Raw genomic sequence first — 243,793 nt, 5'->3', positions numbered from 1 at the left:
AGACTGTCTCTCAAGATCCTCATGTGCACCTAGGGAAATCCCGATGCAAAGTAAAAGTCCCAGTAACAATTAAGACCAGTTGTGAACACAGGAAGTAGTCTTGAGTGCCCAAAATACCTTAACAGGTTCTCTTACAATGTCAAAGCAATCACTCCTAAAAGCAAGTGAGTCGGGCACACATTTGTAATAATAAGCATAGAATCTTAGTAGGAAACTTTTAGTTCCTTTATAAAGTTTTTCAAACATCACAGGTTCCATCATCATGGCATCCTCAAAGAAAAGTTACACAATTTTAACATAAAAATTAGGCTATGCCTAAAGTAATTTTTGAACTTTTCAAAAATCTTACTTTTCAAAAAGTAAAATTAAATTCCCTACATTGTACTACTAAAAGAGGGAACACATATTTATTAAACAAAACAAAAACAGGTTACCATTTTCAGGGTCAAAATTGAATATTTTCTTTAACAATAAAACTTATATTATGCATAAGAACATTTCGGTGAAATATAAAACAAATATTTTTCTCCCCTTATTTTCAGCAGTCTTTCCTAATATTGGTAGGGAGGAGGAGATGAAAAACAAAGAAAGACCTGTTAGGCTGTAACTGAAGATCCAGAAAGGAAAATCTACCTATTAGCTACCATTTCACTCAAGGGATTATGAAATACAGAAACAAACACATCAATTTATTCATTAGGAGTCAAGCGAGGAGGTAAACACCTCTCTCAAACTAAGACATCTAAGTTTGGATGTTGAATAATGAAGGAAGCACTCTAAAATGTCAGATCTAGAAAGATAACACCTAGAAATGAGTGACAGTAATTCACAGTGATACTAAAAATAAGAATCAGGTTGCAACATCTATACTCAGTGATGCCAGAGTATCAAAGCACCTTCCTAATCTTATCATTTTATCAAGTGGATCATAAATTGTGGAATCTTTCGTGAGGAAAAAAAAAAAAAGTCTAGGTCACCAGGACATTTGTCCTTGTAGTGCTCTGGCTAGGGAGATCCAAGTATATATGAAGACAAGTGAAAGCGGGTGGCTAGCACTTTTGCTATCCGTCTGCAGAAGCTTTTAGCACATTTATCAGAAGCCATACAGTGCAAGCTCTTTTGATATTAGGTCTCTGGGTGTAGCTTTCAAGATCATTCTTTGTTCCATTCTTCCTGTATTGTCAAACTGCACCCAATAGGTGGTCTAGAGTGTGAATTTCAAACATGTGCTATTAATATGCCCAAAACTCTTGCTGCAAAGGGGAAAGAAAACCACATTAATTGAGTCTTGGCCTGTTCTTACTCATAATGTCACAAATAGAGTTCCTATGTCTTAAAGCAATATGAAATGATTTATAAAACCATATGAAATCTTCAGGTGAAAAAACCCATTAAAATGTATTATTTATTGTTATTAAAAGTAATTATTGTCTTACAACAATTCGCCAACAAAAACTACACACAGAAGTGTAGGTGAACGATAAACAATCTCTTTTTCATTTACCCTGGTTTTCCTGTTGGTATACTGATGATCGTTAGCAACAGTATTATAGATGTAGATAATTCATATTTCAAAATTTCTTTGTAACTGTTTTTAAAATATTTTTCTCATAAATATTTTTTGGGAAGGTCACTATTATTCCCATTTTATAGATGTCATATGGAAAATAATAGTAGCACCTACCTCAAAGGATTATTCCAGGGATTCATTAGATCATCCATATTAAGCACACAGAGTATTTGGCACATTACTTATTGAGTTAAACATGTTAGCTATTATTAATATGCAAAAGTATTAGCAACTATGGTAAGGTTATCAGAAGTCCATTTAAAACAGGCCAGGCTGGTTTGGGTCTTCTTCTAGAACGGGACAGTTCTTCCAAAAAAAAAAAAAAAAAGATACCACTGTTTATATATACTGATCCATCTGCCTAGATTGCTATTGCCCTGTTCACTTCCAACTCCTGACCGCTCTACTGGGCTAATTCTTATTCTTCGGATCTCAGCTTAGGTAGTATTTCTTCCAGTATTTCTTCTAGATTATACTACAAATACTAGGGTGCTCCTCCTACGTGCCCCAGTGTGGATCACAATTTCTAGCTTCTATGTCTACTTCCCTATGACACTAAGGCAGGGATCCCGTCTATTTATACACTTCCTTCTTGGTGCTTAGCACACTGCTAGAACAGAGGGGATGCTCCATAAATATCTGTGAAAAGAGGACATCTGGGATCTGAAATCAGCCTAGTTGGTGTTGAAAGATCAGATTTTCACAGAGTATGGTTGCTGTTGCCAGCCGAAGAGATAAAGAAGCAGGCAGTTAGGGGCCAGGTGAGGGTGAGGCTGGTGAGGTGGGATGTGGCATCCTAGAAGGAGAAGGGCTAAAGGGAGGGGCTCTAGAGGAAATCAGGTTCCATCTGGCCACTTAAGGTCATACCAGCAGTGCCACATCCAGATTCACTGATCCTGGATATCTAGATACCAGTCCTGCAGCATGGGGAATTCAAGCCTGGGTTAAACGCACCTGGTCCCAGTTTAAGAGACTTCTGACCAGAGTATGAGCAACACAATGCCAGCCAGAGGCCCCTGATGGCTGGAATGAAAGAATCTGTCTGACCTAAGACCCCAGCAGACTTACCAGACAGTTGGGATGCGTTGCGCACGTCTGGCCCAGCACAGAATTGCAGTGCTGAGGAAGAAACTTTGAGACTCTGGGCACAGCTGATGGAAAATGAACTGAAATGTTCTGATTTGTTACAGCAGCTGCATCATAGGAAGGGATGACTTTAGAATAGTATCTGACAGCATGGAAGGAATTAAGGGAGAGAGCTTTGCTGGGAATTCGAGTTTTATACATATCACCAATTGCATTCTCTGAAGTGGAGCTGGACTGACCTTTCATAAAAAAGAAAACAAATATCCATCAGTATTCACAACTCTGTAACTTGGAATTACTGTATTTGAAATAAATTGTCTTCTATTTCATCTCCTCGTGTTACAAGCTTATACTACTCTTATACTCCAATGCTGATGGAAAAACACAGTCAACTTTTTAGTAGTGGCAGTTAGCACAATACACATACTATAAATCAGTGTTAGTGTGTTATCAGAAGACAGATTTTCAAGGAGCACCAGATCTCTGTGCCTGTGTGTGTGTGTGTTTGTGTGTGCGTGCCTGTGTTTGGCTTTCATCATAATCAAAATCGTGACCATCCCTATGATCCCTACAAAGCAAGGAGGAAGAAGGAGAAGGAGAAGTAAGAAAAAGAAAGTAGAACTCTATTCAGTCACAAATAAAGTTTGGTCGATTTTCTATCAATGAAGTGGGTTGTATAATTATATATCTATATTCTGTACAGTAACTAGAAGGCAGAAAAAGATATAAAAATATATTATGAATGTTATCAATGTAATCTGAAATAACACTGTGAATAACTACTTATTTTCTATTGGACATTAATAATAATGAAAGTAAAGAAATTTTATGTCCACTTTACATACAAATGTATCTAGAATATTTGTGAAAAATCATTTCAGCAAATATGTACAGAGATTTATGGAAAGGACAGGTAAAGGTAACCTAATAAAATCTAAACACTGAACTAGATCAGCGCTTCTGTGTTACAAACCAGACATGAGCAGACACTGGTGACCTTGGGTGGTCATTTCACTTATCCAGCCTTCAATTTACTGACCTAGGTGGTGACAGTGACATTGGAAGACTTAACTGATATCAACAGTTCCAGTGTTCTTTCTAAAACAAGTTGGCAACCTGCATTATGAGCTATATATGTGCTCACATTCTCAAACTCATTCATCACACACTTCAGGTGTCTAGCCCAAGGAAAAGTCCAAAATATAGAAAAATCTATGTATGGTGAAATATTTCCTTTCATAGTATATATAGAATTGCTTTCCCCACAAAACTACAAACACTAAATGTAGCAATTGGAGGATGGTTAAGAAGATTTTTCTAGAAATTATTTGATAAACCACTAAAACCATTAAAATGGTGGTAAGGGCTGCATACGAAAAAATTAAAGTATATATAACACAATGTTAAGTAAAAGAAGAAGACAACAAAATTGGATGTCCAATATGAGTACTACTGTAGAAAAATATACATAGAAAAAGACTTGAAGGAAATACATTAAAAATGAACAGTGATTATCGTAGCTGGGCTAGTGAAGGATTAATATTGCTTTCCAAACGGAAAACTATATATAAATAAAATTAAAATGGGGGAGGGGTCTGACTCAATGACCTTCAAGGTCTTCCCCAGGCTGAACACGGTCTACGATCCTGGTATATCTGTGTCTTCCCAGGAGCAGCTGCCTGAGGTGATGAAAACCAAGACATGCTGGGGCACAGAGAGGCCAGAACTTACCACCAGGAAAACAGTGTTTCAGAGTTTCTGCAGAATATAAACAGTGAGAATGCAAAAGTAAGCATTATGTGTTCAAGAAGTAACGTTGACAGGCATATATATGCCTGTGGCCCGACCTCTTTCTGATTTAATCTGTGCTGATTTAATCGTTCTGGGTGATATTCAGCCACAACTACTTGAAGTAGATTAACCATGGCTCATGGCTACCCTTTTTTGCTTTTCCTCTCCTTTGCCCCAAATCTGGAGAAAAGTCTAAGTTGACTAATAAAACACCCTGAAGCTTATTTGACTTTAGAACAAGGAGAGCTATATTCTATTTTTGACTTTAGTCACCATTCCTAGTAACATCATTTGTTCCTGCAGCGTTTACTATGTCCGCATATTACGCACAGTGCCTCTACTACAGTATTTAAAGTACTATAGGAATTGTATTTTGCTTTTGTGACCCTCTCTGCTACTGATTTGCCAGCTCCGTAAGAACAAGAATGCATCTTGTTTGTCCTCGTGGCCCCATCTTTCAAGCAGGGACGTTACAGCTGAGAACTAAGTGATGAATGGGGAGTTCCACAGGTAGAGGATGTAAAGGACATTCCCAGCACAGGGAAGGTGCTGAGGTAAGCGAGTGGAATCCCTTCGAGGAACTAAGCACAAGAGTGACCTCAGACTCAGGCAATGAAGAGAGAGGTCAGGGTGTCCTGTCACCTAGCATTCAACATGAAGATTAGGAGCTCAGTTCTTTACTGGTTTCTCAGTGAAGAGTAACCTTTAGGAATAGAAAAGTCACAAACTACTGGTAGTTGTGTTCTTTTACTCTGGCTCTGCTTTTTTCCATGTTCTTATTTCTACAAGTACATGGGCATGCCTAGACTTTATAACACAAATAGCAAAAATGCCTCAAATTTGAAATATTTGTTGCATAAGGAATATTCATATAGTGAAGGTTTCTTGAGTACCAACTGCATGCTGATCAGTGCTCTAGGTACTAGAAATACAGCAATGAACAAAAGAGGCAAAAAAAAAAATTCCCTGTCTGGGGCACCTGGGTGGCTCAGTTGTTAAGCGTCTGCCTTCAGTTCAGGTCATGATCCCAGGGTCCTGGGATGGAGCCCTGCATCGGGCTCCCTGCTCCGCGGGAAGCCTGCTTCTCCCTCTCCCACTCCCCCTGCTTGTGTTCCCTCTCTCGCTGTGTCTCTCTCTGTCAAATAAATAAAATCTTAAAAAAAAAAATTCCCTGTCTTCATGGAGTTGATATTTTAGTGGGAGAAGACAGGCCATAAGAACATATCCAAATAAAGAATATTAGAAGGAAATAAGTGCTATGAAAAAAATACAGTAGAGAAAGTGGATAAGAAGTCCCATGCATTATGTGATGCTAGAAAGGAGTATGCAGTTTTAATTGAGGGGTTGAGACTCCTGAGAAGGTGACATTTAAGCAATTTAAGCAAAGATGTGAAGGAGGTAAAAGGTTAATATGTTAAATGCTCAGTACATAGTTAGTGCTCAATTAATTTGAGTACTTCCCTTTCCTTTAGATTCTATTCATGTAATAAAGCCACCAATGTGCTTCTCATCTATCAGTAAGATGAGATTTCTACTGGACAGTCACATACAAAAGAATGAAGCTGGATGCCTATCTTATACCATACACAAAAATTAATTCAAAATAGATTAAAGACTTAAACATAAAACCTGAAACCATAGAACTCCTAGAAGGAGGGTGTCCTGGGTGTCCTGGAGATGATTTTTTGGATTTGACACAAAAGCAAAGGCAACAAAAGCAAAAATAAACATCTGGGACTATAATATCAAACCAAAAGGCTTCTCCACAGCAAAGGAAACCATCAACCAAATGAAAAGGAAACCTATGGGGTGGGAGAAAATATTTTCAAGTCACATATCTGATAAGGGGTTAATATCCAAAATATATAAGAACTCCTATAAGTCAATAGCAAAGAAACAAACTGATTTAAACATGGACAGAGGATCTAAATAGGAATTTTTCCAAAGAAGACATACAAATGGCCAATGGGTGGTACATGAAAAGATGCCCAACATCATTAATCATCAGGGAAATGTAAATCAAAAACCACAAGATATTACCTCACACCCATCAGAATGGCTATTACCAAAAAGACAAGAAATAATAAGTGTTGGTGAGGATATGTACTTGTGCCCTGTTGGTGGGAATGTAAATTGATGTACCCACTATGGAAAACAGTATGGAGGTTCCTCAAAAAAATTAAAATAGTGCTACTATATGATCCAGCAATCCTATCTCTGGGTATTTATCCAAAAAAAAAAAATGAAAATACTAACTCAAAAAGATATAGACACCTCTATGTTCATTGCAGGATTATTGACAAGAGCCAAGAACAACCTGAGTATCCACTGATGGATAAATGGATAAAGAAAATGTGATTGGTATAGATATATAAATACATACACACACACATACGCACACAGAAATATTATTCAGCCATAAAAAAAGAATGAAATCTTTCCATTTATGACAATATAGATGGACTTTGAGGGCATTATGCTTTGTGAAATAAGTCAGACAAAGAAAGACAAATACTGTATGATCTCATTTATATACAGAATCTCAAAACACAAACATATAAAAATTGAGCTCATAGGTACAGAGAACAGATTAGTGGTTTCCAGGGGTGGGGATTGGTGGGGGGATGAAATGGGTGAAACCAGTCAAAAGGTATAAAACTTCCAGTTACAAAACAGAAAAGTCACGGTGATATACAGCATGGTGATTATAATTAATAATACTATACTGCATATTTGAAAGTTGTTAAGAGACTAGATCTTAAAAGTTCTCATCAAAAGAAAAAAATATTTTAATCTTGTTGACAGATACTAAGCAGACTTATTGTGGTGATCATTTCACAATGTGTACACATAACAAATCATGTTGTACACCTGAAGCTAATATAACGTTATATGTCAGTTATTCCTCAATAAAAAGAAAATGAGCTTTCTGGAAACGATGGTCAATTTTAAGCCCAATTTCTGAGATAACACCATATGAACATCTGTGGCCATCTTTTGTACTTCGAGCAGGTAATACCAAAAGTACTCTAGCTACACTCTTTTCCCTGGCTACAGCAATGAATGCATGGGAGTGCAAGGGTGTCCTGGACACCACGCAAGCCAAGCCTACCACAACCACACAGGGTATCAGGTGCAGCTCACCTGTCACGGCTTCATCCAAGGAGCCCCCTGAGGCAGGAACAGAGTACACATTCAAGCACTTATTAGCCAGGAATCTGATCCCTCTCACAGGTGAGTAAGTGCTTGTCAACACACCATTTTCCCTTAAAAGGGCAGAAAAAAAAACAAAAAACACCTTACACAATTCTCAAGGAAGACTACATGAACACTGCTGAGTTCAACTGTTCTATCATTCAAGTTCTAAATAACACAGATGGAGCCTACACTATGGGTAATTTAGGCCTAAGAACAAATGGTTGAACAGGATTCATGATGATAGTTTAGAATGTAGAGGAATGATTTGCTTTATAGTTTTTCTTTGTTTATATATTCTAATAAATTTAAATAAGAAAGCATTCATTTGGCATGTCACATTTTGTACTAGCAAATTCTTTAAAAACTCCCAACTGAAATAGGGCTGGACTGCTCCAGGGCCCATGACCTCCTGTGACAGAGGAATGCTAGAATGCATCCTGCCTCTGTCCGTCTGCCAGTCACGACCATCACTACCGATAAAGCCTTATTTTAAGATCTTCAGAATTAACAAGAGAAGAAATAAGAGTGAGTCAAATGATGAAAGGACATGGGCCTGAGAATATTACATATTTTATCACTGTGACTAAATGACACACATTGGCAATGGGAAAAGTTCACTGATTTTTTGCGGGGGGAGACAGAGTGCAGGCACGTGGGGGGCGGTGGGGGGCAGAGGAAGAGCAGAGGGAGAGAGAGAATCTTAAGCAGGGTCCATGCCCTGCATGGAGCCCCACAATGGGCTTGATCTCACAACCCTAAGATCATAACCTGAGCCGAAATCAAGAGTTGGATGCTTAACCGACTGTGCCACCCAGGTGGCCCTAAGTTCACTGATTCTTAATAAATACTTGAGTTTTCACAATGGGTGGGTTCAGTGCCTGTCTACAATACTTCTAGTGTTAGCATCAGAGGAAACTAACAAGCCAGCTTCCAATTCACAAGAGCCCTCATCATACCTTTGTGCCATGATCGTGGCTGGAAGGGATAGCTGGATGGACATCTGCTGTTTCTTACAAAACCTCCTATTGCTCTGAAGTACTTCTGTAATCTGAGAGAGAGAGAGAGGGAGAGAGAGAGATCTATTTAGAAATAGATATTTTTTCATATACACAAACACACATACATTTCCAATTATAAAAAATAAAACTGTGGCTTTAAAGCACTATGTATGAGGATAAAATTCAAGGGCTTGAAGTCAAATACCTGGCCCATAATGGCTGGAGGGATTTTCTCCCGGATGTACTTCACATAATCAACTGTTGCCTCGAGAATCGAAGCCGAGTCATTCTTTCTTCCCTTTATATATGGCAACAGAGTACGCAGTTGCTCACAGCAATACTTGATTCGTTCTCTGAGCAGAGAATTGTAATAAATCAGGAATAATTAGTCTCACTTTCTTCCTTGTACACAAGGACAAACAATCCTTCCTCCTGGGTTTGTTTGCAGAGGAACTGCCTCCCTCTCCATCTAGTCTCTGTTTCACAGGAAGGCCGTGTCCCCCTTAGCCAGCACCCTCCGCAGCCCCTGGAACCACAGCTTCCTGGGGCGTCTGCTCACACTGCTGTCAAGTACAATGTCTGTGCTGAGGGTAGCCCCAGGTCACTAGCCCCAGGCCCCCTGCAGTGTGCAGAATGACCCTGCCTAGGGAACCTCCCTCAGAGAAGGGAATGGCATGCTACACACACGTGCTTCTGCGATTCACACTAGAAGCCTAGCGGATGAAGACAGTCAGGAGATACTCATGTCACTATGACCTGGACCACATTTCCAAAATCAGATCAATTAGCATCATGTGCTTTACATGTCATTCTGTGTTCTGAGCCAAAGAAAAATCAGAAAGCTGCTTTCTTCTCATGAGGTAGGTATGAATGGAACAAATAACCAATATGCAAATGAGAACATCATTCAGGCTAGTATCAGCCTGATAACCTAAGTCTTTCGTAATTCTGAAGGGAACTGCATTGGAAATATAAATCTAAGCCTTTGATCTAAGCCTTTGGTACCTTCATTTATGCATGTGTTCATTTAACCAACATTATTAAACACCTGTTTTGGGCTGAATAGCACCTTGACATATATAAGGTCAAATGGTGGCTCTGTCAATTACCAGCAGGAATCCTTGGCAAGTCACCAAACCTTTCTGAACCTCAAAATGGCAAAAAAAAAAAAAAAAAAAAAATCCATTAAAAAATCCAATTTGGGGTACCTGGGTAGCTCAGTCAGTTAAGCATCCAACTCTTTGATTTCAACTGGGGTCATGGTCTCAGGGTTGTGGGACTGACTCTGCAACAGGCTCCATGCTCCGCAGGGAGTCTGCTAGGCGTCCCTCTCTCTCTCTCCCTCCTACTTCTCCCATTTGTATGCACATGCGCGCGCTCTCTCTCTCTCCAAAAAAAATAAATCTTAAAATTCAATTTGATATATAGCCTGTGAATAACTCAAATATTCTAGGTCAGTGGTGTTTTAATTGGACTTTGAGCAGCTCTAAGGGTTCTATAGAGGTGTCTCAGGGACTATTCTAGAAAAAATGTCAACAATTTGACGATGTGTATGAAGGGCTTTGAAACTTTTCATACCCTTTGACATGGTACTTGCACTTAAAAGGACCTAAAACACAGAACAAACTTTTTGCAAAATGATATCCATTACAGCAGTATATCAGCAAGATATAAAAAACAACCTAAACACACAAAACAGATGGATACTTAAGTAAGCTATAGTATACTAACTCAGTAGAAAATCCTCTGGCAGTGGAAAAGAAAAGCTATAAATCTTATTAGGGGAAAAAAAGGATATTTTATAGGATACAAGTATAAAATACAAGGCAGTATATAGAATATGATCATAGACATCAAAGTAAAAATAAAGCATAGAAAAAGAAAGTGAAACCATCAAGTAATAGTTATTTCTGGATGGTTGGGTTATGGAAAATACTATTTCTTCCTTTTATTTTTTTATATTTCCCAAATATTTGTGCTGGGTACAAGTCACTTTTATACTAAAAAATCATATTATTTTTTTTCCAACATTCATTAGGAAAATGTTCAAACACACAAAAAGAATGAAAGAATTTAGGATCTTAATTCTTAAAAGTTGAAAGAAGTAAGATTTGTGCAGAGAAAATGTATATACCGCACCTACCTAGAATCTACAATGAACATTCACTGTCCTTGCTTTGTCATATATGAATCATCCCACTGGCCATACATCAATCCATTGTATTATACTGAAGCATTTCAAAGTAAGTTGTAAACTTAAGGCACTAAACTCTTAAACATATCATTAGCTAGAATTATTTTCAAATAAAAGTTACATAAAATACACAAATCTTAAGGGTACCATTCTATGAGTTTTGACAAAGGCACAAAACTATGTAACAAAAACCCTAATTAACATTATTACAACTCCAGAAAGTTCTTTATGTTCTTCCCAATCTTTGAAAAGGGTCAAAAACATTTCTGATATTTTCCATCCCACATTTGTTTTGCTTGTCTTTGACCTTCATATAAATAAAAACTTACAGCATATGCCATTTTATGTAAGATTTCTTTCACTAAGCATGATATTTTTGAAATTTGCCCATGTGGCTGTTTATTATCAGTAGTTTGTTTCTTTTTATTGAGTAACAGTATTCTATAGTATAAATATGCCACAGCTTATTTATCCATTCTCTTACTGATGAATACTTCGGCTGTTTCCAGTTTTTGGTCATTATGGATAAAACTGCTAAATCATTCCGTACATCTTTTTGTGAATGCATGTTTTTATTTCTTTGGGAACATATCTAGGAATAGAATTAATGGGTTAATTTTATAAATTTATAATAAACTGGTAGAACTTTTCCCCAAATAGTACCATTATACATTCCCACCATCAGTGTATGAGGGTTCCTGTTGTTCCAAATCCTTGACAACATTTAATATTGTCAGTAGTTCTAATTTTAGCATTTTGGCCTTTCTGAGGAATACATGGTAGTACCTTGTGCTTTAATTTGCATTTCCATGACAAAAAATTATGTTGAGCACTTTTTTTGGTGCTTATTGGGCACTTGCATATCTTCCTTTGTGAAGTGTCTGTTCAAGTATTTTATCTCCATTTTAACTGGATTGTAGGTCTTTTTGGTATTGAGCTTTAGGAGTTCTGTATTATCTGTAATACCAGAATTTTGTCAGCATACTTATTTAGTAAATATTTTCTCCCAGTATATGGTTTGCCTATTTATTTTCTTAGTGGTGTGTTTTGATAGCAAAAGTTTTAAATTTTGATGAGTCTAATTCATTTACTCTTCTTTTACGGTTATTGATTTCTGTGTCTAAGGAACGGCTGCCTACCCTCAGCTTGTGAAGACATTTTCCTACACTTTTTTCTAGAACTGTTCTGTCCAATACAGTCCATTAGACTGGTCTATATAGACATATATAGCCATTAGTCTATATAAATATAAACTAGTTAAAATTAAATAAAATTTAAAATTAACTTCCCGTTACAATAGACATATTTCAAATACTCAACAACTACATATGACTAGCAGCTACCTTATTGGACAATGGATGCAGATATAGGGCATTTCTAACATTGCAGAAAGTTCTATTAAACAGTGCTATTTTAGAAGCTTTATAGTTTTAGCTTTATAGTATAGATCGGTCTATGCTCCATCTTGAACTAACTTTTATATGGTATGAGTAAGGGGTCAAGGTTCATTGTTTTTCCATTTGGATATCCAGATATTCCAACACCATTTATAGAAAAGACTTTTATTTCCCAATAAGTTTGCTCTGGTGATTTACTGAAAATCAAATGAACACAAATGTGTGGATCCTTTGATCTACTGGTCATTATGATAGTAACATACTGATTACTGTAGCTGTATTTTAAGTCTTGAAGTCAAATAGTTTCTTCCATTTTTGTTGTACTTTTTCAAGATTACTTTATTCTAAGTCCTTTTATATTCTAGGTCTTTTTCATTTTTTAATCAGATTATCAATTTTTACCAAAAAACTCCCTACTGGAATTATGGTTTATATTCAAATAAAGTTATGTTTCAATTTGATGAGAACTAACATCTTAACAATAACGATTCTTGGGGTGCCTGGGTGGCTCAGTTGTTAGGCATCTGCCTTCTGCTGGGGTCTTGATTCTGGGATCCTGGGATCGAGCCCCGCATTTGGCTCCCTGCTGGGCGGGGAGCCTGCTTCTCCCTCTCCCACTCCCCCTGCTTGTGTTCCCTCTCTCACGGTCTCTCTCTCTCTCTGTCAGATAAATAAATAAATAAAATAATGATTCTTTTGATTTGTAGTTATGGTATAATGCATGATTTAGGTTTTCCTTAGTTTCTCGCAGCAATATTTTGAGTGATCAATGTATAGATCCTATGTGTCTTTTTTTAAAATATATTCATTTGAGAGAGACAGAGAGAGCGAGCATGAGCAGGGGTAGGGGCAGAGGGAGAGGGAGAAGCAGACTCCACACTGAGCAGGGAGCCCGATATGGGACACGATCCCAGGACACTGGGATCATGACCTGAGCAGAAGACAGACACTTAACTGACTGAGCCACCCAGGTGCCTGATCCTATGTGTCATTTGCATGTTTTTTCCTAAGTATTATAAGGCTTTTTTACTCTGTTGTAAATGTAATTATTTTTAATTTTAATTTTTTTTTAAATATTTTATTTATTTATTTGAGAGAGAAAGAGAGAGAATGCAAGCGGGGAGAAGAACAGAAGGGGAAGGAGGGGGAAAGAATCTCAAGCAGACTTCCTGCTGAATGGGGAGCCCAATGCAGGGCTTGATCTCATGACCCGGAGATCACAACCTGAGTCAAAGCCAAGAGTCAGACACTTAACCAACTGAGCCACCCAGGTACCCCTAATTTTCATTTTCTAATTGCTGCTTATATATAAAAATACAATTAATTTTTGTACATTGATCTTATATCCTGCAACCTTGCTATATTAATCTTTTGGTTCTAGAGGTTGTTTTGTAGGTGTCTTAGGACTTTATACACAAACAATCATGCCATCTATAAATAAGAAAGTTTTGTTTCTTCCCTTCTAATCTGTAGGTTATTTCTTTTTCTTACCTAATTGCAATGGCTAGGACAGTTTAGTCAATAACGAATAGAAGTGGTAGGAATGGACACTCTTACTTTTTCCAGATCTTTCTAAAGAACATGGTCAAATTTTCATCATTAAGTACAATACTAGCTACAGGTTTTCATAGATGCCCTTTAACAGATTGAGGAGCTTCTCTTCCATGTCTGATTTGCTGGAAGTTTTTTTTAATTTTGAAAGAGTATTGAATGTAGTCAAATAATTTTTCAGAATCTGTTAATCATATGGTTTTTCTCCTTTATTCTATTTAATGTGAATTACATTGATGTTTTGAATGTTACACCAGCTTTGCTTTTCTAGGATATAACCTGTATGGTCATGATGTATTTACATCTTCATATATTACTTGATTTGATTTGCTAAAATAATGTTAGACATTTTTATGTCCCTGTTCATGAAGGATATATTGGTCTGTAATTTTCTATTTTTTAATAATGTCTTTATTAGGTTTAGGGTTATGCTGGCTTCATGAAATGGGTTAGGAAGTATTCCTTCCTCTTCCATTTTCTGTAAGAATTTAAGGTTAGTATTCTTTAAATATTTGACAGAATCCATCAGTAAAACCATCTGATCTTAATGTTTTCTCTTTGGTAAGCTTTTTAATAATAAGTTCAATTTCTTTACTATATAGGACTATTCAGATTTTCTGCTTCATCTGATATCAGTGTTGGTAAATTGTATTTTTCAAAAAAATGTGTCCATTTTGTCTAAATTGCTGAGCTTACTGGCATAAAATTCTTCAAAATATATCCTTTTTATATTTAAATATTTATAGGATATATAGTGATAATTCCTCTTTTATTCAAGATATTGGTAAAATGCTTTCAGTCTCTCTCCTCGCCTGCCTGCTTTCCCCACTTTCTATTTATTTTGGATTTAATTTACTTTACTTTTTCTAGCTCCTTAAAATGGACTCTTAGGTCATTGATTTTTAGACCTTTTGCCTTTTCTAATATAAGCATTTAAAGCCATAGTGTTTTCCACAAGCTTTGTTTTAGCTGCATCTCCCACATTTTGTAATATGCTTTTCTCACCATCATTCAGCTTGCAATATTTTCTAATTTTTCTTGTGATACTTTTCTTTTACCCATGGATTATTTAGAAGTATGTTTTTGAGCTTTCAAATATTTGAGGTTTTCCTTTATATCTAATTCTTACTGATTTTTAATTTAACTTCATTGTCAGGGAACATACTCCTGAATTCAACTCTTTTAAATGTAACAAAACATATTATATCCCCCAGCATACAATTTATCTAATTTATCTACCATGTGCCTTTGAAAAGAATGTGTATTCTTCTGTGGTTGCTGTATATAACGTTCTATAAATATGTACTAGATCAAGGTGGTTAAAAGTGTTCACATCTTCTATATCTTACTAATTTTTGGTGTCTAGCTGTTGTATAAATTGCTGAGAGAGGGATGTAAAATCTCCAACAATGCTTACTGATATTTGTATCTTTAATTCTGTGAACTATTGTTTCAATTACCTAGTCACATACTATTTGTGACTGTTATAGCATTCTGATAAGTCGATTCTTTCATCATTATGAAAACCTGCCCTTTACTTCAAGTGATACTGCTTGTCTTGAAGTCTACTTTATTTGGTATTAATGTAAACAGTCTGGTCTTCTTATACATATGTTTCACCGTATATATTTTTCTATTTATTTAGCTTACTGTGTCTTTATATTTATGGTGGACAACAGATAGATGGATCTTGGTTTTTTTGTTTGTTTTTATCCATTCTGACAATCTGCGCTATAAGTTGAATATAGGTGGATAACGGACTACTGTTCTATGACTTTTTTTCCTGTAGTTTCTTTGGCTTTTTTGTTCTTCTGTTCTTCCTTTCTTGTCTTCCTTTTGAATAATTTTTAAAATTCAATTTTAATTTGTTTATTGGTTTCAAAGCTATGCCTTCTGCATATCTCTTTGTTGGTCTAGGGTTGTTCTGGGGATTACAATGTATAACTTTGCACAGTCTATTTAGTGTTAAAATTTTACGACATCACATGAAATACATAAATGCTGCAATCATGTAAGTACCTTTGCCCCACTCATCCTTCATGCTATAGCTGTCATATGTACTACATCTATATATACAGCTGATCTCTGAACAGCATGGGTTTGAGCTACATGGGTCCATTTATACACAGATTTTTTTCAATAAATACAGTATAGTACCTTAAATGTATTTTACCTTTCTTATGATTTTATTAATTTTATTAATAACGTTTTCTTTTATTTAGCTTACTTTATTGTGAGAATATAGTATATCGTATATATATATATACACTATATACACATATAATATAAACTATGTGTTAGTCAACTGTTTATGTTATTGGTAAGGCTTCTGGTCACCAGCAGGCTATTAGTAACTAACTTTTGGGGGGAGTCAAAAGTTATACACAAATTTTTTACTGCATGGGTATCAGTGCCCCTAACCCTTGTGTTGTTTAAGAGTCAACTGTATTACCAGCTCCACAATATAATGCTATAATTTTCACTTATAACAGTCTGAAGCATTTTATATAAATATAGAGGGAAAATGTCTGTTTTCTAATATTTATTCACATATTTATCATTTCTGATTCTATTCAGCCCTTCCTAAAGATCCAAGTTTCCATTTGTTGTCATTTCCATTTAGCCTAAAGAATATCCTTTAGCTCTCTTACCCTGCAGGTCTGCTGGTGTCAAAATCTCTGAGTTATCTTTTACGTGGAAGTAACTTATTTCATTATTTACTGTTAGGAAATAATACCTGATGGAAATATGATTTACACAAAGAAGTGGTGGGTATCAGACATAATAACTATGGTAGCATACATAAAAGGCTAATTTATTTCTATTTTATTAATATCCTAAAAACCAAAAGTAGGTCTCTGACAGATCTGGAGCACTTATGTCTGCTGCTGAGGTTTCTACTACAGATGCAAGAACAAAGTGTTCTCATACCTTCTACCTGTCTGATTGTGGCAGCCAAGACTGAATGGGAGAATACAGGGGGAAAAAAAAACACGGGAATACGGAAAAAACACAAAGAATTTTTGCAACTCAGAAATAACCTTGTAAACAGTGAAGATACTGTTTTACTTAAAAAAAAATCTAAAATTTGAGCTAAAAGAAAAAACAATAGTTACAGATTAAAATGACTGAAAATTATTTACCACTTCTTCAATAAAAGTGTAGGGTCTATTTCCCCTCCCCTTGAATCTCTGCTGGCCTGTGCCTGCATTAATCAAAAGATATCCAGAGAAATAACTACAACAGTTCTAGGACTAGCATTTAAGAAGACATAGCTTCAACACTGGTCCCATTAAATCCTGAGCCATCAGGGAAGACTTTGGCTAGCTTGCTGGAGAGACCATGTGGAGAGGTGGGGGACTACAGGAAAAGAGAGCAACTGATCTGAGCACAATGCTTCAACCACCCCCCACCTGGGGACTATCCGTGTGGATGAAGCTGGCTGGGCACTCTAGACAGGCCATTTACCATGGCGGTAACCACAGTAAACACCATGTGGAGAAGAATCACAGAATCAAGGTCTACTAAAATTGATAATCCATAAAATTGTAAGATATGATGAATAGGCTGTTATTTTAAGCTACCAAGTTTTAGGGCAATTTGTTACATAGCAAAAGATAACTGGAAGAATAGCTTGCAATTTAAAGCTAAAATAATAAAATGTGGGGCTGATAACATATGTAAAAATAAAATGTGTGACAACAATAACAAAAATAGAAGGTAAGTGGAAATATACTACTGTATATTAAGTGTCATAATGTCAAATCAAGGTAGACTATGTTAAGTTAAGGATGCATATTATAACCCTAGAGCAACCACTAAAAATAATAATTTTAGCTCAAAAGCCAACAGAGGAGATAAAAAGGAAGGCAAAACACATTTGATTAATCCAAAAGAAGTCAGGCAATGAGGGGAAAAAAGGAAAAGAAAACAGATAGAACTAGTGAAAACAAATAGAAAAATCATGGGCCTAAAATCAAACTTAACAGTAATTATATTATATGTAAATCAAATAAACATTCCAATTGAACAGCAGAAATTGTCAGAATGGACAAATTAAAAAGGAAAATAAGACTCAGCTACATGCTGTTTACAAGAGATACTCTTTAAATATAAAGACATATTTAGGTTACAAAAAAACATGCTTTCATAAGAAAGCTATACAAATATCAAAGTGGATTTTTAAGATGAAGTATTAGCATAGATAATTAGAGCTTATCATTTCCTAATGATAAATAGTCAATTCATTAAGAAGACAGGCAACTGGGGCACCTGGGTGGCTCAGTAGGTTAAGCTTCTGACTTTAGCTCAGGTCAAGATCTCAGGGTCTTGGGATTTGAGCCCTGCATCTGGCTCCATGCTCAGTGGGGAGTCTTCTCCCGCTTCCTCTCTGTTTTGCCCCTCCCCCCAACTTATGCTCCCTCTCTTTCTCTCTTTCAAATAAATAAAATCTTAAAAAAAAAAAAAGAAGACAGGCAACTAACAACAATTTCAAAACACATGAAGCAAAAACTGACAGGAATGAAGTAAAAATAAAGCAATCTACAGTCATCACTGAAGATTTTAACTCTCAAAAAAATCAATGAGGATACAGAATATATATGAAAAACACTACTAATTCTACCTTATTAATATTTAGAACACTATAACCCCAAACAGCAGAATACACATTTGCTTCAAGTGCACATGGAATACTCATTAAGGGTGACCATACTTTGGGCCATAAAACAACGCTCAGAAAATATCAAAGGATAGAAACCTGACAGAACATATTCTCAGATGATAATGTAATTAAATTATAAATCAATACCTGGAAACTCTCCAAGCATTTGGAAATTAAGTTACACACTTCTAAATAATCAGTGGTCAAAGAAAAAATTACAAGGGATATGAGAAAAATATTTTGAACTAAAGGATAGTGAAAATCTAATATGTCAAAATTTATGAGATGCTGCTAAAGCACTGATAAGAAAAAAACTTTTATAAATGGAAATTTATAGTTTTAAACATTTTTATTAGAAAAGAAAAGATGGGCACGTAGGTGGCTTAATCGGTTAAATAAATTTAATTCTAGATGTTATAAAAATTTTGGATATATGAATAAAAAAATTGCTTACAAAAAATTTACCATACACATTCTTTTATATATGTTCTGTGAACTTCCTTTTTTTTTTTTCAGTCGGTTAAGCGACTGACTCTTGATTTTGGCTCAAGTCATGATCTCAGGGTTTTGGGATTGAGCACTGTTTTAGGCTCTGTGCTCAGCAGGGTGTCTGCCTGAGGATTCTCTCTCTCCCTTTTCCCTCTGCCTTTCCCCCCTCTTTCTCTAAAATAAATAAATATTTAAAAAGAAAGAAGAAAAGGTTAAAATCAATGGTTTAAGTTTCTACCTAAGAAAATAGAAAAAAGAGCGAAGTATAGAAAAAAAAGGAAATGACAGAGTGGAATCAAATATAAAAGGGGCAAATATTACAGAAAATCAATGAATAAAAATTTGGTTCACTGAAAAAATTAGTAAAACTGATAAACACCTTGTCAGACTGATCAAGAAAAAAAAGGAAGAAAACACAAATTTTCAATGCCAGAAATGAAAGGAATATCATCAGAGATCCGCAGACATTAAAAGGATTATAAGAGAGTATTATGAACAAAAAGTCATTCAATAAATTTAATACCTGAGGTTAAACGGACTAATTCCTTGAAAGACGTAAATTAAACCAACTTAGAGGAAAAACAGAAAATCTAGTCCTATAATCATTAAAGAAATTGAATTTTTAATTAGAACTTCCCACAGAGAAAATTCCAAGCCTAGATAACTTTACTGTTGAATTCTATAAAACACATTTATCTTACACAACTCTTTCAGAAAACAGAAGAGGAAAGAAAGAAGACTTTCTATTTCATCTTATCAGCATTTCCCTGATACCAAAATCCAATAAAGGTGTAAGAAAATTAGAGACCAATAACCTTCATGAACACAGATACAAAAATTGTTAATGAAATATCAGCAAACCAAATTAGCAATAAGTAAGAGAATACGTCAAGAAGAGTATAGCATTTTAAAATAATCAATGTAACCAGTACGTTAACAGGAAAAAAGAGAACATCTATAATCATCTTAATAAGTACCGAAAACACACTGACAAAATTTTACATCCATTCATGATGAAAACTTGAAGTAGGAATAGAAGAAAACTTTCTTAAGCTGATAAGAGGTACGTATAAAAACAGCCTACATCATAAGCAATGGTAAACGACTTAACACTTTCCCTGTGAGATTGTAAACAAGGCAAGGATGCTACTTTCATCACTTCTAATAAAAAAACAACAACAACTGGTGAACCTAGCCAGGGTATTAAGGCAAGAAATAGAAATAAAAGCCACAAAGACTGGAAAAAAGATGTCTTTATTCAAAGATGACATAATTGTGTATGTGAGAAATCCACAAAAAAAAAAAATGACTAGAAGTGATGAATAGATAAAGCTAGGTCATGGGATAGTAGGTCAACATACAAAATAAATTTAATTCTAGATGCTAGTTATGAAAATTTTGGATATGTGAATAAAAAAATTGCTTACAACAAAAAATTTTAAAACCTGACAAAACATTCAGAAATAAATATAATAAACTACAAAACACTGTTGAAATAAAGGCCTTTAAAAAATGGAGAGATGGACTGCCAGAATCATTACTGTTCAACATCAATTTTCCCCCGAAATGATCTACTGATTCAACACAATCCTAATCAGTATCTTTTTTTTTTTTTTTAAAGATTTTATTTATTTATTTGACAGAGAGAGAGATAGCGAGAGCAGGAACACAAGCAGGGGGAGTGGGAGAGGGAGAAGCAGGCTTCCTGCCGAGCAGGGAGCCCGATGTGGGACTCGATCCCAGGACCCTGGGATCATGACACCTGAGCCGAAGGCAGACGCTTAACGACTGAGCCACCCAGGCGCCCCCAATCCTAACCAGTATCTTAGCAGGATTTTTTAAAGGAAGAAATTGACAAGCTTATTTTAAAATTTACATGAAAATTCAAAGGACCTTTAATATCCAAAGCAACTTGAAAATGAAGAACAAAATTGGAGGACTTTATCTGATTTTGAGAATAGTAAAGCTACATTAATCACTACATGTAATACTGGAGGAGAAGAAGATAGATAAGCAGATCAGTGGAACAGGGAATCTAGAAATACACAGATAATTATATGGTAATTGATTTTTATGAAAGTACCAAAGCAATTCACTAAAGAATGGAAAGTTTGGGTGCCTGGGTGGCTCAGTTGGTTGGGCGACTGCCTTCGGCTCAGGTCATGATCCTGGAGTCCCAGGATCAAGTCCTGCATTGGGCTCCCTGCTCAGCAGGGAGTCTGCTTCTCCCTCTGACTCTCCCCCCTCTCATGTGCTCTCTCTCTCATTCTCTCTCTCAAATAAATAAATAAAATCTTTAAAAAAAAAAAAAGAATGGAAAGGTTTTTCAACAAAATTTTTTAAATCTCCATCTGAAAAAAAAAATCTCAACACTTCATCCCATGAATAAAAATTAATTTAAGATAAATAATCATAAAAGCTAAAACTATAAAACATCTTGTAGACAACATAGGGACATGTAATTGCAACTTGGTGGTAAGCAATGATGGCTAATACAGGATAAAGTATGATACATATTTTTAAATATTGATAAATTGGACTTCATCAAAGTTTTTTAAAAGCTGCTTGCTGTTCATCAGAAGATACAACAGTTCACAAAAATGAATAGTTATCCCCAGGCTAGAAGAAAATATTTCAAGACATAAATTTGACAAAGGATTTGAATCCAGAATATTAAAGAGCTCCTACAGGGGCACCTGGGTGGCTCAGATGGTTAAGCATCTGCCTTCGGCTGAGGTCATGATCCCAGGGTCCTGGGATGGAGCCCCACATCCCGCTCATGGCTCAGTAGAGAGCCTGCTTCTCCCTCTGCCTCTCCCCCTGTTCATGCACTCTCTCTCTCTGTATCTCTGTGTCTCAAATGAATAAATTAAAAAATAAAATAAATCTTTAAAAAAATAAATTAAAAAAAATAAAGAGCTCCTACAACTCAATAACAAAAACACAAGTAAGCAAAAGGTTTTTTTAAGGGGCAAAAGATTTGAACAGACTTTATAAAAAAAGATACACAAATGGCCAAAAGCACATGAAAAGCTGCTCAATCTCATTAATCATCAGGAAAATACAAATTTAGAATCACAGTTAGATCACACTGCACAACCAAAAGAATGACTAAAATGGAAAAGACTAACAATACCAAATGTTGATGAGGATAGGGAGCAACTAGTACTCTCATATATTGCTGGTGGGAGTGCAAAATGGTGCTACTATTTTAGATTTCCGCTTGGAAGTCTCCTAAAAAAGAGAAACACACACCAGTCCGTGGTACACAACTCTATTTCTGAGAGAAATGGAAATCTAAGTTCACAAAACATATATAAAAGAATGTTCACAGTAGCTTTCTTCTTTTTTTTTTTTTTTTTAAATAAGCTCAGGACCCTGAGATCAAGAGTCGCATGCTCTACTGACTGAGCCAGCCAGGCTCCCCCATAGTAGCTTTATTCTTAATAGATAAAACCCAGAAAATGAATAACCAAAGTGTGGTATATTTACACAATGGAATATTCCTCAACCGTAAAAAGGAACAAACCACTAAAATACACAACGTTAATGAATCTTAAAATGTTTGCTGGGTGAAAGAAGCCAGACCTAAGTGTACATATTGATGATTCCATTTATATAAAAAGTTCTAGAATAAGCAAAACAAATCTATAGTGATAGAAATCAGAATAGTAGCTGCCTCCAGGGGATGGGAGAGGACAAACCAGGAAAGAGCATGAGGTAATTAAAAATGCAGGTTTTAGGGGCACCCAGGTGGCTCAGTCCTTAAGCGTCTGCCTTCGGCTTGGGTCATGATCCCAGGTTCCTGAGATCAAGCCCCACCTCGGGCTCCCTGCTCCGCGGGAGGCCTGCTTCTCCCTCTCCCACTCCCCCTACTTGTGTCCCCTCTCTCACTGTGTCTCTCTCTGTCAACTAATAAAAAAACCTTAAAAAAAAAAATGCAGCTGTTGAATCTCAGATCTGTACCTCTGAAACAAATAATGCAATATATGTTAAGAAAGAAAAAAAGAAGAAGAAGAATGTAGCAGGAGGGGAAGAATGAAGGGGGGGAAATCGGAGGGGGAGAAGAACCATGAGAGACAATGGACTCTGAAAAACAAACTGAGGGTTCTAGAGGGGAGGGGGGTGGGAGGATGGGTTAGCCTGGTGATGGGTATTGAGGAGGGCACGTTCTGCATGGAGCACTGGGTGTTATGCACAAACAATGAATCATGGAACACTATATATAAAACTAATGATGTAATGTATGGGGATTAACATAACAATAAAAAAAATTTTTTTTAAAATGCAGGTTTTATTATTATTCCGGTATGGGGAGGCCAACGGATCAGGAGATAGCTGCCATTAAAATGACAGCTTGTTACTCACAGTTCCTAAGAGGAGGGGGCCACTTCACACCACACAGGGCCACATGGGAAAGCACCAGGGGCAGTTAGGAGGCAGGAGTCAGAAGAAAACAAGGGCAAGAGCCTTTATTGTGGTTTCTGAGAGAAGAAACAGGCAGGGTAGGTAGCAGGCTTAGGACTGGCTAGGTTGAATAATTTCAGCAGGCTCTGGGATGTAGGGGCTGTCCCAAGTTGTGTGGCAGCACCTCACCCTGAGGTGATAAGGGCAGGGCAATATTGGCCTGGAGCATAAGAGCCGGATAGAGGGGGTGGGTGTGGGATGGTCTCTGGATGGGTCAGTTTGCACATACGCAAGGCATGCTCACTGGCAAGTCATTTACGATCTCCAAAAACTAGTTACCTGTGGGATGGGCAGTCTCCCCATGGCCAGTAAGTTCCCCAATGTCAAAACATCAGAATAAAAAGACATGCTTACTACACAAGGGAACATTCTAATATAACGGAAAGGTTGTGGTTTAGATGGGTGTATCCATTTGTCTGCCCCGTGACCAACCCCGGTGTTTCCCTATGTAGCCCTGAATGGTGTGGTAATACTTCCTCCTCTCGGGAACAGTGGGTAACAAACCATCTTTTTAAAATTCATCAAACCATACACTTAAACACATGCAACTTACCTCTCAAAGACACTAATTTAATCTTCTGATATTAAGCGTAACTCTTTATCCTAAGTTCTCGAATATTCCTGAGACTATAGAGTGTATTAGCAAGCATTATGGATCTAACTTTGTTCATTGCTTCTCAAATCTTTCTGATTCTCACATCAAGATTAGGAACTTGAGGTTAGGACAGGGCAGGAAAATACGAGACCTATATTCTTAAGTGATAGTGGAGCAAACAGATTAAGTAAAGTTTTATCCTCTGAGTGAGACACAACTCAAAGTGACCTTTTGTGAGCAGAATTTCTTTAAAGTCTTATGTATTAACTAAAAATATGTATATATCAACACATGGTCTGAGAGAAGATATTTGCAATATAGATATTTGGCAAAAGGCTAGTAAATCCAGAATATATAATGAATTTCTAAAAATCAATAAAAAAAACACAGAAAAACCCAGTAGAAAGATAGACAAAAAAATGTACACTTCACCAAAGAGATTAAAAAACATACACTGAAGATTTCATTGTATGTTAACTTCATTGTATCTCCTTGTGTGTTAATTATACCACGATTTTTTTTTTTAACTAAAAGAAAACAGAAGAATAAAGAGGAAACGTTTAGTGAAACTTTGAAGGATGTTATTGTTGGCTCAAAGAAGTAGGATAACAAGGCTCCAGAGACTCCATGTAGTCTTGTCCTTTTCTTTTTCCTTTGTGTATGGAACAGCAATAGACAACGACAAGTCAAAGGGCATGTTTTGTCTTTGTTACCGATCACAGCAGCCAGTAGCCAGCTTGGTTATGATCCAATCCAAATAAGTCAGGAAAAGAACCAATCTGGTTTCATTCTCCCCCAGTTAAGAGTGATTCTGAGAGGCTGTAAGGGATCTGAGGCCAAAGATCTCAGTCCACACTAAGTCCTTGGGTCTCTCCTCTGCACAAATGTGTCTCAAGCAAACAAGAACTCACAGAGGGAAGACTTTTGGCCAGATCAGACTTGAGATCCTCTGAGAACTAACTCCCTGTTATACTTTCCTTGAATTTCCAAGACTTGCTCAGTCCTGGAAAAGCCTTCATTTGTTTTTTTTGTTGTTGTTGTTTTTTAAAGATTTTGTTTATTTATTTGACAGAGAGAGATACACAGCGAGAGAGAGAACACAAGCAGGGGGAGTGGGAGAGGGAGAAGCAGGCTTCCCACAGAGCAGGGAGCCCGATGTGGGGCTCGATCCCAGGACCCTGGGATCCTGACCTGAGCCGAAGGCAGACGCTGAACAACTGAGCCACCCAGGCGCCACCGAAAAGCCTTCATTTGTGAGAGACTATGGCAAAGCTCGCTTTCACGTCTTTCCAAGTGAGTAGACATCCCCAAAATGATTAAACCACCATCATTTCAGATTCATGGATGCACAAACAAAACGATGGCATGGCGTCACTCTGAAAAGTATACCTTAACAAGATGAAAACATATTTAATGTATTTAAAACACATATGACAAAAGGGATTTCATCAAGAATATCAGAATGAGGTAGCCAATTTTTATTAATCTGTTCTGATAAAGAAAACAGAATTGTTAGACTTGTACAAACTGAGGGTTGCTGGAGTGGTGGGGGGTGGGAGGGATGGGGTGGCTGGGTGATAGACATTGGGGAGGGTATGTGCTATGGCAAGCGCTGTGAATTGTGTAAGACTGTTGAATCACAGACCTGTACCTCTGAAACAAATAATACATTATATGTTAAAAAAAAAGAAGAAGAAGAAGAAGAAGATAGCAGGAGGGGAAGAATGAAGGGGGGGAAATCGGAGGGGGAGATGAACCATGAGAGACTATGGACTCTGAGAAACAAACTGAGGGTTCTAGAGGGGAGGGGTGGGGGGATGGGTTAGCCTGGTGATGGGTATTAAAGAGGGCACGTTTCCTGCATGGAGCACTGGGTGTTATACGCAAACAATGAATCATGGAACACTACATCAAAAACTAATGATGTAATGTATGGTGATTAACATAACATAAAAAAAAAAAAAAAACTTCCCAAATGCAAATACTCAAATCCATCAGCCGGGACCATTATCTCCTCAACATTAGTCAACATCATGTTACCCTATGCTGCGAAAAAAACCAAAGGGAGCAAGACAAGACAAAAGCGTGTGTAAAGCAGCTGATTGGGAGGAGAAGGAGGAAGGGAAACAGACTAAGATTCACAAGCATCATCATAAGGGTTAAGAGGAGGAAAAGGCAAAAAAATAATTAGGGATGGATTCTTTACTTTCTGGTATCTCTCAAGCAAATCTCTAAAGGGGAAGATGGGGCACCCTGGTTACAGCTTTTCTTTTTGGGAAACAAAGATTTCTAGTTCTTTAAATAGTGCCACAGGGGTACACACCCTCCAAAGCATCTTTTTAGTCTGGTAGATGAGTGGTTCTCACATTTTAGTTTTCATCAACCATTAAAATGAAGAAAATACAAACAACACGGAAGTTTGGAGGACCAATAAAGGACTTCCAACATTAGATCTCAACATGAAGAATAAGAGAGGTAGCATCTCCCAATATCCTTTCATTGCAACCATTTAGAAATATAATTTTAACACCAAATAAAATATGGAAAATAAAATCTTAGAATATAAATTGCATAATATATAGCTTTAAAAATACTCATTGCACTGTATTTTTCTCAGTCAGTGCAGATCAGTGAAATCTATGGGCTAGCACTAGCCAGCAGACACTACCTAAGCCTTCATTCAGCCAAAGCAGCCAAACATGTGAGTGAAGGTCTTTTGGACCAAACTAGCCCATCCACCAGCCCATCTTACCAAGCCCAAAACCCACCTCTCCATTGATCTTCAGCAGATAATGGAGGCCATTTGGCAGAAATTACTCAACTTCTTCCTCCTTTCTGGCTCCCATGAAAAGATTCATCTTTATCCACATTTAGCTATAGCTCCTTCTCTCCATTTTCAGTAGAAGAGGTGTTCTCCCACCTGGTTCTAGATTCCATAAGCTTCTATCTTCTTAGGAATACCAAGTCCATCACCAACCCCCCTCTCCAGTTGTAGGGGATTAATATTATTTGACATTCCTCCCACTGAGAGGTGGGGTTCTATGTACCCTTCCTTTAGATCGGGATAGCTCTGTGACTGCTGTGACCACAAGCATATGGCAGAAATAGCACCGAGCCAGTTTCTGGTCCCAGGCCTTAAGACAGCAACAGCTTCCTCTCCCTGTCTCTTGGAACAGTGGAGCCTGACCACCCTGAGACTACCATGCTGGAGAAGCTTCAATTGACAGCCCCAGCTGAGCTTAGCCTTCCAGCCATCCCTACAAAGGCTCCAGACATAATGTCTTGGACTGTCCTGACTAGACCATCCACTAGATGAATACTACGAAGTGACCCCAGTTGATGTCATGTAGGCAAAAGAATTGCCCACTGAGTCCTGCTCAAATTGTTAATCCATAAAACCATGTATCAAGCCAACAAATTTTGGTTTCATTTTTTATGCCACAGATACACCATTTTTTACAATACAGATAATCAGAACATGAGTATCTTCAAAATCTCTATCTCTCTTCCAGCTATTTTCTTTTGGAATATAAATATAAATATAAACATATTCAAGTCTGGCCCAATCTTATCAAAATTTCTCATTTTGCTCTAGATCCCCTTTTACAGATCACACACCCTAATTTTCTCTTTCCTTTCATTTATGCTCCCACCTTTCATTTTCCATCTTTCCACAATGATGCTTCTTCCCTAACCATGCCCATGAAATTATTTTTGCCAAGACCAATGATGTTTAGGTTTTGCCAAATACAAATAGTTAATTATTAGTTCTCCCCTTACTTGCTCTCTGCCATGTGATACTCTTGAACACTCATTCCTTTAGGAAACTCTTCTCCCTGGTCTCTTCAATTCCAATCCCTCTTGGCTTCCTGATCTTTCTTTTCCCCGATTTCTTCACTGCTGCCCATACCTTACATAGATTTTTCCCAAGGTTCTCTTTTTTCCATTTATCTCTTCTCTACATGCTTTGCAAAGTCATCGTATCTATCCCTACATCCACTGCTTTAAGTAGACGCTGTATCCTGAGAGTTCTAAGTCCGTATTTCTAGCCTAGATCTTTCTCTAGAACCTCAGGGCCAACTCCTGACTGGACAGCTTCATGTAAATCTGGAGGTGTTCATACCCAACAAACTGCCAGCCTGCCATTCTACTGGACTTCCCAGTTGGTGGAAGCAACATCTACTTCCAAGTTACACTCGACGACTCCTGCATCCATACTTACACTGAATCTACCCACTTAGTATATCTGGAATCGGTTTATTCTTCCTTATCCCATTTCTAAAACCACAGCTAGGCTTCATCACTTCTTTTGACAGATTCCACAGGCTTCCAGATTCAACTCACTCTCTAACATCCTGCTAGAGTGTTCACTCTAAGTGCAAATCTTATCATGTCACTCCTTTGCAAAAATCCTTCGGAGCCTCCCCAACAGTTTCAAATTCAAATTCCTTAACAGGATGTGCACAGCCCTTACCTACTACTTCTCATCTCCTGCCCCTTCCCACTTGTGCCATTATAGCCAAATACATGGACACAGCTGCAGGTTCATAAATTCACTGAACTTTCTTATACTGCCAGTCTCTGTACCTGCTATTCCTGCCACATGAAACATCCTCCCCTGACTTTTAAACCAAATTAATAGTCACTTTGCATTCAAATCTCAATTTAGCATCATTTCCTCAAGAAAGCCTTCCTGCTCCCTCATTCTATCTTAGGTAACTTTCCCAGTGTGCTTACTATGTGCTCCTCTCTATAACGACAGTTATGAAAACATGATTCTCTATGTAATAGCCTATTTAGAAGTCTGTTTGAGCACTAGACTAAGATCTTGAAGGCAAGGATTTTTTTTTTTTCTTTTTTTAAAGAGAGAGAGAGAACACATGAGAGGGGATAGGGTCAGAGGGCGAAGCAGACTCCCTGCCGAGCAGGGAGCCCGATGCGGGACTCGATCCAGGGACTCCAGGATCATGACCTGAGCTGAAGGCAGTCGCTTAACCAACTGAGCCACCCAGGGGCCCCAGGAATGAATGAGCGAGCGGCATGTATTTAGTTGCCAGATTTACTAGTTTCACAGAGACTTTTAACAGTACTAAACAATTATGAAATTCATGAAAGTAATTTTTTCCATGAAAGGAATAATACTAAAAATGGACTATACCGTAATTCACCTTCTCAGCTTTTCCTTGCTTGAATGAAGAAGAGAAATCTTTTTGCTTTTCTCAAAATCTGGCAACGGAGCCTTTAATTCAAACCCAGTATCATTTCTTAGAGATTCAGAGCTAGAAACAAGAGAAAATCATGTTATAGATTTAAGAGGAAAATTGTCAGGCAATATTAAACAATAAGCACCAATATTCTAATCAAAGGTGCTTCTCTAAGTCCCTTGCTTCATGCAAAGGTGCAGAAAATACCAAAGCACTTCACCTTACATATTTGGTGCAGAATATTTTATTTCAGAGACTCTAAAGAATTTATGATCAATATCATCATAAATCCAATGACTAATCAAAATTCTAAAATATACAGATAAAGAGTAACAGAGGATTAAAGAGTAAGCAGGATTAAAATATTCTGACCTCATTGATTATGCCTACCCCAAATTATATGACTGTCTTGAAAGGTGTATTACAGGAAGACAACACAAAGGATTAAAGGGCCACAGTACACTATTTCAACTTGATCAGCAGAGATCAGACTACTTCCATTTAGATATCTTCTGATTCTACCATTTTTCTAAAACTTCTCCAAGCATTTTGATTAATTTTTTTAAATATTTCCCTAAGAAACTTATAAACTAATACTATCTCCTTTATCCCAAGGGACATAACTTGATTTGAAAATGTACTTTTATTTGTAATGGTAGAATTCTGAGGAAAAACAAAGATTTAAGAAGGGTTCAAAAAGAAGTTACAAGACCTGTACCTCTGAAACAAATAATATATGTTAAAAAAAAAAAAAAAAAAGAAGATAGTAGGAAGGGAAAAATGAAGGGGGGGAAATCGGAGGGGGAGACGAACCATGAGAGACTATGGACTCTGAGAAACAAAGGGGAGGGGGTGGGGGGGAGGGGGTGGGGGGATGGGTTAGCCTGGTAATGGGTATTAAAGAGGGCACGTACTGAATGGAGCCCTGGGTGTTATACGCAAACAATGAATCATGGAACACTACATCAAAAGCTAATTATGTAATATATGGTGATTAACATAACATAATAAAATAAAATAAAAAAAAGAAGTTACAAGTAATACAAGAAAATCACAAAGCCTTCCAAAACCCTTCCCAACCTCATTTCCCGGATAAGATATAATACAATAAATTTCTTTCAGGTTAAAATGTTAAATAAGATCAAGAAACCTGTTGATATCTCTGTACTATTTAAGTGAGCACATCTTTGGTTTACCCACACTTATTGGCTGCTAAGTCTTTTCCTCGTTCAAAATAGTAGATGGTCACGTTTCTACAAATAGTTGATGCTCACATTCTACAAATTCCGGAAGTGACTGACTCAAAATTCTCACCATCATCACCCATGTCCTCAGCAGCTCTGTTCATTCCTTATAGCCCTATGCTCTATTTAAAATCTCCTTGGAAATCACTTAAAGTGAATGAAAGAAATTCACAAAAACTGAATTTTTATAAGCAGATAATGCTAGCACGAGAAAGGTCTGACCCCAGTTCAACTTCCTATTATCCAACGCAAGTTTAAATATTAGTTCTATCAGTCGAAGAGGTGGGGACAGAGACAGAGAGACCTTTCTTAAAGGTTGTTTTCAGTAATGGGGGGGGCAGATTCATGAGTTCAAAAAAGACGTCAGAGAGCTTAGTGGTAAGTGGGTAACATCTGAGGCTGCTCTTGCCTGTTTAAATACTGGGGTTATATGTAAAATTTTTGTTCGAAGAAGATTCTACTACTCTACTATTCCCCAGTGTTGGGGAACTTACTACCGTGCAATTCACCCTTGTCCCCTGTGGCCAACCCGGATTGCTATGAAGTACTTCCTTTTATTGAAGTGAATACCTCTGCAATATGTATCCATAGTCCCAGTTTGGGACTCTGAAATACAGAAAAAGTCCCATCCCCCTTCTATAACACAACCTCTTCTTCCTTTTGCATCACCCCTAGCACTTGAACTAGTGTTCCACAATCAGTAAGTTCTCCAGAAGTTATACAGTAAGAACTGTTATTATGAAAAAGTGAAAAAAAAACTAACCACGCAAATAGATCAGTAGAAAAATATCCCAGTTGTTCACTGCAGGACTTCTGCTGGGGCAATCCCGGTTCTTCAGGCTTCACAGAATATTCATTCTTAACTGAAAGTTTTAAAGGCAGGACTATTTTAATTCCAAAATCACTGGTGGGGATGATGTTGATCATACATACACATCCTCATCAAAAAGCAGTTGCCACTTTTTATCAATAGATTTTACAAAGCAGTATTTTTTGAATAGAAAGCAATCTATAGATTTTAGTTTGTAAAGCATGAAACCACCCACGTTAGAACAAAAAATGAAAATATACATTCTATTCACTCCAGGACATTCTCTTTTAACCAGATTCTAGTAACTTAGTGATAGGTGTGCTTAAAACACATTCAACTCAGTTTATTTATTAAGTTCTTATATAGAGGTAAATGTCAGAGAAAGAAAGTATGTAGGAGTCTATGGTAGGCGGCTGTATTGTCAAAATATGACATCTGATTTTTCTTTCTTTTTTTTCTTTTTTTTGCAGCTGCTCATCCTCAGAGCAAAGATGAGACAACCAGAAGCAGACATGGTTATGACCAAGAGGGAGGGTGCTAGACAGGTGGTGATGAGCAGCTGTTCTATGTCCACTGAGAGCCAAATACGAGGTTGCAAAGAGGATCTGGGTCACCAGTTAGCCATTTCCAGGAAGAACTCTGAGGCTGCAGGGGCTGGGAGCCACTGGAATGTTACAGAACAGACTCACTAATCTTCCCTGAATGTTAAAAAACAAAACAAAACAAAACATGAAAAAAGGAGGGGTGTACTGAGTCCTATATCATCTGGAGTAGGAATTTATACAGGATAATCCTGAAAGTGTTTTTCAGGCCCATTTTAAGAAAACATCATCATAATTTTAAAAAAATTCCTAGCTGGTATCCCAGGCCTAGGAAAACCATAAATAGTCATTGACCAACAATGATTCCAGTAGAATTTAATTTCAGAAATTGAAGTCTGTCCTTTTATAAGCCAAATTAAAGTTAATTTAATTAGCTTAAGTATTTAGATGCTGGTGATACACATAATACAATGTAGGTGAAGAATTTAGAAATGGGAGGTCTAATTGAAGCATTGACATTAATTATCTGTATCTAAAAATCTAAAACAGAAAGGATAACCACCCTATTAACTTAAAGAAGCAAACTAATTTATGAGCAAGTGTTTTGCAAAGCAGAAAGTGTGATACAATTCAAGGTTAGTGGCCCTGGCTTTTAGACACTCATACAATGACATGATTAATTCCATTTTAAAGAATAAGGAATGATGGTAGCAACTAGGGCACTAAAAAGAAAAAGAAAAATCCTGTGCCTGCCGCAGCATTGTATTTGTCCTTGGGCAACACATTTTCAACTTTGGAAAATGTAAATTTTTTCTTCACAGGTAGAGAACGTATGTTTCCTTTTATTTTATTTACACATCTTCCCTTTAGACCATGATTAATAGGGACTACCTGTTCTTTACAGTACAGTCCTTAGCAAATAAAAGGCATAAGTGGAAAACCAACTTAAAAATGTAGAAGTATAGCTTTTGTAGAATTTAATTAGAATTTTTCAAACCTTTGGATATTTGGTTTTCACTCACCAGTATTTGAGAAATAGATTTTCCAGTATTTTACCACAATACTCATTTTCTCGATGGTCAGTGGCTCACTTAAAGTAATGTCGGCTCCATGCCCTGAAACACAACCTAAGAGTTTTTGTTTTAAATATTGACCTTATGATTTCTATTAGAGAAAAAACAAATATGTCCAGCAGGCACATACCTTTAAAATTTTCAGGGGTGATAAAAACAAACAGCAAATGCGTATTTTTCTTCTTGCCAAATCTGAGAGGAAAGAAGTGTTAAAATGAAGCAAAATCATCATTTAAAAAACTGGGATTCAATATTTTACCTTATTAAGAACTAAACTAAAGTGATTTCCTTTATGTCTGTAGAACTTAAAATGGTGGCATTAATATGGAAATTTAGTAAAAGTAGCATCTCAAATTAGTGATGTTTGAAAAGCTGGACCATTTTTATTCTTGCTTTTAAAAAAAGAGCCTAAATCATATCCAGATTCTTGACCTAACCACCAGTTTACAAGAAATTTAAGGAAAAGGAAATATTTTAAAGAATGCTGTGGGGATGAAATCAGCAAAATCCAGAATGTGAAAAATTCTGTAAGACAAATGACCCCTTTTAAAAATATATATAAATAAAGAGTAAGACACAAAGAAATTAAAACAGAGGAAAGGGAAAACTGAATCTTGACTTGTATGAACTAACAGTTTAAAAAAATCATAAGATGGGGCGGCTGGCTGGCTCAGAGGAGAATGTCACTCTTGATTTGGGGTTGTGAGTTCAAACCCCACATTGGGTAGAGAGATAAATAAAGCTTTAAAAAAAATAAAAATTAAAAAAATCATAAGCAGAAAAATTTGAACACTGACTATTTGATAATTTAAAGAACTATTATTAATTTTCTGGTGTGATATTGTTATGACAGTTATTTTTTTTATTAGAGTCCTTATCTTTTAGAGGTATTTATTAAAGTACTTATGGATGAAAGAAAATGGTATCTTAGATTTTCTTTAAAATAATTCACCAGCGAGCAGGGGTGGGAAGGTAGGAAGGGGCAGAGATGAAACCAGATTGGTCATGTGTTTGTAATTGTCAAAGCTGCATTATGGGTACAGGCAAGTTCATTATACTATTCTCTCTACTTTTATATGCTTGAAGTCGAAAAAAAATGAAACAAAGAAATGTGGTATTACAATAAACTACACTGAGGAGTGCAGTAAGTTGGAATTTCTGATAATTTAATGTGTACTGTACATTGGCATTAACTAGGAGGAAATTATTTTCCAAGGAGAATATTACTGTGAACCAGACTTTAAAGAGAATAGCTCCACTGCCTAAGAAAAAAAATAACTATTCTCTAATGCTTAAAGCATCATTTATTACATTAGCATGTGGTTATACATGGTTATTATTTATTCCTTAAGACAGGACCCTCACTAAACAATATTGTTAGGTTATCTGATATATGCATTGAAAGGAAAGACACACTATTCTATGCTCCAAATTATATTACAGTTGATCCTTGAACAACAGGGGTTTGAATTATATGGGTCCACTTACATGTGGATTTTTTTTGATAAATATAATACAATACAATAGTAAGTGTATTTTCTTTTCCTTATGATTTTAATAATATTTTCTTTTCTCTAGCTTACTTTATTCTAAGAATATAGTATATAATACATATAACATCCAAAATATGTGTTAATTGATTGTTCCAAATTATTGGTAAGGCTTCAGGTCAACAGCAAGCTATTAGTAGTTCAGTTTTTGGAGGTAGTCAAAAGTTATACATGGATGAGAACCACATTTGAATTGAGATAGACTGAATAAAACAAATTGGCATTTCTAAAGAGGGTGGGTTTCTTCCAATTAATTGTAGACCTAAATAGAACAAAAAGTCTGAGTAAGAAGGAACTCCTCCAGCCTGACTCCTGAGCTGAGACACTGGCCTTTTCCAGCCTTTAGACTCAGACTGAAATATCAGCTCTTCTTGGGTCTTGAGGCTGCCAGCTTTTCAAATGAAATTTATACCATTAGCTTTCCTGGTTCTCAGACCTTTGCATTCAGACTGACTACATATTGGCTCTCCTGGGTCTCTGGCTTGCCAACTACAGATCTTGGGACTTCTTGGCTTCCATATGGTATGAGCCACTTCCTTAAAATAAATCAACTTCTCTCTTTCTCTATCTCTAGGTAGATGGATGGATAGATGATAGATCGATAGATAGATCGCCATCCTATTGGTTCTGTTTCTCAAGAATCCTGATTAATATAGCCACACTTTGTTTATCCATTCATCTGTCTATGGACATTTGGGTTGCTTCTACCTTTTGGCTATTGTGAATAGTGCTGTTGTGAACATGATGTGAAAATATTTCAGAAACATCCTTACATGATACACCCAGAGGAATGTTTGGCCAAACGTCTGAGTACCTATGGCCCAATTAAGTTGAAACATAAAAATTAACCATCACAGTGTTATATGCATACAATATATTGACTGAATATATTATTCAGTCTTTAAAAAGAAGGAAAAGATGTTAAATGCTACAATATGGATGAACCTTTAAGACATTATGTTAAGTGAAATAAGCCAGTCACAAAAAAGTAAATACTATATGATTCCACTTATACGAAGCACCTAAAGTAGTCAAATTCACAGAAACAGAAAGTAAAATGGTGGTTATCAGGAAATGCAGAGAGGGGTAAAGGGAGAGTTGTTTAATAGGAATAGAATTTCTGATTTGCAAGATGAAAAAGTTCTGGAGATATATTTCACAACAATGTGAATACACTTAACACTACTGAAATGAACACTAAAATATGGACAGGATGGTAACATTTGTGTTATGTAATTATATCACAATAAAAAAAATACTCTCTGCAAAAAAGTTATACATGGATTTTTGACCATGCTGGGGATTGGTACCCCATCCCTCATATTGTTTTAGGGTCAACTGTATACATAATTTATATATCTGAGTCATGTACAGTGAGAACCCACTATGTGCCAGACTCTGTGCTAGGCTCTAGGGGATATCATGAACAGACAGGAAACAAGGTCTCTGCTCTCATGGAATCAACAGTTTCTGGACAGGGTCAGATGTTGAACAAATCACTGTAGATAATTAAGTAGCCAAATATGTACCCGGTGTTGTGAAAGAAAGTCGTAGGGGCCAGCAGAAGTTCATACCTGAGAACTACCCTACTCTGCAGCCTCAGGCTTTCAGGCAGAAATGCCTCTGTGGCTGACTGGAAGTTAGCCACACAAAAAGTAGAACTGGGTGGTACGGGGGTCAGAAGCAGATAAGCAGTAAAGTATGTTCTGGACAAACAGAACAGACCCTGGGAAAAGGCCCTGGAATATACAGAACAGGTAAGTCTGAGAAGTCAAAGAAGTCCAAGATGGCACAGGGTCTCTGAGGGAGAGACACATAAGACCAGAGAAGGTACGTAGAGCTTTAGGCTGAATTAAAGATTTGGTATTTTATTAAAATGGACGATGGGAAGGTATTAAGCTATTAACATGATTATATTTGCATTTTAGAAAGACCACTCCGTCTATGATAGGATGGATGGAGGGTGATGGCACAGGGTGAATTTGGGAGACCATATTCCAAGTACACAGGTAAGAACTGATGGTAGAGAAAAGTAGACATACCGGAGAACTTTCTTTAAAAAAAAATAATTCAGAATATTTACTAATTACTTCAAACAAGCAAGACAGTGCTAACATGTGACATGCACGCAACTGAGGTTTCTTCAGGCTTGACTCTGCTCTATGAATTCTGAGGAGTTTGGGCTAAATGAGAAAAAAAGGAGAGAATGTACAATTCTATGAGGAAATGAGAAGCTCAGGCAGAAATACTACCACAAAACAGGCATATGTGGGAGGAAGCCAAGACTGACTGGCGGACTGAACGTGGAGGTAAGAAAGGCACACGAGCCTATTGGGATTGGGAGGGCATGGTGGCATGGAGGGTGACAAGAATGTCGCCTGCCACAACATAAGCATTTCCTTTATAATTTTAAGTGGGGTATAATGGAGGTATGATAACTGGATGAGGAAACAGAAGTGGAAGGGAAAAATGGACTGAACAAACAGGACCACAGAAAGAAACATACAAGATGGTCTAGCTCAACTTTTGGAATAAAAAATATTTTGCTGATTCACAAAGAGTAAATTATAAGCTAAAATACTCTAGAATTAGAGAATTTTAAATAAAAGAATCTTGGCTTTCAGAAATATTCTGTGTCTATTTCTTTATTTTACAAATTGATGTTACTGGCACAAAAGTAGGTTAGATTTGGATATGTGAATTTATTTGCCCTCATGATGACTTTCAAATTTCAAGCTTTACATCAGACAGAGTTGGAATTCCTGGATGTTTTTCATTAGCACAGAATCAATTACCATCCCAAACACTTCCCCTGCCAGCGAAACCCTCATTGTGATGCTGTTCAGGAGCTCCACTAATCAATAGAACTCCCAGAATCCAACACACTGGTCTGGAGCTCAGCTGCTCATTCACATTCTCTACAGATCGATAAGCTAAGAGTTCCCAGGATCACCAAAAAAAAAAAAAAAAAAGTCCTCTTCTTAATGAATGAATGTTCCTTAAAACTAAGCAACACAAAAATAAAGCAAAAATCTCTTTCATCCACCCCATTAATAGCACTTCTTCCATATACCAAAATCAAATTGCAGGGTTCTGAGAACTTATGAGTACCTTCTCAGCTGAAATCTCTTGGGTTTTAAAAATTTGCAATTCATTGGGGGACAATTCATTTCTCCTCATGTTTCACACAATACACCATTTAAATGTCGAGACGGTTCCTGAGCCCATACTCTACATACAAGATTGGATATTGATATTCTAGTGTCCCTTCCTATGCCTGTCTCTGGTATTCTCTGGAACTGGAGTAAGAAGCTCAAACTGCAGCAGTACAGATGCCCAGTCTTGCCCCTATCCCCAGGTCTGTCCCTGGTAGCTGAAAAAAATAAAAAAGATCATATAAAGTGTCTTGAGCTGAGTTGTACACTCAACTGACTAAAGAACCTCAGGAAAGCCCTGGCCTCTGAAATCTATCATCTAATAAGAGGACCAGGAGTGTCTTATAAGTCCCTGTGAAACCAGAGGAAATTTCTAAACTCATTTCCTTTAGAGTCACAAGGACTTCAAGGGACAAAAGCCAGTGTCACTTTTGGGTAGTAACCCTCTTGAATACAGTTATCCATTATGCCATCTGTGGGCCAAATGCAGCCAAACTAACCTGGCTGGCCTATTTGGGACTTGTAACAAATAATGTTCTTTGCTAATGACTTAATTAAAACAACCATTTTCAATGAGAAAATTGAGAGCTTTACTATCTATACATGTGAAAACACTAAGTTCACTTGCTCCTAACAGGGCACCTCTGATAAAATATAGTTGAGTTCCGAGAGTTTATTCTGGTCAATAGTGATGGTTGGTGTGCTCTGTTTCCATCATGCTATTCTTCAGAAGAGCTCTTGCTGTGAACCTCCTAAGTCAGGGTCACACATTTACACTCAACCATCAATTTATAGAATAATGTTTTTAGCAAAACTACTTCGATATTTTATTGTTATTTTATTTATCATCAAGCATTCAGAGGGCTAGGTCATGCCAACTGGCTAATAAGAATTACTGAGTTGCTCTGTCAAGTCAAAGGGGTTTTGGAATTAGGGACACAAAAGGACAGCTTGTTAGATAAATCCCTGTGGCTCACAAGATTAGGTTTTCTTAGTGAATTAGTAAGTTAACTGATTGGACAATTGAAACTACATGGGAAAAATAAAATCAGATCTGAACTTGATTTTTCACCAGAGCAGATGGAACAACATTCTGCATTCCTTTGCTACTGCTGAACTACACAGAGCTCACAAGAATCACAGAATTCTAAGAACTGCAGAGACATTTCATGGAATGGAAAATCACAATTTCAGACAGGATCCATACATTGCTGATGAGTTTAAAACATATTTTAATTTTCCATACCTGGCTTTGGAAGGTAAAGTATCAGGATGTGTCTGAATTATCAAGTGTCTGCTCTTTGAGTGTGGTTCAATTTTGGAAGTCTGAGCCAAACAAATGAACCCTAGGACTGTCTTAAAATATTTTATCAGTGGGTAGTATTTGAGTTCATTTGGCTCAATAAAAATGTATTCATAAAATGAAATCAAATTGGGGAGTACTATTAAGAATGTTAACCTATAATTGAGATGTGCCATATTTCTTTTTTTACGATTTTATTTATTTATTTGAGAGAGAGAGAGAGCGCGCGCACAAGCAGGGGGAGCAGCAGAGGGAGAGGGGGTAGCAGGCTCCCCGCTGAGCAGGGAGCCCGACACAGGGCTCCATCCCAGGACGCTGGGATCATGACCTGAAGGCAGATGCTTAACTGACTGAGTCACCCAGGCGCCCCTAAGATGTGCCATAACTCTTGAGAATATCAGTCTTAAAGTACCAATGTTTTTATGGACGATTAAAATTGATCACTAAGGGGTGCCTGGGTGGCTCAGTCGGTTAAGCATCTGCCTTCAGCTCGGGTCATGATCCCAGGGTCCTGGGATCTGGCCCCACATCGGGCTCCCTGCTCAGCGGGAAGCCTGCTTCTCCTTCTCTCTCTGCCTGCCGCTCTGCCTACTTGTGTTCTCTCTCTCTGGCAAATAAATAAATAAAATCTTTAAAAAAAAACTGATCACTGATTAGCTCCAAGCTGAAAACATAGTTCTTCTATAAGCATAAATTTAGGAATCTTTTTAAATAAGCTGCTTACATTTTATTCTAAAATAAGCCTAACAGGGTGCCTGGGTGGCTCAGTTGTTGAGCGACTGCCTTCAGCTCAGGTCATGATCCTGGAGTCGCAGGATCGAGTCCCATATCAGGCTCCCTGCTCAGCGGGAAGCCTGCTTCTCCCTCTGCCTGTCACTCCCAATGCTCATACTCTCTGTCAAATAAATAAAATCTTTAAAATAAAATAAAATAAAATAAGTTTAACATTACAACTAACAGGCTATATACTTCATTCTTATCGTCAGTAGAAATCCATCTATATTTATATAGATTTGTGATTATGGGCTCTAATACTGCAAATAAGTGGGGACATTTCTATTCTATATGAAGCTCCTCATTAGCTGGTGAAATGTATAAAGTCCCGAGAGAGAGAAAAGTAAGATAAATAGTTGTATATTTTGCAGGACTCATCCAGATTTTGAGATATTACAAAGCAACAAGGATCTAAGAGGGAAAAATCTAAAATACAGCAAAAGAAAAGCTAAACAAGACATTTCATTTTGGTTTAGACATTAAATGTCAGCTCAAACTCAAAAGATACAGTGCTTTAGGAGTGATGAAGGTTTAAATGCCTTACAAATGGGGCAGTAAGTTTATTGGACTCAATACTCTAAGAAAAACCAAGGTTCAAAAATATAAACAAAAATATAAATGTGTATAAACCCACAAGGGTTTAAGTAATTCATAAGTCATAAACTTATCACAGTTCTGAGGGTAAGAAAGGGAATTCCACAGACATCCTAAGCCTCTGAGGCCGGCGTCACAAAAGGCAAGGATCCCACAAGAAAACCATCCCTTTTTTAGGACGGAAGACAAAAGCTAGAACGCACTGTCTGCCCTCAACGGCATTTCTTTCACACATCCACGCAGTCGCTCACTCACACCCGAGCTAGGGACTGAATACTTGCTATTCGTCAAGTCCTATCCTCGATATTGGGAATGGCAGAACAAGAGATAAGAAAAACCCACCCAGGTGTTTTCAAATGATCCTCTTTTCCTTTTCAAACAAATATTTTTATAGCAAAATAGAACTACCATATGTGTTTCTGTATATTTAGTGCCTTCATCTACCTTCTCTTCCCTGAAGAGGAGTCTTCAGCTGTGTTATTCAGAGCAAAGAAACCACCAGTGGGGAGAACCCACAGAGATGAGCATCACACAGGGAGTTCTCTCCTCTAACCTTCTAGCTTTTAATAATTGCAACTAGATATAAAACTTGTTCTTAAATAGAACTTTAATCTTATCCTGTTCAAAATGTAGCTTTAATGCTGAGCAAATACAAAGCCTTTGCTACATTCGGAGGGACCTGGCTAGGCTCCTACTCTTGGAATGAAGAGAGAGATCGGCCACACTAATTTATACAGTACTCTTCCAAAATGATATGTATGTTTAGTTTATATGAAGTGTGGCATATGTTGAATCTCAGAGGTGTGAAAGAAGGGTCTTCAACACAGAAGCCAAGTAATTACAGACTTTTACAAAGAACATGAAGAGAAAAGAGTTCTAGTCTGAGTTTTGCAAAAATGAGTCACGTGGCCTTAGGCAAATCACTTCACCCTTCGTTGTTTGTCATGTAGGGATGACAAAACCCTGCTCTACCTCCCTCATAACACTGTTGTAAAAATGTTGAAATACTATAATAAATGTGATATTATGATGAGGTCCCAGCCAGGGGAACTCTATTTATAGGAGTCGTCTTTTAAAGGTATGTAATAAAATAGGCATATCTTCAGAAGGAGGACAGTTCACAACATATCTTGGAAATGAAATCCACTTTGAGGTAGTTTGCCTGGTTTGTCTAGAGTTCATATTCCCGGTGGAAAGCCAAAAGAAATGCAGAAGATCACCAGTTCTAAGAAACCTCAGGAGCTGCATCAGTCTCTCTTTTTAACAAGGAACTTATCAATTTGGCTTCTTCCCATTTCAACTTTTCTTGTCGCCTAACATGTGTTTGCTCTTTTTTATTCAGGGATAACAATATTGTCTCTGAACATTCTCCTGTAGACATGAAAGGCCTATCCTGTAATTATTACAAGTCCTTATATATTCCAATATTATCTGCGATTATACTTTCTCTATCAAATCTTCTCGTAGAAGGGGAAGAAATTTGTTTTGACCTAACCTTGTTTAAAAACATCCGAAATGGGGGGCACCTGGGTGGCTCAGTTGGTTGACCATCTGACTCTTGATTTCGGCTCAGGTCATGATCTCAGGGTTATGAGATCAAGCTTCATGCTAAGCGTGGAGCCTGCTTGAGATTCTCTCTCTCTCCCTCTGCCCCTCCCCTCCTCTCTCAATCTCTCTCTCTCAAAAAAAAAAAAAAAAAACCAAAATGGCTCAAAATCCTATGTAGCGAGGCAAGAAAGCACCTCACTCTCCCACCACCAGACTCCAGATCTCTAGAGTGGAGTGGGTCAAACAGAAGCAGAATGTCTATGGAGCTACAAGATGAAACAAAAATATTGGATGTGATATCGATCTGGACTCAACAGACCCAGAGAGCCTCGGGAATCTTTCACATTAGAACATCTTTGAAAAAGATAATTTTAGATAATTTTAGAGTTAAGAATGCTCACCTGCTTTAGTATCTGCCATCACAATTAATGAACTCTGAAAAGATGTGCCATTTTAAATGACATAGTTATTAAAAAGGAGTACCTGTGGGATTAAAGTAAGTACTATATACCAAATAAATTTCTATGACCAATTAATTCTCACATTCTCATCCACATCAATTACTTTTTAAATTAAAAGGATAATTCTTATATTAGCATGTCAAACTGGCAATAAAAATGGTAATATGTATACCTATTCTACCCATGAAAATATCTCTCATCTTCAAAATTAAAGCATAAATAGTACCATCTTTTAAGGTGTTTTTTTTTTTTATAGAAATGGCTTTCAATAAAAACTATTATAAAGGTACAGAGTGAAGGTTTTTGAACTTCACCTAATTAATTTGATAGCTCCCAGCTCCTCGGCCGTTGGTAAAGGAGTCATCTTCAGGAAAACCATGTCAAAGGGGTGGTCCTTCAGAAATGCGGCTGCCTGCCCCACATCCCTGATGGTTATGGTGACTTTTGCCATATTTGAAAAGGATTTCTGTGCAATATCTGCCAAGTACTGAACAGTGACATCTCCAACTAACAAGAGGTCTATTTTTGCCTGAAAGAGAAGGAAAAAAGCAGAAGTACCACATAATTAACATCTGAGCATAGAGAAGACGTCATGTACTAGAGGATACAATAAATAAAGGTGACAACACAATAACCGACTACAAGTAGACTGAATGGTCAACTAGAAGCACCTCAGGGATGGGAACTATTAATTTCTTGTCTTCATTACCTAGGGTGGTGAATGGATCTGAAGGTCATGCTATTTTTAAAATATTTTTGCATACAAATGCTATTCTACTGTGGTTTTCCTGTGGGTTTCTCTCTCATCTTAGGGACAACAGATAGGATTCTTAAGGCCCAGTTTCCCAATCACTCATCCTGCTGAAAAATCTGTTTACTAGTGAGAAAAACAAACTGGTGGCTCTCCCAAACCATTTATTTTGATGAAACATACATTCCAGAGAGCAGAGTAAGAACCAAATTCCTAAATTCCAAGAGACACTCATGGTCTTTTCTTTAAATAGATTATACATGCTATTCAAAACTCAATATTTTGGAGCCAAAAAAGCATCTTTCTTTCCTTTTGGGGTTATTTTCAAGCACATTCAATAAAAAAAAAATATAATTTCCATCTTCACCTTTTACTTTCCTATGTTTTATTCTCTATAGTTATTGAGCACAATCCACTCTAACTGTTAAAGAATGGGGATGCTTGAATTAATGCAAACAGTCAGCAGAGAGTTGGAAATGGCAGATCACAGACAGGTCCACGTGAGAAAACAGATTTGGGAGCTGATCAGACTTGAAGCCTAAAGAAGTGGGTGAAAGAGTTGGAAATACCTATGAAGAGAAAGCCAGCTCGCCAAAGACACAACTCTGCAGGGCAGGATGCTGGTGAGGCTGTCCCACCATGGGGATTCCTCTCCCCTTCAGCCTCGTTTGCCAGGGCTTGCTAGAAGGAACATGTGAGGTGCAAGAAACTAGTCAAGTTCAAAGTAAGCAAAACTTCGGCACTTCTCATTTCTATCTGCCTTCTAATATTCTTCCTTCTTTTGTTAAAAAAAAAAAGAGGTGATTCTTCATTTACCCATTTAATCCCTCCATAGAGGCAACCACTGTCAACAGTTTGGTCTATATCCCTCCAGATGATTTCTACCACACACACACACACACACACACACACACACACACACACACACCACACAGAGCTTTTTTTTCATAAAGGGGGTATTATATATATTTTTTAAGATTTTATTTATTTTTTGACAGAGAGAGAGACACAGCGAGAGAGGGAACACAAGCACGAGAGTGGGAGAGGGAGAAGCAGACTTCCAGCGGAGCAGGGAGCCCGATGTGGGAATTGATCCCAGGACCCTGAGATCATGACCTGAGCTGAAGGCAGACGCTTAACGACTGAGCCACACAGGCACCCCAGGTATTATATTTTTAAAAGTGAGTTGCTTTTCTTACTGTAGTACAACAATTCCTTGGGTCTTTTTAAATGTTAACCTTCATATGGATTCTGCACATGTCCTCATGTTTGTTCCTAGATATTTCAAAGTTCTGGAGTCATTGTAAAGGGAAAAGCTTTTCTCACTATATTTTCTAATTGATTACAACTAACACAGAGAGTGCTACTAATTTCTGTATGAAGAATTTGCTTCAAGAACTTTATGGTATTCTCTCTTTAGTTCCAATATGTTTTAGTTGATTCTTCTGAATTTTCGACACATATAATCATATTGTCTTCAAAAATGATATTTTGCGGGGGCGGGGGGCGCCTGGGTGGCTCAGGTGGTTAAGGGTCAGACTCTTGATTTCGGCTCAGGTCATGATCTCAGTGAGGGTCATGAGATTGAACCCCGTGACAGGCTCCAAGCTGGGCTAGGAGCCTGCTTGAGATGCCCTCTCTCCCTCGGTCTCTGCCCCTCCCGCCACCCTCTGCTTGTGAGTATGCATGCACACTCTCTAAAAAAAAATAAATAAAATAAATGACACTTTACCTATATCCAGAATTTATGCTTTTTATTCATTGATCTTAAAGCACTGGCTAGAACATCCAAAACAATGATGAATAGCAGGAGTGACACAGGGCATTCTTGTCTTGTTCCTCAGTTTAGTGGGAATAATTCAAATGTTTTTGCCACTAAATATGATACAGAAAGTTTCTGGTCCATACCTGCTACCAAGTTAAAGAAGTTTCTTTCTATTTGGAAGCTAAGAATTTTAAATCAGAAATCGGTGCTGATATTTACCAAATGCTTTTTTAGTATCAACATGATCATACCTTTTTCTCCTTTATTCTATATTCTATAGGTAGTGAATTACATTAATAGATTTCCTAATGTCAAGGCATAATTGCCTCACTGGGATAAACCTATAATGTGTAGACTAAATTCATTCATATTATTTTAGATTTTTCCATCTACGTTCATAAGTAAGACTGGATACAATTTTGCTTTATTTATTTATTGTCTTATCTGGTTTGGGTATCTCAGGGTTATGCCAGCTTTGAAGAATGAAACAGAAAGTTTCAATATTGTTCTATGGTCTTGAATATTTTATAAAACAGAATTATCTGCTTCTTGAAATTTAGATAAACATGTCTGCAGAATCTGGGCCTGAAGCCATTTACAGAGATGGATTTTAGAGTACCTTTTACAGTTCCTTAATGATTACCAGTAAATTTAGATTTTCTACCTTAAGTGAATTTTGTTCATATATATATTATTTTTTTAATCCATTTTATCTCTTTTTAAATGTACTAGTTTTTAAATGTATATAATGTTTATTATGTGCATTGTTATTCTTGCTTTCTAACTGGAGATTAATATATAATTAAATTTTCCTATCTTCTTTTTCTTGATGATGCTTTATCAGAAACTATAAACTGTGTGGTCCTCCATGATAGCCACATGTGGCTATTTAAATTTATGTTAACTAAAATTAAAGTTCGAAATTCACTTCAGTTACACTAGCCTCATTTCAAGTGCTCAATATCCACACATGGCAAGTGGCTGCCATATCAGACAGCATAATTATAGAACATTGTCATCACTGCAGAAAGTGCTTTTGGATGGCACAGTCCTCCAAGTGGCACTATGTTGTACCCCACAGATTTTGATATATATTGTGTCTATGTTCATTCCTTGCTAGTTTGTAATTTCACTTCATACTTCCATTTTAACCTCAGAGTTACATTAAACACCTTTATGAAATGTTTTCAATTTTCAATAGTATGGTGTTTTTGGTTTTAGTTTTTAATTTTTTTGGCTATTGACTAGTTGGTCATTTCTTATTTCAGTGCATTGTCAACAGCAAACATATCCTATATGACTTCTTCTTAGAATGTGGATATTTTCTTTGTGGTGTAATACATAGTTTTTGTTAACGTTCCATGGATACTTGAAAATAATGTATATTTTCTGCTGGGCATATATTCTCTAATTTTTAGACAGAACTTACTGTTTTCTTTCTTACTTTAGGTCTACTTGATCTTTTACTTTATGAGATGTGGTAAAATCTTTCTAATTATACAGTTTGTTGAATTTATCAATTTCTCCAACTACAGACTCTGTATCTAATTTTGGGTTAGGTATATAGAGGTTCATGGTAATTATACATATTCACATAAAACATAATTATAATATTTATTATATAATAACCTACAATGTTTATATAGCATATTTTAAATATCTAGACCACACATTGATAATTTTATGGACAGAAAACTATGTATTTGAAATATACTTCTTTGTCCTTTTTAATGCTTTTCACTTGAAAATTTTTTTCTGGTATACAGTAGCTTTTCATATCTTTATTTTGAGCCTTTCTATATCATTTTGATTTTGTGTGAATTTTGTAAATAGCATATATCTGAATTTTTAGGTTTCTTTTCACAATCTGTGATTTTAGTTTTTAATGTAGGAATTTAATTAATTATATTAATGGCATTAATGTACATTAATATATAATATTAATCATAAAACATTTATAATTTAATGTGAAATGGTCTTATTCCCTTCATTTGTTATTTCACATTTCCCATCGACAGCAATTTTGTTTCCTTTTTCCCATGCCTTCTGTTAGGCTGATTGGATTTTCCTTTTTCCCTCCTGCTGCTCCTGTAAGACTTTGGGAGTTAAACCCCTTATTTCTATTACTTAATAGTAGCATTAAGGCCAACAATTCAGTGCTAGTTTTACCTGGTAAATACTTCCAAGGTCAAAAATCCCTTGCCTCTGAACCTTGAAGCTATTGGTCCATTTTCTTCCAGCATCCAGTTGTTGATAAAAAGAATAAGCTGCTTTGTTTTCCTTCCTGTGCTTTTCTCTTTATGCCGTGGGTTCTGATGGTTTTCTAGGAGGTGTCTGGGTATGGGTCTTATTCATCCTACTTGGCACTCAGTGGATCTTTGGCTCTGTAAGTTTCCTTCTATTTCCCAATTCCTTCTATCTTCATCCCTCCTTGGCAATCTTCCAGGAGATGCAGGACATCCACAATTGATCCTTCATGTCTCCATTTTTCTCATAGAGAGTCCCTTAACTTTATTTTTCATATCACCAGCTCATTCTTCAGTCCTTCTAAAGATTTTTATGATTTCAGTTTATTTAATGTGAATTGCTCACTTCTAAGATTTTTTTTTGGTAATTCCTCATAACCTGCTATGTTCAGGATGTGATACCCTCACTGAGAATACAAATCAGAATTTTAGAAGTTTTTTCTATCCCCTTAAAAACCTCTCTGGAATAGTTGTGTCTAGTGTCTGCATTTGTGTCTAGTTCTGTTAATGTCTGGAAATCCTTGGTTATCCAAACATAAATACGAATCAAGGACGAAGTCGACATGTCCAAGTACTCTCCCCAGTGGCTGCTTCCTTTGAAGGGACAAGTATGGATTTGGTGTGAGTGGGTAAGACAGTGGAAGCAAGGCTGGAGACCAGAGAGGCTGGGGCCAGCTCACTGTCAAAATAATAATAACGGAAGGCATTACTCTGAAAGCCAATACTTTATTTCCCTCCTGGGCAGAGCTGCCATTCCTCCTGGTCAATTATAAAAGTTTGGAAATTACCAACACCAGGAACCCAGGTCCCACATACAGTTCATTCTCTTCAGGATGAAGTAGGGGTGAGGGGAGAGTCTAGGGGCCCACCTAGCCCAGGTGATCTGCATATAGCTAATTCATTACCAGGTGAGCACGCTCTGGTCAACTTCCATCGGTTTCTTCTAACATTCAGCCTGGGCTATCACTAGAATTGTTTTCCCTCTGCCTTTCGTCTTTAGATCTTTTAAGCTGTGGTTTTTGTACTTTTCTTTTAGTGGCAATTTGATCACATCTGCTTTCTAAATTTCAAGTTTTCCTGTGGTTTTTTTTTTTTTAATGTTCAGAAAGCTGCTTTGTTTAGACCAAGATTCCATGAAGTGCTATATATTGCATTTGGTTAGGTCATCCTTGGACCTCTAATTTGGAATACCTGCTGCCTCCCCCAACACACTTTTTTTTTTCCATGATATTTCCTTGTTGAAGTATCAGCACATGTTTAAGTATGTCCTACTCTGGGGTCTGGGTTGGACTAGGAGGTTGACTTGTGTGCTCCATTCATCATCAGGAGCCAATCTCATTCACCTGCCCCACGCTGTTTTAAACAGGTAAGAATTCAAACTCCCTAGCGTAGCCTTTCAATAGCTTAATATCAACCCATGTCACCAGCCTCATTTCCTTCCATTTCCCTCAAATGCCCTATGTTCTAAGAAGGCAGCATAATACTTCAGGATTTCTACAGTACTGAGTATCAGGACCCTTCTAGACTGCTTCCTTTTCATTTTATAAACATCCTTCATCTCCAATAGCACTTTAGGAGCAATGTGGGACTCAAAGTTACTGTGATGTTTTTGAATCCAGATTATGAATCTCCACTGTAGCACAGGACTTCTTCTATACCAATATATTCCCTTGTGAGCCAAATGCCAAGAACTGTAATGGTCATTAACAAGTGGTCATAAAAGGAGTGATTATAGTTTTGCTTTTTAATTAACATGGTTAACTGAAGCAACCTATGAGTGTCCAAAACTAACCTATCTACTACAGACAAGGTGACCATTTACCTTCCAAACTGAGACATTTTGAGAATGAAAGGGGGTGCTATTAATAATTGCACTAAAATAAGACATATAAACCAAGGTGTCCTGGGCTATGAATAACTTGTAAAACTTTCCACTACCAAGATTTATTTTCTCTTTCCTTTAAAACATCCTGCCACTTTGCATCTGCTTAAATGTGATTGTTACCTATTTATTCTCTCCACAGATGTTTATTGAGCCCCTACTGCATGGCAGACACTGTGTTGGGAATACAAAGTGAAAAACAGACAAGGTCCCTGCCTTTGCGGGGCTGACATTCTAATAATCCTTTTTTCTGTTGCTACATATAGCTTTCAGTCTTCGGAACACATGAAGAATCATGTATCAGCCTCGGTTCTACCAAAGCTACTACTGATTCTTAACAGCTGGATGCAGTGGGAAGCGGGCAAAGGATTTCAAGGCACACAGACCAGGTTCTGTTGCCTAGTCCAGCCACTTACTAGTAGCTTTGAGTAAGAAACTTGTGATCCTCGTCTGGAAGGTAATACTTAAATCCCGACTATTACCATGTTAGTACAATGCCCTGTACTTGGTAGTTATTGCCATGTTTTCTCAAATAATACCAAGCCTGCACACAGAAAACATCAAATCAATCTGATGGGGAAGGGAGGATGTGGAATTAGAGGGGAAAATGTGTCTCCATCAAGTGGTGAAAACAGCCCCAAATCAAAAGGCTCTTTGCATTTTGTTGAGCCATAGAGAAGGGGAAACAGGGCCCACCGAGGAGAAAAGCCTTAAATAACAGAAATCAGCTGCTCACCTGAACCCTTTCCTACTAGCGTTGAGGTTCAGAGGCTCAGTGCCTAACTTCCCCAGAATCTCTCAGCTAGTATGGAGAGAAGTCAAGAGCAAGCTCTGAGGAGCAGGACATGAGTACTGGGGGGAAATCTGAGAGGAAAGATCCAGAAAGGCATAAGGTCGTGCAGCACCACTAACAGGCCGTTTTGCACACGAGTCTACAGTTCTGTGCCATGGTGCAAGGCACTTCACAGAGGAGCATGAAATAAAGCAGCTCTGGAAAGAACTGCCTTGCTCTCCTGCCAGAGGCTTCCTTCCCTGCCCTACAAAATCCGTGCCTTAGCACACGTGGAATGTTAACAATCAGACAAATTAGAACACTGCCCTAGTCCACTATCCCAAGGTAACTTGAGTTAACTCAATAGCTTCTAATCAACTTAAATCTGAATATTCATTCAGTTAAAAATATCTTGTTGGCAGTGTAATATGAACCCAGGTGACGAGAAGAATCCACTGGTAGGAATAATAAAAAGAAAATGAACAAAACTTTCTAGTATACTCTGATGTGGGAAACTGCCTTTTTCAGTACATCCAAGATTTTCACCTGTGAGCATTACAAATTGAACTGATGGCGAGATGTCATTAGGTGGGAAATTTTTTTCTATTTGAATTGCTTACTGCACCTTTTATGGTTTTTTTTTAAGATTTTATTTATTTATTTGACAGAGAGAGCAAGAGAGCACAAGCAGGGGGAGCAGTAGAAGGAGAGGGAGAAGCAGGCTTCCCGCTGAGCAAGGAGCCCGATGTGGGGCTCGATCCCAGGACCCTGGGATCATGACCTGGGCCGAAGGCAGACGCTTAACCATCTGAGCCACCCAGGCGCCCCTGCACCTTTTATATTTTTTTTAAACAAAAGCAATACATATTCATTGGGAAAGACTGGAAAATTAAAAAAAAAAAGCCTAAAGAGGAAATAAAAAGCATTTGTAATTCCGCTACTCAGGGATAAACACTCCTAACACCTTGGTGTAGATCTTTGAGGTTTGGGCAGTTTTTATATTTCGACATCATCGTCACCACTGGTCTTTAGCCACTCAGTTTGATTTCTAAATCACAGCACCACGCAGGGCACTCCAGTCTCCACAGTGTTTAAAACACTGGATTTCCATTTGCAATCTGCAGCAGGCTAAACCCTTAATTAGTAACAGCAGGTGCTGAAGTGCTTAAAGCAAATCACTCCTACATTTTAGTGAGTTGTTATTTATGTCACTCTTATCACCAGGAGCAGAGCTGACAATCAGCGGCAGCTGCATGGGCTGATGGTCTCACCGGGCAATCGCTGGCCTCTGGTTTCCCCAGGAGTCAAGGGATTTAAACAGCTCTATCTGGAGAAACTGAGCAAGCTGCTCTTCAAATGCAAACAAAAGGTTCAGTTGAGGCTTCAGACTTTCTTAAGGGTAGGAAGCCTCCATCCATTTATGTACTCCTAGGTAATCAGACATTTTATTCAGAGTTCCATTTTGTGCAGCTTTGCCTAATCCTGCACCATAAAGTACTATTTTTCCTTGGAGTTTAAATAGGTGCCTCCATTTTGAAATAATTAAGAAAACCGATTAAACTGGTCCACTTCAAAGTGGTAATTTCAGAAAGCTTGTGCTTAAGGAGTGAGGAGATTTAAGTACGCAGAGCATTCTAAGGGCTAACAAAACTTTAGGCAGCCCAAAAGGCTGCCTCTCCGATTTCTCTATCAAGATACGTGAAATAAGAAAATCAACACCAGCTTGCCTTGCTTCCTGGGGTGGGCCGAGGCTCTATGCTCTCTTTCTAGAGGGCTAATCATCACTTTTTTTTTTTAAATCTAAAACAGTCATGGAAATGATTTTATGCTTCTGCTAAGGGGAAGATAAATCAGGTGCTTTCAAAAGAGGCCAGTGGGCTTTTTGAGCTCCCCGGAGGGTGGGAGGACGTGTGAACAGCGCAGATGCCTTTTCCCGCCAACGGCTTTGGTCTCCAGGCACAACTGCCGGTTTGGGTGTAAACCTGAGGAAGGACATGCAAGGGCTTTTTGGACCCCATGCCCGTAAGCAAACTGAAAAAAAGCATGCCAAGCTGTGCAGAGACAAGCATGCTCAAAATAAACTTTGCCGTGTTAAATAAACTTTGCTATATTCAAAGCAAAACCGAAGTTGTCGTCATTCACATTCTGTCTGGACACCTACTAAGTTCCGCTCCTGGGTAACCCTCCGAGGGGCTGGCTTGAAAATTTGAGTTTGGCAAGCATCCGGGGCCAGACAGGCATGTCTGTGTAACAAAACAGCTCAGCCCGCCTTCCTGCTCTGGCCTCCCGCCCGGGATGATTCCGCCGGGTCCCCCGCCTCGGGCACCGGCTCGCGCCCCTGGAAGTGGCCCTCCTCGAGCCGTGCTCCTCGGCGTCCCCGGAATGAGATGCCTGTGCGGGCCAAGGGAGCCACCGGCCTCAGGGCCCGCGCGCGGTTATAAACGCAGCTGCCTCCCCTTCCTCCTCCTCCTCTTACCTGGCCAGAGATTTGGCCGCGCTCTGGGCGGATAATTGAGGCCGCCATGGCCCGTTGCCCACGTGCCGGGTCCTGGGGCAGCCTCACCACAGGAGGAGCTCGGCCAAGCTGCCGCGTCCCGGCCGCCTGCTCCGCCGCACTGATGGCTCGTGGTCCGCAGCTGTGGGCGCGCACGGCACCCCCCCCACCCCCACCCACCCGCCTTAAAGTGGCCCTGCTGCCCCGGCCTGGGCACCTAGGGGAGCTGCAGGCTGCTGGGAGGGGCCCTGCGGGACCTGGGCTGGGGGAGGGGCTGCCCAGGGTGGCCTGGGGAGGGCCTTGTTAGACCCTGTCACTGGCAAGCTGCCCCCTCACAGTTCCAGTCCCCACAGGCGGGGAGGTCACACAGCGCCAGGCTTTAGTATACTGCCACTCTCGCCTGGAGAAAGCGGAAGCGCTGCCTGCCTCAGGCTGCTCTAAAAATCTTTGTACCTTATGGGAAATCTTTCAAGTTTAAATATCGGGCATTAGCTAACGGGTTTTTGTTTGTTTTCCTTTTTCTGAGACAAACATGTAGAGGCTAGAGAAGGCGAGTGCTGTTAGGACGCTTTCTTTCCAAATCACTAAGAAATTAAAATTTTTTTTTTACAGATTTTATTTATTTGACAGAGAGAGACAGTGAGAGAGGGAACACAAGCAGGGGGAGCGGGAGAGGGAGAAGCAGGCTTCCCGCCGAGCAGGGAGCCCGATGCGGGGCTCGATCCCAGGACTCTGGGATCATGACCTGAGCCGAAGACAGACGCTTAACGACTGAGCCACCCAGGCGCCCCATCACTAAGAAATTAAATTTTTTAGAAGTATTTCATTTTGTCCAGCGATTCAACTGGTCCCCATTTTCTCAACTGAGAAAGTTCAACGATCACAAAAAGTCTTCTGGTAGCTGCTGCTATGTAACTCACTTTATACGGCCTTGGCTAGATACTTGATTGAGTGGCAGGACCTGTAGGGGAATCCTTTCTCTTGCAGGTCTTTACTACTGTTCCCATTGCCAAAAGTTGGGGTTGGGGGAGGGGGGTGTCAGAAGGAGGCAGAGGATGGTATCTGATGGTTTGTCACTATGCATTTCCCTAGACTCTTGATCTCACTTGAACATATAATACAAACGTGCTCTCCTTGAATCACCAGAGCCTGCTGTCTCTGGGCAAGCCTTTGGTTTCCCGAGCAGGTGGCGCTGTCTTCTGAAGGCCTGATTTTGACCATGAGAGCATGCAAAAATATTATTGTGGTTCTCTGATTTTGATGGGAAGAAAAGGTGCAGATGTTTCTGATGGAATCATTCTGCAATATTTTTGGAAGTAAATGTACACATTTTAATAGTCATGAATTTTGGCTCTTTATTGCTTTTCCAGCCAATCAGGAAACTGAGTATTTGGATAAATATCTCTGAGGCAATTAGTTTGCTCACCAATATTGGACAAAAGTGAAGTCATGCCCAGGCACTGGGTGGGGGGTGAACTGAGGCAGCTTTGAGCATTTCCCCCCTGTATGGTAATCAGGGCGTTGCTCCAGGGGTCTAGATGAGCAAATCTGATGCTAATATTGACAAAGACAATGAGTCTGGAATTGACACAGACTCATTGTTTTTAAATTTGAGGGGACAATTCCCCCAAGTCTATGTGAGAGGAAGTAATCATTCCTTTGTCGGAAGAAGCAAGAAAAAAGAAATCTCTCCAGTATCCAAAATATAAGATTACAAGCTTCATAAGAATTAACTTAGATATTTTAATAGTTTCTAATCTCCTAAAAGAAAGACAAAGCAAGCTTACTTTATAAATAAGCAGCAGACATCTACTATAAAACAACTGGGGGTGAATTTGCCCCCCAAGGGACATTTGCCAATGTCTGGAGACATTTTTTGGTTGTCACAACTGGCATCTAATGGGTGGAGGTCAGGGACGCTACTAAACATCCCACAATACATAGGACAGCCTCCTATAACAGAGAATTATCTGACCCAAAATGTCCTGAGTGCTGAGATTGAGAAATTCTACTATAAACCGTCTAAGTTATAACATAGAATGCAAACCATTTAATTTTTTTGTCACCTTTAACATTCTTGAATCATACATATATTACTGGGCAGAAAAATGGGCAGATGGATGCTCTCTGTGGTTCCCAAAAATAACAATATGCTACTTACACTCTTGATGGAAAACTGAATATGATGAATTATAAAATAGGACAAGAATAATTCTACACAGAGAAATATATTTTAAAACTTGCACTCAAGGCGCACCCAGGTGCCTCAATTGGTTGAGCGTCTGACTGTTGGTTTCAGCTCAGGTCATGATCTCAGGGTTGTGGATTCACCTTTGTTGGGCTCTGCCCTCAGTGTGGAGTCTGCTTGAGATTCTCTTCCTCTCCCTCTGCCCCTCCCCACCGCTTGCACTTTCTCTCTCAAATAAATAAAAATAAAACTTGCACTCAAAATTAAGTTGTTTCTTAAAATATAGTTTTCTGGGGTGCCTGGGTGGCTCATTGGGTTAAGCGTCTGCCTTCGGCTCCGGTCATGATCCTGGAGTCCCGGGATTGAGCCCCGCATCTGGCTCCCTGCTCAGTGGAGAGTCTCCTTCTCCCTCTGCCCCTCACCCTACTTGTGCTTTCTCTCTCTCTCTCAAATAAATAAATAAAATCTTTTAAAAATATACAGTTTTCTTGTCATTTAAGATCATTAGCATTCATAGTATATGCTTTACATTATTTCCCTTCCAATTGTGTATTTTTCACAATATGCATACAACCCTGAATAGGTTGTAAGTACTACAGTATAATGGTCTATTCAGATGAGTTCTTGTAAAGAACGTATGCTTAAATGATTGGAATTTTTCCATCCAGCTATTTTACAGGAATTAATATATATAAAGCTATGTCCAGTATTATTGCTTACCTGGCTTGTTCTCAGAAACACAAAAATTTAGAACTCCATGGGACCCTAGAGATTACCTAATTGCCCTTCCCTTTCAAAGATGCTGAGGCCCAAACAATGTTCTCATAAGTAGGACTATAGCCACAGAGTGGTTATAAGCTAGAGAAGTAACTAATTGCAATCATTTTACTAATAATTTTTTACATTTAATAATGCACTGAACTCATTTTTTTTTTTTTTTTTTTTTTTTTGGTGTCAAAACCTGGGAGAAAATAAATACTTACACTTTTAAACACCATGCTTACACTATCTTTGGAATATTAAATCCAGGAGTGTACCCTAACTTGACTAACCATTAAGTTCTATTATAGAATTATAAACACGAATATTTTCTTTTTCTTTTTTTTCTTTTTATTTATTTGACACAGAGAGAGAGACAGAGAGACAGTGAGAGAGGGACAACAAGAGAGGGAACACAAGCAGGGGGAGTGGGAGAGAGAGAAGCAGGCTTCCTGCTGAGCAGGGAGCCCGATGTGGGGCTCAATCCCAGGACCCTGGGATCATGACCTGAGCCGAAGGCAGACGCTTAACAGACTGAGCCACCCAGGCGCCCCGATATTTTCATAATGTTAACTGAGGAAGGTGATTTTTGCTTCCATTTTTGCCAACGTCCCCCTCCTCCTTTCAAGCAATCCATTATAGAATAACCAGAATAATCTTTTAAAATATAAATTGAAATACTAGCTCCCTTTCTCGAAATCCCCTCAGAAAAAAATCCCAATTCTTTTCCATGTCCAACAAGACATTATATCATCTGACTCTACCTCTCCAACCTTATCTCTTGTCATTCTTATGACCTTTCAAGACCTCTAGTCACACTGCCTGCTTCTGAGAATACCAGGTAAGTGCAAAGCAACGCTTTGTCCTTGTTCTTCCTTCTGCTTAGAATGTTCTTACCTGTTTTCCCCCCAGATTGCTCCATTTCATTTAAGTTTCTGTTATGAAGTCATCTCCTCAAGCACTCCCTATCAGAATCTAACCCCTTACTCTATTTTTCTTTATATCACTTTTCTATGTTATATAGCGTATGTATTTGTTTTTACTTACCTTTCTCCCCTCTCACGGACAGAGAATCTGTCTGTACTATCCACTGCCATCACCTTAGCCTGGCTCCTAGCAGGCACTTATTTGAATGCATGAGTTAAAGTTCCTTCAGTAGCTGACTGGTATATGTGGACTTGGGTTCAGGTCTTTCTGGCTGCCTATGACCTGTCCTCTATTTCATAATGCCACTCATTTTGTAGTGGAAAGAAAAAGACAAGGTTTGGAGGAAAGGAAAAAAATATTGTTTGCACCAAAATGACAAGCTTGGTATCTCAAAGTTGGAACTAGTATAAATTGTGTTGGTTGTGGCACAGGAAAGATGAAAGATCAGTTTTAATCCTGTCCTTTCCATATTAAAAAATGTGCAAGGATTCCTATGTTTATCAAATTAAATTCTCATTCCTCACTGTGGCATTAGGGCCCACATTATCTTGCCCAATTTGGTTTTCTAGATTCTGCTTTTAATCAAGTTGACTAGATTTGTTGTTTTTTAATAAAAAAAATCTGTTGTATTTGGTGTACAATTCTGTAAATTTAGACAAATGCATAATATTATGTCACCAACAACACAGGATACAGAACAGTTCCATCATCCCCCAAAACATCACTCCTCCTGGGCCTTCGTGGTCAACCCCTTCCACCATGCCAACCCCCCCGCAATCACTCATCTGTTCTTGGTCCCCATGGACTAGATTTGTTTCTATTCCCTGATAATGTCCTGGGATTCCCCCCAACAGTGTCCAGTGTAGGAGCTCCACAATCAGATCAAGTAATCTCATTCTTTGGAACTGCAGGGCCAATGGGATGAATCATTTGAAGCCTCAAGACATCCTGAGCTACTTCTTAAGGACAGTATTTGCCAGAAAACCTTTGTGAGCACAGATCATTGATTTGGCAACTCCCCTGGATATTTCCTCCGGTCCTTCCCAACTGCTAATTCATCTTTGCCCTGGTCTTCTTTGATTCCGATCTCAGTCTAAAAACTTTACCTGTCCTGTGATCCCTGTGTCCAAGAGGCTCGGGCCTCTCCTGCTTGCCTGCCTCCTTCCTACCTCTGGCTCAGTTCTCTCAACCTGCGCGTTCAGTTCTGACAACCGCCTACCCTGAGCATTCTCCTTTGCCCTGGCTCGGGGGTCTCTCCCACACTACCCTCTCTCCTTCTCCTTTTGTGGGTAATCTGGGAAGACAACAAGAAAATTCTCGGGCCACCTGGGTGGCTCAGTCGTTAAGTGTCTGCCTTCGGCTCAGGTCATGATCCCAGGGTCCTGGGATCGAGCCCCACGTCAGGCTCCCTGCTCAGCGGGAAGCCTGCTTCTCCCTCTCCCACTCCCCCTGCTTGTGTTCCCTCTCTCGCTGTGTCTCTCTCTGTCAAATAAACAAATAAAATCTTAAAAAAAAAAAAAGAAAATTCTCAAAGAATTCCTAATTCCATCTTACACGTCTGCTCAACAATTAGAACTGTGTTTCAGTAGAATGTTAAGGCAGAGGTTGTTTCACTAGACTTCATATCCTAGTATCTAGTATATAGAGGGTGATCAATAAATACATGTTTTCCCCGACGAGTTAGGAACCATTGCCAGCAGGCAGTGATAAAGGTCAGAAAATGGCAACTTCCAGTGATGTCCTGCAATCGACTGCAATAAGAGGTGACAGTTTTCTCGTCATCCAATACACCAATTTGTTTTCAAAAACAGGAGTTGGTGTTACTGAATTAAAATGAGGCAAAGGCCTCCTTTTAACCACAAGTCTTTGCTAGGAAATGTGGAGCTATACCAAAGTGACACTGTATCTCTGGATGGGGGCTCTGTCACACAAGCTTCAGAGAGAGGCTGGCCACATTGATTAAGTGGGAGGACATCTCCTGGGGTACCAACACAGCAGAGCATTTAGAAGCAGCCCCCACTGGGATTATTGATTAGGGCAGATCACGTAGTTCCAAAATAACTAGTTTTTCTTTGGTCACAATGACCACCAACTTGAAGTCATGAGGAATTTCTATAATACAAACAGGTCAGACAGTCTTAAAGGAGAGAAGTCTCTTGTATGTGAAGGTGGGGGATAAGGTGAAGGAGAAAAAAATGTAGTTCACACTTTCCTTGTGAATACTTAGGTATATACTAATGATTTAAAAGTCAGGAGTCTATTTTTTATTATGGAAAATTTTGTACATATCCAAGAGTACATATATTACAGATGTACAATATAAAGTATATAAATGTGTATATAAAGTATATAAATGTGTATATATGATATTTATATATATATGACCCCAACTAACAGATACTACCAATAATTTTGAAATCATTTATGTGCTTCTTCCATCCCCCTTCTCTTTTCTCTCTCCCAAGATAGAAAGATTACTTACCCACTGATTTTTTTTTTTTTTTTAGCTACTAAAACCTAAATGGATTATGTTCTGAGAGAGAAATAAACCTTTGTGTTAAGCCTCTGAAGTCTGGAATTGTTTCTTATAGTCATAATACAGAATAACTTGGATTTAGGTGCTGCATTAACAAAATACTAAAATAAAGCAAGTGGGGTGGCATTAACTTAGCAGATCTGCAGTGGGAGGCCAGACAATGTGTGAAAGAGGAGGCCTGGACATCCCTGTCACACAAAGCAGACCAAGTGCTTGCCAAACCTGTAGGTCAAGGAAAGATGTTCACAAAAACCTACTACTAACGATTTGTGATGCATGTTACTGACTGCCTTTGACAGGGCAGAAGAAAAGATGAGCTTAGGATATGACTAGCCAGTTTGCAAGGAGAAATAAAAAGAAACCAGAGTCTGATCAAGGAACCTACCCCCATTCCTAGGGAAGAGGGCTTTTTCACCATATCTGCCCAACAGGATTTCATAAATGCTATGGACCAGTGATGCCGTGCATTCTTTCTTTTCTGAGTAAAAGTAAGTATGGGTAGCCTTCCCCTCTCAGGCATTGGTTGGTGCATTCCATTAATGTTTGGGCACAGTCTGTATTTGGCTATCAGTCTGTACAGCATTTGTACTAGGCTTAAAAGAACAATCTCCTAGAGAGTCACTGATGGAAAAGCAAGAGATTCTGTTTAGTAAAAAAAAAAAAAAAAATTAAATTCTAGTTATGTTCAGCAAGCTGGAAATACACTGAGTTAGAACCAATTTTAAAATATCAATTGAGGGGCACCTGGGTGGCTCAGTGGGTTAAGCATCCAACTCTTGATTTTGGCTCAGGTCATGATCTCAAGGTTGTGAGATCCAGCCCCATGTCGGGCTCCATACTCAGCATGGAGTCTGCTTGAGATTCTCTCTCTCCCTCTCCTTCTTCCCCTCCCCCTCTTCAAAAAAAATACCAATTGATATTCTAGAATTTGACTCAATGATGCAGGCAGGCCAGGGGCCATTACTATCAATGAATGGCTTAATTTCTCTCTATGGAGTTTCAAAGAACGCTATCATTATCTACTGAAAAGAAAAAAATCCAAATACCTGTAAGCCTTACAAAAAATATTGTTTGGTACTATATTAGTGAGCAACAGCTAACTGTTTCAACAAATAAAACCCAAATCTCAGTGACAAGACATGCACACACACATGCACTCATTCACAAAAGAATTTACTTTTCACATACACCACAATCAAATGAGGGTCAGCAAGGTGAGATGAGTGGATCTGCTACATGCAATAATTCACAAGTTTCTTCCATCTATGGCTCTACCATCCCCTGGAGCCTTGGCATTTACTTCTCGACCTTAGATGTCCACTCATGAAACAAAATTTTCAAAGAGCACAACGAAGAATGATCACCTGGGAGGTTTTTATGGGCCAGTCACAGAAACAACATGTATTGTGTATGCCTAGATTATATTGGCCTAAAGTCAGTCACAAGGTCACACCTAGCTGCACACAATACTTCCCAACTATTTCTAAACACGGCAGCATACATATTACTCACTACTAAATAGTGTTTTTCACAAATATATCACTAAAAAACGTAGTTTATGCACCAGGCACTGGTAGACAGTGTGTTTCACACATGGAAAATGTGGCCTCGTTCTGTCCCATTAGAAAAAAGGTAAGTCTGGTAAGCACATAGCAATCTTTACCACAGTCTATCAATTTGATCACCAAATATCCTTTTGTTCCTTTCTTCCCAGAACACATTTACCTCCCCACCAAGGAAGACAAGACAAAGCCCTGTCTAGTCATTTTATCCAGTGTAAGTTTTAGTGATTAAGGAGAGAAAAATTTATTTAGGTGACATAAAAAAATGTTATAGACTAGCGCGCCTGGGTGGCTCAGTCAGCTAAGCATCTGCCTTTGGCTCAGGTCATGATCCAGGGTCCTGGGATCGAGTCCCTGTGGCGGGCTCCCAGCTTAGCAGGGAGCCTGATTCTCCCTCTCCTGCCGCCCCTGCTTGTGCTATGTCAAATAAATAAAATCTTTTAAAAAAATCCTTTTAGTGCAATGCCCCCATGTTTCTCATTTAACTCTAGCTCTTGGCAGGTTATCATTATAAGTGTTACTCTCAAACTAGGGTTCCTATTCTCAAGGACTTGATCCTTGGGATGTTAGTTCATATTTTGCCATATCGTTCTTACATTTTATACACTACAAGTCTTTTTAATTCCTTATGTGCTTAAGAGTACTTATAGAACATTTACCTTATGTTTAGATCCACCTTTTCATTCCAAATATTTACTGAGTGTCAAAAATATGCATGTCCCTGGGCTAAGTTCTGATGGAGATACAAAGATGAGTAAGACATGGCCCTACCCACACCCTGCCCTGCCCTGACTCAAAACTTGCGCTAGAAGCTAACTCTCTTGTAACAGAAAAGACATGCAAAGCATACAACAAAATAAACCTATTATTTAGGATAGAAGGTGGTTAGAGCCACAAAAGTGGCATAAGCAAGGGAGTTAATCATAGGAGTTCAGTTACTAAAGAGGTCAATTCTAGTTAGGAAGATTAAAGGATTCTCCATGTCTATCAGCAGTAAGTGTTATTAACTGACTCTCAACACCCTCGTATGAAATTTTTACCACCTTTTTCTCCTTTGTCAAGCTAACTGGCTATAATAAAGGCTTAACTAAGTTGTAGCAATGAGAAGGAAAAGGAAAGGATAGAGATAAAGGAAAATATTCTCCTTGAAAGCTTCTAAATCCTAGAGTGGTTACTTCATTGACTTCTTCCCACTATTTACTTATTCTTTGCCTCAGTTCCTTTAACATTATATAGACAAATTATTCTAGTGCTGTCAGCTACTTTCAAAGACTTTCTTAACTATTTACACACTGGCAAGTCAATATACATTTTCTAGGTACCTTATGATGTTCTGTAATTTCTATTGCTTGTTTTTATTACATTAACATATCAGAATTGTTGCAATAAAAAGGCTTATACCCCCCTTCTGTGCCACCTTTGAAATCAATTTTTTCTATCTTCATTCTACAAAGTAAAACCGTGACAGGAAGTTAAGCAAGCTTTCCTAAGTTAGTGTGTTAAAGTATGTTCCCTTCTACTCCATAGGTTTCCCCCTCTCCCTCCCCGCTTTTGCTAGATCACCATTTGGAGCCTAACTCACCTTCCTCTGTAGAGTTGGACAGTAAATTTGTAGAATAGAAACACATATTTTGGCATCAGTAAAGTCCCCTTTTTGTAACCCTCTCCTACAGATATGTTTAAATAGTTAAAATCAATGATTTTGTATCACTTTGTAACATCGTGTTAACGTCCTAGTATTAAGTCGTCCCCTGATATTATAAACTCTGTTTTGCAAACATTCATTTAAGTTAAACAAAATGTATTAAGTACCTGTCATATACTAGGCACTAAGCTAGCTGGTGACAAATGATGAATAAGATTGTTCATTTAAGTGCTGGAGATAAATGACACTGAAGTGCTTCAAATGCAGGTAATATGTGAGGTGAAATAATTTCAATATAAGATAGAAAGTCCTGATTGCTGCATAATAATCAACCATGTGGATGAATCACAATCCACTTATGCATATAATTGTACATTGAGGAAGTCTCCATTTTTTGGAATTATAAATGCTGGTAAAACAATTGTCCTCCTATGTTTTCTATATGTACAATTTTTCATTAGAACAGATTATTAGAAATAGAATTATTGAGTCAATGTATGAACATTAAGGCTATTCGAGAACATAATCAAATTGTTTTCCAAAAGAATTATATTAATTTATAACCTCACCAGCAATATACTAGAACTTTTTAACTTCAGATGTATTAGCATTGAAAATTATCTTTTTGAAAACCACTGCTTATTATAGGTAAAAAACTGTAACTGTTTTTGGATTACTTTTAACAAATGGCCATTAATAATATTATAGCTGATTTTGTTAGTTGTGGCTACTGGTAAAGCAATGTTTTTGAAAGTCCATATTTACAGCCTATATAATACAATCATATTTTAGGAAGTGATTTTTTTTGTCTCGTTTCCTTATCTGATAAGTGAGCAGGGAATCACAGATGGGATATTGGCAGTCAAATGAATACAACTTCCACCCACTGTAGGAATCCTTTCTATGATATCCCTGACAAAGGGTCTCCTAGCCTTGAACACTCCCAATAATGATAAACTCACTGTTGGGTGGTTCTTCAGATAATAAGACTTTCCCTGTAACTGAGATAATATCTAAGAAATTGCTTTGATAAAATTAAAAGGATGTTCTATAAATTCAAAATTTTTCTAATTCATAGATCAGATTAATCTACTACTTGTGTTTAAAATAGTGCCCGACTGTCATGACATGATCTTCCATTTAAGTAGTACTTTATTATTTTAAAGATACTTTTTCATCCTTCAATCATGTTTAGTGATTTTAACAAGAGTTTTAGTATTCTGGTATACTCTGTGCTTTTTGTTATTTATTTATTTAAAAAATATTTTATTTATTTATTTATTAGAGAGAGAGAGCATGGAGGGGCAGACAGGGAGGGAGAGGGACAAGCAGACTTTGTGCTGAGGGCGGAGCCCAAGACCGGGCTAGATCTCAGGACCCTGAGATCATGATCTGAGCTGAAATCAAGAGTCCGCTGCTCAACTGACTGAGCCACTCAGATGCCCCATTATGTGCTTTTTAAATACCAAAACCCTAGCATCATTGTTGTCATAATTCTGTTATTCTGGTATTTTTTAAAAATCTAAAGCATTTATATCTTGAAATAAATATCTATAATTCATCTACTCAATTTATGAAAAAAAAGACACACAATATGTGGTCTATAAGTCCTTACTTATTGTGCACATAACAAAAAAGAAACCACAGTGTTATTGATAAGATTCTGTTACATGGATAGTTTTTAGTCCAAAATAAAGAATTTCTTGTCCAGTAGAATACAAGTATCATGGTACTAAAACTGAAATAGATAACTCTGCTTTGGAATGTCTAGCTGCACATGATAAAACTAATGAAGATGATGAAACCAGAAATAATTTCTTCAAAACAAAATTTACATAGCACTTTATAAATTTAAAAAATCTAATCTTAATCAAAAATCAAAAGGTGTTTTATAAATATCTCCACAAGGTTATCAAGCAAGAGATGAAATTATTCAAAAGAAGTCAAGGAAATATTGGGAAGCAGACCTTAATCCTCATTATTTTTCTGACTAGTGTAGTATCTGAAAGTTTTTTAGTTGGAAAATTATGCTCTTCACCCAACAATAGCACCAAATGATGATGCATCTTAATTTTTAAGATCACATCTTCTGAGGAAGATCAAATAACATTTCATTAAAATTTATCTGCTAATAAAATGTTAGCATGTTTAACATTTGTTTTTTTACTAACTTTACTGAGGTACAAATCATATAACATGCACTAACTCATTTAAAGTGCTCAGTTTTTAGTATACCACAGAGTTGTGCAACCATCACCACAATTAATTTTAGAACATTTTCATTACACCCCAAAAAGAAACCTTGTACACATTAAGTCATTTCCCATCACCCACCCTTCCCCCAGCCCCACCAGCCTCTGGCAAGTACTACTAACCTACTTTTTGTCTATACGGATTTGCCTATTCTGGACTTTTCATATAAATGGAATTATATAATATATGATCTCTTGTGACTGGCTTCTTTCATTTCGAATAATATTTTCAAGGTCCATCCAAGTTGTAGCATATGTCAGTACTTCATTCTTTCTAATTGCTGAGTAATATCCCATTGTTTGGATATACCACATTTTGTTTGTCCATTCATCAGTTGATGGACATTTGGGTTGTTTCAGTTTTTTAGCTATTATAAATAATGGTGCTATAAACATTTGTATACACATTTTTGTGTGTGTGTGTGTTTTTAAGATTTTATTTATTTATTTGAAAAAGAGAGAGACAGAGCACAACCAGAGGGAGAGGGAGAAGCAGACTCCCTGCTGAGCAGGGAGCCTGACATGGGGCTCGATCCCATATTAAGCGTCTGAGCCAAAGGCAGACGCTTAACCAACTGAGCCACTCAGGCGTCCCTGTATACACATTTTTATGTAGACATAGGTTTTCATTACTTAGACCTATTATGTAGACATAGGTTTCATCTAGGATGTATACCTAGGAGTGGAATTGAAATATGGTAACTTTGTTTCAAAGTGGCTATGCCATTTTACATTCCCACCAGCAGTATATGAGGGCTCCAATTTCTCCACAACCTTGTTTTTACTCACCATCATCTGCCTTTTTTATAGCAACGTTTGTATTTATAAATGATACTGATATTTTGTAATATATTTAGAACATTAAAATTTTGAAATATATTGTTTACTGATATTTTGCTTTATGAATTCTAAACTCTTTTAAAAAAAACACTATTTATACATATTTCAGTGTTAAAACCCCAAGCTATCATTTTTGCACTGCTTATTTCAATAAATAATTACATTTTCTTATAAAACTTCACATGATACATTATCTTTAAAGCTCAGAATTAGGTAAAACTTTTTCTCTACTTGTTTCTTCCTTCTACAAAACAAATGAGAGCTGTATAATTCATTCCTTCTTTGTGATGATTGCTAGAAAGCTTAAAAGCTAGAGCTTTTCTTAGTTGGGAATTCTTACAAAACATTAACTTTTATCTGTTATCTTATGACCATTGTTTTTATACCTCTACATTTAGTAAAAGCTAACACAATCCTTGGGGCGCCTGGGTGGCTCAGCCGTTAAGCGTCTGCCTTCGGCTCAGGTCACGATCCCAGGGTCCTGGGATTGAGCCCTGCATCGGGCTCCCTGCTCCATGGGAAGCCTGCTTCTCCCTCTCCCACTCCCCCTCCTGTGTTCCCTCTCTCGCTGTGTCTCTCTCTGTCAAATAAATAAATAAAATCTTTAAAAAAAAAAAAAAGCTGGGGCGCCTGGGTGGCTCAGTTGTTAAGCGTCTGCCTTCGGCTCAGGTCATGATCCCAGGGTCCTGGGATCGAGTCCCACATCGGACTCCTTGCTCAGCGGGGAGCCTGCTTCTCCCTCTGCCGCTCCCTGCCACTCTGCCTACTTGTGATTCCTCTCTCTCTCTCTCTGTGTCAAATAAATAAATAAAATCTTTAAAAAAAAAAAAAGCTAACAATCCTTTTTAGAAATAGGGTTTAAAAAAGTAAACAAATAAATATGTAGTATCCTTGATCTGCACAGAAATTTATTCCCAATTCTATAAATGATGAAAGTGAGGCAATGAAAAATGACTTACTCAATGTCAGAAGTTTAGAAGTGGCAAAGCTGGTAGTAGAACTCAGAGAGTCCCCCGTATCAGTTCTTTATGCTACCCTATCCCTCTGTTTAAGACAGGCCTTTACTGTCATTGTAAAGTATCCCAGAGTAGCTCCTGCAGAGCTAATACTTAAACATGACAGAGTCCCCATAGTAAGATATTCAACTAATACCCCATCCTAGTGATGGAAATAAATTTAAATGTTCCAAATCCAATCCTCACAATGGCTTGCTCTGTATGATAGAAATAAATTTATTTTTCAGTGATGACTCTGTGATTATAAATATTATGAAAATTTAAGTCATCAGTTTGCTGCTAATGCTAAGAAAGACTGTATAAGATTTAAAAATCTAGTATTTGTTTAATAATATGGGTCACGGTGTCTGATCTCCGTAGTTAGCTTAAGAACAGGGGAGATAGGGGCGCCTGTGTGGCTCAGTTGGTTAAGTGCCTACCTTCGGCTCAGGTCATGATCCTAGAGTCCCAGGATCAAGCCCCGCATTGGGTTCCCTGCTCAGCGAGGGTTCTGCTTCTCCCTCTGTCCCTCACCCCTGTCTCACTCTCTCTCTCTCAAATAAATAAATAAAATCTTAAAAAAAAAAAAAGAACAGGGGAGATATTTCCAAATAGTTCCCATTTGGAATAATATATGGAAAGTTATTTTATGTTTTTCTGTATACTTTATAAAGCTACATATAAGAATTATTTGTCTATATGAAATTTATGAATTCTTCCTTAGAAAAAGAAAGTGAATATCTATAAGAGTTATTATAGAAATGCATTTAGTATTCATTACTGTTGATACTGAATAGAAGTTAAGTTTTAGTTCCAGATATAAGGTGAGAACACCATTAGCTGGAAACTAAGTTAGCTGTGAGTTATTTCTGGAAATATAAAGTCCAATAATTTTACTTATTAAGTTGGGCAAATAAATCATAGGTATGTTCCAAACCTAGATAATAGTTACAAAACCTAAACATAAATAGAAAAATTCAATAAATTATATCAAACCCTTCTCCTCTCCTCACTCTGTCTCCACATTGAGACTTAAGTATTGTGAACACTGCAATGTTTGGTCTAAAGAATTAGGCCACCACTATGAATTAAGAAACATCATAAAATGATTTAAATCACTATGTGCTAAGTAGTGGGACCTTGTAGTTGAATAAATATTGGTTTTCTAGCAAAGTACAAACCTTAGAAGTTATATCATTTGCCTCCATCATTTTATAGATGTGGGAAATAAAGATGAGATGAAGGAACCTGCCCAAGACCTCCTAAGTTCATGGCAGGGTGGAAATTATAACCAAGCTGATTACTGATTGAAGGCTATTTCCATAACACCATGATAGTTCAAATCAAAATCCATCTGATTTGTAGTTTTGTTTAAACCAGGTTTAAAAGACCTGAACATGATATGGCCTATAAGAGCAAAATGTTTTGACGAATTCATTTTTAGCTGACAGATAACAGCTGACAGAAACCAAATATAATAGCACTGTTACTATCAGCACAGATTATGGATATATTAATAAAGTAAGTGTAATAATGCCAACCTTCAGGCTTTCTAGGATATTTTTAAAATCATAAGCAATGCTATTAGATATTTTAGGATCACTTAAAAAATTACTTTCATACAGACAAAGGAACAAACTTCTGGAAGAGGAGCTAAAGAGAAGTTTGATAGCTCTTTCTTGTCTATTTCATTCCCTGAAAAATGTGTTCAACATTAACTTCACAAGTTGAATATTATAGATGAAAAGAGGGAAGAAATAGAAATCCACCCAGTTCTAGAATTATAGATTGAGTTTTGGAAGATGGTTTGATCTCGTAATCTTTTTTACTGGTCCTCTCTTGGCATTCATTATCTTCCGATTAACTGGATTATATCTTCCCCTGAAATAAAAGAAGTGTTAATCATTATTTTTTCAGTCATCATTGTGTACAACAAAAACATCATATGCTTATTGTACCATCCTAAACAGCCATATATTATACCATATTATCTCATTACAGATAGAGAGGAAACCAACTCAAGGGCAGATAATCCAAAGGCCAGGAAGGAGTCCATGAAGTGGCCTAATGTAAAAAGCTCTGACCAAAGAGGGATGAGATAGACCATTCTGATACTCCCTCTGGAAATATGAATTAAAGCTAAGAAAATAGAGAGAAGCCACAAAGTAGGGCAGAGAGAATAAAGAAATCAGGATCCATGAGTAAGCCAAAGTATGTTACCTAAAATTATAATAAAATTAAAACTAAGATATACCAAGGTCTGTGATATTAAAAAGATATAGAGAGTGATGATGGCAGTTGATAATGAGAAGAAAAGTGAAGTAGAGACTGAACTAGTTGAAGTAATAACAGCAACATTTTTAAAGCACATAATTTATGTCAGGAACTGTTCTAAATTCTATTTATTAACTGATCCATATCAACCTCACAAAATCCCTATGATGTACATACTATTATTAGCCCTGTTAAATAGATGAGGAAAAACAAGGTTATACAGTTAGTAAGTGGATCTAGAATTTGAATCCAGAACGGCTGAGTTCAAAGTCTATGCCTTTAACTACTTTTCTGTATGGCAGACCACTAAAGTGAAGAACTATGAAGTTCTGCTCAGATTTTAAAGCTTCCTTGAACTTATTTTAATATCTGTGGGCTCAGTTATATTGGAATTCCTGTTCTTGGATTTCCATGGGACCATCTTTCCTTTATTGATTTACATATCTTTATAAAGCCAACTTCCCCACACTCTTACTTAAGAGTAGAGTCAGCTTCAATTCCCTGCAAGGTGCTTTTCAAAAATATTTTACTCAGGGAGTGATGTCAGGAAAAATGACAGAACGATTTTAGAAAATTCTTTCCTCTATAAAAGCAATGGAAAAATTGGCAAAAATGGTCAGAAGCAACTTTTTCTGGGCTCTGGAAATTAACCAAGGACTTGAAGCAATCCTGGAGAATTTATTAAACACATCACACACCACACCCACACCCCAACACACACAGAGCTGAAACTCAGCAAAAACACTGAACTTTGTAGCATTTTAACTTCCCCTAGCCCTCTTTCACCAGCTTTGTGGTATTCCTATGAAGAAGTTGAAAAACTGACCCTAAAATTCATATGGAAATTAAAGGGACTCTGAATAACCGTAACAATCTTGAAAAAGAAGAATTAGGGGCACCTGAGTGCCTCACTCAGTTGAGGGGCTGCCTTCAGCTCAGGTCATGATCCCAGGGTCCTGGGATTGAGCCCAGCATAGGGCTCCCTGCTCAGTGGGGAGCCTGCTTCTCCCTCTCCCTCTGTCTCCTAGCTCATGCTCTTATTCTCTATCTCAAATAAATAAAATCTTAAAAAAAAAAAAAAAAAAGAGGAAGAAAAAGAAGAATTAAGTTGGAGTAATCACACTTACTTATTTCAAAACTTAGTGAAAACCTAGTCATCAAGACAGCACGGCACTGGCATAAGGACAGACTTATAAATCAATGGAGTAGAACTGAGAGTCTAGAAATAAACTTGTATGTTTATGGTTGATTTTTTAAAAGGGTGCAAGGACAATCAAATGGAGAAGAATAGTCTTTAGAACAAATAGTGCTAGGACAATGGGATAGACACGTGCAAAAGACTGAAACTGGATCCCAGTCTCACACTATATACAAAAATTGACTCAAAAATGAATCAATGGTGACTAACATAACATAATAAAATAAAATTAAAAAAAATAAATAAAAGCAATCATAAAAAAAATGAATCAAAAAGGACCTAAAACTATAAAACTCTTAGAAGAAAACATATGTATAAATCTTTGTGCTCTTGGATTAGGCAAAAAATCCTAGGAAGCCAAGGTCAATTGGCCTTCATCCAAATCAAAACTTTTGTGCTTCAAAGGACATCATCAAGAAAGAAAAAATAACAACAACAAAGAATGTAGGAAAATATTTGCAAAACATGTATCTGATAAAGTCTAGTAACCAGAATATATAAAGTACCCTTATAACACAACAACAAGACAACAACCCAATTTAAAAATGGGCAAAAGGGGGTGCATAGGTGGCTCAGTAGGTTAAGTGTCTCTCTTCAGCTCAGGTCATGATCCTAGGGTCCTGGAATGGAGCCCTGCTTTGGGCTCCCTGCTCAGTGGGGAGACTGCTTCTCTCTCCTCTTCTGCCACTGCCCCTGCTTGTGCTCTCTTTCTCTCTCTCTCTCAAATACATAAATAAAATCTTTTAAAAAATGGGCAAATGACTTGAACAGACATTTCTCCAAAGAAGATATACAAATGGAAAGCAAGTACACAAAAAGATGCTTAACATCGTTAGTCTTTGGGGAAGTACAAATCAAAACTACAATGAGATACCACTTCACAAGTACTGGGATGGCTAAAAAAAGGACAATAACAAATGTTGATAAAGATTTGGAGAAACTGGAACCCTCATACATTGCTAAAGGGAAAATAAAATGGTGTAGTCACTCTGGAAAATAGTTTGGCAGTTCCTTAAAAAGATAAAACAGTTATCAATTGACTCAGCAATTCCATTCCAAGGCATATATCCAAACCGAATTAAAAACATATATGCACAAAAACTTGTGTAAGAATGTTCATAGCAGCATTATTCACAATGGTCAAAAGGTGTAAACAACCCAAATGTCCACAACTGATTAATGGACAAACAAAATGTGACAGATCCAAGAACTGGAATATTATTCAGCCACAGAAAGTAATAAAGTACTGATATATGCTCCTACATGAATGAACCTTGAAAAATTATGCTAAGTGACAAAGGCACATAAGGCCACATATTATTTGTTTCCATTTATATGAAATAACAAGAATAAATAAATCTATAGAGACAGAAAGTAGATTAGCAATTGCCAGGGGCTAGGGGGAGGGAGGAATGGAGAGTGAATGCTAATGGATAAAGGGGTTTTGGAGGGAGATGAAAATGTTCTTTAAGCACATAGCGGTGATGGTTGTGCAACTTTGTGAATACACCAAAAAGCAATGAGTTTCGCTTTAAAAGGGTAAATTTTGGATAACCCAACATATAGAAGAATGAAACTGGACCACTTTCTTACACCATACACAAAAATAAATTCAAAATGGACGAAAGACCTAAATGTGAGATGGGAAAACAAATGGAAACACTAAAGCAATTAGACACAAGTATCCCATAAATAATTACCTTGACTTCCTATATACATCTAGTCCCAAATGAAGTTAACAAGGTTTAGGTTTTTTCTATGTTTATTTAAAATCTTCGTTGTTCTTCCCTTAGTAGAACCAATGGAACCTTATAAAAACAGTGCCATATCTTGAATGCCCTTTATGAGCTGGGTGCTCTATAAGTTGTGTTAAAAGTACACATATTCTTATAGAAAATACCAGAAAATATAAATTATCCATAATCTCACTATACTATTTTGTATTATAATTTTTAATTACTACTATAGGTAAAAATTTTCCTGTGTCAATTATATATTTTCCTAGAATGTAATTTTTTGTAACTTTATATATAATATCATCATAGTTAACTGAATTATTCCCTTAATGTTGGATATTTTGGTTGTGTTTTCTCTACTCTAGCTGCTTTTCTTATCAAAAGGGGGTTCCCTAAACAATCTGTCTCTTAATGAGTCCCAGAATCAATTTCCCTCAGGTCCTGTGATTCTAGGGCACTAAGGGTTGTCTTATTTTCTTCTTTAGAGCTTTTAATCACTCTAGAACACTTCAAAGGAGAAAAAAAAAGAGGATGTTCACACTAAAGGAAAAAAAAAATTATGGTTTTCTACGTTTAGGAACCACTGCTTGTGGTCTCAGCTTTTGAAGTCTTTGCTTGAAGGAATATGATATTTTATAGTTAATACATGCCATAATCATAGTCATAAGGTTACCTATTAACTTGGCAACTTCCAAACCTCATCCTAAGGAGATGATTTCTCCTATTTATCTTAAAGATGATTATCTCTTATTCATCCTTTTAAGATTTTATTTTTAGGTAATCTGTACACCCAATGTGGGGTTTGAACTTAAAACCCTGAGATCAAGAGTTGCAAGCTCCACTGACTGATCCAGCCATGTGCCCCATATTCTTTTTTCAAATAAGTATATGTAAGGATCTCTAGAATACATCTTTTAATAGCAGTATAGATATCTTGTTCATTTTGTGACTATGGTTTCACAAAGTAGGAATATATGCAATAGCTAATATTCAATACCCCTCTTTGAAAGATTTTTTTAATAGTATATCACAGTCAAATGGGTATTTTCTTTCTTTTTTCTTTCTTTCTTTCTTTCTTTTCTTTCTAAGAGGAGAGAGAGCACACATGTGAGTGGGGTGGGGGGAGGGGCGGAGGGAGAGGGAGAGAGAATTCTAAGCAGGCTCCATGCCCAGTGCATAGCCCGATGCAGGGCTTGATCTCATGACGGTGAGATCATGACCTGAGCTGAAATCTAGAGTAGGACACTCAACCAACTGAGCCACCCAGGTACCCCATGTGGGTATTTTCTAATGCTCTCATTTATTCTGAACATAGGAAAACTCCATAAGTCAATATTTAACATTAGCATATGTAAGAATATCAACTAAAGCAAACATTAAATGCCACTAAAACTTGATTTCTAAAACATTGCTTTAAGTATACCACATATAGTAGAGTGCACAAAATAGAGATGTAAGATTTGCTTTATAATAAAGCAAATACTCATGTAACCACATCCAGGTCAACAAACAGAACATTGCCATCACATTGGAAGACCTTGTGCTCCTCCTAATTATCATTCCCCTTCTCCTTCCCATTGGTAACCACTATCCTGTCTTCTGACAACACAGTTTAGTTGTGCCTGTCTTTGAACATCATATAAATAGAATCATATTATATGTATTCTTTTATTTCTGGCCTCCTTTCCACAAAACTGTTATAATTATCCATGATGTTGTGTGAACTGTAGTTTGTTTTTATTGTTGTTATTATTCATATATATTTATAATATATTCATGTTACTATTCATAAATATATGAATATTTGTTTTTATATAAGAATATCATATATGTATGAATATATATCTCTCAAAAAATTTTATCTGATCTACTACTGATAGATATTTGAATTCAGTTTATGGTTGTTATGAATAAAGCTGTTATGAACATTCTTGCACAGGTTTTCTTTGGTATAAATATATGCAACATTCTGTTAGGTATATAACTAAGAGTCCAACTGTTGGGTTATAGAGTAGGTATATGATCAGCTAAATGTAGGAAGTAATACTAAACACTATTCCAAAGTGGTTGCATAAATTTACACTTCATATCTTTGACAACACTTGGAATCATCAATCTTTAAAATTTGTGGTGGCCTCTCATAATTTTAACTTGCATTCCACTGAATAAGTAATGGTGTTTGAGTCCATTGGCCATTTGGATATCCTCCTCTATGAGGTACTTAACACTAAAACTTGGTTTAAAGACTAAAACTTGAATCAAAAAGTGTACTAAGTTCCAGAGTTGAGGCAATAACTCAGAACAACAATACTTTAAAGTAGTACCAATTATATATACCTAATTTGGAAGGTTATAGGTATATAGAAATGTTTCTATTATTTGAGTTATTTGGTTTATTAATATTTCCAGAAAGTGGAGAGGTTTTTTCCCATTTGTATGACCATTAATTCACTCATGCATTCATTAAAAAATTAGTAAATTAAATAAATTAGTACTATTTATTTATGCCAGGCACTGTATTCAACATTAGGCTCTACCAAAGATGGAAGTGACAGGCACTGTATTCAACATTAGGTTCTACCAAGGATGGAAGTGACATATCCAAGACCAAGCATGTGCAGTGCCAGAGGGCACAGACAAGCTTACTGAGCAGGTGGATGATGTGGTCTGGGATACCTGCTCAGTAATCTTGTGATGCACTAGTACCTCCAGCTCAGTTCAGACCTAAGGCATGGAGGGCCCTAAAGAGAAACTGATCATCAGGATGATATAGCAGGGGGCAAGGAGGAATGGGTTTGGCATCCAGGTCATCTACTTGAGTGTCTTTTAGTACCACCTTGCCCAATTTGACAGTTATGTGGATGAGAACCATTTATAACATGGCCTGGAAAGGATATGACAAACTGGGCTCTGATTCTCAGGGTAGGTCACCCCATCAGAGGAAGAGAAAGTCCATACTTCATTCACTGATGAATCAGCTTGATACATGAGACTGCAGCTGCACGGTAGCCCTATTCTCTCTGCCCAAATCTATTTCCTTCCCTTCTCCTCGAGGTACTCATTCTAAGAATGCTTAAGAGTAAACTTCCTACATGCTGATTTCCATTTCAGAGTCTGCTCCCGGAGAGATCCAACCTACAACAGCATCAGTGGAAAACTAAACTGCCCTAACAGACCTATAGTATAATAATATAGATGTGTATGTGTGTTAATACATGAGTAGAATGAGTTTTATTTGTATTTTCAAAATATTTCTCCATTATTTAAGCAAATTTGAATAAAAGAGGTATTATCTTTCTAAAATATAATTGGAAGATAAATATAAAAATAAAAAAGAAATATTAATTGGAAGATAAATGGTAAAAATAAAAAAGAAATATGTAGGATGATTGTGCAGAAAGAGTTATTGTAGCAAGCCTGAAACTAGAAAGGCCTTCTTTCAAGGTTGGCCCTTGGCTGGTGTCTGGGAACTTAGTGGTAAAAAGTTCCCTACACTGATATAAAATTTTCCTTAAATGAAAAAGAATGGCTTACTGTACTTAAACTGTACAAACAATATGGTTTCTGTGAACATGTTTTCCTTCTGGAAGTCTGGAATTTGGTATGTGCTAAGCAAAGGGTACCTACACGACTGGCCCCCAGTAAAAAACGTGGGTACTAAGTATCTAATGAATTTCCCTGGAAGATCAAATTTCATGTGTTGTCACACATTGTTCCACGACCTACTGCTGGAGGAGCAAAGTGTGTCCTATGTGACTGCACTAGAGGACTTTTAGAAGCTCGTGCCTGGTTTCTTCCAAACTTCACCCCATACACCTTTTCCCTTTGATGAGTTTTCTTTGTATCCTTTGGCTGTAATACATCCAAGCTGTATGCACAAATATATGCTGAGTCCTGTGTGCTGTTCTAGCAAATCACTGAACATGGGATTGGTCTTGGGGCCCCCCAGCACAGAGGTATAATAGTTTTCAGAGGGAAGTCATTTTCCAGAATTTAATGTTTTCACTATATTTCTATTGATATTAAATGTACAGGATAATAAGTTATAATTTAAAATATTTATGACTACTCAAGGAAGAACACACTTTTATCCATCTAGCCATATATTGGACAAAATGTTGCTATCCCATGAATCTCCACCAAAAACACTTGCTATATTGCATATACCTTTTATGCCTGTATTTGAAAAGAATTCTGACTTATCGCTAATTTATATCCTGGTTTACTCTTTTGATATTGTTAAGTTATATATGAATATATTCACCTACATAGAAAAGGTTATATAAGACAAGGATTGCTTGGCTAATTATTCTGTACTTAGTATAGAACAGGAAAAATTATGTGTAGATATCACCTCCTAAATCCATAAAACATTCCTCTGTTCTTTATTCATCCTAAATTATTTTTGTTTGCATTGGAAAACACAGTTTTCCACTGATGCTGCACTGTCTTCTACACTAATTTCATGTCTATATTTCGTCTGTAAAAAAGTTAAGGCTGGTAATTTAATTGTATTTATATTGTTAATGGTGTAGATTTAGGCTTCTCTTGGGTAGCGTATTGTTTTAGCTTAGAAAATAAGAACTTATCTTGTTGGAAGACAAAACATATTCTTGGGATCTACAAAAATGTATATAAATAGTGAATAGAGAGCATAAATTTCTTTAAGTTCTTTTACCATCTGTTTTTTATTTTATATCGTTGCTATAAAATCTAGAAGTTCAACTTCCAAAATATAATGGACACCTGTTTTGTCAGTATCATTCACATGCAAATATAATTAATTAGAAACGAAAGATATAGTTAGACTTACATTTTCACTAGCTTCTCTTTCATTCTAGGCAGTTGATCCATCTGTTGCCTTTTAGAAACTTGGTATGAGTCAGAGACCTGAAATACAAACATTTGAGCATTTGTCCTCTTATTTCATGACTGATTTTGGAGATAAGAGGAACAGTCCATTCTCAATTAACTCTTTTATAACCAGGCCCTTAAGTGGTATGCATAAGAGAAGCTAAAGAATAATGGGAAATTCTGGGCTTCTCCAGTATTAAAAGGTTTCTAAAGATTATGGAAACTCCTTTATCTCAACCCTACATTCCATGTGATTTTTAAAATAAATATAGAGGAAATTGTGAAAATCATATCATCTTTGTGGTATAAAGATCATTAAAAGTTTTCATAACAGACACTGAATATAAATAATACATATACTCTGCCATTAAGAAAGATATGACAATAGAAGTGGAAATGGAAAAACAAGATCATATTTTCATTTTTGTTTGTTTTGAGATACTTCTGTGATACAAAAGTAGAGACTTTCTGTAGGTGGTATAAATAAAATTCCCAGTACAGGAACAGTTGAAGCTGGTGACCTTAGAGATGGCATTGAAGACATGAGTAAATGAGATCATTCAGTAAGAACACAGAGAGAAGTAAGAGAGTTGATGATAAAAACTTGAGAAAGCAACTTTTAAGGGGTAGGAGAATTATTAAAGGCCATCCCTTAAAAAATAGGAAAACAGGAAAAAATACTGGCATGGAAGTCATGAGGTGGGTGATATTCAAAAAGTGAGCATAGTTAGCAATATGAAATGCCTCAGAGATGTCTACACTACCAGGAGGTTTGAAAAGGAGTCTTTATGTTTGGCTATTAAAAAGTAAACTGTGCCAGAGCCCAGTGCTGGGGGTCAGAAAGGAATTGAAAGAGATCTAAGACTAAAAGCAAAGCAGTGAGTATATCCACCCTTGCACGAAGTTTGACTGAGAAAAGAAAAGCTAAGGTAGTAGTTTTATTAAGACAGGGTAAAATAGGGGCACCTGGGTGGCTCAGTCGGTTAAGCGGCTGCCTTCGGCTCAGGTCATGATCCTGGGGTCCTGAGATTGAGCCCCATGTCCGGCTCCCTGCTCAGTGGAGAGCCTGCTTCTCCCTCTCCCTCTGCCTGCCACTCTGCCTACTTGTGCTCTCTCTCTCTCTGTCAAATAAATAAAATCTTTAAAAAAAAAAAAAAGATGGGGTAAAATAAAAGTTGGTTTCTGTTTTATTTTGGTGGAAGAGATGAGTATCTTTGTGAAGATGTTAGATCATCTTTGCTAAGTGGGACAATTTTGGGCACATTGGACCAGATGGAATTCACTCATTTATTCACTCAGTAAATGCTATTGAGCAACCACTATGTGCCACCTCCAGTTTAGCACAGGGGCACAAAGATAAGTCACAGTTCTTACAATCTATTGGAGCATAATACATAGATTATACAATTCACTGCCTTGGCAGAGGTTTGCACAGGTGCTTTGTAAGCATAAGGCAGATGCTAGTTCAAGGCATAGGGGGCCTGGAAGAGTAGCCAATTAAGAGCTAAGGAAAGGACATTCCAGGCAGAAGGAGCAGGAAGGGCCTACAAGTATAAGACAGCATGACATATGCAGGGACCACATATATCTTTGGTCTGGCTGCAATACATGGTGTGAGTAGGGACACAGCTGGAAAGGCAGGTATTGGAAAGGATCCTGTAGACTACACTGAGCTTTGCTGAAATCCTTTGGACGATGCAAAGTCACTGAAGGCTTTAAATAGGGAACATCACCAGAGCTCCTGGGTGGCTCAGTCAGTTAAGCGTCCAACTTTTGATTTCGGCTCAGGTACTGATCTCAGGGTCCTAGGATCCAGCCCCAAGTCGGGCTCCATGCTCGGCGGGGAGTTTGCTTGGGGATTCGCTCCCTCTCTCTCTGCCCCTCCCCCCTCAAATAAATAAATAAATCTTTATTTTTTTTTAAGATTTTATTTTATTTATTTATTTGTCAGAGAGAGAGAGAGCAAGCACAAGCAGGGGGAGCAGCAGAGGGAGAGGGAGAAGCAGACTCCCCGCTGAGCAAGGAGCCTGATGCGCGACTCAATCCCAGGACCCTGGGATCATGACCTGAGCCAAAGGCAGACGCTTAACTGACTGAGCCACCCAAGTGCCCCTAAATAAATCTTTTTAAAAAAGTAGGGAACAACACCATATCTGTATTTCAGAATGATTGCTCAGGCAGCAGAGGAGAAAAAATTGAGTATGGTGGGGGCAAGATTTTAATAGCTATGCTGTTGAGATTATATTTCAAGTCTAGATTTAAATCTAGGGAGCTCTAGGGTTCCTGGGTAGCTCAGTCAGTTAAGCGTCTGCCTTCGGCTCAGATCATGATACTAGAATCCCTGGCCTGAGCACCTCCATCCGAAGCCCAGCTTTTTAGGGAGTCTGCTTCTCCTTCTGCCCCTCCCCCTGCTCATGCTCTCTCTCTCTCTCTCTTTCACTCTCTCTCAAATAAATAAATAAATAAATAAATAAAATCTTTTAAAAAGAAAATAAAAATAAATCTGGGGAGCTCTATTTTCAAATGAATAATAATAAAATAGAGTTGTCCAAAAAGACAACAGAAAGAGCTGGATAGTCTGGAACCTATGACATAAGGAACTGCTAGTGTAACTTTTGTGGTAATTTAATATTTTAGCTTAGGGAAAAAAACTATGGAAACACTTAAGGGTTGTTTTCATATCTTTGAGAAGCTGTCACAGAGGAACACTGTCCTGTGTTCTTCAGTGGAAGAAACTAAAACCAATACGTTTTAAGGAAGGAGAATAAGGAGAATTACATGATGCTTTAACAATTCTAATAATTAGAATTGCCTGACAATGAAACAGAACAGCCTCAGGTTCATTATCTGTAAACCAAAGCATTATATTCAATAGTGTCTCAGATCTACTGCTAAAATTCCACATTTATGGAAACAGAGCTTAAGTATATTATGTGTTACAAGTTCTAGTCAGACTTTCTGCCTGACTTTTTTTTTTTGTAACACTGTTTTATTAAGAGTGGGACATCAGGGATCATATATAACTGACAAAAACCTTTAAATTTTCTTATTGCCTTTATATAACAATCAATGCATATTTAAGTAAAACCGAACTTCTTACTAGGCAAATATTTTTGCATACGCTGCCTTCTCTTTATCTTTTTGTGCTTTTATCTTTTGTTTGACTTTCAGCAATTCTGCCTGGATAGCTTTATCTTCCGGTGCTATCTCCTGAGCTTTCTTAAGATTAGCCAATGCTTGATCGTATTCTTTTAAACCTTGCCATCCTTGAGCTCTACGGTACAATGCTTTGGTATTGGATGGGTCTATTCCAAGAGCCTCCAAACAACTGTCGATTGCTCCCTGCCAATTTGACATCTTCAGTTTACAAGCACCAATATTCAGCACGCAGCTTAAAACTATAGGTTGCAGCTTCGATCTATCTGCTTGCTCAATAGTAGCCTTTGAACCTTCCACATATCTTAAAACTTTTGGATATTTTTTAATGGCCATCTCCCAGTTCTGAGATTTGAATAAAATATTTCCAATATTTTTTACATCTTCTGTTATTAGTAAAATTTTATTTACATCTTTTAAATCTATATCTGCATCCTCAGGGAAGTCTGGATGACTGTCACCAGAGCCATCTTTTGGGAATACGCCCCAATCATCCCCTTCCTTCAATTCTCCGCATTCTGCAATAACACACAATTTGGCAGGTTTTTCACCTTTCACTTCTACATTTTCCAGTATCCTTGCCACACCCATTCCTTTAATTACTTGGCCAAATACCACATGTTTCCCATCCAAGTGAGGAGTCGGGACTGTTGTGATAAAGAATTGAGAACCATTTGTATTGCAGCCTGCATTTGCCATGCTCAATAAACCTTCCTGATCATGCTTATAATCGCAATTTTCATCGTCAAATTTTTCACCATAAATACTTTTTCCACCTGTCCCATTTTGATTTGAGAAGTATCCACCATGAATCATAAATTTCTTAATAATTTGATGGAAAGGGCATCCTTCGAAATGGAGAGGTTTCCCAGTGGTGGGTCTAATGCCTTTTTCTCCTATATACAATGCACGAAAATTTTCTGCAGTTTTGGGTACAATATCTGCAAACAATTCTAAGACAATTCGACCAACTCAAGCCCCTCCGATGTCCACATCAAATAAGACTCTGGGGTTACTGGGGTTGGAGGGCTTAGTTTGGGGGGATGGGTGCGACATTTTGAATTGCAGATGCGCTTGGGAGCAATCTCAGAGAACCTCGTGGACGACCGGCAGCTCAACCCAAAAGCGGTTTTCTCCTCTGCCTGACTTTTAAGTAATGCAACAAACCTGTATCTTCTTACAACTCAATGTCCGTACTGTACACATATTGCATAAATTAGAAAAATCCTGAGATATGGAAACTCACAGTTTCACTCAAAACAGTGAAGACAGCAGAAGTATAAACAGCAGCCTCAGCAAATAGCTCTAGTTATCTACCTAAGAATCAATTATTTATGTATTCAGCATGGAAGGAACTGCAGATCATCCGTTGACCTTTCCCATCACCCTAATATCCACATGGTCAGAACCATCTTTGACTATAAAGATTAACAATTCATTCTAGAGTGAAAATCCTTATTAACATTTATACTGGGGAACAGGATTAACATCTTCCTGGGAGGCTGTTAAAATAGGCTTTGACTGTATGTTCAGTGATCCTGTATAATCAGAGTAGAACCTATTTCACCTTAGTGAATTTTTCAGATAAACAAATAAAGCTAAAGGAGGAAGGCTGAGGCAAGTAGAAATTCTAATGCCCCTGTCACAGAGTGAGAGGCTACGGAGATCAGGAAAAAAAACAGGAAAATAATGTTCACCACTTACTAGAATTTAGAACATATTATGGGCCAGGCATTTTACTCAGCACTTTATATACCTTTCATCTCTAAACACTCACAAATCCCCTGCAAGACAGTACTATTATTTCCCGTTCTACCAAGAAGGAAAGAAATTAGGCCCCAAAAGTTCACACTACAATTAGGTACCAAGCTGGGATTTAAATCCAAATTTAAATGACTCTAAAACCTGTGGTCTTTCCTCAAATCATGGTCTTATAAAGCAGTTAGCATTTATGCTAGAACTTGAAGGAAACAGAATTGGCACATATGAAAAGCAGCATATTCCAGGTGGAGTCATGGTCTAAGGAAAGGCATGAGGGTGCCTGCCTCAGTTGGCAGTGATGCCAACTGAGTATCCAGGACCATCAAGTATGAACTGACTGTTTAATGGGTAAGAGACTACAGGAGTGATTCTATTTTTTTTTTTTTTTAAGATTTTATTTATTTATTTGACAGAGAGAGACACAGAGAGAGAGGGAACACAAGCAGGGGGAGCGGGAGAGGGAGAAGCAGGCTTCCCGCCGAGCAGGGAGCCCAATGAGGGGCTTGATCCCAGGACCCTAGGATCATGACCCGAGCCAAGGGCAGATACTTAATGACTGAGCCACCCAGGTGCCCCAGGAGCGATTCTATTTTGTCTCAATTTCCTAACTGAATCTTAGTCACTACTAGAAAAAAAAAAAAAAAAAGAAGTCCAAGCCTCCCTTTACCCACCACTGCCCTGACTTTCATTCCCAAATTGTTCTATACATTCCCTTATCAGCTCCAAGCCCCAATCCTAACTCCCTTCCTCTCCATCCTTTCATTGATCCTCTGGAAATACCAGATCAGTGATTAGCAGACTATCTTTATGGCAAACCCAGCCCTCAAGGTCCTCTACTTCCTTGCCTCACCTAGTTAATGTCCTGAAGACTCCAACCTACTTCTTGGCCCTTCCTCCCCTGACCATCCCTTTGAAACTCTTCAGAGCTATATTCTAAACTATCTTTTCTTTTCACCCTGTATACTCTCCCTGATGCATTTCATTCATTCATATGGCTTCATTTACTATCTATATGCTAATAATTTCCATGTCTATATCTCCAATTTTTATCTTTTCTACCCTGAGATTCATATATCCAACTGCTCTTTGGACACTTCCATTTAGATAATGTGCATTGAAAACTAAACTCATACCCTGATTTTAAAACATATATCAAAATAAAGTTAACAAGGATTAAATATTTAAATGTAAAACATTTAGCCAAGTACTAAAAAAAAATGTGATAAATGTTATGAAACATTGAGATGAAGACTTTTAAACTATGACATCAGAAGCCATAAATAAAAATTGGCTCTGACAACATCAAAACAAAAACTCAGTAATACTAACATCATCAAAAATAAAACTGAAAAGCAAATGAAAAACTATGGAAAATATGTGCAACATCATTCATAATTTACTGATCACTTTCCTGTCCTGTCATTTGTATGTACACACTTTCCTATCTTGTATTGTAAGTACACCCTTTCTAGTAATAGTGCAGTATCTTAGGCCTCACTGTGAATAATTATGACATAATATGTCATGAATTTCATGATAACAGAGGGATAACTGCTTATTTGCTTGAATTCTAGAAATTATAGATCAAACTAAAAGGATAACTAAGGAAGCAAACATGCAAAATATTCCCTTAATCTGGGAAAGTTTTATCTCCTTGTTACCGTTTTATAAAACCTATAAATTTTCCTTTTCACCTTCCATATTTAGAAACTTGGTACATTTTCTCCCATAATTCCAACATATGTTTGTTTATCAAACCAAACCAATCAAAAGCCTAGAAAAGTGAAAAATGTAATTTACAGTAAGAGGAAACTCTTAAAATTTGGAAGTAAGACAACAAAAGTTACCTGAGACATTTCAGCTAGGTATCTACGGCGCTCATTGTTGGTCTTGTGGTAAGCCTAGAGGAAAAATACATAAGTAAAGAATCCAACATCAGAGAGGATTTGCAATATTAGCATGACTATTACTAAGTCAAGTTTATGTCAATGCTGTTTTTTAAAATAGTGTAGGAAATAGTTTTTTAAGTATTTTGTGATAACAATATAGTAGGTTTGTAGATAACATACTAAAAATAATGGCAGTTACAAAGAAATGTCTAGTACAGAATAAAAACAAACCTTTGATTCTTGTTCCAGTCTCAGTGCACAGTCTTTCACTTGATTTCCAAGGCTTCTTTTCTCTTTTTCTAGCTGTTTAAGTAATGTATTTAAGTATTCCTGAAAGTATAAATAGTAAATTTTTACATGTACTCATGTTCTAAATAACAGTAACATGTTCTAAATCACTGGCAAATGCCTACCTCATAACATTCTGTGACTTCAAATTCTATAATATGTACCTTTTAAGTAATAGCAATAATAATAATTAAAATATTTATTTAATCCTAACAGTATTCCAAGTCTGTACTTGTGCTAAGTGCTTTCCATAGATTATTTCATTTAATCCTTATAAAAGCCAGGAAGATGGCTAATATATTTATTTCCATTTTACTGTTGAGAAAATTGTATCTGATAGATGTTAAGTAACTGGTCCAAAGACACACAGCTAATGAATGGTAGAGCTGGAATTAGAAGCCAGGTAGTTTGGGGTGACCTCAAGCCCCATGTTGGATGTAGAGATTACTTAAAAATAAAATCTAAAAAAAAAGAACCCAGGTAATCTGACTCCAAAGGCCACACATGCTAAACAATATTATTATATATTTTTCATATGACTGATTCCAGTGTAATAATAGTACAGTAGAAGAACAGACAATAAAGTTGATGACCAGGAGAATTGAGAAAATATTGCAGGGTAGGACAGTTCTGGAACTAAGACCTCAAGCCAAATACCATTCATCACAAATAGCTGGAGCTGAGTAGAGGTTTGGCCAAATGCCAGAGCAATACTGCATTACAGCCATTTGGTTTAAAAATTTAATCCTTAAACCAACAGCTAGTTATTTGCAGTAACTCCAATTATTTCTCATATTCTTACACATTACCACATTAACATTAAAAAATCTCCAAACTGAATTCTACATAACCCTTGTTGGTCATGATTTAGGTCACTTAAGTTATTAAAAGAAACATTTAAAGAAAAAGAGAAGCAGCTGATTTAAATCTTCACAAAGCAAAACTGCAAGATATTTTAGAGCTCATACCCTCCTCCTGAAAAACAGCTAATTCTCTAAAAACTTATTTTCTCTCCTAGATACTTGTTAATACTTATTAGAATATAAAAAATTGTATCAATAGAATAATTAGGTCAGCTGAAACAAGGCAAGTTCTTGTCTCTAAAAATAACACCAGTGATAATACAAATCTCTTGGTTATGACAATTCTCCACTATGCATATTTGGTTACCATTAAAACATAACTGGGTGATATTTCACAGGCAGGCCTTATTTGTCTTTGAAAACCATGCACTGGTGTCATAAATGGCCTGCAGTCCCCCTCCCCCAAATACAAACTTGCTCCAGAAGAAAGTCCATGAAAGCCCCACAAATTTAAGAGGTTAAACTGAGTTATCTTATAGAAAATTAAACCCTTATGAAATAAACCACTGCTCAAGTATGAAGAGTTTTTGAAGAAATAATCAAGGAGTGATGGAAGTAGTTCAAAATTTTGCTGTATAGACCCTTGCTAGGAGAATTCCAAGCTTAGTCTACCATAGTAACATGGTGTAGTTACATCATTTGTTAAATACATTTTTATAAATGTAAAAGAGAATCTAACTCTTTTTAATATTGTTTCAATGGGAAAATGCACTCTAAGTTCTAAAAGAAATTAGCTTATCAATAAACTACAGGAATATAAATTATTTTTATATTAAAGATGACCTGAATGAGATATGACCCAAAACTCTAGAAATTCATACAAGAAACATACATATGAAATAGGTAAAATTCAAGGCAATACATGACTAAATGCCAATATGTTAAACAGAGACAATAAATGCTCACAAGTTTTTGAAAGAGGCTGATCAACGTGGGCTAGAGCACTCAGGATCCCCCAAAGGGGAAGGATCTGAATGGGCAAAAAAGAGGGAGAAGGGGAGCTATATATTGATCAAAGACTTGAGTCAAATGATTACTTAGTGGTAATGATAGAGCTAAAGCAAGATATCTGAGCAATAAATAAGAGATAAGGTAAGATAAATAAGGAAGGACCTGGTTATAGAAGACTTAGACTGCCAGGCTCAGGAAGCTGAACCCTGGGAGCTATCGGAAATTATTAAACAAGTGGCATGATGAGAGCAGGGCGTTAGGAATACTAATTAAGTGGCAATTTCTATGACAAAGGATGTTTTATGTTATTTATTGATGTGGATTTGCAGTTCTAAGCTTTGCAGCTTAAATTTATTTATTTACTTACTTATTTTTATTATTTATTTATTTATTTATTGAGAGCGTGAACTGGTTAGGGTGGGCAGGGTGCGGTGGGGGAGTGGGAAGGGCAGAGGGAGAGGGAGAGAATCTCAAGCCAACTCAGCGCTGAGCGCAGAGCTTGATATGGGGCACGACCATCTCACAACCCTGAGATCTTGACCTGAGCCGAAATCAAGTCAGACGCCCAATCGACTGAGCCACCCAGGCACCCCCAAAGCTTAAATATTCTTTGTATTAGACTATATCTCGCTACTATTCCTATCCTGACTAAATTCCTTGTCTTATCACCTAATTTTACAATTCATTCATTTATTCAAAATATATTCATCAAGCAGCTCCTATGTGCCAGACATTGTGCTAAGGATCCCACAGTGAGAATTATAAACACAGACCCTGTCCTCATGGAGCTGAGAGTCTTACATGGTTTACCTTGGTGAATGTGACAGGTAAGCTTGAGAAGAATCTGTATTCTGTCGTTGGATGGAATATTCTATAAATGTCAGTTGATTGAGTTGGACTGACATTGCTGTTCAGGTCAACTATGTCTTTATTGACTTTTCTCCGTTTTTGATCTATCAGTTACTGACAGGGTGGCTGCTGAAGTCTTCAACTTCAATAGTGGATTTGCCTATTTTTCCTCCATTAATTCATCAAAATCACTATTTAAGCATTCCTACCAGTTTATGTTTCTAGCAGCTTCGGTTCCAGATAAGCAGATGTTAGTGACTACCTGGATTTGTCTGTTTTATATAGATTTCAGGATGGGAGTTTGCCCTGAAAACTCAGTTCACTGAGTGACTGATTTTCAGATTATTCACCTTTTTCTTGTTGTAATGATAGCATTATGCATATTGGAGCCAAAACCAGAAGTCGAAAACTGTTCTTGATCCTCTTTTCTAATTGGCATAAAAAGAATGCATTCTCCAAGTCAGTGGTTGCATATCCTACACCTGAAGACTTACTAGTCTGCTTTAACGGTGACACCACACCCGGCAAAGCAGCTGCACTTGGGGCTAATAATTGGTTAAGCCTGCAGCGGCTTACAGTCTTTCTCTACAATACATCCACGCTGGCCATTTAAACAGAGTAATGACAGGCACTAAGACCCTTGCATCTCTTAGGTTTTTATTTGTGGCACTAATCTCTGCTGTCTTCCCTGGGTTAAGAAATTGCTTTTGCTTTACAATTTTGGCCTTGGGTGGGAGAGGGACAGTTCTAAAGTTTCCAATTGGTTTTTCCCATCATGATAGTTTTTACTTCAGAGATGAAGGCCCAGTGTGGGGGTTAACTTCAACTGCCAAGTATAAGTTCAATTACGTACTCAGGGACTGAGAAAATGATCACTGTGAGGGTAGGGGACTCTATGGGCACATAGGATTTGGACGGTGGGCACAGATTCCTATTTGGGGAATCAATGTCAACTCAGACCTCAAAATGTCTGGTTGTTTCCTTTCCCACAGTGTACAGTCATCCACATAAGTGGTCAGAGGCCCTTTTGGAGGAAGACTGGCGATATGGTCATGATACATACATGGACTGATATAGGGTCCTTTCTCCCAGGAACCCAGCTACCTCTTTGGTCAATGATTTCTAGAACTGAAAATTGGTTCAGATCTGGGACATGAGCAAAGAATTGTGCTTTCTATTGGGCTAACTGTCCTCGGCCTCCTGCTCCTCCATTCCTTATTTATTTATTTTTTAATAGATGTTGAACAGCACCCTCATTAACTGGCCTGGCAGCCACATGAGGAGGTGGGGGCAGCTCCTGAGGGGAGAACCCGTTGCCTTATCGGAGGGAGGACTCTGTAGCATCTTCTAAAACAGTGAGTATTCTAGCCCTTACTAGAGGTAGAAGTGGGCCAGAGGGTCCAGCTGGAGTCATGGAGTCAACAGCCTTAGGGGCACCCATCTAGATGTCCTGTCACACTTTTCAGGATCCCTGGTTATTCCTATTAGGGCCCTGCCCTTTGCATAACACACCTGCATGGACTGAGCATTTAAATGCCTCTGGAACTCTGCAACTCATAATCAGGTCTTCAGCCTTGTTGTTCTACAAGTCTGCCCTTCTACTACTGGTATAAAAGACCTCCACCACCAAGACTCTCTGGTTTTCACTCTTAGATATTAGTGCTTGTTAACTATTCTCAGTCTCACTTATCCTTACACAGGGTGTCAATACAACTTAAAAATAACCCCATCTTTTCCAAATGCCTACATCATGGATTCTTCTACAATATTGCCCTCTGCGATAACATTTTCCAAGGTCACCATCAGTGAAGTCTTTAGTAGTTCAACTGCCACACTGAGCCAGGATCTATTGGTGCCACATCTACAGATCAGGACAGCATCCTCTGCCCTGCCACAAAGTAAGTGAGCCAGGCCCAAATCCCCATCTTACCTCCTATTTTTTTGCATCACTCCCAGTGCCTCTAGTTGTAGACTTAGTCTTCTGAGAAGCAGACACCAAGATGGGATTAAATGTGAAAGGATTCTGTTCTCAGAAATGCCTGCCTGCGAGGAAACAGGGAAGGAGCAGGAGAAGGCTGGAAAAGTAGTTTGATTATAATGTAAGTCAGAGCCTTAGTGAAGGGGAAAGGAAAAGAAAGTTAGGTGGAACTGGAAGCATCGTAGGCTGGCATGCAGCCTAAGGAAAGTTTGGCAAAACCATCAAGGAATCCTTAAGCCAAAGTCACTGACAATGGAGTCCCATGTTTTCCAGGAATAGGGTTGCCTTAGTATCCCCACTGTACCCGATATGGGCACGGAGCAGCCCATGGGAGGTGTGGTCTTGGTGCAAAAGTAGTGACGTATTTTGAAGCCTAATACCTGGGGTCCTCAGTCAATTAACTTCCCTATCCTGGGAAGTCTGTGAGGTGCATCCTCTGGGCAGCCAGACTAACAGTCTTTTCTTAAGGGCATTTCAGTTTTTCAACTGAAGAACTGTCCAATCTCCTCCCTTGTGAGGTTTAATCCTAGCCACTGGTTTTCTGGGAATAGAGCAAGGGGAGAAAGCTGAGAGTTCCTTATTCAGATTACATATTTTTGTTTAATTCCATCATTCTTACACCTCTATCACATTCTCATCCTCCTCTGTGCCTGAAGGCCCAAAATCCAGAGCTTCTGCAGCTTAATTTCTTAATTTCTCCAGAAAATAAACTCCTGACTGAAGGAGAATATCTATCCTGATAGATGTGCTCCTATTCCTATCATCACACTAGAAGTCCTTGCTAATATAATAAGGCAAGAAAAAGAAATAAAATGTATATAGACTGGGAAGGAAGACAAAAAAAATGTTTGCAGATAACATGATCATCTATGTAGAATATCCAAAATAATAAACAACAAACTCTGGAACTAATAAGTGATTATAACAAGGTTGCAGAATGACCAGGTTTATATATGAAAATCAATTGTTTTCCTATATACTGGCAATGAACAAGTGGAATTTTTTTAAAGATTTTATTTATTTATTTGACAGAGAGAGACACAGCAAGAGAGGGAACACAAGCAGGGGGAGTGGGAGAGGGAGAAGCAGGCTTCCTGCTGAGCAGGGAGCCCGTCATGGGGCTTGATCCCAGGACCCTGGGATCATGACCTGAGCCGAAGGCAGACGCTTAGTGACTGAGCCACTCAGGTACTCCTGAACAAGTAGAATTTGAAATTAAAAAACACAATATCATTTACATTAGCACCCTCCAAAATGAAATACTTAGGTATAAATCTAACAAGATTATGTGTAAGATCTGGATAAGGATAACTACAAAACTATGATGAACAAAATCAAAGAACTAAATAAATGGAAAAAATACTCCATGTTCATGGATAGGAAGACTCAATATTGTCAAGATGTCAGCTCTTCCCAACATAATCTATAGATTCAATGCAATCTCAATCAAAATTCCAACATGTTATTTTATGGATAATGATGAACTGATTCTAAAGTTTATAGAAGAAGCAAAAGGCTCAAACAGCCAATATGACTTTGAGCAAGAAGAACAGGGGCACCTAGGTGACTCAGTCGGTTAAGCGGCTGCCTTCAGCTCAGGTCATGATCTCAGCATCCTGGGATCAAGCCCAGTGTCGGGGTCCCTGCTCAGTGGGGAGTCTGCTTCTCCCTCTCTCTTTGCCCCTCCCCGCAGCTCATGCGCGCGCGCTCTCTCTCTCTCTCTCCCTTGCTTGCTCTCACTCTATCTCAAATAAATAAATAAAATCTTAAAAAAGAAAAAGAAGAACAAAATTGGAGGACTGATGTTTACCAACTTCAAGACTTATCAAAAAGCTACAGTAATCAAGATTGGTATTAACAAAAGGATAGATATATAAATAGGACAGAATAGAAAGCCCAGAAATAGACCACCCAGAACAAATAGATCCTTTTTCAACTGATCTTTGACAAAGGAACAAAGGCAATGCCATGGAGCAAAGACAGTTTCTTCAACAAATGGTGCCAGAACAACTGGATATCCACATGCAAAAAAACGAATCTAGACTACACCCTTCACAAAAATTAACCCAAAGTGGATAACAGGGATAAATGTAAAATGCAAAACTAGGGGCGCCTGGGTGGCTCAGTCGGTTAAGCCTTGGCCTTCGGCTCAGGTCATGATCCCAGGGTCCTAGGATCGAGCCCAGCATCAGGTTCCCTGCTCCGTGGGGAGCCTACTTCTCCCACTCCCTCTGCCCCTGCCCCCACTCATGCTCTCTTTCCCTCTCAAATAAATAAATAAATAAATAAATAAAATCTTCAAAAAAATAAAATAAAATGCAAAAATATATAACTCCTGGAATATGACATAAGAGAAAACTTAGATGACCTTGGGTATGGTGATACTTTTTTAGATACAACACCAAAGGTACTATCCATGAAAGAAATAATAAATAAGCTGGTCTTCATTAAAATTAAAAACTTCTGCTCTGTGAAAGACAATGCCAAGAGAATTAGAAGACAAGCCACACACTGGGAGAAAATATTTGCAAAACACACATCTGATAATGGACTGTTACCTAAAATACACAAAGAACTTTTTTTTTTTTTTAAAGATTTTATTTATTTATTTATTTCACAGAGAGATAGAACAAGTAGGCAGAGAGGCAGGCAGAGGGAGAGGGAGAAGCAGGCTCCCCACCAAGCAGGGAACCTGATGCGGGGCTTGATCCCAGGACCCTGGGATCATGACCCGAGCCGAAGGCAGCCACTTAACCGACTGAGCCACCCAGGCGCCCCCACAAAGAACTCTTAAAACTCAACAACAACCTGATTTAAAAATGGACCAAAGATCTTAACAAATACCTCATCAAAGGAGATATATGGATGAAAAATTAGCATATGAGAAAATGCTCCACATCATGTGTCATCAGGGAAATGCAAATTAAAACAACAAGGAGACACCACTACTCATCTATGAGAACGGCCAAAATTCACAACACTGAAAATACCAAATGCCAATGATGATGTGGAGCAATAGAAACTCTCATACAATGCAGGTGGGAATGCAAAATGGTACAGCTTCTTTAGAAGACAGTCTGGCAGGGGTGCCTGGATGGCTCAGTCAGTTAAGTGTAGGACTCTTAATTTCTGCTCAAGTCATGATCTCAGGGTTATGGGATCGAGCCCCATGTCAGACTCTGTGCTCGGCATGGAGTCTGCTTATCCTTCTCCCTCTGTTCCTCCCCCTGCTAGTGTTCTCTCTCTCAAATAAATGAATAAAATCTTTCAAAAAAAAAAAAAAAAAGAAAACAGTCTGGCAGTTTCTTACAAAACTAAACATACTCTTACCATACGATCCAGTGATTGCACTCCTTGGTATTTGCTCAAAGGAGTTGAAACTTAGGTCCCTACAAAAACCTGCATATTTATTCATAGCTGCTAAAACTTGGAGGTAACCAAGATGTCCTTCAGTAGGTGGATGGATAAATGAACTATGATACATCCAGACAATGAAATATTATTCAGCACTAAAAACAAATGAACTATAAAGGCATGAAAAAAACATGGAGGAATCTTAAATGCATATTACTAAGTGAAAGAATCAATCTGAAAAGGTTATATACTGTATGACTGCATCTATATGACATTCTGGAAAAGGCAAAACTATGCAGACAATAAAAAGATCAGTGGTTGCCAGAGGTTGGGGGTGGACAGTGGGAAGGAACAGGTGGAGCACATAGGATTTTTAGGGCAGTGAAAATACTCCGTATTATACTACAAGGATGGATATATGTCATTGTACATTTTCCAAACCCACAGAATGTACAACACCAAGAGTAAACCCTAAGGTAAACTATGGACTTTGGGCGATTATGATGAGTCAATGTAGGTTCATTCCAGTAATGTTGATAATGGGGAGGCTATGCATGTATAGGGGTAGGGAGTATGTGAGAAATCTCTGCACCTTCCTTCCAATTTTGTTAAGAATTTAAAACTGCTCTAAAAAAAAAAGGTATTAAGAAGCACTGAAGTTACTGTAGTATAATTTTAAAGGATTTCTGATGTTTATAATAATGTTTTAATGGATAACTACAAATACCTTGCTTTTAATGATCCAGGGTATTTAATGACTAACACAGTTTTTACAAAATCCAGAATGTATTCTCGTTTTCTCCCCAGGACAATTTTTTATATTAATTAATTAATTAATACCTTTTTTAAGAGCAGTTTTAGGTTCTTAACAAAATGGTTTTATCAAAGGCACATATTCTCTCATCGCATCACTTATAATTCATTAGAAGACCCAAACTTAATGTTCTTCATCTTTCCAAGGAGCTTGTTTTAGCTGATTATATAATTAATGGTCAAATACTAGAAAACTATACCTGAAAAGACATACTAAAGCCATAGCTAAATTGAAGATTCCACTGGAAATTAACCAAAAAGAAATTACATACACAAAAATTAATTCTTCTCTTATCATAGAGGAGCTGTTTTGTTTTGTTTCGGATACTAATCAGTACTTAATATTTCACCTATGCTCGTGCCTTAATTTGCTTGGAAAAGGTCACTTCCAACGGTACATTGAAACAACAGGGTAAGAATAAGAAATTTCAGGACACTTTTACATACCTGAAAGCAAATATACTTAGTTGGTTTTTTTTTTCCTTAAGGCCCTTTCTTCTATCCTAAGTAAAAATGAAGCTCTATTAGCCAACTTTTTAAGCAATGGTAATTGCTATACTATACTAAAGAACATATAAAAACTACAAGTAAAAAAATCACTCTACTGAATGCTTACAAGAGAAAAATATGAGAATACAATTAATCACAGCTCCAAGATATGCCGTACTTTTCAATGAAGGCAATTGCCATGAATGATGCAGCCTTCTGCATGCTTAAATACCAAGTGCCCCCTTGTGGACAACATTGTTATTAGATTTATATATAAAATCTGTGTTACTTGTTTTGTGATTTGAGGCTACACACCTGTCTCCAAACTGACACATGATCTTTGGGGAGAACACAAATCTGGTGATATCTGGGACAGACATCAGGAAGCAGTCTCAGATGGATTCTACAGATCTACCACTAGCCAGATGGCTAGTGGGAATTCCTTTTCTTGCTTTGTTTATACCACATTCTTGAGAATCCAAGATCCCTTCAGTAGCCCTTTCACTATGTGGCTGATATATCACTTTATTTTTCTTTTTAAGGATTTTATTTATTCATTTGACAGAGAGATAGAGAGAGAGCACAAGTAGGCAGAGTGGCAGGCAGAGGGAGAGGGAGAAGCAGGCTCTCCGCTGAGCGGGGAGCCGGACGCGGGGCTCGATCCCAGGACCCCAGGATCATGACCTGAGCCGAAGGCAGCTGCTTAACCGACTGAGCCACCCAGGCGCCCCTGATATATCATTTTAAACACAAATATATTTAGGGATGTCAATAGTGCTTTAGGCTCACTACTATTAACGCCTGGTTATTACGTTCTAAAATATATATTTATGACTTTTAAAACAAAATTTCTAAGAACGTTCTGAAGGTGGAAATAACCAGAATGAACCCACTGGGAGCATGACTGGATGCTGCAGTGAAGTAATAGTTCCCTGGAAGGTCCAAACTGGGCTGGATGTTTGTCCAGGACCCCATGAAGCAGCATAACTAAAAGAAGAATCTGACTCACAATATAGGGAATCACATTTGGGAAAATGGTATGGGGCATCAGGATGAACAAAAGAGTAGGGCGATGATTAAGGACATCGGAAGTCAGCATGTAGAACATAAATGGACCAAAATAGAGAATGATATGAGAGGAGAGTCTTGTTTCTTTAAAGGCTCAAGTGCATGATGAAGACACTAGTCTGGCTGTTTGAAAGAATTTGTAAGACTTAAAACCATCTCTTCCTTCATGCTTTTCCTGCTAAGCAGGGCAAGGAGAGAGATTTTATGGTTTGTCCTAAGGAAAGTTGAAACATACTTCAGAAGGGAAACTAGGTAAATATCCAAAAGTTAATATTTCAAGAAGTAAACTGACCAAAGGATCAACTTGCAAAGAGGACAATTCACCTAGGATTCTAAATTTACCAATTTATCAAAAACTTGCTTTTAAGAGAGTCTTCCATGCATGTGAACTTATAACCGAAACATATTCTTTTTCTGAATATATTTTTCAATGATGATATTAAATGCTAAGCCATTTTCATAAGTTTTAGTTCTTAACAAATTGAACATTCTTTAAAATGCTAGGGTTAGGGGCGCCTGGGTGGCTCAGTCGTTAAGCGTCTGCCTTCGGCTCAGGTCATGATCCCAGGGTCCTGGGATCAAGCCCCGCATTGGGCTCCCTGCTCGGAGGGAAGCCTGCTTCTCCCTCTCCCACTCCCCCTGCTTGTGTTCCCTCTCTTGCTGTGTCTCTCTCTCTCAAATAAATAAATAAAAATCTTTAAAAAAAAAAAATTAAAAAAAAATGCTAGGGTTATAATCATAAGAATGTATTCATAGATTTAGATTTCAGCAAATTAATTTCCTATAACTTGATTTTCTACAAATTGATCAAGAGTCTTCCAGATAACATTTAATGTGAAACTCAACATTTTCCTAAATAATGTTTCTCTGTTTCCATACTTTCTCCTTCATGTCTTCCATCACCAGATAGCCTTGTTGGCTTTGGGAGCAGGATCTTCTGTGCTATCTCCATCTGACTGACAGAGTGTGTGTTCTGGAGAGGTTTCCCTGAAGGGACCACGATGTCTGGGTATAATGAGAAACAAGGGAATGCACTGATTGGAAAAAGAGCAGAGAGAAATAGAAGTGCTATGGTCCGAACGTCTGTGTCCTCCCCAAATTCATACGTTGAAATCCTAATGCCTCAAATGATGGTATTTGGGAGATGCTCAGGTCATGAGGGTAGAGGCCTCATGAATAGGATTAATGCTCTTGTAAAAAAGACTCTACAGAGGTCCTTAGCCCCTCCCACCAAGTGAGGACACAACAAGAAGGAGCCATCTCTGAACCAAAAATCAAGCTGTTACCAAACACCGTATCTGCTGGTACCGTGATCCTGGACTTCCAGACTCCATAACTGTGAGAAGTATATTTCTGTTGTTTGTAAACCACCTAGTCTGTGGTATTTTTTTATAGCAGCCAAAACAGACTTTAAGGTAAGGGGTCATCAGTTTTATGATTCCTAATGAATCAAGGAACAGGACTTCCACCATGAAATAGAGTTGACCACAGGGATACGGTAGAACTTTTTGATGAAGGTTTTATAGTAACTTTTCACAAGAGAGGCTATCTTTCTCTGAGGGATCTAGATCCCCTAAATCTGTTATTGTTGTTGCTATTTTATATATAATAGTGCTTTGCAACAGAACCTATTGAGATGTCACTAAAAAATACAAATGCCCAGGCCTTATCCCAGACCTACCAAATAAGGATCTCCAGGGGTAAGCCCAAGAATGTGCATTTTTAATAAATTATTCACATGATTCTTACACAGTTTGAAAATTAAAGGACCACAACTCTACATATTGACCAGCAACTAGGGATATGGCAGTGCTGGACAGTAAAGGAAAATAGGGAAGTAGAGAAGCCAATCATTGTTCCTGTTTGCAGCACAGTGTCATAGGTACTAAGCTTGAGTGGGCCTAAATAAATTAATCAAAGAGAGAAGACATCAATTACCAGTATGCTAATAGTGACAGTAAAGCACTGAAAGATTACTCAAAACATTGCTGGGGAACCACCTATGGGGCTGTGTACCAGGAGCCATAAAGTTCTGATAAAGAGTTTAGCTGAATCCTCAGCTTCGTATTCTAACTGGAGATTAAAGAAGTCTAGAGTCCCATGTCAGAACCTGAAAAATAGCTACTGCTCATCAGAGACAACACAGCCTCATTATCCTTAACTTTTAGTCATCTGGAATGCTTAAAACAGATTCTAATCTTCCAGTGAATGGCTATAGATCTTTGCTCAATACACCAGGAAATTCTTGGAGGTAGGCACTAGGTTCTTCTGGTGGATGTAAATAGAAGGGGTTAGAAAATGTCCACCCAGCAATCCCAAGAAAAGTAAAAGTTCAGTGCTTTTTGTTATATCCCTGGAGAGGCCCCTGCTTTCTGGAAAGGTACTAAAAAGCCACAGAATTCTACTATACTTTTAAGAGGTACCAGAAGATTCACAACTTATATAACAGCACAGCTGAATAAGTGAAAACATATTGCACAACTTACCCTTGTCCTTATTTCCTTGAAATGGGCTAAGGTTAATTTCACAACAGACTTGTTCTAATGAAACTTAGAGCTCCCTCTAAAGTTCCCATTATCAAGGAAAGGGAAGGAGTGAACTAACACTTTATCAAGGGAAGTGCTTACTGTGTTAGGCACTATGCTATTTGCTTTAGACATCTCCAATAATCTTCATGACAAACTTGCAAGAGAGCTTAATTAACTTCATTTTACATATGAGGAAATTAAGCCTCAGAGAGATGAAATAATTTCCTTAGTGCTCCATAGTTTGAATTTGAACCAGGACAGTCTAATTCTAAAAAGCCAAGTTTCTGGGTAAAGTGGGTTACACCCACTCCATTGTCTCACTCCTTCTTTTCCCACTACACCACATTTTCTTTTCTTTTTTTTTTTTTTTAAAGATTTTATTTATTTATTTGACAGAGAGAGACACAGCAAGAGAGGGAACATAAGCAGGGGGAGTGGGAGAGGGAGAAGCAGGCTCCCCGCAGAGCAGGGAGCCCGATGTGGGACTTGATCCCAGGACCCTGGGATCATGACCTGAGCCAAAGGCAGTCGCTTAACCAACTGAGCCACCCAGGCGCCCCCCACATTTTCTTTCAATAGCCTACCTTCTAATTTGCTTCTAACCTGCTTACCTTCTTCCCCTTTGAATCAATAATGTGCTGGAACTTCGGACCATGTGCTTTATCCTACCCTGCACCTGAAATTTCTTGAAGAACATTCTTCTGCTGAACCTTCATTAAACCCTTCTTCTCCCTTGGCTTCTGTGATATCACTCTTTTCCAGTTCTCCCCTCTCCCTTTCTCAATAATTTTGTTCTCCGTTATCTTCACTGAATCGCCTCCTCAGCTAACTAAGTGTTCGTATTCCCTAGGGTTCCATCCTTAATCCTTCTTTTCAGACTTTGTATTTCTTTCTGAATAATCTCATACTTTCATGACTGCAGGTGACACTGATGACTCCATGATCTCTCTATTCAGAGAGACAACTTTCCATAGTCTAAAACCCTGTCCAGGTGCTTGCTGATCACTATCATCTGTATAATACACACAAAACTAAACTCATTTCCTAACACTCCGCCTGCTTCTGATTCCTACAGTGCTAGTCACTGTAATCATTGTTCAAGGGAGAGTCCTTAATCTTCCTCCAATCCTCTCCCAGTCTCACCTGAGCATCCATGTACTCATAAAATCCGCATTCCTAAATATCTCTTCAATCTGTCACATTGCCTCCATCCCCATATACTACTGCCCAAGCTGAACAACTCACCTTCCCTTACCTGGACTGTTACAAACGTGTCCTATCTGGTTTCCCTGCCTCAAATCTCACCCACCCTGGGGAAGCCTTTCTCCATGGGGGGGAGGGAAGGCTTTTAAACTGTATATTAAATACTTCAAAAGCTTCCCACCACATATAAAAATGTTCACGTGCATACAAAATCCTTTGTTATCGAGGCTCTGCTTATATTTCCAGTCTTATCTCCCATCACCTCTTTTATTTATTACAGACCTACAGAACTAACTGCAGACCCGAGGTGTCTTTTGATTGATCCAGAGGGATTTTATCATTATTTGAAAATGTGCAAATCCCATGATATAAATATTTCACTCTATGTGCACTACAGCAGTGGTTCTCAAACTCTGGTGTATATCTGAATTATCTGGAAAGTTAATAAAGAACTCAGAAGTGGCAAGCTGGTTGAAGGACAGGGCTGGACTTTGTATTTTTATGAAGTTCCCTACGTGATTCTGTTACCTACCAAAGTTTAAGGACCACTGCCTTAAAGCTAGGGCCAGCAAACTATAGCCTGAAGACCAAATCCAGCCACAGGCTGTTTTTGTAAGCCAAGATTTGTTAGAATAAAACCCTACCTATTCATTTAGGTATTGTCTATGGCTCCTTTCACACTATAATGGCAGCATCAAATAGTTGCAGCAGAGATCAAATGGCCTGCAAAGTTGAAAGTATTAACTATCTAGCCCTCTACAGAAAAATTAGCCAATTCTGGAGGAACACTTTGTATCAGGAGACATGTATAAGTATGTTCCCTGTGGCAATGTTTGTCACAGTGGGATTTTGAAAAATCCTCAATATACATAAATAGGGGAATAAATAAATTAAGATATGTGTTATTATACTATATATGTATAGTAGAATACTACGTAGCAAATAAAATTTACCAGATCTTTATGCATTAACATGGACAAATAAAAAAAGGATGATGTGTACAATATATTTTTACATGCATTTTCAGACACAATATCTGGAAAAGGTATTTAAAAATAAATTAGAATGGTATATACCAAATCCATGATCATACTTGCCTATAAAGGGAAAGAGACACAAAGGGAATGAAAGGGTCCTCAACTCTATAGATTGTTTTCATTAAAACATTTGAAATCAAAAAGTGACAAAAATTAAAGATTTGCTAATACTAGAATATACTGTTTGCCATATTATCCTCTGTAGGTTTTATTTTATTCAAAATTAAAACCACAAATAACCTAAAATATTCAACTATAGGGAAAAGGAATTGAACATTAATAATCCAATGCAATGAAATGTAACGTAGCTCTTAAAAATATACATGAATAAAATATAACATAAGAAATTATTGGTTTAATTGTCCATGATTAGTACAGGACACAAAATTGTCCACGAAATAGGGTTAATATTATATATATATTTTAAAAGTGTCATCCTTATTTATTCCTTTTTGGGATTCATTTATTTATTGGGTTGTAATTTTTAATCAATATACATGCATGCAGAACTTTAAAAAAAGAGGTCAATAGTAGATATATTTGACTTAATATTTATCTTTGTCTTTTATTTTCCAAATAGTATTAAATGAATACATATTACTTTAAAATGAAATGGTACTTAGGGTGCCTGGGTGGCTCAGTCATCTAAGCATCTGACTTTGGCTCAGGTCATGATCTCACGGTCCTGGGATGGAGCCCCCAGTTGAGAGTCAGGCTACCTGCTCAGTGGGGAGTCTGTTTCTCCCTCTCCCTCTGCCTCTCTCACCCCCAATCCCGACCCCCTTGTGCGAGCTCTCTCTCTCAAATAAATAAAATCTTTAAAAAAAAAAAAAAGAAATGGTACTCATTGAAAGTGACCTTGTGTGGCAAATAGAGCTAATTGCATAACAGATACTCATTCTACCCTTCTTCCTACTACTATGCTCAGTAAAACACTAAATTTCCCCGCCTTTCTTGCAATACAGGAGGCCATATGATGCAGTTTTAACCAATGAGATGTAAGGGAAGGCTGTGTGCAGCAAGCTGGAAAATGCTTTGAAACAAAACAAACTTGACTGGCCTCCACTTTGCCGTTTTCCCTTCACCTACTTCTTTCTATTGAAAGAGAAGGTGAAGCAGGTGAGAACGTGAAGCAGCCATCTTGTGAGCATGGCAAACAAAAGCTATTCATTAAAGGACGGCAGAGTGGAAAGTCAAGTCAGGAGCCTGGAGGAGCTACTTCGCCAACCCGGACTGCATCCCTCTAACACTTCCTGTTACGTGAGAAAACAGAACCAAACACCTTACTTGTTTAAGGCTTTCTCTTACATGCAGCCAAATGTAACCCTTTACTGAAACATCTTGCTAAAATTAAATATTAATAAATTATACTGCTGAAAGGCACTTTAAAGATTATCTCATCTATAGTACCTGAGGATGAGAAAAATAATCTTCAAAAAGGTTGAAGGCTTGAAGCCAGTCTCTATCAGAAATTTACTCACTTAAGTGAATCCTTGTTCTAAAATATTAAAATCAAGTCCACTTTAATGATCCAGTTTGTAAGTTACTTTTTTAATATTTATTTCTTTTTCAAATGGTAACATTTTTTAAAAATTACATATATATTGGTCAAAAATTGGTATTCATCCCTGTTTTTGCCCATAAGCAAACTTGAAATTTGAAGTTACTCAAAATTAGTATTCAAACTGACATCAATTTCTTAAATATGTCTGTATAGGTTACTCTTAAAGACCAAACAATCTACAACAAGGATAAAGAATCAGTAAATTTACAAATAGTGTTTGAATTCATATCCTATCCCCCCAAAACAATTTAAACCCTTTTCTCTAAATATCAACCTAATAGAAAATGTCTGCATTTCATTAAGAGTATGTGTCTGAATTTCATAAATATTGTTTTTATATAAAGAATAAGACTTAGTATACTATCTTTTTCCTTGAATAAAAGACTTCATCATTAGATACAGGATTCTTGGATCCCAGTGCTTTTTGCTCAGTAATTGGCTACTTCCACCACCAGCTCCTTGGCTGGTTTCCTAACACCTGCTGTTCATACAAACTCCTCCCGGATTCCACTGTATAAGAAAACCCAAATACTCATGCATGCCTATGCCTACAGAATAGAGAGAACCAGTTCCTTAAACACCTGAACTTTCATTATCTTTCTTTTCTGCTTGGTACATGGCCCCACTCTTGGTTTTTCTAACATTTCTTTAGTCCTTTACTGAAGAGAAATATAATTCTCTGCCTCCAGATCTAAACCTCTTAGAGAACCACATTTTTTTTTTCAAGAATAACACAAACTCATCAAAGGAAAGAAATTTTTTGTCAACATGAGTATGTTACAGAGTCTGAGGTAGCAATTAGAAAACAAATCAACTGCTTCTTACATATGCTGTAAATCATCATAGCAGGTCCCACCAGCACTTGCTGCTATTCTCCATAAGGCTGGTGATACCCAATTTCTTGAGCTAGCACTGGGGATGAGTTATCAGGAAACTGGGAGTCAGAATATTTTATGTTCTGTAGCTAGTATTCTATATTTTATATTCTATAGGTAGAATTAAAATCCTATCCACAATTAATAAAGACAAGGCTTAAAATAGCCCTTGCGGCAATTTCTAAATACCACAAGATGGGGATATGACTCCATGATTTTTCCTGACTTTCCAAGACAGAGAAATAAAGGTATTTCTGGGTTGAAAATAACAGAGGTGTAAAAATTAGGTTATTTCTCCCCTGATTTATTATTTTTAAAAATACGATATTTTTCTGTATTTTTCACTAAAGATCTGCAGTTATTCAAAGAGCAATCTCTATAATGCTCTGGTCCTCAGGACCTCTGTGAATATAGCAGTCAGTTAAGTGCTCTACATAAAGCTATTAAAAAACATGTTATTTCTGATAAGAAGTATAGAATGGCTGTTGGCATAGTACGATCTAGTCAAACGGGCATATATTTTTTTAGAGAAAGAGAATCGACCTCCACATTTCCAGACTGTGTGATTCTGAGCAAATCACTTAATTGTTTTAAGCTTAGTGTCACATGTATTAAAGGAAATAATTTTAAATTTTATCTCATTGGGTTGTGTGGTCCTGCCAATTTAGCAGCGTATTGTATTTTCATTTTCATATAAAGTACCCTCGATTTTTTATGATTTCCATGTTTTTCTGAATATTCTTGAAATAAAAATTCAGCATGAATTCTAAAGAAAAGGCTATTTCCAAGAGTGCTCGAGACCCACATAAGTCATGCTTTAAGTCTTCTCTACATTTTAAAAAATAAACATTTAAACGAATGAGAAACAAATGTGCTTTATAAAGTATAAAACATATAAATTCAAGTAATTTATCAGGAGGAAAGGCTGTCACTAGGGCAACCCAAAGAAAAAGTAGGTCAATCAGTGTAATAAGGTTTCTTTCATGTTATAGAGTAATTTTATGGGTTCTCTGTTGGATTTTATACATTGTGTGTGTGAATGTGAATGTATGTATGTATATATCTACATGTGTATATGTATATTCCAGAGGAACTAGAATGGAAATGTTTTTAGATAGGTATGAAATATATTTGTGTTTAATAGGTTCTTTTAGGTCACAGGAAGTAGATACACTCAGGTTCTACCTGGACTATTGAGATTCTTTTCTTCCATTTTGTTTGTACCTGCAACCCTGCCCAGCTTTATAAGGTGGAGATTAAGTTGAAGGATCTGCTATAGGATTCCTTACTTCCTAGAAACAGTTCCACTGAACGAAATATTTTGGAACTTGCCACAGTCTTCAAACTTTTTTTGGAACCTGTCTAAAAAAAAAGGACATAATTTCTTTCCTTCAATTATTCTTTTTGTTTAACCAGCTTTTACTCACCACTGGCATTTGTTCATAGACACAGATAGAAGACAATCTATCTACAACAAAACAAATATGAAAATATTAACAATTAATATTTTATCATTTTTAACTCAACTTATAAAACATATATATATAGTTGCTTTTGTACCTGAAGGATTTCCACGGATTTTTTCCATTTTCTCTTCTAGAGAAACAACTTGCTTTTCTAGTTGATCATTCAGTTCAAGTTGTGTCTCATAACGAATTTTCCATTCACCACCTGATTGGAAAAGTGGGGAAAATCAAGATCATCTTGTCAGCTCTCATTTATTTACATTAATCAGCTCATTTAAATCTCCTTTAAAACAACATTAATCAGCTCAATCTTACTGTACTTGACTTTGTTAGCAATGTAGATGAACAAGAGTGAACTAATTTTTAAGTATGCATTTCTCTGTTAGATAGGATCTTTCAGATTGCAGACAGTAGATTCACAGTCAGATTACCACAGCCAGACCTCACTAGAATTATTGTGATTCCTGGTCTCCTTATCTCCTTTGTCCTTTAGTTCCTCACCTATCCTTATAAGGAATTCTATTAGAGGGACTATCGGAATATGTTTCTTTCCTTGGAACTTGAAATATCCATACCTAACAGCCTAAATAGTTCTAGCTTCCATCCAGCGTCATGTCCATTTTTTTTCCTTTACAAACAAATTCTTAAGTACGTTTAACAATTACCACTTACATCTTTGCTATGTATAAAGTACAAAATGTTTCACATATATTAACTAATTAATCCTCATTTGAAGAAACTTTGTCACCTGTTTTACAGATGAGGAAACCATGGCTCAGATATGTCAAATGACATTCTCAAAATGAAAAAGCCAATAAATGGAGCAACTGGGGTTTGAACCTGGTTTTATCTGACTTCAAAGTGTATCCTCTTAACCGTTATGCTAATACATGCAGCTGCCTATTCAGGCATCTTCTCTTATCCTTAAGCAGGTTTCTTTCACCAAGCCCCTTTGGTTATTAAGGCCAAAACATCTGTCTTATTGCTATAGGAGGAGAGGAGAATACAGCCTAGAATTAAAACATCTTTGGTCAGCTTCAAGGCCCAAAGCTAATTTTTTTTAATCTTGAAAGTCACACTTTATAGAGAGAAAAAAGACGGCTTGCTTCTAAACTTTAAATGCTCTTTACATATATGAGACAATTTCTGCTCCATCATAGTTGACGGAGGAATCTAAGTAGGAAGAGTATTAGCACATACCACTGGTGTCAACCTCCTCAACCCAGCCACATATTTCCCTTAGCCTCCTCATCTCTAGTAAATATAGTGTTCCAAAAACAGGAGCAGGAACACCCTCCCAAACTGAAGTTGAAAGTCATTAATCCAAATGCTTCAGGAAAAAGAAGGAAAGAGAAGCCTGAGAGACTGAACATTTATCCAAAAGATACCACTGAGTCCAAATAGATGGAATTATCTGTATAACTGGCTAGCTAGTCTCTTTGTAACTGGACCCCTTACCCCACTATGGGAATAGGGGCTTCAGAGCAAAATCAGAAGTTACCAGAAAATTAAGAATGTAATTTATTTTTAGTACATCCGACTATAGTCTAGAAATGTTTGCCTCCACTTTAAAATACTATTGATCTAGAGATCCTCAAATAAAGTAAGCCTAGTATTATACTATCATTTATTAATGTTAATAAGTGCAAGGCCCTGGTGGTAATGATGTCAATATTCGCGTTCCCCAATGTGATGAACTGATCTCAAATGTACACACTCAAATGTGTGACTCCTTCAGTATACACAGATGGCTCCGGATTAGAGGGGACAAAAGACAAAGAGAAAGCATATGGACTGCTGAATTATAGGAGAAAATTTTAAAATAGCAGTGTCTATAAAAAATAGGAAAAAATAGACTTATGCTGCTGTGGGATCACATTGTGACTTTCATGGGCCCTTGTGGCACTTTTGCCTTTATGGGCCTCTTCCTCTGTAAAAAAATTAAAAATTAAAATTAAATTAAAAATTTAATTAAAAAAATTAAAATTAAATTAAAAATTAAAATTAAATTAAAATTTTAATTAAAAAATTAAAAATTCTACTTTACTACCAGGTTGGTATAAAGACAAGTATAGTCCAGACTGGATAATATTCATTTTTTCTTCCGAATTTAAAATAAAATATCTCATTGGCCTCTAAAAGTATCACACAAATCACATCAACTTCCTACTTATCAAGTATTTCCTTTTTCTAAAAAAGGACCACACCGATTATTTCTTTCTCTACCACATCTTGTTCTGTGATAACCCAAAATACCCAAAATATTAACGTTTATCATTTTTGCATAATTCTTTATCCATCTTTAAAATACAATAATGTTTAAATTATATTTTCAATTGGGAATAAGAGTGGCAGTTAAAAGTAGCAAGTTTTTTGGGCGCCTGGGTGGCTCAGTCGTTAAGCGTCTGCCTTCGGCTCAGGTCATGATCCCAGGGTCCTGGGATCGAGCCCCACATCGGGCTCCCTGCTCTGCGGGAAGCCTGCTTCTCCCTCTCCCACTCTCCCTGCTTGTGTTCCTGCTCTCGCTGTGTCTCTCTGTCAAATAAATAAATAAAATCTTTAAAAAAAAAAAAAAAAAAAGTAGCAAGTTTTTTTAATAGGCTTGTTACTAAGGGAAGGTAAGAGACATCTGAAACACCCAAATAAGAGATGTGGTGCTATCTTTGAGACAGCCACAATATACTCGACACCAAAAAAGATGATCCCTGACCTCTAGCACAATAGCAGCCAACCTATAAAGGCCAACAATAAACTTACAATAAACCATATTTAAAATAGAGATTATGAGGATAAAAGTCTAACAGAAACGTTTGTGTCTCTTGGTGGAAAAAATATCCTGAGCAATACTTCCATGAACCATTGCTCCTTCAGTAATTCTAAAAACAAACAAGAACCAAGCACCAATTTTTTTAAAAGATTTATTTATTTTGGGAGAGAGAGAGAGTGCATGCACAATTGGGGGTTCGGTGAGGGGAGGGGCAGAGGGAGAGAGAATCTCAGAGCAGACTCCCCACTGAGCACGGAGCCCCATGTCAGCTGGATCTCTCAACCCTGAGGTAATGACCTGAGCCAAAATCAAGAGTATGAAGCTTAACTGACTGAGCCACCCATACACCTGAAACAAGCACCAATTTTTAAAGAAAAATCAAATTACTTTGCATTATCAAAGAGGGATCTTGGCTAGGATCAGTGCAACAAAAAGCAAAATCAAACCAAAATTTGAAACATTGTAGAAATTTGATTCATGGCCAATTTTATGAATTGACCTTGGAAGAGGAAGTTCATAAAGTAACAGAAAATTAAATTATGGGGTGCGGGGGTGGCTCAGTCGGTTAAGGATCTGCCTTCAGCTCAGGTCATGATCCCAGGGTCCTGGGATGAAGCCCCGTGTTGTCCGGCTGCCCGCTCAACACAGGAGTCTGCTTCTCCCCTCTCCCGCTGCCCCTCCCCCCACTCGTGTGCTTGCTCTCTAATAATTAAATAAAATCTTTAAAAAAATTAAATTAGGTAGAGCCCTATCTTTTAGATATGGATTTTTTCTTTCTTTCTTTTCTTTGTTTTTGGTCTAAGAGAGATAGCAGTGTTAACAAAAACAAACAAAGCCCCACTAAGCAACAATGCCAAATAATACATTTTTAAGTGTTAAAAAGAACACAGTTGAATTGGTTGAAACTTGACTCTACATAGACTTTAATAATTCAGTCATGTTTAATTGTGCTGGTCACTGTATTTATAATGATAAAAGTGATGAAGTTACATTAATTTGCATAGACTTTGTAAAATAAGAAAATGTTAACAAGGAAAGGAAAAAGCCTAATATGTGGCACTGTGCTGGGCACTAGGGATACAAAAATTAAGATAGACACAGTCCCTACAGTCAATCAGCAGTAGGACATGTGGTGGTGGGGGGAGACATATGGCCAGAACATTTGAAAAAACTTGGTTAAGTAGATGCTATGGAACACACAAAAGGACATCCAATCTGGAAGGTGGCAGAAGACACTGAGAGATAGGGAGGTCAAGATTGAAGAGGCTCAGGAAATGCTCTTGGGGGAAATGACATTTGTTCCAAGCCAGAGGAGGTAAGAAAGGATATTGAAGCAGCAAGAACAGCATGAACACAAATACCAACATGTCAACAAAGGGGAGGATACAATGGTGCAGAGTATCTCCTGTGGTAAAGATGCCCCCAACCAAATTTTCAGATTTCATGAGGAAAAATATCCCCAAAGTAGGACTAATGAGTTTGAGTCATATCTCTACCACTTACTAGCTTATTTATGTGATCTTGAGGAAGTTACCTTTCCTGTGCCTCAATTTCTCATCTCTAAAATAAGGAAAATTGAAGTTCCTATATTATAGGATATTGGGAGGATTCATTAAAATATGTAAAATTGCAGGGCACACAGAAAATGCTATAAAATTACTGCAAAATTGTTCTCTAAAAGGGTAGCACTATATTGTTAGAAGTAATGTATAAAGTTACAATTTCACTTAAAAAAATCTTTACTTCTTCAATAGCAACAAACTCTATGTGTTTCAATTCAATTCAAGTTTCTTGGAAGAAAGAACAAATTGGATATTTTCCATCCTCATAAATTGTCTCTGTTCTACTCATATGTATCTACTGGGAACTTTGTTTTTTCTAATTGAATTGCAGAGGCTATAGATGTAGTGAAAATATGGACCTCTTGTCCATCATGTTGGCTACTAATATATTTCCCATATTGCTGTTTGACTTCTCATAGTGTTTTTTTGTTTTTTTTTTTTAGTTAAAGGGAAGGTATTTGTCAAACCTAAACATATTTACCTCAGTGATTTATTATTCTTAAACTAAAAAAGGCCTTTTTTTACCCATAAAAAGATATATATTCATCAATATTTTCTTGTAATTAAAAAAAATGTTAAACCCTATAATGCATCTGGAAGGTTTTAGAATTAAGTATAGAGTGAAGATCTAAAGGGATTTTTTTCTAAATGTTATACCAATTTTCCAAACAGAACTTACTGAATAATTCATCCCTTTTCCTTTAGCTCCTTTAACAGTCTATGTGATGACACAAATTCCAATAAAACATTATTGGTAATTGGCTCTTTGGTTCCAATTCTCTGCCCAGAAGCCTCTTCTCAAACTTGGGCAGGCAGGCCAAAGTTCTTATTTCTTGGTGGTGGGAAAAGGTCCAGATAGTAATTAGAAAGTTGTTGGTGGACTGACCCCCCAAAATTCCTGTGTTGAAGCCCTAACCCCCATGTGACTTTATTTGGACATAGGGCCTATGAGGAAGTGCTAAATGTTAGAGGAGGTCAAAATGGGTGGGGCCCTAACCTGATAGGGCTGGCACCCTTATAAGAGGAAGAGATACCAGCATTTGCTGCCTCTCCCATGTAAGAAAACAATGAGAAGGTGGCCATCTGCAAGGTAGGAAGTGGGCCCTCACTAGGATCCAAATTGGCTAGGACCTTGATCTTAGATTTCCCAGCCTCTAGAACTCTGAGAAAATAAATTTCTATTGTTTAAGTCACCCAGTTTATGGTATATTGTTACAGCAGCCAGAGCATACTAAAACAAGGATCATTTGGTACTTTCCTATTTCAATGTATGGTTCAGGTTTTGTTTGTAATAATCTATTTCCCACAAGTCTCATAAATGAAAATAGTTTTCTCCTGTTTTTCATAGGTAATTGGAAGATAATTGAAAAGATGGAGTTTTTAAAAATTAACAATAACCTGATCCTGAATTTCACAGCATTATAATATGGTTTTAATAAACCAGAATCTGTTTCTATTCTATCTGCTATGGGCTGAGTTGTGTCCCCTCCCTTCCTCCTCCCAAGTTCATATGCTGAAGTCCTAACACCTAGGACTCAGATGTGACTCTATTTAGAGACAGGACCTTTAAAAGAGGTAATTAAGGGAAAAAAATACTACTAATAAAAAATAAATAAAAGAGGTAATTAAGGTAAAATGAGATCGTATGGGTAGCCATAATCCAATATGACTGGTCTTATAAGAAGAGATTAGGATACAAACAGGTACAGAGGGAAGACCATGTGAAGACATGGGAATGATGGCCATCTACAAACCAAGGAGAGAGGACTCAGAAGAAACCAACCTTGCCAACATCTTGATCTTGGACTCAGCAAGGCATGTGCTAAGGCTGCAAACTCCCAATTTCATTTTATTCCAGGGTTTCTTTCTAGTGTAAAATCTCTTATGTTGAAAAAGGTGAGAATTCTGGTTAAACTGTTATTACTGCCTTATAGTCATAGTCTTCTGCTATCCTTCATATAGGTTCTGAATATCTCTTATCAAGGATATTGTCATATGTTTTATAGTTTGGGCTGAAACTGGGAGCACAGTCATTTAAAAACCCTATTTTTGAACTGGTTTTTGCTGGTGTTTTCTTTTTTTTTTTTTCCTTAAATAGGCATTTATTCCATTACTACATCTAACCATTTCCTAATTCTTTATTAATATAGTTTTTCAATTGATCTCTGGAAAATTCTGGATATCAAATTATAAAAGCTAAAAATTATAATTTTATCTCTTCCTATCTAAAACTTACAACTCTTACGTCTGTTTCAAATTTTATTGCTTGACTGAAACTTTCAAAAATATTAAATTTTAATGGTGGCAGCTGGAATCTCTGGTTTTGTTGTTGTTGTTGTTGTTTTCCCCAGGAATAGGAATGCCTCTAATGTTTCATCATTAAGTATTAGGCCAGTTTAAGATAAATAGAAGTGTTCTTCTGTTAAAAAAAAAAAAAGGAACATAAATTGAATTTTATCAAAACATTTTTTAGCATTTACTGAGATGAGTTAGAAAACTATTTGATCTGTTAATATATTAGTCAATAGCCAAGGGGCTTGTGGATAGAAACCAGCCTATAAATGAAGATTCAAAAGAGCTCAAAGGAGAGGTCCCGGATGGAGATGTAAATTTTTGTGTTGTCAGTATACAACTGGGATTTAGTAGCCTATGATCAGAGGAGATCACCTAAGTAGTGGGTGCATGAGTTCAAGAGAGAATTCATGCCTGTGCTGGGCAAATCCAGCCCATTTCTAACCCTAGATGAGCAAATGTCCCAGAGCCTCAGTAAATCAAGTTTCTCTTCTCTAGATGAAAAAATACTGAGAGGTAAACAAGCACAAGAGGTAGAACAAATAGAGGCTAAGAGTGTGAGCTTTGATGCCAGAATGCCTAGATTCAAATGCAGGTCACTCACCACTTCTGTAGCCTTGAGAGAGATATTTAAGTCTCAGCCTTTCATCTATAAAATGGGGTAATAATATCTTTCTCAAAGTTTCAGTTTTTAAAATACACTTAAAGCTCTACACAAATACTGATTCTTCTCATTTTTTTAAAAAGTGACCTGAACATCCTTTCCTGTTCTTTGTCTTGTCACTGAGCTTTAAGATGAACTTCAAATTTAATCAAAACATAAACCACCTTTGTGCTCACTTCAGCAGCACATACACTAAAATATAAACCACTTTTTCTGCATATAGTTTCCTATGAACCCTAAAGGGCTTCAAGAGGCCACTAGGGGAATGTGAAGTCCTTTGAAGTTGTATTTGCCATTTAGCCTAAAAATTAACACAGTTACAAGCCAGATAGACTAAACAAATCTCTGTCACTCTCTGACGAATAAATAGTCTCTCTGTCGAATAAATAAATAAAATCTTTACAAATCTTTAAAAAAAAAAAAAGAGTAGAAATAGAAACCACTCTTGAAGAGTTCTGCTGTACATAGAGCAGTGAAAGACGACAGTAAAAGAGGAAATGTGGGGCCAAAGGGGCTTTGTCATTTGTTTTTTCAACAAAATAAATTCAGCCCATTTGTATGCTGTTGGGAATGATCCAATGGAGAAGGGAAACAGTGCAAAAGAGAGGACAAATGCTGGAGTGATGTCCTTGGTAGATAGAGTAGTTAGGATCTATCATATAAGTGGAGGAGTCACCTTAGATAAGAACATGCAGAAGAACAGGAGGGAAGGGAGAGGATGTGCAAAGATGCAGGCAGGTGGGTAGCTTTCTTGGTAGAAACGTGGAAATCTGATAGCTTCTCTTTTCTCTTTGAAAGTAAGCTCATTAGCTGTTAATGAGATGGGGAGAAGGGTGATGGAGATTTGGGGACAGTGGTAAGTATGAAAGAATCATCTAAACAAATGTACCCAGAGTTGCCACTTGTGCACATATTTCTTTTATAATATGAAAAAGTAATAAATTGGGCGCCGGGGTGGCTCAGTCGGTTAAGCGTCTACCTTCAGCTCAGATCATGATCCCAGGGCCCTGGGGTCAAGTCCCACATCGGGCTCCCTGCTCAGCAGGAAGTCTGCTTCTCCCTCTCCCTCTGCCTGCCGCTCCCCCTGCTTGTGCTCTCTCTCTCAAATAAATAAATAAAATCTTAAAAAAAGTAATAAATTTATTTTAGAACACCTTTAATATTGCCCTATTGGCTTCAGGATCAATACAAACCAATTAGCATATCAAAGACTATTCTTCATTTGTCTTCTTCATAAACCTTAATCTCATCTCCTGTCATATTCTCAGGACAATCTATATTCCATCTTTATCAATTACATAAGAGTTCTCCTCAAATGGCATTATGTTTAATGCTCCCTGTGACAGACTGTATTTTCCAAAGATGACTGAAATAATATATCCCATCCCCTATATTCTTCTGTACTGTGAACTTGATAAGTAGAGTTTCCTTCTACATCCCCTTGAAACTGTGACTGTTTTGACCAATAGAATATAGTGGAATTGACATTGTACCAGTTCTGGGAGTATTTTGGAATGCTTGCTGTTGGGATACATCTTCTTGGAATCCAGGCACCATGCTGTGAGAAGCAAAAGCTACAAGAGCCGTGAGTAGGTATTTCTGATAGGCAGTACCCCGCTGGGCTCCCAGCCAACAGCCAGTATCAGACGCTGGCCATGTGAGTGAGTCATCTGGGAATGTCCAGCCCAGATGAACCTTCAGACAACTGAGCTCCAGACATATGACTGTAATCACATGAGACCCCAATTACTAACTTCCCAGGTGAACCGTCAATCCACAAAATTGTGAGATAATTTGCTAATTCAAGGCCCTAAGTTATTAGGTGGTTTGCTATGCAGCAATAAATAACCAGAACTGTTCAATGCTGATGTGGTAGATAGCAGTTGTCATAGCAATAGTGGTACTGGTGGATAGATGATCTAGGAAGAAATGATATGCTATATAATCTTAGCAAGTTATTTAAATTCCTAAATTCCATTTTTCCATAAATGGGGATAATTATAAGCACCTCACCTGACAGAGTTCCTGGCTTTAGTTAAAGAAGGGGTATATGTTTCTGACCCCTTCACCTTAGGGTTTAGCTTTGGCCCACGGAGGAAATAACTTTCTTGTCCATCATTTTACCTTTTCTTTTTATATGCACATACCAGCTCCTCCCCATGAGAAGATTTAGTGATAATACGATTTGTTGGGCTTACATTTTACTAATGGGCATGGTTATTGAATTGCATGCGTATCTGTGAGTGTGACCCGCATATCTGTGCATGTGACCTGTTTTGTAACTGGATAGATGAGAAAATTCCAGCTAGCCTTGCCAGTTCAACTACTTGGTAAGTGCATTCACAAGTCTCCCCCCACAAAGCCAGTTATATATATCCCAGATATAGATTGGAGACATAGGAAGCTACTTCAGCCTTAGGACAAAGTAGTATTCTCCAATCAAGCTTTAAAAGAGCCTTGGGTACTTTAGAAAAGTAGCATTTTATTTATCATATGGTTACTAATTCTGTTTGTTCATGGCTTCCCCAATAGAAGAAAAGTATAAATGGGTTTAAGAACCAAAGTCCAGGGATACCTGGGTGGCTCAGCTGGTTAAGCCTCTGCCTTTAGTTCAGGTCATGATCCCGGGGCCCTGGGATGGAGCCTCACATCCAACTCCCTGCTCAGTGGGTAGCCTGCTTCTCCCTCTCCTCCCCACTCATGCTCTCTTTGCTGTCTCTTTCTCTCTCAAATAAATAAAATCTTAAAAAAAAAAAAAAGAACCAAAGTCTACCCCCTTAACCCTAAGAAACTCCTATTGTTCTTTAGCATTCAGTTCAAGCACTGCCTCCTCTGGAAAGGCCATCTTTATGTCTTCATCCAAGTTATATTAGGTTCCCTTAACAGAGTTTCCATTTCTCCTTACATCTCTTCTAATATTTACATTTTTGTTTGATACTTTGTCCCAATAGTCAGTGAACCTCTTCAGAGCAGGGAAAAGTCTTCCATTCAAAGTGTTGACATATGACAGGGTCTCAATATTTGTGGAATGAATTAATATCTTCTATACATTACAAATTTTAAGGATATATGGGTATGTGGGCCTACGGGTGTGTATGTGTGTGTGTGTGTGTGCATGCGCACAACACTCACCGTGCACCATCCACCCCCACCCCAACCCGCCATTCTTCCAACACAAATAGCCAAAACCTAGATAAAGATTTTAAAGTTATAGCCAAATCCAGAAGTTAAGATATAAGGGGTATTACTTGAGTTAAATGGAAAACTTGTGGCATTTTATTATTTACCAAAAACAATAATGTATTGATGTCATGTAATAAAGGTTTTACTGATTGATGAACATTTTGGACTTGTAAGCAGATAATTATGCAGTAACATATTTGACACTGAAATATTAGTTTTAACAGCCTCTATAATAAATTATTATTAATGCTGCCAAAAAACAGTACTGAGACCTTGGTACTATTATTTCCTATGTATAATTTAATGCACTATAGGTATCTCGGCAAAATAAACAATAATTATACAAGAGTCACATATAAAAATATTTACTTATATACCTTCATCATCAGAATTGAGTTTGGCTTCCAGTTCCGCTATCTTGTGTCTTATTTCAAGCATTGATAGTTGCACTATATCCCTATTATTAAAAATATCTTGTTAATTTTGATCCAATTATAATATGAAAATAGTAATATATAATAACACACCACTACTTTAGGAACAATTTATTATGAAACATCACTTAATTGAAGGCATGGTTGAGAATCAGAAATCAGGCAAATGGAGGCTTCTGATTAGCAAGGTCCATTATATGCACTAAAGCTCCCGGTGACCATTAGAAACCCTTTACTCTTACTTAAATATGATCCCAAGAAGTTGTTATCTGGTTTCTCAAAGCCCAGCAAATTAACTGGGATGAGAGAAAGGAATAGCTAGGGCAACAGGTAACTGAAAACCTGAAACAAAGAGGAAAAAAGAAACACTAATTAAAAAAAAATACACAGAGATTATCTATTTAGAACATCAGTAAATTAGCACATTAATTATCAAAATATGTCAGAATCATTCATGTAATACGTATTTTTGATTGCCTATTATGTCAAGGCTTCGTGCTAAATGCTGAAAATACTACAGTGAATAAATGAACTGAACAATGACAATAGCAGCGGCTAACTTCCATCGAGTGCTTATTATAAGCCGATGTTAAGTGCTTTACATACTTTTCACTCAATCCTGGCGACAACCACACGAGGTATAATGATTTGTACACCAATCTTAGAGTTGAGAAAACTGAAACTTAGTGGTTCATTAACTTGCCCAAGATCATGTAGTTACTGAGTGATAAGAGCTGTGATTTGAATTTATGCAGGATTCCTCTAAAGTGCTTGCTTTTATACTCTGACTCAGGCAACACAACCGCTTCTCAGAATGCTTACAGTTTAATATCAGACCAAGAAATAGCCAAGCAATTAAAAAAGTGTTGTTAGAGCTACTACAGAGGCAAGCACAGGAAGCTTTAGGGACACAGAGGTGAGTCTAACTCTCATGGGGCCTGCTGGTGGGACTGCGGGTATTAAAAAAAATACTTAAAATGTTTTAAAGATTTAATACAAAGTATGATATTGAGTATTTGTAAAAGTATATAGGAGGGGCATTATTTTTACAAAATGTCACCATTTCTTAATTTCTTCTAAAGCGACGAAAGACAAGCATAACTAAACAAAACCTTTGTTTCTCTGAAACAGAAAAGCTCAATTTAGTGGAACATGAAAATCAAACACATATTTTAGCATTACAGCATACGCACACAATACACTCCATTTGATCTGATCCTAAAGACAGAAAAATCCTACCTCAAAATCTGCCTATTTTTAATACCAAACGCTTAATCAAAGAGGCAAATGAATCTTTCCTATAAAATAGTTTTTAGATGTCGCCAGATCTGCCCGGGGTATTAATCAGACTGCTGGCGTCACATCGACCTCAGTGGCGTCAGCTCTCAACAGCAGGGCACACACCGGTGCATCTCCTCAGGCGGCTTGTACCTGAACCCGCCACCCGCGCCGCAGTCCGCGCGCCGCCCTCCAACTCACTTCAAACGGATTTCCTCCGGTAACTCCATTTTCAGGCGGTCGGTGCTCACACCGTCGAAGTTGTCGCCTCTTCCTTCCTCCATACTGTCGGATCAGAAACGCCTCACGCCCTTCCCCTCTCACAGCTAAGACCACAACACCTGAAGGGACACCCAGAAGCTGGGAAGGCGAGCACTGCCAGGAGCTGTGGGCATGATGCACTGACTCAGCGGCCCGCTCCCCGGCGCCTCGCGGTGACGTCACAGGGCATCGCCCCGGGCGCAGAGGATGGCTTCCCGAGCCAGTGCGGGAGCAGAACACAGGCAGCGCCGCCGCGGAGTGTAGCTACGGAAAGAGGTCTTCAATGTCCTGGAAACACGTTGTCAGAAAAGCGCCTCTCAAGGCCCAAAAGCTGAGGCTCCATTCCTTTTCCCAAACTGGTGGAAGGGGGATGTGTACCAGCTAGCTACGTGGCTGACGGTAAGGGAGTAGAGAACTGTTGGCCCTGGTGCTTTTTTTAAACACTGACCCAGGCCTGATGTTCACTTTACTCCTAGCCCTTGTTAGGAAAATGCTGAACCCAAGAATGGCTGTGCCTCTCTTTGCTTCAGTTTACTGGATACTACAGGCTCTGGTTAGGAGTGTCTGAGGAGCAGACCCTGAGAAGGCAGGGCCTGAACTCTGACTCTGAGTTTCCAGTACACATTATTCTTTGTTTTGCCAAATCTGGGGACTGTCCATGGACATAGTTCAAAGCTGCTTTCAACAGCTTGAAGTTTCACGCTTACATTTGTAATCACAAATTTTGCATTCTGCTCCTGATAGGTTTGTGCTTTAGTATTATCCCTGGCTCCCATCCATCTTTGAGTAGAAAGATGGGCTGCATTTACCTCTGACTTCTCTGGTACATTTTCCATATCCTGAATCAGTTTGAGAAGTGTGAGCATGGGACCATGTTTTCTGACACAAATCAGCACAAGTATTCCGGTAAAGAATTTTATTCTGCTTATTGCTTCATCTTTAGTGTTGAGAAGAGTGACCCTTGGTAGTGGTCAGTAAATACATATTATGCCCATAGGATACTCTTTCAAAGATTTTTTTTTTTTTAAGCATAAAAAGCATACTTGGTAAATGCTTGTTTCATTTGGTTGCTGCTTACCAACATATTTTTGGAAACGATAATTTATGGGAAAAATAGAAAAAACTTTTGGACCTATGGTTGCTACACTTAAGTTTGTACCAAATGGTAGAATAGTTCACTGGATACATGATGGAACTAAGGCAAGTCTTCAATTAGAAAGTGGGTTTTAAAGGAGAGAAGTGAGGGTGCTGGGTGGCTCAGTCATTAAGCGTCTGCCTTAGGCTCAGGTCATGATCCCAGGGTCCTGGGATCAAGCCTTGCTTTGGGCTCTCTGATCGGTGGGAAGCCTGCTTCTCCCTCTCCCACTCCCCCCTGCTTGTGTTCCCTCTCTCACTGTCTCTCTCTGTCAAATAAATTTAAAAAGAGAGAGAGAGAGAAGGGAGATTCCGGAAATTTAGAGACTCTCTGTATTGGGAGATGTTTTAAGCATGGGGACAGTTTGGAATTTAATTGTTTGAATTGAACATAAGTGTAGTAAGTAGCACATTTGATTGATACTGTTTAGTGTCCAAAAGAACAACCCAGATTTGTAGGCAAAAAGAGAATTTGAAGCATTTTGAGAAATTAGTTCAATTAATAGCAATTTAGGGTTTAGTATGTACAAAGTGATTTGTAAGAGATGCTAAATATGTTCACTGCTTTAAAAAAAAAAACCTATGGTTAATTTAAAAAGTTTAATATGAAAGAATTCCATCAATTAAGTCATGCGGTATGGCAAATCCTTTACTCCCACTTTTGTGCTCAGCCTGAGACAGGTTGTGGGGAGCAAGTTGCAGGTCTCCTCTCAACTACTCACCAGTGTCTATTCCCTGCCTTGCTCGCTTCCTTCGTTCTTCCCCAGACAGAATTCTTAGTTTTTGTCTCACATAGACTGATGGGGTGGGGGTAGGAGTGAGCTGGGGATGGTGGAAGGATGGTTATGTATTCTTTCAAATCTTTATGATTTACACCTAAACAATAGCTTTTGAAATATCAAAAGCCAAGAATTGATGTTTTTGTTCTCTGATTTCTTTGTAGAACCCCCTGCTTCTTTGGGTCAGGAGGGTCAAGAATTCTCTCCACCTCTAATGCTACTTCCAGATCACTACTCTTCCATCCTCATGTAAAAACCCACTCCTCTGATATGCATGCCTTTTTAATTAAAAAAAATTTTTTAATTCCAGAATAGTTAACATAGTGTTATATTAGTTTCAGGGATATAGTGATTCAACAATTCTATGCATTACTCAGTGCTCATCAGGATAAGTGTACTCTTAATCCCCTTCACCTATTTCACCCATCCTCCCACCCACCTTCCCTCTGGCAACCATCAGTTTGTTCTTTATATTTAAGAAGCTGGTGGGTTTGTTTTGTTTTGGTTGGTCTTTTTTGTTCATTTGTTTTCTTAAATTCCACATATGAGTGAAATCATATGGTATTTGTTCTTTCTCTTACGTCACTTAGCATCATATTCTCTACATCCATCCATGCAGTTGCAAATGGCAAGGTTTCATTCTTTTTTCTGAGTAACTTTCCATTATATATATTATATATGTATATTATATAATGTTTTCTTTATCCGCTCATCTATTGATAGACACTTGGGCTGCTTCCATAATTTGGTTATTGTAAATAATGCTGCAGTAAACATAGGGGTACATATATCTTTTTGAATTAGTTTTTGTATTCTTTGGGTTAATACCCAGTAGTAGAATTACTGGATCATATGGCAGTTCTATTTATTTTTAGGAACCTCCATGCTTTTTTCCACAGTGACCATACCATTTGTATTCCCACCAGCAGGGCACAAGTGTTCCCTTTTCTCCACATCCTTGCCAACACTTGTTTCGTGTGTTTTTGAGTTTAGCCAATCTGACAGGTGTGAGGTGGTATCTCATCTTGGCCATCTGTCTTCTTTGAAAAAATGTCTGTTCATGTCTTCTGCCCATTTTTAATTGGATCATTTGGCTTTTTGCTGTTGTTATAGAAGTTCTTTATATATTTTGGATACTAATCCTTTATTGGATATGATTTACAAATATCTTCTCCCATTCAGTCAGTTGTCTTTTAGTTTTGTTGTTTCCTTTGCAGTGCAGAAGCTTTTTATTTTGACATAATAGAGTTTTTACGGTTTCAGGTCTCACATTTCGGTTAGATCCATTTTAGATTGAACAATTTTGAGTTTATTTTTTGTGTATAAGTGGTTCAGTTTCATTCTTTTGTATTGTAGCTGTCCAATTTTCCCAGCACCATTTGTTGAAGAGACTGTTCTTTTCCCCATTGCATATTCTTGGTTCGTTTGTCAAATATTGCCCGTGTAATCATGAGTTTATTTCTGGGCTCTCAATTCTATGCCACTGAGTTATGTGTCTGTTTTTGTGCCAGTACCATACTATTTTGATTATTACAGCTTTGTAGTATATCTTGAAATCTGAGACTGTGATACCAGTTTTCTTTTTCAAGATTGCTTGGCTATTTAGGGTTTTTTGTGGTTCCATACAAACTTTACGATTATTTGTTCTAGTTCTGTGAAAAATGCTGTTGGTATTTTGATAGGGATTGCATCAGATCTGTAGATTTCTTTGGGTAGTGTGGACATTTTAACAGTATTTGTTCTTCCAATCCGTGAGCATGGAATATCTTTCCATTTGTTTGTGTCATCTTCAATTTCTTTCAATGTTACAGTTTTCAGAGTACAGATCTTTCACCTCCTTGGTTAAGTATATTCCTAGGTATTTTATTTTTGGTGCAATTATAAATGGCATGCATTCCTGATGTAACAACTCTCCTTGTTTCTACCTAGAGAGCTCACAGTCATTCCTTGTCTATGGACTTGGACATTAAAAGTGCTCTTTCCACTGAAAGTCGTGCCCATAACCGTGCCCTTCAACTTGCAACTCTCATCGCTTTAATCTCCATTCCACTTCCACAGCTATAAATACTGAGTCCTGTCACCAGACAGAGTGGCTTTAGCTCAGAAAACTTCAGTTCAAAAACTGCCCTCTACCAAAACATCATTCTTTCAGCTCCCAATTCAGTTACTCCCTAAACAGCAATGTTTTATTAACTATTAAGCAATGTTTTATGTGGAGCTTCTTAAACCTGCAAAGGCTGGGAACCTATCCCCCCCTTTTTTTAAATTTGGAAATAGGTCTTTATATTTTTAAATTAACATATAATGTATTATTTGTTTCAGGTGTACAGGTCTGTGACTCATCGGTCTTACACAATTCACGGCGCTCACCAGAGCACATACCCTCCCCAGTGTCCATCACCCAACCACCCCATCCCTCCCCCACCCTCCACTCCAGCAACCCTCAGTTTGTTTCCTGAGATTAAGAGTCTCTTATGGTTTGTCTCCCTCCATGGTTTTATCTTGTTTCATTTTTCCCTCCCTTCCCCTATGATTCTCTGTCTTGTTTCTCAAATTCCTCATATCAGTGAGATCATATGATACTTGTCTTTCTCTGATTGACTTATTTCACTTAGCATAATACCCTCCAGTTCTATCCACATCATTGCAAATGGCAAGATTTCATTTTTTTATGGCTGCATAATATTCCATTGTGTGTGTATATATATATATATATATACACCACATCTTCTTTATCCATTCTTCTGTTGATGGACATCTTGGCTCTTTCCATAGTTTGGCTATTGTGGACATTGCTGCTATAAACATTGGGGTGCATGTGCCCCTTCAGATCACTACATTTGTATCTTTGGGGTAAATACCCAGTAGTGCAACTGCTGGATCGTAGGGTAGCTCTATTTTCAACTTTCTGAGGAAACTCCATACTATTTTTCAGAGTGGCTGCGCCAGCTTGCATTCCCACCAACAGTGTAGGAGGGTTCCCCTTTCTCTGCATCCTCGCCAACATCTGTCATTTCCTGACTTGTTAATTTTAGCCATTCTGACTGCTGTGAGGTGGTATCTCATTGAGGTTTTGATGGATTTCCCTGATGCCGAGAGTTGTTGAGCACTTTTTCATGTGGCTATTGGCCATTTGGATGTCTTCTTTGCAGAAATGTCTGTTCATGTCTTCTGACCATTTCTTGATTGGATTATTTGTTCTTTGGGTGTTGAGTTTGATAAGTTCTTTATAGATTTTGGATACTAGCCCTTTATCTGATATGTCATTTGCAAATATCTTCTCCCATTCTATCGGCTGTCTTTTGGTTCTGTTGACTGTTTCCTTTGCTGTGCAAAAAATTTATCATTGATGAAGTCCCAATAGTTCATTTTTGCCCTTGCTTCCCTTGCCTTCGGCAATGTTTCTAGGAAGAAGTTGCTGCGGCTGAGGTCGAAGAGGTTGCTGCCTGTGTTCTCCTTTAGGATTTTGATGGATTCCTGTCTCACATTTAGGTCTTTCAACCCTTTGGAGTCTATTTTTGTGTGTGGTGTAAAGAAATGGTCCAGTTTCATTCTTCAGCATGTGGCAGCCCAATTTTCCCAACACCATTTGTTGAAGAGACTGTCTTTTTTCCATTGGACATTCTTTCTTGCTTTGTCAAAGATTAGTTGACCATAGAGTTGAGGGTCCATTTCTGGGCTCTCTATTCTGTTCCATTGATCTATGTGTCTGTTTTTGTGCCAGTACCATACTGTCTTGATGGTGACAGCTTTGTAATAGAGCTTGAAGTCCGGAATTGTGATGCCACCAGCTTTGCTTTTCTTTTTCAACATTCCTCTGGCTATTCGGGATCTTTTCTGGTTCCATACAAATTTTAGGATTATTTGTTCCATTTCTTTGAAAAAAGTGGATGGTATTTTGATAGGGATTGCATTAAATGTGTAGATTGCTCTAGGTAGCATAGACATTTTCACAATATTTTTTCTTCCGATCCATGAGCATGGAATGTTTTTCCATTTCTTTGTGTCTTCCTCAATTTCATTCATAAGTATTCTATAGTTTTCTGAGTACAGATCCTTTGCCTCTTTGGTTAGATTTATTCCTAGGTATTGTATGGTTTTGGGTGCAATTGTAAATGGGATCAACTCCTTAATTTCTCTTTCTTCTGTCTTGTTGGTGTATAGGAATGCCACTGATTTCTGTGCATTGATTTTATATCCTTCCACTTTACTGAATTCCTGTATGAGTTCTAGCAGTTTTGGGGTGGAGTCTTTTGGGTTTTTCACATAAAGTATCGTATCACCTGCAAACAGTGAGAGTTTGACTTCTTCTTTGCCAATTCGGATGCCTTTTATTTCTTTTTTGTTGTCTGATTGCTGAGGCTAGGACTTCTAGTACTATGTTGAACAGCAGTGGTGATAGTGGACATCCCTGCCATGTTCCTGACCTTAGGGGAAAAGCTCTGTTTTTCCCCTTGAGAATGATATTCGCTGTGGGTTTTTCATAGATGGCTTTTATGATAGAGGTATGTGCCCTCTATCCCTACACTCTGAAGAGTTTAATGAAGAAAGGATGCTGTATTTTGTCAAATACTTTTTCTGCATCTATTGAGAGGATCATATGGTTCTTGTTCTTTCTTTTTTAATGTATTGTATCACATTGATTTGCAGATCTTGAACCAACCTTGCAGCCTAGGAATAAATCCCACATGATTTGCAGATGTTGAACCAACCTTGCAGCCTAGGAATAAATCCCACTTGTTCGTGGTGAATAATCCTTTTAATGTACTGTTGGATCCTATTGGCTAGTATTTTGGCGAGAATTTTTGCATCCATGTTCATCAGGGATATTGGTCTGTAGTTCTTTTTGATGGGGTCTTTGGTTTTGGGATCAAGGTAATGCTGGCCTCGTAAAATGAGTTTGGAAATTCTCCTTCCATTTCTATTCTTTGAAACAGCTTCAGTAGAATAGGTATTAATTCTTCTTTAAATGTTTGGTAGAATTCTGCTGGGAAGCCATCTGGCCCTGGGCTCTTGTTTGTTGGGAGATTTTTGATTACTGCTTCAATTTCCTTACTGGTTATGGGTCTGTTCAGGTTTTCTTCTTCCTGGTTCAGTTTTGGTAGTTTATATGTCTCTAGGAAAGCATCCATTTCTTCCAGATTATCTAATTTGCTGGCATTTAGTTGCTCATTATATGTTCTTATAATTGTTTGTATTTCTTTGGTGTTGGCTGTGATCTCTCCTCTTTCATTCATGATTTTATTTATTTGGGTCCTTTCTCTTTTCTATTTGATAAGTCTGGGCAGTGGTTTATCAATCTTATTTATTCTTTCAAGGAACTGGCTCCTATTTTCATTATCTGTTCTACTGTTCTGTTGGTTTCTATTTCATTGATTTCTGCTCTGATCTTTATTATTTCTCTTCTCCTGCTGGGTTTAAGCTTTATTTGCTGTTCTTTCTCCAGCTCCTTTAGGTGTAGGGTTAGGTTGTGTATTTGAGGCCTTTCTTGTTTCTTCAAAAAGGCTTGTATTGCTATATACTTTCCTCTTAGGGCTGCCTTTGCTGCATCCCAAAGATTTTGAACAGTTGTGTTTTCATTTCCCTTTGTTTCCATGAATTTTTTAAATTCTTTAATTTCCTGGTTGACCCATTCATTCTTTAGTAGGATGCTTTTTACCCTCCATGTATTTTAGTTCTTTCCGACTTTCCCCTTGTGATTGCATTCTAGTTTCAAAACATTGTGGTCGAAAAATATGCAAGGAATAATCCCAATCTTTTGGTACCAGTTGAGACCTGATTTGTGACCCAGGATGTGATCTATTCTGGAAAATATTCCATGGGCACTAGAGAAGAATGTGTATTCTGTTGCTTTGGGATGGAATGTTCTGAATATGTCTGTGAAGTCCATTTGGTCCATTGTGTCATTTAAAGCCTTTATTTCCTTGTTGATCTTTTGCTTAGATGATCTGTTCATTTCAATGAGGTGGCTGTTAAAATCCCCTATTATTGTCGATGTGTTTCTTTGATTTTGTTATTAATTGGCTTATATAAGTGGCTGCTCCCAGTTAGGGGCATAGATATTTAAAATTGTTACATCTTCTTGTTGAATAGACCCTTTAAGTATGACATAGTGTCCTTCCTCATCTCTTTATTATAGTCTTTGGTTTAAAATCTAATTTGTCTGATATAAGGATTGCCACCCCAGCTTTCTTTTGATGTCCATTAGTATGGTAAATGGCTTTGTACCCCCTCACTTTAAGCCTGGGGGTGTCTTTGGGTCTAAAATGAGTCTCTTGCAGACAGCGTATCGATGGGTCTTGTTTTTTTATCCAATCTGATACCCTGTGTCTTTTGATTGGGGCATTAGCCCATTTACATTCAGGGTAACTATTGAAAGATATGAATTTAGTGCCATTGTATTGCCTATAAGGTTACTGTATATTGTTTCTGTTCCTTTCTGGTCTGTTACTATTAAGCTCTTTCTTTGCTTAGAGGACCCCTTTCAATATTTCTTGTAGGGCTAGTTTGGTGTTTGCAAATTCTTTTAGTTTTTGTTTGTCCTGGAAGATTTTTCTCTCTCCTTCTACTTTGAATGACTGTCTAGCTGGATATAGTATTCTTGGCTGCATAGTTTTCTCGTTTAGTGCTCTGAATATGTCATGCCAGTCCTTTCTGGCCTGCCAGGTCTCTCTGGATAGGTCTGCTGCCAATCTAATGTTTCTCCCATTGTAGGTTACAGACCTCTTGTCCCGAGCTGCTTTCTGGATTTTCTCATTGTCTCTGAGACTTGTTGAGTTTTACTATTAGATGTTGGGGTGTTGACCTATTTTTTATTTTGGGGGGGTTCTCTGTGCCTCCTGGATTTTGATGCCTGTTTCCTTAATTTCCAAATTAGAGAAGTTCTCTGCTATAATTTGCTCCGATATACCTTCTGCCCCTCTCTCTTTCTTCTTCTTCTGGGATCCCAATTATTCTAATGTTTTGCTTTATGGTATCACTTATCTCTTGAATTCTCCCCTCGTGATCCAGTTTATCTTTTTCTCAGCTTCTTTATTCTCCTTCATTTGGTCTTCCATATCACTAATTCTCTCATCTGCCTCATTTATCCTAGCAGTTAGAGCCTCCATATTTTATTGCACCTCATTAATAGCCTTTTTTATTTTGACTTGGTTAGATTTTTCTTTTATTTCTCCAGAAAGGGATTCTCTAGTGTCTTCCATGCTTTTTTCAAGCCCAGCTAGTATCTTTATAATTGTCACTCTGAACTCTAGTTCTGACACCTCACTAATGTCTGTATTGATTAGGTCCCTGTACTGCCTCTTGCTCTTTTTGTGGAGGTGAGTTTTTCTGTCTTGTCATTTTGTCCAGAGGAGAACAGATGAATGAGAGAACAAAATGCTTAAAAAAAAATGCTAAGATGGTAACAATGACCCCAGAAAAATATATAGTAAACAAATCAGAAGAGAGCTGAAACCAGGGGGAAAAGAAAGGGGTTAAAAAAAAAAAAAAGAACACAATGAGGCTGGTGGAACTAACAGAGCCACACAGTAGATTTTGGGTGTATTTTGGTCTGTTAGAAGAAATTCCCTCCCAAAATTTTAAAGAAAGAAAAACATGTATATATAAAAATAAGGGCAAATACAATGAAGGGATGGAATATGACTGTAAAGATGAAAATTAAAAAAAGATTTTAAAAAAGGAATTGATAAGAAGTTGGTTGAAAAAAATGAAAAAAATATTTAAAAAAAGAATGTGATCAGGTGGGAGACTAGGACAACGTCATACACTAGATTTAGGGTATATTTTGGTCTGTTAGAAGAAACTGTATCCCAAAATTTTAAAGAAAGATAAACTTACATATATATATATACACAAAATAAGATTAAATACAATGAAGAGATAGAATATGATTACAAAAATGAAAAATTAAAAAAGATTTTAAAAAAGGAATTGATAAGAAGTTGGTTGAAAAAGGAAAGAAGAAAAATTCAACTAAAAAAATAGAAAAAGTAAAAAATAAAATTTATAAAATTAACTTTGAAAGACTAACAAATCATGGGGAAAAAGCCATGAATTCTATGTGCTGTATTCCCCTAGCGCTGGAGTTCTGTGAGTCTCATTGAGGGGTAAACTTGGTCTTGGCTGGCTGTTCTTGCTGGTCTTCTGGGGGAGCAGCCTGTTTCAGTGGTTCTCAAATGTCTTTGCCTGAGGCAGAATTGCCCTGCCCTTGCCAGGGGCCAGGCTAGATAATAGGCTCAGGTTTGCTCTGGGTAGCTTTTGTTCCCTGAAAGCTTTCCGTACAGCTTGGGAGGACGAGAGTGAAAATGGCAGACTCCCAATCTCCGCCCCAGAGGAGCCAAGAGCTCAGGGCCCCACTCCTCGGTGAGCCCTCAGAGAAAAGCAATTACTCCTATCTCCCCGGTCTCCGGCCATACTCCGTGCTCACCCAGCCTCTGACCAAGCGTTTCTATCTCTGGCACACGACCCCATTTGGTCTCCAAACCCAGCAGATTCCTGTGGTGCGCTCCCGCGCCGCTCTTCCCAGGGGAGGAAAGGCAGTCTCCCCGGATTTGCCGCTTGTTGGTTCCCTGCTCAAAGAGTAGTGGCCCGACTGTGCTGCAGATCACCGTTTATGGCAACCCCGAGCTGAGAGCCCACTCCTCGGCTCTGTCTTTCCAGCTGGCTTCCCCACTCCAATACCTGAGAGCTCTGCCACACTCATGCACCCCTGGTCTGTGACCCTGAGGGTCCTGAGACCACACTGTCCCAGCAAGTGTTCCACCTCCTGCTTAGCCACTGGAGCGATGTGCCTCAGCGGAGCAGATTTCTAAAAGTTCTGATTTTGTGCTCTGCTGCTCTCTTTCTAGTAGCCAGCTGACGGAGGCTCCCTCCCTCCGTCCTCTGTCGTTCCAAGTATCGCCTGGGATTCCTCTGCACATCCTTCCAGAAAATGGTCGCTTTTCTGTTCATAGAATTGCTATTCTTTTCTTCAACCTCCTGTTAAGTTTGTAGGTGTTCAGAATGGTTGGTAACTATCTAGCTGAATTCCTGGGACCAGATGAAATTTACGTCTCCTACTACTCCTCCCCTTGGACCCTATCCCGTATCACAGAGATCTTGCTTCCTTGACAGAACACTCTAGCAATTTGCTCCTCAGCTGGCTTCCAAATTTGGACAAAATGGATTGTGTGTGTGTGTGTACCTGTGTAGAGGACACTTGCCATTAGTCACGGTTTCCTCCAATGAATAGCTTCCAGGGTGATCAAACTATTTCTTCACATGTGACAACTTTTTGCATAGAATACATCTGAAGATATTATTTGGGGCCTTTTTTCCCCCCACCTAATCTATGTTCTTAAAGATTTTTTTTTTTAAATTCATCTTCTTTATCTTTAAAGATGAATAGAAAAAAAATCTGAAGAAAAGCTATTCAGAAACAACACAATGTTTTAAGTACTTCTGTTGCTAAACTAAATACAAAATGGCAAAATCCTTTAGGAAGTTTGCTTAAACTTGAGTTTGGCCAGAATAGTTCAGAGAACTAGTTTCTGTTTGAGCAGAGCTTTATTCAGGCTTACCTGAAAAGTGAAATATAAAATGATTTCTGGCTAACAAGCCCTAAGCTTCGCTTTTCTTTGCTTGCCCTCAAATACCTGTGAATACGGAGAAAAAGACAAAAGCTCACACTATCCACCAAAATCTAGGACTGATGACCTATTTGCTAAGATCTTTGGCAATTTTCTACCAACTATCAAGCCAGTGGAATGGTAATAAAACAAAACTAGCATTAAGCAGCTGGAAGTACAGGATATCTATAAACGCCATATGTCCTTCTTTATCTCTGTTTAAGAAAAATGTCTGGCCTAACAATCACTCTACTGTGTGGGTCCCTCCTTTTTTGAGGCTAGTATATGACTTCTTTCATACTGTTCTCTTCGATGTTAGGAAAGATCCAAGGGAACAATAACCTCTCTTTAACCTCTCTGTATCTGTTTCCTATTCTGTAAAATGAAGCTTATAATAGTATGTAACTCATAGAATGTTATGAGGTTAAAATGAATTAATCTACGTAAGAGCACTCAGAACACTAATGCTTCACAGTAAGCACTACATAAACATTAGCTATCATTATTTCTAGACAGCTGGTGCCTGGAGGTGCTCCCAGGAAACTATCCCATACAGCATGACCGAGGGACAGTCTGTAGAGGCAAAATGAGGCAAAACCCTGGTAGCAGTAAATATTGAGAACTGTTTTATACACTGTATCTATTGAGTATCAAAGAGCCAAGAAGAGCTTGGTAAAAGGCTTCTATACAGTGAAAACTGGACCAAGCAGCTGTGATGGTTAATTTTTTTAGTTTGGGCTACAAGGTGTACACACCCTTGGCCAAGTATTATTTTGGATGTGTCTGTGAGGTGTTTCTGGATGATATTAACATTTTAATCAGTATACCTAGTAAAGCTGATTGCCCTCCCAAAGGCAGTGGACCTCATCCAATCGACTGAAGATCTGAGTACATAAAAAGTGTAAGATGGAACTCCTCCTACCTATTTTAGTTGGTATATTGGTCTTTTCTGGCCTTTATACTCAGACTGAAATGGGCTCTTCTTGGGTCTGGAGCTTGCAGGTTTTCAGACTGGAACTTACACCATCTGCTCACCTGGTTCTCGGACCCTCAGACTGGACTAAAACAATAACACATCAGCTCTCCCGGGTCTCCAGCTCACTGAATGGCTATCTTGGGAATTCTCAGCCTCCATAATTTCGTGAGTCAATTCCTTGTAATAAATCTCTTTATACACACACATGTGCGCACATGTATATTTATCTCCCCTAATGGTTCTGTTTCCCTGGAACACTCTAATACAGAAGCTATACTTATAAAGATTGTGTCTAACTATTAATCTAAAAAAGCAACCCAGGGGAGCCTGGGTGGCTCAGCCGTTAAGCGTCTGCCTTCGGCTCAGGTCATGGTCGCAGGGTCCTGGGATCGAGCCCCGCATCGGGCTCCCTGCTCCGCGGGAAGCCTGCTTCTCCCTCTCCCACTCCCCCTGCTTGTGTTCCCTCTCTCGCTGTGTCTCTCTCTGTCAAATAAATAAATAAATAAAATCTTTAAATAAAAAAATAAAAAAGCAACCCATAACCAAGTGAGCAGAGCAGAATGAAGTGAAATGGACAAATAAATACAAATCCAATTTTGTGGACCTCTGCTCTAAGTTAACTTTGTAAACTTTAGGGTCCACTACCTGTCATTCCACTTCTCAAACTTAAGACAGAGATTACCTGGAAGCTATTTACCAATTCAATTTTATCTCCACATTATCCTTAGCCTTAGGAAAAGGATCCATTAATTCTAGGTGTTCCCAAAATACAATCCTGTGTATACATTTGAGGCCAAGTAATTAAGAAATAATTTATTCATAAAGGGTATTTTTAAGACAGTTTCAAATAAAGTCTAATTAATCGAAGTAGCCATTAAAGGTTCAGAATATCATTTATAATCAGTAAACAAAAATAAAATGCCATTAAATATTTACTTATGTATTTGTACCTTATAGGTCTGTAATGTCCTATCTTCTGCAAGAGTGGAAACTGTTATACCTCACCCACCATGGATTAAGCCTAAAGCCTTCACATTCTTTACCATGATTATAAATAGAAGCTTTTCTTTCTAATAATTTATTGGCTTTAACATATACAATTCCAATGACTAAATCCCAAAATAAAAATATATTTACCATCCAAAAAATTCTGTTTTTTTTTTTTTTTTACAAAAATTTAGCCTCCTGGAATAACTTAAAGAAGTAGATATGGTAAAATGATTTTTAAAGTACTTTTTTGTCCAATTAAGATGATGATAATCACTTCAAATTTTAACACAGTATCAATCATACACCAAAATTTCCTAGGCTCCTAGTAGATCAATACCAGTCTAAATCCAGAAGACTTAAAAATCTCTTTGTATTCATTCTAAATCAGAAAGACCATCCCCCTTCCTAACAAAGAGATAAGCTACCAAATAATTTTATAGAACCTCATCTTACTGTTCATGATTAGCTTATTCCCTGTATTGAAAAAGTCTTTTAAATGTTATCTGAGAATTCTCTTAGTTTAGGATTACAGTTGTTTTTAGCTTACACACTGAAATTCTGACAAGCACCTAGAAAAAAAAAATCCACAATTAGTGCAAAGCCAGCAGACAATATTTTAAGTCATTCTTCCAAATACAACTAGAGCTAAGGTTACTAAATGCCAAATTTTATGTAAATATATAAGTTCCTACCTTGCTTTTTGAAAGACAGCAAATACAAAAATAGTTTAACATTAGGTTTAATGAAGTTTATAGCGCATGTATTATTAGTCTTATTTTAACTGCAAAAATATTTTAGCCACATTTAGAAAAAATAAACTTAATGAGAATATAACCCTATATTTCGAAAGGCCAGATGCAAGAATACTGATTCTTTTCCTTGTAAGCAGAATACATGCCATAAAGCTTATGAAACAGTCACTTCATAGGAATGAATGCATTTTTAAAACACTGGTTAATCTGTGGGGAATTCCACATTTGCCTATTTAACAAAAATACATCCACCTTGTAAGGCTTTGGTATAGGTGATTCACAGCACTTCCATCATTTCTCTTTCTTCTTTGCCTCACTCTTCTCCAGTTCCTTTGTCTGCTCACCCTTCTCCCTTTTCATGTTTACATTTGCTCTTCCTTCTTGATTTCTCCCCTTATCAATTATTTTATAGTCTTCAAGGAGTGTTTGTCCTGTTTCTTTTGCAGTTTTCTTCACCATTGCTTTGATACCAATGTTGTCAATATTATAGGCAGTAACACCAACATTGATGGCAGAATCTACTGCATCGTGTGTAGCTTCTCCTGCAGTATGCCCATATCTTTAAAAGATTAGAAAAAAGTGTAATGAAATTATAAATACAAATTAAGATCTTCTGATTTAGTATTAAATAAGTCCCATGTTTAGTATGTTATTCCTGAAAGCAAAATAAAAGGTTATGTTTCAATTTAATTAATAACTTAAAACACAGTAAAGAATAAAATCAAGCTCTGCCAAGGCTGTATTTCTCCTTTAGCAAAGACTGTGAAAATAAACTCAGGCTAGCTAAGATTAATGTAATAAAGACTGTTTATGTTGAAGAATAAAATGTAAATTATAATAAAGATTGTTCATCAGTCATTATTTCCCTTTTTTTAACCCACCCCTTCTGGAAATAGAAAATTTTCAATGAAGCAACTATAGGACACAAAGAATCTATAGTCACTATAGTTTCGAGTTCTACCTTAACTAGACTTTGGTTAGGTCTTTTATTTGTTTTATTTACTTTTTTTTAAAGAGGGAACGGGGGTGGGATGAGAGAGGTGAGGAGCAGAAGGAGAGGGAGAGAGAGAATCTTAAGCAGGCTCCATGCCCAGGGCAGAGCCCAAGAGGGGGCTTGATCTCACGACTCTGAGATCATGACCTGAGCCGAAATCAAGAGTCAGATGCTTAACCGACTAAGCCACCCAGGCTAGGCCTTTTGAAGTATCAGAATTGGAGACTGTCTTTAAGAAAGATTCTACAACACTTTCTCCCTCACTCCACTCTGCTGCAGACTCACTGGCCTTCTTATGTTCTTTGAACCCATCAAACACACATGTGCCACCTTAAGACCTTTGTACTGGCTGGTATCCACCTAAACTATTCTCACCCCAGGTATTCACGTCTCACTGCCTCACCTTCTTCCTATCAGCTAATTATTATCTTCTCACTATCTCACCTATTTCAACTGCCTTACTCCACATGCTCCACCCCACTGCCCATCAATCCATCCATAAGCTGCTCTTTCTTATTCTATAACTTACCACGTGCTACATGCTATAGAACTTATTAACTCCCATTGTTTTTGCTTTGCTTATTGTCTTGCTAGAATATAAACCCTATCAGAAAAAGGACTCTGCCATGTTCATTAATGTATCCTATGCACTGAGAACACTGCCTAACATTTAATATTTGTTGAATGAATAAAATGATTAATTACTGCCCTATCCACCACACAGTTTCTATAGCATCAAATGTATAGCAAAATGTTTGGGAAATTATAAAAGCACTATACAAAAGTAGTTATTATTGACAATTACCAATATGTGTTTAATACCATTTCTATAAGAAAATACAAGTAAAAAGCTTACACAAAGATACTAAAAATTATCTCACTGCTTTTTCTCTTTACCCTTTTAAAAGCACCAGGTTTTTTCTTGCTTAGCAAGCATAAACAAACAACAAACAAAAAAAAGGCAACATTTTACAATTTTCTCCAGGACACACTGAAGTTTCCTAGGTGCTTTGTGACCTGTATCTGGACATTTTATACTAATACTGGATCTGTTCTTTGAATTCACAAGTCCTCTATCACCATTAGTCTGGCCTGGAACAGTGGACTGTGATCCTACTAGCTTGTTCATGCTTGTTTTTTTTTTTCCAATCTCAGTGCTAGAAGTGTGAATCTTATTATGTTCCCGAATGAGGATTCCATTCTGTCCTGTGCCTAATGTTAATAATTAGAACCAGAAGATGACAGAACCTACAATTTGTCAAACCGTACATCTATACCACTCTTTTTAAAAAAGATTAATTATTTATTTGAGAAAGAGAAAGCACGTGTGATTCGGGGAAGGGGCAGACAGAAAGGGAGAGAGAGAATCCTGAAGCAGACTCCTCACTGAGTGCAGAGCCAGACACAGGGCTCAATTCCAGGACCCCAAGATCATGACCTGAGCCAAAATCAAGGGTCAGACGCTTAACCAATTGAGCCACCCAGGCACCCCTATACCACTCTTGATTGGGGCTTTCTCACCAGTTACCAGACATCAAAACTTCTTAACTGCCGTCTGCCAGTCCCTGTTGCTTTGCAACCCCTCGGCATTCCATAGCATTTGCTGATTTTGCAGAAGACATGGAAGCTTCTGTCAATCAAGCCCCCACAAATACTATCATCAGGTGGCAATGGCTAAGGTTAAATGAGAAGAAAGAGGCGGTAGCAGTTTCAGCGCTGGAAGAGTGAGCCTAAGTCTTGGTTGAGCAGGTTTCTCTTAGGGCTTTTCTTTTCCAGGTCTGTGTGAAGGATCTGGAAACCATATTATGTATGAAATTGTTAAAGGAACTGAGAGTATTTAGAAGATAAGAAAAAGTACGTGAAGGACATGATGATAATGTTTAAATACTTGTATAGTTACCATATGGAAAAGAGAAGACTGATCTTATATAGCTCCTGAATAGATGCTATATAGAACTGGTTTTGGGTAATATGACATCTGCCAAAAGAATTACCTTCAATGAATTTGAATTTGCCCCTTCACCTGGTGCAAATTTAAGGGGGAATTTTAATTAAAATTCACTAAACAAACCAATAAAATACTGTACCTTAAAAAGGTAAATTCCTTATAGAAAAACAATTTTACTAAGTTTATTCTTCAGAAAAATGTAGAACACACTGTATCTTAGAACAAGATAAAATTTTAATGAGGGGAAAACAAAAATGGATCTAACTTACTAAATTTATAGGATTTTCCTCTTAGCAATTTATTATTATTTTTTTTAGTTTATTTTTTTTTTAGTAATCTCTATACCCAGTGTGGGGCTCAAATATAGGACCACAAGATCAAGAGTCACACCCTCTTCTGACTGAGTCAGCCAGGCACCCCATCCTCTAAACAATTTCAAATGGGAAAAAAAAAGGAGCTTAAAGGTGAAACTGAAACTATGTAGATAAGTGATGAATTATTGCAATACTGCAATTAAATATAGATTTGAAGTTATTGATTTTTATTGTTCCTGTAGGTCTCATGTTGCTAAACTTAAAATAAGACAAAAGCATTAACGTAACTGACAAAAACAGTCTTAATGAATAGTTCCTACACATTTACCTAAATATTTTAAGAATTATACAGATCCTTAGATAAACCATTAATAATCAAGGAACATAATCTGGAATCATAATCAAAACCATGAAAGGTATAAACAATATATTTCTCTAACACAATCTGCGTTTAAATATGCCTAAATGAAAAGATAATCTTCTGTATTGGCTTGTAACACCAGAAATCAGATAAGGAAGTATATATAATACATTTGTTTTTCTCCTAGGCATAATGCATGTAATTAGGCAGATTCAAAACAACTTGGGAAAATAACTTATCATAGGCAATAAGAATACAAATTTTATTATACTATCATCAGTTGGATTTGAAGAGAAAAACGCAAATGCTTACCCTATCAAATACTTTTTCGAAGTGTAAACAAATGTAATTTCATAAATATAAAAATATCAATTTACTACATTTACATTCATAAATGTAAATTTATGTAAATAAATGAGAACTAAAATGAAATAACTAGCTCTTCCATTTCTTCAGTGACAATATCATTAAGTTATTACTGGTTTAATACTTAGTTTCTTCTTTTAAAAGACAATTTCTACTTCTGGGCCAGACTATTCATAAGTGAGGAAACAGTATTACAAAACCCTTTAACATCCCCACTGCCACTCACAACTTTCCAAGGTTCTAATTAAATTACTGCTAAGACCAAAGCAGCTATTTTATAGTTAGAAATACAAACCTACTTAACTAAATTCTCACCTGTTTTTTCACTCCATGAATCTTTGGAGTAAAGGATAAAGAGCACAGCAATACATACCATAATTAAAATAAATTAGCTCAGAACCGCTATTAGAATGTCCTTTTCATCATATTAAGATCTCCTCACTAAAGACCAAAAATATAAAATCTACACCAAAACCTTGCTAGTTATGTTAATCCCAAACCTTTAATAAAGCTCTACTTAATTGTACTTAGATAAGCATTTTTTTTTTTCACTGAAGTAGGAAATGGGCAAAGCCACTGGAAGCATTTACTACTTTCTAACATGACTGCCTACTTATTTCTGCTAACAAATGATACTGGTAATATAAAAATAATTCACTTTTGGCCTAAAAGGCACTTCTGACTTTTTTGGGCTCCTGCAACAAAAGAAAAAACTATTTTTCTAATTACGACTGATCCACCAAAGTAACCTCACACCCATAAAACAAAGAGTATTAAGAGATCAAGGCTTTAAGTACCAAGAGGTAGTAAGCTGGAAGACTTTATATTTCCACCAAAAGAATTTCAGATCTATTCTGTATTTTCTTTGCCAAATCTTTTGGTCAAAATTGACACTCCAAGATGTTATGTTGCTTTGACTCAAAAGGTATGCATGCCCCAGATGGAGATCAAATCAACTCAGACTGGAAATTAAGTTAGTTTTTCCTAAGCCACAGGTAATTTACTATAGTGGCAGGGAATGTAAATGCATGATAGATAATGGTTTCTAACTCTAGATACTAAACTTGCACAGATGTCTCATCAAGGACAGGGTTGGTCCAGTACTGTTCTTTCACACTGCATGACACAAAAAGACCTGGCTTACATCCCAGCTCTACCACTTACTAGGGCTATAATCTTTAACAAGGTATTTAACAGCTCTATGCTTTGGCTTCCTCATTTGTAAAATGGAGATAATAGTGTTAAAGATTTCTGCTAACAAATGATACTGATATCTAAAAATAATTCACTTTTGGCCTAAAAGGCACTTCTGACTTTCTTGGGCTCCTGCAACAAAAGAAAAAACTATTTTTCTAATTACGAGTGATCCCCCAAAGTGGGTGGCTCAGTCGGTTAAGCATCTGACTCTTGATTTTGGCTGGGGTCATGATCTCAGGGTTGTGAGATGGAGCCCCACATTGGGCTCTGTGCTGGGCATGAAGCCTGCTGAAGATTCTCTCTCTCTCCCCCCCTCAAAAAAAGAAATACTGTTAAAGATTAAATGTATATATTGAAAAGCACTGAACACAATGTCTGATACATAAGTATGAACTCAAATGTTGTGAGTAGATAATTAAACAAATAACTGAGAGTTGAGAATACCATTAGTATTACTTTTTGGTTTCTATTTTTTTTTTAATGTTTTATTTATTTATTCATGAAAGTCAGAGAGAAAGAGAGAGAGGCAGAGGCAGAGGGAGAAGCAGGCTCCCCACTGAGCAGGGAGCCCGATGCGGGGCTCGATCCCAGGACCCTGGGATCATGACCTGAGCCAAAGGCAGACGCTTAACCATCTGAGCCACCCAGGTGCCCTACTTTTTGGTTTCTAAATAAAAATTTAATATTAGGCTTTAAACTAATTCAGACTCGGGTCCTTCTACTAGATTTAATTTTTAGACCTAGATTCCTCTAGGACTTATAAAGAATAAAGAGCTAAAATCAGATGATCCTGTTTTAAGTCTCACCTTCAATAGTTATCAGATTAGCTTGGGCAGATCACTCATTTCTATGTTTGCCCACTTCTTAATATATGAAATAGATGACATACCATCTGTCCATTCCAATAAGAATGAACAATGGTAGAGTCAAATAAGATGTGACAATATTTAACATTCTTTGTATACAGAAGGGGCTAATATTAACAAGGTAAAATAGATTAATTATAATTCAAGTTTTTCCCATCAAAACTACCAGCAAACATCACCCATCACGAACATGCAGTTAATAAGGTATTCAGAAGCTACAGGCTTTTTTTTCATTTAACTTATTCTTTGCATTAATGATGAACAAATATAACCATTAGTAATATAAGGCAAAGTCACAGTAATTCTATTAATTTGCCTAAAATATTATTAAGAAAAACAGAGTAAAAAAATTTTGTTTCATCAGATATTCAATAATGACACAATCATTTTAACTGTCCTGAATTTTTGCAAATGCTATAAGAGATTTAGTCATTAAAATGATAAAACTCAACTTACTTGTATTTGACAGTTTGTACAGTTTCTGCTGAAACATTGTTAACAATACATCTGGCTGCACATTCCAATCCCTGCCAGACAGTTGAAAATCCTGCAAATATATTTAAAAGTAAGTAAAACTACAGCTAAACAAATGGACCTTCCTAGTCAAATTTACGGGTCTGTTACCTTGAACACTACTTGCTGCTACGACCATAGCACCATCCAAGGGAGACTTCCCATTTCTGTCTTTTCTAAGAGATTCTGGAACAAGTTTGCTTCCATGCTTCTTAACGTGTGGAGCTAGTTCCTTTCCAACACAATTTGCTACAGTGCAAACTCCGTCAACTAATATAACCATAAAAAAAGGAAACACTTAGAAAAAATTTATTCTTCCCTTGATTTTACCACTCTTACTTAGCAAAATTCTTACATGAGCATCTAAAGTTGTTTTATTGCATAACTTAGCATTTCTATATAAGGATGAGAACCATAGCTGGCTAGTTTTTAAACAAAGGCTATTATTTGGTTTAAAGATATGTTTGCAGAACCTAATGATTAAAACCCTGCCTCTTAAATATAATGTTCTTTTTGGCAATTTGCTTAAAAGAAAACCAAGACTGCTGCAATGCAAGACTTGTAGGTCCATCTTTCATGTTGTCCAGCTATGTGTACTTCTATGTTTTCTCCATACTGACAAATATTTCACTGAAATAGTAATAAAGTATTTAAGTCTATATAAAAGTAAACAAACCAAAATCTGATTCAAAGAATAATGAATACCAAAAGATAATCTTACTAAATCTAATGATAATTCATTAAGGAGTGATCTGGCCATCTTAAAATACCAAACTTCAGATCTATGATTCTCAGAGGAGAAGGAATTAGAAGCATATTACTTGGGAAGGCTGACACCAGAATCACTGGATCAGCTTAATTCAAACAATACATACCTCCCACTTGATCCCAACTACTAAGCAGTGAGCTGTCCTTAAAAGAATGTGTCATATTCAAGGATAGCAAATACATTCAGAGCCATTCCTTTTCAAATGCACAGACACTCCCCTGACACATCAAAATAACCCTTTAACCAATGTTTCTCAAAGTAATATGCAAATAACAATCACCTAGGGATCTTGTTTCTGAATCAGTAATGTGTACCAAGTACCTGAAATATTTCTAAGGCTCTCAGATAGGCTGATGTTGCTATAGATCCCACTATGAGTAGCAAGGTGATCCTGCTTTGTCTTAATCCTTTACTCTTAAGGTTAAACCATCTAAATGAACATTTAGATTAACCTGAATTGAGAGATCGTTTTTTAATTTAACTGAAAGAAGTAAAGTCCTCCAAAGTTACTTTACCCAGGAATTGACTGACTTTCGCTGCTCCTCCTGTAGCCTGCTTCGCTATATAAAGTCCCCTGGTCACAGCTGGACTAACTTCCACTGGTTTTTCTTCTGGTTGGATCCGTTCACGGAGTTTAGAAGCACCTTTCTGGATTGCTTTGCCGGTAAATTCAGCACCTTTGACCAAACCCCAGCTCACCCAGGAAGCACCTTTTTACAGGAAAATTTAAAAGTGCACAATATTAGAGCTGATCATACCTACAAACCCTTTAATAAATCAAAAGGAAAACAACCAAGGAATTTAATGTTCAGATCCCAAACATACCATAAACTTTGAAGCCAACTTTACAATTACAATTTTCTGCCTAGAATACACTTTTTCTAAATAAGTTCATCTTTCAGTACTTAGGTCACAGATCACTCAATAACATAGTTCTGTATTACCCTATGCTGCTACTACAACTTGTAGGTATCTTCTACATGTTACTTACCACATATTACTATCATTACGGACTAATTTTGGGTTTTGGTGCCAATAATACAGTATTTGGCTTAAGGACTCAGGTATCCTTGTTCTCGCCTTAGTCCAGGTACCACTTTTACTCTATGAAGTACTGAGGGGTTTAGACACAAATAATGCAAATTGGAAACCAATAAATCTAGATCTCAAACACCAAGGCAGAACTCTTGCTTGCTTGCTTTAAACAAAAGGCTAAGGCAGGGGGTCCTGTTCCTCCCTCAATCCCAAACCCAAATCCCATGATCTCAGCACCTTTTAGTTTATAACATAAACCTGAATGACAAAGACAGAAGAATACTCAAAAAATACATGAGAAGATCTAAGAAGAAAACTAGAAAGCCTAGATGGTTTAGCCATTTCTCATGACAGTAGTTCCCAGCCCTTTGCTTTGCTCAATGCTTCTTACAGCATGCATGAAAAATGAAACTGTCAAGAGAGGAAGCATGATAGCATAGACTTCTCTAGTGAAAAGGCCCTGTGCACACATAAGGAAAGGAGAAATGGGAAGGAGATGGGAAAAACAAGAAAAAGTACCAAGTAGAATAGTTTCCCCTAAGAGGAAGAATTAAGTGTTACCCTGCTCTGGAGAGCTTATAATTTTAAATATTTCCTTTTTGGCTATACCCTGAAAAAACAAGCTTTTAAAGCTAGACAAATAAAATACCTTAGTATATTCTCCAAAGGTCTGTGGCACGGTTTTTACGTAATTATCTTGGTCTATGAATGACTAGGCATCCAGTGATCATGTGAAAATCCTGTTTATTTAAAAATGCTAACAACTGGGGTGCCTGGGTGGCTCAGTTGTTAGGCGTCTGGTCATGATCCAGGGTCCTGGGATTGAGCCCCGCATCGGGCTCCCTGCTCAGCGAGAAGCCTGCTTCTCCCTCTCCTATTCCCCCTGCTTGTGTTCCCTCTCTCGCTGTCTCTCTCTCTGTGTCAAATAAATAAATAAAGTCTTCAAAAATAAATAAATAAGTAAAAACGCTAACAATGAAAAATAAAGTGCCAAGTGGTAACTGATTAGAAAAATTTTGTGGGGGGAAAAAAAAAGAAAAACTATTGTGTTTCTCCTCCTGTTCTAGTCAACATGTCCACCTCTAGCTCAAACACTACCCCCACTGTCTGACCCGTGGGGGAGGACCAGGTCTCAAACCCAGACAAATACCTTCCAGCCAGAAGTTCCCATAACAATAAAGGGATTGAAGACCTCTATTAAAAATATACATTTGGGGTTTAGAGTTAACTTACAGGTTGAAAAGATTTAAGAAGTAAAGAGGCTGAACTTGAAGAAAGACTGAGAAATCATAAATGACAATGAAACAAAGGAAAGCTTAAATAGACTATACTCCTGCAATGAAACAAACAAGAGGGAGAGAGTCCATTGATGACTTAGAATAAATGGAAATTAGATAAATGAAAAGTCATAGGACTGATAAAGAGACATACTAGATGCAAATTATAAAGAAGCTATCACCATGACAGAGTGTATAATAGAGACAATACATTAAAACCTAAGATATTACAATAGAAGATCAGGAAATGTAATATTTTATTGGTAGCTATTAAGATCTTTTAAATGGCATGTTTAGTGCCAGATAGAGATTTATTCTATCCATATTTGTATTATATGCATCCATTTAATGCTGAGACAGAGCAGGCAATGAATGTTTCCTGAATAAATGAGAAGTTGCCAGATGACTTAAAATGATCTCACTCAAATCTAACCCAATGGGGGGCACTCTAATCAGTCTATTGTCACAGATCCTCTATCTCTTCCCAAATTAGCTTACTAAACTCTCCATCTAAAATGTTTGGCAGCTGCCTTCTTAAAAGTGTAATTCTAGCCTTCCAAGCCAATATTCCAAGCCAATATTCATCCCTGGCAAATTTTAAGCAGTTACTTCATGTTTTTCACCTTTTATATCCATGAAGCACAATACTGTAGCTTTTACTGATCTTTACTGATCTTCAGACACTGGACAGGAACCAATCACAGGTTAAAGTGAATAAGCTCAATTTAGATCCCTGATTACTTATCTTTGTATAGAGCCTGCATGAGTCGGTAGAAACAGTCTCTTGACAGATCAGATCATTTTCCCTGGAGTAAATCTTGGATATTTTCCACCACTTTCTTTGTTACTTGTACCTTAAGTATTTGGTGAGCTAGCTGGTTTTCATTCTACCTATTAAAAAGCACGTAAAGGGGGCGCCTGGGTGGCTCAGTCGTTGAGCATCTGCCTTCAGCTCAGGTCATGATCCCAGGGTCCTGGGATCGAGCCCCACATCGACTCCCTGCTCAGCGGGAGGCCTGCTTCTCCCTCTCCCACTCTCCCTGCCTGCGTTCCTTCTCTCGCTGTGTCCTTCTCTGTCAAATAAATAAATAAAATCTTTTAAAAAATAAAAAATAATAAAAAGCACGTAAAGAGATATGTACTCTGATTGGCAGTTAAATAATTTTAATGTAACCAACTATTAGGGCTATTGCTAGAACTGAGGAGATAAGATGAAAAGAAAAGAGTTACTAAAGTCAAGTAGTAAAGCAGGCCCCTAAGTGTTATCATAAGTGTAGTTTTTGCTCATTTTCAAATGATGCACTGCTGAGAGTTTTTCTGAAACCTCTAAAGAGATCTGTCCCCAGGATTAGCTGATTCTAAGGATGCTCTCCCTCTCTGAATAGAACCAGTACGTGGAATCTGTGTGGTACCTAGAAGGCCTAAGATTTAGTGGCATACAATAGTTTCCAAAGGTAGCCAAACAGTATCACCTGTTCCACATGTTCTTTCAATATGACCTTGACATTCCTCCCACTAAGATGTGGGTAGGTCTGTCACATCCCCTTAAATCTGAGGTTTGTTATTTTCTTGTAATGAGTGATACTGGAAATTTCCAAGAATATGTTAAAAAGGGTATGTAGCTTCTGCCTGTTTGCTATATTATCCATGCTTGGAACCTTGAGTCACCATGTAGAAGCCTGACTAGCTTAAGGTTGCTAAGCTGTCAAACACAAGGAGACCATGTCTAGGCACTCTATTTGGCAGTCCTAGATTTTGAGCTCTTCCAACCCAGACACCAGATTTGTGAATGAAGGAGACTTCAGATGATTCCAGCCCCCAGCTACTGAGTCACTAGTCAGCCTCTGAGTCTTCCTAGCTGAGGTCCTGCCATCATGAAGCAGATACAAGCCATCCCTGTTGTGACCTTCTGGAATACCTGGCCCACAGTACTCCTAAGTATAAATAAATGTTTGTTGTTTTATACCAGTAAGTTTGGGATGGTTTGTTACACAGGAATAGTAAATAGAACAATCTTGAGCAGTATGAATTCAAAAAACTTAAGAAAATAACCTTTGAAATTAGTTATCTACATATGTGTGAATATAGGCAAGTTTTTTGAATGCTGACCTAATGGTCTAGCAATCTGTAAAGTTATGGGGCAGGGTAGTAAGAGTGATTTTTCTTTAGAACGTCTTTGAAAATCCTTTTCAAGGCTCAATTTTAACTGTTAAAATTATAACTGAAAAATTTGGCTTTGTCTTTTCTTATCTCTAGCAGCTCTCTGACATGGGCAAAATATGATGTTAGTTCCTAGTTAATTAATTTTCACTTATTTTAGTTTGTTGGTTTTTCATGTTGAAGGTTTCCTCTGCTTTAGACATCTTTATTATTTTAATGGGTTTTTAGTACAGTGATGGAAATCTGTACTGACAGTCTTTTAAATGACTGGTCAAGATCCCTTTATAGGGCCATGAATTTGGCTTACTAAAGAGTGACTGGCAATGTTTTCTAAAAACAAAACAGAAGGTCTAAATCTGAGAGCTATAACAGTTGAAAAGCTAAAATGTTAACCAATGAAAGTGGAAACACATATGTCAGTAATGATCATTCTGGTTTTAAAATAACTGATCTGATGCCCTTTCTAACCAGAATTAAATAGTAGGGCCTACATCCCACCCCAATAGCTAAGCTATAATCCTCAGGTCTCTTCATACCTCCATTGCAGTGTGGTTAGGAGTGCAACTTTGCTTCCAAAGATGGGAAGAGTATCTTATCATTTTTTTAGAGGAAGAGGAAGGGGGAGAAGGGGAGAAAAGAAAAGGATTAAAGGGGAATTACAAAGGGAAAGGAAAATAATTTTATGTTCAGAGAGCTATCCTGAAAGTTTGGGGATTCCTGAAGCTTTTCACTATCAATTTTCCCAAAAGTGAAACAGAAAATAGGCATGAAGAACTTATACCTATATGATAATATGTAATGTTCTAAAAGACTAGTTCCTTCTGTGTTTAAGTATTTATAAAATGATCATTTAAAACCAAAATACAAAATACTAAGTATTCTCTTATGGATTCCAAAGGTTTCACATTATAGGGAAAAGATTAACATTACTGTAATACCTGACAAAATATTTTGAGCCACTTTCTCACTCCATTCAGGTAATTCCTTTGCTTTTTCTTCTGAAACTGGCTCATAGGGTACAATGTGACTCAGATTAACTTCTTCACTTGAAGTGTCTTTAACCTAGTAAAAATGTTTCAAAATGTAAAACAATAAAAAAACTTAGATGGGGAAAAATTATAAGCATTATGTAATAAAATATTAAGTCAACAAATACTAGATATAATTAATAAAAATCTCCAGCCAACATAGTTACCAGTACATTTTATAATATAAAGCAAAATACCACAACTGCCATAAAGCTTAAAACTGTACTGATCTTAAATAAGGTCCCCCTGGTAAGTAAGGCTTAAATACCAACATACCTCCAATACAGCATTTATCAAATCATATTTAAACTGATGTGACTATGAGTTCTTTCATAAACCTATCAACCCCTTGATGATAGTATGTGCATGATACTAAGATTTAAAAGATTTGTTAAATGACTCAATCATTAAGGAAGAATGTATCCAAATAAACTGGTTTTGACAGAAATCAAGTAAAAGCAAGTAAAAATATATAAGCACAGAAGAATGTGCTATTCCACCTAAATGGAAATGGGGACACAGATATACCTGTATTTTGCTAATTAAACAGCTGTTATGAGAACTAGGGCCAACACTTAAAATGTCAAAGCTAAATTTATTCATTCTAAGAACTTAACAGCAGGCTAACTCAGACCTCATAATACTATAAAGTTACTTGAAAATCAAACTTCCCAATAGAAACACGAAGAGAACTTCACTTAAAATAAAAAACAACACAAAAACTTCTATGGGGGGAGGGGAAGCCATTCATAATTAAAACCCAAAGACAAACTGAACATAATATTAGCAACTTCTATCTTTAATAATGAGCCAATGTCCTAATATATAAAGAGCCCCTGGAAATTGAGAAGAAAAAGACTAGCGACCCAGTAATAAAAAATGGACAAAGGACAAGAACAGACATCACACAGGAAACAAAATTCAAGGAACCCTTAAGCAGATACACAACAGCACTCATAATAAAATCAATGCAAATTAAGATATTCCAATACATCATTTCTCATCTATCAGACTGCCAAAATGCAGAAAGGCTGTTCACCCACTTTGTGGACTAAGCTATGAAGAAATAGGTCTACAATGCCGGTGGGAGTATTAAAGAGTATAGTCCTTAGGGAGGGCAACTTAACAAAATCTATCAAAATTACAAAAAAGCATTTATTTACTGATTCAGTAACCCCACTTCTAAGAATTTATCTGATGAATTACCTGCAAATGTATATCCATCCAAATGGAGCAGCTACAAAGCTACTCACTGAAGCACTGGTTTCTAACAGCAAAAGCCTAGAATCATCCAAATACTCAATAATAGATTGGTTAAAGGAAACTATCATAAATCCATACAATGAAATACAAGGTAGCTATAAAAAGAATTGAGAGGGTTCTCCATTTATTAACATTGAAAGATCCCTGGAATTTATTATCAAATAAAAAAAAATACAGGACACTCTATGATGTTAACTTTTGTATAAGAATGGGAGAGAAATCTGTTCTTATTTGCTTTTACCTGCCTCAAGAAACCTAGGGAAGACACACAAGATCTTGATAAAAAGTGATTACCTACTGTGGCAGGGAAAATGGTATGGACAAAGGTGGGAATAAAGTTTTTCAATGTATATACCTGTTTATATAATTTGATTTTTTTAGTTAACAAATTAAATTTTTTAAAAAAGGAAGTTTTAAATGATGTGAAAAATTTCCAAACATATTACGTAAAAAAGAAAGGAGCAAAACAGTATGTCTCCCATGCTTCCATTTGTATTATGTGAATGTGTGCATATACGTGTATATTCACACACAAAATAAATGTGTATGTATATATGTTTGAATATATCTGCAAGGATAAGAATCTAGCAATAATGTATCTGGAGCAGGGAGCTAGGTGGCTGAGGGATAGGAATGGGAGGCAGACTTACTTTTCACTAAGTATCTTTTGTATCTTTTAGATTTGCTTTTTGTATATTAACTTAAAAATGTTTTAATAAATATATTTCTTGGAACCATCCTGGACTCCCAATGTCCTCCATAAAGCTGGTCTAAGACGTTCTACACAATCCACAAATAAATGTAGAATATTCAAGGGGTACTTGGGTGGCTTAGTTGGTTAAGTGTCTGCCTTCAGCTCAGGTCATGATCCTAGGGTCCTGGGGTCTAGCCCCATGTCGGGCTCCCTGCTTGGCAGGAGTCTGCTTCTCCTTCTCCCTCTGCCCCCACCCTGCTTGTGCTCTCTCTCTCTAATAAATACAATCTTTAAAAAAAAATTTTAAATGTAGAATATTCAAGTGGTATCAATTAATTCTTCTAAGATAATTATTGAGCACTTACAATATGGAATACAACAAACAATACAAAACTGTAATTCAATACTCACACGATGCTATTTTCTTTCTTCATATATTTGCTTATATTACTACTTCTGCCTAGAATCCCCTTCAATCTGCTATATGTATGGCCAACTTTTGTTTCACCTTCAGGACTCATTTTAGCCATAATGCCCTCTCAGAAGCCTTCCTTACTGCTTCCCACACCACCATAGGCTCATACTTATTGATGAGGCTAGGTTGTACATTAGATGGTGCAATCTAGCTTACTATATAACCTATGTACCTTCATCTAATGATCACACTGGCTAGAAATGCTCTTTGCTAATCTGTCCTCCCCACTAGACAATAAATTTCTTGAGATAAGAAATTTAACTTTTCCACTATGCTCCCCATTCTTGCACTAAATACTTACTGAACTTACTACCACTCGGAGCATATCATATACTCAGGATCTAAGAAATAAAAAACTACTAAACATATATGTTTTTAAAGATTTATTTATTAGAGAGTGAGTGCTCAAGTGTGGGGAGGAAGGGTTGATGCAGAGGGAGAGAGTCCCAAGCAGACTCTGTGCTGAGTGCGAAGCCGGATGTGGAGCTCAATCCCAGGACCCCAAGATCTAGACCTGAGCTGAAACCAAAAGTCAGATGTTCAACTGACTGTGCCACCAAGGCACCCTACTACTAAACATATTTTTAAAAAACTCTTTCTCTTTCCTGATGACCATCCATAAAGAAACAAGGGACTGAATAAAAATGGTAGCGTAAGGAAAAGCATATCTAGCCCCAAGATCCTGGTGTATAAAGGAAGGTAGAGAAAAACACAACACAAAACAAAAAGATATGCATTAATGCAAGTACAAAAATCTTTCCAGTACTTCAAAAAAAGCTATCCCCCAAAACACAGAATTTGTTCTAAAACAGGTTAAGTAACAAACACTGTAAAGAAAAATATTAAAGCTGATTCTAATTATTTTTGCCAGTGATCACTTTGTGACTCTGAAAGTTGCTCTGCTTTAGTAAACAGGGATAAGATCTTACAAATAATTGAAACTGGTGAAAGGTACCATTAGAATAGGACACATACACATACCTTATTGCTTTTTTACTTACTTTACTTACTTTTTTCCCCCTTTTTCCTTTATGACGCACGTCCTTATTGTCTTGGTCCAATGAAGGACCCAACTGTCTCACATCAGTGCCACTGGCTTCCTTCAGTTGGTCAGAGGAGCATCTAGCTCTTCCAGGGATTTGGAATTCATTTTTTCCTTCTGCCCGGTTCCAGTTGGCCTAGGGGGTAGACTAAACCTTAGATCAAACTTGAACTTTCTCTAAGCTATGCTCTAATAATGTGCTTGTTCAAACACTGATGTGTTTGAGAGTCTATAAATACAACCACTTTTGCTTGTCTTTCCTCTATACTTTTGTTTTATCTCATCACCAAACCTCAACCTCTTGAGTTCTTTAGTTCACAGCATACTAAACCAAATTTCTAAAGATAAAGCATAAAAGATAAACTTACAGAAGCTGTTAGTGTAAGTTATCATTAAGTCAGATGTAGCTACATTTCAATTTAATTAAATAACAAATGGTAAGTTTTAGGAAATGTGTAAAACTAAATGAGTTTAAAGGCAATGAACAAAACTCACGTCCAGCTTAACCACTCTGCATTATTGGAAGACTGATTTTGTTTTCTGTTTGTTTTTGCACTTAATACTGAAGGTATTCTGCTCGCATATACTTTGCTGAATGAATACTTAAGAGTAAAGACAAGTCAAAATTATAGCTAGTAACTAACTTTTGTTTACAGTTGGGAGTTCTGGGACAACAGAGCAAACTAAAAACGATGCACAACCAAAAAGTGAACATATAAAAGTTGGTTTAATTTCTTTCCTAAAGCCCAGTAATATAGGTCCAATGAATGTAGGGGTGAAGGGAGAAACTGCTCCATGATAGGTCTGAAATAATTAAGAATGTCACTTCATTCAGCTAGTAAACAGCAAAGCTAAGACTTGAACTCTTATCCATTTGACCATGTTTCTGCCTTTGTCAACTATTCTCCATGAGCACACTGGGGCTACACACACTTCTGTAAGGGTACATGTTTTGTTACCATAGCTTAAATGTTTAGCATTGGTCATGCTAAAGTATATGTTGATCACCAGATCACTGTCATACATGGTTCATACAACCTAAAGCTATAGAGGACTCTGACCTCTTGCTTAGCTAGTCTGCTCCTGTCACCTGTGATCTTTTCGATATAGGTATGGAATGAAAGTGTATTCTACTTCCTGAGAAAACAGGAACAGAGCTTTTAAGACTGAACTCAAAGGAAACTATTTTGTAAAACATTCCCTGATATCCTTTCTGAACTGTGTGTATACTTTTATTTCATCACTTATCATCATCCTGTGCCTGAGAATAGGAGCTGTTAAATAGTATCTTTATAGTCAGTCTCTTGTTCTGTCTTCCCACACATCATTTAACACACCTAGTTAAATAATGGATTTTAAATATACACTGACTGAAGTAGAGAATAAAAGAGTAAACTATCATGCTGTCAATCTCCTTCAACTTCAGAAAACTGTCAATATTCACAATCAAAAATATTCCCCCCCACCTTGTCCTACATCAGGATGGGCAAGAACACCTGAAGAACACCTCTCCTTAATACTCTATATTTTAACTCCTATGACAGATCAACACGTGGGCAAAAAAAAAACAGGCTTAGTAAGGCAAGTTCATAGGATGACAGACCATATTTTAAATTGTACTTTATTTTCTCTTTATTTAGCTTTATTTATCATGAGAAAAAAAGACAATTCCCTCAACTAAGACATGTTTCTTCCTCAAAATGCCAATCATGTCCCTAAAATGTCCAACATAACCCATCCACTAATGCCAAAATTGCCTTTACTTCACCATTTAGTCCCATTGGACTATTTTTCCAACTGAGCAGGAAGGCTGTGGTGATAACAATTCACAGAACATTACTATTTGCCAGCACTGATATAAGATAGTTAATGTATTAACCTTTAATCTTCACCACAGCCCAATGAAGTAGATATTATTCCCATTTTATGATAAAGAAACTAAAAAGAAGATCAATAACTTGAGTAAAACAGCTATTAAGTGCAAGAGTTCAAATTCAAATCCAGGTAATTTGACCCCAGAGCCCACGATCTTAATCACTATTTACGCCCAATTTCCAGCTAGTATTTGTGAACACACAGCAAATTATACATTCTCAGTTTTCTAACTTTGATCATATTAGACCCTATTACAATTTCTTTAAAAGTGTAAATGCTTACGTTAAAGTAGATTTCATCCTAAAGATGATCACACAAGTTACCTGAAGCCGAAGGTCAGACATCTGTCTTAATAAATCCTCAAAGAGTTCTCTATCATCTTCTGGTAATTCAGAAGACAAGACAACCCCCACAAAGCATCCTGACGCTTGTAACATGGTATCAGGAAACATGTAGGCTCCCACAGTACATTTAAGAACTGGAGATCTATCAGGAACTAGAGGATACAACCAGTCACAAACCTGAAAGGATTAGTTAGGAAAAAAAAAAAAAATCAATGAATAGAACTAGGTTCTCACTGGTTTTAGAATTGTTATACCACAAAATAAACATTTCAAAATTCTAAATGCATTTTACATGGCTTTACAGAATCATTAGCATCAACAAATCCCCACTAAAAATTAGGCATTTGCTAGTCTAATCTTTGTATATATATCACCCACAAGAACTGTCCTGAAAATGTTATTGCTCCACTAACTATATAGTCTTCAAATTAGTGGCCTTAGATAGCCCACAAATAACCAATGAGTTAGTTTTAAATAAATAACAAAGTAAATTAAGACTTTCTTTATAATTCAAATTAGATATGCTTTAGTGGAAATAAAATCAAACCGTTTTCAAGTACATGTATTTACTGATTTAATCTTCACAATTCCGTGAAGTTAGATATTGTCATTTTACATATAAGAAAGAGGCACAGAGAGGTTAATTAAGTTGCTCAGAGTCTGTGAAAAAAGTGCAGCTAGGATTTAGACACAAGTAATCTGGCACCAGAGAAGCCAAACAATTCCTTTAATTAGAAACACAGCATTCGGGGCGCCTGGGTGGCTCAGTCATTAAGTGTCTGCCTTCGGCTCAGGTCATGATCCCAGGGTCCTGGGATCGAGCCCCACATCGGGCGGGCTCCCTGCTCCGCGGGGAAGCCTGCTTCTCCCTCTCCCACTCCCCCTGTTTGTGTTTCCTCTCTCACTGTGTCTCTCTCTGTCAAATAAATAAAATCTTAAAAAAAAAGAAAAAAAGAAACACAGCATTCACAGGGGCATTTGGGTGGCTGAGTTGGCTAAACACCTGACTTGATTTTGGCTCAGGTCATGATCTCGGGGTCATGAGATAAAACGGAGTCTGCTTTGAGATTCTCTCTCTCCTCTCCCTCTGCCCCTCCCCCCAGAGTACGCTCTCTTAATAATAAAATCTTATTAAAAAAAAAAAAACCCAGCATTCACAATGCTGCTTAATTTTTTTTTTTTACTAAGTCTGAAAACCTGACATGACATAGCTAGAATAGAACATTATGTTTATGGATTTACCATCTACTATTAACTTCAATCAAAACAACACAAAGCTGCCCTGCAATATCATCAGATTGTCCACACACTAAGACTTAAGCTCACTTTCTGGAGATATAAATTCATAAGAGACTAAGTTTAAATCATAATATCCAAATGTATTCATTTCCATTGAGATTACATTCTTTGAGCAAGAAGAGTATTTTTTTTTTAAGATTTTATTTATTTATTTGACAGAGAAAGACACAGCAAGAGAGGGAACACAAGCAGGGGGAGTGAGAGAGGGAGAAGCAGGCTTCCCGCTGAGCAGGGAGCCCGATGTGGGGCTCAATCCCAGAACCCTGGGATCATGACCTGAGCCGAAGGCAGATGCATAACAACTGAGCCACCCAGGCGCCCAAGAAGAATATTCTAATTGTGCTGCTCATCCAGGACACACTGTTTTCCTAATTATTAAGAAACTTGGGAGAACAATCTATTATCAAAATATTGTGCAAATGAGTCAAAGAGCATGAAAGATTTCATATAAAAAATGGAATATTCTGGTACACTGCCATCATCTCTGACCAACAGAATATAAACCTAAAAGGATCAGAGTATCCAAGTCTGATTCTTTCTTGGAAAATCCTTAACAAACCTTTTCAAATTCTTCTTTTATAGATTCTCTTTTTTAGTCATCTCAAATGCCACTCTCCACCTTTTAGAAGTCAAACTTTAGAGAAGTCATAATAAAACTGATTACTGTGTCTTCCAAATTATGATATATTACCATGAGTGGTATATGAAATGACCTTAAGTAATATACCAGATTATTTAAATTTGAATAGTAATGTATTTCAATGTATTAGGAAAAAATACATCTGTCCCTCAATTTCACAGTTGTTACTGGTTGGGATGATAAAATTAACAAATGAGACATCTATCTATCTACCTACCTATTTATTTATTTAAGAGAGGGGAGGTAGGGCAGAGGGAGAGGGAAAATCTTGACCCTGAGATCATGACCTGAGCTGAAATCAAGAATTGGACACTTAACCGACTAAGCCATCCAGGAACCCAACAATGAGACATTTAAATTGAAATATTAAGAAAGTAATAATAGCAGAAGTATGAAACTGACAAAAAAAAGTTGCAAAGGTTGTACTTAAATAAAATTTGGAAAGTTTTCTTTTATTGTCATGATTTCTCTAAGACTACATTCTGGACACCTTGATTGAACTGGAGTATCTCCAAATCTTCTGAAATGAAACTTTATAGACCTTTCTCAGGGTAGATCACTACAGACTGGAAGGCTTATCCACCACAGGCTTATTTCTCCCAGATTCACTTTCAGAAAGAAACCTTATGTCTAAGTTCTAATGAACTGACTACAAATTTAATAGGTTTAAAAAGGTTATTAAACTAAAACCTAGAGAAAAATAGTTTTTAGAAACCCTAGAATTCTATGCCTGCCTACTTAGGACCAAATGAATTTCTAATTTCATGAACAGACCTACAGTGAGTTTTGCAATATAAGAAGTTATATTTAAAAAAAATTATATTTAACTTCTAACACTCAGTTGATTTAGTGTTTGTTTTTCAGAACAGAGACATTCAGTAAACACATGTTAACTGCCTTTTAGGTCACTGTTACAAATATCTGAATACATGCAAATGAGAGCCCCTTCAAGAGACTCAAATTAAACTTTGGGTGAAATTTTACTTATTATTTACAACCAAAAATAGGAGATACTAGAAAGATTAAAAACACTTTATTTAAAGCACTCAAACAGGATAAACTTTTACTACAGAACAAATCATTTTATTGGTTGAGCTCACGTAACCAAATAGAGTGTTTCTGATATTCATTTCCCGTATCTCCAGTAGCCTGAGCCCCAAAGGTTTATTTTTTATTGTTTTTTTATTGTATGTATGTATGTATTTATTTATTTATAGGGTTTTTTTTGGGCGGGGGACAGAGGGAGAAGGAGAGAGAGAATCTTAAGCAGGCTCCATGCCCAACATGGAGCCTTGCTTGATATCACAACCCTGAGATCGTGACCTGCGCTGAAATCAAGAGTCTGACAACTAACTGAGCCATCCAGGCACCCCCCTCTCCCCAAAGGTTTTAAATTCCACTGTTACAACATAGCTCTATTACCAGGTCACCAGAAAGTATTACAGCTTTAATCAGCCTCTTCACAATCCCAATCAATATGCCTACTCTTTCTATCTCAAGGATTCTTTCTTAAAATAACCTACGGGATACAAAATATTCTTCCTATCCAATAATGAAGTATTTTTTTTCAGCAATGCCCCCAAATAACTCCTTCATACACACTTAGTAGGTCTCCAACTACCTTTAAACAACTTTCAAGTTGATTCCATGTAAAAGCTGCATAAGAATTAAAAGTGGAGTATACCAAAAGACAAAATCAATCTAGGTAACTAGTGCTGTAACTAAACCAACTGCATCATCTGGACTCTGGACAAAAAGACCTGCTTTGTTCAAATAGTCATCTTCCTTACATGCATGCAAACTTCTCTGTTATACCCAGTGTAAATGGAGTCCTCATTTCTAGAACCCAACTCCCTATACTGACGTCCAATCTTTTAAAAACAGATTTTTATTACAACATCACCTTCAAATATTGCCTTTAGAATATTTCATTAATTCCACAGCAGTGCCCTAACAACACCAGTTGTTATTTAACACCAGTCTTTACTCTTGGACCAAGGGCATTTCCGATAAATTTATCTGCTTGGAATGTTAGAAATGCATCTTAAATTATCATCACAATCTCTACTTCTATACCAAAGTTTCTTAACCTCTGCATGACTAGCATTTTGGGATAATATTGATTGATGAAGTGATCCTGTTTAGAAGTTTAGCAGTCCCCCCCCTGCCCCGGCCTCTACCTACTATATGCCAGTAGCAGTAGCACAACCCACCCCCCAGCTGTGACAACCAAAATGTCTCCAGACATTGTCAAAATGTCCTTGGGTTGGAGAGTGGGGGGGATCATCCCTGGTTGAGAACCACTGTTCTACATACTGGGCTGGGTCTAGCCCAGATCAACCCCTCAGATGGGGCTTGACAACATTTGTGGAAATTTACAGTAACACATCCACATGAGTTACATAAATCCGTTTTGAAATTGAAGTTACTAGGTTTCTTCTTCAATAAAGAATTAAAATTTTAAGGATGAACGCTCCGATGCCCCTCAGATCTTGTCATCACAATTTTAATACTAACACAGAGTTTTGAAAAAAATAAAACAAAACAGTATTTTGTATCTTTAAAAAAAGAATCTATTAAACACATAGATATTTAAGGCTTATAAATTTCACAGAATATATTAATAAGGAACTAGAATGATCTTTTTGCACTTACTGTCCTGGACATACTGACAAACAAAAATGATGTATTCTATACATATTTCAAATTATGTTTACATTTTTCTTTGGCTTACCTGAAGAAACCCAGGAGGACGGTTTAGAACAGTATCAAGAGAATTATCCAAGAACCTCACAATTCGAAGGTACCCTGGATATGAAGGTGCACTAACCTCCCCTGCAGGATTTACAAAAAAAATCTGTACTCCGTTTGGTATCAAAATCAACTCATCTGCATCTAGCCCTAAGGTCTCAAGAGGGGGTGGCTGAGAATGATTCCTATAAAAGTCTTCTCCAACTGATGAAAATTCCCCAGATTCTGTTCCATAGGATACAGTGTAATGACCCTCAGCAGCCTGAGGAGTATAAGCAGGAGGTGCTTCTGCTGGATGACTCTGAGATGGTAAGGATAAAGAACTAGGTGCAGGAACCAACCCTGTACTTGTCGTTGAAGTGTTTCCATTTACTTCAGTGTGCTGAGGAGGTGAACTAAAGGACTGAGGCTCTGGTGACTTTTCAGGCATGTCTTTAGGTGGAAATTCTGGATATAACTTGGGCACCTCCTGAAGATCATTCCGTAGAGAAGTGGCAAGACCCTTCTCCAGAATTTCCAACCTGGCACGTACATTCTGTAGTGTTTCTTTCATTTTCTGTTGCATCTGCCTAGCAGATTCCCACCCAGCACCTGTGTGTTCAGGCTCTGTCGATGATATGCTGATTCCTCTGAGCAGGTGTCCTATTCCTTGCTTATAGTAGTTCTTTGCTTCTTCCTTCTGACCTAATTCATCTGTATTCAGTCCCTTATTAACAAATAAAAAGGCCTTCTTGTATGCTTCCTTGATGATCTTAATTTCAGCAGGCTCTCCATTTTGTGGCTCTTGCTCCATTTCTGCCAAACAGAAAATATTATCTTTAATTACCTAATTTAACTATTTGTTTACTGAATTATTATCAATTTCCCCTACCTAAATATATTTCAACAAGACAGGAGCCTTGCTGGTCTGTCTTGTTCACTATTGTATTTTCTAACCCTATTATTAGATCTGACATAGAGAATACACTCAATATGTATTTGCTGAATAGATAAATAATGCTCTTGTTCCTAAATATCATTTTAATTAAAAACAGAAGAGAACAAGTCAGAATATATCTATTGAATAATTTTCTTGTTACAGTTTCTTATAATAAATAAATGTTTCCTACCATGTATCTAATGTTGGAACCAAAGAGCCTCATTCTAAAATTCATTATAATATAAATCCAGATTATATCCAGCTAATTAAAAATGAGGTTGAAGGGTGCCTGGGTGGCTCTCTCAGTTAACCATCCGACTCTTGATTTCAGCTCAGGTCATGATCTCAGGGTCGTGAGATTAAGCCCTGAATCAGGCTCTGCGCTGAGCAAGGAGTCTGCTTTGGATTCTCTCTTCCTCTCTCTCTGCCCCTCCTGCTCATGCCCACACTCTCTCTCAAATAAATAAACAAATCTTAAAAAAAAAATGAGGTTGAATCACTGGAGAGGACAGAAATGAGAAAAAATTATCTGGATGAAGCTTTAAAGTTACCGAACTCCACTTAAAGGGGGGCAGGTTACTCACATAGAGTTAGCTCTGTTCCCTCCCAAAACTCCATTAGAATAACTCTAGCAAGATTAAAAAGGCATAACCTCTTATTCTTGTTAATGAGAAAAAAACATGAACAGGTACTTCACAAAAGAGGATCTTTAAATGGCACATGAAAAGGTGTTCAACACCTGATCTTGTATATACCTACATTTCAAAGCTTATGTTACATAGTGTGCTGAAAGATTTCCTGAAATAATGTGTCACTGGAGGAAATGGGCTGCCTACTGAAAAGGAAAGTGTGTGTAGGGGTGCTGGGGGAGTGGTGATGGTGGTATAATTCCATGGGTCAGTTGCTGAATAGTATTTCTTAATGGCATCTCCACCTTGGGAGAGAAAAAAAGTTTAGCAGGGGAAAAAACCTGGAAATCAGGTGAAATGTAGTTGGGAATTTCTGCACAGAAAGTAAAAGTCTGTACTAAAATACTGTATTTTTAATTTGGGATTTATTCCAGGATTTGATATATTCTCAGCAGTCTCTGAGAAAATGCATTTCACAGGGGTAAGAACTGCAAAATAGTACTTTAAAAAACAAAAAATAAAAAAATATAAATAATACCTGTCATACCCCTAATCACAGTTAAGACCTTATCAAGTGGCTTGAAAAGACAAAAACCATTATTACATGATTCCACATACTTTAATTTTTATTCTTAAAATTTCTTTTAAAGATCAAGAGGCACCTGAGTCGTTCAGTCAGTTAAGCGTCTGCCTTCAGCTCAGGTCATGATCCTGGGGTCCTGGGACCGAGCAGCATCAGGCTCTCTGCTCAGCGGGGAGCTTGCTTCTCCCTCTCCTCTCTCTCCCAACTTCTGCCCTCTCTCTTTCTCTCAAATAAATAAAATCTTTAAAAAAGAAAAAAAATAAAGATTGATTTTATTTATTTAAGGTGGGGAGGGGCACAGGGAGAGGGAGAGAGAGTCTAAAGGAGACTCCAGCTGGGCACGGAGCTGGAGGCCAGGCTCTATCTCACCACCCGAGCCGAAACCAAGAGTTGGCAGCTTAACCAACTGTGCCACCCAGGCGCCCCTCACATACTTTCATTTTTAAAGTTGAGAACAGGAAGTTTTGGAATGTCAATCTATAGTATTAAATAAAACAGTACCCACACCAGTATAATCGTCTTAAATCCCTACCCAAACCCTGGTTCCAGACACAAATAGCGCATTTATTTTTTGACACGTTCTAATAAAAGAAGTAAAACGTGTTTGTTTCAGACATAACTATGAGTGCGTGTGCATATGTGTAAGCTTTAAAAAAAATCTCAGGAGAAAAGGTAAAATTCTGAGTCAAACACCTGACAACTTAGTTCAATCCCATAAACCCTAAAAGCAGTAACAATCAAGCTAAGGTCAACATCACAAGTAGTCTCTAACACAAAAAGTGCTCTAATGCCTGCCCACCTGGCCCTTTACAAAAAAAGACGGAACTTTTTCAAATACTTGTATGCAACTCCCTGCAATAGCATCCCACCCATTCTTGTCAGGGGAACTACACATACGGCGTTTCAGAAAGCCCACAGGTGAGAAAGAACCAACATAAAACCTTCCTGTTTCAAACAGGTTTCCTATAAAGTCACCAAATGGGGTCTGTTATTGCAAAGGAGAGCAATAAAAAAGTAGCTCCGTTCGTAACTGGGGGCATTCTTACATTCCCGTTTTCTTGGTTTTGCCTTTGGAAATTTCAAAGAAAACTTGTTGAATTCTTAAATATTTAAACCAGTATTTCAGAAGCAGCAACAATCTTGAACGCAAATCCATTAAATTAAAATGCAATTAAGTAAATTTCGAGGATCCTTAAGTGAAAGAGTAAAACAATTCATTAGTTAGTGGGAAAATGGGCCAACCCTACCGTAACGCAATAATGCCGTGTCACGAAACTGCACATTCCAAGAGCAACTTTTTCCAGACATAGAAATTAGGTCGGAGAGAGCCTCTGCGATGCTCGATCCCTAATGAACATGAACAAATCTATTCGAAAAAGCAAAATCCGTGCGCTATCCATTCCCAATACAATTGCTATTGGTTGCTGACATTTTGTAAAGACTATGGAACTTTCATGAAGCTGTAAGGGCGCAAAACCACAGCCATTTTCGAAGCCAAGTAAACATCGCGTATGAGGCAGCAAGAATGGTCAACAGGGATGTTCCAAGTGCACGATCAAAGGGGTGGGAGTGGGAGGCAGCGTCAGCCAGTAAATGGGAGTGAAGGGCGTAGGGAGCGCGGAGCTCGAAGGTTAGGTTCCATAAACATAAAATGGGGGCTAAGAGAACAACTTCTCAAACTATTCTCTCTAAATTGCTTCCTTCAACGAAAGTTTCATGTCTGATACTTGGATGAGGGCTCCGGGCCTTCTCTGCCCTGCCCCTCCCCCGGCCCCGCCAGGCGCTCACGCGACCCGCCCGCCTCCGGGTCGGGGGGGTGGGAGCCCGCGCCAAGGACAAATCCTTCCCCGCCGGCCGCCGCCCCACCTGTGCCTTCCAGACCTCGGGCGCTTCAGCGCCACTTCAAGAGTTCCCCGCCCGGCTGCCGGCTGCCGCAGCCCAGCGACCTGCTCCCTCAGACGCCGCGCCACTCCGAAGCGCTAGGCCGAGACCGTTCCCGAGGTTCTCAGCGCCTCGCACGCGCGCGCGACCCGACGCTGGGACTCACAAAGCATTCCAAGTCGCGCGCTCCAGAGCGCGCCACGTCTCGCGGCCGCGCCGCCCGGCCCGCCAGTCCTCGCTCCCGCGGCAGGAACCAGCAGGTCGGATTTCGCCTGATGCCCACTCGAGTGGCTTACCCTCCGCCGGCCCAACCTAAGTCCTTCCCACGCTGACCTTCTAAATGATGTGTGAGGAGACGTCAGCCAGCTTCGTATCCTGGAGTCAAGGTGAAACTCTGTGAGGAGAAAAGGACGAGGGCGGAAGGCTCCCAGAGAATCACGTGAACCAGCCGCTCAACGCAGACCCCCAACCCTGGTCTTCGCGGCCACGTCGTCAGCCCCCGCGCTTGCGCAATATCTTTCTCCCGAGCGGAACCAAGGCCGCTGGAGGGGCTAGGAAAGAGTGGTGGCCAGTGAGAGCGGTCACGGCTAGAGGGAGCCCTGGACACAGTGCACGTGGGAGAGAGAACAAAGGCTGATTCTCCCAACTCTTCTGGAACCTAATCTTTGTTACTAATGTATTCTAAGTTACCTCCAATGGTAAAAGTCTAGGGTGTGTGTGTGTGTGTGTGTGTGTTAATCTTTGTTACTAATGTATTCTAGGACAGTTACCTCCAATGGTAAACGACTGGGTGTGTGTGTGTGTGTGTGTGTGTAGCAGTATGGTCAAAGTGTGTGTGTGTAGCAGTATGGTCAAAGTGTGTGTGTCAAAGTCTCGAGGTGTGTGTGTGTGTGTGTGTAGCAGTATGGTCAAAGTCTCGAGGTGTGTGTGTGTGTGTGTGTGTGTAGCAATATGGTCAATCTGTGTGTGTCAAGGTCTCGAGGTGTGTGTGTGTGTGTGTGTGTGTGTGTGTGTGTGCAGCAGTATGGTCAATGTTAAATTCCTGACTCCTCAGGATAAAGAGCAACTGTGCTAATACCATTTATGATTGTGAGAGGCTAAAAAGGGAAAATCAAAGTGAACATACCTTACCTTTCTCCAAAACTTCTTTAAAATTACTAAAATGCTATAGATGACATTTTATATTCTTCAATAGACTTGCCTTTAAAAAATTATACATATAGTGCCCTGAGCATTTACGCCTAGCTAAGTGACTTGTTGAGGGATGGCAGTGACTTAATTCTAGATGAATTATTTACTCAATCAAAATTAATTAATGATGAGGACTGTTGTGTGATCACTGGGTGAGGCTTTTAACTTAGGGGCCATTTGGGAATTTCCCCAAATCGAAGAAAGGTAACAGTCATCCCAAAGAGAAAAACCTGTTAGGAAGGTATGCGTTAATACAAGGGTTTAAATGATTTTGCTCTTGTTCTCCCTAAAAGAATTCTGGAAAAATGTGACTGTACCTTTTCCTTCATTTTTAGATAGACCATACATAAAAATTTTGATCTGATTTAAATAGTTGCAAAAGATGCAAAGTGTTCTATAGTAAATTGACATTTGTAAAATAAAACTGCTACATAACCCTTCTAAATGTAGCCAGTGGAACCTAAATACCAGGCAATTTGATATCCTCCATCAATTTTTATAACTACATGAACAAGCTTTTCTTTAATGAGAAATTTTACATGATTCCTTTTCTTCCTGAACCTGTATTTCCATAGTTCTTCATGAAAATTTATCCCAATATAATATTTCTTTATTCTGGAAAGTCTTTTCTTGATCACCTATCAAACTTCTTTGCATCATAGGTACATAAATTTAAATCTAATTTTAAAATTTTGCAATAGCCATAAAAGTTAAAGTGTTTAAAAACTTGAAATTTCTAAATACAAGGTTATTATATATAGAAAACCGTAGGGGCACCTGTGTGGCTCAGTTGGTTAAGCAACTGCCTTCGGCTCAGGTCATGATCCTGGAGTCCCGGGATCGAGTCCCGCATCAGGCTCCCTCCTCAGCGGGGAGCCTGCTTCTCCCTCTGACCCTCCCCCCTCTCATGCTCTCTCTCTCTATCTCATTCTCTCTCTCAAATAAATAAATCTTTAAAAAAAAAAAAAAAAAACCGTAAAATTTACTACAAAGCTACTAAGTACATCAAAGTTGCAGGATAGAAGATCAACATACAAAAATCAATAGTATTTCTAAACACTAGCAATGAAGGCTCCAAAAATGAAATTAAGAATGTCATTGAGAATACTATCAAGAACAAAATACTTGGGAATAAATTTAACAAAATAAGTGCAAGACTTGTACACCAAAAACTACAAAACATTGCTGAGAGTGTTTATAGAAGACCTAAATGAATGGAAAGACATTCCATATTCGCAGACCGATTTAATATTGTTATAATCGCAATATTCCCCAAATTGATCTACAGATGGAACATAATCCCTAAGAAAATCCCAGATGACTATTTTGCAGAAATTGTCAAACTAATCCTAAACTCACATGGAAATGCAAGGGAGCCAGAATAGCCAAAACAATCTTGAAAAAGAACAAAGGTGAAGGACATTTTTGTTTGTTTGTTTTGTTTTGTTTCTTTTGCTTTTTGAGTTTTTATTAAAATTTCCATTAGTTAACATACAGTGATTATCACTTTCATATAACACCCAGGGCTCATCACTACAAGTGCCCTCCATAACCATCACCCATTTTACCCATCCCCCTGCCCACTTCTGCTCCAGGAACCCTCGGTTTGTTCCTTATAGTTGAGTCTGTTCCCTGGTTTGCCTCTCTCTCTCTTTTTTTTCCCCATAGGTTCATCTCTTTTGTTTCTTAAATTCCACATATGAAATCATATAGTATTTGTCTTTCTCTGCCTGACCTATTTTGCTTAGCATAATGCTCTCTGGCTCTATCCACGTCCTTGCAAATGGCAAGATTTCATTCTTTCTGGTGGCTGTGTAATATTCCATTATATATATATATATATCTTCTTTATCCATCCATCTGTTGATGTACATTTGGGCTCTTTCCATAATTTGGCTATTGTTGATAATGCTGCTATAAACATCAGGGTGCATCTATCCCTTTGAATCAGTATTTTTTTTAAATCTTTTGGGTAAATACCTAGTGCAATTGCTGGATTGTAGGGTAGTTCTATTTTTAACTTTTTGGAAAACCTCCATACTGTTTTCCAGAGCGGCTGCACCCATTTGCATTCCCACCAACAGTCCAAGAGGGTTCCCCTTTTTCTGCATCCTGGCTAATGTCGGTTGTTTCCTGAGTTGTTAATTTTAGCCATTCTGACTGGTGTGAGGTAGTATCTCATTGTGGTTTTGATTTGTATTTCCCTGATGATGAGTGATGTTGAGCATCTTTTCATGTGTCTGTTAGCTATCTATATGTCTTCTTTGGAAAAATGTCTATGTTATCTGCCCATTTTTTTTAACTGGATTATTTGTTTTTTGGGTGCTCAGTTTTATAAGTTCTTTATATATTTTGGATACTAACCCTTTATCAGATATGTCACTTGCAAATATCTTCTCCCATTTCATAGATTACCTTTTAGTTTTGTTGATTGCTTCCTTTGCTGTGCAGAAGCTTTTTATTTTGATGAAATCCCAATAGTTTATTTTTGCTTTTGTTTCCTTTGCCTCGGGAGACATATCTAGTAAGAATTTGCTATGACCAGGTTAGGTTATTGCCTGTGTTCTCCTCTAGGATTTTGATGGTTTCCTATCTCACATTTAGGTCTTTCATCCATTTTGAATTTATTTTTGTGTATGGTGTGTAAGAAAGTGGTCCAGTTTCATTCTTTTGCATGTTGCTGTCCATTTTTCCCAACACCATTTGTTGAAAACACTCTTTTTTTAAATTAACATGTAATGTATTATTTGTTTCAGGGGTACAGGTCTGTGATTCATCAGTTTTACACAATTCACAGCACTCACCATAGCACATACCCTCCCCAATGTCCATCACCCAGCCACCCCATCCCTCCCACCCCCTTCCACTCCAGCAACCCTCAGTTTCCTGAGATTAAGAGTCTCTTATGGTTTGGAAGACACTCTTTCCCATTGGATATTCTTTCCTGCTTTGTTGAAGATTACTTGACCATATAATTGTGGGTCCATTTCTGGGTTTTGTATTCTGTTTCATTGATCTATGTGTCTGTTTTTGTGCCAGTACCATACTGTTTTAATCACTACAGCTTTGTTATATAACTTGAACTCCAGAATTGGGATGCTTCCAGCTTTGCTTTTCTTTTTCAAGATCGTTTTTGGCTGTTCTGGGTCTTTTGTGGTTCCGTACAAATTTTAGGATTGTTTGTTCTAGCTCTGTGAAAAATGCTGGTAGCATTTTGATAGGGATTACATTAAATGTGTAGATTGTCTTGGGCAGTATAGACATTTTTACAATATTGTTTTTCCAATCCATGAGCATGGAATGTTTTTCCATTTCTTTGTGTCATCTTCAATTTCTTTCATCAGCATCCTGTAGTTTTCAGAGTTCAGATCTTTTACCTTTTTGGTTAGGTTTATTCCTAAGTATCTTATGGTTTTTGGTGCAATTGTAAATGGGATTGATCCCTTAATTTCTCTTTCTGCTACTTCATTATTGTTGTATAGAAATGCCATGGATTTCTGTACATTGATTTTGTATCCTGTGACCTTAGTGAATTCGTGTATCAGTTCTAGCAATTGTTTGGTGGAGTCTTTGGATTTTCTATATAAAGTATCATGTCATCTGCAAATAGTGAAAGTTTGACTTTTTCCTTGCCAGTTTGGATGCCTTTTATTTTTTTATTGTCTGATTGCTGAGGCTAGGACTTCCAGTACTATGTTAAATAACAGTGGTGAGAGTGGACATCCGTGTCTTGTTCCTGACTGTAGAGGAAAAGCTCTCAGTGTTTCCCCATTGAAGATGATATTAGCTGTGGGTTTTTCATATATGGCCTTTAGGATGTTGAGGTATGTTCCCTCTATCCCTACTTTGTTGAGGGTTTTTATCATGAATGAATGTTGTACTTTGTCAAATGCTTTTTCTGCATCTATTGAGAGGATCATATGGCTCTTATCTGTTCTTTTATTAATGTGGTATATCATGTTGATTGATATGCAAATATTAAACCACCCTTGCAGCCCAGGAATAAATGCCACTTGATGGTGGTAAATGATTCTTTTAATGTACTGTTGGATTTGATGTGCCGGTATTTTGTTGAGAATTTTTGCATCTATGTTTGCATCTATGTTCATCAGGGATATTGACTTGTAGTTCTCTTTTTTCAGTGGAGTTTTTGTCTGGTTTTGGAATCAGGGTAATGCTGGCCTCACAGAACGAGTTTGGAAGTTTTCTTTACATTTCTGTTTTTTGGAACAGTTTGAGAGGAATAGGCATTAACTCTTCTTTAACTGTTTGGTAGAATTCCCCTGTGAAATCATCTGGACTGGACTTTTATTTGTTGGGAGATTTTTGATTACTGATTCAATTTCTTTGCTGGCTATTGGTCTGTTCAATTTTTCTATTTCTTCTTGTTTCAGTTTTGGTAATTTATGTATTTTTAGGAATTTATCCATTTCTTTCAGATTGTCCAATTTGTTGGCATATAATTTTTCATAATATTCTCTTTGTACTTCTGTGGTGGTGTTATTTCTCCCCTCTCACTTGTGATTTTATTTATTTGGGTCCTTTTTCTTTTCTTTTTGATAAGTCTGGCTAGGGGTTTATCAATTTTATTAATTTTTCCAAAGAACCAGCTCCTAGTTTCATTAATCTGTTTTTTTTTTTAAGCTTGTATATAATTTATTTCTGCTCTAATCTGTATTATTTCCCTTCTTCTGCTGGCTTTAGGCTTTGTTTGTTATTCTTTTTCTAGCTCCTTTAGGTTTAAGGTTAGGTTGTTTATTTGAGATTTTTCTTGCTTCTTGAGATAGGCCTATATTAGAATATACTTCCTCTTATGACCGCTTTTGATACATCCCAAAGGTTTTGAACCATTGTGTTTTCATTTTCATTTGTTTCCATGTATTTTTTTTATTTCTTATTTAGTTTCCTGATTGACCCATTCATTCTTTAGTAGCATGTTGTTTAACCTCCATGTATTTGTCATCTTTCCAAATTTTTTCTTGTGGTTGACTTCAAGTTTCATAGCATTTTGGTCAGAAAATATGTATGGTATGATTTCAATTTTTTTGTACTTGTTGAGCACTGATTTGTGACCTAGTATGTGATCTATTCTGGAGAATGTCCCATGTGCACTTGAAAAGAATATGTATTCTGCTACTTTAGGATGGAATGTTCTGAATATATATGTTAGGTCCATATGGTCCAGTTTGTCATTCAAAGCCATTATTTCCTTGTTGATTTTCTGCTTAGATGATCTGTCCCTTGTTGGAAATGGGGTGTTAAAGTCCCCTACTATTATTGTGTTTTTATCAATGAATTCCTTTATGTTTGTTATTAATTGTTTCATATATATATTTGGGTGCTCCCAAGGGGCATAGATATTTACAATTCTTAGATTTTCTTGTTGGATAGTCCCCTTTATTATGACATAATCTTCATCTCTTTTTACAGTCTTTGGTTTAAAATCTAGTTTGTCTGATATAAGTAGTGCTACTCTGGCTCTCTTTTGATGTCCATTTGTATGATAAATGTTTCTCCATCCCCTCACATTCAATCTGCATATGTCTTTAGGTCTAAAATGAGTCTTACAGGCAGCATATAGGTGGGTCTTGTTTTTTATCCATTCTGACACCCTATGTCTTTTGAAGATTTTATTTATTTATTCATGAGAGACAGGGAGAGAGAGAGAGAGAGAGAGGCAGAGGCAGAGGGAGAAGCAGGCTCCCTGCTGAGCAGGTAGCCCAATGTGGGACTTGGTCCCAGGACCCTGGGATCATGACCTGAGCGGAAAGCAGACGCTTAACCATCTGAGCCACCCAGGCGCCCCACCCTATGTCTTTTGATTGGAGCATTTAGCCCATTTACATTTAGAGTAATTATTGATTGATATATATTTAGTGCCATTTTATTACTTGTTTTGTCATTGTTTCTGGAGATTTTCTCTGTTCCTTTCTAGTCTTTGTCACTTTTGGTCTTTCCTTCCCACTCAAAGTGTCCCTTTTAATATATTTTTGCAGGGCTGGTTTAGTGGTCACAAATTGCTTTAGTTTTTGTTTGTCTGGGAAACTCTTTATTTCTTCTTCTGTTCTGAATGTTAGCCTTGCTGGATAGAGTATTCTTGGCTGCAGATTTTTCCCATTCAGCAGGTTGAATATATCATGTCACTCCCTTCTGGCTTGCCAGGTTTCTGTTGAGAGATCTGCCAGTAGATTATGGGCTTTCCCTTGCAAGTTAGGGAAATGTCTTGCTGCTTCTAGGATTTTTTTTCTTTATCACTATATTTTGCAAATTTAACTACAGGGTCTTAATGTTGGCCTGCTTTTGTTGATTTTGATGGGAGTTCTCTGTGCCTTGTGGATTTGGATCTCTGTTTCCTTCCCCTGATTAGGTAAGTTTTCAGCTATTACTTCCTCAAATAAACCTTCAGCTCCCTTTTGTCTCTCTTATTCTTCTGGGACTCCTATGATACAAATGTTACTACTTTTGATATGGTCACTGAGTTCTCTAAGTCTGCTCTTGTGATCCGTAGTTTTTCTTTCTCTCTTTTGTTCAGCTTCATTATTTTCCATAATTCTGTCTTCTATATCACTTATTTGTTCCTCTGCTTCTTCCATCCTTTAGGTCATTATATCCAGTTGGTTTCAAATTTCAGTTATTGCATTTTTAATTTCTAATTGTTTTTTAGCTCCTTTATCTCTGTGGTAAGGGTCTTTCCAGCTTTTCTCAAGTCCAGTGAATATCCTTATGATTGTTGCTTTAAATTCTCCATCAGGCATATTACTTATATCTGTTTCCGTTAGATCTCTGGCTGTGACCTTGTTCTTTCTTTTGGAATGAATTCCTCTGTCTTGGCATTTTGTCTAGGTCTCTGTCTTCTTCTATGCATTAGAAAAGCCTGTTATATCTCCTGTTCCTGAGAGTAATGGCCTTAAAAAGGGGAGGCCATATAGTGTCCAGGGCCTGGTGCTCCAAGGAGTGTCTCTGGTCTGTGCTGTTTATGCTCTGCTGCTATGTTTTGGCTGCTCTTTCCCTCAGGTCAGTCATCTGCAAAGGTTCTCCTTGCCCGCAGTGGGCAGTGTTTGGACCTTGGCCAGAATGAGGTGAGTTTTAACTAGGTGTGCTGTAGTCTGCTTGTTAAATGAAACCTGATGCTACTTCTAGAACTGAAGCCTGTAGAACTTTGTGGTTGGTAGACATGGTGCGTTCAGGATTTTGTGCTGGTCTTCTGGGGAAAGGGCCTGCTGTGCTGGTCCTTAGGCACACCTGCCCAAGAAAAGCAGTACCAGCAGAGTGCAAGGAGGTGGGACTTGGTGTAAGCAGGTTAGGCAGCCAGCATTGGCACTGTGCTGTTTAGTGAAGTTGGTTTATGCTGAGGGGTGGGGAAGGGAAATGATACCAGCCAGTTTCTTTGTCGCCAGAGAAGGGACTCAATGCTTGCTGCTCTTAGAGAAGCACTCCCAGAAGAGCGAATAATTTCTCCTAGTGCATCCCAGGCATTTTTCAGATTGCTGTTTTCATGCTGTCTGTCTCCAGGGTGCTTGCCTGCCTGGAGCAATGCATTGCACTTTGGGCTCTACCCCAGCCAAATCTGCTGACTTTTAAAAACTCCAAACTTTAAGGACTTGGTGAGGTGGGAACCTGCACTGGTCTTCCAGGGGAAGGTCTTGCCATGCTGGGACTGATGCAAGTTTGACTGAGAAGGGCAATCACACTAGAACACAGGGGTATGGAATTTGGAGCAAAGCAGGCTAAAGCTCCAGTATTTGGGTTAGCCACCCTCAGCAGGTATCTCTGTGCCTATGCTGAGGGGTGGGGGAGGGAAATGGTGTCCACTGGATCTTTTGTCACCTGAGAGGCAACACTGCAAATGTCACCTCTCACAGATGCACTCTAAAAAGAGTGAATAGTCTCTCCCCATGAGCCTTTGGTGATGCTCAGATTGTGCCATCCACCCCAGGATTGCTTGCATGCCTTCTCTCCTGGAGTAGGGGAGTGCCGTCAGGACTCTATCCCAGCCAAGCCTGTGGACTTCTAAAACTCCAGTTTTTGAGCCCCACTGGTTGCAAAAACTCATGAAAATCAGCCCCTCTTGTTTACCCAGCCAATGGCTTTGGGGAAGTGTTCCCCTTGTGCATATCCCTGTGTGCTCCACTCTGTCTTGCCTATTTCTGCAACCAGGGCTCCCTCCCCTCTGCAGCACCCATGATCCATTTCTTCCCTAAAGCCCATCTCCACACTTCCTACCTTCCTCAATGTGGCCTCTTCTTTCCCTCTAGTTGTGCAGTTTGTCAGTCCGCAGGTCAATTTCTTGGGTATTCAGAATGATTTGATAGTTATCTAGCTATGTTTGAGGGACGAGGTAAGCCTAGGGTCTTCCCACTATGCCACCATCTTAGCTCCCCCCACACTTTATGATATAAAAATTTACTACAGAGCTTCAGTAATCAATTCAGTTTGGTACTAGCATAAGGACAAACATACGTAGGATAGAATTGAACAATGGAACAGAATTAAGAACCCATAAATAAGCCCATTTACAGTTAACTGGTTTTCAACAAAAGTGCCAAGAAAATCTGATGGGAAAGAAATATTCTTTTCAACAAATGGAACAATTGGAAATTCATTCAAAAAAGGTGAATTTGGACCCTTATCTCATACCATACTAAAAAATTAACACAAAATGGATCAAAGACTTAACTGTAAGAACTAAAACTATAAAACCCTTAGAAGAAAACATGAGTAAATCTTCATAAACTTGGGTGAAGCAATGATTTCTTAGTTATCACCCCCAAAATATAAGCAATAAAAGAAAATTTGGTAAATTGTACATCATCAAAATTAAAACCTTTTGCTCTTCAAAAGACACCATCAAGAAATTGAAAATACAACCCACAGACTATGAGAAATTATTTGCAAATTATTATATCTGACTTGTATTTAGAATATATAAAGAACTATTATAACTTAATAACTAAAAAGGTATGTAATATAATTTTAAAATGGGCAAAGGATTTGAATAGACATTTCTCCAAAGATATACAAATGGCCAGAAAGCATATGAAAATATGTTCAATGTAATTAGTCTTTAGAAAAATGGAAATAAAAACCACAATATGTCATTATTTACCCACTAGAATATCTGTAATAAAAAAAGATGGATACTAACAAGTGTTGACAAGGATTTGGAGAAATTCAAACCCTCATGTATTACTGGTACGATGTAAAATGATGCAGCCATATTTTGGTAATCAATTTGACTGTTTCTTAAAAAGTTATATGTAGACTTACTTTATGACCTGCAATTTCCATCAGAGGTGAAGTTGTGTACATGTTTTCATATCTCTTGGTTCAAAAAAATCAAGTGATGCTGCTGTTATAAAATTCCTTCCACTTCTCTTTATTTAGTTTAGGTGCATAGAGTTTCTCAGCTTTCTCATCGATAAATGTTAAAATTGAGATAGAATTGGTGCTGAATCCTGCCTTATTCTGGAAATAGAACACCTATAATACATATAATACAAACAATACAAATACTGGTACACATATACAAAGTGTCCAGGTATACTTGACAGACATGTTCATAGCATTTTAAAAATGGCCAAAAAGTAAAAATAACCCAAACAAGTATCAATCAACTGATGAATAGATTTTTGAAATTGTGATAAATCCATATAGTGGGTGTTACTTGGTTCCAAAAATACTGCAACATGGATAAACCTCAGTGAAAGAATCCAGACATGAACATATATGATTCTATTTTTGTAAATTTTTTTAATGGCAAATAGAGTAGTAGTTGCCTATGGCTGTGGTTGGTAATTGGAATTGACTGTAAATGGGCATGGGTTTTCTTTTTTTAGGGTGATAGAAATGTTCTAACATTAGATTGTGATGATGGTTTTATAATTCTGTAAATATAATAAAATTCATTGAATTGTACATTTAAAATGAGTGAACTCTATGTATTATATTTAAAGCAGTTTGAAAAATACCTCCTGGGTAGAGGGATTATTATAATTATTTGTATTTATATGTATTTTATCTTTGGATAAATATTTATTGAACAAGAAGTATATATTTATTGGAAATATATCTTGAAGAGGTGACAGGGACTTTTTTCCAATTCATATATTTCTAGATGATTATCATTTATTTCTAGAATGGGACAGAATTCAGCTTCAATTCTATTCTAATTTTAATATTTATAAATGTAGAGGCAGAGAAATTCTGTCCACATAAAATGAACTGATTTAGGTTATCACTGGTGATATTACCTTTGCTCCCAGCTCATGTTAAACTCAATAGAATGACTCGGTGTAAAATAAAACTCCTGCTAAGTACAATATATTGAAGACTAATGTGATGATAATATTCTAAGAGTTCCACATGAGGCTAGGTCTTCAATGTATGATGTCATTACACTTTTCTTCCTTAAACTTTTTGCATATGGAAAGCATGAATTTGACCAAAGATCAATAACTGTGATGTTCTTAGTACAGTATAATTTTCCCCTTGCAGAGCAAATAGTGGATGCTGGACAAATGCAGCATTTTAGAAACTGAGTAATAAATAGATAAAAGTAATGTCTTACTCATAGAGTTGGAGATACTTACGTAGGCTTTGTAAGTTTATATTTCCATATGAAATATTGAGTCTCTTCCTTAGCAAATTATATATATATATATAATCTCCTTAAAAAAAACCAATCTATTAAAGTATGGAAAACAATTCCTTTAATATTTCTTACTAGTCTGATTTGGCTTTGTTCTAGCCAAGTTGATATTTTTTATATTATGTTATACAGAGGCTAATGGCTGGTTTAGTAAAATACCTCATCTTCTATACACTTAAAATGCATAATAAGGGGGTGGGGTAGAGTTTAAAACCAAACACCAAAATTCTTCTTACAGCAACCGCATTGTTTTAAGGAAATCTTGGTAAACCACTTAGAGTCAGGGTGAGTCCCCAAGGACACGGGCAAATAAGAGAAAATAAATGAACACTTACAGCATTTTGTAATAGTACATTACAAGTGAGCAGACTGGCAGCAGGTGGAGTGGGGAATGCGGGGCAGTGAAAACTGAGAAGGTAAGAAAAGCAACATGGTAGATTGACAAAGGACTCAGAAGAAAAAAGTTGTATGATTCTGCATTTGAAGTTGTTTTTGCTATTGTGATGTAAGAAGCCTAAGTTTCCTGAATCCTTCAGTGTAGTTTTCAAAAAATTCTTTGTGTTCTGTTTTTGTTTTGTTTTGGTGAGAAATTTAGAAAAGAGGCTCAATACCCATCTTGTTCACATGGTCCAGAACAAGACAAATATATGAATAATGCTGAGAGAATCCATGAACTGAATTAGGGAAAGTAAAAGCCTAGACTCAGAGGTGTCCTTGAGACTGTAAAACCCTTGGGAATTTTTGGACATCTCAAAGACAGCATCAGATTTTCTACAAGAGGTAAAAATGGAGTGCAAAGAAAATATAAATGCCCTTCAGTCAGAGATCACCAAGAATATACCTGAAGTTTGAACTTCTGTTTAAACTCTGCTTGTCTTTTTATAGAAGAAACCTGTAAGTGGAATGTGAAAGAACCCCTTGATAAAACACCAAAGTGGTTACATCTTCAACATTATTAAAATGGTGGTTATATTTAAGTATCCCATGTAGACTTATAAAGGTTTTTCAAGTTCCATGTAATTAGGGGTTATAAGAATAAAGACTCTTAAGAAGGTATCTTTAGGGCTGGTTGGCTGTGATAACTAGTTAGACACTAGCCCCTTCCCCTCTTGAGTATGTCACTTATTAGGGAAGCTAAGAAGAAAAATGTGTGATGACTTGCTGGTAAAATCCACCGAACACTAGGAATTCATTATTGGATATCCTGATTGTGTTGGAGGGATTCCCACTGCAGAACAGCTAATACTTTTCTGGCAATATCCAGGCAATTTCAGTGGAAAGATCTAGGTCTAGAAATCCCTTCTTCAGCACTCTCAGTTCTTGGAGCTGGCCCATCCCAGCCTGACTGCCCAAATAAACTGATGTTATAGCAGATAACCAGGAACACAATACTCAACAAAACACAGATTTGAATGCATAAGTTCATATAGAGTTCATAAGCAAAGATGTTCATGAAATTAAAAAAGAAAGAAAAACAAAAGCCTGCTAATTTTGTAACACTTTATAAAAATATACCAATGGTTATATTTTCATAGTTAAAACTTTTCAAGCAATTCTTTCCAGAAATTCTTCATCATTCAATCATATTTATTTTCTGAACAGTTTATGTTTCTTAGTCTTCTTTTTTTTTTTTTTTGGTCAGTTTGGATTTCTAATTGAAGCTGTTTCTTTAAAAATAAAGTCTCTTTTCTTACAGCAACACAAACTTTAAAAAACACTCGTCCACCTAATATAGCTGCAAAGACTTGGTGCCATATGAAGATGAGAAATCAAATAAATTTGAATTTATTTTTTTCTATAGGCTCAGTCTGTTTGGAACAATTGGTATTGTTATTACCAACAAAGAGGTTACTGGCTATTAAAAAATCACATTCAGGACAGAGGTGGAACTTGAAAATACTTGTTTCTTTTTAAAAGAATCAGTTCTGTCATCCAAAACAATTCTTTAATTTACATATAGACAAGTTCCTATGGTGTCAGATCACAGCATAGCTAAGCATCACTGAACTGTATTTAGTCGCAAGCCTTGCTTGTAACAGTGGGGTGCTTCCTATGCACTACCGAAGTGATAGAAATCAAAATGCTAACAATACCCAGTTTTCAACAGCCCACAGAAACTACATATGTATTAAGCCTACTCTCAGAGTCTATAAATTACTCCATCAGGATATATTAACTAAGGACTTTGGAATTTAACTCTTTCAGATGAAAACAGTTTCCATTAAATTTTCTGAAAAGTCAAATTTGGGGTCATAGCAGTATCAATTTTTTGAAGCCCAACTGTGTGGAAGGTCCTTGACTAGTCATTTTACCTCCCTCATTTTATTTCACCCCCCAATAAACCAATAAAGAGGCTATCGTCAGATGAAGAAATGGAAGCTCAGGAAGTTTAATATATTCCAAACAACACAGCAAACACCTAACAAAGCCAAGATTCCCAAAGATTGTTTTCAGAATCGCTGTTTTGTCAAAATTAATGTTTTGTTGAATAACTATTACTGTATGCTCAGTATGAATAGTTTCCATATATTATCTTTGAATTCCCCCTCTCTCCAAACCATACAGAATGAAGTTTGTTAACACTAAGTAACATGATCAAAATCTCACAAATGGTAAGTGGTAGAACTATAATTTAAACTGGAGTTTTTGGCTTTAAAACCTTTGCGTTTTTCTACTGTAACACAGTATCTTAAGGTTGGTTATCCAGTTCCCAAAAGGTAACATACTTTGGAAGAATCTGAAACATCCTAGGACAGAGAAAATTTTGCCAAGACTACAAATTTGCTGGTTTCTTTGATTTGGCTCTAAAAATAAATGTATACTAGAATCATGGACTATCAAATGAATTCGTGTTTGAATCCTAGCAGTCTTACCTACTGCCTACATAAATTTGGGCAATTTCCTCTCAGTGCTTCAGTTCTCTCTTTTGTATAATTCAGGTAACAAGAGCTACTTCATAAGATGACACTGGGGATTAAATAAGATAACGTATGCAGTGCTCTGTACCTCACAAAAGGCAGCCGATTGGAGTGGTCAAGAGCACAGACCTTAAAACAAGCTGCCTGAGTTCAAATTCTCAATCTGCCACTGATTGCCTCTGTGATCTTGGGCAAATTTACTTTACCTATCTGTGCCACCGTTTCCTCACGGTAAAACAAGGTCATGATAATCAGTCCGTGTTAAAATGCTTAGGATAAAAATTGTTTCCATTAAATCAAATGTGCCTGGCACATTGTAAGTACTATTTAAGAGGTTGTTAAATTTCAAAAATACACTTTGAACATAGCAGATGCTGAATAAATGGTAGCTATTTTACTTTGCAATCACTTGGGTAATTTTAAAATGATATATGCGTATATATTTCTACTGGTATTTAAATTTTTTATCTTTGGAGAAAATTCCTCCATTGCCAATAAAATAACACGTAAAACCGAATCTGCAGCCCAGAATGGTTAGTCCTAGAGCTATCCTAATAGGTTCCCAGAAGTTTGGGAGCGGGGAGGGGAGGTGGAGAGAGAGGAGGATGTCAGGGTGTCTTTCAGATTTGGGGTTAAGCAACTGGACATGCCTCTAGATGCTATTTACTGAGATGGGAGACACTGGAGGTGATTGTACATATGGGAAAAGCAGAGAGAAAGAGAACTAACAATTGTTTAGTATCTCCCAGGTACCGAGCATTATGCTGGGGCACTTTGTGTTCATTTTACCTCATTTTACTCTCTGAAACACCCTATGGGTATTACTCTCTCTGTTTCACAGATCTGTGAAGATCTCTGAAGAAGTGTGTTGCTCCAGAGAGGCAAGCGAGTTCAACTTGTCAAATAAAAGTTTTTTGCATAAGGTGGTAAGAATTTTTTTTAGCCCCCGCTCCCTCCCCTACCCTTTTTTCTTTTTTAAAAAAGATTTTATTTACTTATTTGACAGATAGAGACACAGCAAGATAGGGAACACAAGCAGGGGAGTGGGAGAGGGAGAAGCAGGTTTCCCGCCGAGCGGGGAGCCCGATGCGGGGCTTGACCCCAGGACCCTGGGACCATGACCTGAGCCGAAAGCAGATGCTTAACAACTGAGCCACCCAGGCGCCCGCCCCTCCATCCCCTTCCCTTAAGTTCTGAATGTTCACGTTGGTGTGTTAACATAGCCACCACCTTCAACCCAAAGTGACACTTTCCTATTCCCTGTAGTCCTTTAATACCTCCATGGACAAAGAACCTTTTGAGATGCCAGGCAGGCTCTGAAAGTTCAGTTATAACTTGGAAATCTGTAATAGATAGATTACTCTGCCCAGAAATGTCATGGGAGTTGTTGTCTTTCTCCAATACTTACATTAGGCACAGACATACTATCATAGAGCTAAAATTCAGTGTAACGATATTGCCCATTAACCTAGTAATGTTGTCTGTATCGATTTCACCACTGATATAAGGTAATTGGTTCCAACTGGAAGCAAATCAAAGTATATACGTTTCTATTCCAATCTTCTGAATAATGCATGCCATCTGTATTACCTCAAACTTTGGGGAACAAAATGCATTAAGCAGAACCTCAAATGGTTAAAAGAATTTGTCTTTTTAAGGGTGGTATTTCTGAACTCTCTAACAACAACAAAAAAGTTCTGGATCATAGAATCCATGACGTTTTCAACCAAAACCACCACCAAAGCAAATTTCCCATGTTTTTCAAATTTACCATAATGCAAATATTGGATGGAACCATATTAAAATGTGGATACAAGCACTTTCACGTGGTTCCACCTAATAGATTATCAAGAGCATAGTTCATAAATCTCGAGGAACATTAACTACCATAGTTATTTTTAAAATTCCGGCATTCTTTAAAAGCCCTCTTTTTATTCTAATGGGAAGCCAAAACTGAAAACTCACTAAACTTCACTATTTATGGTTACTACTTACTTTTCATATTACAACATTCCTATAATCAAGCTATACTAATTACAGCAGATATATTTACAGTTGATATTTTTGCTCTTTGGTTTTAAGATCAACTCTTGTCATCGTGAGTATCAATGATAAAAATATTTTATGCTTGTGTGATGCTACACAGCTGTCAGCAGGCTTGTGCAGATACTATGTTGTGCAATCCCTATGACCCTTCATTTTAGGCTGGCATTTATTATCACTCCAACCTTCACACCAAACATGGGCAAATATGACCCATGTATTATGGAAGAAGAAACAGAGGTTCAGTGAGGTGACCTGTCCTGGAGGGGCTTGGCTAACCCCAGATCTCCTGGGTCATAACCGAGTGCAATGTATTCACTGTATCTCTGTTAAACAACCTGTCCAGTAGTGAGCCCGTCATTGAACAAAACAGGCATTCCAATATCACACTCAGAAGGAAGCACTGCTGTTGGATAGGGACATACCTCAGGATGTAGAATCCCTACTGCCTCTCTCCTCCCTGGCTCTTTCTGAGCTCCAGCCCCTCGCAGGCAGCCTCCACACTACGGGGAAGAGAAAGCTCCCGGCCTTGGCCAGGTGGAAGCTGTAGGGGCCACAAGTGTGGGCCCTTCCCTCTACCAAGCTCAGCCATCACAGGGGTTGCTTGGCACCTGCAAAGGACCCCTCAGCCTGCTGCCTCTCAGCTGCTAACCCAAAACCAGCAGAAGAAAGCAGAGCAGCACATGGAATAGGAAGATTTTTTTAAAAATGAGATCTTTGTGGGACTTCTAGGTGGCTCAGTTGGTTAAATGGCTTCCTCCGGCTTAGGTCGTGATCCCACAGTCCTGGGATGGAGTCCCAAGTTGGGCTCCCTGCTCAGCGGGGAGTCTGCTTCTCCCTCTGCCCCTCACTCCTGCTTGGGCACTCTCTCTCTGACAAATAAATAAATAATTTTTTTAAAAAAATGAGATTTTGTTCATAGCGAATTTAAAAATTAGTATCTTACTCCATGGATCTTTTCGATGATGTGAGGTTATCTTCCCAACTTCTGGCAATAATTGTCCTCTTTATTAAATTTCTGTTGGTGATAATGAATGTGGTGGAAACGCAGGATTGGCAAGACCAGGGCTTTGCGTTCTTTAATGTGCATACACATCCTCTGAATACTTTGAAAAATACAGATTCATCTTCAGTAGGTCTGGGGTGGGGCCGGAGAGTCTATATTTCTGGCAAGCCCCCACAGGATGCCAATGTTGCCGGCATCCACAGACCAAATTTTGAGTAGCATGGAACCAAATCACTTCAAATAGTCCTTCCATCCCCCAGGATCTATGAGAAGAGGAAAATCTAAAGATTATTAATGATTTTATTTTTTCTCAAAGCAACAACCAAAAAAATCTAGCTGATTTTATTTTTCCTTTATTAATTTTTCTGTGGAAGTATGTGAATGAAACAGAATTTGTTTTCCTAGTGTCTTGGGAATAAGTCAGGTGTTGGGTTGAATAGGCATTTCTCCCTCTCTTTGATTCCTGGTGCCACAGAGAAATGCTGAGCTGCTCCCTGTTGGTTCACCCCCTTCTCAGAATTTTTCTGTCTAGTCTTCTCTGCCTCTGCCTGATTTTTTCCCCTATAAAGATTTAGGGTTCTTATGGACCAGAGACAAATTATAGCAGGAATGTCACAGTTGTTTTAGCTTGTGCAGTTGGTTGCATTCTTCTGAAATTAGCCTGAAATTAGATCACTGCAAGAGAGCCATAAAAATAATATCAGCACAGGGGCGCCTGGGTGGCTCAGTTGGTTAAGCGACTGCCTTCGGCTCAGGTCATGATCCTGGAGTCCCTGGATCGAGTCCCACATCGGGCTCCCTGCTCGGCGGGGAGTCTCCTTCTCCCTCTGACCCTCCCCCCTCTCATGTGCTGTCTCTCTCTCATTCTCTCTCTCTCAAATAAATAAATAAAATCTTTAAAAAAAAAAAAAAAAAAAAATAATATCAGCACACAATATCTTACTCTAAATTATTTGGCTGCTTTGGCTCAGCCCAATCCAAATGCTACAGCCTTGTTTTTAACTTTTAACTTTAATTATTTAATTTATTTTTAACTTTTAACTTGTTAACTTTTAACTTATTTTTAACTTTAACTCAGAAAAAGATGCAAGAATAGTGGTCTCATGTACCCGTCAGCCAGCTTTCCCCAAGGATAACATCTTACAAAACCATCATACAGTATTAAAAACAGGAAATCTATACCAGCACAGTACAGTTAACTACAAGACTTACTCGGATTTCACCAGTTTTTACACATGCTCTTTTGTGGAGGGCAGGGGAGTATACAAGACCATGAAATTATATAGATTCATGTAACCACCACCACAATCTGATTGTTAAAGTCTGGTGTCCCCCAGGATTCAGCCCTGAGCCCTATTCAGTTCTCATTCTTCACACTGGCCCCGAACCTTCTCAACCATAATTGTGACATGAACTATCTTTTGCATTTGGATAATTCCCAAATTGATAACTCTAACCTCTCTCTTGAGCTCTGTTCCTAACTATTTCACGGCCATTTCTGGATACCCACTGAATATTTTATCTGCACTTCACACTTCAACATATTCAGAATTGAACCAGTATTCCTTCATTTTTAAACAAGTCTGTCTATGGGCGCGTGGCACCCCGTAGCCCCAGCCAGAATGCCCAGGGATCATCCTAGATGTATCCATCAGCCATATCTCACCTCCACAGAATAAAAACAGCTGACACTCCTCTGGCAAGTACTGTGCACCACACACTCAGTGTAAATTAGCTCATTTCATCCTGAGAGCAATCCTAAGCATTGTCCGAAATGGCTCCAAGTTCCCTGAAGCCTAAAACTTACACAGTTTTAGGGTTCCTTTTGAAGAAAAAGAACAGAAAAAATACAAGTGTCAGGAAATCTTGCAGTATGCTACAACATGGATGAACCTTGAAGAAAGACATTGTGCTAAGTGAACGAAGCCGGTCACAAAAGGACAAATACTGCATGATTCCACATATATGAGATAACTTGAAATAGTTAAACTCCTAGACTCAGAGGCTAGAGTGGTGGTTACCAGGGGCTGGCAGCAGAGGGAGATGGGGAGTTGCTCATCAATGGATATAAAGTTTGAATTACACAAGATGAGTAAGTTCTAGAGATATGCTTTGCAACATAGTGCCATAGTTAACAACACTGTATTGCACACTTACATTTTTTTGAGGATAGATCTCATGTTAAGTGTTCTTATCACAAGAAAATTAAGTAAAATAAAATAAAATAAAATTACAAATATCAAAATTAGTACTTACAAAAATAAATACCTGGACAGGCACAAGTGATGGGTCCTGAAAATTGACCTTCATTAGTTTCAGGACACATCCGCCCTCAAGGCAGGTGCTATTCTTACTTCTGTCTTACTATGAGACAACTGAGGCACGGAAAGTTTGCATACTTAACTTGACCAAGGTCAAGTTCCAGAACAAACTATACTTTCTACACACTCTGCTTTCTAGATCTATCTCAAATGCCACAACTGCCCTCAAGAGGAAACTCGTCCTCTCCCTCCACCAAAATGATCGCACTCCTCTCCCCACCATCAGCCCCACCGGCGCCACCATGATCACCCTTGCCTTGGATACCTCCCTTGAAGTCTCTGGACTTCCTCATTATTTTGAAGCGAATCTTATATTTCTCTCACCTTTCCATCTTCCTGCCTGGATAGAAGTTCTGGTTCAGCAATTTCAAAGAAACAGTCAAATATCTGAGTATCTATTATGTACGAAGCACTGACACCATTTCTGATACTCAGTTTCCAGCTGAAATTTTGAGCACAGCTGAGTTCTGAAAATATATTGATTATAAAAGGCTGGAAGCCTACGTGCACTTTTTTGTGGTTTTAAAATAGTGTAATTTGAGCTCCTCTTAGAGCAGGGCATCTGAGAACAAATGGGGAGGTAGACGTCCGTGTTTTGTCAGCCTTGCTAGTTACATAGGCAAAGGAGAAGCAGAACTTCTGCTTCCCTGGTGACACCTTCTCACTTACCAGTGTGATCGTATTAGGCTCAACCTAAAGAATTTTTGGTTCAAACATAACAATAGACACATATATTAAAATTACTTTTATTAAGCTTTAAAAAATAATACATTCTCTGAATAAGTATGAATAAGCATTTACCTCAGCAAATTTACAGTCCATAATTTATTTGTGCATTCCCTGTTCCTGCTGCAACATGCTTAAAGTCTAAATATTACAAACAAGAAAAGGATTCAAGGCATGTATATGACTATTCATAAACTCTAAAATGATCATGGCTACAAAATTTTAAAGCTCATTGTTTTTCTTTCAAGGAAATGATCAGTTTAAGATATTTTAAACATGTCAACAAAAAAATACTGTTTCTTTGGTTGCTTCCTATCTCCCTTCCATTTTACCCACATGAGTCAGGAACTTCATTAGCTGCTGGGGATGCAGGAATTAACCACACAGGCATGTCCTCTCCCCTCACGGGGCTCACATGAGCTTCCAAATAAACAAAAACCAATCCAGAAAGCTTTTGAGGAAGAAGGGTCATCCAAAACAAAACAGAGAGAATTTCGGCATTCAGGTCATGTTTATCAATCACTGAACTAGAATATGACTTCCCCACAATCTCCATGATTCCCAGCCAAGATGTTTTTATTCTTCCTAACTTTAAAAAAATTGCCAATAGGGAAGTTATTTCTAATATGTCATTTCTATGCCTTTCCTAATAGAGTTGCAAGCTAAGGTGTTAGAACCTAAAACATCTTGTCAACTTAATCAGTTGGTTACTGTGTGTGTCAAATTCAATATTTAGAGAAGTCAAGCTATCTACATATTTAGATGTTTGTTTTATATTTTCCAATCAATTTTTACTAAAGTGAAAATTTAAAACCCTAATGTATCAAACCATAAGTTTCTTGAGCATAAATATAATGTTTCAAAAAAACAAATTGCAGGGTTTTTTCTTCAAATACTTCCATTTTTCTCTAAACTAAATCAGCTATTGATTTGCCACCAAGGTCATTGTCCCATCTTTCTTTCTTCCAAGTGTCAACATCTTGTTCATGTCACTGTTTATTAAGACTTTAAATAGCAAAAGGCTCAGACAGAATAAAAAAAAAAATATTAATTCATTTAGTCACTTAAAATCTAGTGCAGAAGCTGTAGTAGGAAAAAAAATAGAATTATTAGGAGTATTGCGATGGAGAGTTTATCTGACATTCTAGTTTGATACTCCTCAGGATAACTGCTATCACAGTATTAGCAGATACCTGAGTTAAATGACAGATATCAATTTGTCTCCAAATCTCGATATGATTTCACCATTGCTTTTTTGGGTTAACTCTGGGTTTTCATTTTCATTTGGAAACATAACTTATCCCAGTTGTGAAGACTGCCTGGACTCTGGTTTGGAATGTTTCCCAGCCCAGGCATTACCCTCTTAGAAAATACTCTTTTCCCAGACTTGGACATACATAAGGATCTGGGTTGCCATGCTTGACTTCAGGGTGACCCTGACACAACTTTGTGTCCTCTTACTATCTTTACTCCTAAAAGTAAAGCAAAAACAAAAGGATTCAGTTCTCAGGAATTGTCCCTCTCGTCTGGCAAACGGGAAATTTTCCCTCTGCTTTCCATTGCCGGTTTCCCACATTCCTCTCTCACACTCACTCAGTAATTCGCCAGATACCCACGGAGCCCTTAGTGTGTGCAAGGCAAACAACCCAGCACTGCAGGAAGCACTGAGACATGGAGCCAGGGCTGACTCTATCCCCTTGCCTTCTGAGGATGTTGAGGCCTGGTAGAGGATGGGACAGACATCCAGCCCTTAAACAACAAAGTGGTCCCTTAAATGCCTTCTCAAAGGAGGGATATAGTGCATAAGTAAAATAATAGTGATTAGTAATTATCATAAAGCTTATTCCTTTACTCACGAGCAATCCTCCCTGGGCAAGTCGCCTACGATTTCCTTCTAGAATTGAAGCATGCATTCGCAGAAGGAAGGCGGGGCCACTGCTGGTGCTGGGCCTGGCATGGGGGCACAAAGAAGCAGGGAGTGAAAAGACTCTTTCATTCCTCTGGCAAAGGCAGCCTTGCAGCTGGGGCCACGGTCTGCTCCGCTGAGCCTCGGCCTCCTGAGAGATAGATGTGTTCCTCTCATGATCCGAATCTTAGCCACCAGCCGCGGGCAGCAGCCAGGAGATGGGGAGGACAGTGAAACGACCCATTTAATTTTACAAAACGTGCATAAACGTTTTATTTTTCCCTCCCAATCAAGAATAGCCACTGAATTTAAACTTTTACCTGTAATCCCTCTGCCTTAGAATTAGGATGGTGAATTTCCGATTAACGTGGGCTCGTCGGTATGTCCTTACCCCATAGGCTTCCTCATCTGTAAAACCAGGAGGTGGTAACAGATGTTCCTAAGGTTCCTCCCAAATCAAAACAAATATGATGTTTAAGTCAAGAGAATTTCAGGTGACTCGCACTTGCCTGTTAAGGAAAATAATATAAAAACAAAAAAGTATTTGCCTATTTTCGCCTTTTTCTATCATTTTAGATTACTTATTGTAACTTAGCGACTCCACTTTGTGTTTATTATTCCTCCACTAACATCCCCGGCTTAAAACAAGCAAAAATATAAAGGTTTCTATTCCAAACCAAAATTCTAAACATAGACGCGCGCACATGCCCCGGGACGCAGCATGGAAATGGGAGCCCAGCTGAAACGTAACTCCGTGGTTCCCAAACCAGCGGGCATTAGAATCGCCTTGCTAATTTGGTAGGGAAAGCGAGGCCAAGAGTTAATGGTTTTAAGTTCTAAGTAAGACTGATGCTGTTGGTCCAGGAAAAAACCACTGCTTTTAGCAGAATTCCTTGGAGACCTATCCCCAGCTTCGATTCTCTTCAAATCCCTTCAAGTCAGAACGGGCCTCAGGCAATGGCTTCTCCCCTCTGCTGTTTGTCGACTGTCAGCAAGTCCTGATGATAATGGTGTTTTTCTTCATGTCAAAGCACTTCCCACCTATTCCTAACCGATTGTCCACCGATTTCTCTGTTCCCTTGGCAGGATTTCAACCCCGGTAAAGCTTGCATTTTAATACCTAGCATGACCGTTTTCCTTTTGTTTGCTTTTATTTTGGCAGCAGATTAAGAAGTATTTCTCGCGCATATCCCTTTTTTAATCCCTCGGCCACTGTGGTCCAAAACTCTGCCAAAAGTTCCGTGCTGCCCAGAACACAAAATGAATGGAAGAATGCGAGGCCAGTCAAGCGAGGGTAGCGAGGCCGAACGTTCGCAGCGCGTTCAGCTAACGCGCATAGAGGGGCAGTAGCGGGCCTGTTGTACCAAGTGCTCATCTTTGCAGGATGTGAACCTAAGATTGTGGAAGGAAGGGTTCTTCCGTTTAAAATTTTTATTTTGTGGTATTTAGTAGATAGTCTTTAGTAACAGAGAAACAGCTTTATACCCCTAATCACAGGAAATGCTTTTCAATTAACGCTTCTTTATAATCAGTGTGTTCTCAGGTCCCTATCTCCAAAGAGGGGTCTTGAGAATAAATGATGCTGTAAGTCTATGGTGTAGCAATAAAGAGGAAGAAGGGGTGTTTATTTGTATGAAATAAAAACCATAATTTCTTAAGGTACTTATATGACTTAATTTCTTAAAAGGCTGATACCTTACGCTAGAGGTATAGTTACATACCCTATTCTCTTTTTATCTGCCAATAGGAGGAATCAAACCTGATCTCTTGTTAGAGCCTGATATCCAGCATTTAAACAAAACAAAACAATCCTAGAGGCTTATTTAGCAGCCCTCTTTTTTTTTTAAGTAAACTCTACCCTCAACGTGGGGCTCAAACTCATAACTCTGAGATCAAGGGTCACATGCCTTTTTTTTCTTTTTTAAAGATGAGACCTGTATTTTTTTAAAAGATTTTATTTATTTGACAGAGAGAGAGAGAGAGACAGCGAGAGAGGGAACACAAGCAGGGGGAGTGGGAGGGGGAGAAGCAGGCTTCCCGCTGAGCAGGGAGCCCGATGCGGGGCTTGATCCCAGGACTCTGGGATCATGACCTGAGCCGAAGCCAGACGCTTACCGACTGAGCCACCCAGGCGCCCCAGGGTCACATGCCTTATTAGCTGAGCCAGCCAGGTGCTCCATTAGTGGCCCTCTTTCAAGCTGATAAGGCAAGCTCCACTCTTCTGTTACCTGCCCCTCCTTCCCACTTCCCTTCCTGCTCAGAGAGTTTTGGCACTTGGCAGGAAGAGGAGTGAGTCAGGGGGAGGCCAGTGGGAACAGATGAAGCAGAGGGGCTGCTGCTGGTGGTGATTGCATGGGGGGGGGGGGGGCGGGATTTCGCCCCAGTACTAAAAAGATCCAAGTTGCACTTGTAGACAAGCTTGCTGAAGCCAGCCACTCATCCCAGCCCTTCCCAGTTCTGCCCACCCAATGGCCCTCCCAGGTACTAAGGCATCTCTTTTCCATTCATGGCCATTATGACTAATTTTAAAAATTGCATGTATGTTTTTAGTATGTGCTGTGTGTGTGTGTGTGTAAGGGTGAGAGTAAGGCTTACTATGCTTCAGGCTTCACTATTCTAGCCATTGCCCTGCATCTCAAGAATTCCAAACTTCTTTTCATCTAATGCTTCTGAATTAGAACTCTCTGCTAAATTTATTTTTTTTTTTTTTTAAAGATTTTATTTATTTATTTGAGAGAGAGAATGAGATAGAGAGAGAGAGCATGAGAGGGAAGGGTCAGAGAGAGAAGCAGACTCCCTGCTGAGCAGGGAGCCCGACGTGGGACTCGATCCTAGGACTCCAGGATCATGACCTGAGCCGAAGGCAGTCGCTTAACCAACTGAGCCACCCAGGCGCCCAGAATTCTCTGCTAAATTTAATCAATTCAATAGAACTTCAAGCTTCCCTTTAAAATGGCATAAATATATGAAATAATTTCTTTTTTGAAAGCTACTCACTCAATGACATCTTTGACTACTTCACATTTCCAGAAACATCTATCATATTTTACTAAAGAGATCCCAATGTCACACAAAACTTATCAACACAATGCCTTGACTCTCGTGGCCGTGTCATGAATTATTCCTGTGGGCAGAAGCTATTGTATTACTCCATGACTTTTATCAGTATACATTGGTGGTGACTTAAACAGTTCCTTTTTCTAGATGTCTTATAATTTTTTCGTCTTTAATTAGACTGAGGTACTGGAGTGGCCATTGCTTTTGTAAGTGAATATTCTCAGTTCTACTGCTATTCATGATGCAAAGATGGATACTTGCTAATTATTTACTCTGGCCAGGGGCATTATTTATTTACAGAGCTGGTAATGTTTTATGACTCTCGTGAACTGGTCTACATCCATGGTTCTGCTCTTGTTCTAAATTTTGCTTTCCATTTCATTGTAAACTTGAGTTAATACAGATATTGTTTGTTTTTAGCTTTTCACTAGGTATTCAGGTCAAGAAGATAACAGATCTCTGGCTTGAACTCTGAAAGCAGAAGTCCTTGAGAAGCCTTTAAGAATTGGATCCCTTCAAGGCTGAAACTGCTGTTCTCATCAGCTTGGTAAATCTAGATTAGACTTTTTGTGATTTGTGATACAGTTATATACACTTACTGTGGAGTTGCTGAGACAATAAAAGTTAATGACTGCTGCCTCCCCCCAGCCCCCGCCATGGGGGCCCAGGGAAGTGGCCTGGGGAGAGAAGAGCTGTCAAGTCCTTGCCTTGCCTTTGCTTCTCATGAAGACAACAGCATTCTCCAGAAGCACCCCTTCCCCCCCAAGATTAAGTGAGTCCCACCACCAGTAAGCACAGACATGCTCAGGTTTCTAGAGAGAGGCTACTTGGTGACTGACCTAATTCAACCAGCGGGAGACCCTGGCACAGCAGATGACCAGGGGAAGAGCTTGGTACGCCCTTTTGAAAGGCAGTCGGATCAGTGTAAACCAGAACATTCTTTCTGAATAGAAAAATGCTATTAGTCATGAAAATGATTTCACTCCTCATACTGTCATCTCAAGTCTATGAATAAGTATGTGATAATACTAATAAAGTTGATGATGATGGCTTAATTCCTATGCATCTAGGGATCCACACTGTTTGCAGAGCAAAGTCACGTTCCAGAGGCAGAATCAGCAGCCACAAATTTTATAAAGTGTTTACATTCTTTATTTTTATTCACTGAAGAACATTAGAGAGATATGATTCATAATCTGGGGCAACACCTTTTAAAAGCGCCTTCCTCCACTCTCCGATTTTCCTGTACACTCTGGGCTCTCTCCTGTATCAGTGCTCTGACACTGTCCCTCCAGGCTCCGTCTGTTTTACACTGAACTCTTCCTCTTCTTTCTTGCTCTCTCTTTTTTTTTTATAAGATTTTTTATTTATTTTATTTGAGAGAGAGAGAGACATTTGAGCTTCAGAGAGGATTATTAATATTCCCACGGGCATGTTGCCCAAAAGTGGAAAAGTCCAGTTCTGAATTCAAATCTTTATTCCTCCAGCATCTACACATCTGCCACATCTGTCACTATGCTGTTATCCTAAATAATTAATTCAAGGGAAACAAGTCATTTGTACACAACATGTAGATTAGATATGGGCCAAAGCGTCAAAGCACAAAAATATGATTAGGTAAATTATTATCCAGCAACTTAATATTAATAGACTTATGTGGCCATTGAAGCATTATACAATAGATTGATAAAAAATTAAATGAAGTATGGTATACATAAATCATAATCATTTAAAATTAAGCATACAGAATTAAAAATCATAAAAGTCATGAAGATTGCAAGATATGTCTATTAAGGTGAAGGGAAAGGGGTCATGTGTTTCTCTAAGATTAAACTTTAAATGACTTCTGCTTGTCCTTTGAAAGAAAGATTGTCATTCCCGATGTCCTGATTCTGTTGACTACAAACTTGCCGAGCTCAGAGTCAAGCTGGGAAAGCTAATATCCCATATCTGGTAGATCGAGACATTTCATATTTTTTCAGCTTCTTATCGATCCTGTTTCTACCCAAATAGTGAAATAACCTAGAACAAAGCCAGCCAAACCTCTGCTCTCCTCCCTGCAGGGGGCACTGTGGGCCTGTCTAAATGGAAGACTGGCAGCCACCCGCCCAGGCCAAGTGGTCAATCGGCAGTTGAGCTTAACTGCTCAGCCCACAGTCAGGACTGTTCCTCTGATACCCAGCACTGGATGTTCCCTATTCCCCCTTTCCCTGCTCCCCCAGACCACTCTGCTAGTCGTCCAAGGATCAAAGAGCTGCTGCATATGAAGTGTGACTTGGGGAGATTTTGTGCGTCAAATCTCGAAGCCTTGCTCCTAAGGGAACTGTAGACCCTAGGCTGAGGGGAATTTGGCAGCGAAGATAGATTTGAAGCCAGGCTCTCTCGGCAGCTCAAAATCGCCTTTCTGCTGGTGGGAAGACTGCCTTTCTGAGGGCCTGGATCCTCAGAGGGAAATAATCTATTTTTTTTCTTTTAAATAATCATTCTGGTGATTATCACTTTCATGAAAGAGCAGAGTTTGAAAAAGAGACTGACCAGAGCATATAAAATAGTCCTGCTGTGCTCACAGGTCAATTCAGGCATGCTCTCTAAAGAAGTACCTCTTTATTCTAGAGGTGCGTGTGGATTCTCTCTTACTAGACAAATGGTGTGAAAGGTCAGGATTCAACAACTCTACCATTCTCTTTAGCAGGTTTATTTTATTTTATTTTATTTTTTTATTTTTTTTATTTTTTTTTTAAAGATTTTATTTATTTATTTGAGAGAGAGAATGAGAGACAGAGAGCACGAGAGGGAAGAGGGCAGAGGGAGAAGCAGACCCCCTGCTGAGCAGGGAGCCCGATGTGGGACTCGATCCCAGGACTCCAGGATCATGACCTGAGCCGAAGGCAGTCGCTTAACCAACTGAGCCACCCAGGCGCCCCAGCAGGTTTATTTTAAATTGAGTTGTTTTCTTTTATGGTTCAGCATAGGAGGCCTCACTTTGCTCCAAACGCTCAGACTCTGAGCTCCCAGAAGGTAAGGCATTCTGTGTCTGGGCAAGAGCTTGTGGTTGCTGGTGTGTGATTCATCCATCCATAGATGCTTAGGCTGCTTCCATATCTTGACTATTGTAAAAAAATGCTACAAGGAACATAAGGGTGCATATGTCTTTTTTAATTGGTGTTTTTGTTTTCTTCAGACTAATAGAAGTGGAATTGCTGCATCACATGATAGTTCTATTTTTAATCTTTTGAGGAACCTCCATCCTGCTTTCTGCAGTGCTGCACCGATTTCTATTCCCACCAACAGTGCACGAGGGTTCCCTTTTCTCCACATCCTCGCCGACACTTATTTCTTGTCTTTTTGATGATAGCCATTCTAACAGGTGTGAGGTCATCTCTCATTATGGTTTTGATTAGCATTTTCCTGATGACTAGGGATGTTGAGCACCTATTCACATACCTTTTGGCCATTTGTATGTCTTCTTAGTAAAAATGTCTATTCAGATCTTCTGATTTTTTAAAAAGATTTTATTTATTTATTTGAGAGAGCGAGCGAGTACAGCAGGGTGAGCAGCAGAGGCAGAAGCAGGCTCTCTGCTGAGCAGGGAGCCCGATGCGGGGCTTGATCCCAGGGCCCTGGGACCATGACCTGAGCTGAAGGCAGACGCTTAACTGACTGAGCCACCCAGGCATCCTTCTTCTGCCGATTTTTAATCAGATATCTATATATATATATATATATGTATATGTATATGTATATGTATATATGTATATGTATATATATATTTGCTATTGAGTTGTAGGAGTTCTTTATATATTTTGGATATTAACTCCTCATATATGATTTGAAGATATTTTCTCCCATTTGATAGGTTGCTTTTTCATCTTATTGATGGTTTCCTTTGCTGTGCAGAAGCTTTTTAGTTTGATGTAGTCCCACATGTTTATTTTTGCTTTTGTTGCCTTTGCTTTTGGTGTCAAATGATTGTGAATACTCCGAATGCCCCTGAATTATACACTTAAAAATAATTAAGATGGTAAACTTTATGGTTTGCCTGTTTTATCACAATAAAAAAAAAACCCACAAAAGTAAGATCAACTTTGTGTCTTCCTATAGATCGGCTTGCCACTTAAAACCTAAAATGCCCTTCCTGCTATTTGTTCCTAACCAATGCCCTTGCCTCTGTCTTGAACTCTACACAGCCCCCCGGACTCTGCGTGTGCCAGAATCACACTTGAGCCCATTGCTGCCTGACCAGTCCCTCCCTCTTCAACTGGCTTTACCCAGCTCCCTGGAATGTCACCTTGCCTGAGATTTGCACATTCCATTTATGCCCTTAACTGTCCCTCCGCCTGTGACTGGGAGATTGTATATCATGCTTTACTCTCTCCCTCTGGCTTAGATTCTTTCCTGTAGGGCCTCAACTTTGCTGCCCTGCTTGTCTGAGGGCTGACAGAACAGATGTATGTGCCACATACTTCCTCTGCCTTATTACTGTCCCCAGATCCCAGTACACATGTGTTACGTCTGTGAAGGCAGGCCGGAGGCACTGCTTGAAACAGCATTCTGTTCTTCTTCTTCTTCTTTTTTTAAGATTTATTTACTCGAGAGAGAGACCAAACGTGAGAGCAAGAGAGAGCACAAGCAGGGGCAGGGGCAGAGGGAGAGGGAAAAGCAGGCTCCCTGCTGAGTAGGGAGTCCAGCCCCCCGGAGCTCGATCCCAGGACCCCGGGATCATGACCTGAGTAGAAGGCAGATACTTAACGGACTGAGCCACCCAGGCGCCCGCATTCTTTTTCATAGATTCAGACTTTTGTGGAAAAATTGATACTTATGATTTGGGAGGAAGTTATGTATTTACCACATTCATCTATATCAAATGCTAATCAAAAATCTCAGCTCACTTATGATGAAGAACATTACATGATACATATTGGTTGGAGATAACGACATTCTCCTCCTGGTGACATCTCTCTATTTCGGGGATAGAAACTCCTGGATCCAAGTGTCCTGCTCTCCCCTCTTAGACCACTGAGTCTGCAAAGTAGCCTCCCAAACAACTAGTTGTTATGAAACATATAAAACCATAATAGGATTCTTCATTACTTGAGAACAATAGATTGTTATATGCTCAGTTGGAGAAGGCATTGCTTTCAGAGGAAAATCTTTTGATAATGAAAGTATGCTTGGGGCGCCTGGGTGGCTCAGTCGTTGGGCGTCTGCCTTCGGCTCAGGTCATGATCCCAGAGTCCTGGGATCGAGCCCCGCATCAGGCTCCCTGCTCTGCAGGAAGCCTGCTTCTCCCTCTCCCACTCCCCCTGCTTGTGTTCCTGCTCTCGCTGTCTCTCTCTGTCAAATAAATAAATAAAATCTTTAAAAAAAAAAAAAAAAAAGAAAGTATGCTTGACTTGATAAAATATCCGATATACCCTGCCATCTCACATACTTGTTGAGAGTGGTGGTGATTCCACTAGGAGTAAATAAGCTTAGTGCCATTTAGACATGTCATTAGTTACTAAAAAAATATTCAGGGAAGTAACTGCTTTTATATTTATTCATTCATGCACTCATGCATGGATTCCACAAATCCTACTGAGTGTCTGCCGTGTGTCAAGCGCTGTCCTAGGAACTATGATTATAGTGGCATGAGGGTGAGTCCGAGGTTCTCTTTCTTTACTTTCTATTCTTGGAGTTTACATATAAAATATTCTTGGTCTCAGGCACTCCTAAAACTCGAATGTTCTGGAAGTTGTTTGAGGCCGGCCAACAAGGCCAGACACAATGGGAACCCTCCTCCTATTCTCAGCCCGAACAGTCCTCCTTCTCTTTCTTAGATGGTTTCTCTGACTCCTGACACAATTTCCCACATCCATCCAAAACAATGCCCATGGGTGAAGTCTTGTGAAAAAAAAAAAAATCACCTTCTTTAAACTATAATACCACTTGTCTGCCCTGAAATAGGATTGACTGCTCTTTTTTTCTCTTTCTGAAATTCTTTTAGCAAACCCAAGTAATCACTAGAATTCTGAAATGTGAATATATATAATCTTTTAACTTTGGCTTATGTGAATCATAAAGCATTAGAGAAATTAGCTTTACAATCTTTCTTGCTGAAAAAAATTCAATTTTCTTTTAGTCTCACCAAATTGGCTGAAGGGATTTTTGCAAAAAGGCAAATCTATCATTATCACATTAGGATTTATCGGAGGCAAAAATGGGACCATGATTTAGAAACTACAATATAGACTATATTTTGGTGTTTATACTTTCAGTGAAACTGTGTAAAACAAAACAATGTGTAAATAAGATTTTAGAGTAGCAGGATAATTTTAAGATCTACTGAGTCCATCCCATTAGAGAACTTTAAAAAAAAATTTTTTTATGAAATTCTAGTCATCCTTAATATAAGAATGCTAATTACTCAAGGAATAATTAAAAATTTGTCCAAGCCCAAAGAGACTGCCTATGTGGGCAACTGAAAAAGGTAGAAATTTCCCTTCACAGCTATAATTTGGAAAGAAAATTTCTAAACCATACAATTTACAAAGATGTCTTGCTTCCTCTTTGGAAAAGACTTGGACTTGATATAACACTTACCTGATGATGTGGAATTTTGAGAACTTTCAGAGCTATGGACAGCACAAGCACGATGAGTGCGGAATAACGAGCATGTCAGTTCTACCTGGCACTGCAAATACCAGCGTTTCCTGGCTTCCTTAGTAATCTTGTTGCTGCTGTAACACATTACCACACATTTAGTGTCTTAAAACACACATTTGTTCTCTCACAGTTCTGCAGCTCAAAAGCCCAAAATGAGCCTTACAGGGCTACAGTGACGGTCCCCCTTCTGGACCCTACAGGGGACAGTCCATTCCTTGCCTCTTCCAGCTTCTGGAGGCTCCCACGTTCCTTGGCTCATAACCATTTCCTCCCATCACTCCAATCTTTTCCTTCCCTCATGGAATCTTCTACTGCTCTCTCTCATAAGGACCCTAGTGATTCCTTTGGACCCACCCAGATGATCCAGGATCATCTCCCCAACTCAAGATATTTACCTTTACCTCTACCTCTGTGAAGTCTCTTTTACCCTGTAAGGTAACATTCACAGGTGCCAGGGATTAGGGTGTGGACATTTTTAGGGCACCTTTATTCAGCCTATCACACTGAGTAACCAGAGTCAGTTATTTAACTTCTGCAAGCCTCTCAAATGGAGAAAAAATAAAGATATTTTGTAAACTCTAGAAGGATGATACCCATGTTAATATTTATTCCATCTTTAGCTCTGTGGATCTATGAAAATCTCACCCCAACCAGAAAAGTCTGCATCACTGATTTTTTCAGCCTTATTTAGGCATAATTGACAAATTGTACATCTGTAAAGTCTACAGTATCATGTGAATATCTGACAAACATATACTTCATGAGATGATTACCCCAATTAGGTTAACACGTCTATCAACTTATATCAAGCTACTTTGTGTACATGTGAGAATGCTTAAGGTCTACTTTCTTAGCAAAGTTCAAGCACACAACACAGTAGCATAAACTAGTCACCATGCTGTACATTAGACCCCTAGAACTTATTCATCTTCTAACTGAATGCTTGTACTTTTGCTCAGCACCTCCCCATCTCCCCCACTCTTTCCCTGTTCTGTTTCTACGAGTTCAACCTTTCTTTAAGATTCCACATTTAAGTGAAGTCATATAGCATTTGTCTTTCTCTGTCTGGCTAATTTCACTTAGCGTAATATCCTCTAGATTCATTCATGTTGTCGCAAAGGTAGGTGTTACTTGTATAGCAATTCTTTCTCAGCTGGAGACTCTCCTAAAATTCTTACGAGTCTTAACCAAGGAGAGGGGTTGAGTCTATGCTTGATCTTAAAAGAGAACCTGGCATTTCATGGCCCATAATGCTGAGACAAGCTGCACAGAGGGTAGGGCTCACTAAACACTTGCAGCTGAATGGAACTGCACACTATCGTACTCATATCATCTGATTCTTTTTGACTAAGCGCTGTCCCACGGGCTAGTCAAGGTATGAGGGGTGAATGAGAAATTACTGAGATTATAAGATGCAGTTGGGGTGGAAAAATATCCTTTGGCTTCTACTTAACCTACATGTTCAGATATCCCAGAACATATTTTTATTCTCACCATCACAATATGCCAACAGTTCTAAAATCAGCAGCAGTTGATCCAGTTTGGAAATATGAGGGTGGATGTAACAGAATGGAACAAAGGGACATGGAGGTAAGGCAGTGAGTACTGAAAATGGTATGTGGGTTGGAGAAGGAATTAAAGGACAGTGAGATACAGATTAACCATGCAGCTGGTATCTGCCAATTAATACTATAGCTGTGAAATAAAAAAAAAAGAAAGAAAGAAAAAGATGTGATAGCAAGTTAGTGATTATTTCAGGATGAAAGACCTACCAGTACAATAATTATTTGTTTAAGCATTGGTTTTTACAGAATATCACGCTCATTAACAACTTGTGACAAGATTTAGGTACAGTCTGAAGCTGATAATTAATTGGTACCATATATATCTTGTAATGTAACTAAAAAGAAAAGTAAATTTAGTTACAAAAATGTAATTACACACAAAGGTTACAACTTCTCTTGGGAGGTTGATTGATGGTGCTTGAAATGCTTCCAATTATTTTAAAATCTGCCTTTTGTTATAATATGAACAAACCTGAGGGTGTTTAAAAGTAAGCATTAGGGGTACCTGGGTGGCTCAGTTGGTTGAGTGACCGACTCCTGATTTTGGCTCAGGTCATGATCTTGGGGTCCTGGGATTGAGCCCCACCCCATGTGGGGGCTCCACTCTCAGTTTGAGATTCTTTCCCTCTGCCCCGCCCCTTTCTCATGCTCTCCCTCTCTAAAATAAATAAATCTTTTATTTGTTTTTTTAAAAGATTTTATTTATTTATTTACAGAGAGAGAGACAATGAGAGAGGGAACACAAGCAGGGGGAATGGGAGAGGAAGAAGCAGGCTTCCCACTGAGCAGGGAGCCTGATGCAGGGCTTGATCCCAGGACCCTGGGATCATGACCTGAGCTGAAGGCAGACGCCCAATGACTGAGCCACCCAGGTGTCCCTAAAATAAATCCTTTAAAAAAGTAAGCATTAAAATCTTTGAAAGTATAAGTCAATGGAAATTTTAAAACTGCTTCATAAATATTTTATTAAAATCTGTGGAATGCTAGGAGGGAGGCAAGATGGTGGAAGAGTAGGGGCCTCGTTTCATCCTGGTCCCTTGAATTTAGCTAGATAACTATCAAATCATTCTGAATACCAGTGAATTCAACCTGAGATGTAAGAAAAGAATTGCTGGAATCCTACAAATAGAAAACCAACCACTTTTTGCAAGGTAGGCAGTGCGGAGAAGTGAATCTGAGGGGATATATCTGAAGATAAATGGTGGGGGAGGGAGTCTCTGTAAACTGGCCATTGGAACGTGATATAGCCCCGGAGCACAAAATCCGAACTTTTAGAAGTCTGCTCCAGTGACAGACATCCCTGCCTGAAAGGTGCTCAGGTGGCGCAGCGGGGCAGAATCCTAGGTTGGACAGTGTGGTCTCAGATCCCTGGGGTCACAGAAAGAATGGGGGGGCCTGAGCCAGCAAAGTTCCCAAGCATCAGAGCGGGAAACCAGCTACAAATAGCGAGCCCGGGAATGGGCTCTCAGCTCTGATTGCCATAAACCGCAAACTGCGGCATGATAGGGCGACCACTCTGTACAGGGACCCTGCAAAGGGCAGAAACTGCGGCAACCCTCCTCCTTCCTCTGGGAGGGGCGGCATGGGTGTGCGCAGGATTGGGTGACCCCTCTCCAGGCAGGGGCCTGCAAGCGCAGCTCCAAGGTGACCCCCTCCCTTTCCCGGGAGGATTGGCACCGGCGCACACCGCAGGAGTCTGCAGAGTTTGACTCACACAAAAGTGAAGACTGCTTTTCCCTGAGGGTTTACTGAAGAGAGGGGGCCAGGATCTCTCAGCTCTGGGGCTGGAGATCAGGGCTGGACCATTTTTATTTTCATCCTCTAAAGCTGAGCAGAAAGACTTCAGGAAACAAAAGCCACATAGAACAACCCCAAGCAGCTTACACTGAGCCCGGTCCCCAAGCAAGGGGTGATGCAATCCCACACAGCCAAAGATACCTGAGAATCAGTGCAACAGGCCTCTCCCCCCAGAAGACCAGCTGGAACATCAGGCCAATACCAAGTTTACAGAGCATAAAGAACTGCGAAACTCCATTGCTACGGGAAAATAATATATAGAATTCAAGATTTTTGTCATGATTCTTTTATCTTTCAGTTTTAAGTTTTCCTTTTCTTTTTTTCCTTTTCAACTAGTTTCTTATTTTATCAACTCTTTATTTTTAAGTTTTTTTTTAACTTTAATTTTTACATTCACATTTTATAGATATATTCTTATTTTTGGCTTCCTTTCACTGTATTCGATTTTATCTCTGTACATATATAAGTTTTTCTATCTTTACAATTGTGGGATCAAGTGTCTTCTAACAAACAGACCAAAATACACCCAGGACCAAGTGTATCACCCTGTTCTGTCAACCTGTTTGATTATATTCTTTTCCCCCACTTTTTTGGTTTTTGATCTCTTCTGATTTGTCTAGTGTATATTTTGCTGGGGTTGTGGTTGATACATTTTTTTAATTTTTAATTTTTTATTTCTTTTTTGTTCTCTCGTTTATCTATTCGTCTCTGGACTAGCTAGAGGAATGACTAGAAGGAGGAATTCACCACAAAAGAAAGAACCAGAAGTAATACCCTCTGCCATAGATTTATATGATATATGGATATAAGTAAAATGTTGGACCTGGAATTCAGAATAATGATTATAAAGATCCTAGCTGGGCTTGAAAAAAGCATAAAAGACACTACAGAATCCCTTAGTGAAGAAATAAAAGAACTAAAATCTAATCAGGCCGAAATTAAAAATGCTTTAACTGAGATGCAGTCTAAACTGGACGCTCCAGTGGCTAGGGTAAATGAGGCAGAAGAGAAAGTCAGTGACAGAATACAGAATGTTGGAATGTAAGGAAGCTGAGGAAAAGAGAAAAACAACTAAGGGATCATGAGAGGAGGCTTCGAGAAATCAGCAATACCATAAAGCAAAACAATATTAAATTGATTGGGGTCCCAGAGGAAGAGGAAAGAGAGAGAGGGACAGACAGTATATTCGAACAAATCATAGCTGAGAACTTCCCTAATCTGTGGAAGGAAACAGGCATTCAAGTCCAGGAGGAATAGAGAACCCCCCTCAAAATCAACAAAAATAGATCAACACCCCAACATATAAAAGTGAAGCTTGCAAATTTTGGAGATGAAGAGAAAATCCTGAACACAGCTTGAGACAAGAAGTCCTTAACCTACAAGGGTAGAAACATTAGACTGGCAGCAAACCTATCCACAGAGACCTGGCAGGCCAGAAAGGACCGGCATGATATATATATTCAGGGTACTAAGTGAGAAAAACATGCAGCCAAGAATCCTTTACCCAGCAAGGCTGTCATTCAAAATGGAAGGAGAGAGAGTTTCCAGGACAAACAGGAACTTAAGGAATTTGTGATCACTAAACCAGCCCTGCAAGAAATATTAAAGGGGATCCTGTAAGCAAAGAGAGAGCCCCACAGTAACATAGACCAGAAAGGAACAGGGACAATATACAGAAACAGTGACTTTACAGGTAATACAATGGCATTAAATTCATATCTTTCAATAGTTATTCTGAATGTAAATGGGCTAAATGCTCCAATCAAAAGACACAGGGTATCAGACTGGATAAAAAAAACAAAAAAGCAAGACCCATCCAAATGCTGTCTACAAGAGACTCATTTTAGACCCAAAGACACCTCCAAATTGAAAGTGAGGGGATGGAGAACAATGTATCACGCTAATGGACATCACAAGAAAGCTGGGGTAGCAATCCTTATATCAGACAAATTAGATTTTAAACCAAAGACTGTAGTAAGAGATGAAGAGGGACACTATATCATACTTAAGGGTCTATCCAACAAGAAGATCTAACAATTGTAAATATTTATGTTCCTAACTTGGGAGCAGCCAATTCTATAAACAATTAATAACAAAATTAAAGGAACACATTGATAACAACACAATAATAGTAGGGGACTTTAACACTCCGCTCACTGCAAAGGACAGATCATCTAAGCAGAAGATCAACAAGGAAATAAAGGCTTTGAATGACACATTGGATCAGATGGACTTCACAGATATATTCAGAACATTCCATCCTAAAGCAACAGAATACACATTCTTCTCGAGTACACATGGAACATTCTCCAGAATAGAAAACATACTGGGTCACAAATCAGGTACCAAAAGACTGGGATTATTCCCTGCATATTTTCAGACCACAGTGCTTTGAAACTGGAACTCAATGACAAGAGGAAATTTGGAAGGAACTCAGATACTTGGAGGCTAAAGAGCATCCTACTAAAGAATGAATGGGTCAACAAGGAAATTAAAGAAGAATTTTAAAAATTCAAGGAAACAAATGAAAATGAAAACGTAACTATTCAGAACCTTTAGGATGAAGCAAAGGCCGTCCTAAGAGGGAAGTACATAGCAATATAAGACTTTCTCAAGAAACTAGAAAAGTCTCAAATATACAAGCTAAACTTACACCTAAAGGAGCTGGAGAAAGAACAGCAAATAGAGCCTAAAGCAAGCAGGAGATGAGAAATAATAAAGATTAGAGCAGAAATCAATGAAATAGAAACCAAAAGAACAGTAGATCAGATCAACGAAACTAGAAGCTGGTTCTTTGAAAGAATTAATAAGATTGATAAACCCCTAGCCAGACTTATCAGAAAGAAAAGAGAATGGACCCAAATTAATAAAATCATGAGTGAAAGAGGAGAGATTATGACCAACACCAAGGAAATACAATTTTAAGAACATATTATGAGCAACTATATGCCAGCAAATTAAGCAATATGCATTCCTAGAAACTTATAAACACCAAAACTGAAACAGGAAGTAATAGAAAACCTGAATAGACCCATAACCAGCAAAGAAATTGAAGCAGTAATCAAAAATCTCCCAACAAACAAGAGTCTAGGGCCAGGTGGCTTCCCAAGGGCATTCTACAAACATTTAAAGAAGAACTAATACCTATTCTTCTGAAGCTGCTTAAAAAAATAGAAATGGAAGGAAAACTCCCAAACTCATTCTATGAGGCCAGCATTACCTTGATCCCAAAACCAGATAAAGACCCCACCAAAAAGGAGAATTACAGACCAATATCCCTGATGAACATGGATGCCAAAATTCTTACCAAGATACTAGCCAATAGGATCCAACAGTACATTAAAAGGATTATTCACCATGACCAAGTGGGATTTATTCCTGGGCTGCAAGTGTGGTTCAACATCTGCAAATCAATCAAAAGAAAGGACATTAACAAAAGAAAGGACAAGAACCATGTGATCCTCTCAATTGATGCAGAAAAAGCATTTGACAAAATATAGCATCCTTTCTTGATTAAAATTCTCCACAGTGTAGGGATAGAGGGACCCTTGATATCATAAAAGCCATTTATGAAAAGCCCACAGTGAATATCATTCTCAATGGGGAAAAACTGAGAGCTTTTTCCCTAAGGTCAGGAACACGACAGGGATGCCCACTCTCACCACTGTTGTTCAACATAGTACTAGAAGTCCTAGCCACAGCAATCAGACAACAAAAAGAAATAAAAAGCATTCAAATTGGCAAAGAAGAAGTCAAACTCCACTCTGCAGATGACATGATACTCTATGTGGAAAACCCGAAAGACTCCACCCCAAAATTGCTAGAACTCATACCGGAATTCAGCAACGTGGCAGGTTATAAAGTCAACACAGAGAAATCAGTTGCATTTCTGTACACTAACAATGAGACAGAAGAAAGAGAAATTAAGGAATCGATCCCATTTATAATTGCACCCAAAACCATAAGATACCTAGCAATAAACTTAACCAAAGAAGTAAAGGATCTGTACCCTAAGAACTACAGAACACTTATGAACGAAATTGAGGAAGACACAAAGAAATGGAAAAACATTCCATGCTCATGGATTGGAAGAACAAATATTGTTAAAATGTCTATGCTACCCAGAGCAACCTACACATTCAAAGCAATCCCTATCAATGTACCATCGAGGGGTGCCTGGGTGGCTCAGTTGTTAAGCGTCTGCCTTTGGCTCAGGCCATGATCCCAGGGTCATGGGATCGAGCCCCACATCGGGCTCCCTGCTCGGTGGGAAGCTTGCTTCTCCCTCTCCCACTCCCCCTGCTTGTGTTCCCTCTCTTGCTGTGTCTCTCTCTGTCAAATAAATAAAATCTTAAAAGAAAAAAAAAGTACCATCAACCTTTTTCACAGAGCTGGAACAAATAATCCTAAAATTTGTATGGAACCAGAAGAGACCCTGAATAGCCAGAGGAATGTTGAAAAAGAAAAGCAAAGCTGGTGGCATCACAATTCCAGACTTCAAGCTCTATTATAAAGCTGCAGTCATCAAGACAGTATGGTATTGGCACAAAAACAGACACATAGATCAATGGAACAGAGTAAAGAACCCAGAAATGGACCCTCAACTCTATGGTCAACTGATTTTCGACAAAGCAGGAAAGAAGATCCAGTGGAAAAAAGACAGTCTCTTCAACAAATGGTGTTGGGAGAATTGGGCTGCTATATGTAGAAGAATGAAACTGGACCATTTTCTTACACCATACACAAAGATAAACTCAAAATGGATGAAAGACCTAAAAGTGAGACAGGAATCCATCAAAATCCTAGAGGAGAATGCAGGCAGCAACTTTTTGACCTCGGCCGAAAGGCACGTCTCCAAAGGCAAGGGAAACAAAAGCAAAAATGAACTATTGGGTCTTCATCAAGATACAAAGCTTCTGCACAGCAAAGGAAACAGTCAACAAAACTAAAGGGCAACCAATGGAATGGGAGAAGATTTTGCAAATGCCGTATCAGATAAAGGGCTAGTATCCAAGATCTATGAAGAACTTATCAAACTCAACACCCAAAAAACAAATAATCTAGTCCAGAAATCTGCAGAAGACATGAACAGACATTTCTCCAAAGATGACATACAAATGGCCAACAAACCCATGAAAAAAATGCTCAACATCATTTGGCATCGGGGAATACAAATCAAAACCACAATGAGATACCACCCCTCACCAATCAGAATGGCTAAAACTAACAAGTCAGGAAACAACAAAGGTTGGCAAGGATATGGAGAAAGGGGAACCCTCCTACACTGTTGGTGGGAATGCAAGCTGGAATAGCCACTCTGGAAAACAGTATGGAGGTTCCTCAAGACGTTAAAAATAGAGTTACCCTACAACCCAGCAATTGCACTACTAGGTATTTACCCCAAAAATACAAATGTAGTGATCTGAAGGGGCACATGCACCCCAATGTTTATAGCAGCAATGTCCACAATAGCCAAACTATGGAAAGAGCCAAGATGTCCATCAACAAACGAATGAATAAAGAAGATGTGATATATATACACATACAATGGAATTTTACTCAGCCATCAGAAAGGATGAATACTTACTATTTACACTGACGTGGATTGAACTGGAGGGTATTATGCTGAGTGAAATAAATCAATCAGAGAAAGGCAATTATCATATGGTTTCACTCATTTGTGGAATATAAGACACAGCACAGAGGATCATAGGGCAAGGGAGAGAAAACTGAATGGGAAGAAATCGGAGAGGGAGACAGACCATGAGAGACTCTTAACTATGGGAAACAAACTGAGGGTTGCTGGAGGGAAGGTGGGGGGGATGGGGTAATTGGGTGATGGGCATTAAGGAGGGCCTGTGATGTGATGAGCACTGGGTGTTATATGCAAGTGATGAATTACTGATCTGTACATCTGAAACTAATAATGTACTATATGTTGGCTAATTGAATTTTAAAAAAAGGAAATAATTTTTAAAAATCTGTGGAAGGCTAATGTAGAGAATTCCAGACCATGGCCAGTGAGCAGAAATTATTAAGATGAAACTGGTCCTAATTTAAAGTCCTCAGATCCAAAACCCATAAATCCAAAATATGTATCTGTGAAATTATCCAAGGGGGTTATAAAATGTTACCATTGGCTCATGGGGTAAAAGTCAACTAGCTGTTCAACCAATCAAAACTTGAAGACAATATGCCAGGAATAAAATTCAGAGCTCTACCACTTCATGCTTCATAGTTGGATATAGCCTGGAGGAGCTAAGAGGAGGATGGGTATTTTTTAGGACATTTAGATAATCATATATATTATTGCCAATAGAGATATTGCCAAGGAGAAACTTTCTGGCAGGTGAGCATTATCTTGGATAAATTCATAGTCCTCAGCTTTGTTAGGCTCAAAAAAACAAATATTACTGGTTTGTTTAAAATTGATGCAATTCTGGGGGGTTGATTTATTCAAACCAAAAAAGAGACTAATAGACCTGAAAACTGTTATTTGTAATGGGGGCAATAGCTGGCAGAATAATTTGGTAACTGCCATTTGCGCAGGGCACTCTGTCCTGGTATCTGCTCTGAAGAGTGAATCAGAGGCTAAGCACCACGATGGAAGGGGATGAGTTATTGACCAATGATGAATGCTCCTTGCAACTCATCCAAATATTGGCTATTCCTCAGTAACCCTCTAGTATCTCAGGTGGTTGAGGGCCTGTTTGGTCTTCTTGATATATGTATGTTACACCTCTACAAAGCTTATCTTGCTGATGTATATCTATAAATAAAGTATTTTGAGGTTGGTTAACCTCATCAGCATTTTGTTAATTCTCTGGTTTTCATGTTAGATGGTCATATTTTCTTTCTTCCTTCTTTTCTTTCTCTTTTTCTTTTTCTTTCTTTCTTTTCTTTTTTCTTCTTCCTTCCTTCCTTCCTTCTTTCCTTCCTTCCTTCCTTCCTTCCTTCAGATTTTATTTATTCATTTTAAAGAGAGAGGCAGAGAGAGCACAAGCAGGGGGAGAGGGAGAAGCAGATTCCCCACTGTGCTGGGAGCTGGACATGGGGCTCGATCCCAGGACCTGGGAACCATGAGCCACGCCGAAGGCAGACACTTAACCATCTGAGCCACCGAGGCACCCCTAGATGGTCATATTTTCTGACCTTACCCTTAAATTTTCAGATGTTTTCTTGCATTGTTCTACAGACTGGCTATATATCTTGGTATTCAAATGGAAATTCTGTCTTATGGTTTGTTTACCTACCACACCAATGGCACATGATATATCTTAAAGGCAAACTATGTAACTTCCCAGCTTAAAAACCCTTCAACAATTTCCTGCTGTCCATTCAGTAAGGCCTAAACTTCTTAGAGTGGTAGACAAGTGCCTCATGGGCTGACCCCGTGATTCTCTCTCCAGTCTTATCTTTTACTATGGACTCAACCCTTCCTTTTTCATGCTAAGGCCATGTGAAACTTTTTTGAGGTTCCTCTAACATGTCGTATGATTTCATATCAATCCTCTCTGCACACACATGCATACTTCTGCCTGGGATGTCCTTGATTTCTCCTGCTGGCTTGGAAATACTTTTTCTATGAAGTCTTTTCCATCTCCTCAAGTTTCAGAATCAGTCACTCCTTTCTTTGATCTGAATATTTCTATCACAGCATCTTTAGCACTGTATTCCATATACTCATTCATATATGTGTCTAGACAGCAAGATGTTTTGTATATTCATTGCCTGAAACAATCTCTGGCATATAGCAAGCGTTCAATGAATATTTGCTGAAAACATGAATAAAAGTCCTAAATCTATAAATTTTCAGTCTATAGCACTGAAAGGAGAGAGGAGAAAAAAAGGAGAAAGAGGGAGGCTACATGCTAAAATCTTTGAAAGACGAAGCCGGGGACTGCTCAGATATTGCAAAATTCCCATGACTGGAGAAAGGAATATGATGGAGAAGAAATTTCTGAAGCAGATTAAATGCTCTGATGACCCTACCATATTTTATCTCCCAAATTTTGACAATTGTGTATACTTATTCATATTTGCAAATTTCTTTACCATTCCTTCTCTCAGTTCTACCTTCTAGAATTTTACTTCTTTCTAAAGTATATCCTTAGGAAAATGTCTTTTTATTTTTTAATGTACAGTCTCTTTTCCTTTTTTTTCTGTAAAAAATTGAGCATAGTTGACACACAATGTTACATCAGCTTCAGGGATACAGCACAGTGATTCGACAAGTTCACATATTATATGTTCCTCACAAGTGTAGCTACCATTTGTTCCCACACATCACCACTACAACGTCCCTGACTACTCAGTGCTGTGCCTTTTGTTCCCAATGACTTATTCATTCCATAACTGGAAGCCTGTATCTCCCTCTCTCCTTCACCTATTTTTCCCAACTCCCCTCTGGCAAGCATTAGTTGGTTCTCTGTATTTATGTCTGATTCTGCCTTTTGTTTGTTTGTTTAGATTCCACATATGAATGAAATGGTATTTGTCTCTCTCAGTCAGACTTATTTCACTTAGCATTATACCTTGTAGTTCCACCCATGTTGCTTCAAATGGCATGATCTCATCCCTTTCTATAACTGTGTAATATTCCACTGTCTATATACATACCACATCTTCTTTATCCTCTACTGATGGACACTTAAGTTGCTTCCATATTTGGCTACTGTAAATAATGCTATAATAACCATAGGGTTGCATATATCTTTTCAAATTAGTGTTTTTGTTTTCTTTGGGTAAATACCCACTGGTGGAATTATATCATATGGTATTTCTATTTTTAGTTCTTTGAGGAACTATTTTTAGTTCTTTCAGTTCTTTGTTTTCCACAGTGGCTGCACCAATTTACATTCCCACCAACAGTGTACAAGGGTTGCTTTTTTCCCCATTCTTGTCAACACTTGTTCTTTCCCAAAACTGCCTAGTCATTTACAGTACTGCTATTCTTTATTCATATTTTTGATACCTTTAAAGGAACCACAATGAAACTGACAGCTGGCCTCTGTAAATATTTATTTTATATTATCCATCTGATAATTTCAGTGTCTGAATCCTTTCATGTTTTATTCAGCCATTTCAGTTTCTGATGACTTTTGCCCATGGTGGTTTATTTGCTCATGTGTTTTGCCATTTCATACTGGGAGCTATACTTGGCTGATTTGGGGCATCCTGAGTTCTGAGTTGAAGGCATACCTCTCCACAAAGGACTTGTATTTCATTCTGTCAGGTGCTCCCGTTCACTATCAACCTGATACCCCTTTAAGTGTTTGGTGTTTCCTGGATGCTGTAGGTAGTGTAATTTGAACCACAAATCCAAGTAAACGGGTCACGTGGCTCTGACACATGAGAACGTAGGTGCACACTGAGAGTAGTTCACAGAAAAACTGTAGTTTATGTATCTATTTTAAAGATTTTATTTATTTATTTGACAGAGGAGAGACAGCGATAGAGGGAACACCAGCAGGGGGAGTGGGAGAGGGAGAAGCAGGCTTCCCGCTGAGTGGAGAGCCCGATGCAGGGCTCCATCCCAGGACCCTGGGATCATGACCTGAGCCGAAGTCAGAGGCTTAACGTCTGAGCCACCCAGGTGCCCCAAAACTGTAGTTTAAACCATGTGAAGTCAACGCAGATCTCCTTTGAAAAAAAAACTCACTAAAAAGGAGCTCACTGTCCCTTAAAGGTCATTTCATACAAAATCCATCTAATATCTAATCTGTGGTGTTTCATACAAATTCTATTCTTATTAATAGATTGGTGAAGGGTATGTCCCTTTTTAGATGCTAACACTTTTTTGTTTCCAGAATGCTATTAAATGGGAATAAGCCAGCCACTTTTCCTGTAATTATATTTGTAGAGATTATAGATCTCTGCAGGAGTTCGTTGTTTTCCAGGATAGAGACCAGCAGTAGATTAACCAAAAGAATCTCCTAAGGATATCTAGTTCAGATTTACTTTGGGGAACCACTACCTCATGCATATTGAGCCAAAGGGAAGCTAGGGTTCCTTGAGGCAGCTTCTCTATTTCAGTATTTGAGGCAGCTTCTCTATTTCAGTATTTGAAAAACTCGCCAGGGAGTTGGGAATCCTAACATATCATGGTGAAAAGCTCCTTCTCTGTAAACATGAAAGCTACAACATATGTAGATCCTCAGGGTGCTTTATTGATAAAACTGACTCTATGGAGGAGAACAAGGTAGAGAGGGAGCAAAGGGAGGGGGAGGGGGAGAAAGAGGAAGATGATGAAGAAACAAGACTCTAGTTCCCTGCCATTCTGATATTTTGAGATCAGGTGAGACCTCATAACTAGATTAGCACTCAGATACTAGTCTTTTCTTTATGTAAGATCCCTAGGCATTCTCTTACTTTTGTTTGATCTCAGCTACACATTTTTTGTGAAATACATCTGGCGTCTAGGTGTTCTGTTGCAGGAGGATTAAAAAAAAAACACCAAAACACCTGTCTGCCCTACTGCTAGAAGCCCACTATCTTATTTTTGATTCTTAGTAGGTAAGTGTGGTGCTTTGTTAAATTCAAAAATAAGCACATTCATCAAATCATTATTAAAAACAAAAGTTTGAGAGATACTGTCAGCTTCATTTCTGAGCACTGGTTTGTCCCAAATATAAGCGTTTTATCAGCTGACCTTTTTGTTCATTGTATGGCTTCAGAATTTCAAGAAAACCATGTAAGAGAAATAGCATCAAACAGTTCCACATGCCCTTTTAATTTTCTTTCCAAAGCAAATTTAGATAATATACTGTTTGTAACTTCGTACACCTTTGCTAGAATGCTTTTCTTTGTCTTAGCAAGCAAAAAAAAAAAAAAAAAAAAAAAATCTCTGAAGCCTTTAAAACTCTGAGATTTTTTTTTCCTGGAGCTTCAATGGTATCTCCTTAGTATAAGTAAATCTGAAAAGCTTTGCAGACAAATGTTTGAAAATGAATTTTATATCATTTCTACAATCTCACAAGGGAAATTATCTCTAAAGAGATCAATCTCATTGACTTGGCAGCTTTATTAAATTTTAATCACCTTTTCAATATTTTCATTGTTGAGCACATATTCCCATAAGGTAAAGATTCAGCCACCTAGAGTTTGAAAGATAAATATATTCATAAAGGTCATGTAATCCTTATATAGTGGTTGAGTAATAACAGAATTAAATAGTACTGTCAGCACTGAATCTATCAGTGAGACCAAGAGCCATAGCGGGTAACTTATTTCAACAAACTGTACCTGCAGAATATCATAAGAAAACTGATTCAGAATAGTTGGAAAGACAAAGCTTCAAATCTAATTAATCCTGAAATACTATTTAATTACTCAAATCAACTGTCATACTAATTCACATTCCTTCTATCACAGGGAAAGAAGACCAATAAAAAACCACTTTATTTAGGTTATAATTAACATACAAAAAACTTTACATATTTAATGTATATAACTTGATTAATTTGGGAATAAGTATACAACAGTGAAACCATCACCACAATCAGTGCCAAAACATATCTATCACTTCCAAAAGTTTTCTCCTGTCCCTTTTTTTTTTTGGTGGTAATAACATAACATAAAATATACCCTCGTAGCAAATGTTTAGGAATATAATACAGTATTGTTAGCTATAGAAACTATGGTGTACAGTAGATATCTAGAACTTATTCATCTTGCATAACTGAAACTTTGTACCCTTTGACCAACACCTCCCCATTTTGAAGAGATCTTAATGTGACCTGATTTTAAAATCAACTTCCTTCAGAATAGGTATTCAATATTAATTTAATTCTTCATCTCAAAGGGAAACAATGATGTCTGCTTATTTTAAATAATAAATTATTGTATATAATTTCTAAGTAAAAACCAATTAGTGAGTCAACAGTCATATTTAACCACGACAGAAAACACACATTCTTCTGTTTTTAGAAATAAGTAACTGCTTTGGGGCGTCTGGGTGGCTCAGTTGGTTAAGCGTCTGGTTCTTGATTTCAGCTCGGGGCATGGTCTCAGAGTCATGAGATTGAGCCCCACATTGGGCTCCACGCTCAGTGCCGAGTCAACTTGAGATTCTCTCTCTCCATTTCCCTCTGCCCTCCCCTCCATGAATAAATAAAATCTTTAGAAATAAGTAACTGCTTTTATCAGTCCACAGAGGGTTGTTGAGCTTCTGCTCTTCCTAACATTCTGGGCACCATGGAGATCAACCAAATAGAATAATGGTGCATTAGCGATGGCCTGACATCTCAAGAATCCAAGTCTTGGACAAATTAGACATTAGACATAACTATTACCTATGAGCCAAAAGGTATACTTTAAAAAAAATTTTTAACATTACGATGAAAAAGAAAAAGAACAATATTTTTCCTTAATTTCATTATAATAGATACAGAACAATATATATTCTTAAAATACATAAAAAGCATAATAACCCTATTCAGTGTAAGAAAATGTCAGTCTACACAGAAGAACTTAGGGTGTTACCTGACTTTGCAGATGTGTGAGCTCTAGCTCTTTTCCAACAGAAGACAATGTGTGCTGGATCCAGGTCTTTCCAGCTCTGAACGTGGCCCGGACCATCCACTGTCAGGCTCTCATCACCTCACAGACTGAGAAGAGAGCTTTCTCTAACAAGGGTCCTATCATTTCTTTGTGCTGCTCATTGGGACAATCTAAATTAGACCTCCTGAATTACTTCAGCGAACTCTATGTTGAATGGGCCTTTATGTATATGGTACTGCATTGGGTCACTTGTGTACAAAGATTAATCATATTGATAATGAATTTACTCCATAAAAATATGTATTAGCAATCACACAATGATACAAAGTGAAATGAAATCCATTTGGTGAAAACACAGACTATGTTATGTATGGATTTGAAAATAATAAATTAATTAATGAGTGCTAATATTTAAAAATATTATATATGTTGATTAAAAAAACCCTAAATGAGAGCTAATCCTCTGTCTTCATAATGAAAAGGATCAAAAAATCTTTTTGGTCAACATGAAAATACAAGCATAATGGATGTTAATAGGATAGTCAGTGTTTACTTGAACTATGTAATAATGAATTCAGTTACATAATCATATTTAAAATCATCTTATAAATATGTCCATTTAGAAATATTCTCATTTCAGAAACAATTTTTCTTAAATTCTTTACTTACATTTTGACACATTGAGTCTTCACCCTCAGAAGAGTCATCTTCTGAGCCATCTAACAGTTTCCTAGCTTTAAGTCCTTTGAAACAAAACAATTTTTAAGTTGAGATAAAAACTGAATTGGCATCTGATGCTATAATTGGGAATTTTATCCATGGAAAAAACAGCCAACTGTGAAGCAGTAAGACAGTTGTTTTTCATTATCTTGTAAGACATATGTTTGTTATTTCCACAAGATAAACTTACTAAATTGCTTTAAAAAAAGGTGATTTTGGGGGCGTCTGGGTGGATCAGTTGGTTAAGCATCTGCCTTCAGCTCAGGTCATGATCCCAGAGTCCTGGGATCGAGCCCTGCATCAGGCTCCCTGCTCAGTGGGGTGTTTGCTTCTCCCTCTGCCTCTCACCCCACTTGCATGTTCTCTCTCAAATAAATAAAATCTAAAAAAAACAAAAAACAAAAACCCCCAAAACGTGATTTTGATCACCTTGTTTATATCTGCATGCCAACATTTACAATAGGAAGGTCCTGACTGAAATAATGACCGAGTCTGTACTAAAAGCCTTTGTCTCCCCATTTACCGGTTCCATTAGAAGACCTTAGAAAATTCCCAATATAACATTGATTGAGACCTTTCCAGGTTAATGCATCTTTATAAATAGCTTTTTGTAATTTAAATAGAGTAACTGAAAGAATACCACCCCATCATATAAGAATTTTTAAAAGGACTTTGAATATTCAGTAACTCCCTTTTCTCTGAGGACTAATTTTGCAAAACACAAAACAAAACATGCTTCACAAATAACTTACCTTATGTTCTGATTAAGATAATATTTATTAACCTTCTGTGCTAGTCTTGGCTTTGATATTCCTTATCACTCCTTAGGGGAGGGCTTTTCAGTCCTCGAAGCCACAGAAATTCCCTATGCTGTTTAACTGTATATAGGATCGTAGTTTTAAAACATGGTCATACATGCTCTGACGCTTTTCCCACAGAAAGAATCTAATTCCCCTCCTTCTGAATATGGGCCAACCTAAGTGACTCACTTTTCACACATAAAATGTTGTGAAAGTGACGCCGTGGGACTTCTGAGCCTAGGCTAGAAAGGTGACATGGCCTCTGCCTGGTTCTGTCTCTGTCTCTCACCTCTGTTTGAACCACCATATTGTGAGGAAGCTCAAGCCACACAAAGAGGCCATGCATATAATGCTCTCCTGGCCAACAGCCCAGCTAAGGTCCCAACCAACAGCCAGCTCCATCTGCCAGGTATGTGAGTGAATAAGCCATCAGAGGATTCCAGCCTTTGAGCTGTTCCAGCCAACAGCAAGCAGAGCCCTGCCCAAGTTGTAGATTTGAAAGCAAAACACATCCTGTTGTTGTTTTACGTCACTAAGTTCTGGGGTGGTTGGTTATACAACAGTGGATAACTAAAATAGGTTATAGAATAGTACATACCTTGCTCCAAAAAGAATGATGATAATAAAATAAGTATCAAGAAGATAAAATTTCTATTAAAGACTCTCGGGATTGGGGCGCCTGGGTGGCTCAGTCAGTAAGCAACTACCTTCAGCTCAGGTCATGATCTCAGGGCCCTGGGATCGAGCCCCACATCGGACTCCCTGCTCAGCGGGAAGCCTGCTTCTCCCTCTCTCACTCCCCCTGCTTGTGTTCCCTCTCTCGCTGTGTCTCTCTGTCAAATAAATAAATCTTAAAAAAAAAAATAAAAAACACTCTCGGGATCAAAATAAAATGTCTTTCTTTGAAAGTTGTTCCTTATCAGGAAAAATAAAACTATTCCCATTCTTCAATGGATGTAACTGAAGAATAATTCAGTGAAAGAGAGCAATGTAAGAAAGAAAACAAGATAAAGGCAAGGTTAAGGGCATCACATTAAAAATGGGCACAGTCTCTAAGTCACATTTATTTGATGTGTCTTACGGTGCTCAGTGCGTTGGTACCACATTTCTTACTCCCCAGCAAATTCTTCCTGTTCAAGACTATATCTCCCAGTCCTAAACATAGTATTTCACACAGAGTGAATGCTTAATAAAAAATTCCTGAATAAACACATGAATATGAGTTGTAATAAATCAAATGTCCTTTTTTGGATGGCAATGCTGATACATGTTTTTTTCTGACATCATTCTTTCTCAAATGCTCTGTATGAACTGAATTGTATCCCCCTAAAATTCATATGTTGAAGCCCTAAACCACACTGTGACTATGTTTGGTGAGAGGGCCTATAAGAAGGTAATTAAGGTTCAATGTGGTTATAAAGATGAAGCCCTTACAAGAGGAGGAAGAGACAACAGGAGTGCACTCACAGAGAAAAGGCTATGTGAGGACACAGGGAGAAGGTGGCCATCTGCAAGCCAAGGACAGAGGCCTCAGGAGAAATCCCAGCACCTTGATCTCAGACTTCCAGCCTCCAGACTGTGAGAAAATGAACCGTTGTTGTTTAAGCCACTCAGCCTGTGGTATTTTGTTATGATGGCCCTAGCAAACTAACACACATGCCAAACAGGTTCCCTCTCAGGGTCTTTGTACGTGCTGGTTCCTCTGCCTAGAGCTGTTTCCAGATAGCCACAGGGTTTGTTCTCTCTTTATTCAGATCTCGGCTCAAATGTCACCTCATCAGAGGTCTTCCCAGACCGTCTCATAAATGGTAGGTTCTCCTCTGACTCTTTCCCCTCTTACCCTGCTTTAGATTTTCTTCCTAGCACTTATCATTCATTCTCATTATATATTTAGCTGTTTTTGTTTCCCTCAATGGAAAGTAAAGTCCTTGACAGCAAGAACTTTGCCTTTTCTATCTTACTATGCTATCCTTGTTCCTGTGACTTCTGGCTTCTGGCACAATGTAGCAGTTCGATAATGTCGAATGAATTTTAAAAAATGCATAATTTCAGATCGATGAAGAAAAAGGGATCTGGTTTCAGAAGTAACACCATCATAGAGTTAAAGTTAAAAAATACATATTTTTGATGTTGCAAAGGCAGCAGAGAGCTTCAGGCTGCAGCTGCTGGAGGAGGAAGGATGATGAGAGGTGAGGGGCCCAAAAGGGGAAGAACTTTAGAGAGTCCTGTTCTCATAGAGGACATGGTTGCACTAAAATTCTGGTTACAGCACTGGCATTGGGCACCTCTATCATGTCTCTAAACATCCATGGCTAATTCTGGCCAGAAAGACCAGGAGAGGTACAGAGAGAATCTCAAGCAGACTCTGCGCTGAGCATGGAGCCTGACCAGGACTCAACCTGGGGATCAATCCCAGGACCCTGAGATCGTGACCTGAGCCAAAATCAAGAGTCCAACACCTAACTGACTGAGCCACTCAGGTGCCCCTCATCCAAACTTTTAAAAAGTTCTACATATAAATTAAACAAATCAAAGATAGTAGTAGAAGCTAGTTTTAAGAGTATTTTAGAGGCACCATGGAAATCAGAATTTTGGGGGTTTTAAGCCTATTTTAGTTCTGAGAAATAGTATTTAGTAAGAACAAAGTAGTTCCTATTTAATATATACGTAGAATATGATAGACTTCAATTCTTAAATTATAAGTTTCCCAAAGATAACATGCAGTATACAGTTTTCCCCCCAAAGGAATATAACAATATTCAGAAAAAACAAAACAAAACAAAACTGGTGTTCAATTTTGCTTCTACATAACTCAGATTCTCTCCCCAGAAGTGCAGTTTCAAAGTGGAAAATTAAGAAAGAGGTGAACTATAACTTATAGAAAAAAAATTATTAAACTAAGTTTTTTTGATTAATGACTTAAATTAAAATTTAAATGGATATGTTTAAATCAGTTCTACCCTGAAACACCCTTAGCATACATTGCTGCAGATTATTAATTCATTTCTATGTGTTAGAATTTCCAGTTTACTCATCGCATAAAAAACATTGCTATTGTTGAACTGACAGATGGTTGGTTAACCCTTAACAGATTGAAGTTTAGTAACAATAGCAGTAAGGTAGAGCATTACAACCCAATGTATGTGGGGAACATGGCCTGCCTATTCCTCCTGGCTTCAGAAACTTCCCTCCTTTCTTTCTCCCTATGGGATTCAATTCTCATGGAAAGTTTCTCCCTCAATATTGCTTTGGTCTTTGCTTGAAATCAATAGAAACCTTAATCACAATTTGAGAAGTTTCCATATTGGCTATTCCTTTTGATTTACCAACAAAACAAATTTCTTTGTCTCCCCCCCCACCCTGTATTCCTTTAGTAAAAGGATCAAAAGCTAGCTTTTTACAAAACAACAACAACTTAAAAATGGTTCAATTCTAGTAAGATAAAATATTGACTGGGGATTCAAAGCAAGCAAACAGAAACAAAGAAAGTATCTATTATTTTCACCACCTCAGATATTGCTCAGAGTATTCTCTTATTTCCAAATTCATTTATAAAGTACACATGACTTCATCACTGCTTATTTGAACTTGTTTTCATTAACTGGGTAAATAAGTTTCTGGATTATTTTCCCAAAGAATTGGCACAGCAACACACTATTAGACTGCTCTCTCTAGCTTACTAGCTTCCTTTCCCTCCCTCCAGCCCAAATTACAAACTCTCCATTTCTCTTCTTCGTTTCTGCCATCTTCAGGAAAATTTGTAATATGTTCTAAATGGATTTTCTTGGATTTGAAATTCAAAGAAACTCATAATTTACAGCTGTATATCTTCTATGTTCATTGTAATTATAAAAATTTCTCCCAGAAAATTTCTACCCAAAAAACTTATCTTAATAATGTCCCTAACGTATTCTCAGCACATCTCTAGAATTTTTCAATCACTATAGTGTTCTTGCTTTATCAGGTAAATTAATAGATGAGGGGAACCACTATGGAATCTATGAAAAATCAACTTCAAACAAGGAAACTCAGGATAAAATTTGTTTCCAGTAACATCAAGAAGCAGAATTGTGAGCACAATGCTGCATAAATTAACTACTTATTTTCTGGAAAGCAAAAGTGTGTTCCTATAGATAAAGTGTCTCTTCAGTCAGGAAGCAAGAAACAAAACAATAGATCCCAAATGAGGACAGATCCTGGGTGCTGATGAGGTATTGGTGGAGAGATGAAGATTTCACAAACGCTGGTATCAGTCAGAAAGGTGAATTCTTAAATTAGGGAAGGAGAGTATGAATTTGGTCACAAAATTCAACATACAAATTGAGTAACAAAAATGAAGCTTAAGCTTCAATTTACATTAACTGTTATACCAGCATTCAGCAAATCTAAGTAAGTAGTTACATCTATAAAATTAAATGGTGAAAGTCTGATTAGTTCACCAGATTAACAGAAACCAACTTGATCTTTCAGTTGTTCTGGTTCTCTCTAGACAATTGCCTGACCAAGGAAACGGATAAACATTTCATTTTAACAAGGAACATATAATTTCTAGATAAACTCTCCTTGTTCATTTATAAATGGGTCTTCTTTATGAACTGCATGAACTCAATGTTTCTCAAAGAACCTATACTGAATACATGGCTTCATCTCATTATTTGTTGGTGCACTTTATCCCAAATTATGAAATACAAGAATAACTTATAAAAGAAGTGTAAGAATAACTTAGGAGGAAGCTAGTCAAGAAAAACATTCACATTTGCATACACTGTAGAATGAGACTGTCCACGATGTCTATTAATGCACTGGGACTGATCCCAACCACCAAATATTTTATCCTGCCTTGGCCAATATGGTAACTGTTAGCTACATGTAACTACGTAAATTAAATTAAAAATTCAGTTCTTCAGTTGCACTGGTATATAAAATGCTCAAAAGTTACATCTGGCCACTCATCATATTGGACAATGCAGATACAAAACATTTCCATCATTGTAGAATTTTATTGGACAGTACAGCTGGTCTAAGCCTGTAACTTGCCATGATAATTTACATCTTTAATAATAACTTTATTTTATTGAGTGATTAACATTGTTTATGATAGGAAACTTAGAAACTATAGAGAAGCCAAACAAATTAAACTATAATCAGCTAATCCTATGATGCATAGGTAACTACTTAATATTTGGTATTTATTGCTGGTGCTTTTCTAAGCACATAAAAATTTTAAACAAAAATGCAACATACTAAACTTATTGTTTTTTTACTTTATGTCTCAAAATATATTATGAACATTTCTGTATGTTATTTTAAAATCTGCATTATTTTACATGGCTGCATAATAGTTATTCAGATTATTGCTATTTTTGAAGCTATTTATAATCACTTTCTTGGTATAAGCCCTGGATTTAGAATCCTTGGGTGTTAATTTCTGTAACTTCACTTTCAGGAGTTGAATTTTGAAAGAGAGAGAAGTCTGAACCCAAGTGTCCTCACCTATTTAGGGCAGGGATTAATGAAATGACCTCCAAGTATCCTTTTAGCTTGCCAGGTCGGAGAACTTTTCAGTGAGTGCCAAAATCTGAAGTTACTAAAAGGAAGAAAAAAAAAAACCCATATAGTCTTAAGAAAGCAATTTAAAGAAATTAGTGTTTCCCCTTTTGTATAGTTACAGTATTGTGGGTTCAGGGATTCGAGAGCCCATCGGGGGAAAGATATGACCACAAGGTGGCAGGAGCACACAATGAACTTCATTTGGGTGGTGCTTTGAGCGGTTTGCTTGGGGAAGGGGTGCAGAGGTGTGGATGGGAAAGTCCCTCCAATTATGAAACCCTCCAGAGACAGTGGCATGGGACCACCACCCAAAAGAGGACGAAAGCAAGGGAACTCCGGGGGAAGAGAGGAATCAGAGATGGGAGGTTACATGTCTAGGTGATGTCACTCTGCAGCATAATGGGGAGTCTCTGGGTCAGACAGTTGGAAGGGCAGCAGTAACTTGGGGGTTTTTATAATTCCAGGGTTTGTTTACCTAAGGCTAATAGATGTTTGGTGCAGTTTCGTGGGATATGCAAAGCAGGCAGGCTCCAAATAACTAAAAACTTGTTTATTTGGGCATATTTAAAACAATTGCATGTGCCAGAATTTGAGTTTGGTGTTAAGCAGGCTTTTGAGCTAATGGTCCTGGTCTGCTGTGAAGAAGTAGACAACATAGGGTCAATATACAGGGGCCATTATTGGCTCATTTATGCAACAAGTGTAAAGTCAGTCATTCAATCAACAAACATTTATTAAGTGCCTACTATGCTACTATGTTCTGGGCACTGTGCCAGGATATGATCTTACAAAGTTGAAGAAGATTCAGTCCCTGACCGCAAGGGGCTTATGGTCCTGGAAGAGGGCCTCTTGAATAGAAGAGTGAGATCCTGAAACAGGAGATAGGAAGCTGTTGATCTTTAATTCTTCGTGGTTTTTCCTGGAATTAGCATCTAAATACTAATAATTATTTTTTGATGGGAATACTAGATCAACACTTAAAAACTGTGTTATAATCTACCTCTACCTCCAATCCCATCATCAACCCCTGAAAACAAGTACAATATTCAATATTATCGTAACTCATACACACACAGGGTTGGAGGTGGAGAGAAACAGTGGTGGTCCTGGACAGTTATTAGAAAAAACTTCTATCATTATGATGTCCAAAATTAAACTCATTCTTCACTTCCTTTTTCCTCTGAATCCAGTTAATCTGGCATTGCAACTTATTCTGTCCACCCTACTATTCCTCCATCAACCTGACCTAGAAACTGCAAAATCATTTGCCCACATCTTCTCCTTCAAGCCCAACATACAATCACTTGCTAATTCATGTAGACTCCAGGGTCATGAGCCTTTTTTCTTTTCTGGGCCCACAGCATGGTCCCGGCTCAGGTCTTCATTTCCTCTAGCAATTGTTTCCCAAAGTATCTCCTAGCCCAAATCTTGGGCTATTCATTCGTCTTAGATTGTTTTCCTATAAACATAGTTCTAACATATCACTCCTCTGTTCAAAAGTCCCACAGCAAGTTCCTACAAGACGTTATCTCAGTATTCTAACTGTCCACTATTACCAAACTATATTGTATATTATAACCTCAGGTGACAGAGTACCATCAGCATTCCCCAGAATATATTTTGCAATTTCCTCCTGTCTTCACTTACACAGCATGCCCCCCATTCCTAAAATAGACTCCTCAAATGGGGCCCATCCAAAACCATATTCAAATTTCAAGGCTAAACACAAAAAGGCTATCTTCAAGTAACCTTTCCTGATTCCCTTAATTAACTGAAAATGTACCTGGATTTTAGCCAGAACTTTCTCTGGACTTCTTAGACAACAGCCTTACTCTACCTTGTGGCAAATCAATTGTGTATATTTCTTCCTCTATAAGCCAGAACTTTAAGACTCTTACTCATTTATGTAACCCCTATGTCAGTCACAATTAAAATGTGTTGTGCTCTTCATATACACAACACAATGCACTTCAAAGGGATACAGTGGTTTTGACTGACTAGACAAATGGTTCATTAATGATAATAAACAACTTTGGTAATATGAACAAACCACCAAGCTGTCTTAGTTAATCAGAAAATATATCAAATGCCTAAAAAAGAACACATATACATGCAGACAACTTTATGACTCACTGTTGCTATAGGAAAAGTTATATGTGTCTGAGATTTCTTCTATCCAGATAGAATTTTCACAAGTGAGGACTATATAAATTCTTTAGGCTAGATAGTTCTGATAGTAATCAAAATGGTTTAACAATTCTGCAACAAGGTTTGGATTTTTTTTTTTTTTTGTCTTTAGCATGGAAAACTTTGTTCTAACAATCAAAGTTTAGAATAGGAACTAATGTCATTTGCTGTGACCACTGTTGATACTATTGTAGATGAGCAATAAAAGGACTGAGGCAATGCAAAACAAATTTTACAAATATTCTGTGATTTACTGGCTGTCAGATTTAATTAACAAAAATATTAATAGGCAGACAATATTAATAAGTGGCTGATGGAGTTAACAGGGCCTGAGCCTGTCCTCAGATACAGTATTTATCTGGACAATAAAAGACGCAGGCAGCTGACATGGAAATTCTATAACATTTTTAAATTAGAGACTGAGAGAGATAAATGTGAAACACAGGAAACCTATTTTATAGAATCCACTGCGTCACAGCTACAATAATTGATTTGCACAGAAAAACTGGTATAAACAGGACTATTAATTAAAAGGATATAACCAGGGACGCCTGGGTGGCTCAGACGCTTAAGCGTCTGACTTTGACTCAGGTCATGATCCCTGGGTCCTGGGATCGAGTCCCGCATGGACTCCTTGCTCGGCAGGGAGCCTGCTTCTCCCTCTTCCTGCCACTCCCCCTGCTTGTGCTCACACTTTCTTTCTCTGACAAATAAATAAGATCTTAAAAAAAATAAAAGGATATAACCAGTAAATGATAGCTAACTTTAAGGATGCAATGACCTCATATTAACATGAGTTATCAAATGAATTTTATTATTTTTTTATTATTTTTTTTTAAAGATTTTACTTATTTATTACAGAGAGAGACACAGTGAGAGAGGGAACACAAGCAGGGGGAGTGGGAGAGGGAGAAGCAGCCTTCCCACGGAGCAGGGAGCCTGATGCAGGGCTCGATCCCAGGATCCTGGGATCCTGACCTGAGCCGAAGGCAGACGCTTAACGACTGAGCCACCCAGGAGCTCCTCAAATGAATTTTAGACCTATGAAAGACTGGGTAAAATCCAGGTTCTTGACTTCCTCTAACAATAGATTGATTTTCACTAAAGATCTGGCAACTCAAAACTTTTTAAATTATTTAAACCACAATGGCTCCATCATTCCACTGAAACTTGTTTTTCTCTTGGCTCAGTCTTGGAGAGGATAATACTCCCTGAAAACTCAACTCTGCACCTTGCACTCACAGGTATCTGATTTTAATTGTGTACCTCTAGTTGAGTACATTATTAGGGATTGTGTCTTGGTAACTAAAGTCACCAGAATCTTCTCCCTTCTACCCAAGTTCTTGGGAGGTTGACTTCATGAGATAGTTGCTGTGGAGTCTGTCCCAGAGCCAGCAGAGACATACTTGAGGGATATTTTTGGACATCACAGTTTGTTGCTCTATCTTGGAAGGTACTGGATAAACACAGCTGAAAATTCTTGTTCTTTGGGCTCCCCCTTTCTAGGATATATGTAGACTATACCATCTGCCCTGCCAATTTTTTTTTACACTAATCATCTTTATTGTCAGATCTAGATACTGCTTCCAAATCTCCACAGCATGTATTATTCCTTTTCTCTAAGCTCCAACTGCTCCCTGTTTATATATCTATCTTCCCCATGGTGAAATAAACACTAATTATGCTGCACCATAACTATCTGTTTACCGTCTCATTGCCTGGAACAAAAAGCTCCTTGAGGGCAGGAATTATTTTTAATTGCTGTTCCATACCCAGCTACTGCCTGGTATAAAATGGATGCTAAAAAAATATTTGTAAAATGAGTGAATGAATGAAGGGATGCACTTTGTACCCTGTGAGGATATATGCTTCCCAAGGTTATACATTAAGGATGCTTCTCAAACTGGACTTACTTGATCCTTTGGTCATCTTCCCTGGAACTATGGGCTAAAATGTCACAAATTGCCCACCAGCTCCAACATCTGTCCCTCACCTTATATAGCTATTTTCTGAAATTAAATGTATAGAATGGCAGTGGTAGGCCCATGAAAAGACAAAATATGTCCCTAAACGGACTTCTGTCCTTAAAATAAAAAAAGGGGCTCTTCTACTTTTTCATCTCTTTTTTAGCCCTATGTGAAAATCAACTTGATTTCATACAAATTAATGAAAACTGAAATGTTTGAACAGGAGGTTAATTATTAGCTACCATGAGCAAATGTAATAGAAGTAATAACAGCTTCTGAAATGCCAGGTAATTGCTGGCAAACAGAAAAGATTGTCTTTGAATTGTAATTTGGAGGGGAGAGGAATTGATTTTAACAGGACCACTGGGTTTTCAAAATTCCTAGCAAAGAATTCAGCTGTCATCCTTATTATGGAAATTAATCCCAGTGTCAAAACTAGCTGAGTACTGATTATCAGGCAGAAGTGCTGACCACGTAACTTTTAAGCTAAGAAAGTGTTATATCAGTATTTAAGTTTCCCCAAATATTTTAGACATTAAAGATGTATTTATAATTAAATGTATGGTTCACTTCTCAAGATATTAACAATTCAGATATTTAAAATTGACTTAACTTTGAGTTCTAATCTTGCTTTTGCTCTAACAGCAAAATTAAAACTGTATCTCACTAAAACTGCATAGTTTGTGAGAAAGTCTGTTCTACTCTCTCTGCTCCTATTTTTCTAAATTATAAGGCTGTTTTTGGTTTAAATTCTTAATGAAAATTGTGCACCTATTTATCAGTTGGGTTTATTTTTATAAAATATAAATCATTATGATAAAGCATAGTTGGAAAGCAGGCAGGCAGGGACAAGGACCGCCCCCCGCGCCCCCCCCCCCCCCCCCCCCCCCCCCCCCCCCCGCGAGAGGAAACCACCCTTAAAAGAATTTTACACCACCCTGGAAGGAGCCCTCCACCCTTTCCCTCATGATAGGCAGATGACAAAAACCTGATTGGATGACAGGCACAGAGAGGGTTAATCAGATTAAAACAGCCTACTAACAAGTCCATAAAAACTCCTGGACTTAGTAACTCCAGTGACAGGTGCCTGGGTGGCGCAGTCGTTAAGCGTCTGCCTTGGCTCAGGTCATGATCCCGGGGTCCTGGGATCGAGCCCCGCATCGGGCTCCCTGCTCCGCGGGAAGCCTGCTTCTCCCTCTCCCACTCCCCCTGCTCGTGTTCCCTCTCTCGCTGTGTGTCTGTCAAATAAATAAAATCTTAAAAAAAAAAAAAGAAACTCCAATGACAACCCTCTCCGGTCCTCCCCCCCCCCCCCCCCCCCCCCCCCCCCCCCCCCCCCCCCCCCCCCCGTCCCCTGGAGCTTTGTACTATCACTTTGCTATCGCTCAATAAACCCTGCTTTGCTGCCCACCACTCTGTCTGCTCTACCTCTTCATTCTTTGAAGTTGCTTGACCAAAAACCGGGGGCACGGAGAGAGAAAAAAATCCTGTAACAATTACTTGTTCAAATACTTAGTGAAGATTTAAGTCAAGAAAGCCGTAATATTGTACAAGTTATACAAATACGTGGATTTATATGCATACACATAAAAATATATATAAATATCAGTTCATCTGAATTACTCCCTAATTTAAGATCTGACTGGAGGACTACAATTAATACTTAATTCTAAGTCCTTAATTCTAAGGCAGCACAATAAAAACATAAGCCACTATCACTTCCCTTTGCCAAGTTGAACAAAGTGGAAGGAGAGGATGGTAAGATGTAATGATAATAACATTTCATATGTATGTATAAGGGAAAAGGACTATGAAATAATCCGAGGATCTCACCTTGTTAAAAAAGTTTTCTTTTTTAAAGGCAGTTTTCAGACTCAAGACAGCTGAGTGACACTAGACACCTTAGAAGCCTGGTCTTCTCCTCCCGACTAGGTTAAGGTCGGGAACACCCAACTTCAGCAAAGCTGCCTCTGCTGCCTCTCAAGGAGCTGCTACCCTTTCCCCGCTCAAGCTTCAAACTCAGAAAAGTGGGTCAAAACCACAGGCTACAGGAACAAACATTGTACTGGCTCCTTTGTTTTGGAAGAAAGGCAGAGTGAGGTCTTCCGTCATTTTTTTGTCGAGGCAATCGATAAAAAATGACGCACAGCAGGTCGGGTCACGTGAGTGCGGAGAATTCTTGAACCCGCCAAAGCCACCAAGACTCCAGGCAAGCCTTGCTCTCTCCCTGACGGAGTTCACCGCTTGAGGCCTTCAGCGTCCCCAGAAATCACAACAGTGTCGCCAGGTGGGGGAGGGCTCTCGGGAAGACTTCCAAAACCCGCGCGAGGCGAGGGCAGAAAGGCCCTTTTCCTCCGCCAGGTGGAGGCACCTCGCAAAGCATTTGGGCCCTGCCTGCATCTGGCTCAACGGTGGCCGCAATCGAGATATTGCTAAGGATCCTGTGTTACCTTCATTTTCAAAGGTACAGAATTCCAGGTGCAAGGGGATTCCTGCCTCCCAATGAAGGAAAGTCGGTGATAAACGTGATAAAAATTAGTTCCTGCACTCCGCACTGATTTCCAACATGCTTCCCAACTTCCTCAACAGCTAACTGGAACAAACGCTTTCGTCTGAACTTCAATTTTCGTTAAAATAATGCATACCCAGCTCGCTAATGAAGAACACTTAAAATATTTTTTTTGGTAAGATTAACAATCATTTCCATTCAAAATAAGAAGGCAATAACTAACCATTTCTTAAAGTGGCCATTTAAATAGCTTTTGGGGGGTCTGCTTTAGAAATTTAGGGATACGTGTTTAAAAAATTTTAAAAAACAAAACGAAAGCAGTAACACTATATATGCAATGTGTTTGTGTGTACACACACATTTGTCAAATAAAGATTATTTTACCTGTTTTGCCAGTTACCTCTGTAGGGTGCCAGAGCTCCCTGGTTTCAAGGACCCTCTCCTCCCTTTCTGTGAGGGCCCCTTCCCCTTATTCCCACCTCTCCCCTTATATAAGGCCCTCTGCTTTCTCCATACTTCGCCGTGGGCCTCGGGTTCCAGGGATTTCCCTTCCCACGTTGCCAGGCCGCCTGCCCAGCCCCCACTTCCGAGTGCCCCGCAACGTCCCAGGCCCCAGTGCTGCCGCCTGTGTTCCTTCCTCTTCCTGGGCCACTATCTCGCTGTTCCTAGACCCGCTTCACGCCGTGCCTGCTGGAACCCGTCCGGGAATACCTCTTGTGGGGACTGCGAGCACCACGTGCGACCCTAAAACCCCCAACCTCTCTCGCCCGGCCGGGCCACATGCGCTGGAACTGGGCCGGCCAGGTGCGGCCTCTGGTGCACAAGGATCCAAAATGACCGAAGGCAAGCCGCCACCATGGATTAGGAGGCCCCGGCTCAAACCTCGGGCCAACCCGCTGCTTCTCGGCCTCTCTCTGGGAGGAAGTGTAGGTGTGTGAGCCGGCGACCGGGAGCGAGACGCGCCCTCGGGCGGGCGCGGTCACGGCTCCGCGGCCTGCGCAGCCCCGAGGGCCCTGCGTCGCTCTCCCGAGCCAAGGTTCTCAGGAGCGGGCCGGGGAAAAGACGTTAGCGGGAGGAGTTAGCGGCTGTTGGGAGAACGGGTTTACGGAAACAGTCCCTTCCAAAACCCCGGCCATCGCGGGGTGGTCCTCCTTCTTCCCTCCCAGGCCCGGGGCGCCGGCCTGAAAGGGCGCGTGTGCCGACGGCGACCGCCTGCCCCGGCACGCCCGGGCTGGGCAGTGCTGGGGGATCCGGTGGCTGCCGCCCGTTGGCCCCGCCCGGCCCTGAACCCCCAAGGGGTCGCGGCGCGTCCGCCAGGGGCGTGTCAGGTGAGGAGGTCGTCATGGCGATGCGGCCTCGGGGCGCGCACGCCCGCTGCGGTTGGCATGGAAGCGGCCCCCGCGAGGCCCGGGAGCGCCGCTGATTGGCTGATTCAACAGACGCGGGGGGGGGGTAAAGTAATTAGCGCTGAGCGCCGCCGCTAGGAGCCCGGCGCCCCCGCTGGAATCTATTAACACCTCCGTCCCCTCCCGCCCCGCCCTGTCCCGCCCCGCCCCCGCCCGGCCCCCCTCCGGCGGCCCCTCATTCCCAATCCTCGTGTGCACTTGCTAATTGTTCGAGACTTATATAAAGATATAAGGCTGAGAAGACCGAGGCCCGCTGTGGGTTCCAAGCAGGTTTTGGGGCCTTCTGTGTGGTGGAAGGAGGGCCGCGGAGGAGGACCCTACTTGTCATTTGGGAAGGGGACGTACTTTCCCGCAGTGATGTATCCTGGATCTTTTGTTTGCAGGGAGGTGGGGGGAACGGTGGGGGTAGGAGGGATAAGATAAGCATCGCAGTCAGGGAAAGTCTCGGGCTTGCAGTTTTAGACTCCCAATGAACATGGGGCTTGGTATATCCTTTTTGTCAGGATTAATCTCTCCTTCCATCCTCAACCAGGTCTTGGAAGAAAGCCTTGAGAGATTCAAATCACTGTTTTGGTTCAAAGGAGCTTTGATCGCTTGCACAGAGGTTCATGCCCTTCCGTGCAGCCCTGATAATTGCAGAGAAGGTCATATGCCTTCGTGCTCTTCCTCCTAGAGATTCACTGCATGCTTGGAGCCCGTGGTGGAAGAGGTTGACTAACCGTTGGCTTGTCTCTTTCTCCTTCCCTGATTAGCTGCATTCTGTGGAGACTGAGGGTATGCATCGCAGCAGCTCCAAGAGCGGAGTAGCCCTAGCTCCAGTGCCTCGAGGTCCTGATGCCTGTCAGATGATAACCAGAGCCCAGCTCGGCCAGGATCCCCCACAGAGAACAGTGCTAGGGGTGCTAACTGAGAATGGGCAGTACAGGAGGACCTGTGGCCAGGTAATGACAGAGAACTGCTGTGGAAGCTGGTTGTTGAGGAGGGCTATCATGTCATGGTGGGAGGTGGGTTTCTCTTGGAGTTTTACCTATAAATACCCTTGAGTATTCTAGCCTTGGAATCTGGACTATAGGGACCCTGGTTTTGTTAAAGATCACTTTGGTCCCTTTTCCAGCTAGAAATAGTGAATATTTTTCTTTATTATTTTTCCAATATCAAGGAAATGGGTCTAGGAACTGTTTGAATATATGTAAAGCTATTTCAGTGCTGGGCTAAGAGGAAGTATTAATGTACCAAAATAAACTATGGAACTGGGGTTCCTCCAGATCAGAGTGGTGTTCAGACTGATCGAGACTGTGCCTGAGGCAAACCTGAATAATCTTTGCTATGTTCATCGGAGATGATGTTAGAATCCAGATTGGATAAGGCTAGACTAAATTACTTACAAAAGTGGGTTTTGAAAGTAGACATCTCCCCAGGACTGAACAAAGGCAGTTGGGCAAATTGATCATCGGCCATTAGATATTAGTTGCTTATGCCTAACTGATCGTAGGTACCTCCCTTAACAAATTGGAAACAAAATCAGACACTTAAAAATGTAAATGAGGGGGTGCCTGGGTGGTTCAGTCGGGTAAGCGTCTCCCTTCGGCTCAGGTCGTAATCCCGGGGTCTTGGAATCAAGCCCCACATTGGGTTCCCTGCTCCGCGGGAAGCCTGCTTCTCCCTCTCCCACTCCCCCTGCTTGTGTTCCCTCTCTTGCTGTGTCTCTCTCTGTCAAATAAATAAATAAAATCTTTAAAAAAAATGTAAATGAGGGGTTTGAATCCTTAAGAATGAATTTTGGGATAGAAAAAAAGCTTCCTTGAGTCTGTTATTAGGCAAGCCTCTCATAATGATGCCTTAAGCTTATATTTCACATCTGTAGTGGAATGATGCTGACAATAGTATAGTGAAGTAGGTAGGCCAGGAATTCTTCCCGTTTAGTAGGTGAGAAAATTTCAGAGGTTTAGGAAAGGTAAAAAAAAAAAAAAAAAAAAAGATATGGTAGAGGCCAGATTAGAAGCCCTTCATCCACTGACCATCCATGCCTTTTGGTGGCATCTGATTAGTGGGGGAAAAATACCCAAAGTGATCTGTCCAAAGCTTTGGGGAAAAAATGAAATGAAAGCAGTTTTAACAAACAATGTGCTTAGCATATTTACTTTTTTAAACTGGAAGACTGAAACCTTGTTCTTACGAATCGTCAGTTCTGCCTATGCTGCCCAGGCTCTCTTTAAATTCGTAACGATTAGTTAACCTCTTATGTTGCCTAGCGTTACTTCTACATTTCCTTGCTCTATTCCTCTACAACCTCCTCAGAAATCTGTTTTCTAGATTTCTTTTTAATCCTCCCAAACCTTTACCTCCATCCTTACTCTCAGCTCATGACTTTGTTAGCCTATTTTCCTAAAAATATAGAAGCAACCAGAAGAGAATTTCCACACGTTCCCATGTGTCATATACTCTGCCATCCCCATCCTGCTACAGGACTTATGTGTCCCTGCTCTTATGCAAGGTGACCCCACCCCCCCACCCCCCCCACGTGCAGTACACCTTATGCCTTCTTGCCTCTTCAAGGATGTCATTTCTGGCAACTCTCCTTTCTCTCCTCAGTCTTGTCTACTAAGTCAAACTCATAAGCATGCAAATATATTGTATTTTTTTTCCATCTTAAAAACCTTTCAACTACAAAGCTCTTTGCAGTGACTGTCCATTTTATAGCAATAATTCGAGAGTTTATCTATCCTGCTCGACTATAAGCTCCATCAGGATGAGGATTGGGATGTCAGGTTCTCTGCTGTATTCTCAGTGCTTAGACCAGTGTCTGGCCAGGGTAGCATTCAAGTATTTGTTGAATGAATACTCTCTGTCTCTAATTCTCTTATTCTTAGTCCTTTCCTTACTTGACTGATCCAGCAGCATTTGACACAGTTGATTATTCTTTATTCCTTGAAATAATTTCTTTTCACTCAGCCTGGAGAACACCACTCTCTCCTGGTTTTCCTACCTCATTGGCCATTCCTCAATATCTAAAAGAGTGCTCTAGGGCTTGGTATTTGATCTGAATCTGCACTCACTCCCTTAGCAACCTTTCAAGACTCTTAGCATTAAATATCATCTATCTGTTGATGACTCATACTTTTATCTTTGGTCTGGACCTCTTAGCTATATTACAGGCACCCATATTCAGCCTACTTAACATCTCCCCTTGGATCTTACAATAGGCATCCCAAATTTATGCAAAACCAAACACTAACCCTAGCCCCAAACAGCTGTTCCCAAAGTCTTCCTCATATCAATAAATGGAATATCCATCCTATTATTCAGCCCCAAAACCTTTGTCATCTTTGACTCTTTTTCTCCCACCCCACATCTGATTTGCTGAGAAAATACTATTGGCTCTACTTTTTAGAATGTCTAGAATCTCTACTTCTCAGACTTTACTACTACTTTACTACTTTACACTAGTTCAAATCCCTATTGTGTCTCACCGTGAATTGCAAGTTTCATAATTGGTCATCTTACTTGCTCTCTGTACGTATACACAGCCAGGGTGATCATAATAAAACATAAATCAGATCATACCACTCCTCCTCCATGGCTGCTCCCGTGGCTTCCCACCTCTGCGTAGTAGACAGTCTTAAATGGCCTGCTTGATCTGGCTTCTCTTTTCTTTCTGACTTTGTGACCTATACCCCTCTCTTTCTCATTCTGTCCTCTATGCTCCTTACTCAGTCTCTAAGACACACTTGAACGTCAGGGCATTTACCCATGCCATTCTCTCAGCTCAGAATGCTCTTACCCCCTCTATCTGTGTGACTTACTCCCTTACCTCATTTCGTATCTTTGCTCACGTCTGTCCTCTTCATTAGGGCCCTCCCTGGCCATACTGTTTAAAATGGCAAGGACTCTCTTTTCCCTGTGTTATTCTCCTCCAAAGCACTGAACACACCATCTGACATAACATGTCTTATTTGCCGTCCCCCACACTCCGAGCTAGAATGTGAACTCCATGAAGGCAGCCCTTCTTGAATGTTTTGTTCATGGCTAAATTCTGAGCACCTAAAACAGTGTGTGGTACATAATAGATGCTCAGTAAATATTTAATGAATATATGTCTCAACCCCCGTACATATATCTTTGAAGCAAGAGTCAAACTTGGTAGTGACTTGGAATCATGGTTCTAGTAACTTGTGATTTTTATATGTTCCCTGTTCTTTTTTTTTCTAGTATTACCATAAAGAATGTTTTCTTGGGGCATCTGGGTGGCTCAGTCTGTTAAGCGTCTGCCTATAGGTGAGTCATGGTGGACTCACCTTAATTCTGCCTATAGGTCACAATCCCAGGGTCCTGGGATTGAGCTCCGCATTGGGCTCCGGAGCCTGTTTCTCCCTCTCCTCCCTGTTCATGCTCTTGTTCTCTCTCTCTAATAAATAAATAAAATCTTCAAAAAATTTTTTTTTTTCTTCCTAGACGTAAGCCAAATATTTATCTGGCTAGCTTGAAGGGAAAACACATACTAACTTGAAAGTAGCTTCAAAAGTAAACAACAAGATTAATTATTAAGAGTAAAATATTAATACAGCAGCTAGACCTAACTTTGCATAAATATAACTCAGATTCATAAACCTTGCCCACCTGCCCTGGTTCAGCTGACCTTCAGGCTGTCCGCCATGACTCACCTTAATGTGCTTGTTCATGGAGGAGGTGCACGTAGTCATTCCCACTACTAATGCTATAGGAATAAATAGAAGGGAGAAGCGATTGCGAGGTAGATTTCCCCAAGGGTAAGGTTATGTCATACAAGAGATTCTACAGCTTTGTAAGAGCAGTTAGTAGTATGAGTTTCTAAAATGATCAGGTTTCTAAATATCTGGGTATAAAATGGGAACTTTATAAAGGCGCTTACTGCCTAAAAGCTGTTTAAGGAGGAAGACTATAGGAACTCAGTGACTGTGTGTCAAGAGCTTTGCTGGGTACTTATAAAATCCTGTAAGGCTAGAAGTATGAAAGCCAATTAATAATCTCCCCCCTACTCCTTTCCCCGCCCCATACCTATTTCATTTTGGAGGAAAGCTATGGTTTCTCTTGTTCCTATAATCTTGAGTTCCCTTTGATAAATATGTGAGGAGGATGACAAATTATAGGTAGCTCTTTTCCCAAATGTTAGATGTAGACAGAGATAAGGGAGAAGTCATACTTCGGAAGCTTCATTTTCTGAAATTAAATTGCAGACCTAGATGTTTCAATTTAAGCCTGTTCTCGTCTTCCTAGCCTGCTGGTTTGAGTCACACAGGCTTACATCACCTATACGGTCTTTGGGGTGACCTCTAACAAAAAACTTAACCCTCTTCTAGGGGGTCACAACAATCAGGTGTTTCTCTGGATCAGAAAATGTCTTCCCTCCAGCTGGAAAGAAGGTGCTCTCTGACTGCACGGTCCAGATGCCGGCCAAGCAAGGATTTGATATCTACATGGATGAGGCTGAGCAGGGGGACAGAGACAGCTGCACAGGGAAAGAGGGGATGGCATTTGAAGATGTGTATGAGGTAGACACCAGCACACTCAAGTCAGACCTCCACTTCCTGCTGGATTTTAACACAGGTAACCTGACTCACCTGTGGCTGACAGTACCCTAGACCCATAATCGCCTGCAGCACTCAATAGCATGTAACTAGCAGGATAAAACCATGAAGTAATGACTTACTTTCACAACTACCTGTGGAGGGTTAGTGGATGGAATGAATTTTTAAATTGAATGTCTTACCTGGTATTGTTGAACCCCCGCAGTTTCCCCAATGGTAGTAGATTCATCTCTCCAGTCCCAGTGTGAAGATGCATCAGATTTTGGTACAGATGTGATAAACGTGACTGAATATGCTGAAGAAATTCATCAGTACCTCAGAGAAGCTGAAGTGAGTTTTCCCAAATTCTATTTCAATTTCCAGCACTCAAAACACTTAATAATAAGATGGTTATAAACTCTTGGCCAAAACCACTAGTGAATAGCATTCTTATGACATCTAAACACAGGAATATCTATGAAAAATAATAGTTATGGGGCGCCTGGGTGGCTTAGTCAGTTGGGTGTCCAACTCTTGATTTCAGCTTAGGTCATGATCTCAGGGTCCTGGGATTGAGCCCCGCGTCAGGCTCCTCACTCAGTGGGGAGTCTGCTGGGGATTCTCTCTTAATCTCTCTCAAATAAATAAATCTTAAAAAAAATAATAGTTGTGAGGCAAGTAGCATTACTTGGACTATTTCTCCATGACTCAAAAGGGTTTATACATTAAGTATTTCACTCTTAGGAATAACCCATATTGCTATTTCCCCTTCCAAGGGGAAATATTGCTATTTCCGCCCCCTCCAAGGTGTACTTGGCTCTTGATCAGTTTCTTCCTAACCTTTGCTCACGAGATTCTTTTTTTAAAGAGCAGCTGTACGGTGGAGTGATCTTTCTGATATAGCAACTATTTAAGTATCAGAACTCTTTTCCCAAACAGGTAAGACACAGGCCCAAAGCACACTACATGAGGAAGCAACCAGACATCACAGAAGGCATGCGAACGATTCTGGTGGACTGGCTCGTTGAGGTCAGCGAAGAGTATAAGCTTCGAGCAGAGACTCTCTACCTGGCTGTCAACTTCTTGGACAGGTTTCTTTCATGCATGTCTGTTCTGAGAGGGAAATTGCAGCTTGTAGGAACAGCAGCTATTCTTTTGGCTTCGTAAGTGTTCTTTCAGCTTAAATAATGTCAAACTGCAGCCTGTCAAAACACTTGATTTTCTTTCCCATTTATTGAAGAAATCCAGTGCTCGATAATTAAAGCTTATTCATGCCTCCCTTGATAAAATATCATTTTTGCAGTATTTACTGAGAAACTGAATCTAACACACGTTCACTCTTCAATTCAGATGTTTAAGATTTATAGCAACAAGTTCAATATCACGACTGCGGCAGTCATCAGCTCAAATTCAAGATCCAATTTAACTATTTTGCAGGGTGTTTTTTTGACTGCATTCTAATACAAAAATATTTTGGTTATATAAAAGATTTTGGTTATACAAAAGCCAGCTTCCTGATCTAGCAAATGACCTGTAATAACACGGTTTATTTGGGTACAGTGAACAAACTTTCATTGTGTACAAAAAAGAGCGGGCCTTGGGCCTGAGCTGCCTTAAATTCAGTGACCTGTTGGTGGATGGCACTTTCTTCAATTCTTCTGGTCTCCGACATTCTAGTCATCAATGCCTAGAAACTTGCAAACTACAGAAAACAGAAACAAAAGCAAAAGCAAAAAGTTGGTAACAATGAAATTATATCATTGTCTTACTCTTGGATCCATAGCATCATTTGCTAAATCAGTAGAGATTTCTGAACATGATCTCTTTATTTTTATTATTTATTTATTTTGAACATGATCTTTCTAAAGATCTAAGATCTAAGGAGTTGTTGTTCTACAATTGTGTTCAATATAACATTCTTTTCCACAAGATGAGTGGGGTCGATAGAATTAAGACAAATTTATCTGTGTGTCTGTCATTCAGAATCTTTCAGCATATCAGAGGCCCAAACCTAAAATTCTCAGTTGGAAATTGTTTCTGTTACTACTGCTAGCAGTAAGTACAACATATCCTTGTAATACTCATGTTCTTGTTCTGGCGCTTAGGTATGAAATCCCTAATATTTTTAAGGCCAGTACCATTTAGTGATATTCAGGAGGATATGTGGATACAAAGTAAAGAAGTCTGCAAAAGGCTGGTTGTGATAGCATAGGAAGGAGCACTACAGGTTCCAAGCTTTACTTCCAAAAACTCTTTACCTTTCATAGGAAATATGAAGAAATATATCCACCTGAAGTCGACGAGTTTGTCTACATAACTGATGATACTTACACAAAACGCCAACTGCTAAGAATGGAACACCTGCTCCTGAAAGTCCTGGCTTTTGACCTCACAGTGCCCACCACCAACCAGTTTCTCCTTCAGTACTTACGGAGACAAGGAGTGTGCATCAGAACTGAGAGTCTGGCCAAGGTAGGCCACGTGACTTCTGGGAACTTGGGAGCCAAGGAGATAAAAAGTAGCCTTTCCCGATCATCCTTCAGTTCTTCCTTCTTTTTCAGTGCTTTGTCTTGGCCCCAGAAAACTTTTTAGCAATGGAAGAGAGCCAATTTTAGGATCATGATTTCTGGTTACGAGACAGTACTATTGATCATGTTTGGTAGGCACGGGTTGTCTGATCACCCAACTCTTAAAAGAAATTTAAGTTTGGAAATTGTTCCCTTGTCAAATACAGACCATGTGCAGGCAACACCTCTTCTTAGTTTACAGAATGGGAACAAAGTAAATGCAGTTTGATTTCGCTCTAATCTTATCCTAACATATTAAGTAATAAAGCCTTATTTGGTCATCCGGGGTTATAGTACTTTAGTTGAAGGCACTGAAGTATTGGTTTGGAAAACTTGGTGTCCAGCCACTGTGATCTAGTATATATGGTATGTGTATGCTACTCAAAGAGTAATAAGGATGTATGTATAAATTTCCCAGTGTGTTTCTTCTATTCTCACAGGTACTGTTCTAGCCTCTGAACTACATGCATTTGCCTGACCAATTAATAGCTTCAATATGGTCATAGTTTTGCCACTGACCAAATACTCTAGTCCCTCTCCAGTGGCCCAGAACAATGCTACTTTATGTGACTAGCATGCACCTGTACTAGTAGTATAAGACAAGAAAAGTAACCTCTCATATATACTGTGCAGGTGGACCAAATTCTTGTATATTGACATTTACTACAGCATAAATGTTATTCTGGTTATGGACAGGCATAGCATTATTAACCCAGTGAATAATTTTGAGCATCTGTTTCTTTCTGCTCATCACTAGATACAGGATGAACAAAGATAAGACAATTTTTTCCCTTTACATTTTTAGGTTGACTTGTAACCTCAGTCAAATTTCTAATTCCACTGGGATTTTCTCTCTTGTGCTTAGTATGTAGCAGAACTGAGCCTTCTTGAAGCTGACCCATTCTTGAAATATCTTCCTTCACTGATAGCTGCAGCAGCTTATTGCCTGGCCAACTATACTGTGAACAGGCACTTCTGGGTAAGATTCTAACTACTACTTTCTAGATGAAATTCCAGGCCCATCTAAGAATCTGTGTTCAGTAACTCTCAGGACTTAGAATGGACTGGCCTCTTAAGAGGGAAAGTTAGTTTAATAAGGAACTGGTTGTCTTGCCAGCAGATGACAACATGCCACTGAGTCTTGCAGGTCAGTGTTTATGACTTTGACTCAATGGCTTTGAGTAGATTGTAGAAAGTCAAGGAGCAGGCCTGGAAACCTCAATGCCCACCTCACGTGAGGAGTGCTCTTGTGGTGCAAGCATTGAGCACTTCAGGCAAACGTTGTTGACTTTTGTCCGCTGTGTGTAAAACAACCTGGATCCAATTAGGATGGTCAGAAGGTTGCATCAAGTTTTCAGGGGAATAGGGCAGTTAGTGCTGCCTCTTGGTCCAACAAGAAGCAAGATTGGAAATGGGCCCCTCGATTTGGTTCTGAAGGTTTACTTTTGTGCTAAAAGAAGTGGGGTATCTACTTTTCTTTTCTTTTTTTTTTTTTTTAAGATTTTATTTACTTATTTGACAGAGAGAGACACAGCGAGAGAAGGAACACAAGCAGGGGGAGTGGGAGAGGGAGAAGCAGGCTTCCCGCCAAGCGGGGAGCCTGATGCAGGGCTCGATCCCAGAATCCTGGGATCATGACCCAAGCTGAAGGAAGACGCTTAATGACTGAGCCACCCAGGCGCCCCTACTTTTATTTTCTAAAACACTTATTTATTATTCTGCATTCACTAATTCACTTTCACATATAAGGTGTAAATAGGTTGTTTGGGTAAGTAGAGGCTTTTTTAGGGACCAGTAGAAATCCTGTTCATGAGGGAATCGGTAAAAGTAACTTTCCCCCCAAACTGAGCATTATAAATATACAATATGAGCAAATGGAGAACTCTGGCTGTTCTTCCTAATATTTTATTTCTAAAGTCACTGAAGGAGGATTACAGTTTCTTTTGAGATGAATGTGGATACTTCTTCCTAAGTAATTAATTCCCTTTATTTCACAGTTTTTATCTTCAGCTGTCTGATACAAAGTTATATGATGCAGTTTTTTTCTTTTGTCTTGATTAGCCAGAAACCCTTGCTGCATTTACAGGCTATTCATTAAATGAAATTGTGCCTTGCCTGAGTGAGCTGCATAAAGCATGCCTTGATATACCCCATCGACCTCAGCAAGCAATTAGGGAGAAGTATAAGGCTTCAAAGTAAGTTTCTGAAATTTTCTTCTCTAGGCTTACTAATTTAAAGCTTGAATGGGTTATAGTCATGTGAGAACTAAAAATAGAACAAATTGGAAATCTCATGCTAGGCTTGCATGTTAAACCAGGAAAATCAGTGTAGAGAGGCCTAGATTTATAATCTGTCAGCTTGGAGTACATACAGTTAGAAAGCTTTCTCCATTTCTGTTGAAACTCCTGGAAAGTTCCGTGGCCTGAGATTTTACAAAACTGAAGTCCTTTGGGTCTCATTTCAGGTACATGCACGTGTCTCTGATGGAACCACCTGCACTTCTCCCTCTGCAATAAGTTTCCTACGGAAGCACTTTCAGAACTTTACCTCCAGATCAACCGAATTTGTCTTAACTTTTATAGGTTTCTGCAGGTTGGGTCATCTAGTGTTGCTACAAGATAGATGCCATATTTTTAAAAATGTATATATATGTAGTTAGGTCCTCTTAGACATTAGTAGCTTGTAATATCATCTAACATTTTTTAAAGAATAAACAAACAACTTGCCTTGTGACCATGTGTTAGGCTTATTTATTAATTAGGATGGCCCATATGCTCACCTGGAATTTTTAGTGGGGAGCATTATAAACGTCATCTCTATTTCAAGAATTCTCCTAAGTTGGTTTCATAAATCTGGCATGCTATTAGGATTAAGTGTTTTGAGGAATTCAGAGATTTTTCTTGTTTGGTGAATGGCACCCCTGAGACTTTTTCCTTCCTATCGCTTTACTCTTCACACAGCTCTCCATAAATTGGCAAAGGAAGGAACTCCAGGCTTAGACTCAGTACAGGGATATAAACAGGCCCTCTCTATTCTAGCTTGCCTGAAGGACCCTACGGAGTAAAGACAGTGAGCTGAGGACTAAATGCGGTCAGGTACCTCTGAGGGGTGATTTACATTTAATTCTAATCCAGGCATGTGACACTCATTTTGTAGATATCATTATGTCAATGTTGCGTTTTCATTTAGTCACCCATCAAGCGTATATTTCAGCCTCAGAAGATGCTCAGAGAGGTAGAAAAAGCAAATTTCACCACAGGATGGGACTTCAGAATAATGAAGCTAACCCCTCATATTTAACCCTTGGGAGATATCCATGCTAAGCTCTACTCTAGCTCAAATTATTCATGATCCTGCAGTTCACTACAGGTTCCTTTATGGCCCCTTGCAACAGGACTTCTATAGTATGTAAGATGAGGAGAATTGAAAAAACAACCAAGCAACCAAGTACTTGTTTTAACTTTCTTTTAAAGAGTGGAAGGAAAATCCAGAGTACACTTAACCTGATGCAGGGTGCTGCTTATTGGGGATCGAATATACATTTTGTAAATCTCATACCAGTAGGCCCGGGAGGCACATAAACTTTCTGTGCCGCGTCCTGTCTCCAGGCCTGCCCTGGGGGGGGCCTCAGCCCAGAGGGCTCCGTGGAGGCAAGAACAACAAGAAACGTGTTTTCTAGATCCCTTTACATAGAAAAGAGTAGACCCAGATAGGTTTTGGTAAAATGGTAGTAGGTGACATTAACTCCAAATTTTATGTTTGTTTCAAGCTCTAATGAAATTATTAATATAAAAATACAGCCGTATTTTACATATTTTGTGAAGCCTTTTTTGTAAGTACCCACAAACTCTTAAAAGGTTTTAGCATTGCCTTTTTTTTTCCCTCTGCAGATAAACATTCTCAAGGTGCCTCCATTTCTGGTTCCACTGAAGAAATCAACATTTCCTTAAGTATTCTGTGATTTATTTTGCATAAGTTTCACAAAGGAGATACACGGCCTATGTCGCTACTGAATTCTCTGTTTTTATGTTATATAATCAGCAATTTGTAATCTCCCGTTCTCCCTTAGGTCTGGGTATATTTCTGTTCATCGCATGTATATGCTTAGCTCTGTGGGTGTTCTTTTGCACTTGGCAGCGTGACAGACATGCTGTGTGTTTGCCACAAAATTGCCCCCTCCTCAGGAGGCAGTGGGAGAGGGCAATTCTGGCTAAGATTTTTGCGGTAGAAGTGCTGTGTTTGTCTCTTTTGGGCATTAAAGATTTGAGGGACCTGGCCGGGGAAGCTTCCTCTCATTCTCCACCCGTTGACATGGGCCATCCGCCTCCCTGTGAAACATGCCTGTCTCAAACTGCAGTTTGGATCCTGACAAAATAACATTTTCTTTTACTAGCAATGTTCTTGTTTTGGAATGTTTTGCTTCAGCTAGACGGACCTGAGAAATAGTCCTTCATTATGAATTATTTTGCAAAGGAGGATTTTGTTGCTAACCTGGATCCAAAATGTAACCTTGACTTTAGGTCACAAAACCACGCTACAGGACATAGAGGTCTGAACCCATAATTCTTAGGTTCTTTGCTGCCAGTGATTTACACGCACTTATTCCCAACCCCCAACACACACACCCACCAGTTGCAAAGAACTGGTCCTCAACTTTGACTTGCTTGTCTTATTTTGTGTCCCTGAAATACTTTATTTAGAACTAGAATATAACTGCCGCCTATGGACCTCCCAGCCAGCTTGAGACAGAATAGCAGCCTTCATTCAATGTGTCCCTCCTTTCATCCCATTCTTTTTCTTTCCCTGAATCCGGTGTTGATCACACATGGTTTTTATACTACATAAGAATGTGTCCATAAACATTAATGCTTGCTTTTAAAGTTTAATGGTTGCTGACTATCTTGCATATCCTTCAGTGTTATGTGTTTTAGGCAGCACTGCATTTTGAGATTATCTGTGTTGAGAGTAGAATGAGAGTAGAATCCTAGTTATTTATATAATTGAGGAATGTTAAATGAATATACCATGATTTATCTGTTCTCTTGACTTTCTCACATCTTTTTCCCTGCCGCTCCCCGTGCACGACTTGCTCGCCAGTGTAGGAAGCTGGTTGGGACAGGGCCGTGGATGTGGGAGTGCCCCACCTGTCTGCCTCTGTGGCCTCTTTGGCCTGTGGCTTCAGGCAGGTACAGGCCTTCCCAAGGAACTCTTACATGGCCACAAACTGAGGGGCCCTTGATGAAGTGGGCCATGAGAAAGGACCGTGGGAGCAGTATTTGCCCACCCATTATCAGGAGCCCAAGAAAGAGGTTGAATATACCTGTCGTCCCAGTAAGCTTTCTGTCCTCCCAGTAAGCTTTTGCCACCAGAGAGTTAAAACATCTAGACCCGATTCACCACTACAACCTTGAAATTGAAACCCACACTGTTTGGCTGAGAGTGCCCTTGCCGCGGCTCCCGTCTGGCTTTCTGTTTCATGTGTCCAGATGGTGGGGATGGGATCTACCCCGTGGGGCTCATGGCAATGACCCCAGTTAGCCTCCTGCCTGCCGGGGAAGGCCCAGCATGGAAAATCCAGAGTCCCCTGTTACAGTTTTTACTTCAGGGAGGACGTTCCCTTAGAAATTATAACTTTTATTAGTGATTGTTGGACTTGACGGTATCCTTACACAACTGAATGGCCAATCTTAATTCAAGAGCATCACGATGGAGGAGGTGCAAGTGGAAAAGCATGAGGGAAAGGGGCAACAGGAAGGAGATCGTGTGTGACACACACAAGTTAAAACAAGTCAAACCAGGATCCGTGGATGGAGTGTCCGTCATGAGGAGAAGGCTTACTGGGGCAGGCAGCTGACTGACTGAGCCCGTGGTCCCATTCACCTTGTAGGGTAGGTGATCACCCAGGCTACACGTTTGCTTCTCCTTAGTTGTCTCCTTCCCTTCACTCTGACTAGATTTCCTGCTTGCATCAGTCAAGATATTATTATTTGCATCAAGTTACTTGCTACCTTTAAACTTGATCAACTAGGTAACAGGTGTGGCTATTCACACACTACAGTGAACACCGTGGAATGTTGGCTGGTCACTATGTAGTTTCAGCCACACACTGCCAATACATAAATACTCTCAACTGGGTCATAATCACAGTAACTCTTTATCCTAAACGTCCCCCTCCTTTCCCCATGGTTGATCATCACATTGGCTGCCCCTTGCCTGCCTCATCAAGAGCTTACCTGTAGAAGCATCCTCCATGTAACATCCATGCTGGTCTCCCATCTTTATGCCCAGCACATGGGCCATCATGTTCAATGACAAAACCAACTTTTCCCTCCCTGGTTGGTAGGCAAAGAGAGAAAGAGGGTCCCAGAGCCACAATCCCAGCAGGGAATCTGCTGTTGGGCTGCAGTTGTTATAGATCTGCCCATGCCCCTGTGCCAGATGGAATTCCTTTTAACCGCATGGAGCGTGCATATAGTACATACAACTGAGTAGACAGCAGAGCTCACTCTTTACCAAGCCCGGACTCAGCTCATGGAGGCAGTGGGTCAGGACGTGTTTGTCATCACATTCAAATCCCACAGTGGAAGCCTGGATTCTGGAACTACCAGCTGCGGGAGCTGTGCTATCTTCTGGACCCCCTGGTTTCTCCAGGTGGCTGACACTGGAGTCAGACTCAAGAATGAGAGGAAGGTGCTATCCTGGTGCCTGCTCTCCTGCCCCAGCGCCCCACTGAGCTGGAGATAGGCAGTCAGGAAACTGTCAGGGTCAGGTGCTGGGGGAGGCAAGGGGGCTGGCTTGGGCTCATCTGACTAAGCTCAACCTACTGGGAAGAGTTTTCTCTCCTCAGTTTAATCAACGATGAGAGAGAACTACATCCAGATATGTTTGTGGAGTTGAGTGTGTCAGTCTTCAGAGAACTCATTTCAAAGGTGTGTCATCTAAAATGTCCTTTCTAGGGGCACCTGGGTGGCTCAGTTGGTTAAGCGACTGCCTTCGGCTCAGGTCATGATCCTGGAGACCCAGGATCGAGTCCCGCATCGGGCTCCCTGCTCAGCGGGGAGTCTGCTTCTCCCTCTGACCCTCCCCCCTCTCATGTGCTCTCGCTCTCTCAAATGAATAAATAAATAAAATCTTTAAAAAAAAAAAAATAAATAAAATAAAATGTCCTTTCTAGGGGCGCCTGGGTGGCTCAGTCAGTTAAGCGTCTGCCTTCGGCTCAGGTCATGATCCCAGGGTCCTGGGATGGAGCCCCACGTCGGGCTCCCTGCTCAGCGGGAGTCTGTTCTCCCTTTCCTCCCAGCTTGTGCTCTCTCTCTCACTATCTCTGTCACTATCTCTCTCTCTCTCAAATAAATAAAATCTTAAAAAAAAAAAAGTCCTTTCTACTGTTCTGGTGACTATCAGCAGCTCATTCTTTTATGGGAATTGAAACTGAGAGGCAGATACATGCGGTAGAAGGCCAGAACTGCCTCTCTTTTCACCTAGGAATTTATCCTTAACCAAGACCCTTAGGAGACCAGGTCCTAATTCCAACTTGACTATTAACTGAGTGACATTGGTGGTACAGGGTAAGTTGATTGCTTTAACCACCCCCAAATCTGTGTGGCTCATTACATTAAAGGTTTATCTCTTGTGTCACTCTCCAGTATGTATTAGGAAAAAGAAGGCTTTTGTTTTCACATGACCATCCTTCCCTAGGCGTGCCCCTCCACTGGATTCTTGTTTTCAGCAGGTGAGGGAAGAGAAGAAACATGGAAAAAACACCCCCATTCTTACTGTGAGGGCGTGGGGAATGTAATTGAGCTGTAAGGCCTGGGACGAGAAGGGCATTCGGTGTGGATAAACAATCAGTCCTTGCCAGTGGGCATCTCACTTAGTGCCTGACTTTAATCCCATCATGAACGATGAGTTTGATTGGATTAGTCTTTGTCAATTTTGAGTTACTTATCCATTTTTACTATTTCTCTTATATCTAAATATCTCCTTTAAAATGACTGACCTTTTAAACAAACCTTTTCTGAATAGTAATGTCCTTTAAATAATGGATGTGATATGCTAGTTACAAATTTTCTAGTACACATTCCAATACATAATTACTGAACGTGAGTCACTTAAAATTCTGTATGACATGTCACCCCTTGGGAAACACCAGATTCAATTATCTGAGATTCTGTCCAGTTCTGTGGAAAATTTGTAATGCTTCAGAAAGTAAATGCCAACAAGAATTCACTTTTTTAATGTGTCTTAAACTTGAGGGTATTTGAAGGGTTGGTTGTCAATTACACTGAGAATGGCACTATCTTAGGATGATTAAGGGCCACAGAGAGGGGTGATATGGATGCAGGCCTTTAAAATAATGGGATAGCATCTCATTTCAGCCTTACTTCTTTGCCCTTTCCCTCCTCCTCAAGCACTAAAAGCAAAAGCCAGGGAAGACAGAAGATTGACGTATCTGTTTAGAATGGACATTTTGATGTGGAAGTTCTGACATTTAAGGGAAGAAAAGGGCTGGGAAAGGTGCCTAAAGTTGAGATGATACGTCATATAGAATTTCTCAGAGAAATCAAACACAATAGGGGTTATTTTCCTGATGCCTGCATCTATCTCTGTCCTTACCCTCCTACTGTCACTGCCTTAGCTGAGACCCCGTCATTTCTCATATGCATCAATCACTGTGCAACCTCCTAATGGCTCTTCAGTTTCCTTTTCCATTTCCAGAGTTTTCTGAAGTGAAATTGATATCTCTTTCTTGCATCTAATTCTTCAATGTCTCATCACCAGTGGGATAAAATAGGGGGCATGCAGGCCCTTCATTAGCCAGACTCTGCCCACCCTTAACTAACAGCTTCTGCTTTAGTTACCCTGCCAAGTTACTTGTGGTTCCCTGAATAGGCCATGTTCTCTCTTCCCTTACTCTCTCCCACAGACTACTCTCTCTTTGAAAAACTTCCCACTTCCCAAAACCTTTTGGCTACCTCTGAGGTGATTCTTCAGAACTAGGCTTTGGCTTCACCTCCCCATCTGCCTTAGGGTAAGTGTCTCTCACTACAACCAGCTGTTACTCATCTGGTTGCCCATGTCTGTCCCCACCCAGAGTACACATTTCATCCCTATACCCCTAGCATTGGGCTTCATGCTAAAGATTCAATAATATTTTATTGAATGAATGAATGCATTATACTTTTCATAGACAATTGCTAGCCCTCAATTTAATCAATTATAAAGTGATATTGCTGAAAAGTATAAAGCTTTTCGAAGTACATTTGGATAAAATGAAGTTACAAGAAGTCGCGAGGCACCTGGATGGCTCAGTCAGTTAAATGTCTGACTCTTGATTTCAGCTCAGGTCATGATCTCAGGGTTGCGAGATCAAGCCCCTTCTCAGGCTCCATGCTAGGTGTGGAGCCTGGTTAAGATTCTCTCTCTTCCTCCCTCTCTGCACGCCAACCCCCCCCCCCCATGCTCTCTCTCTAAATGAAAGAAAAAAGGAGAAGTCATGATTGAAGGTAAGAGTAGAAGGTACCAATATATTATTGTACAAAATTCATTCTTTTCATAATTCTTACCATTAGAAACTAGAAAATAAAAGGAGAACTTTCATTAGGGTCTTGAAACAAAAGGCATTTCTTAGATGAGAATTGGGAATACAGTGGCTTTTTGAGAGACAGATCTAGGGCTTTGCTGTCTTTTGGCCTTTACATATTTCTCCATCTGCCTTAAAGAGAAGATTTTTGCCTTCAGAAGAGGTCTTTCTGAGCTGCCATTTAATGAGCCACAACAGCTTTATTTTGCATGTGCTCTGATCTATCATAAATCATACTCGCTTTTGAAATGCATAAAGAAAAGCCCTTTTAATGGAATGATTTATTCTTTGATCCCTTAAAGAAAAGAAAAGAAAAGAAAAGCTTTGGCTCTGTGGCAGAGTGGTAAGGGGGCACCTTCATCAAGGCTCACCAGAAACAGAGTGACTGATGCAGGGTTATTTGTGCTTATGGAGCAGTTAAGTAGCAAAGGCCAAAGCAACCAGAATGAGCTCAGCCTAGGGAGCAAAGGTGGAGAGGACAGTGATTTGGTGGGTAGGGGATAGGGGGTGGGCAGGAAATAGGTACAGAGAAAGGGGCTTTTGAGTTGTAAGGAAGACTCTTCTAGGGCTCATTCATCATGGAAGATACTCCTTCTTCCCTAAATTCTGGGGGATGGAGACAGACCTTCTTGCCGTAACAGCATAGAGCTAAGCTTTTAGGTTTTTGAAAGAAGCTTTGCAGAATTCACACCTTCCTAGGACTCCTGTATTGTATGGATTGTTACGTTAGTCAGCTTAGGCTAAGCTATGCTGAAATAACAAATAAGGCTCAAATTCCAGTGGCTTAAAACAAGTTGGCCAGCTTGCCTATATACTTGCTTTACACCATGACTCAGAGCCCCAAGTAGTTTCCATCTTTCAGCTCTGCCAGCCTGGAGACCTCTGTTTTCAGATGCATCCGTGGATAAGAGAACATGGAGAGAGGCGCCTGGGTGGTTCAGTCGTTAAGCGTCTGCCTTCGGCTCAGGTCATGATCCCAGGGTCCTGGGATCGAGCCCCGCATCGGGCTCCTTGCTCCGTGGGAAGCCTGCTTCTCCCTCTCCCACTCCCCCTGCTTGTGTTCCCTCTCTCGCTGTGTCTCTCTCTGTCAAATAAATAAATAAAATCTTTAAAAAAAAGAGAGAGAGAACATGGAGAAAACACACAGGAACATATCTGCCCTCAGGCTGGAACTGCACATATTTCTGCTGACAGAGGGGCTGGAAAAAGTAGCTTAACTTTTCCCCCTGGGAAAAGGAAATGGTTAGAGGAACACATACCAAGGGCTGCAATAGTTAACATCTCTGTAGATTCTCTGTTGAATTTGAGAGTTGGGAATTAGAAACAGAAATAGCCTGGGCAGTAAAACTGCATTCTGAACTGCAATGAAAGCAAAAATGTTGTTCTTCAAGCATTGAAGTTTGACCAATTACAGTCAAGGATGGTGGACAAGAACAACAAAAGAATCAGAACAAGAATGGTATTATTACCCTGGTGTAGTGTTGCCCAGGCTGTGTTCTGGGGGACCCGAGTGCTCCTTGAGATGCTGATGAGTGCTCTTTCATGGAGGCCGGCAGCGGAAGCATGTGCATGTGAGTAGTGGTGAGGCATTTTGTAGTCAGATAAGCCTGGTGGTTAAATAGTTCCAATGATTTCTTTATTATTGGAATTAAGCTTTAACTGGCTAATGAGCTGGGGTGGCCATGATGTGTTCCCTTCAAAAGGCGATGTGAGGAGAACATAACTGATGGCGCGCCCAGCTGTTGCGCTCTGCGGTCCCTTGCTGTGTTTGCGTGGAGGAGGCCCACTTCCCTCTAGCGGCTCCTGACGACTGGGCAGAGCAGAGATACTAATGGAAGACCACTGCAAAGAGGTGTGGGAGTCTGACTGGTGACTTTGGCTCCAGGACTCATAACAAACAGTCTCCTGAATACTTTCTTTCCTTTTTTTTTTTTTTTAAAGATTTTTTAAAGCAGCAGAGAGGGAATACAAGCAGGGGGAGTGGGAGAGGGAGAAGCAGGCTTCCCGCTGAGCAGGGAGCCCGATGCGGGCTCTATCCCAGGACCCTGGGGTCATGACCTGAGCCGAAGGCAGATGAGTAACAACGGAGCCACCCAGGCGCCCCTCCCGAATACTTTCTTAGTTAGCACTGTACCACAGTCTGAGTCTCTTCATCTCCAACCCTCACTTCTCCCTTCTCTCCTTCACGGGGGGGCCTACATTGTGGTCTGAAGGCTCCCCCTGCCTCCCTCCAGCTCCATCCCCTTTTTCGTCTCCCAGGCAATTTCCCCAATAAATCTCTTGTGCATCTACCATCTTGGTGTCTGCTTTTCAGAGGCCCCAGACTAGCACAGCAGTCTTGTAAACCTGAAAAGGGGGGATAGACAGTGTTTCCCAAATGTACTTGGCCAGAGAAAATGTTCTTTACAGAAACCCGCCACGTAAAAAAGGACACTAATATTTCAAGGAACACGGATTGGAAATGCTGCCCTAGAGAAAAGGGATTAATTAATGATTAACTAAGCCAATCTACATGTTAATTTGTATGTTATTTATCATTTGATTTGTACACATATGTTTAAATTCTCTTTTAATTAGTGTGGTTCTTTCATCAGCTTACCTAATTACTTCAGTTTTCTGGATTAAAACAATCCTTCAGATGTTACTAAGGACCCAACACCACTCTAGTTATTGCCCTGGGCATCAGGGCAGGACAATGCTGCAGCCTTCTACCTCCTGTTCCCTGGGGGTATTCTGTTGAATGCTGGTCACGCAAATCACCAAGTTAGTGACCATATATTAAGTATTGATGCAAGAGGGATTTCTGGAATCCTTAAGAATGTTATTAGGCATTTAGAGATTTTATTATAATGTCTCATTCAGGAGGAACTAAAGTTTTGGTTTCTAACATTTGACAGTATGGAATGCTAAACATTTACAACTCCAGGGCATTGGCTTTTTGAAAAGAATTGAGCCCCCACAGCACATACTAATATTGCATCTAGGAGAATCCTTCCGGTGTTACGTTTTGAAAATTATTCAAATATTCTTACAATTATCTATAAAGCAGCATCCTGAAGAATTATTTATACGTGCATATTGATAGTAGCATTATTCATAGTAGCAAGAGGTGGAAGCAATCCAAGTGTCAATCAGTGGATAAATGGGTAAATAAAACGTGGTATATACATACAATGCAGTATTATTCAGCCTTAAAAAGGAAGAAAATTCTAACACAGGCTACAACATGGATTAACTTTGAGAACATTATGCAAAGTGAAATAAGCTAGTCTCAAGAAGACAAAGACTGCATGATTCCAATTTTGAGGCATCTACAGTAGTCAAACTCATAGAAACAGAAAGTAGAATGGTGGCTGCCAGGGGCTGGGTGAAGGGAAAACAGGGAGTTGTTTAATGGATATAGTTTCAGTTTTGCAAGATGAAAAAGTTCTAAGAATTGGTTGCACACAACGATGTGAATATAGTTAACATTAATTGTACACTTAAAAATGGTTAAGATGGTAAATTTTACATGTGTATTTTCCTACAATTAAAAAGTAATCTGAGAATCAGCTTTACACTGATTCTTTTAAGCAATAATGTAAGATTAGTCCGTCTTGTGGCAAAATGCAAGCTCGTTAAGAGCAGAAATACTATTTCATCTATTTTATTTATCTTTGCATCCCCTACAGCTTCACTGCTCAAAGTGTGGTCCATGGGTCACAACATCAGCATTGTCTGGGTGCTTGTTAGAAATGTACAAGCACCCCAGATTTACTGAGTCTACACATACTTTTAATAAGACACCTGGGTGATTCACATGCACTTTATAAAGTTTGAGAAGCACTGTTCTACAGCACCTAACTCAGAAATATCAGAGAATATTAAAGTTTGGCTGTTGTTCATGGATTAGAATCTTCTACTGATAGCTGCATTTAACTTCTTTGTTCTAGGGTTGCTGTGAACTTTAGATTTCACCAATACACATCTGCTAGAAATAAACAGTGAGCCAAGATTTACATAAATTTAAAGTGGGATTTTTAATCACCTTCTATTTGATTCTCCATCCTGCACTTGGAACAGAACACTTAACTTGAAGATGGAACCATCTCTGCCACCCTCCCATTTTCTGTGACCACGTAATGACCTCTATGTGGCAGTATAACTCTGAGAAATGTGCAGAAAAGTCAGCATTTAGACTCCAGTTACCATTTCTCAGCTCTGAGGTGTCTGTCCCACACCCATGTAGGGGGAAAAGACCATGGGTGAGACCTTTGATTACAGTTGGTAGGCCCTCAAAGCTTTTCAGTCCTCCTTCCCTTCTTCTTCCCTCATCATTAAACTTCAGAGGCCAAGCTTGCCAGATCTGGCCATTATCACAGTCCTATGTACCCAACCAACTCCTCTACCTCCACCTAGGATGCTTAACTAGAAAGGAATCAAGTTCACATCCAGGACTCCTAGCTCCTCCTCCTAGGACAGCACCCGGCTCGGGTCTGAGGGAGATGGTGGATTAATAGCCCTCATATGGAATCCTCCAGCAAGACTTCTCTTGAGCAACCCCCTCGTGGTGTTTCCTGAGACTCACATGAGCTCCAGGTATCACAATATTGAGAGTGGAGGATCTAGGCAAGAATGGTTTGTAGCCATGGATATGTGTTCCTTGGTTGGAGAAGTCAACAATTAGTATGTCCTCTGCATGTTCAACATGCTATACTATCACACAGAGCTTTTGTAGCTCTGGGCTGGGGAAAATAGTCATTGCATGTGCTGACAGGACAACAGGAAATGGTAATTCAATGCTACAGTGGCTGGAAAAAGAATTAGTATCTTTATTGGACCTACGCTTGTCAAAGCACTTTACATTATCTCATTTGATCCTCAAAAGACTTTGCAACATCAAATAGGACAGGCGTGATTAGCCCCATTTTATAGAAAACTAACCCAAGTCTTGGCAAGTTTAGAGTTTGTAGTGGTAGTTGGCAGCAGTGGCTTAAATTCACTCACTTCACTCATTCCTTAACCATGAGCAAGTAACTTAATGTCTCTGGGATGCAGTTTCCTCATCTGCAAATGGGAAGGAAAATAATTGGGTCTCGCCCACAAGGTACATGGTGCATGTGAAGACTATAGCATAGTGGCTTCCTGAACACAGTAAGAGGTGACACCTACTAGCTACTATGATTACAGACAGATCACATAGCTAATGTGTGATCACATTAGACCTAGGACTCAAACCATCTTCTTCAGGTTCTAAGTCCAATGGTCTTTTCACTTTGCAGCAGTGTGCGTGATTTTAGACACATTTGCAGCATCATCTCCTTCAGGAAGCATTTTCTGATCCCATCCCGTTCCTGGCCAAGTGCCCCAACACTCTTCCTAGTTGCATTCTGTACATCACTAGCTCTCCACACTGTGTATGAATCCACTGATTGTAAGCTCCCTCAGAGCTGGGATCATGCCTCCTTATTGGTCTTGGTATCACCAGAGCTAGATCATTGCCAGCACATAGTAAGCACAGTAAGTGTTTGTTAATCTGAACGCCAGTATGGCTTAGTGATGTGGATTTTGATAGGAAGCAGTCTTGCATTCAATCTTTGCAACCGAGATCACACTGTATCCCCCTCTGCCTGTGTTTCTTTGCCTTTTTGTCTTTTTAGCTCTTCTCCTAGAGGCCTATTTATTATCTATGTCTATAATTCTCCAATTCTCATGCAGAGTTTGAATAAAATCACAGTTTAGCACCAGCTGTGTAGATTTCTACAACCCAATATGAAGCTCCTGCTTGCTGCTGAGAAAACACACAGATGCAATTTATAATCAGATTTCAGGGGAATGCGGCACGTTGTTAAGGTTTCATTTCTGGCCCAACAGGAGGGAGGAACTAAAAATGGGACTGCTAGAACAAGACGAAAATGTCAGGTGCTTAAAAGGAAGTGCGAAACTCAGACTTCAAACAACTAGATGATGCCACAACGGCCTTTTATTTATTTTTGCTTTGTCTGTCTAATTCGGGGGAAGTGAATTATGTTTGAGCAAATCAGATTCACTGCAGATTATACGTATATGAATACACAAAGATATACACACACATATGGATATAGATGTACGTATGCCTTTGTTTTCTGGAATTAGAAATGTTCATCCTAGGGTGCCTGGGTGGCTCAGTTGGTTAAGCGACTGCCTTCGGCTCAGGTCATGATCCTGGAGTCCCGGAATCGAGTCCCACATTGGGCTCCCTGCTCAGTGGGGGGTCTGCTTCTCCCTCTGACCCTCTTCCCTCTCGTGCTCTCTGTCTCTTATTCTTTCTTTCTCAAATAAATAAATAAAATCTTTAAAAAAAAAAAGAAATGTTCATCCTATGTAGCAAAGCCTCGACATATAAGCCCATCGTGTCATTTAATCGGTGTTATTACTACAAATAAATTATTCAAATTTCTTACTGTGATATAGTAAAAGTCATAATCACAACCCATTGTCAAGCATTAGCTACTGCTATTGTACACAACACATTGAAAGATGTGTCCATTAGTCATTTATGAAGTAGATCTCCATTCTAATAAATTAAACAGTTTTAAGGAGGAATTTCATAAGTTTAGGGCAGTATTTCAGGGCAACAATTCATTAAACAAGTATCAGCAATCTTTTTCTTCCATACTAGAAATCTTGTTGCTTTGGACAATATATTG

At 38.6% G+C, this 243,793-nt stretch overlaps 5 protein-coding genes across 15 annotated transcripts; 1 reads left to right on the top strand and 4 right to left on the bottom strand.

The window, feature by feature from the left end:
- Positions 1 to 450: 450 nt before the first annotated feature.
- SOHLH2 (spermatogenesis and oogenesis specific basic helix-loop-helix 2) lies at positions 451 to 52,198 on the bottom strand. 2 transcript variants are annotated; one of them, XM_032403181.1, is made up of 11 exons: positions 52,151 to 52,198; positions 42,573 to 42,787; positions 33,004 to 33,065; positions 32,823 to 32,927; positions 31,211 to 31,310; positions 29,168 to 29,278; positions 8,849 to 8,996; positions 8,602 to 8,693; positions 7,592 to 7,713; positions 2,639 to 2,895; positions 451 to 1,253 (listed from the first exon to the last, which is right to left on the bottom strand). In XM_032403181.1, exons 1-11 carry the CDS (start codon positions 52,196 to 52,198, stop codon positions 1,233 to 1,235), a joined length of 1,281 nt encoding a protein of 426 aa, XP_032259072.1. In that variant the 3' UTR covers positions 451 to 1,232. The 2 variants fall into 2 exon arrangements, with proteins under 2 accessions (XP_032259072.1, XP_032259073.1); XM_032403182.1 differs by lacking the exons at positions 451 to 1,253; positions 2,639 to 2,895; positions 7,592 to 7,713; positions 8,602 to 8,693 and having other exon boundaries at positions 8,912 to 8,996; positions 29,158 to 29,278.
- A 14,197-nt stretch (positions 52,199 to 66,395) lies between these two features.
- Positions 66,396 to 114,683, bottom strand: CCDC169 (coiled-coil domain containing 169). 2 transcript variants are annotated; one of them, XM_032403185.1, is made up of 8 exons: positions 114,448 to 114,683; positions 112,912 to 112,991; positions 102,161 to 102,271; positions 102,028 to 102,068; positions 82,972 to 83,070; positions 82,699 to 82,752; positions 75,894 to 75,970; positions 66,396 to 67,753 (listed from the first exon to the last, which is right to left on the bottom strand). In XM_032403185.1, exons 1-8 carry the CDS (start codon positions 114,528 to 114,530, stop codon positions 67,654 to 67,656), a joined length of 645 nt encoding a protein of 214 aa, XP_032259076.1. In that variant the 5' UTR covers positions 114,531 to 114,683; the 3' UTR covers positions 66,396 to 67,653. The 2 variants fall into 2 exon arrangements, with proteins under 2 accessions (XP_032259076.1, XP_032259077.1); XM_032403186.1 differs by lacking the exon at positions 112,912 to 112,991 and having other exon boundaries at positions 114,448 to 114,528.
- On the bottom strand, positions 78,754 to 81,171 carry LOC116631720 (peptidyl-prolyl cis-trans isomerase D-like). Its single transcript, XM_032403184.1, is given in 1 exon segment — positions 78,754 to 81,171. A coding segment is annotated over 1 exon segment (1,113 nt). The 5' UTR covers positions 80,147 to 81,171; the 3' UTR covers positions 78,754 to 79,033.
- Positions 114,684 to 127,554: 12,871 nt separating the features above from the next.
- SPART (spartin) lies at positions 127,555 to 178,754 on the bottom strand. Of its 7 annotated transcripts, none has more exons than XM_032403179.1 (9): positions 178,679 to 178,754; positions 151,941 to 152,752; positions 147,247 to 147,444; positions 145,008 to 145,184; positions 141,485 to 141,608; positions 136,590 to 136,784; positions 135,417 to 135,575; positions 135,249 to 135,339; positions 127,555 to 129,305 (listed from the first exon to the last, which is right to left on the bottom strand). In XM_032403179.1, the coding sequence occupies exons 2-9, from the start codon at positions 152,748 to 152,750 to the stop codon at positions 129,038 to 129,040; spliced, it is 2,022 nt and encodes a 673-aa protein (XP_032259070.1). In that variant the 5' UTR covers positions 152,751 to 152,752; positions 178,679 to 178,754; the 3' UTR covers positions 127,555 to 129,037. The 7 variants fall into 7 exon arrangements, with proteins under 7 accessions (XP_032259070.1, XP_032259069.1, XP_032259068.1 ...); XM_032403178.1 differs by lacking the exon at positions 178,679 to 178,754 and adding an exon at positions 156,266 to 156,631; XM_032403177.1 differs by lacking the exon at positions 178,679 to 178,754 and adding an exon at positions 156,303 to 156,631.
- Positions 178,755 to 219,612: 40,858 nt separating this feature from the next.
- On the top strand, positions 219,613 to 232,537 carry CCNA1 (cyclin A1). Of its 3 annotated transcripts, none has more exons than XM_032403171.1 (9): positions 219,613 to 219,687; positions 220,185 to 220,373; positions 224,769 to 225,015; positions 225,202 to 225,326; positions 225,915 to 226,138; positions 227,243 to 227,447; positions 228,408 to 228,521; positions 229,604 to 229,737; positions 230,007 to 232,537. In XM_032403171.1, exons 2-9 carry the CDS (start codon positions 220,209 to 220,211, stop codon positions 230,056 to 230,058), a joined length of 1,266 nt encoding a protein of 421 aa, XP_032259062.1. In that variant the 5' UTR covers positions 219,613 to 219,687; positions 220,185 to 220,208; the 3' UTR covers positions 230,059 to 232,537. The 3 variants fall into 3 exon arrangements, with proteins under 3 accessions (XP_032259062.1, XP_032259063.1, XP_032259061.1); XM_032403172.1 differs by having other exon boundaries at positions 219,649 to 219,791; XM_032403170.1 differs by lacking the exon at positions 219,613 to 219,687 and adding an exon at positions 219,979 to 220,076.
- The last annotated feature ends 11,256 nt before the right edge of the window (positions 232,538 to 243,793 follow it).

The sequence above is a fragment of the Phoca vitulina genome, unplaced genomic scaffold, assembly GCF_004348235.1.
Source record: "Phoca vitulina isolate PV1807 unplaced genomic scaffold, GSC_HSeal_1.0 scaffold5, whole genome shotgun sequence".
Lineage (NCBI taxonomy): Eukaryota > Metazoa > Chordata > Mammalia > Carnivora > Phocidae > Phoca > Phoca vitulina.
This window is presented reverse-complemented; position numbering and strand designations above follow the sequence as displayed.

What these genes read in the sequence shown, in the direction of transcription:
- SOHLH2 (XM_032403181.1), bottom strand. Translation starts at nt 52,198, where the DNA reads ATGGCGGCCTCAATTATCCGCCCAGAGCGCGGCCAAATCTCTGGCCAG. An exon ending in CTCCAGCCATTATGGGCCAG is followed by an intron (nt 8,694 to 8,848) that starts GTATTTGACTTC and finishes TCTCTCTCTCAG; the next exon opens with ATTACAGAAGTACTTCAGAG. An exon ending in GCCACGATCATGGCACAAAG is followed by an intron (nt 7,714 to 8,601) that starts GTATGATGAGGG and finishes TGCCCTTTTAAG; the next exon opens with GGAAAATGGTGTGTTGACAA.
- CCDC169 (XM_032403185.1), bottom strand. Translation starts at nt 114,530, where the DNA reads ATGGAGGAAGGAAGAGGCGACAACTTCGACGGTGTGAGCACCGACCGC. An exon ending in CCGGAGGAAATCCGTTTGAA is followed by an intron (nt 112,992 to 114,447) that starts GTGAGTTGGAGG and finishes TTTTAATAATAG; the next exon opens with GGATATAGTGCAACTATCAA. An exon ending in TCTATGAACAAATGCCAGTG is followed by an intron (nt 83,071 to 102,027) that starts GTGAGTAAAAGC and finishes TTATACTTTCAG; the next exon opens with GAATACTTAAATACATTACT.
- SPART (XM_032403174.1), bottom strand. Translation starts at nt 155,396, where the DNA reads ATGTCTGGAAAAAGTTGCTCTTGGAATGTGCAGTTTCGTGACACGGCA. An exon ending in TGTCTGACCTTCGGCTTCAG is followed by an intron (nt 145,185 to 147,246) that starts GTAACTTGTGTG and finishes TCTACCCCCTAG; the next exon opens with GCCAACTGGAACCGGGCAGA. An exon ending in GTACAAACTGTCAAATACAA is followed by an intron (nt 129,306 to 135,248) that starts GTAAGTTGAGTT and finishes AATCTTTTAAAG; the next exon opens with ATATGGGCATACTGCAGGAG.
- CCNA1 (XM_032403170.1), top strand. Translation starts at nt 220,041, where the DNA reads ATGCCCTTCCGTGCAGCCCTGATAATTGCAGAGAAG. An exon ending in AGTACCTCAGAGAAGCTGAA is followed by an intron (nt 225,327 to 225,914) that starts GTGAGTTTTCCC and finishes TTTCCCAAACAG; the next exon opens with GTAAGACACAGGCCCAAAGC. An exon ending in GAGAAGTATAAGGCTTCAAA is followed by an intron (nt 229,738 to 230,006) that starts GTAAGTTTCTGA and finishes GTCTCATTTCAG; the next exon opens with GTACATGCACGTGTCTCTGA.